The sequence below is a fragment of the Metopolophium dirhodum genome, chromosome 6, assembly GCF_019925205.1.
Source record: "Metopolophium dirhodum isolate CAU chromosome 6, ASM1992520v1, whole genome shotgun sequence".
Taxonomy (NCBI): domain Eukaryota; kingdom Metazoa; phylum Arthropoda; class Insecta; order Hemiptera; family Aphididae; genus Metopolophium; species Metopolophium dirhodum.
Window position 1 is genome coordinate 9381468 of NC_083565.1, and position 288358 is coordinate 9669825.

General features: G+C 29.6%; 12 protein-coding genes, 1 long non-coding RNA gene and 2 pseudogenes across 18 annotated transcripts; 7 read left to right on the forward strand and 8 right to left on the reverse strand.

The window, feature by feature from the left end:
- Positions 1–212: 212 nt before the first annotated feature.
- On the reverse strand, positions 213–1332 carry LOC132946699 (uncharacterized; annotated as a pseudogene).
- Positions 1333–23409: 22077 nt separating this feature from the next.
- LOC132946507 (cardioactive peptide) lies at positions 23410–34743 on the forward strand. 3 transcript variants are annotated; one of them, XM_061016543.1, is made up of 6 exons: positions 23506–23547; positions 23808–23847; positions 28534–28643; positions 30041–30110; positions 31077–31243; positions 34502–34743. In XM_061016543.1, exons 3-6 carry the CDS (start codon positions 28551–28553, stop codon positions 34577–34579), a joined length of 408 nt encoding a protein of 135 aa, XP_060872526.1. In that variant the 5' UTR covers positions 23506–23547; positions 23808–23847; positions 28534–28550; the 3' UTR covers positions 34580–34743. The 3 variants fall into 3 exon arrangements, with proteins under 3 accessions (XP_060872525.1, XP_060872526.1, XP_060872524.1); XM_061016542.1 differs by lacking the exon at positions 23808–23847 and having other exon boundaries at positions 23410–23547; XM_061016541.1 differs by lacking the exons at positions 23506–23547; positions 23808–23847 and having other exon boundaries at positions 28506–28643.
- A 6205-nt stretch (positions 34744–40948) lies between these two features.
- On the reverse strand, positions 40949–43990 carry LOC132946503 (HSPB1-associated protein 1). The gene is made up of 8 exons (XM_061016537.1): positions 43438–43990; positions 42824–42993; positions 42619–42765; positions 42414–42550; positions 41786–41904; positions 41480–41724; positions 41330–41389; positions 40949–41268 (listed from the first exon to the last, which is right to left on the reverse strand). The coding sequence occupies exons 2-8, from the start codon at positions 42983–42985 to the stop codon at positions 41014–41016; spliced, it is 1125 nt and encodes a 374-aa protein (XP_060872520.1). The 5' UTR covers positions 42986–42993; positions 43438–43990; the 3' UTR covers positions 40949–41013.
- A 2890-nt stretch (positions 43991–46880) lies between these two features.
- Positions 46881–50928, reverse strand: LOC132946532 (zinc finger and SCAN domain-containing protein 12-like). The gene is made up of 4 exons (XM_061016570.1): positions 50080–50928; positions 49671–49805; positions 48679–48757; positions 46881–48443 (listed from the first exon to the last, which is right to left on the reverse strand). The coding sequence occupies exons 1-4, from the start codon at positions 50277–50279 to the stop codon at positions 47664–47666; spliced, it is 1194 nt and encodes a 397-aa protein (XP_060872553.1). The 5' UTR covers positions 50280–50928; the 3' UTR covers positions 46881–47663.
- Positions 50929–50945: 17 nt separating this feature from the next.
- LOC132946530 (trafficking protein particle complex subunit 12) lies at positions 50946–54296 on the forward strand. Of its 2 annotated transcripts, none has more exons than XM_061016568.1 (8): positions 50946–51326; positions 51592–51806; positions 51900–52130; positions 52194–52445; positions 52512–52658; positions 52715–52890; positions 52968–53103; positions 53188–54296. In XM_061016568.1, the coding sequence occupies exons 1-8, from the start codon at positions 51089–51091 to the stop codon at positions 53416–53418; spliced, it is 1626 nt and encodes a 541-aa protein (XP_060872551.1). In that variant the 5' UTR covers positions 50946–51088; the 3' UTR covers positions 53419–54296. The 2 variants fall into 2 exon arrangements, with proteins under 2 accessions (XP_060872551.1, XP_060872552.1); XM_061016569.1 differs by having other exon boundaries at positions 51595–51806.
- A 3269-nt stretch (positions 54297–57565) lies between these two features.
- Positions 57566–68887, forward strand: LOC132946225 (vesicular inhibitory amino acid transporter). Of its 2 annotated transcripts, none has more exons than XM_061016108.1 (3): positions 57566–57992; positions 58048–58591; positions 65039–68887. In XM_061016108.1, exons 2-3 carry the CDS (start codon positions 58136–58138, stop codon positions 66221–66223), a joined length of 1641 nt encoding a protein of 546 aa, XP_060872091.1. In that variant the 5' UTR covers positions 57566–57992; positions 58048–58135; the 3' UTR covers positions 66224–68887. The 2 variants fall into 2 exon arrangements, with proteins under 2 accessions (XP_060872091.1, XP_060872090.1); XM_061016107.1 differs by having other exon boundaries at positions 58062–58591.
- LOC132946226 (nuclear inhibitor of protein phosphatase 1) lies at positions 68878–71966 on the reverse strand. The gene is made up of 7 exons (XM_061016109.1): positions 71663–71966; positions 71477–71537; positions 71251–71404; positions 70605–70831; positions 70350–70547; positions 70162–70285; positions 68878–70079 (listed from the first exon to the last, which is right to left on the reverse strand). The coding sequence occupies exons 1-7, from the start codon at positions 71689–71691 to the stop codon at positions 69844–69846; spliced, it is 1029 nt and encodes a 342-aa protein (XP_060872092.1). The 5' UTR covers positions 71692–71966; the 3' UTR covers positions 68878–69843.
- Positions 71967–116009: 44043 nt separating this feature from the next.
- LOC132946756 (calbindin-32) lies at positions 116010–188482 on the forward strand. Its single transcript, XM_061016816.1, has 12 exons — positions 116010–116154; positions 123931–124126; positions 145294–145379; positions 149534–149623; positions 149724–149810; positions 149922–149978; positions 177664–177747; positions 177985–178040; positions 178251–178296; positions 184362–184418; positions 187287–187358; positions 187701–188482. Exons 2-12 carry the CDS (start codon positions 123943–123945, stop codon positions 187857–187859), a joined length of 978 nt encoding a protein of 325 aa, XP_060872799.1. The 5' UTR covers positions 116010–116154; positions 123931–123942; the 3' UTR covers positions 187860–188482.
- Positions 188483–194400: 5918 nt separating this feature from the next.
- LOC132946250 (coiled-coil domain-containing protein 103) lies at positions 194401–196024 on the forward strand. The gene is made up of 4 exons (XM_061016133.1): positions 194401–194822; positions 194910–195048; positions 195130–195407; positions 195484–196024. The coding sequence occupies exons 1-4, from the start codon at positions 194689–194691 to the stop codon at positions 195644–195646; spliced, it is 714 nt and encodes a 237-aa protein (XP_060872116.1). The 5' UTR covers positions 194401–194688; the 3' UTR covers positions 195647–196024.
- A 334-nt stretch (positions 196025–196358) lies between these two features.
- Positions 196359–198324, reverse strand: LOC132946251 (kxDL motif-containing protein CG10681). The gene is made up of 3 exons (XM_061016134.1): positions 197724–198324; positions 197451–197650; positions 196359–197374 (listed from the first exon to the last, which is right to left on the reverse strand). The coding sequence occupies exons 1-3, from the start codon at positions 197867–197869 to the stop codon at positions 197271–197273; spliced, it is 450 nt and encodes a 149-aa protein (XP_060872117.1). The 5' UTR covers positions 197870–198324; the 3' UTR covers positions 196359–197270.
- A 136-nt stretch (positions 198325–198460) lies between these two features.
- LOC132946247 (pre-mRNA-splicing factor RBM22) lies at positions 198461–201488 on the forward strand. Of its 2 annotated transcripts, none has more exons than XM_061016130.1 (8): positions 198461–198663; positions 198739–198803; positions 199708–199761; positions 199822–199998; positions 200059–200145; positions 200216–200430; positions 200720–200863; positions 200928–201488. In XM_061016130.1, exons 2-8 carry the CDS (start codon positions 198750–198752, stop codon positions 201340–201342), a joined length of 1146 nt encoding a protein of 381 aa, XP_060872113.1. In that variant the 5' UTR covers positions 198461–198663; positions 198739–198749; the 3' UTR covers positions 201343–201488. The 2 variants fall into 2 exon arrangements, with proteins under 2 accessions (XP_060872113.1, XP_060872114.1); XM_061016131.1 differs by having other exon boundaries at positions 198472–198600.
- Positions 201489–201815: 327 nt separating this feature from the next.
- LOC132946249 (acyl-coenzyme A diphosphatase FITM2) lies at positions 201816–203815 on the reverse strand. Its single transcript, XM_061016132.1, has one exon. The coding sequence runs from the start codon at positions 203330–203332 to the stop codon at positions 202346–202348; it is 987 nt and encodes a 328-aa protein (XP_060872115.1). The 5' UTR covers positions 203333–203815; the 3' UTR covers positions 201816–202345.
- Positions 203816–213217: 9402 nt separating this feature from the next.
- LOC132947290 (uncharacterized) lies at positions 213218–215799 on the reverse strand. The gene is made up of 3 exons (XM_061017550.1): positions 215556–215799; positions 214870–215199; positions 213218–214805 (listed from the first exon to the last, which is right to left on the reverse strand). Exons 2-3 carry the CDS (start codon positions 215192–215194, stop codon positions 213586–213588), a joined length of 1545 nt encoding a protein of 514 aa, XP_060873533.1. The 5' UTR covers positions 215195–215199; positions 215556–215799; the 3' UTR covers positions 213218–213585.
- A 1832-nt stretch (positions 215800–217631) lies between these two features.
- LOC132946230 (uncharacterized) lies at positions 217632–222977 on the reverse strand. The gene is made up of 4 exons (XR_009664683.1): positions 222838–222977; positions 220159–220188; positions 218957–218992; positions 217632–217769 (listed from the first exon to the last, which is right to left on the reverse strand). It is a non-coding gene; the product is annotated as an uncharacterized LOC132946230 (long non-coding RNA).
- Positions 222978–265945: 42968 nt separating this feature from the next.
- Positions 265946–268686, forward strand: LOC132947411 (SCAN domain-containing protein 3-like; annotated as a pseudogene).
- The last annotated feature ends 19672 nt before the right edge of the window (positions 268687–288358 follow it).

Genomic DNA, 288358 nt, shown 5'->3' on the forward strand with positions numbered 1-288358 from the left:
TATATTATTTTAAAAGTACCCTATTTACCTTATACACACACATTAGTCAAATAGTCAAATAATATAAAATAAAATGTACCTAAGTTAAAATGTAAAGTAATTTATTTTTATAAATATAGCAGTATACACACAATAAAATAAAATACTCAAAAATTAACTACACTATTTTCTAAAAATTTAGAAAAGCGTTTTTAAAAATAGAAAATTTTATTTTATTTTCTCATAAAATTAGCAATAGCATTCAAACAATTTGGAATGTCTCTACTGTCATCATTGTATTCTTCATAAAGATGTTTTAATTATATTTTATTTTATTTTTCGGTGGAGGTCCAATGGTACCCTGCAGTTTCGTCTGCTGTATTTTCATGCCGTATCTTGGTATAACCAATGTCCAAATTGTTGGATGCTTGTGATTCACCTAAATCAATATTAAACAAATTTTATTGAATTTTAATACTAAGTTACAAAGTTACTAAGTTTGAACAACGATTATTCTACCCCTCACATACATTGTTAGTCCGATCTCCGTTGTTTAATGTTACATTCCAGACAGATAGTGGAAAATGAGGAGATTGCCCGTTTCCGACTCTTTTATACGACCCTGTGAATGTGCACTCAAAATAGTCCACCAAATCTGTAGCTTCTTCAAGGATGACACTTTTTAAATACATTAAACCTTGAAAAAAATCTAGCTATTCATATAGACATTTGAAGTTTTAAATTGTTTTTATTTTTTATTCTATAAATATCCATAAAAAAATATTCGTTAACTCAAAAAGCTTGAAAATGTAATACAATGTTTCTCATAAGTAAGGACTTGATGACCTAAAAATCAAGAAAAAGTACCTACTATTGAATTCGTGTGACATAAGTCAAATTTCTATAAAGGCGAGCCTCGAATATAAGCATTAAAAAAAATAAATGCAAATGCATCAAGTTCCGGGCCCTACTCATAGGTAAGTTTTTATAATAGCAGTTCAAAAATATTAATTCATGTAATTTCACAAATTTATAAAATGTTTAATACTATGTTAGGTATTATACCTACTAATACAATTATTTACTTCAATAGCGTTAAAACCTCGCAAACTACATATACTAAAATGTACATTAGAGGGGTACCCCTCTTCCCAACCTTTTAATTAAAAATTATTTTTTACGTCTTAACTACCTACCTATTGACTTGTATTAATATCATTTATTTTATTGGTAAAAAGCCAGGTCGTCTAACATGCCACAAAAATGGGAAAACTCTTCATTTGACCCGTACAATTGTTCAAGGCCTAACTTTTGTAATTTTCTGTGGGTACTTTGACAAAGATGAAAAAGCATCCTAATGTTTGTGCAGTATATTTTGTGATATTGCTACAAACGATAGCTAATTAAATAATTTGATATTTGAGCTAATTTTATTAGAAAGTAAAGTGTAATCTACTAATTTTAGTAAGAACGGATAAATTTGGATATTTTGTCCGTGGATATTTTGACCGATTACCAGCGGACACTGAAGTGAAGGTTATATGCCTACCTGAATTGTTGGATGAATACGACGCGACGTAGATAGATGAGATCACGAGGGATGCAAATTTAATATGTTTCACACGGTTATATAACTTGAAATTTGAATAATATGTTCATTTAAAAGTCTGATAATGTCAAAGTTAGGCCAATCTAACGAATTCTGCAGGTTGCACCACTGTTTTCAATTCAAGAAAAAGGATACAAGCGATAATAAAAAAAAAATCAAAGTAAAATAAATGTAGGTATCTACAAAAAGGAAAGAATTTGAATAAATGTATTTTTAAATGAAAAGTGTAGGTGAACGTGCTTGGTGAAACACCCTGTATAGGCGTATAACTAGCTGCGTAGTGTATGTTACGTTCCAATATATTGTACAGGTATCGCTAGGCACGTGGCCAGGAATCTTCATGGGTGTGTGAGGGGAGGTGTTATATAAGTATAATGAATATTGAATATTTTTTTTTTTTATTGTGACAAATGCCTCGGCAACTATGGGCCATTGGCTACAAAAAAAAATTGCATAGTATTTATATTAATAATAGATAAGTTACATTAAATATGGTAGGTACATTATACTTATAATATATATTAAATTTCTTTATGAAGTTCTGTATCCCTTAGGAATTTGAGAACGTTGGTTGTATCGATGTTGAGGTTTTCAGCGAGATGGTGAGTTCGATTGAATTTTTGACGTTGTAATTCGTACTTTCTGCAGTCGGCGAGGATGTGTTTAACGAATATTGAATAATATAATGGTCAAAATAAAATATTTACCAACTTAACAATATCGCGGTCAATAGATAAAAATATTTATGTTTGAAAACTAAATCATATTGAAATAGAACAAAGTACAGATATAGTAAGATCGTATTTCTACATCAATCCTACACGACGGCGGCACTCAATATTTAGTTTCAAATATAGCCGTATAGGTAGGTACTTTATTCTGTGGAACCTATTACCCATAATAACCACAGTACACAGTATAATATGTATGTATGTTCTATTGTTCTGTTATCCTATTGGCTATTGACACAATAACATGTCACACGATGCACATAATATATGTTCATAACTGCCAATTGCCAAACCATTTAGACGATTTTCACCACTTGTATATTATATAGGTAGGTACGCGTATATTGCGAAAGTACGATTTCAAACGTCTAAGAGTTTAAAAAGGGCCTTTGTTGCCGGTAAAGTAGTCAATAACAGTTGATACGACTGAGAGTCTGTAAATAGTGGCAAAAACGTTTTCATCACAATATTGTTTACCTATAATTTATAATGTTTCTATATTATGTTGTATGTGTGCGGAAATCTTATTTTTTGCTCGTTGATATTGTCGCATAGTCGTACGTAGGGTATTAACCCACTGCAGTTATGTCATCTTAATCAGACTCGTTCGTCTTTAAGATGAGACGAGGCCTCTCCAATGTTCAGCCATCGTAAATAATATTGTGATATTGTAATATTGTATACTACTAGTGTTCGGATTAGATAAGTATTTTTTTTATCTAGATAAAGATAAAGACGAACACTTATTTATCTAGTTAAAAAAAAAGGTACAATTTTTTTTTAAATGAGTTTTAAATGTAGGTATATTTTAGTTGGACACTAGGAACATAATAATAATAATGATATAAATAAAAATACAATACAATATTATAATTACATTATTTATAAACCATAAACTTGGTTTGAAATTTTTATAAATATTTAAAATACGTTTGTACATTTTCGCGATTTTTATCAATAAAAAATGAAGTTATTTAGATTAGTAAAAAAATTATCTAAGATTAACGTTTAGATACCTTATAACTATTTATCTAGATAAGATAAAAGATGAACAAGTAATTATCTAGATAATAATCTAGATAAATCCGAACACTGTATAATACTGAACTATAACTATACTATAATAACTGAAGATGAATTTGATCGAAGACAGAATCAATCGAATGTACATATATTTACGTTTCTATAGGAATTTTTTGTCGGGAGGTGGGGAAGGGGAGTACCAGCAATATTCTACAGACTTTATCTTATTGAACGCGTTTCTTTTTTTCATAATATTCCTGGTAAGGCGACAAGACGACGCGCGTTTACTCACGTGCTGTGTTGTGCTCAGATTATTAATTTATTTTATCTAGACTATAATAATATGACATATTGATATTTACGAGATATTTGAAACTAAAAATTGTTCAAATATAGATAGATAATAAAAAAATTTAATGTATCCAAATAGATATGATGTTCTCTTTTTACATATTGTTCTTAAAGATCAGAATTTAGTATAGGTACCTATTACCTGCCTAATATATTATACGAATTGTCCTTCTACATAGGAAATATCTACACTAATATCAATTTAGTTTAAATCACCAATACTCATCATTAATACTAATTAATACACATATAACAGTTTTTGCATAATATTTCTCACGGCTAAGCAAAAATAAATCGTACGAAAAGCGCCGGTCGAGCGTGATATGTGTGCACCTAAATCTGTTTCACGATCGAAATCGTAAAGTTTTTTTTTTGTTTATGAACAATTGCCATTGGTTACAGATTGTAATAGTAATAGTAGAAATTAGTATTTGTTAATTGTTTGCATACAAATGATTGCCATTGGTCACTCGGGCAGTAGAGGTAAAAGCATGCATTAAACCGCCGTGTTTATGGCCTAGGATAAAGAAATTATATTTCAGAACAAATATTATGTGAGTTTATTTATAAAACGATTCTATCACGTTTGTTGCCTACAGTACAAAAAATTACCCGACCGATGTTGACGAAAATTTTGGAGGAATCAGGAAAGGTTATGGAGAGGTGTTTGAACCACGTGCACGTTCGAAAATAAACAGAGAGCAGAAATGAGGTATCCTAAACCCGAGATACGCCGAGAGAACGTCGTATTTTATATTTGTTCATTTTTTACCGGCCGAAGCAGGTGTAGTATAATAGGCACCTAATGGCTATAATAGAAGAATACCTTCCTATATTATCCGCCCACTCCTTTGAGTAGCGTAACTATACTTTACTCCCGCGTATAACTATAAAATATTATATTATGTTAATAATAATATAATCATAATAATTTCGATAACTACTGAGCAACGCACTGCAGTTATCGTGTTTCACACATTGAGGGCGTATTGCATTGCAGTGTCGTAGCGAGAACAGCGCGGTGCATCACGATAGCGTCGAGCGGCGCTGTGGAGGATAATACGGAGGATTCGGCAGTGATTGCATTTCCGGAAGCAGCTGCAACTGCATCGGCACCGTGAAATGAGGTATCCTAAAACCGTGATACATGCACCGATAGAACGTCGTATTTTATATTTGTTCGTTTTTTACCGGCTGCAGTAGGCATGCAGTATAATAGGCACCTAATGGCTATAATAGCCTAATACCTTCCTATATTATCCGCCCACTCCTTTGAGTAGCGTAACTATACTTTACTCCCGCGTATAACTATAAAATATTATATTATGTTAATAATAATATAATCATAATAATTTCGATAACTATATTGAGCAACGCGCTGCAGTTATCGCGTTTCACACATTGAGGGCGTATTGCATTACATTGCGTAGCGAGAACAGCGCGGTGCGTCACGATAGCGTCGAGCGGCGCTGTGGAGGATAATACGGAGGACACACGGTATATAGCGATTGCATTTCCGGAAGCGGCTGCAACTGCATCGGCACCGTTGACTTTCGTCATTATTTAGCATAAAACACATCACGTCTGTGATATAATATTACTATACATAATGTTATGATGTATTGCGTCGGGATACGTAATATTATGTTATTATTATTATTATTATAATACTGCTGCTGCTGCATTTGACGCGTCCACACACTCTTCCCCGGACCATATTATATATTACACTGTCGCCGACCTCGCCGTGTGTTGTTATGTTTAGGACGAGCGTGCGACGGCGGCGGCGGCGGTGCAACAGAGTGTCGCTGTATAACACGCGCGCAATCGTCGCGACCGATTAAGCGGGTCCGGCCCGGCGGGATCTAATGGAACAATCTCGTAGGGCGGCGCGACCCAGCGTGCGACGCTTGTCCGGAACACTTACGGCCCCGCGACAAAAAATATATTATTTACACCGCGTCCTCCGGCGCCCGGTATAATAATACGACACGTGATACGCGTATTCGCAAAATATTATATTATGTTATATATATACACGGCACGTTGTCCGATGTCACGTCGTATATTATATACTGCAGCGATATTTATTGCGCACACGACGTATATGCATTTAGATAATGTAACACGACGTACGATTTATCGCATAAATATACGATGACATAATGTATACATATGTTAATTTACCGCAAGCTGGGGCCGGGGGGGGGGGACCTGCTATTATGACTATATCAAACAATATTGTGCGGCGATACACCGCGAGGAGCTGCACGCTCACACGCCCCATCGCGTATCGAATGTTTTCCATCGACGGTGGATTTGTTGGAACGGCGAAATTGTCGGGCGCCCGGAGCATGATATACCTATACTACTACTGCAAGGAGGACGGTATTTTCAAATATTCACATTGTTTTCTCAGAGTGCCCTCGGACATTACCTATACAATATGTGCGTCGATGATACAAAATCATTTTTGTCCACCTGCTCAAACTTATGTCTTACCGTTGATGTTGCCGACGAGACGGTTATCTCGAAAACGTTGATGTGCCCAGCCATGTATTATCATAACTCATCCACAGAGTAGTTTCTGAGTTATTAAAATCGATAACTTACATTTAGACATTAAAAATAGTCGTACGAAAATTTTAAATGAAGGTATAATAATGCAATCTATATTATATAGTAGGCACTATTACTTATTATGCTCGGACGATTCGTATGCCTATAAATTATAATTGATATAGTAGTTACTATAATTTGAAAATTATCATGGTCCACATATGACGACCATATGTTTAAACCTTTATTGCCGTGGACTGCTGCGATAATTGTTCTTGATACACAAAGCCAAATAATTCAAAAACTATAGCTCACTGTTGTAGTTTTAATTCAATAGATCTCCTTTGTACGGAGTTAAAAGTTTTACAAGTAAGTATTGTCAATACTCATTAAATATGTCGACTAAGACAATATCATGAGTTTCTCGTTAAATCGAAGACCAAGATCTTCAGGAGGACAATAATAATTATTCACCAACATTTATTTTGTCGTCACCGTCTCACAACTGCTTAACACGGAAAAGAAACGTCCAGGAATCACGTTATCGACTTCGCGTTAATAAACTGTTAGAGCGAATTGACCCGCTATGAAACTCATTCGTAAGAATATCGAATGTTGTCTTTTGTATATGGCGTTTTCTTTCGATATTTTAATTTCGGAGCGACTTATGGACACTTTTGAATTTTAATAGTCTGCACACTTTGCACACTCTCTCAGTATGAATGTCTCCTTTTTACAGAATCGCAAAATGAGTCACGGGTTCACCCTCTAATCGTAACTATTACGTACATAGGTCTGAGGCGTTCGGATAATCTGACGAACTAGCGACATATATTTATCAGGCGTTTTATGTTTGTAATTATTCTCGGAGTACATATTTTTATGACGCGGGGCTTTCAATAACGCGTGAGCGTGTTTCAACGCTATACGCGTACAACTCGTACAAGTGCCAAGCCAAAACGGATAAGTCGCAAGTGTCGCGTGGGTACAAACACTCTGAAATACTATACAATATGGAATTCGCAGGTATCGTAAAACACGCACAAATTCACAATAGACAATATTATTTTACGGTTAGGTATCGCCCGATACTCTCGGCTGTCATATTGTATGGGGCTTTCGTCTTCGAATATTACGTACAACGACTGAAGTGGGTACTGAACGACGTTAAGTGTCGGCAAAACGGTCAGGAATTGAATAAATATTACGCACTCGCTATACAGGAACTCGCACTGGCTGTCTGGCTCTATGTACATAATGTGTGTAGGCACTGTATACATTATGTATCATAGCAGTGCAGTTCACGTGTGGGACATATTATATAACATATTAATATCATGTTCTATTTTTTCGGTCATTATAATTTTGTGCATGTTTCGTGTGAATATTAAAAATATACACCTAAGCAAAGCGGGAGATGTCTACGCTCGCCGTAATATTGTCGTTAAATATTTGTGTTAAATAACAATGTAAAATAAACACTTGTGGCGATGAGGCATGTATAATATTTCCCGTGTACGATTTTCGAGAACGACGTTGACGTCATTGGTGTATAGTGACTTTATTCGTATATACCTAGGTATGTCCCACCCCTACACTCGCCATGTTACCATGAATTACTGTTCCAACTCCCAACGTTACTGAAATGTGCGTTGCTTAATATTATTTTCATTGTACCTACCTATTGTCATTTCAATCGGAGAATATAATATTATAATATTCGCCAATCGTACGTCATTATACCTAGCCTTTGATTATGCGATTACCTACGTTACGCGCCTCACAATAAAAAAACTAATTCCGTCCGTGTTCTCATATTATAATATGGTCGTAGGACCCATGGACGTAAATATAGGGGGCGGCGGAGCTTAAGGGTATTTAGTCCTCCCCGGGTCAACTCAAGCCCTCCCGAAGATGTTTTACTAAATTTTAGAATTTATGTCTCATAGTTTATATACAATAACAGATACAATATTGTATAATATGTATTTAATTAAATTATTCAACTGGTAGGTAGGTATATATTATATTAGTTGTTTGTTATTGGTCATTTGTGTTATGTTGCCAAGATTATGTTAAAGTCAGATTATGGAGTCCTCTACTCCAATGCTGTTGAAACCTTTTGGACTCGAGCTCTATGCATTCGAGCACCATATTAAGTCTATGATTATGCACAGCTATTATAAGCATTCGATTAAAACTACTATGTATTCGTATTCAAATGCACGACGTGGACAACATATATTTTTTATTTTTTTCTATTCATTATACAGTTTTGAGAACAATCAAATTATAATAAAATATAAATATATAGGTACGTAGGTTATTGTTAAAACATCAAAAATAATGAATTATAAATATTTATGTTGTATAGTGTAATAAGTTTATATTATTTCAATCGTCTGAATTTGAATAACAATAAGAGTATATTAAGATATTAGATAGTATTAGGGTCTATGATAATGTAGACACGATGTTTTGTAAACGAAGCACACTACATATATTAAGATAAGTTTAAATACAACATATATATTAATAGGAATTAATAATTTCAAATGTTTCTTAGAAAAAACATTATGAGGGAATACGGTTATACGTCAAAATGTAAAATCGTTATTTTTCCTCCGTCATCAATAAAGTACCTTACCCACAAGTGCGTATTAAAACTAATTATAACTTATAATAATTAAAACTCAACAAAAATATTATGTTAACGTCGTACCACTAAACTTATGTTTTTCCTTATACTTGAAACAAGTTTATACAGGTACCTGGTACAGACTAAGTTAAACTGTAAAGAGTATTATAAAAGTAGATAAATCCATTAAAATCACAAATCAAATTTTTCACCGTGCAAGGAAGATTAGTTAGGTAATGGTAGGAGGCACCTACAACCTACTTAATATATTGTTAAATATAGTGAAAAGTTGCCACAACGAAACGTATTTCACTAAAATTTAAATAATGGTTATGTTTAATGTGTTTGGTTATACGTTTAGTCATTATTAAAGTAGAGTGCTCTATAAGATTGATAAAACGTATACCTACTAACAAATATTTCATGATTTTGTAGCTTTACGGTTTACATAATTATAACTATATTTTATTTTTGATTTGCGTGTATTTTTTATGTTATAATATATTTATATATTAATGTTTAATATAATGTACAATTTACGATATACATAGGTATACGTATATATATTCCGATACAAGTGCACCGTGCAGTAAGTACATTGTAATATATTAGTATGATATTTATAATTTATAGGATGTTATTATCCATTATGATAATATTATATCGATGTACATTAGGTGTTTAATTATAATGAATTGAGTTATTTTTTAGTGTAAATGTATTATATTATGAAATACAGATACGAAAAAATATCAAGTGGTATAAATAATGTGTGCAGAGCAGAAACAGATAATGAATAGGTTCCCGCGTTCCCTTTCTGTCTTCATTAAATTATGTTATTGAAATTAAATAAGTTACGTAACAAAATAAATGTAATTATTTATATTGAAGTTCACACTGCAACGGTTATGTAATTTGAGCGTAAACATTTGCCATAACATCTGTGTCCCAGCAGTATGAATATTTCATTGCCGATAGGGAAAAATAACTTTATACAGAGGCCGGAGAGTGTGAAAAAAATATTAATCAAAATAGAGGGATTATGTGATATTTATTTTTAAAACGTTACGTTGTTATGAAAAACATGATGTATAAAGATAGGTAGGTTCACCATTTTAAATTATTCATGAGTATCATAATTGATGAAATAATGTGGTAATCGATATGTTTTATACGAGAAAATGTTTTAGTAACTTTTCAGTAGGTTACCTGTCTATAAGGGTAGCTATTACCTACTAATTGATTGATATAATATATATATATTTTTTTGATCCACTTGGTCGTATAATATTATTTTATTTTATTATATACAAAAAGCGTTTACGCGTGGGCTTGCGCCAAAGTAAAATGGATACATCATAATATAATATTATACATTATAACAATATAACAACATAATAATTATTAAACAACAATAGTGCATACTACATGGTTCAAGCAAAGATGGGTCTTTATTTGCCATCTCCCTCTCCCTAAATAGGTATCGGGCAGTAGATTAATGGAAAAGTATTATTATAGTTATACGGTAGGTATAAAATATAAAAATCATTTTCAAATTTTATAAAATTGCAGAACATTTGAAAACCCGGTTCCGATACTCTTAAGTAGGTACTATAAATCAACAAATCGTCAATAACCAATATTGATTACCTAAATAATTAAAAATAATATGAACATACATAATGTATTATTAACTTACAGTAAATTTGTTGATTAATATGTACGTTTGGCACATTTGAACGATACATGTATTTTATTTAATATATATATATGCATATTTGCAAATCTAAATTTAATACTTGGAATGAAACACCTACGTACTTACCCGGGATTTTGGCACTTGTATCCGGTACGCTGTTATTATTTCCTCCCCACATGGTTTTAGTGCCTGTGTCAACAACTGGGTACGGTACACGTAAAATAAATAAACATTTTAGGGGATGATAACGATTTTCATATTTATATAATAAATAATGAATAATGATTAATGAATTTTATATTTTACGTTCATAGACTTTTTTGTTGTAAAATTTAGAAAATTATTCAATACTGTACAATCATTTTGACTATTTCTAATAACGATAGAATTTGATTGATTTATTTTCTCATAAATTGGATTTATCGACGAACGCCCAAACGGCGATAATACCCTGGTAATCAGTTTACCATACCCAAACTACCGTTATAAATGTATGCAACGCCTTTATTATTACAAAGTTATCCGGCACTCGTGTCTTATTGTTTTTGTTTTGTGTTACAGTAATAGCATAATAATTTAAAGTATGGGAAAATGGAAAATTCCAGTGGCTATTTGGCTGGACGCTGAAGAGTGCAATATGTACATTTGAACATTTTAAATAATATCAGTTATAGGTACACTATACTATCAATAATAATTTAATTAGGTATAACTAGTTAATTAACTACCAAGAGCGAACACTGCAGTGGTGTAGCCATATTGCCTACACAACACGCCGTGTTACAAATTGCGGTGAACAAAATGCCTAGGCGCAGGATACGTTAGTGTTCGTAGTGTAGGTATAATATTACATTATAACAATGATCAAAAGTAAAACTAGGTTTGTTTAATAGTTTGTATCGACTTGTAGAACGGTTTTAACTATTATGTAGGATATGCTTATGAAAAATAAATAAAACACCATAATATTTTGTTAATTTAACTCCTACAATATACGAGTGACTATAATTTGTCCTATTTAAAATAAACCCACGTGGCAAGTTAATTTTAAAAATGTTGAAATTACATGTTGATATCAAAAAGATCAGAATACTAATTGTCATTTAATAATACGTGAATTTCAATTCATGAGTCACCGCATGAGTTATAAGTCACCATTTTTATTGTTTAATAATATACATTAATTATACAATAACAAAAATTGATTTATTAAATGGAGACGAGAGACCACAGATAAGATGGTTCCAAGTACTTGGAATCATATCTAAATGTTTTTATCTTTTTTAAGTCCAATAAAAGGTTAATGCATCGTTATAAGAAAATATTAGTATAAATTATGTGGGACATTTCAAAATAAAAATATTATTTTACAATACGGTAATTTTTATTCATAACATAATAAATATTATATTATAACTAAAATTATGTTACAATGTCCACATAATATTGTTTTTATACGATAAGTTTTGTCTGAAAGTTAAGCCATACGTTTTGTGTTTTTTTTTTTACGATGTATTATTATCATGTATAATATATTATTTATTGGCATAACAAGGTCTTATTTTCCAAATTTTTTTTTACCAACCCGTTTTGATTTTTTTTCATATTGTATTTGCATGGAACTTATAAGACGTCAGAACCTGAAACAATAATAAATTCTTCTAAATAGGATGGTCGTCATGGTCGGAAATAATTTTAGTGATCGAGTTCGGCACGTCTTGGCAAGTCTGGGTGAAATATGAAAATTGCATTACGTGATTTATGCATTTTTCACTTAAAATGTTTTCTATAACTTCACTCGTTATTTCTGTGCATAGAATTATTTATTGTATACAAATAGTTGATTGTATTACCAGTTATGTTAACGAATAACGGATAGCTTCAGGCTTAAATTGTAATGAGAAAATTGAAATACATTTTTGCTACCTTAGGCTATTGCGATTTAAAAAAAAAAAAAAAAAAACGTTAAACAATTTCTTTTATGTTTTTAATAATTGTCATTTCCGTTTATATTTATAAAGTTGTCAATTGTTTGAATTTATATAATATATTACATTATATAGTTATAAAAAGTTTCACAAAACACTTCTTAAGTTTGTATATGATAAAGATGTTATAAAGAAATAAAATTGAGTATCTAATATTTTCTTTTAATAATATTTAATTTTTATATTTTGTGAAGAACAAAGAAGCGTATTGATTTAATACGTTTCTTATTTATACATTTTTTTTCACATGATATTTCTTTTTTATACATCTTTTGCCTTTAGGTGAATTATTGTTTGAACATAGATATAGTACTAAGTAAATGTCAGCTGTTTTAAAATTACCTAGTTATATTAATTTTTATATAAGTACTGTATACCTAGTTATATTAATTATATAGTACTTATATAAAAAAAAATAGTGACATTCAAAAATACAAACAGCTGTTTTCAATCAAAACCATCTGTCCATTCCCACATTTTACTGTAAGGTTCATATAAATCCAAATAATGGACATAATATATTATTATGTAACAAATTGACTTCAAATATTTGGACAATATTGATTATACAAAATTATAAATTGCCGATCGCTAACTGCAGTATTAATAATAGTCTGCAGTCAAGGGTTTGTCCACTGCACCGACCAGTTGTAGTCATATGAATAAAAACAATACAATTACATTAGATATATTATAAAATATCAGCAGATAGAAGATGGTCCGAAAACTTGACATTTTTGAGCAACTTCATTAATGGTTCATCTATACATGCACCATACGGTATCTTTCCTTTTTCACGCGAACTTCTGAGTCCCTTTACGCACCTAAAGACTTCAGTATTCCTTTGCAGTTCCATCCCACATCACGAACTACGACCGTACGACCTATGATGCCTTTCCTTATAAATGAACACCCCTCTAGCTTTATGTACCTAAATAATTATGTTTTTCAGATTTAGCTCTTTCATTGATACTTGTTCATTGATGTATTGTAAGTTATATAAACTATAGTAATTATTGGGCCCCTCGGTCGGCTTAGAAGAAATAAATAAATAAATAAAAAATAGCACCTACCCAAAGAAAGTTTTTAAAAAGATTCTTTTAAAGGCAATCACAGCAATTTATTTAAAAGTCAAACTCTTTGTAAATATTTTTTTTACATAGTTTTAAGTCATTACAAAACAATATATTTTACTATTTTACTTTTTTGATAGCTTACATTAAATTAATTAAAAAAATGTCAACAGAATATTTTCTGAGAATTACAGTATGTAAACATTAAATTTCGAACGAGTAGTTAATTAATTAGTAATAAGTATTTAAAGTTTATATGAGCGGACTTGTTGGACGTCATGTTGAGGAGTACCCCTGTGTTACTACACTCAACTTATCAAAAATTAAAAATTAAAATTATTATTTTTAATAAGTCACTAATTCGAAATTCGATTTTTATACAGTGGATTAGCAGAACATTAAATAAAAAATGTATGCTACCATTGAACAAAAGTATAACATATAAAAAATTGTAACGATGAAAATATTAAAAATATTTTGTTTTCTAATGAATTCAAATTATTTTTAAAAAAAATCCCAAAATCGCTCATGCTTTTCACAAAAAAAAATGTGTGATTATCTTTAAAATAATTACATTGTGTATAGTGTAATGTATTATAATGATTGGTACCAGTAGCGGATTTGATTCGTCTTCTAGAGAGGTTGGGAGTCAATATCCTTTTGGTCCAAAACTTCTACTTAAAATACCAACATGACCCCTATACCCCCCCTCCCCCGAATGGTACTATTATAACATTTTTATTTATTATTTCCCAGCAGTAAGTAAATCATAAATTAATACTTTTTTCGAACACCTACGTGTACCTACTATACATTTTGTTCGCGGATAAAATCGAATTTCATTATTACACTATCTACGTCATTAAAATTACGGAAAATTCAACTGGGTTTTTGTAAAATAGTATAGTATGTCTTTTCATGTGAACTTAATTAATTTTAATAAACGTAAATATTTGTTTAACACTGTATTAAACAAAGTGATGAAAACCGCAGTACACATTTTAAGCATATCGTTTTGTAAAACCAAACATTTTATAATTAAAACCGCGGTTACTATATCATTATACAATATTTTACATGTTATACAATTTATTAATATTGATGTACCTAGGTAGATGTATTATATTGCGTTGATGAAGAAGTGGAATACCGTGCAAATTTCTACACAATGTTTGGACAATGTACTTACATAATATGTCATCGCAAAAAAAGTAATTACCTACCTAAAATACAAATCTAGCAAGATATTGATATAACAATATTCTATTGTTTCGTGTATATTAGAGGTGATTACTTTTGTGGTACATTTGAACCATTTGATTATATTCACTTTAGATAATTGATGGACTAACATATTATAATATTATAAATTATAGTTTGGCTCACAATACTCAGTAAACATTTTTTCAACCCAATATTATAAATCGTCTCTCAAAAAATCAAATTTGTATATTGTCATTTAAAACTTTATTGTATTATAATTTATTTTATATCGCTTGAATTTAAATTGAACGTAAGCGGAGTACTTATAAGTAATCTGAATTTACGTGAGTAATAGAATTAGCTGTTATTGTATAATCGATGAAAAAGTGTTAATTTTGTATGGTAAGTACATGTCTTTTTACAATTGTATTTATTCGGTATAATATAGAATAAAGTTGGACTTCCTATTAACGTACTTTGAAGTATATTTATTTATTTAATGAATTCTAATTTTCATCTATAATAATACAATTATTATTCTGATAAATAAGATTTGGTCACTAATGGCAACGGCCAAAGGCTGCGTGGACCGTGGAGGTGAGTTAGAAATATGCATGCATGGATAATTTAAATTAAATTTTAGAGGTATGAAAAAAAGTTTTTATACTCAACTAATATAATAGGTATATTATAATTGAATTGTACAAACATTTGTATAATACCATTGTTATAATAGAAGTAGTAACAAGTTTTTTAAATGATGTAGTAAGTTATAAACATTTTACGAGAAAAATCATTTACAAATACAGTAGAACTTGGTTACCTTTAACTTTTTATTTATTATCCTTGCACAACTTTTTTGCCAGTCCTTTCAACTTCGAGTTAACCAAGTCCAACTGTTGTCAAATAGTTGTTCTTAAATTACGAATATTTATATTAACATTATTTAAAAATCAAGTATTTTGTATAATATGATATGAAAAAGTAATAGTATTCTTAGGCTATAAATAATAACATACACACATATAGTAAGTTAAGGGAAGTAACGTTAAATATTTGTAGTTCTTTATAAATGGTAAAATAGTAGAGTGAATTCTTGGCTTATTAAATAAATATTTAATTAATGAATTTAATGTGGTCTCTACTTTAGAAGTATGTGGTGTTGTATTAGCAGAACCCCAAAATGTATAATTCCATAGCCCACGATATACTGTATTAGAAGTTAGGACTTTATATTATACCACTTGTTTAAGATTATCACACAGAATATTTTTAAGAGTTTTAAAATTATGAAAGAACTTTCTTAAGTCCAATATTAGTTTATCAATATGAACATTCCACTTCAAGCGGTTGTAAAAATATAGATTTAAATATTTGATTGAAACGGCCCAATTGAAGGCAGGTATCAAGTTGGAAAAACTAGCAATAGTTGTTATTAATATTAAACAAATTTATCTAATTTTGAATTAGAATCAACATTCATTTTAAATTGCTGAAATGTAGTTTTACAAAAATTAATTATCATTGAACGATGTATATTATAATATGATACGACGACCGGAAATTATAGCTCGGCCCACCAAAACCAGAACGGGCAATGTGAACACGTTAATAAATTATAAAAATAATAATCACTTATTATTAAAAGGTAAAACGCATATATTATGCAACTACACCATCTTTATTGTCTGTAACTTTAGGAACTACAGGTACTTTAAGACAGTCAGACATTGTAATAATAATAAATAATCATACACTTTTACATGAAGATGTATTACTACAGTTTTTGTTGTGCATATTTGTAATATTTCGTTAGTTTAGTACAGTTCAGTACTTAGCGCAGTCTCAATAAAATCATATCCTGTTAAATAATAAACAGTGTACGCGAGTTTTCAAATGCAATGTTTTCGGCATACATTAATTTAACTTACCATACTACTTGGTAATAATAAAATAAATTACTTATTAGAAATATCAAATATACTTAGTTTTTGGTAAAATAGTCTGACAGACAGTCTTCGCTCAGAATCGTTTTTCGTATGCAATGATTTATCATTGAACTCAAAATCAACACCGCATACATTGCAGTAACTTACTCCTCAATTAAGGTACACTCGACAACAATTGTACAGCAGATCGGTTACCTACTTTCCTTCTTTTTTAAAATGTTGATATACCTGTACCTGTGTGATGAAATCGTACCAATAATGAAGTGCCTGATCATTTTAAAACTTGATTTGTCAACAATTTATGTTGTATTTTATAGTATCTGTATGGTTTATTATTAATTATAAATACGTACCTTAACATTTTAGAATAACAAAAAGACAAAAAGTAATTCATTAGGATGTATATATATATAAATATTTTTTTTTTTATTAATTAACCCGCGGCAACTTAGGCCATTGGGTGTTTTTTAACTGTTGGAGAGGGTACTGTAGGTTTAAACACGTGTGTTTTGTGTTTGTTAGTTTGGCAGATTTTTTAGTGGGCACCCGTAGATATCTGCCATGCCCGGGGGGGGGATGGCGGCACTTCTCTCTGGACACCGTGATACTTGCCTGAAGAAAAATGCCACCCGCGGTCGGCATCGAACCGGCGCCGGTGTACGTCGCAACCGACGCCTTAATCCGCGCGGTCACTCCATCCCCCGATGTATATATCGTAAAACGACACACCTATTACTTTTGAGTTCACGACATATTTGATACTATTATTAAACCAGGTTAAAGTCTGAAAATATAGCTACCTATACAATCGATGAGTATAATATATATATATATATATATAATATTTACTGTCTAGTGTCAATATATTATGATTTACAAATATACAATAATGTACTTATTAATCAAATCTTATAGTGTAACTAACATAGGTAGGTACAATATAAATTATATGCACGCCGAGCTACCTACTGTAGATTTAAGTTAGCTTACATTGTAAAGCACGTTATGATTTCCATGACACGTATAGGGAATTCCAAACTTTAATAATTCAACAAATGTATTCATAGTATTGTTTCTAAAAAGGTTTTCGTATAAGCACAACCTACGGCCACTTTAAACTTTAATTTTCAATATATTAGAAATCATATATATGTATCTAATAAATCATTCGATAAATTGTGACTTGCGCACCAAAAATAAAACGAACTTGGGATGACCATCTGTGAATTTGTTTGTTGTTGTGATAGCCTAAACTTTTCTTATGTTGTTACAAAATATTATTTTAAATCATTTCATTAAATTATTTACATTTTAAATAAAACATTATACTATTATGTTTATTTTTTATAGGTACATTCACAAATTTCGTGGAACTTAAAGATAGCAAAATAACTATGTTTACGCAACTCACATATTTATGTTATTGTCATGCCGGTTTTAAAGAAAAACAAATGCAGGACAGTATTAAATAAAAAAATTAAATATAATATCATCATTGTCTTTTGAGATAATTTTTATATTTTCTTTTATAAAATATCTACAACTATATTATAGTATAGTGGTTTTGTTCTTGGTAAACTTTCTTAAATTGAATATGATTAATTATTCACAAGCAACTGATTGTATTACAGAACAATGGATTATACGACAGAGGAGATGTACAGATAAATACCAAAATAACTGTTAAAATCATAACTTATTTTTGTCCCCTTTTCTTATAGCTCTACAACAAAACGTATGCATTTAAAATAAATACATAGTTTTATAGTAACATACTATTAAAAATTACTTAACTTTTAAGTTCTTACAATTTTTAAGTAATTACGCGTTTTATGTGTTCAGAAGGTCGAGTCACGTTCTGCTTTTTAATTAATATACTGATTGTATTTATGGACATTTTATTATATTAGACATATTACATTATAATATCTATATGATATATTTTTATTATAAACATAATATTCAATAGGTATGTAAGTTGTAAATAATTTATTTTCTACCTAAATTTTACATTTAGGAACTCATTATTGTTCAAATTATCATATACTAAGTACGTTAAAATAATATATTTTACTGAATAGTAACAGATATTTAAGTGATAATATGTCAAAATAGAATAAGTACGCAGAGTACGTAGAGCGCAATATTTCAATGAAAGATCTTGGGAGGGAGTTAGCCCTTTATTTTATTATTCAGTTAGTCTTATGACTATTGCACAATGAGCAATTTCGTCCCCCACACCAACCTCCTCCTCCCCCCCCCCTATTCAATGTAATTACTTACACAACACATTCGTTGTTTCTTAATATAAAATAAAAACTATAATTACCTAACCATAAATGGCATACATTATGAGGGTGCTGATATCAAAACTGTGGGTACTTCCCAAATTTCACCTATGACATACGATCAATTAGTATCAATCATCATAATATATAATATGCACGTGGTAAATACAATCTGCCCGTGCGAAGCCTTATACCCACGAAGGTATAATAATTATAAACAGTAGCGCCAAACCGCCCAAACTTCTAAAAATTAATTTTGGCTAAATGAAAGTACGATGGCCCCGTGCCGCCGATATGGCCATGAATCTAACATTTCAACTTCGACGGAAAAATAAATTGTGAAAGCCTGATTTGTGTAACTTCCAAAAGAAACATCGATAATGAAATGCATCGTTATGAAATACACTTAGGTATTATAGGTACCTAATTTGATTTGATCATATGAGTAGGTACCTGTATATGTATAATAAGTATTTAATTATCTGTTGATATATTCATTAATTAATCTAACATTGTCTGGTGTGAATTTAAAAAAAGGGGTGACATTTGTGTACGGGTGCATGGTGGTCAGTGTGTGCGGTATACATTTAAAATAATCCCAGCTGACCTACATAAACGACGTACACCAAAATAATACACAAATATCTATAATGATAAAACACCAAGTATAAAGTTAGTTTAAAGTAATTCAAATTTATTTTAATATTTATAATGTAAAAAAATAAATATGTATCACCGTTTATTTATTTTATTACAAATCAAATCAAATTAATGTTCTACAGTGATTTTTGATATCAACCAAATCGCGGTTTTTTCTTCATCGCCCCGGGGATTAACCAGTACAAAAGCGAATAGCTTTTACTGAAACCTTAAAACTTATATCATTAGTAAAAACCTTTACCAATAACCACTGCATCAAATGAAAGTTTCTTTAAACGAGTGAAATCTTATTTAAACACAAATACGAGTATAATAGACGATGAAAAATTAAATTACTTTATGATGATTGCAACTAAAAAAGAATAAACTAGCAACATTAAATAATTATATGAAGCTGAATAGATGCATTCGCTAATTAGAAAAGCCACCAATATCAGTTTATTTAAAATTGTATTTAGTTTTTTATTCTTAGAGCTTTTTGAATGCACTTAAATGTTTGCAAAGTAATGATGTATGAATATTCATAAATGTCATTATTACATTGGGCTTGTATTTACCCTTTAACGCATTTGCCTTTAAGCTTTTTAGTTTTATTTGTAATACTTATATAGTTACATGAATTGGCTTCCACAGATATAATGACCATTAATTTGTCATTTATATTTTTTAATTATTATTTATTCTATCGTAACTGATGACGTGTTTAATATTATAATATTAAAAAAAAATTGAAATCAAGAAAATATATATTTTTTTGAAAAGTCTGTTTATACGAAATTTAAAAGTGCTATTATACTGCCTCTGTAATGCAAACCAAAGCCACCAGTGCTCAGAATGAGCCCCAGATTAAAAAAAAAAAATCGTCAGGGCTTGGCCTATAGACTTAAAGGTTCGTTGCCACAGTATATAGTGGTATACTGGTACTTATATTAGTATCATATAAATAATTTTCTTTCCAGCATCATTAGTTAATAATATTCGATTTTTATTAGATTTATATTTATTTGTATACATTTCAATTTCAAAATATATGCGATTGATTATGGTTCATTAACATTTGAAACGTTCCGATTATATCATACTAGATAGATCTTAGATTTTCTGGTGTACACAATTCATTTCTTGAACAATACTTGGACCGTAGACGACAATGTGCAGTGTTCGACTGTCGCTTGTACTCTTCTAATAACGTCTTGTAATTAATAGCTGTACGCTAGCTTGCTTGCTTATATCATATACCTCCACAACGATATCGTTTGTTATACGATACGCAGCGGTCAAGCATAAACTGTTTGTGAATCAATGGAATTTTTTTTTGACACGCGAAAACTTAACGGAATTTTTTCTCATTAGAGGGGCATTTATAATATGAGCTGAAAATACGCAGTTGGACATTCTAACCCGCACGACGAAAGTTTAACACACACAGGTATTTACAATAGTTTTCATACCTTAAAAACTTTAAAAAGAGCTCTTCAAACCCCCCACACAATACATATTAGTATAATACAGGTTAGTTCAATCGGATCATATTTGGCGGTTTTATATAGTATATTATACAATACTTATAATATTATTGTCCATGTTCATCACTTAACTTGTTTTTGTCCAAATACCTGACACTAGTTCCTTGCTTTATAAATACAACCGAACGGCATTGGTCTCGGGACTTCGCCGTCGTGTTTTTCTCTGTCAATACCTATATAAGTTGTTTGTTTTTTTTCATTTACGTAGAATTCCGAGAATACGGATTGTTTTTTTTTTGTTCACATTAAGTTTTTTAAAGTTTACATTTGAAAACTTCACGAAACACAGGTATTGTCATTATTATTTTTTTTGAATAAGTAAAAAGAATTCATTTGTTTGGATTTTCATTGTTTTATCCGTATAATAATATAATTCTGGACAAAAAAAAAAAATGCTAAATTTGTCCAACTTTTTTAATGAAAATTAAATTGTGATAATTTTTTATCATAATATTTTAATAATATATATTTCCTATTCCACTTATATAACGATCATTGCTTTTTTTTTATGTTAATATAACGTGCCTGCAGTGATTCTTTTCACGCTACTCGAGTCTCGAAGATGTAGTTTTTTTAACTGTCCGATCGATAGTAGGTATTTAATATCGTATTATAATTGAACGACAAACTTCACATAATTTAATTACAACCGTTCGTTATCATTATAATATATACAATATAAGCCGTGACAATAATATTGTTTCTCGGCTGCTGCTGCAGGAGCGAAGCACTAGCGATCCGACGTGTAGAGATTTACAAGGAGTAATATATTATTATTTTACAGATATATATTTCCATAATTCAATATAAATGCCGGTATTTCGAAATTGTTTTTCCCGATAATTCATTCAGATTTTGAAAGTATCAGACAGGTGAATTGATGTGCGCATATTGGACGATACTCGCGCGCGTATACAATATATATGTCTATTGTCTATATACGATAATACGAATACCTATAAACCTACATAAAATGTAAATGCATATTATACTTGGCACGGACGTTCGCGGGTATTATTTTTTTTATTATTATTATTATTATTGTTATTATTGTTTTAAACTGAAACGAAGAAATCTGAAAGAATAGTCTAATACAACACTGATCTTCTATATTACACGCGAGTCTTGAGAAACTTGCACTATAAATATATATATACATAATTGATAGTATACGTTGAAACCTCCTCATAACGGAATCGATCAGTATACCAACCGATTTTTCCGTTGAAAAGAAATTTTCCGTAGTTATAGGACGAAAGTATAATATGGGATGTACGTTATACGGGACAGTTGTAATGAGATTAAATATTTACATTATTATAGGTGGTCCATCATAAGAAGGTTTTACTATATATATAAAACCACTGCGAGTACAGTGGTAAAAATGTACGCTCTGTGTCGAATGTAAAATACCTACCCCACAAATATTTACGCAAAAAAACCATGGCCGACGGATCATGGTAGAATATGGTGGTCTGCACATGGTGTGTAGAATGTGGCGAAAATGTTTGAAAAACTTATGCCAAGTGTAACGCGTAACGTACATTTTTACCAATGTGGGTGGAGCTTAATATACAATATACCCTATACAGGGTGATTTAGCAAGCATGCTCACCTTATTTTAACCCTTGCTAATAACTAATAAGTAATAATTTTTATAATTTTGAAGTTTATTTAAAGATTTGATTTTTAAGTACTTAGATTTTCCACATCACGTATGAAGTGAGTCCTATGGTGATGCAACCTTCTTTTTTAAAACTATTAATATAATTAATAATTACTTAATATATTTCATATATCAAGAAATCGCGCGTGTAATAGCTTGAGAAGGACTGTCTAATATCCTTAGGATATTCGTCTCAATAAATCAGTAACTACCTATTTGTTTTTGATTTTGATACATCCCAACAATTAACAGTGAAAAAAGTGGTACTTGACCATAAAAAAAATGTTGTATAGCCATGCAGTTGTACTCCTTGAATATCGTAACAATTCTAAGTAGGTATTTGAAAATACAGTCTTTCGGATAATTAAAGAAAATGAGGTGGGGTGAGCAATGATCAGGCTCGGTGAATTACCTAAATGTAGGGGTGGTTTTGTGGGCATTCATTCTCACACGTCTTATATACAGTACGCGTATAACGAAAATCGTGATAAGCGCTCGTTGCGGACGATACGAAAACCTTCGCCTATAAAAACGGACATTTACACACGCTCACAGTGATTGTTTGTTTTTGTGTTTCTGATCAATGTGCATCTGACTTGCGACAGGTAAGCCTTATACTTATAAAATGTTGTATTAAATAATAATCATGGAAATTTATTAATTACCTACTACGCGTTCGAAAATTATATACATGCATTCGTGCAAATAAACACTGATTGTTATTAATTATGAGTGTAGAGTACAATTGTTATTTTAACATATTTTGATTTATTTTATGAAATTAAATATTCACATTGAGAAAATAATTAATCCAATTTATTATACCTATAAATAATTTTTATTCAATATTATTTGCTTTCGCCAGGTATTACAGCTCAACAAATTAAATTTAAATACATTACAAGGTAAATACAATATGATATTCTATAGTAATAACAGTTTTATAGAACCATAGCTGAATTTTCATTTTTTTTTTAAGTAGTTGTCCCTAAATTATTAAGTTCATATGGAAATTATAAACTGACAAATAATTAAGTTCACGCCGGGAAAAAAATGTACTTAAAAAAAAAAAATGATTTGGAAAGGAATGAAAGACATTGTTGCAAGGATCTAAACATATTATATTATAGTGGCATAGGTTTGGGAATTACATGATAAGTAGTTATTTTTATTAAAATTAAACCATTTATATATTACTGTTAAAATATCATAAAAAAAAAAATTAACCAAATATGAAAACACGAGAGTCAAATACAATTACACAGCATATATGTAGGAGAAGAATTACAAGTTAGAATTGGATCCCCAATCAAACATAAATATTATCAACTTCTTAAAGGAAACGAAATTATGCAAACGATAACTTAAGCGTACATTATATACATTTTAAATAAGATTTTAAACTAATAACTTTAGATTTTTATGTTATTTGGATGAATAAAATAAAAAAGTGTATAATTGTCAATATTATATTATATTATATTATATTATATTATATTATATTATATTATATTTGTGTTGATCAGATAATTAATGTAAATTACAAAATCAAAATTCGATTATTTTTTTACAAAGTTTTAATTAGTTTCTAAATTTGATATCACTCTATATACTATCGTTTTATTTAAATCATCTCAAAGCCTAACACATATTATGTTAATTTTTATTTGGTTAAGTTTAATCTAAATATGAATTTATATTACAAATTTCCCATTCTTTTTTTTTTAAATAGTTATATTTTTACACAGTTTTATCGACTATTCTTTGGATTTTATTGTTTTAATAATAATATACATGCTAAGCTTAAGACCAATTAATTAATTATATCAAAAATATTTTTAAATAGCTATTTATTAGTTACCTATAATTAGTTATAGTTAGTACACTAATTGTAAGTAGTTTTTTTTATTCAAACCATATAACATATAGGACATTAGACATTACTCACATTAGGATGAAATCAGTAATATTGTATCATATGGGTAGTTTGTTAAACGATTTTTCGTACAAAATGTTTGGTTAAAAATCGAGCTATGTACATTATAGTTTTTAAAGTGCCTACCTACAACCTACTATAGTTATATTATTCCAACAATTAAGATTTAATTGAGTTAAGTGGTTAATTCACCAATACTTTCTATGCTAAGTAAATCGCCATTTTATTTTCGTAAAACGAATGTAAAAACATAAGTTATAGTAGGCATGTAGTATACTGTATAGGTAGTGTGAATACTGAATAATAATAATGTACAACTTAATAAATATATTATATTGTTTGTCAGCGTTTTTCTGACCATAGATACTTATATATATATAGTATTATATTAGCGCTGTATATCATTGTATTCATTTGATTTGATTTTCAAAAAAACTTAAACAATTACATATATTATTATGTATTTAATTTATTTAAATTATTGCAACCAAACAAAAAATCAGTCTGGCCAATGATTTTTTTCGGCTGTTTGAACATAATAATTGATCATCGCACTCGCCCTGACTCTTGAGCAAGCCTACGTTTTGTTATTAATATATAGTATTGTAAATTCTATAATCCATCGCATTTGTGTGTGAGGAGGGTCGGTTATCCTCGAAAAAACGCAGTTCACTGGTAAAATTAAAACCAAAATATTATGTAAGTACGGGTAAGTAGTCTCTTCACCAAAAGAGATTCAAAAATGCACTTTACTAAATATTTTGCAGATGTTGTACAAGAATAAGGTATGATGAATATATATATTATTTAAAATATAATATAGCCATGTAGGGAAGTGGTAAATATTTATTTATTTTTAAAATGCAATCATATTAAAAACCGTTAAAAACTGTACTGCAGGTGCTTTTATAAACTTTTAAAACTTTTAAAACGACATTTTCATTTAAATTTAGTTTATAAATACTTGGTTACTAGATTTGTATGAATTTTAGTTTTGAATAATAATATTTCTACAATGAAATGGCTGATTTGTTATTTTATGAAAATTATTCATATAAAAAATCAAAACTAATGGCGCTGCAATTACCGTAAACTTCACTCTTTTTGTGAACTAACCGGATGACTGTGGTGTGATGTGTAATGTGTTAGGAAAACTGTCTAAGAATGTTTTCTCTGTAACGAGTGAGTTTTCACCAATAACACAATATTTTATTGCAATAAAAGCTAAAAAAAATTTATACATGGATAAGACTTGTTTTGGGGCTCCAAAATAGTGTAAAATTTTACATATTTCATATGATTTAAAAACTGATTGTAATAAAAGGTTGATTATCGATTACATTTTTAAATCAATTCGTTTAACACACATATTATTTTTTCAAATATTTATTATTATTATCTTTTTCAAGGAATCAAGTGGTTTTATAACAATTTTTTTATATTATTTACGGTAGGTAATATAAAAAATCTAATAAAATTAATTAATGGAATAAATTAAACTTTCAGGATAATTTATATAGAGAGATCGCAATAAAACAATTTGTAAGAAAGTTAGTCTTGTAATTTGTATAAAAAAATTAATTATTCATTTTAAACACTCAAAGATTTCTAGGAAGATACTATATACATTGAAATGCAAAAGACTTAATTCGTGTCAATAATTTTAATTATTCGACCAATCATTATTTTGAAAACACTAATCCGATTAGGTAGGTATTTAAAATATAGATTTTCTATGTGATTTATTACCTTTTATTAATGAATAAATATTTGTCCCTAATAAATTAATGTATGTGTCATTATTTAATTAACAATTTTATCATTTTATGTCTTATCGTTTATTTTAATTATAAATATATTATACAAAGGATGTTTTTTGAAATGTTAAGTCTAAATAAAGCTATCATTAACTGAATCTTCTCATAACAAGAAATACTAAATAATGCAAATACTTAATATTATATAGTTTTAGTATGTTTGTACATAAATAAACATTTGATATCTTACTAATTATTAAATTTTCCAATTGAATTAACTTAAACTTTTAATTTGAAAAACTTGATTATTTAGTTTTTGTCCGATAAAAACAACTAAACAACAAAGGATATATATTATTTTAATTATTATGACAAATATGCAATCTTTAGACAATAAATTATTAAATATTATGATTGGAATTGTGGTGAATATTACAAATTTACATATAGAGATAAAAATATCTCCACCAGACAGGATAATTTTCAGTACAATTTAAATAATTATTATGGATTTAACTTCTAATGAGTAATGGCTGTCTAACTAATTTTTAAATGATAAATATTTTTATAAAAATTATTGTACGAACAATTAAATAATTTACCATTCATATTTTAAATAAAAGTAGGGATACACGAATTTAGATTTAGTCTTACAATACCTATGTAATTTTGATATAACGTTAAAGGATAATCATTTTGACGTTGGACATTTTAGGATTCTGAAAACGTACAATAAATAAAAATTAAAACCATTAAAATATACCCAATGTATAAGACAACGAGTGTTTCATGTTGAAAAATACCCATTCTTACGGTATAGTCGTACAGTAATATAATACTTATGTATATAAAATAGATAAAACACATAATAATATGTAATAAAATAAGTAAAAAATAAAAAAATAGAAAAAGTAAATAGTAATAAAATGTACATTGTGCACGAGTCGTACAACCTGAAAGCCTCATAATAATAATAATATAATAACGCACCATATAAAAATGTTTGAAAGTACCTAAATTTGACTCTCCCTTTATGTATATAGTATATAATATAATATATATATATATACTAAATGTAACGGGGGTGGACTGGGGCTATAAATCAGCCACGAAAAACTGGCATAATCGGTCCTTCCAATTATATACTTATTAGTCCTCTAGTCCACCCACAATTATTATGAAATTTAAAACGTAAGAGGCTGCATTAAAAAATAATGGTCAGATTCTCCGATTGGATGTAATTTGTACTTTTAGATTCTTACATCAATAATTTGTGGAAACGAATAATATTATCTTACATTTAAAAACATCTTATTTGACAATTTGTCACACGAAAATATCACTTGAAATAGAGGCCCTGGTTTGCATTGTCCTAGGTGGATATTGCAACATCACCAACCTGGAAAGTCCACCACTGTCTATAGGTACTAAGTAGGTAGCTACTCTAACTTATATTATCTTTGTTAAACATTTTAGCTTTCAATTCGCTCATCTAAACTATTTATTTTATTTAAACACTCATTATATCCAAAAGTATGTGTATTTTTTGAAATAATTATATATTCGTATATTTTTTAAAGTCATTTCAGAATATAGTATTTTTTATTATTATTATGTATAATGTTTTAAATGACAACAATAAAATTAGTAATATAATGTTTTTAAAAAATATGGTTTTGTAATGACTTTATAAGATTTAAATTGTGTAAATTTCAAAAAACGTTAATCATTTTCAAGAAAATAAGTGCTTACCTTTAAAAATTTACATTGTATACACGAGTATAATCCATATCGGTCTGTAATGGTTTTATTATTGTTATCTACTTTTTTTTACATGTCTCAATAAACAAATTATTATCATACGTGTTTGTGAACTTGTAAAATTATGTTTGCACAAGGCCATTCATCGACAGCCATGAATCCATCAATTCTGACCCTCGTCTGGATGAGTATACTAGTATCTCTAGTCCAAACTGTGTTTGCCGACGACGTCATTATGCAAAAAAGGGTAAACTATTACACACATTAATACTATTTTATGACATTTTATAAACCAATGTATTATAATAATAAATTATTGTTAATCGATCAGTACCTATACCTATTGCTTTTCTTAAAACTTAATTTTCAACATTTGTTATCATTATGTTATTATATTTCACTAAAAAAAGTACAGAATGTTTTCATTTATACATAATAATATAATATTGTGATCATGTCCATGCCCGTATACAATGAATAAGGATTGGTCGCAGATGAGTTGTACCAATATAAATTGCAAAATTAAAAAAATTGTTTGTATTGGTACTTTTTTGTAATTATTACCAATAGTTTAATACAATAAATCATAACGCATCTCGTGTTATGTTGCACTATCTGACAAGTTCGTCTTTGGTTACGATGATAAGCATAGATACTTTTAATTTATGTTTTGTTTTTTATCTGATCTAATCGTTTAACGTCCAATAACAACGTATTAACAACGGACGTGGTAGTGGGTTTTCCGGATGTCTGCATGTTAGTCTATCTGGGTAAACACCAATGCCTCCGCTATAAGGGCAAATAAAATATATTTATAATATAATATTACGTCATAGATAAATTATACGTGTCGAGTAAAACCTCTGTTGCACTCGATTATATTATTTTTATCGAAGAGTTTTCAAGTATTAAACATTCTAACATTATTTTCGGACACTCTTGAAAACCATAATAAACACATATTATTATATGTTGTCCCAAGCAATTTGTCAGTCTGAAGCGTTTACGAATGTACAAATCTATGTACAATATACACCATTTATTTGGAATGCGATCGATAAATCGACAATTATTTTACCTATACATAACCTGAATAATGTATGCAGTTATCATTTTGATGGTTTCAACCATATAATATAATTGGCGAGCCGTTCGAGACTATAATAAACGATGCACATAATTTATTTCATAACTATTGTATTTTGGACTTCACGCATTCACATTGCGCCGAAACAATTCATTTGTACCAATAAAAGGCATCTACTTTACTTGATTATAATTTTAGGTAATAATTATTATGTCTGCGAACATTGTTTTAATCGGGAAAATAAGTTTAATAATTAATATCATCATAATGTTCAAGTATGTGAAACATAAATCTTCACTTCTTCGATTCTACTAAAATAATATATGTCTTTAATAATTGTTATAGGTGCCTATTGTAAATTATAATTTTAAAAATTACTTGATGGTCGTATACATCGATTTTACTAGCTTAGATAATATCTGAATTTAAATATAATACCTATAATATAATTATGTACTGACTTAAAATAGTCAGAAAAATATTATGCATACAATAAAAGAGTAGATTAGTCTAATTATATTTATCACAGTTCATTAAATATGGATTTGTTTTAACAGTATTTCGACAACGATAATCCGGTAGCTGAACCAATCAGGAGGAAAAAACCATTTTGCAACGCATTTACAGGTAAGGAAAACGTTTACATTATACTATAATATTATTGATGTTGATTGCTAATAGTTAGCTAAAAAACAACATAATATCTATTTTATTTTTTTAATCACGCTATAATTATTATGGTCTTAATCAACCCACTAAAATAAAACTATTGTAATATATATATTGACTTACTCCTCAATGATGAGGAGGTACACTCGACACCTCACTGTACAGCATACCAGTTACCTACCGTCTAATGCAATTCTTTATTTTTTTGCACCTTCATCATCACCTAAAAACTATTTTCATAGAAAAACAATAGACCCCTATTGCTATCTATTTACACGCATCGTGTAACAAAATATTAGTAATGATATCAGTAAAATAGTAAAATATAGATAGGTATGACCACGCATTGTAAATTCAGAACAGTATAGTTTAATATAATGATAAAATTGATTGATTTGAAATCGATGTATTTTCCTATTTTAATTATATTTGGTCATCCTACCTGCACGTATCAGTTGACCTGTGCATAAAACGGTGCGATGTCGTTTAATATTAACCTGTTCTACATTTTCCAAATATATTTTTTTTATCACCCCTTCCCACCGATTGATTGTAAAAACGACTGCAGGAGTCTAGCTGTGGTTACTTAAATTCTAAATTTGCACCCATGTCTACAGTTCTTTAAAGAACTGTATTTTCTGTACTTTTTCCGTTGTGAAATTGTGTGTATAATGTATAATAATATATTTCCATATTAACGCACATAGTAATAGTAATAGTCATTATAAAAGTAACTAAAAATTGTTAAATATTATGAAAAGAATAACATATCAAATGTGCACCAAAAGCTTACAACAGAACTACATTAGTTAATTATAATTGGGCTACTATTATATACATGGTTTTAATGATATTTATATATTTTTTTATATAATGAGTTTCGTGTGTTTTATAAATGAGTTATTAAATTAATTAACTCTGTAGGTTGTGGTCGTAAGAGATCGGATGAATCAATGGCCACCTTGGTCGATCTTCGTTCAGAACCGGCTGTCGAAGAGATCAGCAGGCAGATAATGTCTGAGGCTAAGCTCTGGGAGGCAATTCAAGAAGCCCGACTTGAATTAATACGCCAACAAAGACAAAATAAAGCAGTAAGTTTAACTCACAAATTAATTATTTTTTATACCTAGCAATATGGTCAATCTCTACTTCTACTTCACTACTTATTTCAAATAATATAGCACGAACTTCAAGTTATATAGCCATCTATATTATACACTTACATGATTTTCCAGGCCTTATTTTATTAGCGATAAAGGGTTGTAGGGTATCTCGATAGGTAGTTATTACTCAGTAGCTAGACTCAGATTCTCACAAATGATACATGGTGCTGCTATTATAGTGACGTTACCTATACTTACTACCTAATAAATAATGTGAGTTTTTTTTGTTTTTATTCATTTAGACTATTTTTTAACAATGGCAATAGTTGAATTTTTAAGTAAATTTACGAGCTTGTGAGGATAAACTTAAGATTGCCATAATAGATGTAGTATAATGGAATCATACAGTAGCAAGAAAATTAAAAATAAATAGATAGTTTTTATAATGTTAAAAATTGAAAATATGTATCAGTACATAAATTAATACTACCATTTATAAACCATTTAATATTAAGTCATATGATATTATAATATAATATTTTAGTAGACAACAGACAGTGAAGTTAATAACTCTAAATATCCATAAGTATTACTGTCGATCGTGTTTGTGAGAGGATACAAATATTTATTTTATTTTCATATATAGTTTGGAATTAAACTTAAAAGAGAAATCGTATCCAGTTGAAATTTCAAGTTATAACTTCATAAGTAATGTAAACAACAAATAAGTCAACAATGTAGGTACATTTCTTTAAAAGTAAATATACCAGATTTTATATCTTATTTGTGTAAATAGCAATTTTATTTTTATAATTTTTTTCTGATGTTGTAAAAAACAATGTATTAACCCCAGAAAATTGTAAAAGGCAATTATTTTAAAGGTTAACACTTATTCTCAAAAAGTATTAACATTTTTAGAAATATTTATTTATATAATTTCAAAACTATTATATAGGTAAGTTCTATTATATACTATATACTTATAAATAAAAAAAAAATTTACTATGTTTAATCATTAATATATACTTTAAGTTTTTACTATTTTGAATGACTGCATCGCGTTTTTATTACCATACTCCGAGTTAAAATATTTTTCAGGAATTTTGATGTTTTAAATCGAATTTCAAACGAATAGCCAGTTAATAAGTTTTAAGTATTTAAAGTTCGCAGATAATCGGAGTGGAGTGGCATCACATATCTAAACTTTAAACACTTATAAATAATTTTAAAAAACTATAGCTAAATGTTGTACTGTAATGACTTCTTAAAATAATTTATGAAAGATATTGTCAAAAACGTTAATACTTTTCAAGAAAATTGTAGTGTTTACCTTTAAAAAAATTGAACCTGTATACATATTAAGCGTATTGTAAATGTATAATATAATATAATACATTATATAATGATATGTACCTATATATATATATATATATACCTTTTAAACTATATGAATAGAATTCTATTCTCAGCACGTCCTGTAAAAAGTTGTCAAACAGTGCCATTAGATTTTTTTTTTCGAAATTGACCCGTAAATCCCCATGGAATAAAATGTTTACAAAACGAACTTACCGGGCACGGATATTGTATATATATACGGAGTGTATATTATACGTACACTTGCGACCTTCTTTGAGGCGTCGACCAAATGTAAATAGACGACGGACAAGCAAAGGCGTATTAAAACACCATCGTTTCGAGATTTAGAAATTTAATAGCACGAATGAACACGAATATAATATTATTACTCGCTCATATAAATAAGAAACAGTAGCGGCAAGTACCTATACAACAATCTAAGTCCGCTGTACCGCAACAATACTTTACAACATCGTTGATTATTATTTTATTTTAAAACGTATTATACCTACCCACGAGACCTGCAGTAACTCTATGGATATTTTTCTACGGGAATCAGCGGCGTTTAAAATATTTTTGCGGGGCAACTGTATGCACGCCGTTTACCATTACCTCAATACATATCTATATATTTGTATGTCTATTGCACGTAATAGTTAAAATTATAAATTCACCAAACAGAATGATTTGTATAGAGTATGGTATAAATTTAACGCTAAATATTTGAAATATTATATAATCTCGAAAGCGAGTGTTGAAATTTTATTTTATAAATAGGTACATTTCTGTATTGAGAACTGCAGCGTACGCCATACGTCGAACTACAAGATATAACAGAAATGAATTACATAGGTATTCATTACAATTCATCAGATGTAATTAGCCAACTATTCAACACGTTTTGAACTAATCAATATTAAATATTTTTTTTTTAAATGAACAGCTATAATAATAACAACTATTATAATGTCTAAAAAAAAAAAAGTTAATTCATAGTTATATCAGTGGCGTAATTAGGAATTTGGTTTGGGAGGGGATATAAGTTTTTAGCAAACATGAATGGTCATTATCAATACTTTGATCAAAATGTTAACGGTAAATACAAAGTTTTTTTTGGGGGGAGGGGAACCATCCCCCTAAGCCCCTCCCTAATTACGCTCCTGAGTTATATAGTTGATTACATCAGTCGGTTCTTTCTGTTATATCCTGTAGGGCCTACAGTGTGGGCTGTAGTATACGAATGTACGACTATAAATGTCTATTATGAAATTGTACGATTGGGTTTTAATTGAGTAATTGCCATGATTTGGGTATATGTTATCACTTATCATCATATAATGTAATGCTGTAGCGCATCTACGGGGGGATAAAGTGGGGGGGAGGGTCAAATGTTGTACACAATACAACATGTATATTATTTAATAATATGAATATAATAATATTATATTGTATAATATACTGAATGTCTATTACAAATTGTTTACCCCTTCCCCCCAACCCCTTGAAAAAATCTTAGATACACTACTGATGTAATATTGTTTTATATTAACGAACAGGTATCAATCTATGTTTTTTTATTTCAAATTTTTTATTTTGAAGTCTTGGGAAACCGCTTGTTTATACAATTGTTAGATATTAATAATTTCTGAAGTTTGTCTTCACTATTCTAATAATACTGATGACGATATCAAGTGGAATATAAAATGAAATAATAATTCAGTCCACGGAAAGTAATAGGTTGGCAATGTCGGCATTAAATATTAGGTATATATGTATGTAATAAAAATGTAACCTAGGTACTAAAAAGGTACCTATACTGTAAGTTATCAATTGGTTTGTTTTCATTATTGGCAATAACATATTTTACATTACCTTTGTTTAAACTTTCAGGAAAGAATGGACGTGAAACCTTATCCCATTGGTCTAAGAAGAAAACGTCGATCACTTGCCACCAGTGACAAATGTTAAGATATTCATCAGATCTGTGAAATTTCTTTTATTATAATTATAATAATTATTATAATCTCCTTATAGTAAATTATTTAAGTAAATAAGTCAGATAATACTAATACTATACACCTACATTATTTTGTGAAAATTTTAAACCTGCAAATATAAAAGTTTAAAGGGAATACGATTCGCATTACAATTTGAAACCTTACCTAGATTTATATTCAAAATATAGATGAATTTATTAATCAAATAAATATTTTTTGTTGAAATTATCAATAAAAAAACAACAATGTTTATAAAATATTTGATTTTTATTATGAGTAAATATTGCATTTAATTTTAAGGTTATTACTTATTAGTTATTACTTTAATACTTTTAACTTATCATGCCTAATTATTTATAAATATTAATAAGTAGGTAACTTAAAAACGAGTGTTTAGTTGTTGGTAGGTATCAACTAGGTACATATAAAGGCAAACTTAGTAAAATAGTACGGTACGGTTTAACGTTTAGAAAAATCAAATTGAGTAGGTATTATAATAACATAACAAATATAATATAATATTTTAATAATTATTCATAAATAAATGTAATTTGTTTTGTTCTTCTTTAAATAATAAGACAATCGATTAACAATAAAATAATACATACAATAAATAGGAATACACACCTATAAAAGGAAAATCGATTTTTTATAACTTACTTATTATAAAGGTATTAGATTGTTATTACAATTTACAGAATATTACAATAAGAGTTTTTTTTTTTTTGTATTAAATTATTATTACAAAATATTATGGTAAGAATTTTGTTTAAGGTTATATAATATTAAAAATGGTACCTACATATAATTGTTGACGCATATCACAGTGTTACCACTATGTTATACACCTCCCCTCCTGTAAACTGAAGCTCCGATGTAGGTGCCATCCGACTTTAGGATTTGAGCTTGTACTGGAATTAATTTGCTGGTATGATAGAAATTGGTTTCCTTACGCTTTTTAGCCCCCTCCACTTCATACATTTTTTTATAATCCGAACTCGTCTACTTCTCGTCTAATTTGTTTCTGTAATTCTGTTATTTTTATTACCGTTTTCAATGCACATTAAAGTGAATTACACACTGGGCGATTCAAACGCGCGCGTCCGCGTTTTAAAAACGTCGCGATTTCAAGACACGAACGCGCATTCCTTACCCATTAGACGCATTCGTCGGCGTTTTAAAATCGCGCCACGCTCTCACACTGGTTGATTTGTGTGCGTTTTTCAAAAATAAAAAGCGCGCCATATGCTATTTGAACCATTCAATTCGTTGTACTTTGTTGTATACTATAGGTTAGTACTGCTGTTACCACCCATTGTGGATGACGTCTGCTGTTCAATACTTATTTCGTAGGTACTTGGTTGTATTTCGTTTCATATATTTTTTTTTTTGTTTTAATATGGAAGCATTAGATGATATTGAAGTCGTATGTGTTATTTTTGCATTATGCGAGGAACACGAACTCAGCAAAGAACAGCGGCAACGAGGCAAAATTAAAAGACAACACTGGGTGCATCCCTTAAATTTAAAAAGACCCAGATAATGGTCAGTTTCAACTTTCAAGTGAAGTTAATGACCCTTCGCAGCTACCCAGAAGAGTTCATGAAATATTATCGAATGTTGATACCGAAAGTAAAGTAGGTAAGTAGAAATATATGTTTTACATATTATTTCATAGACCAATGTACAATGTTTTTTAGTATAAAACGTAAATAATTATACAGTTAATAATTAATATTATAGTACTGATACCCGCAAGGCTGGGCATTAACGAGTTAAAACGTCAAAGTTAAGTTAAAATATTAAAAAGTAAATTTATGATATAAATACTATTTTTGATTTAATCGTTTTTTTTCTTGGTGGCCGACGCTTTCAACCTAATCAGATGACCGGGCACGTCTCTTCAATATAACTCATCAGTAGAGTACATTTCGTAAAATTTTTTTACGAAAGAATATGATTTTTTTAGCTTAAGCCTAGCAACTGTGACTATTAGCTGTTTTTTGTTTGTAGGGGGGAGTAACGATTGGTTGAAATTTGTTAACCTACGATTTGTTAACCTAATCAGGCGATCAAATGATTTATTATATATGACTAATTTCTCTTATTTTTTTTTATGCATAGAGCCTTTAATTAATGCTACTGAAACCATGCCATGTGTAAAAAAAATGGCAGATTGGGCTCTTAAATGGATTACTACTGGATAGTAAAGCAGCTTTTGGCGAAAGGTTAGTGGCATTTGCTGCCGTTAAAGGTATATTTTTATCTGGATTGTTCCTTCAATAATATGGTTGAGGAAACAAGGATTATTGCCAGGTTTAACTTTTATCAACGAGCTGATTTTTTTAGGGTTTACACACCGATTTTGCCAGTTTCTTATTCAAACATTTAGATCAAAAGCCACCTCCAGCTGTTATCACACATATAATTTGTGAAGCGTGACTATTGAACAACATTTTTTGATAAATACTTTACTTGTTAGGTTGATTGGCATGAGCTGTGAAAAGGTGGCCATATTTATTGAATTTGTTAGACTGTTAAATGTTAATATAATTGGGATGTTCTATAGTACGTATACATTTTAATGACCATTGAAGGTTAATTTTAAAATTTAATTAAATATGTAAAATGTAGGTTTACTGGTCGTCAAACCCGTTCCCCCTGATGGAACTTACTCCTCAACAAGGAAAGACAAACTTCTTTGAAAGAAGACTAATAAGCGAACACCAATATTACCTTCAGTTGCACTCTGAATCTTTTTTGTGAATAAAATTATTTGTCAACGACTTATTTATTATTATAAGAAAACTTAAAATCTAAATAAATTATACTATCATACTTTTCATATTTGTCGTATTTATAGTTTAACTGTAATGTAAAATTAAAAAATATATGACTAATGTGTTGTAATTTATTGTTATACTTGCAGCAGTTATTTGTACATACTAAATAAGAAATTCTTACTAAGAAAGAAGAAATACATAATGTTATTGTATTACTATAAGATGATTAAGATGTATGACTGTTACCTACTTGTAATTAACCAATACGATCTTGCCTCTTTTTTGTACAATGGGCTTATTGCTCGTTTAAAAATTTAAATAAATAAGTGTATAATTTAATTCTAAAGTATCAAAAAATGCAAAAAATTAGTCTACCGAAACCTTGGTTCGGATTCTGCACTAAAATACACAGGCTTATTATTATTATTGTTATTATTAAAACCAATAACAAGCATTTATAAACAAACAAAAGTAAATCTCAAAAACTTTTATTTATATAATTTTTCATTGATGCTGCACTCCTATTGGTCGTAGCGTGATGTTATATAGCCTATTGTCTTCCTCGATAAATGGACTATTAAACACAAAAATAATTTTTCAGTTCGAACCATTAGTTCCTGAGATTAGAGTGTTCTGTCAAACAAACAAACTCTTCAGCTTCATAATATTACTTATTAGTATTTAGTATAGATAATATTGTATAATATGTTTAGCTGCAGTAGTCGTCATCTGCAGGTTAGGTTAGGCTAACCTAACCTATACGTATTTAGGGAAGGAGCAAGTGTACCATGTTGCCCAGCGCATCAAATTGTTCAGTCCATTTAGGGGGCGGAAAATTTATATTGACCTATTATTGTGTATTGATTGTATCATAAAATAAATAAATTTATATTATATATTTTTATTTTTATTACCTACTATAACTTTCTGTTAAAATCAATTATTACTGCTCAAAAATGTAAATTGTTTTCATCAATTATTTAGAAAATAATATTAGTAGGTAATTACAAAAAAATTTTAAGGTAAACTATGAACTAAGAAAGGTGTTTAGCGTTGGCATTATTGACAGTTGAATCAGAAATAACATATAGGTAAGGCAGATTTTGAAGAAATTTTCACTTTATTTTCAAATATCCAATTTAGGATAAAGTTATAACTTATAAATGTACCTAGATTATAACTAGGGGAACACGGGGCAAAACCGACCAAAAAAATGAATATTTTCATAATAATTCTGCAGGATCTTAAAATAAACTTGATCTATTTGCACAGTTGTATTAAGTAACTTCTTGTTTCCAATATTGAATTACAATACAGTGAATATCATTCATATTTATTTTTTAACAAGCCATTAACTATTTTTAACATTTTATCGGTTTTGCCCCGATAAAAATTTATATATTTATATAAAAATGTATATCTACCTATTAATAAAATCAAGATCAGAAAAAAATGCAATTAATATAAATTACCTAATATTAATACATTTTTTCAGTATTTTTCATTATTTTATTTTTATAATATTATGAATATAAAACTATAAACCATAACTACTCGGAATTCGAATACCAAAGGATATACATATGCGCAATTGGGGGACGGAGTGGCCGAGCGGTCTAAGGCTCGATTCCTTGGCCATGGGCCGCATTTTTCTTCGGGCAAGTCACGGTGTCCGGAAAACAAGTGACGTCATCCCTTACCCGGGCATGGAAGATACCCACGGGTGCCCAATCAAAAATTCTGCCAAACCCAACACACATGTGTTCCTCCCCCCCTACCGACATTAACAACGTACAAAACCAATCCAGCTAATGGTGGCCATAGATGCCGGGGTTAAGATAAAAAAAAAAAATATCTGCAATTTTTTTTTTTTACAATAAGATAAAAGAATTAAACGCTTATAAAGTAGGTAATCATATTGTATTCATTTTTAGTTTACTTATACTTTTTTTTATAAAAACTATAATAATATTATGTTTATTTAACATTTGTTTTCCTAGAGATTTAAGAGATAACTAATAAATGAAAATATGAAATATTGAAAGGTATGCAGTCTAGCTCCAAAGCGATTTCAGTGAATTTTTTTTTAAAAATTCGTGTTTTTGTTTGCTTTATGATGGTACTTCAAAGAAATTCGGTCAAAATTTCTGTAGAAGTTATGGTCAAAAAAACTTCAACATTTGAAAATTTGTTACGTACAATACCAAAAATAATATTTTTGATTTTTGTAAATGTGTGTTTTTTCATCCTTGACATTTTGGTGGAATCAGAAATTAGTAATTACTTATTGTTTTTATAGTAATTTTGAAGATCAAGTTTGGGCGTAATTAGACATTTCACCGAAGAAGAACAATTATTATTGTTTTTTGCTATAATTTAAAAATATTATTCGTTGGTACTTTTTACAATTAATTATAGATACAAATAAAATGAATTAAACTTATCGGCTACTGTATTAATAATAAGTAATAAGTAATAACAATATAATATAAAATATCCTGGACCAGGGATGGATGGCAAATCCATTGCACGCTTGCCCGAGGTGGAAAATAAAAATATTTATATTATATATATTATTTTTATTTTTTTTAATAAATAACATCACAATGTATAATAATGTATATTATTAATATCTACAAATAAAATTTAATAATCGTTATTGACCGATTTTCGTATACAATGACATTATATCATTGAATTCAAATTTAGCACCGTCCATAACAGAAGACCTACTGTACAGCAGAGCGACACCTATTTACCCGCTTTTTTATTGTGATCGTCTGTTTTTTACTCCAGCAACCATTGAGATATAAATTACTGTTTAAAATTAAAACATATAATGATATACCTACCTATATTATTCTAATTAAAATTGAAAAAAAAATTAATCGTTGTTTCGTATTTAATGTCACATGGGGTATTGCATATTTGCACGTGGAGCTTTTTTTTACTGCAGTGTCCCCGACTGGCGACTCCACATAAATATATGATACAGAAAATAATGTGCGAATCTATAACGTATACAGTTATACCGTGGTTTTAAAATTTAAAAAAATTGTAATATTGTTGATATCAAGTAGTCACACAACCAAGAAAGCAATATGACAAACATGTTCTATAACATTGACAAGATTTTAGTGTTATCATTAAAAAAATGTTTAAAAAGTTATTGTAAAATAATTTGAAGAACCAAAGTCAAAAATATACTCTTTAAGGAGGATGTTATACCCGCATAATATTATGTTGAGTCCGTTTTCTATGCAACTACCCAACACGGCCGTGAAATATTAGTAATTTTTAAAATTAGTACCTAGTTTTTTAGTACATTGTATCTAATATATATTAAAATAATATAATATTATCTAAATTGTGTATAATACTATTATACTGTTTTAAACCAATACATTTTAATCAATAGCTCATAGGTCAAATTGTAAATAAACAATTTAATATTTTCTTGACTCGAGAATAGTATAAATTATAAAATTAATTAGATCCTTTTTAGTTTCTAGATAATAAATTGTAATATAAAGGGCAGTAATAATAATAACAAAATATGTTGTTTAAAAATATTATTTATTTTTTTTATCCTTTTTCAAATTATTGTACTAGATAAAAGTTTTTAGTCTATTTTAATTAAATTACTAACAATTTGATTTATAACATTTTCATTACATAACGAATCTAATAATCTATGACTTATATCATTATTTAAATCTGATTTTAAAGAACTTGAAGTATGGTTATGTCTGTGATATTTTGTGTCAAGCTCTACTTTAGACAAACATTGTTCTGGTTCACAGGTTTTATACTGATATTTCATGAGTGAAGTTGAATCTGGTTCTTTCGAATCTGCTGTATCTTCTTCGTTTTTTATCTAAATAACACAAATAAATAAATAAATACAAAAAAAATTTGAACAGCATTTTTTATATTACCATTTTAATGCTTTGGTCGATAAAATTAATTGACTCCACAATCATGGATGGTGAAAATATCTAAAAAGTTAATAATTTTTAATTTAAAATTGTACATATTATTATAATTTATAATTATTATTCACGGTCATTATAATACTTATCAATTACTTCATTCGGATTTAGTAATCTAGATTGAATATTCTTAGGCACACCAGTACATATACTGCTCGCCATAAAACGAACCACAGACTCATTTAACCGAGCCATGTTGTCATATTTAGGAGTCTGTATCCAAGTATTAATACTAACAGCAGTTGTTAAGTTTTCAACATAATGCCACCATTTATGTGGGACTAATAGTACATCGCCTGGTGATAAAACCACTGCCACACATCTACAAGCATCATCAATATCTGCAACGTAAAATATTATCAAGAACATATCGTTTTACTGTATGCCAAATAATAAATGTACCTTTAACATTGTCAGGACATGAAAAGTTAATTTTGCTATAACAGCTAGACTCTTCATAAGGAACTCTAGATGGCTTCAAATATTTTCCCATTTCAGGCGGCATTAGAATCCAACGTTTTCTACCAAATAATAAAATCCAAGTTTAAATTTCATAACCATATTTATTATTTAACATTTAGGTAAAATATTATCATTGATGTCAAATAAACTAGCTCCGCCAACCAGAACACATGGTGTTATGTACCAGGAAAGAATTTTTTGTATGAATGAATAACAAATTACATGGAAGTGAAAGAAAGACTGTTGGCAGAATCATGATATGTAAATAGTACCATCGCCGATTCATGCTTGTCTTTAAATAATTATAAAAAAATAAGCTCCTTTTCTGTGATTACTTCCTTATGAATTGTGTTTATATTACTAAGCGGCAGAGCCACCAACTGCCAGTTTGTTTGACATCAACTCAAGTATACAATTTAAACTATCCAATACTTTGTAATCAAAAACATAAAAAGTAAAAAATAAAATTGTAGTTTTATTTATTACTCGTCATTTTTTTTTATTGAAATTATTAAAGCAAACTCATATCTTATGTTGGTTTTAAATCAAATCTTATTAACCAACTAACTTTCCATGAACTTGAGCCACTAAATTAATACCATATAAGTCTTGATGACATGGTGTATGTGCACCAATACTTCCAATCCACAAAGTTGAATCTTTTGGACCTAAATTTTCGTAACCAAACTTTTTCCATGATATGGACTAAAATAAAATAAACATAATAAGACATAACATTTAACAAAGTTTTTTAAGTAATAAAAGGAACTAACTTTGAATATATTTTCATCAACTGTTTCTCCAATGTGTTTATAATCAAAATATAACCAATTTCCACTTTTCTCAATATCATTTGACATGTTTATAACTTCGCTAAACGAATGACTTTCATGCAAGCATTTACTTTCCCATAAAGGTTCCTGCCAATAAATTTTAACAATTAATTTATGTTAAAATTATTATATTAGTTGTATTTACTTTAGTACACGTAATTTTTCCTTTTCTACAGTCTAATGACTGGTGTTGAAATATATTGTTCCATTTGTCTAAATTCCATTTAAACAGTTCCCAATCATCTAACATATCATGGAAAATAATCGGAACTCGAGATGATTCGATAATATTTTTAATGTTATCCATAGTTGTATCTGCCAAAGAAAAAAATTGAAAATAATCTTCTAGAAATGTGTTTAAAATATTTAAATAATTTCAGCAGCCGGAAATAATTTGGCATCACTGAGATTGTACTTGCATTGAGCAATAATTAATGGGTTCCTATATCTGAGATGGAAAACTTTAATTATTTATGATTGTTAACCAATCTATACAATTTTAATTTCATTGTTATTTTGCGACCAGTGTACAATCAAAGTATAGGTCAACAATTTAAAACAGATGTATTCCGGATCCATTAATTGAATAATATGGATGAACCCTTGTTAGCAATGCAATTCATCATATTAAGTGGTCGGATACGGTTTATAGGAATAGTTAGTGGTACAAAGTTGAATAAAGATAGGATAAAAATATCAGGACTGGAATCATGGCATATTGGCGTTCTTAGACTAAGTTTCACAGGGAAAATTACTTACTTATGTAGACTGCAATTGTGCGATAGTTTTTATCATAGATAAGTATACCTTTCACCTTTGGTAATTGGTTTTTTTTAATGATATTCAATACAGCTTGGTGTATTTTTTTATAATTAGAATCTTATATTTTTATGAAAACTTATAGTTTGGTAAATAAATCGAAATTTCGCTCATTCTAATATAGTGATTTGATCGATAGGTAGTGATTGAAGTAGATTGTCATTAGTTTTACAAAAACTATTCTGTCAACCGGATCTAGAATTCTAGAAATTAGAATACAGTATACACAAATGTCAAAAGATGAAAAGACTTCAAAACAAAATGAAACAACAAAGAACGAAATATTGGTGAGTAGTGAATTCTGAATGAAATAATGAATATCCGGAATTCCCGAATCAGTTTTCAATAATTGATAACAGAACTGATGATATATTTTGAATTTGGCCTACTATTACCACGTTGTGTGATGCTACTACCACAGATTATAATAATGCTACCATGGAACAATGATGCTATCACAATATCACATAGTGATAATAATTTAACTCCATTTTGACTTTTGATTTTTGAACACGATAAAATATTGCAACTATAAATTATTATCACGAACTAAGATAATATGGACTGGTGGCGACATGATGGGCGGGTGGTAGTGGTGCGGTCATGTTTTAAAACGTAGTTTCCGTAGAGAGGGAAATCTTGCAACCGAAGCGATCGTAGTGTTATTTTCATGAACTACCAAGTATCAACTATTCAATTTACTGTGTTCCGTAATCCGTTCGTTTGCTGGTCGGCGGGCGCGCGCCGTGCAGTGGGTTGTATTCTTCTTTGTTATCTATTATTTTTACCTAATATATTCCCTCGTAAATTCGTAAATAATAATATAAATATTAAATCGTGTTTATTATTAATTATTAGTATGAGTTCATGCTAAACGCTAATACCTATACGGCTATAATACAATCTCCTTAATAATATACAGTTATATATATAAATTATTGTAACATTATTTATCAAAAAATTTTATTTTAACTGTTATATGCCCAGACAGTTTTTCAGTCAGGCCGTTTTGGCCCGGTGTACACTGGGTGTCTGGGCGTCTTGCGCTTGAAAGTGGCCGTGGGTACTTGATTCTTGTGCAAGCATGTACAATTTTAACTTATTGTAAGATGTAAGATGTAACACTTTAAGAGAACAGTTAGTGAATCGTGAATGTTTTGACTGTGTATATAACTATTTAATTAAAAAATATTTTTAATTTTTATACGCTGATCACCAATGTTTCAATAAGAAATCGATAATCTGTGGCTTACAATTTCAAACCATTTTAATATGTTGTATTTATTTAAATAATTTGAAAGAGTGTCAATACTTTCAAATAGATAGCGTTTCAGTCACTAAATTTCTCCCACTACAGAAATACCGTTGAATAACTTGACCGCAAATATTAACACCGTCGCCAGTCCATACTATCTTAGTTCATGATTATTATATAACTAAATTCCTGATTTTGAGTTCATTGACTCTTGACCATAGACCTATCAAGAATTTCTTAATAGCTCTATGCTCTTGACTCTACAGACAAATTATTGTTATGTTGGCACACAGACAACTATAGATGAAAACAACTTGTACAAAATAAAATAATATATCGTAGAATTATTATAGTTGAATCATTGGTTATAAAATATTAATAATGCTAGAAAAAAATATTTATAGTCAATAGTACGCCATGTACTGTTGTACTGTGTAGCCGTGGAGGTACTAACCACCTTGCCAGATCATATTATATAATATACACTAAAAATCTACGCATTAGAATATTGAGAATTTATAAACACCGATCAATAGTCAAATCGTAAATCGTACAGTATAGTATTTGATTAGAAACAGGTAGCTGGTGCCTGGTACATATTTTGTAATCGTGGTTGTAGTAATAATTAATTTGTATGTAGTGTTTTAGTTAGGTCGTTAAGAGTTTGGGACTTGGGAGTTGGCAAGAACTGAGGCCTGAGAATAGTATTAAAAAAGAAGATTAAAAATGAATCATGTTTTTCATAGTTTGTTCGTAACTCATAAGTTGCAATGTTGCATCATGTAGGCCAATAAATTATTTGTTAATATTTAATTGCTTGTTTCAACTTCCAAATTAAATTTTAAATGATTATGTTACTACATTGTAATCCAGAATCAACTCTTGAAATCCATAAGTCATCAACCCTAGTTAAATAAAGAGAACACCATATTCAATTAACTGAAAAGTTATAATTTTATTTTAAGAAAATACAATAACAATAAATATCAGAAAACATTTTAACATCATATATACATATTATATAGTTTAAAAAATGTATCTTTCTTATTGTAATAATAAAAAAACTTTTAACAAATTAGGTATTGAAGTAATCACAGTTTAAATCTTTTTAATGTACAATTTTCAACTCATTAAATGTTTTAAAACACATTGAAAAGAGACTATTAAAAATAATAAGTTTTATTCTCCATTAAAGGTCATTTATTTGTTAGAATATTATATTTTTCAGTAGTTCAAAGAAGGCCATTAAACACATAACATTTTGATAATTTGTTTTACGATAGATAACAGTTTATGATTAGTTAAAAAGTTAACATTATTCCTATTCAGTCATTTTTGTTCTCTTATGTACTTTCATAATTTTTTTTAAAAAATAAAATACATGATACACTTAAATACATACTTATGTTATAATTAAACATAAATATTTGATAAATAACTTTTACACGCACAAGAATATAACAATTTACAAATATAAAATAAAGTTCATATTATTATTATCAACATTGTAAACTATAAATTTAATAATTTTAATAGTAATAAAATAACATATTGTATAAAAATGAATAACACATAGATTGGCCAATGTAAATTATATATAATATGTATAAATAATAAAAAAAAAATATGTATGAGGAGAGTCAACTATTAATGTATAAGAAGTTGTTAACAAGGCAAGTTTTTTGAGGCAGAGAAATATTATTTCTGACTGATATGTAGGTAATTCCTAGCATTAGTACTACTAGTTTAATTAATTTTATTATATGAGTATTTACTGTTATGGACATTTCTTTACTTATAGTATATTGTCATTAACTATTTTAAACAAAAATTAAATTATCACCAACTGTTAAAATTCATTCAGAATTGGTTTTAAAAGTGATGTAGACAAAATTAAGTTTAGGATTCAATAATAACAACTAACTAGGCTATATTATATATTGTAATAGAATAATAATGAATAACTGTTAGTTATAGAACAACAACTAAATACAAATAATCAAATTAGGACTGTGAATTGTGATAATCAATAAAAATATATATGAACCTAACATTAAATAAACTATACTATTAAATTAGGTAATTAAAATTGGTAATTACATAAATCTAAATTATCATTTAAATACAATATAACTGTTTGAAATAAATTGCACCATTTAACAGACTTTATGACTAACGCTAGAACCTTATCACTGACTTAAACTTAATTCATATTTCTAATATTAAATAAAAAAAACAAATAAAAGCTCAGTTTTCAGAATTATCACAGAAGAAAAATCATAAGTTGTAGACTGTAGTAAATGTATATTTTGGAATTGGGTATATATCACATATTTTTTTTATACTACTCAATTCCAGCACCTGTATTTACATATCACAGCGATGGATTACCCTGGATATTCATTCAAGAGTGGCCACATAAAATAAAAAGAAAAACTTAAAATAAAATATATATAATATAAAAATGTGTATATACTTAACCTCAAAATGTAACAATAGTCATGGACAGGCAGTTTTATCAAGTCTTATAGAAAATTACTTAAGTAATTTTAATTAGTGTAAACGCGAGTATTATAACTAAATATTATATCTATAATATTAAGGATACTATTAATGCAGTCATTCATTAAATGTAAATTTAATTCCTAGTCAAAAAAAACTAGAAGCTTACGTTCAGTAAGTATAATTCAGTTCTTTATACAAAAATTCTGGTTTTAAATTTGACTAATAAACATAATTTGGTCGAACTGTGGATTTATGAATATAACTGTGCGTAAAATAATGTTTAAATATAAATTTTTTTTAACTTTTATGTAATATAAATTATATACCTAAAAATATATGTTTATATGTATAAAATATTTTATGTTATTACGATTGGAATTGAAAGAACTAATTTTATTTGTTTCTTTTATGTGTTGGCAGTTGGATGTATGCGCTTTGTATGTCGCATTAGTGATGATTTCTGTGTAAACTCAATACCACATTCTTCGCACTTCAGTCGTTCACCAGTGTGGATTAATTCATGTTTCTTAACTATAGCTTTGGCCCCATAAGTTTTACCACAAAAACGACAAGCGTATGATTTTTCGCCTCCATTCATCCTGACTTGTATGACATCTTCTTGATGGTCACCATGCATAGCCTCCATGTGTATGTCCAATGATTCTTTAGTGGTGAATACAGCTTCACACTGTTCACATGCCAATTTGTCTTTATGTTCAGCTGCATGCAACTGCAAAGTGTTCAGATCGTCAAACGACTTGTTGCAAGCTGTACACTTGTATTGAGCAACCTCTGAGTGTAGCTTGGCATGTCTCTGCAATAATGTAAATCGATTGAATTCTCGACCACAAATAGAGCATGCACAGTTGTATTCGTCTGAGTGGCTTTTCATGTGTAGTGCAAGACTGCAGTTACGATAAAATTTACGTCCACATAAATTACATTCACATGTTTTTTCAATAGTGTGAAAAGCAACAGTATGTTGCCAGAGAGCACCACGGTTGCTGAATTTATTTGGACAATATTCACATGAAAATGGAAAAAGAATTTCTGGTCGTTGTGTTTCTAAATTCCAGGGTCCTACAGCAGGTTTTGGAATGTCTTCATCGTCGGAGTAAACAGCTTCAACGCTTGTCATCATGTCGCGAATATCTACTTCGGATACTTCATTTTCTGTAGCTTTTAACTGCATCACAAAATAAAATACAAAATACAAATCTGATATTACACTATACATTATTGATTCAAACTAAGATAAATAAAACTTTATACAATTTTTTCAAATTTATTCTATTATTTTAGTGTAAATAACAATTTCATACATTTTTTACAATATACAATCATCAACTATAATAATTTAATATTTGTACAAGGGTTCGAAAAGGCAGGTCTCCACTTCCTAGTATTATACAATATTTTACCTGTTTTTCAACTGCAAATTTGTTTTGATAATTTGTTAAATTACGGTTTCTAATAGTTAAACTTTTTTCTTTGTGATGCCTGTAAAAAAAAAAATGAACTTAAAAATAATTAAAGAATATTAAAAAAAAAATCAGAAAGATAGTTGTAAATAATATCTATAATAATAGGCTATATTTATATAATATTGTAAGCGTTAATAATTCAGTTGTATAATGAATACAATTTTAATATTGCAGAACAAACTAATTTCATGGACAAGCTGTATATATTATTTTTGTTTAGTAGAAACAAAACAATTTAATTTTTAGCAAATTTAAGACAAGAGGACATCACAAAAATATGTGTTGACTTAATCTTACAACATTGTAAATTTGTGTTCAGCAGTTCAGATTTTGTGTTGTTAGCTTAAATATTAGAATAAATTGACCTAATATCAAACTTTAAGGTACACATTCTCTCTATTCTTTTGTTGATTTGAACAATATTTTAATTTTTAATTGTGTTATGAGTATGTAACATATAAACATTTAAAAATGATCATAACTATCTTATACTATTAAAATATTATAAAAATCAACAAGAGAAGGCAAAATGTTCTTACATTTAGTTAAGATGGTAGCTCAGTTTACTCAAAAATTAAAGCTAACACCACAAAATAGGAACTGTTTAATATTCATTTTGTTTTACGTTTGTAAAATTGAAATTGAGACAATACATGTAACTCTTAGTTCATGATCATTCCATGATAAAGAATAGGTATTATTGGTACCAATGTTTTCTCTAGTGAACTGGTTAAATATGGAGAAAGCTATAACCCATACAAGCAATATTAATGTTTTTGGTCATGCTATTTTTGGAAAAATTGGGAATTTTAACAACATTACAAAAATTACTAAAATAGGTTATATTATTTATATAATTAAAATCTACAAAATAGGTATTATATAAGATTTAGATTTTAAAAATGTTTCAAAAAACTTTAGGTACTTACATGGAATTTTTATTAGGTTTATTTGAAATTTCAATGGTGCACTCGGCTAATAGTGTAGCCGGTAGTTTTATTGGAAAATCGTTGACAGCAAATACACCCTTGCGTCCAGAATGTCCATTTACTGACTTGACTTGCCTGAAACCCGAATAAACACAATTCACTGATAATTGAACATTAAACATAACACGTTTGCAAATACGTATAATATCCAGTGATGTAGTCCTAAAAAATGTACGCCTTAACCATTGTAAAAAAAAACTTTGGGGGCTACGCCTAACTTGCGTACCACGGATTTCGTTAAGGGTACACGCATAAATATAAAATTAGGAGATGGGTACACGCTGTGTACCCGTGTGTACCTTCCACTACACCATTGGTAATATCATGCATTTGTAAACGATTCACTTACTTGAAATTGGATTTTGAATAAATAGGAATTATTGTGGTCTCCGACTCCAGGGCTCGTTTCATTGACTTTGACATTGATGGAATTGTCGCCACGGTATGGTTTTTTTTATTACCATTAGAATCGTTAATTACAACATTCAACAATTGCGACGGCCTTGTGCCCAGTTCAGTATTATTTTCTGTTTTGACATTAGACGTCATTACAATAATAATTCGGATCGTAGGAAAAAACGCTGTCAAAACTCGGAAAGGAATTTATGACAATATCAAATCTATGTGGCAGAATACGGCTGCGAGGAGAGACCACGTCGTTGAAAGAATATGAATTTGAAAATTTTAAATACGACAACGAAAACTATTAGGTATAATACTATAATGTGATAATTGAAGACTTAGTAGGTAATGCAGTTTGAAAAACGTAATTTAGAACAGTAGAATGTAAAAGTAATCTTTATTCTTTTGTACTTTAATCGGGTGAGCTCACATTTTTGTCCACATCCACAAAATTACATAAACGTTTCATTCTGAGAAAAACTAAAAAGTAACCAAAAAAAAAATTAACCACTTGATTGATAAAAAATAATTGTATATTGTACATTTTGTACATATATTTTACATTTATTTTTGTACGATTAATAAAAGTAACGGGATTTTGTCAGCTGTTTATTTAGATATTAGATTTTAGATATTGTTACATAATAGGTAATTTCAGTACACGGACTGTCTGTAGTCACCACCACGATTTAAGATATACCATAAAAAAAGTCCGCGCCAGTCACAGAACAATAAGGTCTATGATAATAATATTGTTTACTTGCTGCATATTATGAACTGATAAATCGACCTTGATAAGAATCCATTTAGAATTCGGTGGGTGGGCTTATTATTTTTGATTCATTTAAATTTTAAAAACTATATAAAAACGTAAATCGTACCATATTAAGTAGTCATACAATGATCAAAAAGTGAAATCTTAGATTCATTATTTCCATACAGTTACCGGTAGTAATATGGATCGGAAAACACCTGAACTGCGACCAGCGATTAACGAATACTTCAAGGATCCATCGCCATCGTCTAACTTATTCGATAATATATCATCTCACGCCGCAACCGACAGCAAACGAGAAGAACCTGCAGTTTGCCGTATTTTTCAACAGATTGAAACCAAAAAAACGGACATATTTGACATTATCAAACCTCTAGAGGATAGTCATAATAACAGCCCGTCATTTGATTTTCGTGAACGTTAGTTTCAGCTGTTAATATAGTTAAATAGTAGCACCTACTTGCCCATAATGGTTACGCATTCTATTAATTTGCTAGGCTAAAACGGTTATGAAAAATAATGAACCGGGATGTTTGGACCTTATCACTTACGTGGTTCATTATCCCGGTGCGGGATAATGTGGGATAATTTTAAACCGCTCTAGTTAAGCGAATGTCTAGTATATCATGGATCAAATATGGTAATACTGTAATTGTAAATCATCTTACATTTATATTTTTACAGCAGCATTCTCAAATACTGGAAATAACAGTGTGGATCCTATGGATATATTCAATCATGAGTATGAACTATCTTCAATTCCAGCCGAAGATGAAAGACGGCGATTTGCTTGGATACCATCTGTTAAAACAAAAAATACACTTGAAAAGGCTTCACAAATGAATCATACATTGCCCAGAGATATGTTAACCATGCCCGGTGTTGAAAATGTTAATTTTGTATGTACCTATAGGTATACCTATATAATAATAATTATATTTAATAATATACTAATTTATTATAATATTGATTTGTTACAATATTTTATATAGACAGTTAAATTATATGAAAACCTAGTGTCATACCTTGGCGAAACCGAGGCAGCTGCGTTTAAAAGTAAAACAATAGATGAAGTTCCACAGGACGAACAAGGTTTGAAATTGTTGATAGAAGAGAGCAACTTTTCTGAAGCATTAAACTTGACAACTCGATTGTTGGCAATGTATGGTCAAGGTCCAGGGCAAGTGGGCTATCCAAGTAAACATACAAAAACTTCTCTTCAGGTAATATTCATCTCTTAAATTGTGTTATTTGTATAATATTTGATAATAACAGTAGCATTTTAGTTGTGGTTCACAAGATTTGCACTGTTAGTGAAAATTTGTGCATGGAAAATCATTAGCAAAGAAGCATTGGCCTGGGATGATTTAGATCGTCCAGATCTTTACATACAATGGTATAAGGAGCTGTATGGTAACAAATATGGGACACTTGTTCCGTTTAGTTTTAGGCTTATACTTGCTGAGCTACCCCAGTATGTGATTTCATCATCTAATGTTTATAGTAAACTATTTGAAGTACTCGTTGGTGTTAAAAAAGTATGAATTTGAATAATAATGTTTGCTTTCAATTGTATTTTATGTTAAGTATTTTTTTATACTTAGATTATATCAAATTTAGATAATGGACTTACCGAGGATGGTAGAAATGTAGAGTTGACAATTCAAGACCGAAACACTTCAAAATTGCTTTGGTATTCAAGAGAAGCAAGAGTTTTACATTCAATTATTAACTGTGCTGTAAATCAAAAGGTACCAAAAACCAATTACAATTTATTTTGAAAAAAAAATTAATTTTTAATTTTTAGGATTTTAAGCTTGCAATTAAATTATTAAAAGATCTCATTGAAACTCCACGATTGAAATACACAATTGAACACTCTCGATCACTCTTATCTGCAATGGGCCGTATTTATTTACAAGTTGGTGATCTCAAAGCTCATGGATACTTTCTTAAATCATCTCGACTGAAACCTCAATCACTGTGAGTATCTTTGTATGAGTCAATCGATTAATTTTTATATATATTTGTCACTTAATAGAATATTATATTATATATAGAGGAACATTGGGTGAAAATAAAGCTGATTACCGTGAATTAATAGATGCTGCATTATTAGCCATTGCTCAAAATAATTACAAAGAAGCTTATAAACATTTTGAAAATGCATACATAATGGACTCAAATAAAGTCATGGTAGTAAATATTGCTCGTGTTTCATAATTCACTAAATATTATTATTAAAAATTTAAGTATAAACAGTAAATACCTTTGTTACAGGCTTTAAATAACATGGCTACATGTTTATTTTATGAAGGCCAACTAAATAATGCAATAACATTGTTGGAAGATGCTATACAAAAATTTCCAGATTTGGCATTAAATGAGAGTTTATTATCCAACATATGTTGTTTTTACCAGTTTCAAAATTCTGCATCTAATAAACAGAGACTACTCAAGTATCATATTATTTCAAAATATAAAAACAGTGTCCCCGATATCATTAATTAAGTTACTTAATATGTTAAATTATGTAGCATTAAAATATCAAAAAAAAAAAATTTGTTTTTAATTATTAATTTATTGATTTTAATTAAATGTTTATGATTTTTATTTTAATATTATATTTTTGTTTTGAAAAAAAAATGTTCTCCAAAATCATTACATTATTGTTGAATTATAATATTATTGTTATTGATAACTAAAAAAAAAAGCATAATATCTTAAACTTAGTAAAATTATTAACTTGTTACAGATGTGCTTTGATTGGGAGGGGGGATAAAGCACTTCTATTATTTATTTATATTTTGAAAGCACGCTACTAATTATTTTCTTCAGAACGAGAATGGTACATTCTTTTTTACAAAATATTTTTTAGCATGACTACAGTTTAACTACTTCGCAAAATTGTATTAAATAAGATATTTAAATTAAATTTGATGAATTGTATAACTTGTTAGCTATTACAATTATTATGTATTATGATACTGCATAACAGCTGTGGGATATAATTAAAGAGTATATACATTAATATTCATTTATTTAATTAAAACTATTTTATTGTAAAAAAAAAAAAACTATTCCATAAAAATATTTATTTCTATAGCTCATAATTTAATTTTTTAGTAGTTTTTATTACTGGCACACTTGTATGTATATTGTAATTATTTGTTTGACTCCCCAATGCCCACATAACTAAGGACGAGTTTAATAATTTAAAGTCATACTGATTTTTTTAAATTAAAGTTTAATTTTTAATTTTTACAATTTGAGCACTGGGGGTTAATGAATAATAATCATTTGTGAGTATTAGTGTTGATGTTAACTGCATCATATACATTATAATGTATAATACAATTATTTGTATTACATTTTTTTATCTTTTATAATTTATATTTTGCAATTATTATGCTATTAAGAGAACACATGCATTTGTTGTCGCTGTCTTAAACACGTATGATATTCATTCGTTTGTTTCAATACTCAGCTGTTAATTTTGATATTAGAGTGGATTGACTTATTATTGTCGAGTTTTGCAAAAATAGAGAGTAATTTGAATACTATGTTTGATGTATAGTACATTAAGACGTGTTATCTCCAATCCGCCATACAGGCGAATTGTCCATCTCAGTTGAATTAGTTCATAAAGCAAGGTATATCGACGCTGATTTCCCTGCGAACTGAGTACACCTATAATGTATAGCGGTACATTTTATTTTTTTTCACATTTATTCACTAAAAATATCTATTTTGGTATAGGTACCCGAAGTTAATATAGTTGTAGACTCAAAAATGACTGGACCGTTTTCAAAAAAGTATTATATTATAATATTATTGATTCCTTGAGACTTTGAGGGGTTTTATAGCTTATTTTTTAAATTCCTATTGGTAGCTAAAAGGCAGCACATGTATGCATTTTTTAACTCAAAAAAAAAAAAATTTTTAATTATTTAATAGGTATGTTAATATTATACGTGTAGAAATTATCATTTTTGATTAATATATGTTGTAGGTTTTCTTGTTATTTATGATATGAATATCATTTCCAATACTTTCTAAAATTTTCTAAATATTTTTACTTGTTCTGAATTGTTAACGGACATCAGAATCGTTTTTCGGATACAATGATATTATATCATTGAATTTAAATTTAATACCATCCATTTAAGTGACCCACTTGTAACCTACTGTACAGCAGAGTGACATCCACTTACCGTTCTTTTTTTTTCTTCTTATAGGTTATATCATTTTAGGATTTTGGGTACCTACCCTATGAAAATTAGAAAACTCTGAGCCCATGTTACCTATGGTTACATAATATATTAATATCATATAGGCTTAGGGTTTTAAAATTTCATGAAATTTATTTTCTTGAAATATTTCATTAACTATTTCATTTTGATGAAAAATAAAGATAAAATGTTTATTATACCTAAAAGTTTATAGTCGTCAACTTCTAAGTGAAAATTTTTAAAAGTTGGTTTATTGTATGAAACAAAAAAAATATGTAACATATTTACATATAATTTATAAGTTGTTTAACAAATCTATAATAATCATAACAAACCATATGATCTAAGTATTAAATAATGAGCCCAGAGCACCTTCACATCACTCAGCCACATATACACACATATTATACGACTTGTACACTTTATAATTACTGAAAATACACTATTATTTCATTCATTGTTGGAATTGACTTCAACTTTATAACAAACATTATCTTTTGGATCGCTGATATACAACAATATTTTAACTCATGTAAAAAAATGTTTTTATTCTCAAAATAATGCCAGGAATATTTTTCAGCACTATATAATATAGAACATACAAATATGAAATAACAAAAATAAAATGTTTTTTTTAAAATTCTAAGTGTGTAATCAATTTATTGTTTCTAATAATCTATAACCGAACACGTTTAAAAGAAGAAAAAATATTTTTCATAATTTCATTGAAATATTTCAAGAACAATGAAATTTTCAATTTTGAAATATTATTTAGGCCTAGAACACCGATTTCCACCTTAATTGCCGCTAATTGCTAATTGTCACTAATATTTATCATTTGTTTATAATTGATCAACTAGTGATTAACCATAAGTTAGGTTAGGCTTCAATTGGGTTTGACGAGGTTGGTTTGCAATGGTAAACGAACGTTTCGTCTCTGCTGTGTTGTCCCCGTCAGAATATATCAGTTTACAGATGTATGGTACTTGGGAAATATATTAAGATTTAAGATTTATTTTTCAATTTTTTGGTCGCGGGCTAAACGTACTGAATTCGCTGAATTTGAGTTAGGTCAGATCGGTGGGGTGCAGGGAAGTGGGACTTAAAAACAAATTAACAATTCATTTTTTTTTATTTTATTGTTTTTTTTTCTCCAAATAACTCGACAGCAAATGCCATTAATTATAGCTAATATAATTAATATATTGTACATTTTATCTATAGGTACCAACCTAGGTACCTAAAAATATGAAATGAGTTATTTTAATTTTTTGGTGTCATTTAATATATTTAAATGTATTCATGGGTATTTGAAACTCTTAAAGTATATTATTATATAATATACACGTCAATGTCACAATGAAAAATGAAAAAACATTTGTTCAACCTACCTTACTTACCTACTGTATTACTATTATGCCTAATAGTAAAATAATTGTACTACTTTAATAACAAAAATATCATATTACCGCCTTCGTTTTCGTTTGGAATGGTTTTTCGTATACAATGGTTTTATATCATTATTAAAATTTAACCAATCCGTTACAGCACCCCGTTCGTTAAACATCTACAGAAGATCGGTGCCCACTTGCTCGCTTTTTAGTTTCAAAGATAATTATACGAACAAAGTGCGTATTAGTGTTACCACTTACCTATAATAAGCAACAGTCACTCATCCTATTACCTACCCAAATTTGGTATTATTGCATATAATATTTAAGTTTAGAAATTTCTGAAAGAATATATATAATCTTTTAAATTGTCGACTGAATTTTAAATGTTAATACATAATCATAATATACATACATAATATATTATACAGTGTATGCCGCCGTTGAGCCATTCTATAAGATTTTATATTATTTTAAAATTTATACAGGAAATTCGTAAGTACGTTCTTTAGTATAAATGTAGTCAATTTCATTTTTAAAACTCTTCAAGAAACAAAAAAAACATCCAGAGTTTTCTGGTTTTTAAATGGAAAAAAACAAGATAGCTCCCCGCAGTTACGATGATCGGAGTTGTCTTGTTTTTGCACGGACCCCTTATCGTTTTTAAATTATTCTTTTTTAAGAATTTTATTATTATTGAATTGTTTCTATAACATAGAAATGTGCGGACGATTAAATGACTTCAGATTTGGAATTTAAAATACTTAAAAGTATATGCAGGTACTTGATATCACTAACCGGCATTCGGGTATAATAAAATATACCACCAATTCCTGATACACGTTTTTCGCGCGGTATAATAATATATTATAGTCATATGGATTGGAACGATCCGGGCCCGGGCCCACCCCGTGCACCCATACAGTAAACTTTGTCACCAGAATGCGTTGCACCGCTTATGGGGGTGGCTGTGGGTCAGATAGGGCACGAGGAGATCGGTCGCCCGCTTTTCATCGATCCGCGCCGCCGCCCGGCCGCCAACCCCCTTCCCGCAGCCGCTCCGAGCGCGGTTTCCCAATCGCTTCCGCTCCGCGCCGCGACGACACACGGCTTGCGCGTTTTTTTTCCCCTGTTACGTCCAACACCGCTTTCATCTTCATTTTGATTTTCCTGTTTTCGTTTTTCGCCCACGAGCACTGCAGCACGGCCATCTCATTTCACCAGCCGGTCGGGAAAAATATGCTTACAGTGGCGACGGCGGTGGCGGCGACCACTATTACATCGGCATTGGAAACGGCGGCGGCAGCGACGGCGGTGGTGGCAGTGGAAATAACATCTTTATAATAATAATAATAATAATATAACGGCCTGCCTACCCATACACGATATTATTATTTATCAATAATATCAAATCGACATATTTTTTTTTTTCGGTTCTCTTTCGCTCTCGACTCTTCGACAGGTATACCGACGACATTATAAAACATCGCTACTGTTGTAATACATTATAATATTAGGACCGTGTCCGCAGTGGGCGCGAGTGCAGCAGTTGCAGTCGTCGCATATATTGGTAGGTGGCCGCCACCGCAGCTGTAGCGGCGGTCGATGGCCAATTTCGGCCGGTTTTACGTGCCGCCGTTCGGGGCCGCCATGAACGTGGTGTGGGCCGCCGTCAAGGCGTACGTGCCCGAGGACAGTCCATGCGTGGAAGCCATCATGAAACGTCGCGGCGATCGGGCGGCGGCGGGCGCGGCGTCTGCCGGGACCGGGACCGGGGCGGCGGACGGCGTGGACGCCGAGCGGAACCGGTTGCAGGGCGGCGGCAAGCCGGACACGAACCCGTTCCGGACCACGTGCAACTCGGAACTGTCGTCGTACGGCGGCGTGGAGAAACGTGACGGCGGCGTGGACGGCGACGGCGTCACCAAGAGGACGCCGCAAGCGTTCAGCATGGACGACGGTAGCTTCGACGAGGACTCGTCGGGCGGCGGAGAGTTCGGTCGCGGCCGGCACAAGATCGACGAATGGCAAGCCGCGTGGAACGTCACCAACGCCATACAGGTACCTATAATGCGACCACGGCGAGGTTGATGATAACGATTGATGAATAATGATTTACATTATATAGGGTTTAAGAGTTATAATATTATATATATAGTGTGTACAATATATAGACGGCGAGGCGCTATAAGGGGTGTTTCTTAGAAAAAAGATTAAGATTGGGTTGCTTGCGGTATCTCTGGGTAATTCCCTTTACAGTTTATACCGTCCCCGCCGAGACGCCACTGAATCCTAGAGGTTATTTCAAACGGCGTTTGAACATATAGTTATACACGTATACGCGCCGTATATTGGTCGTAAAATACTAAACAAGAGATTTACCTGCTATAAATATATATATTATAGGTATATTATATTATAATATCAAAGTATATTTAAATGTTAGCCCCCCACCCCGCCCGGTACTTCATTTTGAAACTTAACTTAAGGCTCTAAGTTATGTTGTCGCGAATTCAATTTATCTCCTCTTTATGTTTTGCAATGGTTATAGCATAAATTCTTAAAAAAAGCATGGGACAGACCAGGAGAATTATATACTCAGCGTGCTAATAGACCTCGAAACATTGCGGTCATATAAAGATGCGTCGTGTTTTTTTTCTCGTCAATCATTTTTTTGGTCAAAGAGTAAAATGGCTTGATAAAAATGCGTTACACCTGTAGATTGAAAACCAAACTTAAAATCACAGTGTTTATCAAAAATAATTCTTTTCGTCTTATATAGAACGACAATTTAAATTAATACAATTTCAGCCAACTTGTTAACTCGATATATTCCGACTAGGCACTATATGAACCATTTAAATATAGAATACGATTTGGATAGGCGCGATTTCAGATTTTGACTTGGAGAAAGCCCCTCATATTTAAATAAAACAGACCAGTGTGAGGGAGCTCTGCCCAAACTCCCTGTTCAAATACCTTTAAAATATATTACTTAATGGAATATAAGAAATGAATTTTTTTCCTCACCAACTTTCCTATATTTAATATATTATAATACACCACTACCGAGTATCGACTATATTCCAAGCAAATTGAAATGTTATGAAAAATGTATAGTGATTACTAATTAGTAATTTGTAAATACTATCATTAATCGTGATATATGTGATATACGTGTATATTATGTTCTGTGAGTGGATCCGATATCTACTATGGAAAACTATATGAATCAATTTTTAAACTTTAGAAAATAATTTCTTTAAATAACGTTTACTGAATTATGTAGATTAAATAACTAATAAAGGATTTAATACTTAAATTAAAATATACATTTTTAGATGGGCTAAGCCCCTCTAAGCCCCCCCCTTCTAAAAAAAAATTGCTCCCACGACAATTTGATAGGTGCCATTGTGCCAAGAGAGAGAGAGAGGTGATACAGTGATAGGTAATTTACCAAAAACGTAAAAGAATAGTCGTTGGTTTATCTGAAATTGTATATGTTGTAAGCTTTTAAAGTGTACCTATAGTCGAGTCATTGATTAAATAATATATGTATATTATATTATATATGTATAATCAATGGTCGAGTACTAAAATATCATAATACCTATATCAGAGTACTAAGAGTACTAAGGATCTTGTGTATCTTGTATTTTATTCTGTATAGTAAACGTATAATTGTGCAGGTAATGCATTGTATACATCTACACACAATACACGTGCAAACACGATATAAATAAGTATCTAATAAGTAATAACTATTTGTACATTAATGTTTTATCTGATTTTTACATATTTTTTTTAGTTTATTTTAATATTTTATATTCATTATCAGTAGATAATAACTCATTATTCTAATTACTCTTTCTCGTTCTAGAAGTTATAACATAGGTACCTACTATATAAAATATAAATAGTTAAGACCTATAAATACATTATTTTAGGTGAATCGACGAGCTACACCGTGAACGAATTTCATGATCAGTAATAATTAAGTGAGTCCGGATAATAATTAACATTGACATGCACTATGTAAAATAGCCTTCACTTATTTTATCATTATATTATGCACTATTTCAAAAAAAATTATGAACACAATATTTTTAACTGCACCATTTTTTTTTTACTTTTGAGTTAACTTCTTTAAATGCACCTGATACCTGTTTAATGCGACGCACTTTAATATTGATTATAATTTATAATATATTATATTATGCATTATCACGTACAACGATATTATGATGTACAATTAATAATGTATTTAATAACAGCATGTAATAATAATAATAATAATGTATTTATATGATATCTATATAATTATATTTTTTTTTTAGTTATTCTTTTTTTAAAAACAGTATTCTCAAGACACGCTGGTTAATGGTTATTTTTTAAATAAATATAAAGTTACGTAGGCAATTTATAAAAGATAATATCTGAAAACTTATGTTAGCTAAATGTGTTACACGATAAACAACAATATGAGGTGCAAAAATCGAATAAATCTTCTACAACTTTTGCCTTTTGGCGTAAAACTTTGTAGGTACGACAACAGTGTGGAAAATCTAATTTCGTTTAGGGACTCGAAGTGGGTCGATGATCAGTTTTCGAAAATACTACGACGCGTATTGTATAAACTTTATAATTGGTGGATAAAGCTATTATTCTAACTCAATGCAACGTCAAAAAAATATATTTATATTTGTAAAATTCATAAAATATATCCATATGCCACACGACGTGTTTTCATATGTTAAATGCTTGAGTGCTTCTATATTGTAACGTTACGGAACTTTTTGTTTACACAATTAACTATACCAAGTTATTATATTTAGTATTTTATAAATAAGGCTATAGGAAAATTTACGAGGCGTAAAAATAAGAACGACAAGTCCCACAACATTTTTTGTGTTACTGAATTCGAATGAGCAAGAGAGAGATAGAGTGAAAGACAATGAATAAGAGAGGTTTGCTATAAAAAAATGTTGACCACACATGGCAGCTATTGTAGCAGACAGTTCAAATAGTACAATATGGTAGTAAAAGTAAATATACACATATTGTGCGTACATCACAAGGCGATTTAGTTTTGAGTTTATACTCAAATGCCTACTCATAGACATACACATGCTTATAATTTATGTGTATAAGCTTTGTTGGATTGTTTGATAATCGAATGCACTTTACGTCAACCTGCAAGTTGTTGATTCAGCGAGACAGCACCCATTTAAAAAAAACTACGTTACCTAACTGTCTTTCGTTAGGTACTGATGGTAACATGTAGGTATAGCTGTTTATTACGTAGTTTTGGTAATACAGCAACTAATGTCCAATAATACACAACGGTTGATTGATCAAAATATTCTAACCAGAGTCGTCGTTAATTATGGAATGGTCAGTGAGCAGGGGCAGTGTATATCATAAAACAATTGGTGTTGCTCAAATGTGATCTAACCCTTATAATATTGTTATATACCAACCTATAAAATGTCCTATTTTTCTTCTATCAATACCCAACCACCCATATTTAAGGTGTTACCTGAACAACACTTGGAGGGTCTAAGTCTATTGGCTGTTACACACCACCGGGAGTGGTCCTGGGCCCTCAAAAATTTTAATTAGTTTTAGGCCTAGCTTCTGAAAAAATAAAATTGGAAAAGCAATATGATATAGTATAATATTGGGGAAATATGGTGTTAGGACAAAACAAACAAGTAGGTACAGTGCGTAATACTTTTAGAAAACCCTATATAGAACTTGTTTTATTCAATGCACTGGTCACATAGCCATAATTTGCTTCTTTGAGATCGCTATACCAGCTGCTATGACCTTTTTTTTGTTATTCAAAGCCCAAACTATTTATTCTTCTTCTTCTGATAGATTGTTAATTTTAAATCAATTAGTATGAAGCACATACAGTAAAAAAGTGGATACTAATTAGTAAACACACTTGTAAATCGAAATCTATGTTAGGCTTCACAATTATTTTCGCATCAGGCTTCACAATTATTTTCACATACATTTTTTATGTGTTAACCATATGATTTCGGGGGGCCATATTGAACATTATTCTAACTCACGATACTATATTACAGCTTGTCGCTTGATTATTTAATAAAATATTTTTTACATCACCTCACGTCCTCACCACTGTATATATAATTTTATAAAATAAAATATAATGACATTGGGTTAAGACTTTTGAATCACTCTATATTATAATATTTGAGGTACATATTATCTATAAATAGGTAGTAATAATACAAATAGATTTTCAATATATATTTTCCAATTTTTATACCTACTAAAATAAGTAAGTCATAAAAAATATCAATTATTTTTTTAGAAAACATTAAACATACACTTTAAGCACAAGTGCATAACAAATAAAGAAATATGCATTTTACAATTTTTGATTTTTAAACTCGTGGTTTGTATATTATATAGAATGAGTTTTTAGAAAAAACACGCAACTCTTACAATTATTCCGAGCCCTATATAGTACCTAATAATGGCAATCGGTCAAAAATCAAAATATCTAAGGACAAAATATCTACGGGCTAAATATCCAACAGTCAAAATATCCAATTTTGAAAATGTAAAAACCGTTTTTATAAATAAACTCAAACATTTTAAAATGTCATTGTTCGTTATACTTAAGTAAAATAAAATAAAATATTAATTAAAATGTAAAATAATTCAATTACGCGGATTAGAACATTTCATTTTCCAACAAAATCAGCTCAAATATTAAATTATTAAATTACTAAATGTTATTGTATTAAATTAACTCGTAAAAATAATTCAACCCAGAGATATGCTGTGTTAATAATATTAAATTAATTACCTACTTTAAAAGCAATATTATCACAAAATATACTTCCCAAACATTAGTCGTTTTATAGATTTAGGTATAGTCAAATACTCAAATAATATATTATAATATATTGTTTTTTTTATTTATTATAGCGTTCAACTCAAATTAAAAGTTAAGCTATGGGGTGGAAAGAAGGGGGAGGGTATTTCGGCCCAGGAGAATACAAAAATAACAGCCCACTTACTAGTTTACCAAATATTAAATTTTAGCCAAATTTATTACTATATTCATCGATACAAGATTTGAGCAGCTTATGTTTACAATAGTTAGTTTATCATTGACAATAGTATTTTAAGTAGGTACCTATATAACACAATACAAGTGAATAATTTGAATTATTAATGTTGCAATATTTTTATATTAAATTAAAAATCTTATTCAATAATAGTGTGCTTTTAGACTTGAGTATTTTAATAATTTCATAAATATCTATTTCGTATCTATATTTCGTCATCTTTTTCTATTGCCTTGAGCTAAAATCTTCTGTATAGTTCAGTTTATGTTTCTCTATAGTTCAGTTTATGTACTACAAAAACAAAATCTGTGTGACTGTGTATATATATTTATTTTCTACAAAATTTTTTTTTATGCTTGCAATTTTATAAGTTCATAAATTTGAGCTAATTTTTGTTAAAAGTTAAGTATTATCTACTAATCTACGTGAATGTATTATTTTACATTTTAACATTTTATTTATAAAAACTTTTAACTAAATTTTTAAAATTTGATATTTGGTAGTTTACCAATTGCGCTCTAAATATTTTGGGGTCGATATACCAATTGCGATATGAAAATTGTAGGGTCGATAGACCAATTGCGCTCAAAACATTTTACACTAGGTACCTAAGGAAAAGTTATTAGTTAGTTATAAATTATAATTATATAATAAATAATTACACTAACCGATTTTTTGCGAGTATGAATGCATAATACATAATATATATAAATAAACAATTTTTTTCTTCACATTTTAACAAGTTACTTTTTGATCGTCAATTATATACAATTTATGATAATGATAACTTGTTTTCGTCTATCACTCAAATGCATATACTCCTGTGATCAAATGTCCGTAATAATAATAACGTTTCATAAAATTCCCGATACCGTTATACAATATAATGTATTATAACCGCAGTCACTCTAACCACTAACCAGTAATCAATTGATCAATAAATACGTTTATTTATTTATTTAAAAGCATTTTAGTGTGTTTATGTTGATGTTGATGGAATTAGATCGAACAACAATATTTCTAAATCTGAAGGTAGCCGCCAGGCAAATTTGAATACAAGCGCAATGGTATATATAGTAACCGTAAAATATAAAGAGCAAAATTGGTACACTAATCGTAAAATATAAGAAGCGCATTCGGTACACTGACCATAAAATATAAGCTTCGCAATTGGTATATCGACCTTAAAATACAATTTTGTTTTGGCGCAATAATTGGTCCATGCCCGGATATTGAGTCCGTGGATATTTTGACCTGATGGATTCCCTAATAATATGCACCGTCACGTATCGACTGTACCGTTGTGATAACGGACCAACTGACCTACCTCTAGTTATAATATGTTTAGTATAATATTAATAATAATATGTAATAATATTGACGATGACCTGCGCAGGGGATGTTCGTGGTATCACTGCCGTTCGCCGTGCTGCGTGGCGGTTACTGGGCGATCGTGGCCATGATCGGGATCGCGTACATATGCTGTTACACGGGCAAGATACTGGTGGAGTGCCTGTACGAGCTGGACCTGAACACGGGACAGCGGGTCCGAGTCCGCGACTCGTACGTGTCGATCGCCCGGGATTGTTTCGGGCCGGTGTGGGGCGCCCGGGCCGTGAACGTGGCCCAGATGATCGAGCTGCTGATGACGTGCATACTGTACGTGGTGGCGTGCGGCGACCTGATGGAGGGCACGTTCCCGGACGGCGTGATCGACACGCGCAGCTGGATGATGATCACTGGCGTGCTGCTCATACCGCTCGGGTTCCTCAAGCACCTGCACCACGTGTCGTTGCTCAGCTTCTGGTGCACGATGTCGCACATAGTCATCAACATCATCATACTGGGCTACTGCGTGCTGGAGCTGCCCGACTGGGGCTGGAGCAAGGTCAAGTGGACCATCGACGTGGAGAACTTCCCCATATCGCTGGGCATGATCGTGTTCAGTTACACTTCGCAGATATTCCTGCCCACGCTCGAGGGCAACCTGTCCGACCGGTCAAAGTTCGACTGGATGCTGGAGTGGAGCCACATCGCGGCCGCCATATTCAAGTCGCTATTCGGTTACGTGTGCTTTCTGACATTCCAGAACGACACGCAACAGGTGATTACCAACAACCTGCACTCGCCCGCGTTCAAGGGCCTGGTCAACGTGTTCCTGGTGGTCAAGGTGCTGCTGTCGTACCCGCTGCCGTACTACGCGGCGTGCGATATACTCGAGAAGTCCTTCTTCATCGGGCCACCCGCCACACCATACCCAAGTATCTGGCATGTGGACGGCGAGCTCAAGGTCTGGGGCCTGGCGTTCCGCGTGGCCATCATCCTGTGCACCGTGTTCATGGCCATATCCATACCGCACTTTGCCATACTGATGGGCTTCATCGGCAGCTTCACCGGCACCATGCTGTCGTTCATATGGCCGTGCTATTTCCACCTCAAGCTGAAGGGTGACTCTCTCGAGTGGCGCACCATTATGTTCAACTGCTTCGTCATATTTCTCGGTTGCCTGTTCGGCGTCATCGGCGTCTACGACTCCGGCACGGCCATCATCAAAGCGTTCCAGATCGGGTTGCCGTTCTGAGCATTGGGACGTCCTGCTCCCACGTCCCCGTCGTCCCCACGCTCCATTTCCCCTCCAGAACCCGTACCCACTACCCACGTACCCACCCATGCACAAGCCACCCCACTCGTCATACGCCCATTATCGAAGTCACATGATATATTATTATTATATCTTTATCCACCGCACCCGCCCGAATGCGATCTGTTTGCTATTATAAGTGATCGTGTTACAAACCGACCCGGGCCGAACTTTGAAACATTTAAAAATATAATAATAATAATAATAATAAATAGAATACCTGTTTATAATTAAATTTAACAATAAACGAACTGTGAATTCGGAGCGAACAATATCGGGCATGTGATCAGGTTCGAATATTTGCAGTTATTTTCCGTTCGATTAGGTTCCGTTTGAAAATCCATCAGTTCGTAACATAGTACATATCAGTCCAACCATCGTTATTCATTATTATATTATCAGTTCGTAACATAGTACATATCAGTCCAACCATCGTTATTCATTATTATATTATTATAACCACGAGTGCTGTGTAATCTATTACATTATAATATTATCACCATGCGCTAACACTCGTCGCGTGTCAATGACAATAATAAGTAATAACAATACAACGAGTGGACGAGTGAGTGAGCCCTACATTATAGGTCTTCGTTGTTTCGCGCCAAAAACGATTCGGTTCCGTAGTGTATTGATTCACGTACTCGTAAAACCCGAAAAACCCCGCCACTTTTCACGGACGATCGTCCGCGACGAGTATCGAATACCGTGACTATGTAGCCAATATGGACTCCGACTATAGTATAATTTATTGTGATCATTTTATTGTTTACTCGCCTATTCCACAAACGCATTGTTGTTATTGTGACACCCGCGATTGTTATGGATCCAGAATATCATTGTTGTTGCATTATGTTTTGAAGGCACGAAAGAAAAGATTTAGTAAAACATCCGAACGATCCTTATATTATAGCCCCTCGCCGGCCAGGTACGTTTCATAGTCTCGGAACATAATCCCGAAACGTTTTCAAGTTGTGGCACTGCAGTAGACACTATAATAGGATAAGTATATACATAGTATATAGTTTTGTTGGTTACGTAGTTACCTACTTGCCTAATTTTTTTTCGATTTTCAATTTTCGTATACCGTAATTGAGTTTTGACTTTTTCTTCTTCGGGCGGTACACGCAAGCATTTATCATTTTGATATTATGCAGTTCTTACTCTTTTTGAAATAGAATCGCGCTTGCACATTCCGCACGTTGTTATTATTGTTATTGCAGTTTACAATTTACGATTAAACTAGATAGAGTCATTAACCAGTCAGGTCTATACCCATACCTGAGCTTTTAGCGATCACCTTATGCCCGCTAAATTATATAATATACAAATATTAATCCAGCGTCAAATTTGTTTAGACGATATTATTATTATTATTGTATACCGGTAGGGAGCAATAATTATGCTAAGATAGTTATGCGATTTTTACATTTTTTTAAATTTTAATGAAAATTAATAGAAGTATTCAATTTTAATTACCTACATAGGTAATAAATTAGGTGTATGTATAAAAGTATATAAGCAATTTTTTGAATACAACGGTTAGACCGTTGTAGTTTGTGTCTTCCGATATATATATATATATATATATATGTAATTGATATTGTGATAAACAACATTTGTCTTCCAGGGCTTGTAAGCCCATACAACCAAACAATTTATTCTTGAAATTGAATAATTTTTAATAACCGAAATATTTTGACGACAAGAATGTTTGGTAGTTAAAATGTTAAATTACCGTTTTAACAATAAATGTAATGTTTATATTATTATTATATTATATTAATTAAGTACTGTTTATATATCATTGATATTGTAACATTCAAATTGTGCTGTTTGTAGCAATTTATTGTCTTCCATTATAAAAACGATTCTAAATGTTGTTGATGTTTGGTTTTCAAATGGTTCTGACCGAAAAATATAAATCCATTTGGATCCCAGACATCTGTATACTCCGGATAAGGAACGTATAAACTATATATTAAATTAGCGCTTAATTGTTAAATAATGTCAATTGCAAGTCTTCCAAAAAAAATAAAATAAATACCACCTATAGCGATTAGTCAAAATAATTATACGTTATTATTATATTGTGGTAATTTATAATCATGTTAATATACCTACTTATATTATTTGTAAACATTTACTTACATAATATAATATTTTGTCGAGTTATGGTCATTACTATTATTATTATACAAAACTAACCAGGTTTTTTTTTTAAAGAATAAGTAGTTTCAATTAATACAATTGTTTTATATTCATATGTTTATAATAATTATTAATAAAGATGGAAGAGAAAAAAGTGAACTACATACACTTTAAAATATTGTTAGTAGCTTGTTTATTAAGAAACCGTTTGATCATATTATTATAATTTGTAATATTTATATATTCACTTTTAAATACCTACTAAAAGTATATTCAATTAATTATACTCTTTGTTATGTTTAAGTATAAGTAAACATTATATTATATACAACACGAGCATTAATTTGTTTTATCTAAGACTGCTATTGTCTTCCATAATTTATACCATAACTAATTAATTATTATTGTATACTCTTTCAGTATATTTAACAAAATACACTTAATCTTAAAAAGTGATGTTTTTATTTTTTTAATCAAACATTAATATAATAATAATAAATAGTTTATTCAATTGAATAAAATGGGCTGAATCCCAATAGTACAGATAGTTTATAATTTATAAACTAGAAAAATAGGTATATGTACCTTGTTGGCAGTTAGAGTACACACATAAATTGTTACTATGTCATTTAGTGGGACACAATTGTTTTAATTGCAATAATATTTAAGGGCAATTTTATTTGGGTAATAGTTTTGTTTAATATTTCAGCTGTAACAATATTTGATACCCAGGTACCTAAATAATAATAGAAATATTGAGATTTACATATTATAAAACATACGACTAGAATAATGAGGTAATTTCAATTTTAATAACTTTCCGGTTTTTCTTTTCTGTGGTACTTATGGTAATAACTTTTATGAAACTTAAAAATAACAGTTGTTCTATTTGATCAAGTTATTTGCTATAAGATTTTTTGTTTTGTATTTAGCTAATAAGCTTCATAATTATTTGGACTATGCCATTAAATATTTAATGGATAAAAATTCATAAAAATAATTATTAATTTTATAGTTTTGACCTATTTATGAAGTTATTTTATGTTGTTTTATTATATACTAAAATCTTATTTGACACCTAATTTTTTGTATACAGAATATGAATACAAAAAAAAAAACTAACAATGGACCATAAATTATACAATTTTGTAGTTATTAGACATTATAAGTAACACAATAAAATGCACATTATAGTTATACAACATTACACATTTTATTAATTCCAAACACATACTTATACAGTAACAAACAGCTAATATCCAGTAAGATAGTTTTCCAAATTATTTTCACAGAGGTAAAAATAAAAAAATCTCAAGAAGTCATTACTCATTAATAAATGATTACATAATAATTAATTACCAAATCGAACATGGAAAAAATGGACAGGTATAAAAAAACGTATAAATACTTTAAACAAGCAATGCTGGTGCATTTTTTTTCCCAGGCCATGCCTCTTTTGCATATTTTTTCTTTTTAGGCTCTGTTGAAGCGGGTTCAACTTTTTCAGACACTACTGGATTGGGAACGGCTATTTCTTCTATACTAGGGTTAATATCAACATCTGGTGCAGGATTTGGTAAATTCATACCAAGACGATTACCAATTGATGATAAGAAACCATGCTGCTTATTGTCACCATCTGGACCTAGTAAGTAAAATTTTATAAAATAAATTATAAATAAGTCACTAAGGTAAATTTCAATAAACTAAAATAGATTAATTCTAACCAGGGATATCACTGTAAAGTGAATTGTGTAAATGTGCACCAGGAATCATATTTTTCAAGTAGTTTTTATTTTGACCATTAGCAGTATTTTGGTCAATAGCAAAACCCATACCATCTTTGAATTTCTGTAAAATATAAGAAATATAAATGTCTGTATGGTAACAATAAAATATTTGATGTAATGTTTACTTTATTAGGTATAACAGTAGTTCTTATTAGGTTTCTGAAACGACCAACTGATGGATCAATATCCTCTGGATTGATTATCTGCTCATCTTCATTGAAATGGACACCTCTTGTACGTTTTCGTTTTGTTTTTAATGCATCATCTGATATACCAAGCATTGATATTCGTCGATTTTGTGCCGTATTAAATTCAGTCAAATTCTGTAATAAAATTGTAAATATACTCATGGAATTTCAATTTAATTTTTGTATACATACATCAAGTTCAAGATCAGTTTCTGGAAGTCCTAATAAACTAGATGCATGATCAGATTCTCTCTCTAACTGGTCCATTATTGGACGAGGTCCAAAAGCTGATGTAGATTGGGGACGTTCCCGAATAATGTATGTTCGAGTAGATGCACCAAAATGAAACTGACTATTTATTGGTAATTGAGTGGGTTTATCGGCTTCAATTCTAATGCTACCAATATATGTACCATGAGCTAAATTAAATTGAAAATATAATTACATAAATAATGAAGAAGATAGATATGACTGGCTGTCATTCAATAAACTACTACCTAAATAATGGACACTGAGCATACAAAATTCCGAAAAAAATAACAAATAAGTACATAAGATAAATCTTAAATTAATTACATTTATGATCTTTGAAGACTATTCAAATAAAAAAATTAAAACTTGTGTTAGGTTAGATACATCAATTTGAATAAATAGAAAACCTATTAAACAGTCATAGAAACAATATGTTTTGTAGGTGGAATGTATTACTTCTTTGTTTAAATAATTTTGGAAGGATGTAAACTGTAAAGTAAATTTATATCTAAATGGTGGTAGAATATTCTTAATATAATATATAGTATACTGAATGACAGCGCAATAAATAGTTATTCCGACTTACTAGATCCAAGATCAACTAAAAATGCTCTATTTAAATGTTTGTGGTAAACAAATGCAGCATGAACTCTTGAACATGATTGATGATCAATACAAAAGTCACTCATTTGTGCATTACGTCCAAACAAGTAGCACTTTTTCTGATCCAACATTAATTTCTAAACAACAGTATCAACATTTTATTAAAGTTCCAATCAGTTGTATAATTTTATAAACATAGTGAAACTCACTTGAATTAATTTGTCTCCTTTTAATACGTCCAAGTGTAACCCTACAGGAGGTTTACCGGCCCTTAAAACAAAAATAATAAATTACATTTTTTTATATTCATCAACGAGCTGCAACAATTTAACACTAAAAGTTGATCCAAAGTTAAAGTTAAAAATTGTGTGTATGAAACTATGAACAGTTCTCACCAGTTGGGAACATCGTAATGATTAGCCATTATAAATTATAATAAACAAATAATTTTATACTTTAGTTAAAACAAACATGACTATTAGGTACAGATTATTGGGATAATAAACAGATAAAATCCAAATACATGCTATGTGTGTAATTATTTAATGAGAAATTAAAATTTTAAAAATAAAAATGCTGTAAAATATGATTATGATATAATAATATTGTATTGTTATTACATATTAAACCGAACGAAAAGTATTAAAAAAACTATCAAAGTATCAACTAAGAAGTCATAATCCCGAAGCCGAAGCCGAATACTTTTTCTTATCAAATATGTACCTTATCATGGATATAAGGTATAAACAATTTTACAATATTATTATAACCGTGGTAAATACCATAGAGTATTATACTACTCCATGGTAAATACCCGCGTATAAACATTGAATACAAAAGTAATTTTTTAAACATTCATAATAGTATATTACATATTTACATACATGTAACATGTTACGTGTACGTACGTCTGTACTTGTATATTATATTATTATTAATTATTATACAAAGTTAATACTTAATTTACCATTAATTTAAATAATATTTGGTACTCGTGTAGTATGCTTAAGGCTGAGCAAGTGAATGATTTTTTTAGCTCAGTTAAGTTAGGTTAATATGCACCAATAACAAAAAGTAAAAAGTTAATTTTCTTAGGTTAACTCAGTTAGGTTAAGTTAGAAGTTAATTTGTTTATACACCGCTAGAGTACTCGATTTTTTCCAACCCAAAACTAAATTATAGACTATAGTATTTATACTTTTTACAGTATTTTCACATAAGTTAGATTCGAATGATATACCTACATTTTTAACTTCAAACGATTCACAGTAAATATTTTTTTGACTAGAAAACAAAATAGACTGAAATCGTGAAATATAATAAAATCAAAACAAAATAAATTAACTTAACTTACTTCTAAAATGAAAAATTAATTCGTTAATTAAAAAAGAAATTTAGTAAGTTAACAGTTAAGTTAATGAAAAGCCAAAAGTAACTAGTTAAGTTAAAGAGTTAAAATAAAACAAACTTTTTAACTCTTTAATGCCCTGCGTAGCCTTGCGTATGCTACATGTCTATACCTACCGGTAATTCGTTACCTACCTACCGCAAAACTAGACATACCTACCTGCCATATACATATTCTTATAAAAATTACCTATATATTTTTTATTTCATTTTATTACAGGAAAGTACCTATACTTGTGACTTGACTCAAACTTTGTATAGGTATTTTCTATACTGAAAATATGACCGAAAGACAATAATTGAATGTACAATAATAGAGGACAGGTATAATATTTGTAATTTAGTGTTGGAGAGTTCCTTTTGAAAAAGAACTCGTGTCCGTTCCTTGTTCCTGTTGCGAAAAGGGAACGCGTTACTGTTCTCATACATTTTTTTACGATCTGAGCGGTTGTCAATAGTGTTTTTGCGAACAAATCAGAAATAATCGGCTAATTTTTATATTCATTACCTTTTCTGATAGGTAGTTAATTGAACCCAGATTCTATAACATATTCTAGAAAATATCATTATTAAAAATAACATGCGTTTCATAGTTTTATTTTTTTTTCATAATTTGTAAAACGGAATTTTTCGTTCAAGTTCCTTAAAAATAAGAACTCTTTCCCGTTCATCATTCCAATATTTTAAAAAGAATCTCGTTCTAATCTTCGTTCCATCTCAACACTGCAATTTGTTGCATTTTTAGTACCTATACTTCACAAACAATGAATTTTAATATTATTTATTATTATTACTATCGAATTTATCAGAATCGTGTTAAATTGTGAACAACCTTAAACTGTTACCCGGTTCTGCACGATTTCAAACATTTTACTTTTTTTTATAACACAATTAGAAACGTTTGTCGGTGAATCAAAATAAAATATTTTCTACCTAAAATTCTAACGATTTTTTGAGTGACATTGTTAATTGTAATTTTTTATATCGCTGTTGTATAGAGAGTAGTTAAGTTTTTCATTGGTCTTAGGACTTGTAATTTTATATCACGAATCTCCCTGCATACCTATACCTATATGCACCTAGTATCTAATAATTTTGATATCAAAAGAAACACATACCGTTACATAGATTATAGGTACACATATTGATGAAATCGATTGAAAACAATAATATGGTAGCTAAGACTATAGTAAAATAAGATTTTGATCATACATTAAGTATTTCAAGAACTAATTGTCAAAAAGAGCGTAAACAAACTATATAGCCATAAGGAATAAGAATAAAAATAAACAATTGTGTATCTAAAACTAAGTACTAACTGGCCACAAGTAGGTACTTGGGAAAAAAATATTTAAACGTTGAAGGTATAAATAAATAAATAAATAAAGTATAGTATAATATATCATAACATTTTGATTTATATGAATAACGAATTATTAATATTTTTTTACAATAACTACACTTAATAATATTGTCAATAAATCTTAAATTTTGAATGATGATATTATTGAGTTTTTGGTATCAACTTAAATTTAAAAAAATGAACCACTACTCACCAACAATATTTGTCGAAAAATTCATCACCACGCAAATGCCACTAGCGCACCCAGGGGTAAACCCTACACCCTTAGCTAATGTCATAGTATTTTTTTTATTTTTTTAAGATTCCCTGACATTGTCATCAAAACTTATTGATATCTTCTTCTTATATATTAAATAATTATGTTTATTAAGCAATAAAATGAATGTGTATACTTAGAAAAGGAACAGAAAGACAGTATGTAAAAATGTGCCCCCCCTCAAAGTCCTCTCACCTAATCTGTGTATATCCCAGAGGTGGATTTATGGAGTGGCGATTGCTCCTCCCTTAGATTTTTATTTTACAAAGGTATATAATATATTGCTTATATTTTATTTAAAACCATGTGCGTACACATCCAGTTCAAAAGTGTATGATAGTTTTATCACAGAGTAGATGAAATAAATAAATTTCATAAGTTAAATTTTAGGAAATAGTATTTACTTGTTAGGATTATTCCAATAATAATTATATTTATTAATTATTATTAATGTAAATTGTTGTATGCAAATGTATGTAGGTATAAAATATGAAATTCTAATGTAAATGTTTTATATAATTATTATGATATATAATACAAAAATACTACGTAACCACAATTTAAATAGCGTGCTTAATTCTTATAAATATATTTTCGTAATGTCATACCTATAATACTCATTGTAAAAATTATACAAATTTACACAGTATCTCTCCGCATCGTATGGTGGAGTCTATTAATTTGGTTTTCAAATTCGGTACTCGTCTAATATGATATACTATATACTATATAGTATATACTATTCATACCTAAAAGAAAAGGAATGCATCTAATACTCTAATATTACTATATTAGTTATTATGATACCTATATGTGGAAATATATACCTATTCCACAGTACATTAAATATAATTTTTTTTTTTTTTTTTATTTTATTTTGGGTTAAGGCTTCGACTACTTAGGTCATTAGCCTATGGTACTGTAGGGGGGGTACTGTAGATCTGTTTACTTGTGATTTGTTTTGGCAGAATTTTTAATTTGGGCATCCGTAGGTATCTGCCATGCCCGGGTGGGAGATGGCGGCACTTGTTCTCCGGACACCGTGACTTGCCCGAAGAAAAAGCCACCCGCGACCAAGGTATCAAACTCGGGTCGGCTGCGTCGCAGCCGACGGCTTAGTCCACTCGACCACTCCGTCCCCCAATATAATTATTAATTATACGTAATATACCTATTATCTAAATCTTTGCACATTATATTATATTACAAATAAATAAATAATAATAGACAGGTTCATACAAACAATTTTTCTATAAGACAAAATATAACCTTAGTCAGTTAGTTAACAAAGTTCTGCTGTAAAAATCTTTTATATCACATAAAAAATCTTCAAATGTATATGATTGATACAGCGACACCATTCTTCTTTTAATTGAATTTTAGAATGTTTGTACTGTTTGTAGCACCACTATATTTTATTCCATTTGAGTATTTAACTATACTCAACATTCACATGATGTCATAAAGTTTCAATAGTTTCGGTTTGGTCTCCAGACTCCAGTGTTGGGATCGACGTAACTATTAGTTTTAATCTTTATTACGGTTACAGATACGTGTTGTATAACAATAATATTTGACAATTGATTTTTCTGTCAATCATAAATCAAAAGCGTCAAATAATAAATAAGGAAATAATTGTGAGTAGTACATATTATATTTTGTGGCAATAAAATAATGTGTATAGATAATATTAGACGAGCACCAAAAAATCACTTTCTAATTTTTATATTATACAATACCTAGTTAATTAGTATACTAATATACTAACTTTAAGGCTTAAATTTACTTTTTATTAGGTTATTATTACAAACAATTATTTTAACACAATATCATCACTGTGTTTAAGTGTTTTAAGCTCATATTTGCAAAAGGTGGATAAGTGGATGTCGCTCTGCTGTACAGTAGGTTACAAGTGGGTCACTGTATGGATGGTGTTAAATTTGAATTCAATGATATAATATCATTGTATAAGAAAAACGATTCTCAGCGAAAACGGTCAGTCGGCCTATGATATTACCAAGTATATTTGATGATATTATTGTGAATAAAGTAATTTATATATAACCTATTTACGTGGAGCCTTGTTTTAAATTTTCAATCCTTAGCCATAAAAGTTAAACATTTTATACATTTTTAACTACAAAATAATTAATAAATTATAAATTTGATAAATGTTGTCAAAATTTGAACTTTAAATGCTTATAACAAAAAATTGTGCCTATGTATTTTTAATATTTTTCAACTGCTATTAGTACGATATATCAGGAGCCTTATATTAAATTTTCACACTTTTTTACCCAACAAAAATTTTTATTGATATTTATAGAAAAAAAAACTAAAAAAATTGAAAACTCACAATGTCCGTAAAAAAACCCCTCAAAAAAATATTTTCAAAATTTTATGGTGTATAGAAAATGCTAATATAAACATTCTGTCAACATTTCATGTCCCTACGGTCATTTGTTTTACAGTTACACCAAAAACCAAATCGATTTTCTCGAAAACAGATTTTGCGTAAAAATTCCCGTTTTTCCTTAATTTTTCTTTTGTTTTTCACGTCGCTTTTGAAAACTACTGGGAAATTTTTACTTTTGACCCCCCAAAGTACCAACTAGATTCACTTTCCTATCAGAAAAGTTACTGTTGAAGGAAATCCAAGCACTTTTACTGTTCTAAAAGGTGATGACAGACACAAAAAAAAAAAATAAAAATTAATAAAAAAATTTAAAAATTTAAAAAAAACACACATCATTGTAAAATCAATACATTCATCGCTTCGCTCAGAATCTAAAATTATATTTTAAAAGTGATTCTAAGCAGGCCTATTGGTCATGATCGAATTTCTAGCGACATATTTCTTCAAAAATGTCTTCAAAAATTTAAACTTTTAAAGGTATTTTTAAATGAAACTTATAAAAATATTTTTTTATTAAATAATATGTTCTATACTTCAACTATTATGTTTTTAAATATTGCAATAAAACATCCAAAATTGTTTCATAAAATGTATGTATTTTTATATAATATATAGAGCTAGTCAAGAAATAGTTACCACTGATAAAATATTATTTTGTACTTACATCTGGTAAAAGATAAAAATCCTACGCATGCCTAATAATTATGTGCATATTTTGAGTTACAACGAGGTGTTTATTTGAACATACATTTAAACGGACTCTCTTCTGCAGTAGTGTGGACGCTTGCGACTGAGATCACTTTAGAAAACAGGGGGAAAGTGTTTCTTCGAAAATGTAGCGAAATAAGTTTGTCTGATTCATTACACGTATTCTCGGATTTGAGCATTTCTCGGGTTTTGTCTGTCGGCGTACGACTGTATACACACGCATCAGTCTGTAGAACAAACGTCTCCTTTGCAAGAGGCCAGTTGCGCATATCATATAAGTATAAAGTGCACACTCAAAACGAGATGACGGATGTTTCAAATTGTAGACATTTTGAGTATATACTTCAAACCGTCTTTTAATTATAAACGCGTCGAGTCCATATTATTTATATACCCACCTACTGTACTGTACTGTCAGCGACTATGTAATATTATATAAGTATAAGTAACGTCTGCTGTATGATAAAGGTAAACTGTACAGCATACTAAATTTATGCCATATATTTTATATCTACCTGCAAATATTCAATTATTATTATGGAAATTACGGAAAATCAAACAAACCTTTGTTCATACATTGTTTTATAAATTATGAAAACAATTTGGATAGGATTTAGTCTCTGTACAGACAACGTGCGAGGTACTCATTGAAAATTATAATAAAAATATTTATATTTTATAAATCTAAGAATAATATCAATTACTTTATAATTGCAAATTTCTTCATAACTAGGTACCTATTACGCCATAATTATTCGGAAAGTATTTTAAATTTTGCGTGTGACGAATGAATGAATCTGATTTTTCAATATCGTTACAGGTACTTTAGTTATTACTCATTAAAGTGATACTGATATATAATAGGTACATATATATATATTATGTAGTCAATATTATGTATACTTTTCATCTTATAGACATTTCAAAAATATTGAAATTGATTGCCTTATACCTTACACCATATAAGTTCTTGATCTATTTTAATTTGTTACATTTGTTAGTATTTATTTATTAATTATTGGAATATCACTTTAAATATAATTTCTGATGCGTCTGATCAGTCTATAATGCTACTTGAAAATGTGACAGAAAATAATATATATAACCATTATACTATTATAGTACCTATATTAGTATAGTCATTCATAATATTCAGACATGAAAACAATGTTTAAGTGAGAACAAAACACCGTAGAATGTATAGAACACGTCTTGCACTATATTATATAATATAATATAATATATAATAATATGTATTTAGATTTTTTGCATTTTTTGCATAATTATACGTTTTGTAATCAATAGTGATGAAAAAGTCAACGAATATTAATTAAAAATGAAAAATGGATAATTATACAATACCGTCAGGTAAACATTTCAGTTTGTTTGCTTTTAATGATGACTACATTGCATGTACAAAAAACATAGTACCTACATCCAAAATTATATACCACTTTATAATTATAATTATTATTATTACTATTATTATTCATGGTAGGTACTATGTAATTATTATGTTAAGATATGAGTTTATATTTTTAGAAATATATTTGAAGCGTTTTGTTTGTGCTATTGGTTTGGTGACATATTTATCACTTCACAATATTATGTAACCACACGAAGAAGAATTCCTAATATGACCTCAAATAAATGTATTTTAGGGGGACGGAGTGGCCGGGTGGACTAAGGCGTCGGTTGCGACGCGCACCGACACCGGTTCAATACCTCGGCCGCGGGCGGCATTTTTCTTCAGGCAAGTCACGGTGTCCGGAGAGAAGTCCAGGCATGGCAGATACCTACGGGTGCCCACTATAAAGTCTGCCAAACTGTGTAAACGTGTTTGAACCTACAGTACCCTCCCACACAGTTAAAAACTCACCCAATGGCCTAAGTTGCCGTGGGTTAATTAATAAAAAAAAAAAATGTATTTTATATTTTTCTATATTTTTCTATATTATACATACGTACCATATTCACTTTTGTTTTTTAAATAAACTATTAAACATAATTAATGTTGAGAAACGTTTGAACACCAACTATATTTTATATTTTATAATTATATATTAATTGTCATTTGTTATATTATCATTAACTTATGTAATTTTATTAAAAATATTTATATAGTAATAATTTATATAAATATATTATAATAAATTAACAGTAGGTAGATGCCTATCTACTTGACTAATGACTGCAAATGTTTAAAATAGGTTACTTATACAGAAAAATAATGTATTGTATACAAAATCTCTTCGAATCTCTATTTTATATTGTTGTAACTATTTATTCTATTTTTTTTTTATAGTTTTATCATTTTCTGTTGCAGGAATTAGTGAATACATCTAAGTCTGTATACCCTAACCCAACTTTTAGTAAAATACGTTAATACGATGAAACAATAATAAATCACAATATTATATTATTATCATTTATACATAAATTATATGCACGGAAACAAATTATTGTTATACATATTATACTAACCCCCAACGTCAGTCCTTATAGTTTATACCTACTTACGCCATAAATTTACTTTCATTTGATGTTAGATTTATAACTACGTTTGATACAGCCTATATATTTTATTCTAAACGTTAATAGAATATTATAATATAAACAGGACGATTCACCAAGTGTTCTCACCCCCTTTTTATTTTTCTTCAATAATGCAGTTATTCAAAATTTTGATTTTTAAATTTAGGTAGGTACCTACTTAAAGACCATATTATAAAAATTCTTGACATTTATTTATACTACCTACCTACTTATGGAGTATACTGTGTAGCTACAAACTTTTGTTTATCAAATTAAAACTCTCCCCCCTAAATGAATTAGCGAAAAAATTATTTGACAATTTTGGCGTATCACAATCAAAATTGGAACGAAGAACTTTTGAGTTATTTAACTTTGTGTAGGTACTATAAGTGATCAGGTCTATGATAGATAATGGGTTCAGAAAATAAATGGGCTGTTTGACAATTTTAGGAATTATTAATCCATTAAAATTTATAATTTTAGATTCTGAGTGGAGCGATGAATGTATTGATTTTACAATAATAAGTGTTTTTTCATTTTTTATTTGTTGACTTTTTTTTTGTGTCTGTGTACACGATAAGCAGTCGAAATAATGCTTTGATGTTCAACTTCAGAATTTAATTCGATGGGAAAGTGAATCTAGTTGGTGCATTGGGGAGGTCAAAATAGGGAGACCATATTCCCATCAGTGTTCAAAAGCGCCGAGAAAAAAAAAATTAAGGAAACCCGGGATCCCAGTCAGAAACCACTCAGAATCGTTTTCCCAATAATTACTAGCTTTGTTTTTATCAACGATTTAGACTACCCTAATCAAAGAGTATTTTAAACACATGTACTTACGTAACCAGTGTAAATTGTAACTTGTAAGTACTATAATATACATGTAATATTGAATAAATTATGACCATTTAAATAATTGAACCCAGAAGTTAAAAAAAAAATATTTGAGGATCATAAACAATAATATTCAAACAATATATATAAATAAATATTATGATACTCTGAACGTAGGCATGTACACTAATCATTATTATTAAACAAATAAATAAAAAATAATAAATGTATAAAAAAAATACAATAATAATAAATAACAAAAGTATAAACGATATACATATAATATGATCAAATATAAATAATTTGATTAAACAATGATACAATTTCAATAATTACCATGTATGAACTAAAACAATTACATTAATAACTTTTTAACTATAGGTATACAATGAGGTTTTTATATCCAGTGGATTGCAATTTGCAAAAAAAATAAATAAATCAAGATAAGTATTGTTACCGATGGTCATTAAAGTATTAACTGGAGAAGTTTGTAAATATATTTTTTTTTTACATTATTTATTAAAAATACTTTTTCCTAGGGTTTTAGTTGTTAATTTTGAAATTTATTTTTTCCAAGATTTAAAGACAATCCAGATTATTGTTTAATAATTGATATGAAGACATCAAGTTTTAAACAATTTCCTCGATTTTTTAATGTGGATGTATTAAAAATAAACCGAAACTCTTTAAATAGTATGAGATGATACATTTAATTTGAATGAAATATAAACCTAAAAAATGAACTTTGAATGGATCCTAATGATTAATAATTGTGAATGAGTTGGAGGCCTTACTATTGAGAAATAAACATTTTTTCAACGCATATTGATTTCTAAAATCAGAACAGCTTCGGTTTTAAAAATACTAATTCTTAACTAATCAATGTGAAAATTAAAGTTAAATTTATCATCAAAGTAAATTCTTAAGTCATCTAAATTATATGATTATAAAATTATTTAATTATATAATCATCTCTTATGGCTGATTCAAAATGAACAAAAAGTATGGTATTTATTTCTTAAATGCTTAAATTGTATTTCTATATTAAAATAATTAACTGCTTTTGAAAAGAAATACAATTATTTCTCGAATAAAAAAAAATAACCAGTTCAAAATATGATAGCTTGATTAGGATTTTTTGAATAAAAAAGCATTTCACAAATATTAAGTTCCAAAAATTAACACCTGCGTCAAATGTTTAATTCATAAAGTTTCTAAATGAAACTTTTAACTCGAACGGAAAACAAAACAAACTAACATTTCGTAAAATATTTACTATGTACCTACGCATAATGGGCATATAATAATTACTAATTGTAAAACAAAAACGTTATAACGATACGGACTTATATTAAAATACCATATATAATACCTATTACCTACAACATGCAGTGTACTTCTTAAAAAGGTTATGTATGCTGTAATATTTCTCACTTCTCGTCTAATGTTTTGTGTGGGCCACAGTGTAAAGAAGATAATATCTATCTTGGATTTTTGTGTGGACTTAGTGTACCTATTTAATAAAAAAAAATCTACTGAGTCATAGGCTTTACACACTTTAAGGTTAAAATAATTTACGTTTACCCGTTTATAATAGCCTACTCGTATAAAAGAGGGGCTGTAAACTTGTAAATATTTTAATTATATTTATTGACAGAATTCGCCATTATACTTGTAGGTACTCTACTATGAGCGTAATAATTAAATTTTGATATTGTTATTATAGAGGGTATAGGTATTCTTCAGTTATATAGTGCTATACTTGTCAACTGTAAAGTGATAAATTTAATAAGACGCGTATATACAGTCAGTAGTCGCAATGTGAAGTGTAATCAAATTATTAATGTAATATAATAAGTTTATATTATATAGTGAAATTTCCGTGAAATTTCAATATTTAAATAAGCGTTGTATTTATTTTTTATTTCTAGACCATATGAATACAAAATAGTTTGAACAATGTCGGTATACTCATACGGAATACAAATGTAAAGGAGTATATAGCATAGGCTGTATATAGCTGTATACAAACTACAAATGTTACATTTTTACAAAGTTTACCCTAAGGTGAGCGAAAATAATGTTAACTTATTTATGAAGAACATAATATTATATAATATTATAATTTTAGATTTATCATCTTTATTTGGTAACTACCCTGCGCAGTATACCCGCTTTTTTACTTATGTGTATTATATATTTATATGACACTATCACAGCGAAAATTGATATTAAAACCATTTTACAAACAATATAATAATAGGCTATAACATTAAATGGTCTTTTTGCACAGCCAATGAATTATGTTTTTTTCCGTCATTTGACATTGTCACTACCTATACCTACGCACATCGCGCTTTTATGCATATATCATATATTTATATAGGCAAAAACCTCATCATGTAATAGGTAACGTTAGCCGTGATTTATTAAAAAATTCATTTTTAGCATAAATGTCTTGGTTTACTGTTTGATGACACCGCAATACTTCAGGTTTCATACAAAATATGTAGAACAACACGGATGTGTGTTTGACACCTACGTAAAGAGAACAAAGTGTGCCTACATTTATTTAAAAAAAACAACGTGTACAACAACACGGATTTGTGCGTGCGGTACCTACCTATATGCAAAGAGAACAAAGTGTAAAAAAAAAAATGTGCGTAACGGGTAGGTATAATGTTTCCATCAGACGAACGCGCGTTATCTGCTACGTGTAATAAAGTTCGACGTCGTCGGAAGCGATTTGTTTGTTTGTTTATTTTTTTTACTCGCATCGTTATTTATGTCGTCGATTTGAATGAGCATAAACTTTAACACTCTAAAAAAAAAAAACACTACACGGCTTTCTGTCTAAATCTCCACGAGACAACGCGACAGTTCGGGAACAAAAATAATGCGAGCGAAATTCGCTGCGGTGAAAAATACAACAAAACATATTTTGTGGCAGGACTTAAACCCGTGTCAGATATATGACAAGGCGTCGCTCGTGCTTAGCATACATATTATAATTATAAATATGTTATAATAATATACAGTGTATATATATCATACATACAGTGTGTTCCCGCTGAGATGTACCACGAAATATATCAGCTGGACGACTTTGAATGAAAATATGAGGTTTTCGGTTAGGTGCCGGAGTACACATTTTGAGAAAATAAAATTTTTTTTCCCTTTCGACACGTGCATGCCGAATATAGTATAATTTTTTTTAAACAGTAACACCAATTTTTCTTCATATTCATATAGATTATTTTTTTCCTAACAATTTTGTTCAACATTTTTTCTAATGAATATCCCAAAATTGACAAAATTAAACAAAGTTGAAATTTACAAATTATCTATTATCTGTAGTAATTCGTTTTTAACTCTTCTTTGATTTCATATGAATTCCCTCTAATTTTAGGTACTCTTCATTCTTAAGATTTGAGATAAAAAATTATCTAAGGTACCCACTTACATGAAAATTATAAAAATCAACATATTACAAAGTTGTTTATTTAGATTTTGTTTTTTAATTGACAATACCTATACCCAGTGTTTAATATATTTTATGTAAGTGCGTTTTCTCTGTTTACAAATACCTAGTTACTCAACAAGATCGGGAATATACGCAATATCGATTATATATGATAAACATGGTTAAAATTTCGTTTTAAAAGATAAATTCTACATTTCAACTTCCTTGAATTTTGTAAATTTTGTTATAAAAACATTTTTTTGAAGAAATTGTTTAAAAAAAAATAGTTTATCTAAATGTAAGGAATAAAATTGTCATTGCTATTTAGTTTTTAGTAAGTAAGTTACCAAAATAGTTAAAATTTGACCTTACCTTTATAAGGATACACCCTTCTCAAAATCTCCATTTCAATCTCCATTTTCATTCATACAGTTGAAATATTTAGTGGTACATCTTAGCATGAGCACACTGTTTTTGTGTATATGTGAGTATTTTAGATCATTAAATACGTAGGTATTTCCATAATGGTTTTTGGGGTCAAATAACATAGGTATATGCTATTGACCCAGAGACAAACTTATACATTATTGCTATAAAATATTATATACTTACTTAATTTAATGTTTCAAACTATTAAAATTATTTGATGTTAAAACGTGTTAAAAAATTGATAAATTAAATAAATAAAGTAATTTCAATATTCTAATATCAATAAAAAAAATTGGTACTAAATTATAATTCATGTTGGTTCATGTTGGAGGCGATCGGTTCATATAAAATAGTGCAGAAAAATTCGTTTAAAATTCTGTCGTATAGATCTTAATTAAGATTGGCGTTTAATTTTTGGTCATACATTTGATGATGGTTAATTTTAAGGTGTGTAGCGGAATCAGAGCTTTTGAGGCACACTGTCCAATATGTTAGGTATAGAAGGGTGTGACTAGATGTCAAAATGTCACTATAGCAAACGTATCGCAACTGCAGTGACGTAACGTATGGTCATAAACCCATAACGGTCGTTGGAGGGAATGGAGATCCCGAGGTTCTACCTCCTCAATACCTCAATAATATATTAAATAAAATATATTTTATGCACACATACACACACACACACACACACACAATTTCATATTTTTTTTTTTGTATAGGCAGGTATAGGTATTATATACTATTATGTTTATTATACAAATATGTGAAGATTTTAAACTTTAAACGTTATGCGAAAATCTTGGATTGAAATATGAAAAATAATAATATTGTTAGGTACCTATACTTACTCATTAAACGAATTTATCTACGGATCATTTTTCATCAATAAGCTGTCGATTTTTAAAAATAGTGTTTCTCTCGGTTGGTTTTAATTAATATTTTCCTATTCCGAATAATAATAATAAAAATAATCTCTCATCAACGTGGTATAATATCGTTTAATAATTCTCCAAGCGTGCATACCACAGTCTGTGTAATATATCATGCGTAAATGCATAAAGCATAATATTATATAGGTATGTTCTTCTGTAAATCACACGCGCGCATGGTACGAACACATATTTCTCGCTACCTTTCGGATGCGAATGGACTTTGAACAATGCGTATATACGCAATAGTACTATTAAACGCAGTGAAATATTACCCTTAGCATTATATACAGGGGGATCCATTTGATTGGCTAAACAGATTCTACAAGTCAATTTTTGCACTGTTCAAAGAAAATGTTTGTAGGTATTTTTTATACCTAGCTTAAAGCATTTGTAACACTCTATTGTTCAAAACAATTAAATATTTTACTACTATTATTATCATAATATTCTTTTTATTTTTTTTTTATTTAGTAATCAACGTAGTTGTTCGTTCAATTTCAGAAACGATTGCAGAATGCATTTCTAAATATTTTTATGTACCTACCTACCTATTACAAATATAGTATTTCATTCAATAATCAATGTTTATAAATCTTAATTCTTCGGGAAGTAATAAACTCGCTTCCGAAAGTCCCGATTGTTAAATATAATAATTACAAACAAAGATTGCGTCATAAAAAAAAAATAATAATAATAACAATAATAATAAAAATCCACCACGATGGAAAATTTTGTTAATTACATCGTAAAATTAATAGTGTTTTGAAACTGCACCAAACACTGCAGTAACGTCTTTGTATGTATTATGAAAAACGAAACGCGCCAAAATTGACCGGAGCAAACATTATGGTGTAGCCGAACGTCGTAAATGGATCACACCGTACAGACGACACAACATTATATTATTATGCTTACCTCGTAAATGTACGGGAAAAAAACAAATATTACCGTTATGGATTTTTCGTTACACGCCATACAAAACACGGCATACAACTGCACGTGTAACATATTATAATACACACATAGAGATAATGTCGTATTAAGCACTGCGCCCGTACTTACAATATATCATGTACAACATACTGCGCACACTGCACATGTGCACACGCAATAATATTATATTGTATCACGTGTGATAATACGAGTGAGACGAAAAGTTAAAACGAAAAACCGTTTCGTAGCGGCGGATATTCCATCCGCGAAAATCCTGTCCTCGTATTATTATTATTATTATTATTATTATTATCATTATTATATTATTGTGACGCTCGATTGGTACGATGGTTGCGCGTTGCGGCATTTCGTGCCCGCCCCGCCACGAAGATATTTTTGACATGTGTGCGTGCGCGTGGCGTTTGTGTCTGTGCGCACCACCACGTTCAGTCGTCGTCGCCAAAAACAATCGTGTCACCCCGAAAGTATCGCGTTTTCGTGCCGATATCGTCGTTGCTGTAACGGCGTTTTTCTCTCTCTCTCTCTCTCTCTGCGTCTCTCTCTGTCTTTCGAGTTTCGCGTTCGTGGCCGTAAATTATTCTACCGGCGAGGGTATAGTAGTTGCGCGTATATACGCACCGTTGCGATAAACGGCCCACGTCGTTGCGACGCTACGAGACAGTGTTTTATGTACAGGGTGATTCGCCAAACAGCGATGTGATCGAGCTCCGTTTTATTTATTTTACCCTCAACACCCTATGTTGTATATATTATGCGCGTTCATTCGAATTTTGACTTTCGAGATTTTTAAGCATGCTCAAACACCGCACGATTTCGACGTCTATTAGATTCTGCATACACCATAAAAACTTTTTTTTACCAAAACAGCGAACCGTTATTGTTACTCTAAATAATTGTTATGCAGTCGATGATGTTTTATTGTTGTTTCTGATACATCTGATTAATCAAAATTCGAACGGGTTGGTCTTTGCCCAATTTGACTTTGTGTACCTACTATAAGGATAGTTCGTTATATATTAACGAGCTTGCAAGATATAGTGGGATATGTGTGTGTGTGTAGAGGGGGGGGGGGGGGTATGATGGTTTAAAAAATATTTAAATTTATATTAATCTATGTTAATATTTAAAATTTTTTTAAGTATAATAAGTACTAGATTTAGTATTGCATATATTATAGATTTGGGGGAAGCCTATTTTTAAGGACTTTTATCCTTTATACATACATAATATTAATAATAACTAGATACGCGTTTGATCATCCAAATTTTCAAAATTATCATCTGTTTAACAATATACAGTAAAAAATGGTTTTTATTTGGAAAAAAAACATTTGAATCACCGTTGATCATTCCTTTAATGGTATACATTTTTTAAGTATTTGAAAATATGGTCTGTAATTAAGTACACTTAAATATACTAGAAATAAGATTTTAAGTAACTGAATTATTGAAGGATAAAATGAGGGTGATTATGCTTGGCGAATTACCCTGTATATATTTTTTCCTCCATAACACAACTGTGCTATCGTCGTTACACTTTTTTCAGTTGATTTAGGTGTACTTCGTTTTTTTTTATTGCTTTAATAATAAAGCTGTAGTAGCTATATATATATATTATATACAATAAGACGACTAACGGAGTTTTTGCAAAAGTAATTCATTATAGTTTTTTTTTATCAGCCCCTCGATATTTTAGATTTTAGATTTATTAAAGGGTGACCATTGTTATAATTTGCACACTTTGAACTGATTATTGTTTTTTGAAAACGTCAATGTATAAAATATATAGAATTTATTTTAACAAATGGTTAATTATAAAGGTATTAGCATTTATAGTTTGCATGGAAAATTTTCCCTTCCAAACTTATATCTAAATAATTTATAATGTACTGAAAAATAATAATTGAAAGGTATATAAGTGCTTCAATCGATAATACATTTATTAATCAACATTTTTTCAAAAATATTCAGTTTCACAATCAGGTTAATTACATAACGAAATCAATTAGGTAAGAGAGCTTTGCAGACATTTTAAACAGTAAAACTTCCATACGACGAACTTCCATTTAACAACATTTTCTGTTTAACGAATGATTTTTGAGATCCATATGACCTTTATTGTTAATTTTGCGTAAATTATATTTAACAAATTCATCTATGTATATTATGAATTTTTTTTGTGTCCTATACGACTTCGTTATATCTTATATCGAAGTTTCATATTATCGATTAAGATTGATAGAACCTAATACAGTTACAACAAATATAATAATTGGTACTTTAGCTTTTTTTTTATACATTTAGACAGATTTAGTGACTTGTTTGTTTACATTTATAAACAAATAAAGAATTGTAAAATAAAAATGTATGGAAATCACGTCCAAGTTCCGTTAAAATCCTGTGACTTGTATAATGCATATATTTAAAATAAATTCAGTTTTAGTCTTTACTCTTTAGTGCCCCCCCGTGACACTCACATTCTTGTGTACAAAGTGACTGCTACTGAGAATACTTATTCCTTGTGCTTATATAATAAATTCAGTCGGGAGAATCGGCTGATAAGTTGACATGTAATAAAAATCCCGACATTTGTCATTTTTGATTTTATCTGTACACTCGGGAACGTTGCTGAGATAAACCAGAAATGAGCCACTTCAATTTGTTTGCGGCATTCATTATAGATTCCCATTTCCCACTATATATCGAATACGGTTTAACGACTGTGTTCTAACAGTTAGAAAAGTTTGAATCTAACTTATAACACCGTTCATCATTATATATATATATAGGTAAATCGTAAATAGGTACATTTTGATGATTGGCGGGAAGAGAGAAATAATTCATAGTATATGTATTGCGGGATAGTAATAATATTATAACGTCACAACAACTTTAAGTGAGTATAACACTGTGTGTCGTAAATACAATATAAATTGTTCGTAATGAATGATTTATAAAATTAAAATAAATGCGGTTTTTTAGCAGGCTAGCAGCTAAATAGGCTGTGAAGAGAGGGAGCGAATCCTCTCCGAGGCCTTTTGTTCCATACACATACAATTATATTAATAAATAATAAAATAAAAGCAACTGGAGCACCTTCTCTGCACAATTCCGAATCAATTCGGCCACGTGTAAAATGTCGTGTACACACTGTTGTACATGTACTGCAGTATATTGACTGATAATATTGTAAGGTGGCTGGTGTATACCAAGGGATTGTGTTGTTTATATTTTATTTCGATCGCATTCGGTGCGTTGGACAAAATTTTATCAAATCTAGAAATATATTGATATTATAATATTATTCATACACAAAAGTTGATGTGTGTGTTTGATACGAAATAGTAAACCTACTGCAATTATTGTACATATGAATAGGTTCACCAATCATGTCCATCGTCATTTTAACAATTGAAAAATAGATTAATACAAACTATGATTTCTGGTATTTAAAAACAAAAACATTTTGTAAGATACCTAACCTATATTTTCCAACAAGCACTTACATTTTTCAAATAAGTATGTATTTCAAAATACGGTCTTTAATCAGCTGGGTATTTGAAAATTCAATAAATGCATAATTAAAAGTAAAATGGGGTGATCATGAATGGTATTGGTGAATCACCCTGTATATATTATTCACTTGTGGTATATAGATGGAAGAGAAGGACGACTACTGTAATAACGCACATGATAATATAAACATATTACATTAATAGGCAGGTACCTTTTTATATTATTATTAGCACAAATCTCGGCGTCTGCGCCATTGGCTGTACATTTTTTTATACTCATTTATAATAAAATCATACAATAATATGAGATATGCATATGTCTGCTGTTATTAAAAATTACAATACGAATGATCTATATATTAGATTCCCTGATTTAGTACTTGCATGCGTATTCAATATTTAAGTACCTATTAATTTTGTCTCTTAATGCGCTAGAGCGATTGATAGAGGAATTCGGGGATGTTGTTTTGATTTCTGGTGGTTGCTGAATGTGGGTATTCAACGAGGTGGTGCTTGGCGGTTAATATTGTAACAGGCTGCGCATTGGGTTGAGGTCTTTTTTGTTCATAAATTAGCCACGCGTGAAACGGGTGATGAATTTTTAAACGAGCTGGGATGAAAATATTCTTTTCTATTTAAATTGTATTTATATTTTTTGAGTTGTCCATTTTACTGCTCTGAGTTTGGTTTCTTGGTTTTACTCAACTCACAATATTATTCACATATCCTCTTAGTAAATTGCCACCGACGTACATACATTATTATGCTATACCGAGCGGCATTCGAATGATCAATAATATAATATTATTAAAACGTATTTTTGACGACCGAACGAGTTTTCTGATAAACACACATGCCCTACTATAAAGCCTTTACATTATCAGGTGCGTACCGTTTAAACAGTGTATAGGTCGGTATTATTATACTAAAAATATAATATGTTCGATATGTAATACAACACACATAGGTAATATTATATTATATATAGTTGGCATAGGAACTCGAATACAATTATTTTCAGAAGTATTTAGAACAAATGTTTGAATACATAATATAATAATATATCGGAGACTAGTGGTTTTTACAGTTTAATTATTATTATAATTTTTAATGTGTATAATAACGCAATTTGTTTTGTTTTATTGTTATTAGTAAATACTAAATATACATTTGACTATAATTTTGAAAAAAAAAATGCATTCAATATTATTAAAACAAAATGAAAATATAATTTTACTGAACTGTTATTATATTTTGATCAGTGTTTGACGAAAAATATTTTCTAAAAGGAATAAAATAAATAAGTGTCCTTAAAAAATATTTAGGTAATTACAGTTATAAATAGTTTTACAAAAAGTATTCCTAGTAATGAACACGACCCAATTATGGTTATAAATTCTTATTGCACTCGGTGCATACTTCAAATAGGTAGGGTTATATACACATTTGTTATAGGTTCCCGCTGGATTGATGAGGATAATAATATTATAATTGTATTCGGGTTAGCAGGTAGAGACGTTGGACAATATACAATGGAGAGACGGAATGGTATAAAAAATTCAAAACAATTGGAATAATTTCATCGATTCGTCGGGGCCGGAGGTTAAGTTAATGATGCAGCGGTGTTGTGCGGGTCGAAGGGGTGGTGTGCTTAAATTATAAGCCAATGACGAATTATTGCCTACCAAAACATCTTAACGAAGCTCGCGGATTATTCAAATTTTGTTAAATACGATTGTTATATTATGTACGTACACATATTTCTTTACCGTATCAACCGTATTGAGAAAATACTTTCATAGGCAATAAACACGTAGCTAATTAAAAATATACAACGATGCGTGCATCAGGCGATGGTATGAAACTTTAATAAGTATACTGTATAGTAGAGTTCTTATTAATATTTCCGAAACGTGTTGAAATAAAAAAACCTCCCTCATATATAGGCGTTGAAAAAATTTAATTTCCAATTTTGAAAATAACTATATATTATTGTCATAATTATTATTGTAATATTCATTTTTTTATTATTACTTTTATAAACACAAAATACACGTCAACGTTGTTATTGATTATTTAAACAATAAACTGCAAACATAATATTATATATGACGACTTTACCTGTACGCTGTGCATTTGTGCATATATACCATATACGAGTTCAAAGCGAACTGTTTTGTTGTTAATGAGAATTCGATTCAAACGTCACATTATAATCATTATGATATTTTCAGTTAATATATTACCATACAATATAATATCTACATATTACCTTTATACTTAAATAAAATCATTCAATCATCTTAATATTGAATTTCCTTTTGAATGAAAATAACTTTACCGGATAATTTGGGTTGTCACTAATTAATTTACAATGTTAAATATAACAAACATGTACCTAAATTATAGGTATTTGGTATATCGGTTCACAAAATAAACTATAATGGTATTCGTGGAATTTTATTGACGTGTGCGTATAGTAGACAATTAATGTAATTTATATCGTCGGGTTCCCATATAGTCTCACGGTTAAAATGCAAATTACTATCATTCATATGGGTAATAGTTTATTGTGACGGCATTGTGTACGGAAAGGTTGAAAAATTTTATCACCAGACTGTTAGTTTGTGACTGTGCCGCAACCGTATAATGTGCGGCAGTAGGCGTAATAGGTAAAACTTAACGTCTATAGAACGGTAACTTTTTTATTTACCGATATACATGAAACGAAACAAGATCTAGAGTTTGAAATCTGTGCCGACCCGGCGTTATTGTTTTTTCCACTGGGCGTAAGTATTTTTTCGCAAAACAAACGGCACACCGATACACCCTTATTTAAGTCGTAAACAAAACGAACCAGAAAATTCAATTACCTGAAGGAAAACAGGTGACGTCTTCTCACCGGCGGTATATGCGGGTGCGTTAAGCTATGTCTATACGCACGAGCAAAGTTGCATAGAGAAACCGTAAACCTATCTACATAAAATACATGTATACACTACCGCCGTGAACGAATTGCAAAAAGGTTTTATGCGTGCGCGGTGCACGAACATTCCCGGAAACCGTTTCGCCGCACAGCCCTATGAACGTTGAAAGTTTATCTTGTATGATATTATATTATATAGTATCCATCATCTATACCTCGAGACGATTTCGTCTTATAGCCATAAGTGGCACTTGCAGGTAAACATACTATGTGGTGTAAAAATTAAATATTTAGAAAAAAGTACTTAATGCGAATTGAAAAAAAAAACTTGAACCGATAAAACGGAATTGCATTGCAATATAATATAGGTAGGTACATGAACCGTTCATTTTTCTTTTTCCACCTCACACCAGGTTTTATTGTGTCTGTAGGGGTAAAAGAATCGTTTTCCCATCTTCGACAATCCAGGAGGGAAATTTCACCCCACGCCTCTCCAAATGTCACGTATGCCATAGCTGTATTATAATTGAACATTTTTGAACAATAACACGATGTTTGCATTGGTATTATTGAAAAAAACAATGCAGTCCAATCATAGGCAGAGATCCTGTTAAATATTTGAGAGAGGCTTGAGTAGGTACTTGGTAGCAAACAAATCCATGGATTATTGCCCATACACATCCATTTGTCTGAACGCTATAATATTTTACTTCATAAAACTAAACATATCTTAAGTCCAGTTCAGTCAAAAATGTAAAAAAATCCATTTAAAATTCAATAAAATCCAAAAAAAAATGTTCTTTCACCCAAAGATTCAACACATAGGTCTCTATTTTTGTATTAAGTTTCATAAATATTGGTTCGAATAATAACAACTTTGTATATGCGTTTAATGTTTGTATTTACTATGACATTTGTTGATACCAAAGTGTTAACATTTTAAATCTTTAGATTATTTTAATTTTTGAGTTTCGGAAAAAGTACAATTTTAGACCAATTTTAATATTTGACATTAATTTTATTGTTTATGATAACAGCACTTTATTAAAAAAAAACAGTCCAATTTTCAATGGTATTTTAAAAATTTGGGACAAACTATCGATAGTTCTGACAAATAAATGTATTTAAGTATCTAGCTAAAGTGATTTTTGATTTAAAATAATATATAGATAAATATTTTGAATCAGTATTATATCTACTCAAAAATTGAAACACAGAATAAAATAAGTAAATACAAAATATATACTATTGCAGAACCAATAGATCAGATTCCAAAATAATAATTTAATGTAAATTTAATTTAGATATGTAGAATATTATGTATTGTTTTTAAAAATGTTAAGCGTTCTAAGCCCTTCTCTTCCCCGCCACCCCGATTACTGCCAATGAGTCCAATCGAAGATTAAAATACTATTATGTAAAATCACTTGGTAGGTACTATAATTATAAAATAATTCCTGTCATATGTCACCTACTAATATGTATATTATATAATGTATGTTTGTATTGTAATAATGATTTGAGTTGAAATAAGGAAGAACGTTTTCAAAAAGAAAATAGTAAACGATTGAAAATATTAAATTCAAACCAATTGAGTTATACATCGCATACAAAGGATGTCGCAACTATATTTTTATTTATCGTAAGGCTTACTAACATTTTAAAGCTGAAGAAATAATTTATAATCTTAATGCCATCCCGGAAAATAATGCACGATGATAAAACCAAGGAAAACAATGTTACAATTACGACTGAAGAGGCATAACAAATGATGGACACTGTGTCTTTTTTTTTTTAAAAAAAGGCGAAACAATTATACATTTTTGTCACGGAAAAATAAACAGAAAAAAAGATTTCCTTTTCTTATCCGTATAATAAACTGCAGTGGCTCGTTTGTCCCGGGGTGACTTTGGGCTGTCTATTGTTTCGCACAGTGCGAGAACTGTTCCATTTTTCGTGAAATTTACAGCTCATTAAACCGGAGCTAAAATTCAAAAGGTTGTAAAAAACGTATAAGTAACGTAATTGAGTTTATGTTATGATAAATTTTAATTTTGAGAAATTTCGAAAATGTAATGATTTCAATTGAGAACTGAACATGTACATTTTTGACAGTGGACTTGAAATAAATTTTCCGAGTATGAAAATATTTCTTACAGAATGGAATTACGTATTATTATTATTATTATTATAATGGTATGCGTGTGTATGTGATATTTCTATTAAAATTTCTTTCTAATATTACACTTCAAATATTTATAAATGTTTCAGAAATCATTTATCTTTATGAAAAATCGGGTACAATGTACAAAATCTCAATATATATTTAAGGTCCCGGAAAAATCTTCATATTTTACAGTTTTACATAACATTGTATTTTTCAACGGATAGTAAAAACGCCCGTTGTATTGGATGTATATATTATTTTATGGTTATAATGGACTATTCCTAACGTCTTGTATGCGCTTTATATTCGTACGGTCATATAATAATGGACGACTTTTTTATTATACTCTATGTGTTGGCTTAATTTATTTTCGTATCGTTTTTATACACATTGTGTCGATGACGCGTATACATCGTCAAAAGTGCTGAGCGAAATTTCTTTGCGTTCAGTGGATAAAATACGTATATTATTATGCATTATGGCATGAAGAATATTCTGTAGGGAGTTTTTGACTTTTTATCGATACACGGGCACCGAATGACAATATAAATACGCGTGCTGCACAACTACTATAAACTGGTCGGAACGGAAAACCAATTTCTGGTTAGGTTATGAACCTGTATGGACTACGGCCTTATTTGGCTCATTACTGTATATAGGTCGAAGACCTAAAATTAAAACCATGCGCCAACACCGTTCAGGGTTTCTGAATGTTATCTCGGAGCCAAAGTTAGTTGTATCCAGGACGTCTTAAGAATAAATACATACCCGTGGAGAAATCATTAAATGTACTATAAATAACTGACCTTAGACCATCATATAACAGCAGTCACGCAAGAACTTAAAATATTATAATCTTATTCAGCGTTTAGTGCGCATTGATATGGTAAGTTAGAGCATGGTTGTACCAACAAACTATACCGCTTATATACAACATAAACTTCTATGATATATTATATTGTATATTATACGAGCACCTCTATATTATCTAATACTCTGCATATTAATCCCAAACTCATGCAACATCAGCATAAACATTTCTTGGGAGTTATATGTGGCCTCCTCCATATATAGTTAGTCGAAAACCAAAACAATATATTATTATAATCCACTATATCCACGGCGCGGCACTGAAATACTATAGCGGCTTGTTTCGAATATGTTTCGAACAAATCCCAGCAGTTTTTATGCGTTTACTTTTAAACTGCACTTTTGAACAGAATACGGTCGTGACGGTTTAAGAATAAAAAAAAAAGAAAAGTTTTTTTTAAACTATACTGTACATACAAGTTCCGGTTTGTTTGGATGAGAATTATTATGCGTATTATTAACTATAATATTATATTGTGTTATATTATACTATATACGAGCGACTGAAAAACGAAAATCAATTAAAGTGTTATACATAACACATTACCAATACTCAGAAATTATACACGAACAGAAACTGTCTAAACGTGTTCGGTTATTAGCTGTTAGTACAAACGTATTGATCAATGCACATTTTGCAAAGGAGTACCTATGTGAACTTTCATGTTTAAAAACGCATGTCAAACGCAACGCCATACACACGCAATATTGTCGTCGTTAAATGTCAATATAGTATAAACTATATACCAAAGCATATATATTTATTTATTGTATATATATATATATATATACATATGCATACATATTAAACATATACATACACATTATAGATATAATAAATATAATACTATAGCTTTATATTTTGTAGCAGGCTATGTATACCTAATCGCGAGCTATATGGGTACACATGGTACAATTAGCACCTTTTTGATATAATTTATTCTTTAATTAATTTGCAAAAAAAAAAATTGGAAACCTGCTACAACTGCATAATAATATTATACCTAACATTACATTTTTGTATCCAGACACCATTAAAAGTATAAAATATAAAACATTTTAATTATTATTAGAATTTTTATTATTATTATTACGACACAATAAATTAACTTAATTTTATTATTATTATATAATATTATATATTTTATCGTTCTAGCTACCTTGGCACCTCGGGTCTCCCATTATGTTGTGTTACTATAGCAACGTAAACGGCAAAGGTAATCCGCTTCAAAGGAATCATCGTTATCAAAACGCCTAAAATAAATTATAAAAAAAAAAAATTAAAAACATACATAGGTAAATTGATAGGAGCAATTTAATAGTCATGTGCAATGTACTTTTAACGGTCAACCACGTCATCACAGAATGTCAAAAATACAACATGTATCGAAATCAATACCACATATCAGAACAAATTTGTCAAGCACTAGGACCAAACCCACAAGACGTTAAAAACTTAATCTTATTCTTAAAAAAAACAGAATTGTACAATTTAATTTAATGTAACCATGTAAATGCTAAAATACTAACAATGTAATCTAAAATTCGTGTACTAATGGCCTAGTTGTCGATGTATATTTCAGATCAATAAAAAAAAAAAAAAAAATTTAATAGTCATGTGGTGTGTTCTGACATACAAAACACTTTTGCATTTACCAAAAATAAAAGTTATGATTGCCTTTAATCCTACTTATTAAATGTTTGTATTATTTTCGTCGTACATGTTTCTTTTATAAATATTACCCGTATTATATGACAAATACGTTTGTTAAATACACATATTATTGTTTTCATAACAATTTCCATTTATATAAACGTATTATAAGGCAGACAGACCACAGAAGTATTCATGCTACCTTAAATGGAATGTTATTAAAATAAACTATAATACACTGTAATATTTCTTTTATATTTTTAAGTTACATAGATAAGCCTTAATAATATCATTTAATTCTATTTTTTAGAAAGTCAAAATTAAAAACCTATTTCGATATTAATTTGTATATGCGGTAATATTATATTATGTTATAATAAATCCCTATGAAAATAGTATTAACTATACAAACATTTGTTTTCAATTAGATAAAAAAAAAATATAGATAGAAAATATTCTGAAACCGAATATTTGTCCATGAGTTTTTTAATGTGTATCTCATTTGTTATTATATCTACCTGCCTAACGTGCATACTTTTTGTATGGATTGTAGAGTAATGCTAGTAACCAAAATAAACAAATTAGTTCAAAAAAGAAGCGAATCACTGTAACTAAATTATTAGCAGATAAATAATAAACATTGTAATAACTTACACGAGTTCTGCACCACACTTTAATTTCTTAAGATCTCACTAACCATTAACCAATTTATAAAAAGGTAGATATTTTTTTTCATTACAAATTAGGGGTAGGTACTAACCGGCTCAGAAAAACTATCACGAAAATACACGAAATGTAACTGACAGTTCGATATTGTAATAAAATAACTATAACGAGTTCATAATGCATAATAATTATAGTATATTATACGATTTAATAGCATTATGAGTGCCTACGACTTAGTTGTCAAATTCATCATGTCAAACTGTTTCGTATAAATTTTCATCACAGGAGCCGACGGTGCGGTGTGTGTGTGTGTGTGCAGAAGACGTAGCTTTCGTTTAATAACGCCGACACCAAACATGCTGTTTTATAATAAATTAAGACGAACACGCTGCAAAACACTCAACATCCTGTTTTCGGTCGTAAATTAAGACCTAAACATCTATAGGTGGTCACGAACGCACACGAACACACCGTTATTATATTACGCAGCAGGCGAAAGTTTTATTTTTCAAAAAAAAAAAAACGAACCCCGAGAAGACCGAAAAAAATAGCGTAATAATGATTGTACCTACTTACTCACATACCTGTTCCCCGTAAAGTATTATTTTACCTTCTTAGTTAAAAACTATGTTATTTCACACTTCGTGGCGAGTACATAAATTCTATATGTAGTTTTTACTATTGCACGTTGGCGTCTCCATTCGTATAATTTTGAAATATTTTTGAGTAGGCGTGTAGGAAGGCAGGTACCTACATAATAATAGTGTGGATTTTACCACGGTATTAAGGGTATTTTTTTTACTCAAAGAGTTTTACTATAATATATTGTTTGAAACGATATAAGTATGTACAGTGTAATTTACAGCCAACCGGTCCTTCATAAATATTAAATATAATATCTATAATTGAATTAGCACAGTACGGGGTCCTTGTTGATAGATAATCTTAATGTTTATATTGCTATAGATATTAGTATACTACATATTATTGTGTATTGTGAGTTATAAAAAAAATCCCAGTGATGTGATGTAACAATAAGGTCTTGTAGTATTAAAGTTTACATTGTGGTAATAAAATGTTAATTATTATAAGATATACATTTTCATTATATTATAGTCTATTTATAATGCTCGGAGCTAATTAAGTTTACACTAGACGCAATAGAGTCATAAACATTCAACTAAATTTAAAAAATCGTTTAAAAATTTTAAATTGGCCATAGCTTATGAAGTACATAATATACATTTACGTTTTAATTATTATTCTCCATAGTATTTCATTACAATAGCATAATATTATTTTATTATAAAATCTATCTTTTAACCTCAACCTGCCCCAGTAACACAAAATACCTGACGCTTATCTCCACTTCCTCCATTCATAAGTACATAATCCCATTTCTGACGTCATTCTTGAAAACACCATTATACTACCGATCCTAAGTACTTGAACCTATAACTTCACAGACTGCACCTTCCTCGCCTTCATCACATGCCATGCCCCATTAATGTCACGATCATTTTCTACAAAATCGTACACAGTTTCCTCTTTTTTACTTCTACTACCTAACCTTGGCACTCACTCCCCTACAAGCAATGTTCACCTCTCTTAAAGTCCCTAGCTCCTTCAATTCTTTTGATCTTTCTCCCACTAATATAACGTCATCTGAAAAATAGACAATAATATCTCTCACTCTGTATATCTTTCGTCATTTATTCAATTACTAAGGCGAACAATAGTATAATTTTTTAAGTGATTTACGAAATTTGTAAAACTATTATATCAGTAATTTTTAATTGATAAATTGATAACTATTTAATAAAAAAAAATTGTTTCACGTTGATAATATACATTATACATAATATGTTTTATTCTGACACTTCTGTAGTTTTGTTTTTAATTATTTACACGTGAACTTACTTACACAAGCCACGAACATTGTCAAATCACCAACTGTTTGACACTCTATTGTTGATATTTATGCCGAGTATTCATCAACAATAAATAAATAAATAAATGTTCGATAGACTTAAACATAAAAATAGACGGAATTAGCTCAGTCCTCAGTGGTGTACTTCACGGTAGTGTTGAGATTTTCGAGTTTAATTATAATATCATGCATGTTAAATTAAAATATTATCTTCCTCTCCGACATCATACTATGTGGTACTTAACTGTCTTAACCTATCCAAAAACGTTTAGACTTATCAAAATCATATTAAAGCTTTAGAACGTATTATGCACAAGTTCATCTTACATCGATTAAGTTCTCGGACGAATTAGCCTTGAGCATTTTGTTCGTTATCATAATAATAATATTAGTAATAATTATTATTAATTATTATAATAATGATAATGTAATACCTATTATAATGCTACATCTAAGCTCTCGCATGAACAGTGCGAAATCATGATTTTTTGTTATTTACCGACAATATTATTATTGTTACGCGTGTATAATATATAGGTTCATAAATTTAATAGTTTTAAATAATATTAATTATATCCGATCGACATAAATTGTTGTACCTATAAGTTTTCGTTTCACGGCAGCTCACATTTCTCCGGATTTAGTTGTCCGCTAGTTAATCATATTATAATAACGGGGAAATTAATCTTCCTCGGTCGGCGACAGTTTCATCATAGTCGTGTAAGGCAATCATTTAAAATGTTTTATCGTGAACACGAAAATTTCAATTTTGTTTTTTTTAAACACTCACACCTAAGACATAATTATAATATTAACTCGATAGTTATTTTCATGATATATTGGACAATAATTCTTACGAATGCACATAATATAATGGTATTACATTAACACAATAATATTCTTAACAACGGTGAATCAGGTCTACGTTATTATACATCTCGTTAGGTCAATAATTAAAATTACCACGTGGTTTTCATTATTGCCTTTGACCTCTGTGCATGTCAAAGAGCAAAAGCAATCAAATACTTATTTGAGCTTGATACTTAAAAGTTCAAAACATTTATATTAACAATTAAATACAATTGTATATTACATATTTTTTTTAAATCGCCATAACTAAAGTGCAACATTTTCCGTTTAGAAAATTAAATAATCGATTATAATATTTATAATACTGTTTTGCTATTCTTACATTTTATACTCAAAAACAAAAAAAAATCACTTAAATGAATAAATAAAAAAAAGTCCTTCTCTTTTTATGAATAATCATTAGTATAATAATAATATTATAATTTAGTTAAAATTTTTTAAGGCATCATATATTTTTATATCCGTTTGCTGGCGCTGCGTATAGGCAATTTCGGTACATCGGTGTGTAGGTGTGCTTTGCACAGTTTTCTACAAATGGAATATGGGACTATTAATTTGTTGCGACTTTTGCTGTTGAATACTGAACAATAGACAAATTCTTGGATATCAAAGGACTGTATTTAACATAAACTATTTTTTACGTTAAAAAAAAACACAATACCCCAACATTTACCACTAGATTAAGCGTATAATAATATTAAGTACCTATATTAAATCATTAAATGTACTCTTGTTTTTTTAAAATTATAATTAATATTTCAAGCTTCAAACCCATTGGTTATTACTTTTTAAATATAAACTTGTAAATTGCATCATTTTATGGGGGTTTTTTTAAATCTAAATTTATACAATTTCGTTTGATTTAATACAAATTTCGTAAATTTGTAAAGGTGATCGGGGTAATTGTTTTCATCTCTCATATTTTGTCAGACATGACAATTAATATGTTCTATAATTAATTCTTAGATACTAAATCAGCAAGAAATATCTCATAATCGAAGACTAATTTTATACTGTTTAGGTATAAGTATTTTAATTTCTCGAACATTTTTAGTTTTTATTCTATAAAACCATAACAATTTAAAACAAGATTAAAAATTTAAAAATGTCAAATATGCATAGTCATATTTTTTTTTATTATCTCTTGAAGTTAAACTACCAGATCTACCAGAAATCGTCAACGAACATTTGCAAGTTATTTAAAGGTACCTACGAATTTATAAAAAATTAAATTTGAATAGCTAAGGCTTGAACAATCATTACACAGTTTATCATAAATTGTTCTTACGGCAACTTAAAAATACCTTAAGTACATTAAAAACTGTTCACATGTTATATTTTTTTTAAAATCATTATTATTATATTAATACTTATTATTTGACATTTAAGTTTATTTTATATTTTACTATTGCAACATTAATTTTGAATATTAACATGTACTGTAAGCAACGAAAAGAACATTTTTCAAATACTGAACTTTTGTTGTTTTCTTTGTTTTTATTCTAGTATTAGAATTGGTGCCAACTTATTTGTTATAAATATAGGTATAGAGAGTAACATAATTTAGGCATGAATTAACTTTACTGTTGTCTGTTGAATAGACTGTTTAAGTTAAGACCGACATATAGGACTACCAGTATCCTTGTTCAGTGTTCTCCATTAATAAATAAAAACTTTCTATCTTCATTAAAGTGACTTTTTCTTTTCTATAACATTTACGAAACTTGAAGTGACTTTGCAACAAAGGTGGATAACTTGTCGTTATATTGTACTGGATCAAACTTTTCAAGTCTGACTTAATAAAGTAAAAAAAAAAAATGAGCTGAACTAAAATGTAATTATAGTTTATAACTACTCCAAATAAATATAAAATTAATAATTTTTAAAAAAATACTACCTATCTACCTACATTTGTTTGGCCAATGATAGAAAACAAATTATTCGGGGCATATAATATGGCGTTTGTCGAACAATTATTTCCCTATAGGCGATCATAGCGTACCACTGAGAATCAGTAGGTAGCTCAGTTTCCGAGATTCCAGGGAATGAACGATCGATAACAATATGCGAAATGTGTACTTATAAAGTCTGGTTGTCAACGACCGAATTTTCTGAAACTGTCATGAAAGTTTTTTCTCAGTTCATTCAAATCAAAACTTCACTATAGTTTAATGTTAATACAAATTGTTTAGTGTGTATATCATTTATATATAAAAAAATATTTAGTGTTATGAAGTTACAGAAACTCGTCAAATATGCATAGGAATTCTATAATTAAAATTAAAATACAGTTATTAAGCTTCTGAATATAACAAGAATTTATAAAACGCATTGATCGGATTTATCGTTAACATGTTGATTATTTTGTGATCAGCTAAAAATTAGAGTAAACTATCCAAAACAGATTCAGTTGGTTCAAAAGAAATAAAAAAAATGTAATATAACTTGTATGTGTGCGATTTGTATTTATTGCGCTTATCGATAAGTTAAAATTAATATAATGATCCTTATTGGTATCAAATGTCAACGTTCACATGTTGCCTGTGATTTCTATACACTAATATATCTTATAAAAAAACTACAATCGCTTATGAACAAATATATTGCTTGTATGTATTTCGATGAGATTAAAAAAGAAATAAATCCTCAATGACTTATAATGCACCCGTGTCAAACAGGATCGATCGAGCGAGTGCCTAGTATTATTATTGTTTTTACAAAATACTATATCAACGAAAAGGATACTTCCGCATCAAAAATTAAAGTCAAAGGTTTTTTGTAATCGGAAGAAAATAAAACTGGAGAATACCTAAATGTAAAATTATATAATATTGGTAATAATATTGAAAACCTATGGTAACAATAATTATAAAATTTGACATATAAAAAAAAAATAAAATAAACAAAATAAAATAAAATATAAAATAAAATTGTATGCTCTAAATTTTTGTGATATTGCATTAATCATAATTTATTATACATAATTTATTCGTACATAGAAAACTAAGTTTACCGTAGTTATTTAGAGCCTAGTGAAATATGGACTCTCGGGTTATGAAAAATTACTAACTTTCTAAAAATTATTAAATTGTATTTCGTATATATGTTTTGGAAATGAACTGAATGAAAAGTATGTATAGTATAATTTCAATATTTTCATTCGATTTCAAATATTTATTCAATCGGAGGAATTTTGATTAAAATTATAAAACGGGATTTTAATTTCAATTGGACAACACACAATACACATCATTCAATTAAAACTGTATGATATACCATCCCGATATAGTTCATAGAAATAATACAATTATTTTGTGGGGAATAAATCTCTTTGTTCGGTGTAAATATATATTATATTATGCATTGTACCCTTACATATCGTATTGGGAAGAGGGGTAAAAGAGCATTTCATTTTATTATTATTAAAACTCAAATAATTATGGTTCGAGCTGATTTGTAGTAGATACAATTAGATTAATAAATACAATAATTGGTAATCTAATTATTTTACATTACTTTAGGAATATTAATAAATAAGAGTTAAACACTAAACATGAACCACGGTACAGTTGGTGTGGGAAACTCGTATCATCACTTCTTTCACCTCTATTCAGGATGGCAGTGTGTAATGGTGTTGCATTTAAAAGTGATGATAAATCATATCATTCGACAAATGACGTTTAGCCGAAACGGCGTGAAAACCATGCTAGGTGAAATTTCTTTTACATTTTTCGATGATTGTCTGTAGGTTTTTTTTTTACTTTTGGAAAAATATTTGAGAAGATCGAAAATTATAGCTTTTCAAAGTACTATCTGAACTCTATGTCCGGTTTTAAAAAGCACGAGTGTTCGACCTTTTTCGAATATATACTTTTTTTATTAAAAAGTTCCCAGAAAAAATAATGGGGGAAAAAAACGGAAATAAAAAAATCTTTCACCAATATATTATTCTGAATGAAAAATAATATACTGGAAATCAGTTTGAAGCGTATTGTTTTGTCAAAAACGTCCATAGATTGACAAGTGTAGTTACTAAGGTGTTATTATTATTTTGGTACCTTCGTCAAATATAACTGATTTAAAGTAAACACACGTGTGCGTGACGGTGCACAACCTTGTCGTTCGCTATATAGATCATATTTTAGTTTAATATGATTAGAATAAAAACTGGTATACATATTACATTATTTAATAAATACAAGTCATAAAATATATTATATGGATCATAATAAATAACATGACTTATATAAGAAAATCGATAAAAACCAAACGACTTTATTCATCTATGTATTATTCAACATTTACATTGAACGATGGTCGTAAAACGGTTCACTACAAGAAATAGTAGAAGAGTACATTTGTGTTTGCGTATTGAATATTATGATTTTTTTTTTTAAATATAATATACAAAAGTGGATGATCTGTTTATATGTACGCTATAATAAGCTCATTATTTTGAAAAGTTTAAACTTTTTAGAACATTTTATTTTTAGATGACTTGATGTCATTACAAATCAATTGTTGAAACAAATTATATTATTTTAAATATTTATCGTCATTGTTTTTTAAGTTTTACATTTTAAATATCAACTTACATTTATATTTTCAAACACCGAAGCAGAATATTTTTTGGAGTACCTACTTCAATACATAAAAATCTAATTTTAAACGAATATAGTTTATTAGTTATAATTAGTATTTTAAGTTAAGATGTGCATTGTAGTGGACCAACTATTTTCGGACGACCTACCCTTGTGCTACCCTACAACACTAAACACAAGTAAACACATTTTAAATACTAAATACTTATAACTAATTATACTATAAACTCATTTGAAATTTGATTTTTAAGTATCAAATTAGTCCAATAAATATTCTGCTTAGGAATATGAAATGAAAAATATATAGTGTCGTCCAAAATATTTAAAAATTATGACAATTTGTAAAAAAAAATGTATTAAATTTTTCAACAATTTTGTTTAGCAATGACATCAAATTCAATAAATAATGCATTTAAAATAAGATAAAGCTTCAAAATAATAAGTGTAGGAACTTAAATGGACCGCTATTGGTGTTAAATAATGTCATAACGCCCGTATGATAATACCATATTATAGTGCGTATCTAATCGGATCTGTGGTTTGTGTATCATATTACAATCGCACAAATGATGCAAAATAAATTGAGAACTAAAAGATATTACCAATAAATACTATGCATAGTAACAAAGTTAAAAATTTATATAAGCAAAATATAAAGAGGTCATAATAATATGATAATAAATAATTAGGTATATTATTAAGGTTCTTAAGAAAATTTAATTTTTTAAATGTGCATTTATATGCACTATATAATAATATGTATAATATTATGTAAATATATGCAAACTACAAAGTCGCGTTTATTGTCATGTCATGAATCAAATTATTGTATGTAATTTATACAAAAATTTATCAAAATTAAATTCGATGATTTTTCAAAATCACTTAATTCACAATCATGGTAATGACCATGTAATTAGAGTTATGTTTTTTCTTTTTGACAATTACTATTATGTCGATCGTATTTAATAAAATTATTGTACTGAATAAGTAATAATTGCTGTATACAAATACAATATAAATAATTATATATAACTTATCTTTGTATTTAATCACATCAATTCATAACCTTTTTGTAATTAATGGCCATTGCTGTCGATGTTAATTTTTTTAGAGATCAATAATAAAAAAAAAAATAATAATAATTGGTGTAAGGAGAACATCGGATTGATAAAACGAATATTTAGGGACACAATGATCGTTTGAATTGAAAATTGTGTCCATGAATGAAAATGCCTCTATTTAAATGTAATATAGAACGTGGACGTAATGTAGGTAATAAACAACCATAATACGACAAGCGAACGATTTTTTGCCTATTTCACAGGTTAGATAGGTACCTACCCAACGTCCATTCCAGGGAAATGACAAAAACAAAACCACTTGACATATCATTATAGAGGTAAATTTCTTGCAACCATTTGGCTTCGGGGAAAATATCATAAACAATGTTTAGGTACTTACCAACCCAAATGCACATAAAAGTTTAAAAACTAATGCATTATACTGAAGCAATAATCTTTGCGGGAGTCTTTGTTAGATTTCAATTGCGGAAGACAATAACAAAAAATGCCCCTAATTTGATGATACAATAGAACTGCGGAACGTTAAACGTGGAAATGGTGATCCAAAAAAAACCGTTATCATATTTTATCATCGCAATTTATTTTAACACCACAAAAGAATTTAACCGTGGAAACCAACCAATTAATAAATAAAACTAAATATTATATACGTCAAACCAATGACTGTACTTGAAATCAATCTATTATAGGCATAAAATATTGCACGGGGCACATAATTTACTATTTTTGAGGTGTGTATTTCTATCCACTCGTCCGGTGTCCTTTTAAATATAATTTTAACACAATGTGACCTTGGGATGCGAGTACAGTGTACACTGCGTATATTATATTGACATATATTTAATTTGATATTTGTATGATCGATGCGTATTATTCATTTAATACGGTTTTCTATAGTTAAATCCAAAACAACTGTACGCATTGATTACGCGTACGGCGTCTAAATCTGAATAATGTTTTACTTTTTGTGGGCATATACTACAGAACAATATAAATTATAATCAATAAGTTAAAATTATTACCGTTCTTTGTTACGGGACGTCAAATTTAACGTGGTTTTTCGATCGGCCATCGCCCATTGCAGAGTCCATAAACCATACACGGGTTATTGATAAATGTTCACATTATTATTAATATTATTAATCAAAGCCCTTGTCCCTATTTTATAGAATTTCTCGTTTCGGATATATTTTTCCGGCGTATACAACATACACATATATACAACTATAAAATAAAACTGGCACGTACCGACTATAATATATATAGTTGGAATAGTTGCGATAAAAGTTTTGGAAAACTTATAAAACGATCGTTTTGATATAGAAGAATTTTATTGGGGTCAGGGCGTGGGAGTCAAAAGTTCAAGAGAAACCTATAGGTTTCCAATAAGACTTAAAAACACAATGGCATTTAACGAAAACTATTGTATTTTTGTCTTACATAAACTTACAACTTTTCAACGTAGAATTCACAGAGTTTGCAGGGATCATACACAAAATGTCAAGCAGGTATACCATCGTAGTTCCGGACTAGTTATAATAACTATAAATCATACGTGTGCGTCGTGCGTGTGATTCTTTGTCGATTGTCTGTCACGACTAGCGTTTTCTGTTTTTATTTCTGCTGACACAATACCAATAATTGTTGTATAATTGCGGCCATTTCCAATAACATTTTTTCGTTTTTAAAACGGTATTTACGTATTGTTTATTTGATCAACTAATTGCCATTAGGTATATACAGTTGCGTTTAAAGACGAAAATATTATAATATATAATATTATATCATATTATATGCATGTATAAATTAATTTAATAAATCTTATAACATAATATATTTGAAATAAATAAAACAATTATAAAATGCAGTAAAGTTATCATACTCCGTCATGATTTCATTTGATGTATTTGTCCTAAAGTTTATCGTGATCATATTATGATAACGAGTTATAATATAACAATATTAATTACGTACGCCAAGTCAATAATTATATTGTTTTTCAAATTATATTGATGCAACTTCAAACAAAGGTTATTACCAAAAACCATATCATTTTTAGATTTATGTGGCTTCAACAATGTTAACTAATCAATTTTGTTGTTTTATATTATTATCAGGAGTTATATCCGATATTGCCATAATATTGTCAATGCAAAACAATCATAAATTCTTTTAATTCATATACTTTTAAGTATACAATTAATAAATAACTCGATTCAATTTTAAATTAGGTAGATTTATTTTTAAAATAATCAAAAGTTATCATTTGATGTAAAACATGATAAAACAATTTAAAAACATAAAACATTTTAAGGTGCTTTTGAAGCTTTTTTTAATGTTATACTATTACTTGCGTTAAAAAAATTAACATTATAAAGAAATACCTTTTTGCTTCACACGGAACCTTAAAATGAATAAAAAAATTAAAGTAATTAGGTAAAACAAACAGAGCTTTTAAAAAAAATAATAATTTTAAGTTAATTTTATGAAAGCATCTTATCCAAACATTTTGGAAAATAAAGTAATAATTAAAAATTATAACTATTATAGAAACGTGACTCTTACATTTTAAATGTTAAATATCAGTTAATCAATGCAAACTGGATATTTGGATGTACAATGTAAGATTTTTATTTTTAACTTGTTTAAAGAAAAACATAATAAAAATATTTACCCAACATAAATGTTTTTAACTTTAAATATTTAATAATAATATAATAATAACCTCACTTTACACGATATAATATTATTATAATACATATTTTGTAGACATATATATGTATATATATTTTAATCAATGCCAGAATATCCCTCGATATTCTTATATTTTGAATTGTGAGGATTGTAACTCCACTCCATTAATTTCATACCTAAAAAAAGTCAGAATATCGTGAGACGTTATTTATTTTCTGCAGTATAATGCATATCATACATGTTACTGGATGTTTTGTAGAAATTTCACTGTTTGAACATGTAATGATTGATTGATGGTAAAAATATTTTTTGAGAATCATAATACGTGACACATCACAAAATATTGCCTTCTAATTTGGTATTCTCCTATAAAAGGTGTAAATCTGTAGGAACAACGTATATATCATATAATTGATTTTTCTACAATATAAACAAACACATTATATATTATAGTTTCTAAAAGGTAATTAATTAAATAAATTATTTTTTTCTTGAACAACAATAAGTTATAATAATAATATAGGTATAATATACTCGTACACTGTTCACTGTTCAGTGTACACACTATTTTGTTGATAAACATTTGCCACTTGTTATATTAACAATATAACTAACATTGGCCCGTTTTAATTTTTAATTAATAAATAACAAACGATATGCTAATAATTTGTAAATGGTTCAATCATCGTAATCAGTTAATTAGAAATTTATTTTTCTCGAATAGGTACAATAAACTATACAGCACAAAATATATTTTATAATTAATACGACATATAGAATGATTATTGATTTTAAAAGTCTTAACTGACATAAAAATAAAATAATAAAATACCTGTAGCTACATAATATTTATAAGTGAAAATATAATTAAATTAATTTGAAATATATTTTTATTATGGTGTCTAATTACGAGTGTCAACCCATTTAATTAATAAAATTAAAAGCAAACAGTTATTAAATTAAACTACATTTAGGTTTAAAATTGGTATACCATTTATTTATACTTTAATATCTACAGCATTTCTGAAGTTATTGTGATTATTTATTTAAAAACATTCAAAATTGTTTTTATTTTAGTCATTGTAGAGTCGTTACTAAAATAACAACTGGCATTTCAAATAGAAAAAATAATATAATTTCAAGTTCATATTACTAAATCAAATTATAGAGATTAAATTAGAAGTTATTAAAAATTATCTAAATATTGAAGATTTTTCGTAATTCTGAAATGAAATATTCTCATATAATATTAAATAATTCATTATGTGAACCACATTTGAGTACAAATAATTAATGAAACATACATAGTTGAAAAACCTTGTCATATAAAAGAAGAAAATGTCAAATTAAAATATGGGTTTAATTTTAAAAGTCTGTTTAGGTAAACTTTTAAATTAAAAAACTTTAAAGCTCAAACTCAAAAAATATACTAGTATTCACTGAAAAAAAAAACTATCCAACAGATTATTATATATAATTTTTCCCTGATAAATATTCTGTTTTTATCAAATTATATGTACTTTTAAATACTATGAACTAATCTACAAATATATTTCACATGCTATTACTAATTTGTATAAGTAATAATAACTAAAGATTTTCAAATTTTGCTGTTAACCCATTCATCTTTGTTCTATGAAAAACCATCAATAAAAAAAAAAAAACATGATCAAGATAACTTACTTTCATTTTAAGTTATATTTATTTAATATGCATTAAGCGATACATGAATGTATTAAATATATAATATGCGTATTATACACTATAATGTACTGTGTATTTATACTTAACGTGTTGTGCTTGTCACAACATATTATTATGTATAACTTTACAACGGTTATGAAAATATCAATGACATGGCGTATAGCCATATAGGTATATAGAATACAAATATTATATAATATCACTTTGTTGTTTTACATGTTTTTGTGTCGATATTCGAAATTGTTATTTTAGTTTTTTTTTTTATATATTTTAAAATATTTTCACACTTTTTTCTTATAAAATTCATTGATATACACAACCGTGCTCTATGTATAAAACAAAAATGTGTAAGTGTGTGTTTTTTTTTAATTCTCAAGCGTGTGTGTTTTCCTTGAAGATTAACTTACTGGCTTTTCAAACTCAATGACGCGTATTTCTCATTAAAAAGGCACAACGCCACCACTTCAGTCGAAACAAAGCCTATTCTTGCCTGTCGAATAAGCCTTTACCATATTAATCACCGTCAGCTATACGTATTTTTTTTAAACAGTTTTGTCGACTTAGGTTACGTTGTTTTAAGAATTCACTACACGTACTAGTGTTTTTGCTATAACAAAAATTGCATGTTACATGAAAAAAGTAATTTGTGGTAAAAATAATATAAGTTTTTTTTTTACTGTGGTGCATATTATGTGTCACATATTTAAAGGGCTCGTAAAAAAATTGTAAAGGACGCTTTAATAGATTTGCAAAAATATAATGTTGGTAGTAGTTAGGCATAATATGTATTTTCAATTGAAAATAGAATAAAAATAATAATTTACTTATTATTAGTTTTAATTTAATTTATATATATATATAGGTACCTACTATTGGAGTTTGGATATAACCTCCCATATACCAAGAGAAAAGATTTGATATATCTAAAAATAAAAAATAATCAATCTATTTTTGAAGTAAATAATTGTAATGCTCTTTTTCTTCAGATTTTCTATTGTTATACAACATTTTTCAATAACCAAGTATGCTGAAGTGTGTACCTACGATAAAACAAACATTTACCTTACCATACCTTTTTAAAGCACCTACCACAGATGTTCAGTTTTCAATCAAATGTGGGACTATAAGTTATTGACCTAACCTAACCTTAAAGCAATTTTACTTCTCGAAAATTGTGACGAAACACGTTATTACAATTTCAATACCTTTTAAGTTCTGTACAAAATATAAAATGAATACAATGTTGATAAATTAATTTATCTATTAATATTATAGACCAGAGCACGAGTACGAACCCCACGTTGGGCGCCACTTTGTCATGTACGCCGATCACAGACGTACACAAATAAACGAACCTTTTAAATGCAATAAGCACTTTTATTAAAACGTTGACGTCCAGTGATGATCGAGTCCCACGATCACCACCTGGCTCTAACACTGGTGGTCATTGGTAATCGAGTCACACGATCACCGCTCACTGGCCCCTTTTCTGTCTTAACATGTTCCTTATATCTTAAACTTAAAATCGAATAACAATCGAATAATATCGATTGTCCTATGATTAAATTATACTTAATTGTTATTATATTACATTATTGTTGTCTTAACCTAGTTACATGTAATATGTTTAATGCTTACAGAACTTGAATTGTTTTGGTATTCTACTTGTATTACCTATAATTGTTTTCTTAACCTCGTTTTTATGTACTAATATTTCTTATTACTACATCCTTTCAACTTATACCTGTATTAAACGCTTAATACAACACAGTGAACGAACAATATCATCTATGGTAAGATATTATATAGGTACTTTATTTAATAAAATATCTGTATAATAATAAATATTAAATACCATTAATAAAATTAATAAATAATAAAATATATACCGGATTAACGATATTGATTTTATAATATTATAAGGATCGGATTTAAAATGTAGGTAAGTACAGTAACCTGATTCTCGTTAAAGTAACAATATCATATTATATAGAAATACTAATAAATAATATGTGAATATTTAAAAATGTAAATTTATGCCTTAAAATTATATTAAATTAATTGAAAATCTACATATATTATAATAAATCTACATTAAATAAGTTATAACTTCAAGGGTTAAATAGAAGTAGTTAAGGGATTAATGTACAATTATATTAAATTTACTTAATATTCTTATTATTTGCCTGACGTTTTAATAAAATTCATTATTTCATTACATATTTTAAATTTTGTAGTTTATAATAAATCAAGAAGTTATGATTGGCTGTTATATTTACAAAATAAATTACGATGACCTAATAGGTAATAGCGTAGGTGAAAATTCAATATTTCAAGCAGAGATGAAACTTTCTTTAGATATTTTCTTGTTCAAAATACTTGAAAACTTGAACGAAAAAGTTTAAAATTATAAATGCCTTAAAACTCTAAAAAAGATTTATAAAAAAAATACTTTTTCAATGATGTTGTCATATTTATTATTTATTATAGTAGTATTCTCGAGACAATGCTATATCACCATTTTTAGATTATGTTATAGAATCATGCATTTTTAATAACAACTTACTTTTAAAAAAAATTTTTTTATTATTATTATACATTAGGTTTTTTAACTTAAAAAACATTAAACTTATAATGAGTGTCTTGTGGCGATATAAACTTCCTTTTTCATAATAATAATCAATCTTTTTAACTGTACATTTTTAAGCAGATGATTTTTTTAAATTTTGTTGTCTCTAAATCAAAATTCAATCAACGTAATTTTGGAGTTATTAAAATATATTCACTAAGAATAATAATCCATTAAAATTATTAAAAAAATGTATATTGTAGATTTAAAACCTAATTTAGTACTTAATAGAATATTTAGAAAATGTGTATAAAATATAAACGCTAATATAGATTATAATTATTGTGTTGTTTTCAAATAATCATAAGTACCTATATCCTTATATCTTTTAAGCGTACCTATTATCATTGGTACAAAATTACACAAATTTAGATAAACCAAAAACTACTCTCTGGAGTTTCGATTTAAATACATTAACCTTTTTTTATACCTCTGCTTAACGATTTACAGGAAATATGGGTGGTTTTCATTTAAATAAAAGAAGTTTGAATCGCCATTGCATACTAGCTCTCCTTTAAATGGTGGACGATATCTAAGTATTTGAAAATACTCCTTATTAAGTATAAGTATTTGAAAATTAACAACATTTTAACACATTTATTACTAAAGAAAAATTGGGATAAGGTCGATGAATCACCGTGTATAATATATCTCAGATACTTATACATACTGTGAGAAAAGTGAGGAATGCATTGGTTTTATAATGTTTTTTTGTTCTTATTCTCCTTTTTCTATGAACCTTTTTCCGAGTAGTTAGAGTACTCGGAAATAGTTTCATGTCCGTTACTATATATAATCAACTCTGAATATCAGAATATGGTACCTATACACTATTTGAAGAAGTCGTTTTTCAATTTCCTCAATACATTTTATACGTGCAAGGAAAAGCTATACAGACAATTGGCAATACCTACATTCTAAGAAATTCATAACGAACTGAGTTTGGAATTGCAGCTTGAGCGTGGTACGCTCGTTTTTTAATACGTAACCAATCTATGATTTCGTAATCATAACTACATGTCACTGGCCTATGCCGAGATAAATTAAATGATACAGGACCGATGACCGAATTAAAACAAAAAAATATACAAATATAAAAATACTATGAAACAATATTAATAATATTATGAGATGACTACCATAATTAAAATATCGATATTTGCGTTTTATTTTTTAGTTTATTATGCACTTTGTGATCTGCTTCAGTGCTCTAGTTTCATGCGATTGATTTTGAGAAACAAACGCATCAGCATGATATAGGATGAATCTAAAATAAATATTATGTATACGTACAATCGGAGTTGAAAAAAAATGATAGAAAATCAAATCACATATAGTTTTAAAATATTTGTGCAGTATAAAAAAATTGTATCAAAAATAAAATGTCAAACGATAATCAATCACATATACATTATGTATCCTTTGGCTGTCAATGAGAGTAAGCCAATGGGAATAATAAATTTCAATAAACGTCACGCGGCTTTTTCACATACAAATATTATTTTCATTCATCATTAAATCCGTTCTAATAAAACTCACAATTTGAAATATCAGTTATATATTTCTCGCCGCCGGGGAGGTACCTCGTGCAATATATGCTTCGTATTTATAGCTGTTATCGATAAACGTACGTACACGTTATCCACGACAACCTTAACATTAAATAGTTTACCACGTTTTATGCATCGTTAAAGTAAAAGAAAAAGAAAACTCGCACTCGAGCTGCTTACAGGCTGTGTGTTTTTATTTATTTTATAGTGAAAGAGCGAAGAGACGAAAACGCCTTAGGACATTGCAAGCAGCGAACGACCTTTTTTTCTATTGAAATATAGTAGGTACCTTATATGGATAGTGAAAGACTTCGGACGGGTCGGAAGATTTAAATATTAACAGTTTTAAGAGATACGAAAAATAATAAAAGAATCTTCTCGTTTAAATGTTCGTACTTAGGGTCAAGTTATATTTTCCGTGGTATTTGCATATGCTTCGGTGTAATATATAAAATTGGCCGGCATTCCGCAACGATCGGTTTCCCCTCCTTGCGTATATAAACTTAAAACTTTACGGGGAAAAAAACATAGAGAAAAAGGGCCAAGGGTTTGCTGCATTATGGAGCCGCGCAAGCGTTCTAGACGCCGACAAACTAGCCGGGGTGCTCGGCGGTAGCACAGCTTTAGTCCTCCACGACGAGTACAGGTATCAACACCCACGCACCACCGCAACAGTCCATTGTCACATTCTCGCTCAATTTCACGTTGCCCTCCATTCGATAACACCAAGGTAAACGTTACACTATTAAATTATATTGTAATGATTATTATTATAAATATTACTATCTAATTAATTATATTATATTATATTATATTATATTATATTATAATCGCTAATAAAAAATATATAAATTACCGTAATTATAACTATTATACCATTATTATTAACTGAACATTCGAAGAGTTCGGAAAATCAAAAAAAAAATCTGCTCGCAACACAATAATATTTTATAATATTAATATACATTATTATTATCATCATCATAATCATCATCATTATTGTTCTAATGATAATTCGTTGATATCAATCAGTACTGTTATTAAAGAAAATTACACGCGACTGTATTATAATATGATTTAATATATATACATATATATCGTTATAATATTATAGGCTATAGCCGTTTCCGGACTTTAAAGTCCGTCGACTTGAAGCAATAACGCACTAAATAGTAACTACAAATTTGTCTAATATTTTCTGAAAAATATAGAACTCAATAATATAGTGACTATTTATGCCCGAAAGAAAATACAATATTTTTATATCAAAAACTTATTACATTAACCAATATAATATTATTATCTTTTTACTATTTGAAAAATGTATGTTGTTATTTAATTTCCCGACATTTCATCTTTTGTTGTTTGGTGAGTTTTTGCTTCAAGCCAATTATTATCAATTAACATGCATTATTATGTTTTATAATCATACATTGAAGTGTGTGCCAAACGTGGCCGTCTGTTGTGTATGCCGCGAGGTTCGTGGTTAACGGGTTACGGTTACGGTCTACAGGTACAAGATTCTAAGGGCCGCGCGCAACAAACGCGTTAAATATTTGAGCCCCGGATATCGAATTTGGCACGCCGGTAGGACTGCTGTCGGCCGCCATCGACTTATATGATAATACCCGGGCATTTAATCCATTGTGCAGCTCTCCGGTTCATAATCGCGATCGAGCTCAAAATCACGCGACGGATCGGTCGTGCGGCACACCCCCTTCGCGCGCGCTATAGTTTATAATACTTAAACCACCGTGTAACAGTGTGGTATTATAATGTGAGCTGTGCTTCCTTTTGAATTTCGGTACACGACACACGTAAGGCTGCAGCGTACGTTCAACAAACAGTATAATATATAGCCAGCAAGTCGACTTCAGAGGATGTAGTGCGTGACAGTCGAAGAGCAACGCAAATACTATATACTGCACTAAGCGGTTTTATTGAATCGTGTATTATATTATATTATATTATATGGCATTTAAGTCCATTGTCGGATCGACCGTTTTTTTTAATACAATATTAGAAAATATCATAATAAAATGTAATACCTACGCGTCATCCAGGGTGCTCGCGGAAAAATCTTTATCATAATATTCCAACAATATAATATACTGCAGTCCTTCAGGATATTTACAAAACATAAAGGAGGGGGGAATTTTCAAAAATCAAATTTATATATAAAAAACTGCCCTACGAGAATCGTCTATCAGACATCGTGAACAAGAGATTCGGGAGTTTTTTATCGTATAACAAATCTCTATAAATGTTTGAAATGTGAACCCATCAGACACCATAAGACGCATTATATCATCATTCGATTATAGGTACGCAAAACGCTTTCTGATGAGGTGTTTCCACCAAGCTAGGAACTGAAAGGAACGAAGGCGTTCCTCTACACACCACAGGCATATAGCGTTCCAAGAGCCATCTGCCGGTGACCAAAAATTTAAAAACCTCCCATTCACATCAGTACAGGTCCCCCGGTCTCGGCTAGCTTGCCAACATCCCGCGGTACGATTTTTCGAAATTTCAACCAGATTTTCTTTTGTAAACACCCTGTGTATAATATTACGATCCGGTACGACCTAATCGAACGCTGGAAAGAGCCTCTGATATAATATAATATGTTGCTGTGGCGCGCGGGATGGAAAATTATATTATACGAGTGCGGCTGTAAACGCTCAACGCCGCCACACGCATATATGATATTATATTATTCTCAAACGACATGGCTGGTAACGCTCGGCGGTCACGACGGTAGAGTGAAGGGTGAGGGGGTCAATGATTTGAATAAGTTTTTATGTAAATCGGTATCTTCTATATATATACGTATTAAATTCTAATGTCCGCGTGTGAGTGTGTTTGCCCTTTCGTCAGCATTATAATATGTATATTGTTATTATTATATTATGCATACACATTCGATTTGGATTTGTGTGTACGTATCAAGACTGCATTTGGTCACGTGACCGAAATACCGGATGGCTTTACACAAATCGATGTGACCAACTGTGACCCACAATATATTATTATTATTATTACGATATATATATATTATATACGATTTAATATGAACGGTGTATACATTATATGCATTAGATATAACTGATGTAGTGCGTGGTACCTATTTAAGCATGATTTTTCAAAGAAAATTGCGAACCCGATTGTAATGCGAATGAAACTACGGGTGGGTTCGCGTGAACGGTTTATCCGGTTTATGTTTTGTTAGCGTAATATTAAAAGCAAGCCGCACGTTAGGAGTAACGATGCGATAGGTATAATACTATACGATAATAATAATAACTTCATAGTTAACATATTGCAACATAGGTATTAAATATTTAAAGCGTAATGTACGAAACGATTTTTTGAATCAGTAACAATAACGTTAAACAAAATAATAACAGTTTGGACTTTTGAAGTTTGAACAAAATGTAAAAAAAAAACGAATTCATTTAAATGTAAAACGTTTTGTTTCAACGATGTTAATCTGATGTGTTTGTTTTAGTAAAATGCAAAAAATGTATTATGTTATTACCTACAAATTATGTAATCATTATTAAAAAGATTCATCGTTAGGTGCGACTTATTTCATATGGGTATTGATAATAAACTTGAAAATATAAATATTGTTTTTATAATATTATGTAACTTACGCTCTAGATTCTAGAAGTCTAGAGGATTTAGTTAGATGCACTGTGTAATATAAAAATCATTATCTTAATAGATACTTCATCATAATATACTTACAAATTTATTAAATTATCCTTTATTAAATAAAAAAACACTTGCTTATTATATATTATTATATTTGATTTGTGTAATTTTTATGATATTCATTTTTCTAACATAGGTAGGTACCTACGCAAAATACAATACACTGCTACTCTTACACAACTTTATGTTTAAATTAATCAAAAAAATTTGTCAAGTTTGAGCATAATATACATTTTGAAATATAATCTATACGAAAAATATTATTATAGTTAAACTGTGAATGGTATGAACTATGATTACTTAGAGAATTTTTTAATAAAAGTGTATATATACAGCAACCACAAAATCTGTAGGTAAGACGTATTTTAAAAAACATTGTGATATTTTTAGCATAATAAAGAATCTTATTCAAAGAGTATGAATATGGTGTGTATATTTACAATATACATTTATATACGCCTTTTTTTTTTATACTACGGTTAAAACAAATTTTTCATCAGAGAGAAATTAAGTCTTGAGACTTGAGCAGTATTGGTTTTTTTGTTTGTTCGCTATAATGCGTTCTTTATTCCAATCGAATGAAGAAAAACATCAATGAAATTCCATCCATTGTTCACATTTCTTGAAATATGTAGTCATGCATTTAACGTGATTTAGATACTCCTCTGTGCACTTATAACCTATAATTCGTTTGTTGTTGAATAGTTTTTAATTAACGACAAAAATAAGTTTTCGTGACTTTGTAACAAATATCCAATCATGGAGGTATTTTTTGAAAATTGCACAAGAACAAATAAATTAATTGTTTGATTGTACTAACGTTATCAATGAGAATATTTAAAAAGTTAAATTATATTATTTTATACAAAGTCTTAACAATACAATCATGAGTTTAGCATCATATGACATTTTTACGCATTTAATATTTGTACTTATTATGTATTGTGTATTTGCGGTATTATGAATACAATAATTAAATATATTACAATAAAAGTAATTAAAACACAAATATTCGGGGTTTTATTTGTCGAGTAAAAGAAACATAATTAAAAGTTGGTGTTATTTACCTTTTTGGAATAATAAATGTCGAGCTTTCAAACAATTAACACCGAGATTTACACTGCAATACTTTTCGAAAAATGCGATTTAGAAATAATAATCAACCATGAGTAACCTATTGAGACCTACTGTGACGTATATTTTATCACAGTGCCACATACTTTAATACTTTATAGACATTTTTTCATAAATTTAAAAAATTTTTCTTGATTAAAACGCTAAACAATGTGACCTATATTTCATTGTTTGAAATATACATATATATTGTGAGATCAATAACTAAATCAAGGGGCTTAAAATTCAACTAATGAATCTCATACTGCAGTAGTGATAATTTCATACAAAAATACAAATATTCACGGCAGTCACCGTGTTGTTATTGCAAAAAGATATTCAGTCAAATCAATATCCGGCCATCAATAATAATCAGAGAGTATATTACTATGTCGTTTATAGACACTTATCGTCTCACTTTTCTTTCCTCAGCGCAACATAATGCAGTGCATTATTAAATTACAATTTAAAATTCTAAATTATCTTGATTTTCGCAGAGATTGTCCATAATGTTGATAAGATCGGGCGTGCACGTTTATTGGGCATTTATTTTAGATTTGCTCGCTGTTATTCAACGCGTTTTTCTGAACTACTGGCAATTTTGTTAAAACGACCTCTCTAAAGTACAATCTGTGTTCAATGTACAATCGATTGGTATATACGGCCATGTGAACAAGTTTCACCTCTTTAACTGCTCAAAAAAGTACCTTTATAAAAACGAGTAAGACAGAAAAACTCACGTACACACAGACAGTCGACATACATATACAGACACACACACACACACACACAACATACATCCAGACCATCCAGTGATATATTGGCAAAAATATCGTGGGTATACCGTTTACATCGTAGATAGGAAACAATGGTAAAAACTAACAACCTTATCAAACATTTTTTCTCGATTTCACGAATCCAATAGTTTTTGTATATTTCTTTGAGTACTTTTCGAAAAGAAACCATGAAAATTTAACGTAGGTACATCTTTTCACAAAACAAAAATAAGAGAACTGATCGTACGCCGTCCCACATACACCCTCATCCAACCATTCACACATCCACACAACAATACGCCACTGGCCACTGGCCACTGCATACATCATTGTAACACGAATCCTTCCTCGCTCTACCATATACCACTAATTATTAGCACGTAGATCTTATTAAAGCGGATCATCAAAATGATTACAAAACAAATAAACATAATATTTATGATTTTGAAAGCATTTATCTGTGTTTCAGCGGTGACACTTACATGACAGCGTTCACTCTTCATTTTCGTACCTTCATAAAATTAGACATCCGCACGCCTTCGTCTGAAAACACATCAAAAACCATTAGGCCTCATTTCACCTTTTTCCCACTCACCCGTGGACTTGTTTTCAAAACGACCGTTAATAAATAATAATTTACGTCAAAATGTAAAAAGAAGGATGCACACGTTAATGTTGTAAAGAATGTCGAGTCAAGTAAACCATAAGCCTACGTTAAAAGCTATTCCAAGGTTTCGCACGCAAGCAAAAAAAAAAACAATGAATTGCCTGTTGATCTATGACCTCGAGTCAAAATAGACTTGAATTCACGCATCCGTCGTAAAATTTATCGTTTGAGCGCCGCACATCGAAACTCTTTCAAACGGCCGAAATGAAAAACATCAATAACAGACAGGCACTGAATTGATATCTTTGGTTCCTATTTTTCAAGCACCGTCTGCACTAATTTAAAATACCTACTATTGATTTACATTTGCAAGTTAATACAAAAAGTTTATACTTGTCTTGTTGACTTTTCTTGACAGCTATCTTATTTATGTTGTTTTAAGTTGATAGCGCGTACTCTGCATACCTACTATGCATATTCAATATGGCTGGTTTACATTGGATTTTCATTATGATTAAAAAAACAGTGTATTTACATTGTCTATGACTTCACTATGTCTTAACTCTACTTTGTTTTATTCAATTAACTGCAAATTGCGATACAATTGCTGAGGTGTAAACGAACAAAAGACATTTTAGATGAAATTATAAATTCATAATGGTACTCATAGTAATTATTGCAATAATAATAATAAAAGTAATAATAATAATAATAATAATAATAATAATAATAATAATGGTAATGTTGTGTAAAGGGACATGGATCTGTGGGTAATTAAAAATAGGTTTTTAAGAAACATTTTAAATAATGAAGGTCAAAAAATATATTATATTCTAATTAAAATGTAATCAAATATTTCACGTTTAATGCTTTCCGGGACTTAAATAACAAAGGAAAATGAAATTATAATGACTCATGAGTAAAATAATATATTATAATTGATTGAAACATTTCTCAGAGAATACTAATATTGTTGTAGGTATTAAACCTTTTTAAAAGATTATTTTACCGTAATTGTATTAAGTTAAGCCCGTGGCTGTTCATAATTTATCTATTATTATGCATGAATAGTTTGCCAACTATCTAATATATATAGAGGTGTATGGTAATGTATTGTATAAATTTAATCACTCGGTAAAGATTATTCGTTTGGAGTAGGAAATGCTCAGTCGGAAAAACGATTGTTATCTCAACTTACGAATTTATATTCAATATAGGATTTAACAATTATTTTTATTATTATTATTCACACGTAACACGATGATAAAATTCAGCAAAGGGTTTATAGTTTTTGATTTCGATTAATAATAACGAAAATAAGTAGGTACCTACCTAAATTATAATAATAATAAATAAATGAAATTATGGCCTGCAGTGACCGTTTCGTATTCAATTATTGTAAACTGTTATTATACGCGAAGTACCTACTTTTGTTATCGACGTAAAAAAGATAAACAGTGCTCGGAGAATAATAATATAGCCACTATTATTATATTATGGGTGCATAGTTGAGTTTATCCTGCAATCGTATACGATTTTTATAATAATGCGATACAAACTTGCTCGGACGAAAATTACGTTATGAGTAGAGGTGTATTTATTTCGTAGCACGGGGAAGATGATAGGTTTGATCATCCTCCGCTGAACTTTTTTTTTTGGTTTCAAGTACAGTATTAAAAGTTATCAACTCGAAAAAAAAGAAAAGTTATCTTACCTCCTATGCAGGTATATAATATCGACTTAAGAAGAATTCGGAGTATTTCTTGTTTATAGGACCGACCGTGTTTTTGTTGAAATAAAAATGAAAATATTAAACCAAATCGTTCGTTTTTAATATTAGATTGACCTTTCTTTTATTAGGATCACCGTACTTTACCGAATAATGAAATCGATTTTATCGTTTGTATAGTTTGTAAATTATCAAAACATGTAGATATGATCGTTATCATAACATACAACGTCATATTATAATTATACTATGTCACATTGAAAGTTTTCAGTTATAATTATTAATCATCTTGAGATTTTATATTTTTTTTCACACCATGACCTGTTGTAAACACGAAAATCTTAATGAAAAGTACGAGAACACGAGTTGCACACGATAGTATTCACGTTTCGGAAATGTCACTTCATTTTTATTCAATATATTATAATACATAAAGTGTGGTAACTTTGTTCGGATTGCATAATATTATGTTTTTAAATACCAACGCGTGTAAATTATTGCCTTTTGCGTACATAATATTTCATGTAAAGGTTATTAAATTTTTGTTTCTATTATGTCGTGTAGAAATTATACAAAATGAGTTTCTCTTCGGACGCATCTTCGGCATCGGCTGCAGTGGAAGCGGCGGCAGCACAGAAAAAATTGAATTTAGAAAAAGCGACCAACTTCATGAAACAATACAGAGACCCGCATAGCCGCGAACTGAAAAAACTATCGGCGAACCAATTCATGGACGTCTGGAGCCACTACGACAAGGACGGTGAGTTCGCGGGAATAGTAATAATAATCAGTTCTCGTTTGTGAAGTTTTTTTCAGGGTCTTGCACCTAAATTATTTATTTGGGTTTCGGGTTTCTGGTGCCGGAATACAAAACTTAAACAAACGTTTGGGTGCGTTCATTACCGGTTATTATTCGGGTTAACGTGGGTTAATACGGGTGTTAAGCAGCTTAGAAAATATGTGATTTGAAAACTATGTAGGTACTATAGGATATTCCTTAAATTATTACTTCAATAATATGTCTTTATTAGAAATGATCTGTTATAAAATGAAATGAAATGAAGGCATTATTATGCATGAATGTAACAAAGTGTTAATTACGAGAAACAATTAATGACTAATATAAACTGATAGTAAAATCGTACTTTAATATTACTAAATAGGTAATAATTACAAAATCAAAACAATTCAAAAAAAAAAAATTCAAAATTATATAATAGTATCACATGAAATTTGTAAAATAAATTCCAGTTTATTGAAAAAAAAAATCATTTGAGTTACAATATGGATTTTGGGTGCGAATTTTTATCGCCTATGGACTTCTTTAAAAGGGTATACAAATCTATGTACCTATTTCACTCTTTAATTCTTTGAACGTACTTAAAAAGTCTAAAAGTTATTAAATAAACACATAAACACGCATGGTACACTTAATTATAGTACGAATTGGGAGTGCGCATGCTTGGTGAATCACACTCCGTGTGGCGTGTAATAATAATAATAATATATTATATAGTTTCATATTTTATTAGCCGCGTGACGTTTTTTTGGCTACGGTCACGCGGACGTTAAAATATATAAATGTTCAGTTCTATCTACGCGAATCGTAAAATCGTAAGCCACAGAACCTGGAACGTACATATAACGATGACGTGTATACTGAATATAATATATATATATATTATGTACCTACATAATATATTACAGAATAATCCTCGAAAAATAAAAATTCACTATTGGCGGGGTGGGTGGGTTTACGGCCCTAAAAGGCTCCCGGAACTGCGTATACCTATATAGCGACGAGTGTCGTGGCGATATTGATTTACAGCGAATCGATATAATATAATAATACACATATACACCGATTGCAGTGTTTTTAATAAACGACCAAACTCATTTCGACGCAGTCCGATCGAATGCGATTCGGACGTGTTTCCGGCCCGCGATACGTAACTATATATATAATATTATATATTATATACGCGGCAATTGTTTTTGCTCGACTGTCGACACTTTGCGTGGCGGGTGGGCGGGTGGCTAAATTCATTACACAATCTCGACAATAACGCAGATGCTGGACTATAGGAGACATGCGATAAAAATGTGACTGCAGACGTGTTTAACAACAATACGTTACACGCTATAATTATTTATTTATTTATTTTTATCGATCTTAGTCCCGTCAACTACGGCCCTCAGCTGTTTGAAGGGGGGGGGGGGAGGGTTTGGTTGGATTGGTACACGTGTGTGTATGCGTGGAAAGGGATTTTTTCACTAAAAATCCGGGTGATTATCCATCCGGGAACTAGCGGCACTCAGAACACGTTTCGTGACTGAATTCAATCACCGCGCAATGATTTTTTTTGTGTTATAAAATTATAATAATAACTATAGTAATGATGAATAATTATAACAATGTTGTGAACGACGGGTGAAGACGAGAAAAATAACCGTTTGTTTTTACGTTTCAAAGCCATCGACGCTACGTTATTATTACTATAAATTATAACATACCAAAGTGATTCTTTCAAAATATGTAAGCACTAATCATTTCGTAGGAAATATTATGTTTACAATGCACAATTCTAAGTCATTACTTACATAATATAATAACTATTACGTTTTTGAAGAAAAAATTGGTTTTATCGTTATATTCAATGTTTAGCATTTGAACTTTTTTGAACAACCGCATACATTTTAAATTTAATTTTAAATTTAATCTGAAATTTTCAGAGTAGAATATTTTTCTGATAATAATTCACATAGTAGGTATATTAAAATGGGATTTCTAACGAAACGTTATAAATAATTATAAGTACCTATTATACCGTTGCAAATTAATTGGAAAGTCAGTGTCTATAAAAAATAATACAGCTACTGACTATCCAATTAATTTACATAGGACGTGCCGAATATAATATGAAGTTTAGATGAGCGAAATAAATATAGTAGCATAGGGGTATTCTGCAAAATGTTGGTCGACTTCTTCACTCATCAGAACCTTAAATACCTACTCTCTATAATTAATTAATAATTATAAATTATCGATCGAAATAAGATTCTTATATTATAATGAAGATTTCAGAAAAATATTTTCTCTGAAATATGAAACTAATAATATAATATGGTGCCGTTAAAAAAAAAATAACAATACTCCACAAATGAGAACAATAAAAAATTTATTTTTTGATTTAAAAATTTTGTTTTATAACGACTACGAATTATCAAAGAAAAATATAATATAAAAGCTTATACTTTTAAGGTAATGAGTGTTTACTTATAAAAATAAATCAACATGCACTGACATCCTGTTTCATAAAAATATAATGTTATGTATACACGTCGTACTGATAATCTATATTATAGTAGGTATACTACCTATTATTCATACGTGAAAAACGATCGTCGCGTTTAAACGTATAGTTTTTAATCGTGAAAAAGGTTTATTTATATGTGAATATTTTGGGTTTTTTTTAGGTAAAACTGCATATAAACCTAACTTTTTTTTAATGCATATTTGGTAATTTTTTTAGTAAATAAATGCATACACCTATTTTAGAAATTTTAAGTTCATATAAGCATCCATACCCTAATTATTAAGTATATATTTTTCTAAACAGAGATAATTATGATCGACGGGCTTAAATTTGACTAATTTTTTTCTATAAGCAGGGTGTTAATGACGGTAATTTTATCATTAATTTTTGATACTAAAATTTCAAATAAATAAACACATAGTACCTATACGTAGATTTAGGTGTTAAGATGCATATTGCAATACAAAATATATGACAGGAAACGCGGTACCAATACAGAGAGTTTGATTTTTTTGTTTATGATAATCTCTATCGTATGATTATACAGAATAGGTACCAACTACCAGCCAAAGCGAAAGCATATAAATACGTAAAACGTAATTTTTACAATTCGGATGTTATTTTTTCTGTTCTTGTGGTTTAATTATAAATAAATGTTTGCCGACTCTTTCGAGGTGGTATTTGCTTCACGCCGCGATATTTCACGAACAACTAAGGGAGAATTTATTATAGTATACAACTTTGAAGTATGTTTCGACTATTAAAATTGTTTTGAAACAATGTCGCACTCCTTTCGTCGGTGTCGTCGATTCTATATTATCGCACTACGTTAAACACGTCAGTCGCCCGACAATCTAACATTTGTATAATATAATATTACGTTTTAATTGTAGGTAAACTAAACTTTTGTCACGATTAAAAACTGTACGTTTAAACACGACGATCGTTTTTGCGTATGTATAATAGTAATCTACCATAATATAGGTTATCATAGTACGACGTGTATACATAACATTATAACATTATAGTTGTATGAAACACATTAACGCTGATTAATGGCACATAATGCTATGTACAGGGTGGTTTATTTTTATAAGTAAACACTCATTACATCAAAAGTATAAGCTTTCATATTATTTGTTTCTTTGATAATTCGTAGTTATTATAAAACAACATTTTTAAATCAAAATATTATTTTTTTTATTATTCTTATTCGTGGAGTATTATATTTTATTTTAACGACACCATATTATATTATGAGTTTTGTATTTCAGAGAAAAATATTTTAGATTACTTTGTGGCTAAAACAAATTAGATATTTATAAAACTTAATAAATGTTTGTAAATGATCCGATTTTATAGAAACAAAAAAAAAATAATATAAAATTCGTTAAAATCGTATTGATTATAATTTAATAAACAAACATTGGAATTCTATATTGAAATACATGTAATACACCTAGGATATAATATGTATTTATATACATAATACAAATGTATAAACATTTTTTTATTTTAATTCGAAATATACAATCTATATCGCATGGCATAATAAGTATATATGATAAGAGACAGATAACAGTATACAAAAAAAAGAAAAATAAGGTGAGTAAAGAAGCCACCCAATGATAACACTGAATGTTTATACATGAAAAATTAATTTAATGTACATAATATTATAATAATAAATTATATTAATATTTTAAAGTAAAAAAATATTAAAATGAACTTAAATAGCTAAATATGCATTTATAATGTCAATAGGTACCAAAAACAATGCAAAATAAAAATGATATTAGTTAACGTGAAAATTTGTAACAAGGTAAGTATTAAACGGAAAAAATAGAAAAAAACACGAAATTTCATAAACATCTGACCCCTATTATTAATAAAAACTTTGATGTTTTTTTTAAAAATTATATTTCAAACGACTGTGCTTGTTTCTGAGAAAAACACTTTTGCATAATATAATATTCCTTATGGAGATTGTAAAAAATATTTTTCTTTCATAATAAAAAGAGATTTTATACAAATAAACATAACTAAACAATAAAATCTTAATAACATTAACTGTTTTCAGTTAATAACCTGTGATTATAATAATTACTTTGTTCTTAATTCTGTCATCTTGCGTGTATTCCAGGTGTAAATACTTACTGTATAGTAATTAGTAGTGTTCGTATAACTTTCTAAACAAATTTCTACTACAATTTATAATTCTACAGTAAATAAATAATAATAGGTAGTACACACCGAATGAAACAGTTTCATTCTACCATCATGTTTTTAATTGTATCCTTTAATGCATTCACATAGGTTATGGATAAAAATGTTCAACGTATCGGAAACAAAAACGCATTTTTTAATATTTTGTATATAGTGTACAAATTAATAAAAATTTTTGTTTGGTTTTATGATAATAATTGTCTGAACGGAATAATTAAACGAACACTTGGTTGGTTTAAATATTACGACAGTGAAATTTAGAATTTAAATACGAAACGAAAATGAATATAAATTTTATTATGGCGTTGCAATATAAATATATATATCTTATTTCACCATGTGGCGTGTAATATTATACGCCTCAACCACAAACCGCCTTTAGTTTCTGCGATAAATCATTGTCTGCCGCCATAATAATAACAACGCCATAATTCAAAACACCCGAATTTACGAGTATCCAGACATCAGAAAATTGTTTAATCGATAATGCTCTAATACTATTACAATAATCCCGATAATTCTCGAATCCACGCGTTATAATGATAAAATACAATTTTACCAGTGCTGCATATTTTTTTCCCCTATTCTATCGTAAATACGCGCAGTGAACAAAATATCGTATTAATTAGATTAGACGGACTCCATCTGTAACGAGTGTTCTCCTCCCTCTCCCCCTCCCCCCCCCCCCCCCCCCTATGTAGAAGCAGCGTAAAATAATCATTACATTTATACCGAACGGAAATTATTTACAATAGTTGTTATAATAATAATATATTGTACTACATCGGTATAATATAATGTCATCATTAATTCTCTTGTTGGTTTTAAAAGAAACAATTCCGGGACAAACAAATATTAGAATTATTTTTCGTCGAAAAAAAATGTACGCGTACTACAGTAGTTAATACAAGTATATAAAAACACGATATAATAATAGAATAGAAATTGAAAAAAAAAAAATAATAACAATGTCGAAAAGAGCGAATTTGTCGGACGTGTACATATATACAGTATAATAATATAATATAAATGGTGCAGAGGCACAGCGAGTATGTACTTCGACATAAAATATAAATAAAACCGAAAGACAGGAACTTGGCACAAGATATGCGAAATTAAAAAACGTACCCTATATATGTAAGTATACTGTGCATAGCATTAAACACATTTTATATGATATGCGTGCCCGACGCAGTGTGTTATAACACGCGTGTTTGTACGAGATTCCCCACGAGATTTGGTTTTCGTAAAACGATGCCACGAGAACGATAAAAACTTTGATGGTGGCGGTGGTGTATACATAACCATCATGTAGGTATAGAGGTTTACACCAACGTATATGGTTTCCGCGGTAATTGCTAGCGTGTTATGTGCAATTCGCTTGCAATCGTCAAAACAATATATTATAATGTCTTAAAAAATAAAATCGCCTACGGACTGGGTACTTATTGCACTAGCAAACTAGTTTATACTGATATGCTTGACATATTGCTACACGGGCAATCGATTCGCGTTTCGCATTCGCATTGCAGCGGATATATTATTGTTTTACACACTTGAAACTGATAAGAAAAACGATCTTTAGAAAATTTAGAGGTGAACTTAAAAAGAAAATAAATATATTTTATGTTCCACTTATTGCCACGTGATGTGGATTAGTGGGGGTGGGGGGAAATCGTATAAAAATTCCGTAAATAATAATTTTATGAGCGTTTTATGAAAATTAGGTAACTTACTTCGTAGTCCGGCATTATAAAACATAAACAATTTTTTTTTACAATAACAATAAATTAAGAACGTGAACCGAAAACAAATATTGAAATACGAGACTTCATTGCCTATTTCTCCTCTTTCTCGGCACAGAGACAGTGGTCCATTTACTACAATAAACACGGTTACGTATATTTTATGATTGGAGAAAAATTGTATTCTCCTCCATGAGTTTAACCCTATATTATACCGTACAGCTACTTATCTTCAGTAAGTTGTTCATGGTGTATCATAAAAAGTTTTTAAAGACTCTTAATTAGGTGTGCTATAAAATATTGTTGACAACTTAATTAACATCTCATTAAAAATAATGGTGAAATGGACAGTTTATAATTAAATAACTACGTTCAAAATCAAACAAAGAAATATTATATCAATCAATATTGATAACAAGCATGTTGATAAGTTTTTATTTATAAATCATAGGTAACATAATTTATATGCAAGTATAATCATTTCATGACATTCATTGTTATTACCTATTGTTATAAATGTATTGTGATTATTCTTAATAGTAAATATGACGTTGTCTACACACCACGTAATCATGTCTCCCGTACCCCAGATTCGACTACATGTATATAAATATATTGTCACTTATAAATAATTTTAATTCGCGTTTTATACTCGTATGTATAAATATTGATTCGTTTAAGAAAATACCGGACCGTGTTATTAGTTTTTATGTAAGAACAACAATCTCAGATAACAAGACCTATCTAAATTTAAAATATTACAAGGCCACTCTCATAAATCTTTAGTCAAAATATTGTGACCTAAAAAACGAGCAATCTCAATAGCATGATCTATCTAATTGTAAATATTACACTGTTATCAAGACAATTTTCGTGAATTTTTAATAAAAATTTAATTTTGGTAAAAATAACTTTACAGAAAGTCGCAGTACACGTTTGAGAGTTTATAATTGTTCTTGAGGGTTACTAACATTAAAAATTCTTGGCAACGATACAGATTTTTATTTCTCTTGAAATGTTGTAAAAACTGAGTTGGGCCACGATATTTCTAAGTGATAATATTAACATTAATACAGAGCATTCGTAAGTTATAACGTCATTATTTTATATACTGACCTCTAAAACTATCTCAACTTCAAAATCCCATAATTTTATTTTCCTTTTCCTATCCTGTGACAATAAATATTATATGCACCTACTCATTGTTAAAACGATGCGAATCGCCAACGAGGATTTATTATTTTTGGAAGAATCAGTCCATTTATACTTTGTTATCACAAATTATTAATTTGTTATACTTATAAGTTATTACTCACTTTTATACTATAACGTAACTGTCTTAACTAGTCTATATCGAGTTAGTAAACATAATAATAATATTATGTACCTACCTATTGTACCTATATGTTATACTTTTATAATGTTACAATTATACCTAACTTTGTGCAACAGCTCTTATTTTTTAAAATAAATACATACCTAAACATTTTAACGATGAGGTGCTACCGGAAAAATGAATAACAACAACACTTATTTTTACTTAAAATATTAGGTATATGGTAGAAATTTGATGCTTGTAGTGTCCAATGAACTTGGTAATCCGGGTGCCACATGAATCAATTAATAATAGTGACTAGAACAAATTCCCGGACAATTTTATCATTAACCTATGGCCTATATAAAACAAATTTATCTACGAGAAATTAGTTATCTGGGTTGCTATTCGCCTCCCACTCATTGATGATTTTTTTCACTGACGATTAGTTTAATCAACTTGACCCTTTCGGACACCTTTTATCACAATATATTATATATTTAAAATTGTTTTCTCTCGTAATTCGGTATCAAAACTAATGAATAAAAGGGTAGTGGAACCAAAGTAGGACTCGGTCATACAAGAACCCTTTAATAACTTACAGCTATGCGGACCAATCGTTAATTCGGACAGAACTTTGTCTGAATTAATACGAAATATTAAGAGTTCCTATTGTATAATATTATGTATCGTTACAATGAATTTTGCTATCTACAAGTTGCATAAAAAATGTTATGATGTCGATAAATTATGACCCTTTTATCATACTATATTTACTGTTGTTTTAATACCTATCAATTGTTTTTAATATACATAAGTATAATGTGCCTATTATACATATTCGATTTATTAACTAAGGATACCCCGAGGGCGTGGCAAAACGGATCAGCTAATCACTCGCTTTGCGTGTCAATGTCAAACAACGCCAAATGTTTCTGTTGATCTTGGATATCTAAAATTGTTTGAGTGACGTGTTTGCCGGCGTTCCACGGGGACGACGACGAGGGGTTGAAGCAAATATATAAGAAAAATTTTCCAGGTGGGACATTTTTTTCGGAGGGCTTTTCCCGAGCGCCGTGATTATCAATAATTTAATGGTCCCGAGTTTCCGATTTCACACGTTGCTGAAGGATTTTATTATTAATAATAATAATAATAATAATACTATGCCCGGGGAGTGTGAAATACGCATAAACACGTCGGGCGTGACTTTAATGTTTATGCATTGTTTACTGTAGAGCGTATTTGCAAACCACGGAATTATGATGAATGCTATATAGGTATTGTAATAATACACACGAACCTATTAAATAATATTGATGATTTCGTATTTCATGATCGCACGTGTTTCGTTTATAATCCGTAAGTAACTATAATAGTATACAATGTAAAACATTTTATTTTATTACGAATACCTACATTCGGTATTATTGTATTATTACATCTGAAACAAAAACTATTAAATTATCAAACCATATTATTGATGAGGATTACGTAATTAAATCTAACGGTTGCAACAATCTGTGTGACCTGTATTATATTAATATTACTACCTATATTATAAAAGCTTTTGAACGAAAGAGGAAAAATAATGAATGTATGGGTATTATACCTACTGCGCAGAGAGATCATCATTCTTTTACTTATCACAAAATTTGAATTTATCATGATGTGAAAAGCAGAATGTTGTCGTTCAGTCGCTAAATCAAATTATATTAAACATTTTTTCGATGCTGTAATAATGCACAAACCAACATTTTCTCGTCACTGTGTTGTCATTATTTTATTTTTGAGTTAAAAGGAGCGATCCGATCACTTCATGTTTATCTTGTTTCCGGTAGTAAATTGGATGTGTATTGTACTTTAAAGAGGTCGTTATTTGGTTTTCCCACGTTTTTATGTAATACATATTGCTAAGGAATAATCACGAATAACAGCTACAATTTACGACATGCCAGAATTTCATAAAATCGATGAGTTTTTTTTTTACTTTTATTTGAAAAATATCAATTTAAAGACTTGAAACTCTCATCAATTATTTATAATATATATAAGTATACGAATAACAATTTGAACATTTTTTTTGGACCTACATGGATATTTTCAATAATCACAATGTAAAAATTCTTTTCAGTTATGTCATTCTATTAAATTTCCACGCAGAGTTAATTCATAGTTTCACTCTGAATCTTTAGTTATATTGGTTATTTTAAAAAAATAGTGACTATTTTAGTATTCCCTGGTAATATTTTTAATGCAAAAATGTTTGTTCGTTGTAAATATTGACGTAATTTATTATTAATACAAATATTCTTTGTTTAATGATTATTATTCTTGTTCTTTATGTTCAAAATAAAACTGTATAAAAAAGTAATTTTAAAGCAGGTATCTATAATTATTTTACCTTGTAAGATCTATGTGGTTGTTAAGTGTTAAAAAAAATATATAGATCTATTTAAATTAAAAAAGTTTTTCAGTTTGAAAAAATTCTAACCTATCTTAATTAAAAAAAATATATAAGGTGTAATTTATAAAAAAAATTATGTTTTAATTTTAAAAATACGTCAAGGTTTTTGATACGGAGTTTCAATAAACTCAAATCTAACTAAACTTGCCTCACGTTTTCATAATATTTAATTCATTCCTCGATAGTTTTGGAAATTAATTTATTCTTTATCTCCGAATTACGTGATGAGTTTTTAAGCCGAGCAGTTATACGATCAGTAATACATTGATGTGGAAGACTAAAGTTGTTAACGGTATTTTACGTAACTGCCGATAAGACAATATCGGTAATTAAAGAAGAAGTAGGCAAGTTCATAAATGTATCGAATAACAAATACGTGGACTCCGTTTTCATGTTGGGTTGTATCTGTAATTTCATTATAAATAAGTAAAAATTGTATATGATTACATTTATTTATACTTTGTAAAAATATCGTATAACTATATTACTTTTTTAAAATTATATATTATACCTACGTCTAACATAGTTTATAAACGTTTAGCTACAAAACTTTTTTAATGCATTTATCGATTAAGCGATGCGCGAATATGCATCGATAGCACCCATATTCGTCGAATAAATTATGATATAATATAATATAAATTGTATACACATTGTTTTGGCAACACGTTGGTCGAATATTTCTGCTTCACTAGTTTTAGATACACATAAATTCCACACAAGCATCATGTTATAAGTTATGCAACATAATAATAGCACATGGTTATCCAAAACATTTTAATGTGTAAAATCTTGCCATAAGCATCAATATATTTTTATTATATTAAATTGTTTAAATTATTTTTGCATATTATTATGTGATACACATAATATAATAATAATAGTAATAATATATTACGACCAAAGTACAGATATTGAATGGTTATACTTGATAGTTCATTGAGTAAATTGTTGTGTTACAAAATAATAAATGCAATAACCATGCAATTTCAACGGTAGACATTTAAGACTAAGTAAAATATATTTTGACAGATATTCTAGTTTCATCAATCATTATGATATACAATATACATACCAAATAGTCGATCTAGTAAAATAATTTTTATAAATCTTCATTGTATCATCAAGACTTAATTCTTTTGAAAAGATGCTAATAATTAGTATTAAACTGGATTGGGTCATTTGGTTTTCGATGAAAAAAAATTTAAAAATCACTTTTGCTTTTATTTTTTTTATGCTCAGTTTTTGCATTATATCTTATTCTATGTATTACATTAGTATCTAAATCAGTTGTTATTAAAATATCCTTATAATATATATTAATATGTATTTTAATTTTCATTATTACTATATATACTAAAAACGTTTAAATCGTATTGAAACTTTTTTCTTAATAAATTGTGATATTTTATGCTATACATTCTATACATTTATAGGTATAAAAAGTTTTTTTTAAATTTTATAATAACAATTAAATATGTGATTATTATATAAGTGAAATATACAATGCCAATATAATATAATATATTGTGCGTTTATGTGTCTATGTCAGTTAAACAATATATTTAATATTCATATTTAAAATCTGTTTTATAATATGAAATTACAAGTTTAATTAAAAACATAATTTAAAAAAGTGGATGTCACTCTGCTGTACAGTAGGTTACAAGTGGGTCACTGTAATGGATGGTGTTAAATTTGAATTCAATGATATAATACCATTGTATAATAAAAACGATTCTGAGCGAAAACAGTCAGTCAGCCTATGATATTACCAAGTATATTTGATGATATTATTGTGAATAAAGTAATTTATATATAACCTATTTACGTGGAGCCTTGTTTTGAATTTTCAATCCTTAGCCATAAAAGTTAAACATTTTATACATTTTTAACTACAAAATAATAAATAAATTATAAATTTGATAAATGTTGTCAAAATTTGAACTTTAAATGATTATAAAAAAAAATTGTGCGTATGTATTTTTAATATTTTTCAACTGCTATTAGATCGATATATCAGGAGCCTTATATTAAATTGTCACGCTTTTTACCCAACAAATACAATTTTATTGATATTTATAGAAAAAAAAACTGAAAAATTGAAAACTGACATTGTTCGTAAACAGCTCAAAAAGAGTCAAAATATTTTCAAAATTTTATGGTGTATAGAAAATGCTAATATAAACATAAGTACCAACTAGATTCACTTTCCTATCAGAAAAGTTACTGTTGACGAAAATCCAAGCACTTTTACTGTCCTAAAAGGTGATGACAGACAAAAAAATAAAAAAACACACATCATTGTAAAATCAATACATTCATCGCTTCGCTCAGAATCTAAAAATTAATTTTAAGGGGACTTATTGGATTTAAGTATTTAACAATCAAATTGAAATTGATTAAATATTATAAAACAAAGCAAAATATTTTGTTTGTACTTTTTTTTAAGTAAATTTATTAAGCTTTTGAAATAAAGTAAAATACTTTTTTGTTAGATACCACAGCATTGGTTGTGCAAAACATAAAAAACGTTATTATATTACAGATTAATATTCATATCAAATACAGGCTATTTATATAAAACGATAAAATGTTGCCATGTACATAATATAATAATTATAGTATATTAAGGATAATTTTTCCTGAACAAAGTATTTAGTAATTTTCGCAAGAGAAAAAAAATAATTATAATTACATTTTCTAAAGGATACATAAAAGAAAATAATAAAACTTTAGTATTAATAATAGAACTCTGATAGCACTCTAAAGATATTTCTGTTAACTAAAAAAATACTGAGAAAACATTATAATATAAAGCTTAAAAAAAGAATTCGTTTGAAAGAAGTTTTAAAATAAAATAAATTACTTTTAAAATTGCAATTATAATATTTCCTTATTTCCTTTCCGCCATTTTTTTTTTTTTTTGAGAAGAATTACGCCAATGTCAAGTTATTATTATTTATTATTATTATTATTATTATTATTACTTGTCGAAAGAGATAATCTACTCCTGCGTGTAGCGAAAATGCCTAATCGAGACGCCGTCCAACCACACGTTCGGAAATCATTTTGTCCCATCAGTTATTATTATATAAATGGAGTTTTGAAAATATTTGACATCCGCGGTTTCTCAAAAATACTCAAATTGTCTATTGGTATCCAATATTTTCTGACGGAAATTTTTATAACAAGGTCAGAAGGCTTACAGTAAAATACACTTAAATTATATTCGATAAATTGCGCAAATAATAACACATCTATTATATTTCTTATATCTGAAGTGGAAATAGTATAATAGTATGACGTGTAGTATAAAATTAAATAAATAATGTTGCGGCCACAAATCTCTAGCCATTTACCAATGTATAGGTTTTTTTTTATATAAAAATGTGTTATTATTTCAATATTAAATATTAACCTTGTATAAACTGAATGGCGATTTGCTATGAATAATATGTAATTTATTAATTATTATACTTTCTTTTTTGTATGTGAAAATATTTACGACGACGTATTGTTTATTTAAATATTCAAACCACTTTAACTATTTAATTCATATAATATATTAATATATATTTATTTTAATTAATCGTTTAGTATAAATTGGTACATTTATTATTTTTAAAAAAGGATATATTATTTTATAACCTTTACTGCAAACCAAATATACAAGCGTATTAAAAGTTAAAAGATTTATACTTGATAATAAAATTACTTTGGCTTGGATGTTATCGCACTTCAAAGCAAAACTAAATCGCCGCACAATGGCTCTAATTTATTATTTTATGTTGGCTATTAAGTTCAATAAAATATATATCTTTTGGCCATTATATAATTATTTTATATACATATACACGGCTGAATAATATATTTATATTTATCTATGTAACATTATAAAATAAAACAAACCCCTTTAGTCAACTGATTTTTAAATCTCGTATAAAACGAGAACATATTTTAATATTCAAAATATCATCATAACATTATATTTTATCTAACTACGGGTAAAATTATGTATGATATCATCGACAATTAATGGGAAAACAGGGTAAAAAAAAAAAATTCCGCAAATTTAGAATATAGTAAACATTCTTAATTGCAGTAAAAATATTACATGTGTATAGAAACTCTCACAGCTTACATGCATATTGAATATTAGAGAACAATTATGGTATTGACCCCTATTGTATATAATTGTATAACGGTATATTATCATTTCTATTTAAAAATAGATTAGAGTTTTAATAAAAATCAAGCAAACATGTTTTAACAAAAACTGAATCCTATTATAAACTATTATAAGTTATAATTCATAAGTGTACTACCCGACTACCGTATAATTCATACATAAAAATTTAAAAAAATAACTGTAGCCATTGTTCAGCAGATTAAAAAAAAAAAAGTAAACTACCCGGGTCATTAAATATCCATATTTTTATAATGCAATAGGTATTTTATAAACGAAATAAGTTATCCTGCATAAAAAAAACATATTGTCAACATCATAAAACATTTATATTTATAACATATTATAACTTTATATTTGCAGCATAAATAGTGTACACTAATTATTATGAGAAAACACGCATTATATTGAAGTTGGAAACTTTTTAAAATAACTAAACAAAATAATTCACAATATGTATAATTATAGGACAATACGTATGGCATGAACAACGTGACGAAAAAATCACCTATAGGTTACACACTAATACTTCTTAATTATTAAACGGAATCTAATATAATTGTAAAAATATATGAGACATGACACCCGCAGTTTTCAGAAAAGTGTCTATGATATCAATAATATTCCAATATCAAAGATAACTTATTTTATAATAATCCATGATTTAATGACCAAGTATGGTGCTTAAGCTGTCAGCGCTTCTAAATTTAATAGCAAAATGTGTTGTGGAAAGAAAAGAACCCATTAGTAACTTGTCCAAAGTTTAACCTTACACACACATACATACATACATACACACAAGTCTAAAGTGCACAATACATTTTCTATTTTCTCGTGAAATATAAAGGGATGGTAAAACTAAGACGTTTGAAATGTGTTCAGTGTGAGTTGATTCGCAATTCACTGACGTGATAAATAATATATTATATATATTTGAAACCATTTCTTCTTCGGAAACGCTCGTTTAAGATAAAAACTATGCGTGAGAAAAAATGTACCCAACCTTCTAAATCATAAATTAATATTACAATAATGTATTTATACAGTCATATACAGTCAGTTACGTGTTAACCACCGTTATATACACGTTCCAGTGCTCGTTAGTTTAAACGAATGCGCAACTGTGCAAGTCTCCGAAGTGGGAAATGGTAAACATATGAATAAACTTATGGATACATGGAAGGGAAGTAAAAAAATTATCAAAAACAAATTATTAAATTATTTCATCTGTTCATCAATGTATATTATAATACTATGTATTTATATAAAATACTTAAATAGTTAGATTAATATATGAATTGAGTTTTTATAAATCGAATTCAAACAAAAACATTTGAAAAAATATACATATAAGCTACCTATATATTATAATAGCTTACACATCGTATAATATATGTTACCTAGATACCTCTATTTATTGTATTTCACGACTTTATCGCCATCGACGCACGAACCATAATATATTATTATGCATACATATACCTATAGGCAATCCATCGCAAAAATGTACGTAACAATATGTAACTATAAACAAATGTATGCCATGTGCCTAAGCTTATATATATTATAATATGCTAAACTACTAAACGAAACTGCAGTGCGTAAGAAACACCATCTATTTCCTTCCTCTATCGACACAGGAAATTTGAAGCGATATTAACTAGATCGAGAACTAGTACGGCATAGTTTCCTGAAGCCAAAACATGACCCATCTCTATCACGACCATCATCCCCCTCCCCCCCACGAGTCGCCCTCACCACTGTCAAACATAAATATTAAATACGTATATGCGTACATAATATATAATATACAAAGATGAACATTAACTAGTTACCTAGTAAATAATTAATTTTTTTATACATTTTTTGACTAAACTAGTTCGTTAATTTTCTAATTAACTTAATAACTTAATTAGGTAGTAAAATAATCCATTTGTAACAACACTTAAATTTTTCCAGTTAATTTAAAAATGATAGTTAAAATTAAAATCATGTTTTTATAATATAATATCTGTAGACTATAACTATAGTCGAAACAAACGTGTGTAATTTCCTTAACCACTACAGCTAATATGCAATAAGAAGATATCGTATAGGATGTATTTTTAACAAAATATTTAGTTGATATTCTAAAAATTCAATGTTCTTATATCACTATATGCGCAATCCACTAGATAATTAAAAGAAATCCAACCAAGTTATGTTGGTACTTTTCTCTATATTGAGTACCTAACTTTCTACTTCAAAAGTTAAAATATATATCTTTTAAATTTCTTAAGATTGTTTACTATTAATGCGTATAGCTTAACGTTGACTTAACTAAACTAACTCAAGATAATTGTTTTCGTTAACCAGCTCGCCTTTGACAGTATTATATAGGTATGCGGTACGCGTGTATACATTAATATTATAATATAAAAATACTTTAACGGAATGTCACTTTTGCTGAGTCAATAAAACCAACGTCAGCCGCTCGGGATTTGCGTTACACTGTTGCAGACGAATCCCTCAACGCTCGCCCGGAATTTTACAGTCAGATTTGTCAAATCGACCGATTTCGAAAACACGACGACGGTAATATAAAACAAAATTCACGTGACTGCGGCGCATTGTTGAGGTTATTAGTATACTGTGCAAGTACCTATCGGCTATCACTAGACACTAGTATCAGTGTATCACATATTAATTTTTATGATACCTAACACTGCAGTAATGATTGTAATTATAATCATTATCGTTCGTTGTAATATTTGAACTTAAACGTGATGACAAACCAATGGTGAAAGTTAATATATTGCGGTACAAATGGACTATATGGAATTTTCCAGGTTAAAAATGTGTTTGTGATATTTTTGTTTGGAAATTTCATTTTTTGGAAAACAAAAATTTAATTTTACTTCATCAATAAAAAAAATAATCCATTATAATTATAATAATACTATACATTCACCTTGTTGAACAATTTATTAATAATGATAATAATAATAACTTGTAAAAGTGAACAATAATTAAAAATATAATATATATATTGTAAATCTATAAGCACACGGGAGTAGCTTGAAAGAAAAAAAGAGAAGAGATGAGGTAAGAATAAAATAATTTAAATACACATTAAATTGATAAATCTAATACGCAGACGCTTTACATATTATTATATAAATTAACCCAAAACTTGAACTTGGAGCTTGTTAACTTTTTAACCAACAATTTTTTAACGAATCGCCTTTCAATAAATTTCTTTGTGGTTTCTTCTAATTTGTTGAAATAGTTTTCCGTAGATACATTACAAACTTGTATTTTGTGTATCCATTTTGTGTTTGAATAAAACATAAAAAATGTACTTATTTAAATCCAATTTTTGTGTAATTATTATTTATAAATTTGATTTCCAGATGATAACCCAGATGATTAAATTAAATATTATAATATGCTAATGAATGCAGAGCTGGTTTTTAAATAAATACTGTCCACGCTGTGATGCTCCTCTACAGTAAAATTATTGTTTTAGAACATGAGAGGTTTATAAAATCTCCAATATTAAAAAAAATACTAAATTGGTTCCTACCTAATTTTCACATCTTCAAAATATATATTCATAAAACATCAAAATCGTTTGCGTATATTTTTTTTTTATTATTAATAAACGCGTGTCCTGCACAAAATATAATAATTGTTTGTAGTATAAAATGGTTATTGAAATGAAACTTAAAGTCAATATGGATAAAATAAAATATTATATTATACATTTTAATAAACTGACGTCATGTAGCTACATGCAATTCAATTTAAATGTACACTAAATCGTCTAGTATTATGCCGTTAATTGTTAATATAAACCACACCTATGATTAATTATGTTTATACTGTTTAATAAAAATTACAGCTGAATTAAACTTTTGAAGACTGGTTTGTATTTAACGAAAGTTTTTACAAATGTTTCATTTACTCGCATACTTATACACAATAATATAATATATATAATATATATATATATATAAGTATTTGTTTCCATTATTCGTGCTTTATGATAAGAAAACATATTTTATTACAATAGAATAATTGTTATTCTTCCGAACAAATTTAATTTTTACCACGATACTAATTAGGTGTACGCCATTTACGTGTTTATATTATTTTGTAAACTCCAAAACATAGCTTGCTCATTTTGCGAATTGTTTTGCTTCAACGTCCGTTGTGGGTAATTGAGATGTTTCAATGTTTTACTTTTATTCACAACTAACCGTAGACCGTAGTAATATTCAGCAGGTACGTATCACATTATGATCATGATATTATGGATCCATTAAACGAGAGAGTGCTGTACATTTTGAACATGGCGATGTCCTTATTTCCTTAATGCACTCTACATTATACAACTAACACTAAAAATTCATTTATTCATCAGACACTCTTCGCACAGTTACAGCTGTGTATAATAATAATAATAATAATAATAATGTTAATAATAGTATACAATACGCGTTATGTACCTATCTACCTGCCTACCCACTTTATTCAACACGTATGTTTGTTCACCGCCGGGCGAATTAATTTCCGTGTCGGATTTTTCTACTCTATGTGGCCTTTTTTTTATATTCGGCCGCATAATTCAGTTTTATTATACGGCAGCTTTACTCAATTGTGCTTTATGGGTGCAATTTTTACGCATAATATCATGCGGTGATAAAAATAAATGTTAGATATGCGCTATTTTTCCTCATAATATAATAAAATATTATATTCGGTGGACCACTGCTGCAGTGATCTTCCCGTATTTTATATTATATACTATGTACCTTTTTAGTCAACCCCGAAATTTTTATTTTTTGGCCATTTGGACATTATTATGTTTTCCTCATTTTATACCCAACCTTTTTAATCAGAAACTGGCATGTTCACCGCCGCGTAAATTTATAAAATAGATTCGTACAAAATAATATTACCAAATGCATTCATTGGACAAAAACGTAATGGTTGTGAATGGAATGAATTCTCTTAGCAGCCGTACTTCAAACGAAAATGTTTAATTTATTATTTTCGTGTCAAAAATAACTGTCATAAATAAAAAAAGAGAGAATTCGGAGTGGACATAGTTATACGTCTACATATAGGTACAATAATCGTTAAGTGAATGTGTATCGATTAACTCTCCAAAGATTTTTTTTGAAAATAATATAATAGTGATTATTACTTACGTTGATTTACAATAATATTATAGTGAACACAATTTAAAAGCGAATATCTTGCAATAGAAGCGAGAGCTGTGTAGGTGCAGTTTGTTGGCTGGTATTTAATATTATTAATTTTCGAGTGAATGTTATGCAAAAATTTCGTTTGTAACGTATTCGGCGTAGTTGTGCCGAATAATAATAATTAATAATCGGTTTTTTATTATTAACACGGAAAACTTGACCACTCTGTTTTATCGTTTATAAACGCAATGCTGGAAAACATAACCCTGTAACCTATATAATTTGAATCGAAGTATGTTTAAGTTTAATCTAATAAAACATCAGAAGCTATATAACAGCTAATACAGTTGAAATTTCAATATACGTAGATATTTTGACGATCGCGTGCTATATAAAACATATATTTTACGCCCACACAATTCTGGCCGCCATCCATAAATATATTATGATATTGATATTCACTTGCAACTGTCCAATGCTTTAAATATGTATAGTAATAATATATAATATCGATCAATAATCAATAGAAAATATCTATATAGTATTTATTGCACACGTTTATATTATTTACACACGTCTATTGTAAAATCGTATAGAATCTATTAATTCTTTTAGTTTACGTTCAAATCAAATACTATATAGGTAACATTATATTATGTTTATATTACTTAGCAAAAGAAAAATAAGGAAATGTGTCTTCGTGTCGTCATCATTCGTCGGTCACAACACAATATTATAATATTTTATGCGTATTACCTGTATCAGGCTTTTTCAATCGATCACCGAGGCAACCCTCCGGCTATTGATGTGCGGTATACACCTGCATAATACGCGAGTTGATTTGACGTGTTGCCATTATGCTATCTGAAAGGACGTTTGTCATCGATAAACGACTCTATTGAATCAATAATCGGTAAATTATTAATTGCATCCGTATTTAATGTATCTATACAACGCTATTGCTGTCGATCGGCAAACACTGAAATGATAACAATAATATGCACATAAAGTGAATTGCCTATTAGGTATAAACATGGTTTTTCAACGCAACATTAGTGTATACTGTAACGGTGTAATGCGGACGGGTATTATATAATATTATAATATAATGCGCGATTATTGGCGGACGAAACACAAATGTCAGTGTGTCCGCGTTATGGTCCTCGCTGTTGAATCCTTCGGAACTGACACGAATAATAAAGGTAGGACGTCGGTACCCGTAATAAATTATCGAGTCTATTTAGACCGACTGCGAAACGGTATACCGTCCCCAGCGTATTCGTGTATATATTATATTGATAGGGACTATAAACTATACGCCGTATTCTCAGACAGGATTAACCCACACACACACACACACACATCTAACATAGATATATGTGTCACGCAGAACTGTGAGATTCGTGAAACTTTTTCCGCTTCTCATAGTATTTTTATCGCGTGCTTTATATTTTATATTTTTTTTTTTCCCCACAGGTAATGGATACATTGAAGGCACCGAGCTGGACGGCTTTCTGAGAGAATTTGTCTCCAGTGCTAATACCGCGGACGTCAGCCCTGAGGTAAATTGTACACATGCACACACGTATTTATACATATACTCGCTGCTAGATGTATATGGTATATATATTATAGCTGCGTCGTGTCGTTTAAGCTCTTTTTTCTTTTTAAATAATATATATGTATATATATATAAAAAAAATAAAACATTAATAAAAGTTGAGACAGGCCAGCACAGCCGGAGCAATCGAAATCACTTTAACGGTCTTTTCTATTATTGTTGGTCTACGACAAATAATAAGCCTGTCTCTCAGGCAAACGAAATACAAAAATGACACCGGAAAGTGTAAAAATAAATAAATAAATAAAAACAATAAAACGCTCAGTTAACTTAATGTAGTTCGCAACTGCAGTAACGAAAAAAATAATAATTCCTTTGTGAATGGTAATTGTTATTACTAAAACCATAAAAGTGACGTCAAATATGTTTGAGTACCACCATGATTTTTAGTGCCCAATATCATTATTATAAATTGTGGTCAGTGTTGGGTAAAAGAAACTCTACGATTTAAAACTCCTATCTAAAATTTAATTAAATATACATAAATTGAATTTGTCACTACCTATTGTATATGGGTCAATAATCAATACAATATACTGACAATCCAAATATTTGTTGTAACTTATAAGTAATAAAAATAAAACTAAACAAAATTATTAACCCTGATTCATTTCACTTACTATAGTTTTTTTTCATAGTACAATTTGATTTGTTTTAACATCAATATTGCATCTTCTTATGTCTAATGTCTAATGGAGTAATGAATATGTATCTATTCAAATTTATCAATTATAAATGTTAATTGTAACATTTTTAAACTTCAATCATCTGTTAATCGCATAGAGTTTTTTTTGCATAACAGTGGAGTAGGTTTGACGTTATGAATGTGGACTTACGTTAGGAACAGATCTATCAATGTCTGTATAAAATAATTATGATATTAGAATAAAAAGTCCGAATAAATGGAAAAAAGTCTAAAGGTAAAAAAGAAAACTGCTGAATTATAAAAGTCAGGCATGTCCTAAAAAACTTTAAAGTTTATCTCAGCTAAATTTTTTTGGTGACAGGGCTTTGTATAATAGTATATATATATATCAATGCTTTGTATAGGATGATAGTGGATCTGTTTCTGATGAACGATTGCTTTAGACAATTGTTTGTGTTATATCTGTGTGTTTTTGTTGTCTTAAACATATTTTACAGTTATATGCTGTAAATTATTATAGTAAAAAAAGACGTAATTATTTGTGACCGCTGTTTATAGTTGTTAATTAATAACAATATTCAGAATTAATTACGAAAAACAAGTAATTTTATAGGTAATTTACAATAATAAATTACATATGAAATACATACTTTTAAATAATTTTTACAGACTTTTTTAACTTTCACCATAATTATTAATTTATGGTAGAGAAAGAACAAAAAAATGTCATCGTATACTTTCATGCCTAAAACTCGTTTCATTAAAAATTTTTTTCAATTTGAAATATCAAAATGAATATAAACGTCATCCTTTCTTTTAGTTTTAATTGCAATTAATTTAAAATGATAGTTTTAAAGTTTTATTTATGGGCACTTAAAAGCAAACCGAGAGAAAATTGTTTTTTTTTTATGAATGCGATTGTTTATCATAAGTCTTCACTTTTAAATACAAAATAACACAGAATGCATAATTATTATTACCACGTCTTTTTTCACACCAGTAAATTTAAATATTTCATTTTTGAAATGGTTCTTAATAATATAGGTATAGGTATCCACGTAAAATATCAAAACTTTAAATGGTCAACAACTAAAATTTAGTCATTAATAATTGTCACCTAAGGTACATCGTGTACCGCATAAAACGTGTAATCGCCATGTATCCTAACCTAAAGTTCTTGAACAATTTAAAAATTCAACACTAAATATATATTATATATATTACACCTCGTGTTTAAAATTTAAAGGGTATAGAAAAATACCGTCTCTAGTATCGTTCTACATGCACTATGTTCATATTGACCCATTGTTCGCCTCTCAACCGGAACATCCATCCGCCGTTCAAAAGGTCATTTTCGTTTCCTTTTTCCGTCCATCCGTATTGTTCGTGCTTTGAACGCTCTCGAAATTGCCCATGTAAAGTGTTAAAAATTAATTTTGGCCCGTGACAGACCGTTTTACTATATCGTAAGACGGGTCGTGCAGGGTAGGACACAGAACGATTTCGTTTATTTTTAAGCTTACCTACCTTTTTTGTAGTAACACGCAACAATATTACGCTCCTTAATACCATTAAGGTGTGTATAGGATGGTGGGAAATGACTTTACGCCGGAAGATAAAATTAAAAATAAAAATACTGAGGTGAAAAAGATCGATGGCCGCTATGACCGCTTGTCGACAATGATTTATCATCAAGTTTCTTTAACGCAAGTCAGTGGTTTTCGGACAGCCAATAGAGGTTTTATCTAAACTCTGCTTTCTTAAAAGGATAATTATTTGTTTTTAAAAATTGTATATTTATACATCGGTTTTACGTACTTTTATAAATTCTCAACATTAATAATTTTACTATTCATTTTTGAACGCAATTTGTACAATGTACATATTTTTAAGGATAACTTTTTTTTTATAAAAATGAATTTACTGTATTTTATGGTTTATCTCCCTCTGATAGAGTTATAAACTTATACATTAATAAATAAAGTAACTGATGGTGATTTAATGACGTTTAGTCAAAGATTTATATTTGATCTATGGCGGGTGCCTAAATAAATATTACAAAGTCACTTACTACTATGACTACACAGCGTATAACATTATTTTTTTGTTGGTATAAAATATGTGCAGTAGGAACAGATATTTTATCTTTCCTAACTAAACTGTATCCTCGCGTATACATTATGGAATCTGCTTTATCCCGGATTTATCAAACAAAAACCGACAGTTACCCGCGATCAGGCTCGATTAAATTCAAATGGTCTGAATATTTCATATGTATTTTGATGTACGGTTTCAGCTCACAAAACAATATTTTCAAGAGAAAGCTGAAAATACATTATCAAAAATATTATACAGTAATGTCTATATTATACTCTATAACCTCAACCTATAATACTCAATCTTATCGCAGAGCAATCAATAATAATGCCAAAAACGTAACACTAAATAATATGTAGGTATGCATATAAATACAACGAACATAATGTATATGATAAGTTACAATTGAAAATAACTCAACAACAACTATCTTACAATTTATTTTCTAGCAAAAACTTTAAAATAAACTAACGAAAATATTATAAAAAATAAAATCATACCTACTATAGGAACTCATAAATGCGTAAACCAACGTTATACCTACGTGTATTTCCTCCAAATTATATTTTTATCATTATAAAATGAATGTTGAAATGTAAATTACGACCATTATCATTTAATTGAGTTATTATATTAACTACTAACAAGCAAAAAATGTACCTAGTCATTTACTTTAGTAATATTATAGTAATATAATATACAACGTGGTGTACGTAATATTATGTATTTAACATTTAATGATAATACATTTTAAAACAGTTTGATTTAAACTGAATTGCAAAACATTTTTAACGTTAAGGTATATTGAAAAAAATAATTGACGTGTATTTATTTTTGCGTGCTTACCTCTCTATGTCTTATAAAATATTTAAAATTAATCTTGATGAAAAAATAAAATTTCTCACTAAAAATTTCAATGCTTAGAATATAAATTTTTGTTTGATGTATGTTTAAATAAAAAACAAATACAATGTAAATAAAAATTACCAGTACTTAACTTAAAATAATTTTCTTGTAGCTACCTATTTTTTTGCATATAATAAATTAAAGTATTCTTTGTATTTTCAGTCACACGGAAAAATATTTATTCATTATAAATTATATTATTATTATTTGAACTTTGAACTTTCAAATTGTTCTTTATAAGAGATCCAATATGTGTTTGTTATGAAGAATATATTTATTTTTTTTAACTTTATATTATTTATTATAATTAATATGTAAATATGAAGTAATAAGGATTATATTTTGAATATAACATAAAACTAAGAGAATAAATTTAAATTAAAAAAAAAGACCAATGACATATTACCACAAATTTGTCGTTTAACATTTGAATATAACTCTTATAGGCAGTTTCGGATGCCATGTTGGTGGAGCTCAAGCAATGTTTCATGGAGGCCTATGACGATAATCAAGACGGGAAAATTGACATCCGTGAAGTAATGAATTATTGTTGATAGGTGAAATCGCTATTTTGGCGAACACCATTCTCTTACGCCTATCCTAGTCTGGTTGATTAATCGTTATTATATTTTACAGCTTGCTCAACTTTTGCCCATGGAAGAGAACTTTCTACTTCTATTCAGATTCGATAATCCATTAGACTCCAGTGTCGAGTTCATGAAGGTATAAGTAATACATTTCTATATGCTTAAATAATTAACATTTAAGTTCTCAAGTCCAACGTTCATATTATATGTTAATAAAATATTTATCATAAATTCATCCTTGTTCTAGATATGGAGGGAATACGACACTGATGGTAGTGGATATATCGAAGCCGACGAGCTAAAGGTAAATAACGATATATAATATTATATAAACTACACTATTTACAAATACTACAGATCAAACAGTTATTATGAAAAAAAAAATAAAAAAAAAAATTTTAAAAACACACTTTTCCATAAAAACATTTAAAAAAAAATTTTAAAAATTGCACTAAAAAGACAAAAATAATTCTCTGTACTTAAAAATAATGAAAAATTTATTGATGAAAAATTTAAAAGTGTGTGGTGCATCATACAAAACATTAAAAGCCGAGCTAAGTCTCACATACACTTCTTTGTTCAATCATGTTTATAAGATAGTGACTGGGAATATATGTCAAGTGTATGAGCACCACACACTTTTAAATTTTTCATCAATAAATTTTTCATTATTTTTAAGTACAGAGAATTATTTTTGTCTTTTTAGTGCAATTTTTAAAATTTTTTTTTAAATGTTTTTATGGAAAAGTGTGTTTTTAAAATTTTTTTTTTTATTTTTTATTTTCTACTTTTTAGTTGAAAGTAAATATTTTTATTAAACGTTTAAGAAATATGTTTGTGAAAATAGAACATGAAGTTACGAACAGTCTGTTGCTCTTATTTTCACTGCTGACTGTAGTGTTTAAAGAATATCGGTATCCGGTGTTTTCGGTACCTATATCAGAATACCGGTATAATGTTATTTGGTAATAATTACCGTTGTTACCATAGATATTATAATAATGGATAGGACACGCCTATACTTGCTTCGTAAGAGGTTGCGGTTTTTTTTGGGGAAGAGAGAAAGTTCAATATCTGCGAGAGATATTACGGCGACGTCGTGGGGACAATCCTTTTTTTTTTTTTTGGTCCATGTCCCAAAATGACAACGGATTATTGTATTGTCATCCAAGACCAAGGTCTATACCAATTTTCAGAATTTTTCATCTTCAAAAAGTGCCTCAAATCGAGCGCGCAAGATTTGATCACAGACAGACGTGAAACCAAACTTAAGAAAAGTGTTAAAAAAAATAGATATATTTAGCTTGGTTTATTTTAATGGTACCTATGTGTTTGAAAATTGAATTACGTATATTACAATAGGGAATTAATTTGTGCTCTAAGAGTAAGTTATCCATACAATGCTAATTGTTTTGTTTGAAATAATATCATGAACTATGAATATTGAACCTATATTATAATCATTGTTTAAAATGTATTGATAAGATAATTTTTATCATTCGTAGTTATCGCACTAAAAAAATTGTATTGTGTGATTTGTAAACATTGGTGTTAAGTGTAGATATGATGTATTTAGTCTGTGTGCCGTGTATGTAACTCACAACTCGTTATATCCATATAAATTATAAATTTTATAGAAATAAGAAAAAAAAGGTCTACGACAATGTTTTGCCCGCGAACATTTGATATATAAATATATGATCTACTGTCAATTTGAGTTTGAGATCACTCTTCTAAACCAAATCATCCAATCATCAAAAACTACCCTTTCAAATTTTGATTTAGATAGTATATTAAAATGTCAAAAAATCATCTGCTATACAGTTTTAAGAAAAAATTAGAGAAACTTGTTGGAGAAAAAGAAGTTTATTACGCCAGAGGACACTCTTAATGGTATAATAAATCTAATTATTTGAAAAGATGGCCCTTAATTTGTATACTTAAATATTCCTGAAATCAGAATTTGAATAAATGTATTATTAATGGGAAACACAGGGGTGAACATCTTTAGTGAATCACTCTGTATATATTATATTTAAAATTACTAATATAATACATTGTAGGTTTTTTTAAAAAAATTATTCGTTTTTATACAAATTGCATTCTAGACACAATCAACATATTTGCTTTAATTATTATAACATTTATGAACTTTTAATTAAAATAAACCGCCAAGCTCCAGTTGAGATGGTTATTACTCCTTTGGCGACTGCAGTCGTAAATTAATTTATGCGTTCGTAAAGCTGAAATAGAACAAAAATAATAATATTGATGAGTAATAAAACAAATGTATTTTTAAGATAATTGTTACCTACCTACTTAGTACATATAATACACTATACTATATAGTACATATTCAAAAATACCTATAATATGTAGGTATATGAAATAAAAATATATTTAGATTATTTATAATAGTATAATAGTCGATTTTAACTTACGCTTATCTCGTCTAAACTAGTCGTTTTATTATATAGTCTTCATGCGTAGGTAGGACATGGTACTAGGTACTTGACAAATATTCAAATTATGTTAAAATATTTAAACCAAAATAACGGAATGCCGAGTAAAATAACCGCCATTATTCCCACGCAGTATTTTAATTATAATTATTATATAGGTATACCAGCTACCTATGTTTGTATAAACCCAATTCCAAAAATCACAACTGCAGGCTCGCGAACAACGAGTGGATGAAACTCAAATTTCGTTATGATGTACAAACTCCATTAACTTCCGCGTAATGGATTCTCGAAATCGCTGTTCTAATAATTAATGTCCTGCGAAAACTGGAATCCACGAAATAATCGATTAAAGTCGTTATGATGATCATCATAGTCGTCGAGTAGCAATATTATGCAAAACCAATTTCTAATTTTTCGCAAGTTAAAAGAGATATTATCAAAAGCGATTACCGTGGTAACCAGGAAAAGGTACAGAACCCGGTGGTACGTGCCCCGTGAATTTCATCTGCTGCTATAGCCATAATATAACCAACCCTAACCTATATACCTCTATACGTGTATATTACAACAACGTGCACCTCAGATAATAATTACCGAGCTCAATTTATTCTGATTGCATTCGGTAATAAATTACAGTCCACGATCGGATGAAAACGGCGTGCTGGTAATTAAACATTGGCTCGATTTTTTATTCATTTCAATTTCGCTATAAAGTCGGCAGAATAAATACGTGATGCGAAAACCATGAGCGCATGTTATCGTGGACAATCTCCCGGATTCGCACGGGGCAACGGCGTTTGGTTATAAATTTTTTAAATCTAAATGTAATAATAAATCTTCTCAGTTTAGGAAACCGATTCTGATCAGACTGTCTGAAAGTTGCCGCTTACATAATGTTGGCTTGCATTTTTAAAAGGTCCCAAAATATTTAAGCGAACATAAAAAATAATTCATTGTGTCGTAAAATAAAAAATATGTTTCACGTCTTTATACTGTTATTATGTACTATATTCGGTTTGAGCCTCTATAAGTCTATTGTTTTTTTTTTTTTTTTTTTATAACAACATGAAAACCAAATTTTTGTTGTTTAAAAAATATTTGCTCTTTAATATTAAACATATTTTATAGGTATACGACACTTGGGTATTATACACAAGTCTCATTGCAAATCATATTTTACCTATCGATGCATTTCAAATTATTTCATTACCAATTAGCTCAACATTTTAAATATCATCATTTCAAACTGTGCTATTTATTATTATTTATCTTTATTTATTACTTAAAATATAACATCTTTGAAATTATAAAATATTGATTTATTATGAAGGTAAATATACGATGGTAATAAAATATATAATCATGTTTACGAGATGGGTACCAATTTTATTTATGATATTTCTATCTGTAAATAAAATTAATATCGAGATTTGAAAAGTATAATAAAACTGGTTTTCATAACTCCACTTCCAATGTGCAAGGCATTACCAGCTATATCGACGAGTGTTTATATTTTTTAGATTTCCATAGATTATATTAATCGAATGTCGTGGAATAAAAATTGTATTTTGCAACTAAATCAGCAGGTTTTTTTTACAACGTTTACAACTTTAGAAACTGCTATCTTTTCGAAACTAAAAAATTAATTAAAATTAAAAACCATTTCATACGAAAATATTATCAACAATGTATTTTGTTATACACGCATGTATTATATTATTATTGATTAATTTGCCATTAAAAATGCATCGTTCATAATAATATACTATACCTTTTGTTACGCCGAACACGTGTACACGGGAAACTTGTTTTCAATCTAAAAACTAAAACAAACACTTTAATCGGCTAAATCAATCTAAATTAATGCATCAGGGCTCTTAAAAATATGCAAATTAAGAGCGGTGCTAATATTTCACTTTTTTTTCGAATTCTCACTTAAAATAATCCATTTTAGAAATTTGAAATTTTTGAATTTTAAATTAGGTGTATAATTCGTAATTAAAATAAATGTAATCCAGTCAATGAATACAGTGTCACGAAAAACAATGAAATAAATTAATAATAATATTATTCCAATATTTACCACACACAGCGTGTTGGGTTGGTCGCTTCCAAATTATAATTCAATTAAACATTAGTTATTTTATTAAGATACTTATGTCCGTGGAGTCTATGAAAAATGCAAATATTGTTTTATGAATTAACATAAATTGTTTATGGAAAACGACAAGATATAAAATATTCAAATTACATTAATCAGGAGGAAATGGACGTCATTTTGATTTATTTTAATTTTTATATTCGAACGAGCTTACCATACGATATAATTATTATTTATATTGACTCATAAGTTTAGCACTAAATACGTATAATTAACGTTCCACAGCCATTGATTCATTTTAGTTTTTTAATATTATAATATTTATAGTGTACTTAAATGTATCTATTACACAGTTTACACCATTTAAAAATGTTGGTAAATTAAAAGTTATCCCTCCAGTTAATATAAATACATATTATGTATTTCTTTTCACAAAAAATAATTCCTTTTAAGTAAACAAAAAAAGTGTACGATTAACACATTAAATAATATAAATAAATCAACCACAGAAAATAATGAGACATTTTTCTTTTCGTCTGTTTAAACCTTGATAATATTTTTCGTAGGTATTTTATAAAAATTATACGAATCTGGAGAACAGTTTTTAATTTGATAGTTTAAATTTATAATATCATTTCAAAATCTACACACTCTGTGTTATAATAATTATTGTTGTATTTATTTTACATATTATTATTTTCCAGACTTCATAAATGAAGCACTTACCTATATATATATTATATATTATTTACTAAACCATAATCATTCAAATTATATGAATGTAATTAAAAAATTAAAAATTACCCATTAATTTGTAAAATAATTACAACAACAATAATGTAAACAAAACCAAGATTATATTATTTACTCGACGCTTGGAAAACATTTATATAGGATAAACCAGCGAGGTTGTGGTCTCATTAGCATTCAACGTCTAGCTCTTTGCTTACACGATTTAATGTCTTACATATTATATTAGTCAGGTAATACGGTTCGTATACAGCTTACAATAACCACAACATTTCACAGTATAAAATTACAATAATTAGGTACATTAAAGTTTCATTAATAATAATAACAAAAACATTTTATCACTGTCGAAACTCCATTGATAACATAACAATGTACGTAATAATAAAAATAATAACAATCTTATAATGGCCTACCCATGTGTTTACCCATATTGATTTGTTCAGCAGCCGCCACGGTTCGACTGGCGTCTTCCTATTATACCGAACCGTATATTTACCACGGAACTTCACGATAATATTCGATTCCAACCGATATACCACAGCTTTATCGATAGCTGATCTCGTCACCTAACCTAATACATTGAATTATCCATGAAAACTTAGAAACATATAAACCTTAACAATTTACCTCCACGCCAATTTATTATAGGTATTCTAAATATTTTTAATCGAATCAACATAATGTTATCATAGTCTGGATAACTTAATATTATAATATTATTGTTCGGTCGCATACATTATGATACCAAACTTGAAAAAAATACTTTTAAAATTGTATTAAAATCCAATCATTCTAACAGTATTTAAGAATCAAGAATAATAGTATTAATACTCGGCATGTATTAAATAATTTTCTGGAACACAAAGTCAATATTAGATTCTGAGCGGAGCGATGAATGTATTTATTTTACAATGATGTGTGTTTATTTTTTTTGTCTGTGTACACGATAAGTAGTCAAAATAATGCTTCACTTTTCAACTTCAATATCTTCATTGGTATCAAATAAAAAAAATGTCTATAAGAAAATCAAATTAAATTTTTATGAGCGTTTGAAGTTAAAAATTTTACAACATTGGATATTTACTTGATTTCTCATATTTTTATTTCCTATAAACCCCTTAAAATTTTCAAAATATTTTCACTTGTTTTTAGCTGTTTACGGACCATTTAAAATTTCAATTTTTTAATTTTTTTTTTTCTATTATATTTTCTATTTCTATTTAGTAAAATTGTATTTTTTGGACCAAAAAGTATTACAACTTAATAGAAGGCTCCAGATATATTGCTTGAATAGTTGTTGAAAAATATTAAAAATCTATTGGTACAATTTTATTTTATAAGCATTTAAAGTTCGATTTTTGACAACATTTATCAAATTTAAAATTAAAAAATGATTTTGTAGTTAAAAATGTATAAAATGTTAAACTTTCATATCTAAGGAGGGGGGGGGGGAATAAATGAATCGCTAAAAGTATATTTTTACTTTAATTTTTTTTTTCTGTATTTGTTCATTGAAACGACTTCAAGGTCTTTGTCAACGCTCATCACAAGTGGGTAGTAGGTGATACTACCACCCTTATCCAAGAGGAGACATGTACGGTCTTAGTGGAGTGAGACTTAGTTGGAAACCCGGTGGCGCAATCGGAGGACAGTTGAACTACATAATTGTTTGCACTTTGCTATGAATCGAAAGGTTAGGTTAGGTTTTAAGGATGATTGTGGAACGTGTGAATCGCATTCAACTGCGTGACCGCTGCGTACTCCGGCCCCGATTTTATTTTAAAGCTGAATTTTTCTCTGTATATATATCTAGCAGCTTATAAATAACTTGCTAAACGAAAAATGTTTTCTGGACCCTCATCCTAAAATCATCCGGGCCCCTTAGATACTAATTTCCGACCCTGACCTAGAACAAGAGTAAGCGCTCTTACTTCACCGAACGATTTCAGCCGCTATTGGTTGTCGATCATTCGATAAAAAGAGATCTTTACACTGGTTACAAAAAAAAAAAACAACGAAAGTATACCTGCAGTACAATATAGTCACGATTTTCACAAGCCGCATAAATTAATTTTCCACAAGCGTGCTGATTTTTTCGTTAATAATAATTAATAACAAATAATATAATAATATCAAATAAAAACCAATTAAATAGGCAACAAATGTTACAAAAACGTCTATTTGTGTAAATCATAATTACTGCATTTGGAGTGGGAATCAGTGGCGTCTCGTCAGGGGAGACAACCGAGGCTGAGCCTCACCTAACTATTGTACAGAAAAAGGAGGTTTATATGTTATAGTTATAGTTAGGTATTTCCATTCGATTTTAAGAATATTATATTCAATAATATAATGTACTTTTTAAAATACAAAAGCTTTTTGTTATTATGTATTATTTTAATAATAAAAATAAATTTATTTTGTCGTAAATAATGTTAATCGTCATAGTGCACATGATTACGTACTTCGTCACTGTTAGGTTGTATACAAAACCGTACGTGGACGTTAGGCATTGAACACGTACGCCGTATCATAGGCGAAACCGTGGCTCGACTGCTGCGGTGGCGAGACAGACGGCCAAACCTGCAGCGGGGACGAGACGGCCGGGGAAGACGCCGACGGTGAAGAGTCGCACGGCAAACATACGGATGGCGAAGACTCGGGCGGCGACGATGCGAACGGCGTGTCCGTAATGACGACGTCGGAAATTGGCGACGTAATTGACTTGTTCAGCAACGAGATATAAAACCTGAACGTGGGACTTGCATAGCTGGCCACGATGATTTCGGTCGAACCACTACTTGACGGCTCGTCCGTCCATCACCGTTCGCCGTCCCAAGTCGTCGGCTGCAGGCTGTGAGTCGGCCATAACCGGCTCCTGCGTCCAAGCGGCGGACGGCAATTCCAATCCGACGTCGGCTGCATCACCCGCAGACGGCAATTCCAATCCGACGTCGGCTGCATCACCCGCAGACGGCAATTCCAATCCGACGTCGGCTGCATCACCCGCAGACGGCAATTCCAATCCGACGTCGGCTGCATCGCCCGCAGACGGCAATTCCAATCCGACGTCGGCTGCATCGCCCGCAGAAGCCGTCTGTACCGCTGTGTCCGAACTATGCCGTCTCAATGCCGGGCCGGGGAACTGATCGCATCTTTCCGACGCGATTTCGCAAGAATTTTCGTTCGATTCGGTGGATGGAGTCATCATGTCGACTTCAGACGACTCGATAGTAACTTCAGTGACACTCGACATGTTCCTATAGACTTTATTAATATAATATTATTATATTAACAAAAAACAGTGTTATAACTTTTGACAAATATTACAATGATTATATGTAGGTACGGTGTTCGTTGTAACGATATATCAATAATCAAGGCTGGGCATTAACTAGTTACTTTTGGGTTTTCATTAACTTGACTGTTAACTTACTAAATTTCTTTCTTAATTAACGTGAAATTAACGAGTTAATTTTTCATTTTAAAGAAGTAAGTTAAGTAAATTTATTTTATTTTTAATTTTATAATATTTCACTATTTCAGTCTATTTTGTTTTCATGTCAAAAAATATGTATCGTAAATTGTTTAAAGTTAAAAATTTACATCATTCGAATCTAACTTATATGGAAATACTGTATGATGTATAAACACTATATTCTATAATTTAGTTTTGGGTTGGAAAAAAATTAAGTACGCTAGCGTTGTTTAAACAAATTAACTTTTTTTAACTTAATAAAAAGTTAACCAAAAGTGTGTATTAACTTTTAACCTAACTGAGTTAACCTATAGTTAAATTAACTTTTAACTTTTTGTTATTGGTGCATATTAACTTAACTTAACTGAGTTCAAAAAAAATCATGAACTTGCCCAGCCTTGTCAATAATGAACTATGTCTCAGGAAATATATATTCCAAACAATATAGTTGTCCATAGCAACAGTATTTTTAAAACTCTCGTCTCGGGAATAATATACATATATATTAGTTAATTAATTGTCACTAAAATATTATGTTAAATTCAAATTTAAAAATAAAAATCATGCCAAGAAATTAAACAAGTTAAGAATAAGGTCGAGTGTGCTAAATTCCCGGTTCCTAAACGTATTTTAAATGGTTGTAACTAAGGATCATTGAAATTGTTTACTATGTATGTCTGTATATACCTGCTTAGTTCTATTCTGAAAACAAACTAATAATAATTAATGACTACGTCTGTAATAATACAAATCTATGCGAGACACCAGCAATACCTTGGATCACACACATATACCAATCAAATAGTATGTCAGTTATACCTATGTCTTATCGCTGTGGGTGCAGGCGTAAAACGCACCAAGTCAACACTTTTTCTTCATTTCATAGGAGAGCGAAAACCAAATGTAGCATCACGTGCTTTCCCCCGTTTGCGGAAGCAATATGAGATGGGTTTTTGAGTATATATTTTTGTTTTAATCGACGAAAGGTCACAGAAATTCACGAGTCCAGTTTTAGTTCTCCACACCATCTCTGCGTGTCGGATAGCTCTGTGAATTATTTGACACGTACCTACATCTCAGTGGCATTACTGGGAGGTGTGGATGACGGGTTAAATGTGCGTGTCAGCCGAATACATGTCAAATGTCAACACATATTACCATCACGTAAATTTACAATTTATGCATCGAATTTATTACATGTAATGTGTTATATTTTAAATGTAAAATATTTTATTATCTATTAAGAAAATTGTGATTTGCAGAGTGGTCACATACAATCATATAATTTCTTTTAAGATGAAAAAAATTACACATTTGATCATTTATTATACAGATGCACATTAGTACATTGCACACAGTCATTGATAAAGTTCTAATATGGACGTATTTGAAATCATATTTGTTATCGTTTTATCAATTCGACAAAACAGATTTTATAGCATATATTTTATGTGTTCATTATATTTCCGATATCATATTTATCTAACCAGTGTCTGAAGTTTGGTAGTTTAAAATGTTTATTTATAAGTGTATAATATGATTTTGGTAAAAACTTAGTATTATTATTTCAAAAGTATACATTTTAAGAACCAAATGAATATAATACATTAATTGTTTTAAAACTATAAATACTGTGAAATCACATTCTGTATTAGTGTAATACACTATTACCATTAATTTATTTGACATTTATAAGAGTCAGTTCGAACTCGGTATTTATAAATTATAATTTCAAACAATTGCTATTAATATAAAAATCACGATTCTGTTTTTATTGCCTTTAATGGAAATTGACAATTAAAACTCTTAACTTTGTTATTGTATAAAAGCGTTTTAAATAAATTTACATAAATTATTTTTACTCGGTACTTTAGTATATTGTATTAAGTCAATACCGGAACAACATATTTTCACTGGAAATTAAAAACGAAAACAATAAATTCAATGTTTAAACTGTGGATTAACCAAACAATTATTAAACCATGTGTCCCGCATTCGTTCCTCGTATATGAATATATTATCAATTTAACGTTTGAACCCGTCATGAAACGTGTGACGCGCTACATAAATTTAAATACCCCAACATGTTTGTGTTTGAAAAATATATTCTACCTAGAATAGAATTTTGCTTGATAACTATAAAATATAACTTAATAGAAACCGTTCAATGCTTTATATAATTAATTTAATATCTAATCATCTGATTGAAATATATTAGAGCGACAATCGTCAACATCAAAACTAAAATGTGCCTACTCCTTATATATTTATATTAAATTTATTTTTTACCACAACCTAACTGTGTAGCAATTAAGTGGTTACCTATTGGCTATTATTACATTGAAAAATATAAATATAGGTACAAAAAATAGATGTCAAAAGCTATATATATAATAAGGTCTAAGAAATCCATTTATCGTAGAACACTCATTATTTCAAAAACTACTAACATTTTTGAAAGTATATTTTTACACAACGTTTAGAAATTAATTAAAAAACAACATTTTTCGGGAAATAATTTTATTTTTTTAATGACAACCTACATTTTTAATTCCTTCTTTCAAAGTAGAATATTATTTGGAGTACTTTGATTTATAAAAATGTATAAATATATTATGATTGAAGAATATTAAAATGGGAAATATAATGAGTTTTTGTTGGGAAGAAAAAATATTTTTTATGAAGAGAACGTTAGAGGAAGATTTAAAAAGGGACAATAGGCACGTTATGGTGACAATTTAAGACAGTTGAATTAGAGATGAGGAATGTCACAATGACACAATTCTTGGGATCGCTGTGCAGTGTGTAGAGCAGGGAGTCGTTCATCGAAAGTTAATAATATAGTAAATTATCATGTTTATACCGTAAATGGGGTAATCCATGTGCGTGTTTTTTCTTTTGAAATTATTTAGACAGTTGGTACTTTCTAGGTTTTTAATCCCTCCACGGAGTTATATTATCTACTAAATTTATTTCATAAAAGTATTAAACTATAATAACACACTTAACCAAAAATAAAAAAATATATAACAGCTTTAATTATGGTGTATGGACTATGGAGCATATATTATTAAGTACAAAAAACAGTACCCCTAAACCTATAAAAAATTAACTAATAACTTCTTAATTTTCCAAAATTTTTTTTTTTCAAAATTTTCTTAAGTTATTTAAAAAATAACATATTAGACGAAATGGTTGGAAGAGACCCAAGAAAATATTATCTCCTATAAAAATTATATAAAATTTAATTTCCTAAAAAAAAAAAAAAGGCAATTATATTAAATATTTCAATAGATCGACCGTTTTGTTTAACAGTTTGATTTATGTGATATTGGCATGCAATTACCAACACTACATAATATAATCGCGATAGGTATTTATAATCACCAACGTTTGTCTTATAGTACTATAGAGACAACAATCTATCGAACGCAGTGGATATATAGAGCTATGGAGCTCAGTTTGTTTGTTTAAACTCGGTTGATGTGGTACGTCAGGAATTCGGGTAAAACGGTCATTCGAATTTTGTTATTGCTCTCGAAAACACATAATATAGGAAGTCTACACACTGCACGCATCGTAAACATCGTATTATTATGATAACGGACTAAATCGTTTAATACGAACAATTATAATATATGGGCGCGGTGATAATCCCACACACAAACTATATATTTATTATATAATAATATACAGCTCTTTTCGATTCACGTTAAACGGCATATAATTTTGGGTTTCCGGAACGGATGTCGTGTACGGATGAAAAGCGATCGCCGGATTAAAGTCGTTACGTGTACCACGCTATTAGCGCTCCAATTGCCCCGCCGTGTAGGTCTGACCGTCCGATCATTGTAATAATAATAATAATTATTATTATTATTGTTATTATTGCCGTTGTTGTTTTTGTTGTTGGTATTTCGTTGATGTTATACCGTTGGAATTTACGGATTTGTCGGAGCGAAAAGTCTCGTCGGGACGATAAATTTAATACCTACAACACTGATACACAATAATAATAATAATAATAATAATAATAATAATAATGGCATTTCGTGTCGTATATTTTATCGTCGGTGCGCGGAAAAGCTCGGAGCACGCGACTACCGTCCGGAATATTATCGAACCGTCAATTTTTTTTTTCCATTTTTTTTTTTTTTTTTGTCGCGTATTCCTTCCTATACCTTCATCATAATATAATCGTACATTGTTATTCCGACCGGAACGTCGTCGTAATATTACTGCACGTGCATACTAAATATATAATACACAATACACGCGAATATCGAAATGGGACGTGCCCGCCGACGTACGATTGCGCCCTTCTAATGGCAGTACTATTATATTATTTCTGATCGCCACGCCGCCCCAGGTATAACTGCAGCGCATAGGTAACTAATCTATGAGACTGGGCGACAATAGTTATCTAAATCATTTTTTGACTTGTAATAAAGTTTTAATTGTAGAAAAATGTTAAGTTTTTATAAGTTTAAAGTTAAGAGTTACTTTACTAGTAACAATTATACAATTAAATAGTTAATTAGAAAAAAAAATAACTAAAAATAAGTTAAATTTTTTTTTAACCTCAATATATTTTACGATCTATGCTATAGGACTATAATAGGCAAATGTAATAAAAGTATGCAATCTATAATATAGGTTAGGAATACACATAAATATAAATATATTATAGTAAAAATAATACATATTATATGAGTAATTGGTAAAAAAGAAAGGGATACAATCGTACTACCTAACTGAAGTTATAAATATTTCAAGTTGATTAATGCTTAGTTAATTTTTAAGAGGTCGGAGCAATAGCATCTCTTTAAAGTTTGAACATCGAATTGGTATATCTGCAGGTAGTGTTATTGTTTGTGAAATTAAAAATTAATATATTTAGGTGAAATTGCAATTTCCTATGGACATTTCACATATTTATATGGATGTACATGTATTGAAATTTTGAAATTAAACATTAAACTCTTTGAAAGTATACAATTTTGTATTAACAATACATTTAACATTATAAAAAATACAAATAATGCTTAGGTACCTGTTTCAGATATTTTTTCTATTTAAACAATAATTTGTACAAAAATAGTATATTTTAAATCAATGATGAAGTTTATATTAGAGACAAAGTTAACTTAACGTAACTACAAAAATTAATCATTTGATTAGTATAACTACATATCATGGAAAAAAATGTAACTCGTTATGAAGCATATAATTATAGTTAAAAGCAACTTGACTTTAACTTTTTAACTCGTTAATGCCTATAAAATACCTATCTACAAACACGACCACCGAAACATTGCCGGCCGACGTGCTACGCCAATCTACATGTGCACGTAGGTACGCAGTGCAGAATTTTTCTCGACGGAGATGAATGCGTCCCCCGAGGGAAGTTGAACCCTATTCGGGGCGCGGTGGTCGAGACAGTGCCAAGTGTAATATAATATATTATATGTGACCTACTGAATTCTACCGACCTATCATGCCCAAGGGGAGAATTGTCCACCCCTCAGGACCACCCCTGCAGATCTGTTTTGTTATCATAATTTTTTTTTTTCGTCACCCGCAATGCTGAGAAACATTGGATAATAATTTGCGATAACAGAAAAACTGAGGTCATACAAATTACATAAGTAGCCAGGTAGATTCTAAATGAGGATATTTACCATTTTCAAAAATTCCAAACGGCTGGGGATGGGGTGATGACGTTCTTTGACGGCTATAATACTGGCGAGATTGATACATAATAAATCAGGGACTTCCACGTGCGGGACTGGCCCGGTACATAACTTTCGTTATACCATTTGTACGTGTGGGTTAGTTATTTAAACGAATAGTCGAATTCTCGACGTCAAATTTTCATTATGGATCATTATCACTATGCTGCACAAGGTGATTTTCCAACCATACTTACAATTCACCCCATTTTACTTTAAATACCTACTTTATATATTCAAATTCTGATTTTTGGAATTTTTAAGTAGCTACGAGTTGTATAGGTAGGTACTAGAACGCAGTAATTTCAAATAATTCGATTTATTATTCAATTTAAGGATCCTGTGTCAATACAATATTATTTTTTACAAATTAAAACCATCCCGTTTTTATTGGTAATTGTAAAGCATATATTTTATTTTGTTCTATGTTTTTGTATCTAAATCGAAATTCGAACGAGTAGTTTCTGATATTAAAATGTATATGCATTAAGGATAATAGCCAATGGGCAATGATGATAGGTATAAAGATAATATAAGTAAAATGATGATCTGAAAATTAATGTTTCAACAAAATCATGTATTTATCAATTTGAAGTAAAAAACGCTGGTTCTGATTTAAGAAAATCAAGTAAAAATCTAAGTATACGAAAATGTGATCTTTATGAATAAGTATTAAAAAATTTAAAAAAATCAGAATTTTACAAAATTCATTATCAAATAATAAAATATGGGTGAGCATGTTTATTATACCATCCATAATATTGTCTTGCTACTAAACACTAATATTCGTCTTCACTTAAAATTAGTTATATAAAATTATTATCGTATGAATATAGTGAAATATAATAAACTATTCATAGAATGAAATGTACATTATTATTTATCGTTAAACTGTTGAGTGTTGGTACAATTTTACGAATTATATTCAGTGGTTTAGCTTAGGTTACGATCGACACTAGTAAACCTGAAAAATCACCGTGATTTCTGATTAGTATAATATAATATTATGGGTATACATTTGCGGTTTTTTTACCGTGGAAAATTGTAATTATCGATAAAACAGTAACGAGTGGGTAGGTACGTTCTATAATGTATTAAAGACACCTACCCTAATGGCTAATACCTACATACATTATAAAGTATATGCTAATAATTTTAACGGAGGTATACTAACCTCAAATCTCATAACACATAACACGAAGAACGGAAAATCAGACCGAACTCGAAACGATGATAACGCATTATGATGTCCGAGGTTTAAACAGACCTCGCCCCCTCCTCCCCCCCCCCCCCCGTACGTACGTTGTCGTCTTGAATTTCTATAATTTCTATTTAATACGATATTATATACTGTTATAACAATATACCGTACGCCCCATATGCGTATCGCTCCGTCTCGGCGGTCGTGCGGATTTAAATGATCGCAGTGGTATATATATATGTACGCGTGTGCCACGAAAAACGGAATTGGACGAGTAGTGCGTGGATCGGCCGTGTGCAGACAATATAGAAACGACGGAGGGCTTGCGAATGCTTTTCGTATTTTTGCAGAAAAAATATTACGTAACAAATGGCTTGTCGGCGGTAGACGCACACTGCGCACACATTATTATAACGACAATAATATGAACGAAGTGTATTATTGTACGAAACCGCGAGTGCGCGTTTGAACATTTCGCAGGCGCCGCGACAGCCGACGGGAAAGCTTCATGACATGCATAATATATTATCATTGTACTGTTATGTAATAATAAATATAATGTTTCATAAGTATATATATATATATATATATAATATTATATATTTACATCTATATTATAATATTATTATTACGTTGTAATGGGGTCGTGCGTGTCACGTGGTGCGATAAGTGTATACATCGCGCACGCGTAATACACACCAATCATCAAACATAATACATAGGTAGGTTAGGTAGGTACCTAATATAATGGCATATTATGCTCTCGTACAGACCGTCGTCGCGCGAAAATATTTCGGATTATTCGCGGCTGTGCTTACAGGATGATTCACAGACGACCATGTTCACTCCTGTTTGTTCGTTGTAGAATCCGTTCCCCTCATAAATACTTGAGCAGAATTTTTTTTTAAACTTTGATCAATCCAAATCTCAATTCAAACTAGTACTTAGATTTTGAGTTATTTGACTTTGTGTACTTTGGATAAAAGCTGGCGCAGGTAAGTGGATGTAGAAGTTGTGGGGACAATGATGATTTGAGAAATTAATATTAACATCTTATAATTTATAAAAAGTTCTAGATGAAATATCAATATTACATCATAATAATATTATATTTTATACTGCTATGGACTATTGTCCTTAGTATATATGTATACATATTAATAACTCAGAAACCATTTGTTCAAAATTTGATTTAGATACGTCAAAATGTTCAAAAAAAAATCACCTACTAAATTATTTACAGCAAAAAAAAGTTGGTTGTCATTTGAAAAAAATGAAGTTTGTACCTATCTCCACAGGACACTCGTTGAATGGTTGAAAATTCAAAGTCTTGGTAAATAAAGTCCTAATAATCCTTTAGTAAACACCTATAATATGTATAAAAATTCTGAAAATCAGAATTCAAACAAATAAATGAAAAGCATGCTTGGTGAATCATCCTGTATAATCCTATAACCTACATGATGACATGATGTGTTGTGTGTACGCAGTATAAGGCTTTAAGGACAGTTTTCTCGTATATACATTTCTATACTTCGTACTCACCTATATAATATTATATATAGCTGGTCATATGCATATACCTATACAGTTTGCATTACGTTTCAATTCGATATGACGTGATGCATAAAATGTATTCGTACAAAATATATACATATTAAAAAAAGAATACCTCTATCGTTAAATCGCGATCGCAAGATATAATATAATATTGTATTATATTGTGTACGATACACTTATACGCATGCGCCTAAACTATCACGTTATTATATTATTAAAGGTAGGAAAAATGTTGTCTCGTGAAATATAACTAGCCGATGTAAGCATTGAAATACGCGACGGTATGGAATGGTGAAAAGCATGGTGGGGTGAGACTTATAACTGTGTTCTTTGACTTCTTCTTCTTCTTCTATATATTATATTATATAGCTATCGATTGCAGGTCTCGTGAACGGCCTCCGCCTCAGCGTTCGCCCAAAAATAATATTTTATTATTATTGTTATGATTATTATTTATGTGGTAATCATAAATTATAGTCAACGCAATTTGACAAAGTTAGTCTAGAGATGAAAATTGTATTATATATACTGTTATATACGTAGACACCTATAATATAATGATTACGGACTACGCGTAATGGCCATAATACACATTATTATATACTCCGTTTTATAGAGGTACATTTTTAATTACTTTTCCCCGCAAGTATCTATTATTTTTCAGACGACCAATAACATTTTCATTTGTTTATTTTACGTTCGTTATTTTAATAGAATATCTGCTTAAAAATATATTCACTTTGTGCGTTGCACCACATGCTTTAAATTTTATATTAATGCTAATAATAATAATAATAATAATAATAATATACTGCAGGAGTACTCTGTACAATAACCGAAATTGGCATAACTTCATAATATACATATTATACAGATTTACAAAAAGTATTATAGGAAAAAATATGTATACCGAAATTAATATTTGAAAGGAGGCGGAAAAAATATAAGCAGAAGATAATTTTAAAATAAAAAATAATATGAAAATATACATCTTAAATTCAAACAAATTTAATAAAAAAAAAGATTTTTTCTCATTTAAAAATAATTAAAATTTATACTCTGCGAGTGTGCTAAATTCTCTGTTTCTAAACGAATTTTTAACAATAAACTACAATTGCATATGCAATTTTAAAATAATTTGGTGGCCTAGTATAATATTCTGTTATAATGGCATTCAAAATACCAGTATTAAAAAATATCAAAATATAATTATACTAGCCATTATAAAATAATTTCTGAGAGGCTACTGCGACCGGTGTACCGGACAGAACCACATTAAGTATTATAATTATTATTTCAAAATATTACAAATAATATCTATCACAGTAACCCCTTGTTAACCAAATCAACGATACGACATAATGGTGATATGACTATATTATAAGGTTAGAAACTTATGTTTAGAATCCTAAAATGTATTTGGAACTCGTTTCGTGGAGTTCAATATTATTCGAAATAATATTAATCGTCTAGTAAAATGCGTTCCGTAAAACCGATATATTATTTCATGTTATGTTGCATACATGTATAGGTACTATGATGATATTTTATTCTGAAAACTTTTTACCTCTACTTTGCTCGGATGGAATATGGAACATTATCACGTTTAAATGTACCATATATACCATTATATTAAACACAGTTTGTTTTCCTGCGTTACGCCAAAACTTTATACCTAACCAATACGTAATAATTTCCATTATGATTTTGAGTATACTTATATATGGGTACCTTCATTTTATGTTTATATATATATTTTAATACGTCTCAGTTCGAAACTCAATGTCTAGAAGTTCACGACGTGTGGTTAAAATATAATACTAAGATTTCCGAACGAACCGAGATAATGTGCACATAAAATCTGGCTCACTGGGGAATATATATATATATATTCACTTAAGTGCTGAAGTCATTAAAATTATCGTCGAGGCAAATTCGATTAGAGCCTAATTTAAACGGACGTTTTATATTCAAAAAATAATGTAGGTTGACAGGCATATTATATAGCCGGTCCATTATAAGTATACGTAGCATAAATATTAAATTTTGTATTATTATTTTGGCATGATTTTAAGGGGATACATACCGGGTTGGAATTACGGATTTTTGGTATATGTATATATATATATATATAGGGATGATAATGTTTTAAATAATTTAAACCAAAGTTGACTTTAATACAGGGACGGATCCAGGAGAAGCAGAAGGCTAAGCACCATCACAAAAGCTCATATCACACACACACACACTCGTATATTTATAATATATACTTAATACCTTTTATTTTAGATAAAAATGTTCTAATAATTTATTTTTATGGGTTAATAAATAAATTAATAAAAAAAAAATGAGTTAAAATAATAAAATCTATATTGATACACTTACTGCACGCAATTGGATCTTGAAATGTTTAATAAATTATAAATATGTAAGGTAGATATTTTTAAAACTATAGTGATACTTTTATCTATTCATTTTCAAACCGAGTGATTCAACAAGCTCACCATTTTATTTAATAATATGGATTTATTACATTCATAATTTTTGGGATTTTTAAGTATATTATATATGAGGACCATATTCCCAATTGTTATAACATTTGAGAATTGTATTGTGGAGATACAAACTTATATTTTTCAATTTAAAGTCAATTCCTTTTTTTAATGTACCTAAATTAAAATCCAAACGGGTAGTTTCTGAATATTATAAATGAATAATAAATTATTAATAATAGATAGTCGTTAAAACTAGATTTACAAAAATACAAAACCGATGTAATATTGGATCTAGTATAATATATTATTATATTCGGAAATTTGTATTAATGAATAATACTATTATGATGAATTAATATTAATTACATATCTACACATGTTTTTAACTCATCATAGCCCGACTTATATCTTATACAAACCCTGAATTATCATGGAATTATTATTCTTATAGTTCTTGTTCAAAAAGTTGAATAACTCACAAGTTACTCGTTAAAAATCTGATTTATTTAGGTACATCAGCTATTTTCAAAAAACTCATCACTGATTAATAGTTTATAAGAAAAAGGGTAATCTCTAAATTATAATTTAACAATACGCGAAAGTGATGGGATTTGATACTTACATTATTTAAAAATGTACATAATATGTGGCGTGCATTAAATCGAGAGCCGCCTCCCCGACCCTCAGGACTTCGTTCGAGATCCATCATCCCTGATTATTAAATAATAATAATGATAATATTAATATTTTATTCTAATAACAGTCGCACGGACGTCTCTGTCGGTTATTATTTAGTGTTCCCGAAAAAATTGTTTTGAGATCAAAAACATTGGCTATCTGTTGGTGGCCTGCAGATACCGCTAGCTGGTACACATCCGTTCGAATTCCCATTCCAATCAGTCCACCATCGTATCCCGCGCAGGGAGCTAAACAAAAGAAAAAAAAATATATAAATGTATACTGCTTGCTTTTCATTCTATTTGTTGTTGAAGTTTAACAATATCTAAAAGCCGGAGAAGCCGCGCGTGTACCCTACGTTATTAGATTCCATGCACTCCCGGGGGGGCCCTAAATGGGGATTTCATATGCAGCTGTTTCATCTCTATGTACTTTATATATATATATATACATATATGTGCAAACACGAAAAGCGCACGAGCCCGGCCGCCGACACGACGCGCTAAAGTTTACCAGGTCGAAATCAAATTCACGGGACCGCCCGCAACAAAAGTAATACAACAATAACAACGTGTAAAATAGCCAATGTCCATGAACACTTGGGACGCGTTGATTTATGCGAAAGTCCGTAGTATATTAAATAATACGTAGACATTGTGGTGTGTTGTCGTGTTTGCTATACACATACATACAGACACACTTGCCTAATTGATTCCGACGGGAATAGCGCTATAGCCGTATACAAAGGTTCGAGTCTAGAATGGTTAGAACAAACCCATAATACTTTACTTTATACGATGTATATTGTGTACATATATTCAATAATGCGCCGTATGTTTATCGTACACGTGGGTATATTATACGCGGGTACGTACGCTTAGTGATAAAAAACGAATATCGTCGTAAACTAACATGATATTTTATAATAATATGAAGTGAAGAAAATGCCAATTTTATACTGCAGTTGCCGTCCCAGTCTTCGCGGCTCATAATTTTAACGCTATCAAAACGATACAACCCGCGTATATTATAGATACATTATATTATACTATATATAGGGTATGGGACGTATTCACCATAAATTAGAACTTTAATCGAAAAAAAATAAAACGGGGATATTAAAAATAATAGTAACATCATCATATTATCCACGAATATATAGGTCAAGTACGCAGTGGCGTTGTCCATGTGTTGTAAACCGGCTTGTCATGTTTCTCGATAATATTATAATGAAAGCCATTGAGGGTTATCAACGTTTTAGATACAACGCAAATTTTTTTTATAGAAAAAATAAACCCATACCTCCTCATGTTGAACCATGCGTAAAAGCATAATTATTCATTAAAAATGTAAGAATTTTATCACGCCTCACGCCATATAGTAGCAGTGGCCAAGACTATCCCCTTCATAACGGAGGTGAACGAATAAAACAGCAATAATTATTAATCGTTCCGGACTTCCAGTCGATAACTTTTTGGTTCTGTGTGCACTGTATACATATATTATGTTATATGAGTGTGTGTGTGTGTGTTTATGTATAAAAATATGCACTTTTACACAAATTGAAATCATTGTAAAATAACATTTCTGTAATTTAGCTTAAATAGGTAAGTACCTAAACAATTATAAATTAACAACTCCTTGAAAATTCTCAAAAAATAAAACTGCTTAGGAATAATTACGTAAATATGTTATAGTTCAAAAAAGTAAAAAAAACTTTAAAAAAAATCCTGATGATACAAAAATAGTCAAAAAATATAAAATTACGTTTTTTTTTAAAATGTTGTTGAACGGTGTTTGCAATTTAAGTAAAAAAAAAAATTTTAAAACGTTAATACTTTTCGAGACGATGAAACGTGTTTGCTGCTAAAATAATCATCCTATAAACTTGTATTATACAAGTATATTAAAGTATAACCTAGTACGCACGTTAGTTATTTATATAATTATATAGGACCGCCGTCGTGAGCTGCAGCTGACCTTGTGCAGTTAGCTCGTAAACCAAGACTAATCTCGAATCTTCCCTTTTGTATCCGAACGTAAATCCCTTTCATTTAATAATACACTCTCGTACCGCGATAGCACTACCCATTGTTTTTTCGAGGATTAATTTCGGGACACAAATTGTCCGTCCCGATTTACAGCGATTCTTAGTCACAGCTGATAGTTTCCGCCATCCGATTATTCTCGTACGAATTATTTTATTCCTATTCACATATTATTACGATACCCATATAACATCATATTATTGTGTACGATGATAACACGCAATAGTGCAATGCTGTGTAAAACGTAATAATAATGATATAATCTGATTCGTCCTGATGGATTCGTAGAATTACACGTATACGGATATTCAATAAAAAATATTATTATCTACCACGGCAGACGACCGTAAAATCAATTTCAACCGTACATACGTATATTATAACAATGACAAATATAGGTTGTACGATCAACGAAAAAATGTATCGATCATAGTTGTTATTTTTATTTTTTACAATATAAGCATTGTCACATACCGATTGCAAAATAAACACGAATGGCCATTGACGCGATGCAGGAATGAAATAATATTACGTCGATGTTAATTTTTCCAAAGTCATCTTGAATTGTTATAAACATAATAAATGTATTTCGTAGGTATTGTACGTTACGTACGAAATTATGATTTTCGAATAAATCATAATCGCGAGGATACGCATCGCAGGTAGTCAGATAGTATATTAAACAATTTTTTTTTACAATTTTTTATCGAGTAAGTGCATATTGATAATAAATCTGAATAATAAACGAACGAACTATAAACTATAATATCCGGGGTTGAATGTATGAATAAACCGTACAAAGTGGAAAATATTGTATAAGAAACCTTTTTATCAATATAATATTAATAAAAAAAATTATATTATAACCACAACAGTTTTTCATTTTACTGTCTAAGTACAATACATTGTATAGCCAACAACTTTTTTTATTACTTTTTACTATTTGTAGGTACATTTATATTATTATATAATATGGTAATTTTATACTTCCTCTTTAATCCTTGTTATAAGTGTAATCTTATACCTATAGCTTAATATAATTAATTATGTTATCTGGAAACAATAATGTCTATTGATACAAAACTTAACAGGGATTATTAAGACCTCGATTCCCAATAGTATTACATATCATATTATATACATTAAATAGTAATTTTCTAAGGGATTTGTCCTATTTTTTTTTCGACGATCTTAAATCAAATGTACTTACCATTTAATACTGCCACGGATATTTTCTGATCAATGATATTCACAAAATGTAATGAATTTTAGATTATTATACACTATCTAATTAAAACAAATACACTTACTATAATATTATTATGCCACAACGTACAGGAATAAATTATATAATTTTAACTTTAATCGAGGAATATATTAGTTAAACTTTAATTTTTAAAACAAAACTAATATCATAAAACAATAAAAACCAATAGCATTTATATGCCAACGTCGTTAATTCACCTTGGCTATAATATAGTTGTATTAATTACGAATTATAATTGGATTTAATATGCTTTGTGAATAGTTTCTAAATTTAATATCGTACCTTCCATATTCATCATTTAAATTATTATAAAAATGTATGTTCATAATAATTTCAATTCGTTAATAATTTTCAAATTATAATCGAATCAATAAACAATATCAGCCTTGTTCCACTTAACATATTTAAAGTTATAATATATTTTTATTGGCAAAATGTACTCAAAATTGTATTCAACTGACAACATTACTATATGTCAATTTATTCAATTACTTTGAAATGCTTATAAATTATATTAACAACATACTAAGGCCTAAGAATAAAATTCATTAAAAGTCCATACATATTATTAATTTTAAAATTAATGATATGCATATAAATTAAAGTTACATATAATTAACTTTTCAAAACCGAATATATACCATCTTAACTTAATTTATTAACATAAAATAAATGTAACTATTATAAATAAAACCACAAAAATGGCACTAGATACAATAACAAGAGATTTGTTATGTAAAATATTGATGACATATCTATAGTTATATATTTTATTATAATATAGTAGGTATCTATCACATTTCGAGAAATTATTTCTCTGAAAATTATAATAATATTATACATTTAACCATATCGGACAACATTATGGTTTACTAATTATGTTTGATCCAAAATAATGGAACTTGGTATCCGCGCGTATTTAAATACGCTTTTCTCATCCCATAATCTAAAATTAAACTATAGTTATAATTTATAACTAAAAGGCCCGTGCAAGTAGCCCAATATTAAGATTGATGCACGTACAAAAACGTTAAGAATAATAATCTCATCGCGGAGAGTCTTAAATTTTAATTATAATAGTTTGTACTCTTAACATTTAACAAACAATGGAGAATGAAAGAATGAAAGAGGTGCACGTTTTGTTATTAGATGAATAAAATATAAACCAAGTTAAACGTTCTGAAATGAGGAAGGAAATGTAACAATATTATGATACGGGTGGATACAAATACTGAAATGTCTGAAATACTTACAAATAGTATTATAGTGTAGGTCCACTTGCTTCATTTCATACAACTCGGTGCGAGCTATATAGTATCACTGTTATACATTTAAAATCAGCTAGTCTGAAAAAAATTTAAGTAACGTTTATCCACAAAAAAGTGGTCGGGATTTTGTTGAAATCACGCAATCGCCGTTTTTTTTTTTATTATTATTTTTATCTTGTTGTTTCTTGACTGCGTTTTCAAACTACTCGGAATTGCCAAAAATGAACTCCTTAAAGTACAACATATGCGTTCTATATTTGATACGGATATAGAGCTGCAAATATAATTTGGACAATTCGTATAGTTCGCAAAACGAAATGCTGCAAAAAAAAAAAAAAAGCAAAAGAATAAAACATACATTGTAAAATCAATAGCAACTCTCTCTACATATATTGCCCCCGGAATCTAATACGAATTTATTTTATTTATTGGGTCCATGAAAGATGTTGCCTTTATATTGTCTCGTTTGGTATTCAAAATTCTCACTATCCTAGTATCCTGTAAATATGTTATATCAAAGCAGCAACTTACAACAATCAATCCTGCACGAAAGCGCGTATTATTATTCAATATTTATTATTTAACACTGCTTCGGCTAAAATAATGAAAAATATTTTATAGCCGATAATTATGATTAATTGATCCTATAAACAATATTCAACGTAATTGTGCATTTATGCCTACTATTTCATTATTACTTACAAAATATATTACATATATAGGTATGTACCTACATGCATGCTTAATGATCTTTCACGTCTTGTTTTATACTCATTAATACTCAATACTACACGCGTATTTACTTTTATAATTAATTATATTATTTAAAAGGTTTCACGTCACACTAATTGTGGTTTTATTTTAAACTTTTACACCATGGATAATATTCAACGTTTTAATAAAATAAATAAAAATGGTTTTGGAATTTTTAAGTATACTTAAGGATCATATTGTTTTTGAATGCTCAGATTGTTTTATACCATTTGAAGAGTATCCTGTGGTGATATACACAGTAGTAGGTTACAAGTGGGTCACTGTAATGAATGGTGATAAATTTGAATTCAATGATATAATATCATTGTATAAGAAAAACGATTCTGAGCGAAAACGGTCAGTCAGCCTATGATATTACTAAGTATATTTGATGTTATTAAGGTGAATAAAGTAATTTATAAATAACCTATTTACGTAAAGCCTTGTTTTCAATTTTCAATCCTTAGCTATAAAAGTTGAACATTTTATAAATTTTTAACTACAAAATAATTATTAAATTATAAATTTGATAAATTTTGTCAAAATTTGAACTTTAAATGCATATAAAAAAAATTGTGCCTAAGTATTTTTAATATTTTTCAACTGCTATTAGAACGATATATCACGAACCTTATATTACATTTTCACGCATTTTTACCCAACAAATAAAATTTTATTGATATTTATAGAAAAAAAAACTAAAAAAATTGAAAACTCACAATGTCCGTAAACAGCTCAAAACGAGTCAAATTGTTTTCAAAATTTTATCGTGTATAGAAAATTCTAATACAAACATTGAGTGAAATTATCGAGTATCTACAGTCATACGTTTTTTAATTACAACAAAATAAGAAAATCGTTACATGAGATATCGAGTGAATATCAAATGTTGTAAAAATATGAATTTCAAACGCTCATAAAAATTTAATTTGACTTTCTTGTAGACATTTTTTTTGATAAAGGTAGACAAACTTATGGACAATCTTGTACTACATTTTCAAATCTTAGATTTAAAAAGAAAAATTTTTATGAATTTTCAACTCAAAATAATTTGCTAATTTTCGTGATTTTTCCGTATTTTGTCATGATTTGAACTTTAAATGCTTATAAATAAAAACTGTGATTAAGGATTTTTAATTTTTTTCATCTGCCTTTGAAACAATAACCTAGGAGCCTTCTATTAAATTTTCAAGCTTTTTTACTCAACAGATAAAATTTTATTGATATTTATAGAAAAAAAAACTAAAAAAAATGGAAATTGACAATGTCCGTTAACAGCTCAAAATAAGTCAAAATATTTGGAAAATGTTATGGTGTATAGAAAATGCAATTATAAACATTCAGTTAAAATTAACCTTTGTTTTAGAGTTACACCAAGAACCAAAATCGATTTTCTCGAAAACAGATTTTGCGTAAAAATTACCGTTTTTCCTTAATTTTTCTTTTGTTTTTCACGTCGCTTTTGAAAACTACTAGGAAGTTTTACTTTTAACCCTCCAAAGTACCAACTAGATTCACTTACCTATCAGAAAAGTTACTGTTGAAGAAAATCCAAGCACTTTTACTGTCCTAAAAGGTGATGACAGACACAAAAATAAAAATAAAAATAAAAAAAAAAACACACATCATTGTAAAATCAATACATTCATCGTTCTACTCAGAATCTAAAAGGTTAAAATTATTTTAAAAAAAATATTTGTATGAAAATATAAAAGGATAAGGGGGTAATCATGCTTGGTAGTATAAATCTGTAGGTATATCATAATATACTTGTGTATTATGTTGAATATATTATGTACTAAACTGCACGTAAAAATAGAAACTTTTTGACTTTCACGTAAAACAAAAGATGATATTACACTTAACATTCAAACACAGACACACAGCACACGAATGTAGTGTGTATATATGGGTATATACATGTTCCTACACTTTATTACAACCAATCAGAAGCTTTTAGCTTGATTTACCATTTAGATAAGACCGTCCTATTTATGGTGGTGACAAATATTAGCTTTTGGGTTTTTCGTTCGCTCATATTATATTATATTATATTATAAGATTTTGTTTGTTCTAAGAATGTCGTCCCAAATGAGTTTGAAAATCTGTAAAATTACATAAAAACAGTATAAAGTAAAATAATATAGCAACGTGATATTTTATTTTTCAATTTTAATGTTATGATTTCAGAACTTTCTAAGGGATTTGCTGAAAGAAGCGAAAAAAATCAATGACGTGTCCGAAGACAAACTCATCGAATACACCGATACAATGGTATTTATACTATACATATATACGCAAACGCATCGTTTTTATAATTAAAGTAGCGTTTGAAACTTACTATGTTATTATGTGCATATCTCGCGTGTATTTGTTGTCGGGCTCTGCTTTTATATACATTTATTTTGCCCCCGAAACGGCGTACACAATATATTATCGTCGTGTTTATCGACACTATTCACGCCACACGACTAATAATATACTTTAATGTTGTACACGTTTATTCTCTAGTTGCAAGTATTCGACTCGAACAAGGATGGGAAATTGCAGCTTTCCGAGATGGCCAAGTGAGTGTTTGGTTACGTGTTATTAGCATGAACCATAAATAATAAACGCTCTGTGTTTCCGCCGCCGCCGCCGGCGCGATTATCGACGATTTCCATCGATATGATGTATAATAATTCAATAATTGGTATCGATCGATCCGGCTATGGCGGCGGAGCGCGCAAAGCAGTTGTGTATGTATAAAACTAATCTTGTACCTTATCCTCGATAAGGTTGCTGCCCGTAAAGGAGAACTTTTTGTGCCGGCAAGTGTTCAAAGTGAGTATACCTAATGCATAATATTTTTACTACACGCCTACGGCCCCCTAACTGTTTTATTCGAGAGCCATATAAAATATCGAAAGCTCTTAGCGGCCCAAAAGTGTATAAACAAATGCCATTTTTTATTTTATAGAAATATAATAAATATTAAAGTATATTATTGATGCTTGATTTTACATAAAATACTTAGGGCACACTATATTAAAACATACAACTTATATAATATAATATATACCCACTTATAAATTATATATATAGGTATTAAGCTCTAATCTAATATAATACTATATCGAGTGATTATTTTTTCGAAGAACACCTATCGTTTCAAAAACTATTAACGTTTATCAAAATATTTTTGTCACATTATTTTAAGTCGTTACAAAACAACATTTAAAAATAAAATGTATATAGCTATTTTTTATTGTTTATCATTTTTGAAGTTTTTACTTTTTTTTTAAGACAACATGCATTTTTAATTCTTATTCCAAAGCAAAATAAAATAAATTTGTTAAATAGAATTTTTTGAATTTTGGACGAGTAGTTTATGACTTAACGAGTAATAAGTATTTAAAGTTTGGATTGGCAGAGTGGCTCAATGCTCAGAGGTACCCCGCAATTTGTTGGTCTACCATTCCGCTATAAACTTAACTTTATATACCTACAAGCTTACAACTATTCAAATACATGTATACGTACACGTCTGAAATTGGTTTTTATAAAATGAAATATTCCGAAAGATACTCTACATAATATGAACATGGAAAACGTCCTTTCGCAACGACTTAAAATAGTGGGTACCTATATTATGTAAGACAAAAACTATTATCAAAAACGTCAATGGTCTATGAAATAATGAGTGTTCTTCGATAAAATAATCACCTAGTACATATTATATATAATAGTCCGTATATATATATATATATTATGTCTTATACGTATACTTGATGTGTGCACGGTTCGTACATCGGGCGAACCGCGTGGGCGGGTACGAAAAAAAATCAACAACGAAATTAGGTACCGTAATCGCGTGTCAACAATAAATATACGAGAAAAAGAATAGCGCACGGCGCCCGCGCGAACGAGTTCATCGTAGCTATAATATAATATGTACGATTTATATAAATACATGTATATTGTATATATATATATATAGTTATGCACATGCACATATATATATATATATACATTACGACATACCTGGTATGTACATGTATTATTTTGCCCGTTAACTTACGCCGGCAAACAAACGACCGCGATAACGAAAATAATAATACATATACATTATACATACTATAATATAGGTACTATATAGCAATACGCATATTATACGGTTATTATTATTGTATGCGAAAAACTATACCGTGCGAACTACCCCTCTTCGACCTAAGGTCGGTTTCGTTGATATAATATATGTATTATATTATTATGCGCATATAATACGTCCGTGAGAATACAAAGGTTAGAAACACGTACTGTATACATAGACCTACGACACAATACTATGAACACACTGTACACTGTACATTGTACACTACACATATAATGTTTCCAAACCAAAAAAATTAATATTCTTATTAATATAACTTAAAATTAGCGTTAATAATTGTTTGATTTCAATGTGTATAGAAAATAATAATTTAATAGTGATTGTGGAATATTTCAAATTTATACGAATAACTTCGTTTGATGAAAAATCGTGTGAAAATCCAATTTTGTCATAATTTGAAATTCAGACGTCCGTAACAAGCGATTTCGGCATTATAGTTTAGGCTAAACTTGACGATTTACAACAATGAACAAAGTATACTCACTTCAAACGCTCATAAAAAAATAAGACTCGATTTACGCCCAGATTTTTGGTACGGATACGAGAACATAAGTCTTTCGTCTATATATAATAGAATAATAGATACTTAAATACTTTACAAGTATCTTGGAGAATCCATTTTTCGTTATGAAATCTTTTAAGATTAAGTACTTATACTTATATATCAATCGAGCAACAGCAATAAAAACCAACAGATCAGTGCCCTCAAAAACTCCACAATTGACTAATGTGACAAACTGTGGACCTAATGAAAATAGTATTAGTCGATTGATGCTATACAGCTAGTATTATCATTGTAATTTATTTAATTTATTTCCATACATCCTAAAATTATTATTAGGTACTATTTATTATATAATAATATTATGTACAACGCGTATATTATGTAAATAACTAACATAATATTAAGAAAAACATTGTTAAGAATCTTCGTGGGTATTCTCAGAGGGGCCGATTATCCTCTTGGAATAAATGTCATAAAAAGAATAATTATTATTATTGTATATTATGTCTGCGACGATAAATGACTCCCTGAACACACGCGTGCATATGAATTTCAAGTATTACGTATATTTATCACGTTTCTGGGTCTCCGAAACGAGCTGCAACAATGTTAAATATATAAGATGTTCCCCACATTTTATAAATGTATATTGTGAGACCGTAAAGGTCATCAGCGCCGGAATTCCACGTCTTTTTCTCGTTTTTCCACGTTCCCGCGCCCGATCGCGGGTATCACGAAACGTCCGATACACGTACCTGTAAAATACAGCCGCGAGGTCGAAAGGTGTTGTTGTGACGGTGGGGCAGGTTTGTCGAGGGGGGAGGGGGGGTGCTACTGAATCGGGTCCGGATATGATAGGCGGAAACGCGTATACAATACGCGGCGCAGAGTTTTAGCGTTTTTTCTTTAAAAAAAAAAAAAAAAATAAAACGACAGAATAATATCGATCCGGTGAGAGATATTTTATTATTATTTTATGCATAGGCGGTACCTATCTATACGTACAGCGGCGAGACACCATCGCCACTGCGTCATTATCATATTATATTCATAAATTATGTTTGACGCGAAGCTTCGGACGGAACATAATTCAATTTCCTAGTTTCCCGTTCGTCACGCCGCCTGCAGACCAGTCTGTGTGGCGGGAGATAAGTCGTCGCGGAATATTATTCAAATCCGTCTGGACTAGACTATATTATTATTATTATTATTATTATTATTATAATGCTCGCGATTTCGGTCTTTTCTCTGTGTCTTGTAGCCCGTAACTGTTAATGTGTTTTTGTTATCATAGGTTCTACCTACCTCCTGTAACAATATAATCGTCTTTCCGTAAACATTTCTGGTGACCCACCGGCATATATTTTTAATTTTGTCGCGCGTAGGCACGACGTTGTATAATATTATAATATACGTTCAAGCGTATATCAAAATTCAGTCGATTAGTTTCTATTACTTTCTAAGTTATTAAATTGTACCTACCTACTGAGGATTATAATCCTTAATATTAATAGTCTTAATAGAAGATAGAAAACAGATGTAATACTCATTGTCTAGAAGTGGGGTGTACTTAATGCTCTGCAAATAAACCAAATATGAACAAGCATTTATTTTATAATAATACCTTGAAAAAAATGTATTAATTAATAATACATTGCACAATTATATGACTTAAATATATAATTAAGAGCGTTGCATTAAACAATAATGATATGATACTATGATTTGTTTTAACTTTTCCACAGTGAATCTACATTATTTTATTGCTAGACGCTAGTAAGTAGTAAATTCACCGATAAAATTCAACGGACATAATATTTGGATTTTGGATACTTATAGTGGGAAACAGATAATTTGTACATACGAAATAACCTAACCTCGTAATCTATAATAAGTATAATATAATTAATCTAACTCAGTTGCAATTTATATAAAATTACTTTGACTAAAATGGGTTTTTTTTTTTGTTGTTGTTGAATGTGTGCTTAAAAATAATCAAAACCAAAATATAAATCAATGGTAGATAAAAATTGGACAATATGCAACACATGGAACAAACAATTATTATGATATTTTGAACATAAAAATCATGAAACGAATTTATAATTTATAAAAGAATAGATTTTATAGGTCCTTAGAAAAACATGCAAAATCATAAATAACCTAATCCAAAATTTTCAATTATAAAAAACCATCGATTTCAAAATTTATATTTTTGGGATAATTCTGTGGTAAACAACATAATATACTGTCAGTGTACAAGACATAATCCGATATAATTATATATTTATATGTGATTTAATAATTGGGTAACTGGTACTTTATATGATTATTGTAATTTGTACTTGGACGCTCACAATTTTTTTTTTTTGGTACTATACACTGTTATATATTATAATTGCTAAATAAAAGCCTTTTGTTGTATTAAAGTATACATTTTTAATAAGCGTGAATCAGCCGAGATCAGTCAACGCGCGTCAATTAGTCGCACACATTATACGTACTTATTATATTATGCATAATTTTATATTGTTATGTCATTCATTTCGACGCACGTCAATATTATATTATGACCATTAATTATTGATGTGTTACTTGGTGCGTACAAAAATACCATTAATCACATATTATGTAGAGTGATTCATCAAACACGCGCAACCCCCTTTTTTTCATTTATTAATGTATTTGTTCAAATTCTGATGTTTGGAATTTTCAAGATTACCTACTCAAGGACCATATTTTCAAACACCTTGATTTATTATACCATGTAAGGATCATCATACGGCGATACAAACTTATTTTTTTTAAACGACAATCGCCCTTTTCTTATGTAAATTATTTAAGCCGCGATGGCTTTTTTGAAAACTTTAACGTATCTAAATCAAAATTCAACCGAGTAGTTTTTGATTTACATATTTAACTTTATGTGCTAAAGGTAATATACATAAGCTATTATAAGTCCATGATACTAAATTGTTTGGAAGACTATTTAGGTTTAGTTATATAATTTAGGTTTGTGGAATTTCCGGCTACGACGATATGATTATTTAAACATTTTATTAATTTAGAATTATCTATCAATATTTTATAACTTTTAAAAATTATTGTCTGGGTATCATAAATTCTAGATCGATTAATATTATTTACATCTATTTTATTATTTTTTAATACCATTTTTAAGAACCTATTGTTACTATCCTTAGTAAATATGCGTACATTTTAATAACTCAGAAACTATTTGTTTGAACTTTGAACTTTGATTTAGACGAATCAACATTTTCTGAAAAAATCACACATGGATTTGACTTAGATCACATATTTTAAGTACTGATAATATGTTAACCCAAATAATCCAAGTTCCAACCTATATTATGATGATAATTAACGCACCTTTAAGGGTTTAAATTTCGCGTGCTCCCAGACATCATGCGCCACTAATTTAGTCCAAAAAACACAACGTGAAATTCACCAACAACAACTTATGTTTTGCTAATGAACAGTACCTACCTACCTGTAGTATTCATTAAAAAATTATAATTAATAGTGTTGTACGAAATAATACCAAATTTATTCAAAATGAAATATCCTCAGCCACGCAAAATGTCAACACAAACAAATTGCTGATAAACATAGGTAAAGATTATAGCTCTTAATAAATACCTACGACCTTTACTTAGTATAATTATTTTTACTCTAAATGTCTGAATTTTGGCACCATCGCCGTAATTTTGTTAATAATATACACATAAAAGGTAGTTTATGAAACTGATTTTAAAATTATAAAGGTAATCTATTATAATATAATATATTATTTACTCTTTCAATATAATAGAATTAATAAATTTTGATTAGATTGAATGTACTACTTTCTAACTATAAGTCAAATCCTAACTTACTTGTTACAATAATACACTTTTTAAATATTGATAAAGATAAAACAAAAAGTAATTACTACCTATCAAATGAAATACTCAAAAATTTATTTTTTATTTACCGCCAAAAGTATTTTTTAAATTATAATTTTTAATATTACATGTTACCTATATGATTTAATATTTATAAACATCAAAGTTAATATTATATTATTTAGAACAAACGTTTTATAAAGATGAAATTAATATGTAGGATGTAGGTACTTTAAAACTAACCCTTATTTTCATAGTATAATTCATTAGTTATTTAATAAATATAAAAACTTATTGTATATTCATAAATATTTATTGATTTCAGGGAGCTACAAAACTGACAAAGGATGATATCGAAAGAGTATTTTCGTTGTATGATCGAGTAAGTATACGCAATATGAATTAAAACAAATTTAGCTTTATTTCAACAGTTTAAGTGTATAATAATTATTTGTAGAATATAATATAATATTATTATTTAAAATGTACTTTAACACGCGCATATAGATCCCAGAAAACATTTTATAATGATAATATTATAATAGTATTATAATAACGTTATACTAATATTATTCGTTACTATAATGTTATATTACAAAAAATTGCTTTCTGGGATATAACAACTATCAAGAGTCCAAATATTTTTATTTTTATTTTATTAACATTGATTTTTATTTTTATTTTGAAAGTTTTCTCCAATAACATATACAAAATATATTATATATTTATATTAGTTATTTGTGTGACTGCATATTTTCATAGAATTTTATAAAGATAGCAAATTGTTCTTTTAACTTTTTTATTTTGCTTCAACCTTTTAATAAAAATATATAAACTGGGATAGCACATTTTCAGTAACCTTTGAGACATCTTAAAGACTTAAACGGTTAATTCAACTGTATAATGTCGGTCGAGCTTCTTATTAAAACTAAAACATGACATAATAGTAGTAAGAAAAACCATTCTTTAAATATTTATTTTAAAATAAATTACATAGTCTTATAAAGAGGTTAATGACTTTTATGTGATACGTTTATTTGTGAAGGCTGAAAGACATAAAACAATCGTTAAAAATATTTAATAGTATATACCTTCGTTCTACATTATATTTTAATAAAGAAGTGAATTTTTTCTTCTCTGTTATTATATCCCACAAAATCTTAAATTACATACATTTATGTTCAGTGTCAATATGATACATATTTTTATTTTTTTTTCAAATATTTAAATTTTAAGATTATCTTAATAAAAACGTTAATATAGCCGATTCGGCAGTGTTCTGTTTGACAGATACTATCATAGTATTATCATAATTCAAAGTTATGTTAATAAGAAATTTCAAAAAATAAATGTTATTATATATACTCTATATTATAGCATATTATATCCAATAACAGATAGAAAAAAAAAGATAGGTAAGCGATAGCCATTAACTATCTATAAATTATGATACCGAAAAAGATAGAATATATTTTGGACAGCGAATAGAGTACGCATAGTACCTGACAAGTTGATTTAGTGACTGATTTCGATATGGAGTCAGAAGAATAAAAGCCATTTAGGCCATATTTCTTCGTAACGAATTATGTATATTTTATGTTGCTTGTATCCAGTTATTTCATGATTCTTATATATATGATTTTCTGATGAAAATTATGTCACTTTCGAGTATGCATTATAAATATTTAAATCTAATCCGTACGTTGCAACAACTACATTACACCAACTGAGTAGGTAGGTACTGTAAAACGGATATCACTCAAATGGACTTTTGCGACAAGAGATAAGAATATTTCCAATAGTCATGGTTTATGTTGGTTATTCTTCGAACAAAAACTCCTCAGTAATAATAATAAGAAGAAAATAAACAATTTTTATATGTATTTTATAAAAAAAAATCCCCTATTGCCTGCAAACATTTTCAAACTATGTCGAACTTTATTCTCGCAAAACGATTTCAATTTTGTTGCTCACAAGTTACAACTACTTTCTTACGTGCATTAGACAAGATTGCTTACATTTATTAAAATGTTTCGAAAAAAAAGTACAAAAATGCATTACATTATGAACGTATATAATATATTATAAATTTGAAAACATAATATAATTTTACTAATTTATACTTGTAACTTGTTATACATTATAATATTTACATAGGTATTTAACGTATTTAATGCTTTTTGATGTAATTATTTATATACATCTCAAACTATAAACACGAATATTATACCTTACGGGTTATATATTAAAACTGATTTTAATTTGTACTCAGAACTTATTTGTTTATATTTACAAGTTGATTTTACTGAAATGACTTCTACGAAATTATTTCGTGAAAACTTTAAAAACATATAATATTTTACCTATTTATTACTACACAGGACCCACGTAAGACTTCAAAAAAATCTTATGAATTGTGTCAGTCAACACGATTTTATGATAAATATTAAATAAATTACGGAGTTAATTAAATGTTTAGCTAAGATTATCAAAGTAAAAAGTACATATATAAATTATAATATTATACATAATCAATTAATTAATATTACAATTTATCACTAAGTTATTTGACAAACTTTTTACATAAAATGGGACGTTTTAAAACCATTTAATTAATTATAAATTATAACCGTCAGAGAATAATACCAGTACCAGTATTAAAAAAAAAATACTATTATATTATATGATAACTAAAAACATTATTTTCGTCTACTTATATAATATTATATTGTATTGTTTGGTCTCGTGATTTACACATAACTGCACACGAATTGTTTGAATCTCTAATAACTTAAGAACTTTACTGCAGTCTTTACTATAATAATATGTCACTTTTTGTACGAATATGTGAATATTGAGATGGATAATAAGTATGGCAGTGCTGGTCAGATCATCCTCTGCAGTAAGACGCTATAAGTCCAAGCGTTTTACTATTACAATATTTAATTCTAGTCGTTTAACAATAATAATATGGTCTTAACTCTGGTGAATCCTTTTTCGCTTATATATATATATTATTATAATGCGATTATAATATGAACACGATAAGAATGGATAAGGACTCGAGTGCGCTCTTGCGTTAACTAACGTGTATTGTTTAGTTTTTAAGTTATAGACATTTTAATATTATTATATAGTATAGTATTGTATTATACCGTGGCGCGAGTGATCTGAAATTAAGAGTCTAATATGGCACCTATATAATAATATATTTTATAATATAGTATAATATACTCGTGATTATTCGCAGGATAACAATGGCACGATTGAGAACGAGGAACTACGCGGCTTTCTAAAGGATCTGCTCGAGCTGGTTAAAAAGGTCTGTTATTTTATAATATTATAATATTAATACGTGCCTGTGTCTACACGTGCTATGCATATATACATACGCATAGTACTCCTGGTGAGATGAGGCATATCGCAAGTTTCTCGTAACAATAATATTACATAAACTCTTCAGTTTTGCACGCGTATATATATAGGCTCCTATATAATATGCCTATCTACCTCTTATACCAATATAGAACTCATGTGTAGACTTAGTGAAATTGTCATCGCCGGTGTATTGTATGTGTTATGACGCGTGTTGTTATAATATTATATACGTACCAGAGTGAGGTAAACTGCAGAATGTTATAATTACTCACTGTTGGTTTTGTAGGATTATGACGCCGACGACTTGCAAGACTTCGAGGAAACTATACTGCGAGGGGTGGATTACAACGACGACGGGAAAATAAACAGGAAAGAGTTGACAATGATACTCCTCGCACTGGCAAAGCACAACCAGGAGGACGACTCTGCCGCTAAAAAGGAATAACTGTTCAAAAATTCGTACAAGTCGTCTGCAGAAAAATAATAATAATAATAATAAGTAATCGTGCACAATATTGCGTAATTCCGTGACGAGATTCGTATGCATTTGTTGTTATTTTGATATTATTACTAACTAAACTTAAGTACGTTTGTTGTTTTAAATTTTAACTGTAGGAATATTATACTATTTTGTTTTGTTTTGTTATTATTATCATTGTAACTCGGAAGCAATAATTTCCATTCCATAATAATATTATATTATATAATATTAGGTAAATGGCTGAGGACTTCTCGATTTCATTCTTGATGCACTATACTTGCACTTTTGTCTTTCAATTTTCGTTTTAATTAATAACTAAAAAAAAAAAAAAAAATGATCTCTTCCAGAGATAAATGTAAAACAATAATCATAATAATTATTTTTATAGCATGCATAGATGCTGTTATATTATAATATAATAGATCCATACCTACTAAAATAATTAAAATGTATTTAATACGCTACTTTTTGCCAGCTATCATCATAGCCCAATAATAATATGATTATAAGTGTATTCATTTTTATCTTATTAATATTATACATTAGTCATGATTTTAGTGAATAGTATTAAATGTTGAAAATAACCATTCGTGTGATTTTACTTTATTGTCTCCGATATTCTGATATTATAAGTGTGGTAGGTATACAAATTACATAACATAACCTTATGTTTAAACGTACAAATATTTAAAAAATTTAAATCGTAAAAGTGTTCTTTTATTATTATTATTGTGTTTATTATTATTATTATTATTATTATTATTATTATTATTATTATTATTATTACTACTATAACTCATTTCCGTATATATAATATTAATAATATAATAACTACAACTGAATACGTATAGTATAGTTTTTGATATTTTTTAACTTTAAAGTATAATATCATAATACTATGAATTATATGGCTCAGCCATACCTACCTACCACAGATTACAAAAATATAACTTAATAATAATATATATGAGAATAACTCTGTGACCATAGTACTTTCTACAGCCATGGTGTAGACGAAGGTATACCAAAGTTGAATCTGGTAAATTTACATTTGTAATCAAATTTACACTGGTCTACCGAGTACGCTTTATTGTAGTTAAACATTTTTCGATAAATAACATTTCTATCGCAAGCAGCTCAAAATTCCTATATATTTATAGGTTTTTAATTCTTTTACCGTAATGGTCTTGCTGTAATAGCAGTGCAAACAAAATTTCTTTTACTTCTCAATAGGTAATATAAAAATTATCCGAAAATAAAAGGAAATTGAATTATTGTAAGAGTAATATGTATAATTATCTTCTTAATATATAATATATTTCTTCTGTCCGTGTGTACCTAAGTATTGAAACTAGGTACTCCTAAACGGCTGCACCGATTTTGATGAAATTGTTTTGTGTGTGCTTGAGTGGGTCATTGAATGGTTTAAATTCATAACTGGATCCAGTTGGCCCTGCAATCAAGGAATGTATACTCAAACAAGGATTTTGAGATTTACGATGGACATTTTTGTTTATAAATGATTGCTATCGGTTAATGGAGAAACAATTAGTAGAAATTAGTATTTATTTACTATTGGTTACCATTGGTTATTCGGCACATCAGGTACAAGCAATGCATCAAATCGAATTTTCGCACATATTGCCTACCAAAGTGGCTGAGTTGTACATCCTGCGCAGCGAGTTACTCCCAAAAAGAGTTGAACTATCACAATATTTTTAAGAGTTGTAATTTTTTACGGGCAACGAAGTGCGCGAGATCAGCTAGTGCCTATTCTATATATTATAAACGTTTTGAAATAAAGTGTCTTAAATACGATTTTTTAATTCATATTTATATTGATTCAATATAAATGAGTTATAAATTTATATTGAACCAATTATTTATATATTTACAATTTAATTCATAATTCAGTGTATGGGTAGTTGATAATTTGTATCTATTACATTTTAAACTCAGCACACTATAGAGTAAGTATGGAGTATATGTAACTAAAAAAACACAGGCATATCCACCAAGTAATTTGAATTTGTGGTTGGAACGTCCTACCCTGGTAAGAGTCCGTATCGTTAAAAAAATGCATGGTGGTGAAATGCCCTTATATACGCTTTTATCGTAGTATATCGAACTTACATAGGTGATAAATTAAGATTTTTTCTACAGATTTTATCCCCCTCCCCCCCTATATAAAAGTAATACGGCACTGCTACCTACGAATACCTATATAGAAAAAAGCGTCTACTATATCGTAGGCACTATAGGTAGGTAGGTACCATATTATAGTATACCAGTATACCTATATGCCAATTTAATATTTTAGCACGTTATTGTGTGTCTTATGTACCTATAACGGCCATGACTGAAATATATTTTAAAACAGAACGAATAGCAATTTATATGAATGTCCTCATAATATATTAAATGCATATAAAGAGATCATCTGTACAACTTTAACGATGACTGCACGGTGTACACAATACCTTTTGTGTACTCTCTTGTGTTCTATATAATTTGTTTTTAACTTGGATTACTCTGTATCAAGACCGTGCTCTGTGTAATAAATGTACACTTCTATCGTATCTGACTACGACCAGAAACATAAATATTATTTTGTAAGATTACGTTAAAATTTTCCTCGAGTTAAAAATTGTATAAAAATTATAACATATAAATTAGAATAATGAAAGACCTAACTACATTGATTGGTTTTTTATTGTCTTTGAACAAGTGGATAGTCAACAATTAATGCTTATAAGTTACAGCATACAAAAATTTGAATATACATAATAATACTTGAGCAAAGTGACATTGAATAGTTTTAAAATGATCGAAGTTAATATAATATAAATCGAAGGGTAGGGAGGCCAATAAAAATGTACGGAAAAATTATCACAATATCATAATTCATAAGACATACGTCTTTTCAAACTGCAATTATAATAACTTATGAAGAACCTTGATTTGAATTTTAAAACCTTAGATAAAAATAAAAAAATGTTTATACATTTCTAACTTAAAATGGTTTTGGTGATTTGGACTAGTTTTTTCAAAATTCAAACTTCAAACACTTCAAATTCAAATTTCAAAATAGACAATTTCTAAATTTGGTTCTTAGAAAACTTTTGATTGTAAGCTAAGCTAAGCCAAGTGTTTTATTTTTTTATGGTTTTATCGAAGTAAAACTCATTAATTTGAAAAGTATTAAGCAATAAAGTTTTAAAATAATATTTAGATTTCAACTATATTATAGTAAGTACTTATTTAAAAAATCCTTATTTTTAAAAAATGTTTATGTTTTTTGAATTTGAAGTATTTTTTACGATTGGATCGACCTTACTAATTAAAAATAATAATATTTCAAAAAAATTGAAAAATCATTAAATATTTATATCTTCTCGGTTCGGTAAACAAATTATGTTAATTTATGTAATAATTAGAGCTCGGATGTTTATGACTTAGCATATTTTTTTCGCGCAGCCAGAATTACACCGGAGTGAGATATATATTTGATTCTTGAAGTCTATATTAGAAATAGGCAAACTTTTTTTTGCATATTTGACATTTTTGAGCATATAAATGGTGGAATTAAAAATATTTAAATATAATATAAACATAACACTTTTTACTGCCTAATATGTATTTTAATTTATAGTATTTTATTTTTTTTATGTATTTTGCAATGAAGTTATTTTAAAATCATTTAAAATAAAAGTTATTCTGAATCACTATTATCCCATTTTATGTAATTGTTTAAAATAGATATAATATTTATTATACATTTAATAGTGTTCATAATTTATTTTGAATTAATATTAACACCTTTTTTGCGTATATTTTTTCATTTTTGCATATATTTGTTGAAAAATAGGTATATTTTTGGTATATTTAAATGCATATTTTAGCATATTTTAATGACATTTTGGTCATTAACATCCGGGCTCTAGTAATAATCATAATATTATAATATTTTAGGTATGTAGTTTTATTTAACTATCAAATGATTATAATTCGCTAACGGATTGCAAAATAATTTATTAGGTTACGTATTATTATACCAACAAATACCAGTATCATTCATCAATAAGATAGGTATTATTTTAATTCTCAACATTTTATTAAACAGTAATTATTATAAATTCAGTCCTTTACAATTTGCAGTAGATATTACTATGATAAACAATAGTTATTATAAATCTAGTCTATTACAATGTATAGTCAGTATTACTATGACTGAGACATTACTAAGCCGCAGATACTAATTGGCATTATAGAGTACAATTGAAGCTGTTTGTCCGCCAGCAATTCATGGTGATATAAAGCCATAAAGGTGCAGACATGTGGCCACAGGGGTGAATCGTTTATTTTAATAGATACAATTTTGGAGTTGGTAAGAAAAATAGCTGAATATAATATATAAATTGGCAACAGAGTTGCATTTAAGACTACTAAAATTAGAGTACTAAAATCCATAGTGACGTGTACATAAACAAACATATTGTTGGTGCAGATGCCATATTTTCCTCAAAAATATACTCCGCGGGAATAACGATACCGCCTTGTAAAATCAACTAAATTTCATAATTTTTTTTTTTATTTGGCAGAGGGAAATATTCTACAGCCCGCCTTGATCTGTGTTTTTCAATATTTTATTCTCAAACTTTATAATATGTCTAAAAAAATACAAGATAAAAAGCATTTTTTACAAATTTTTTATTATAATTATTTGAAATAAAATACTAAATCAGAGATCGGTGCGGGCTGTAGGAAGTCTTCTTCTTTCAGATTAAAAAATAGTCACCAAAATCCGACAATTCTACAAAGCTTGAGAGTTATTCCCGTAGTAATTTTTTTCGATATAATACACCCTATCGACCCCCCCCCCCCCCCTAAATAGGTATCGGGTAGTATAGATTAGTGGAAAAGTCTTATAATTAAGGTGGCAACTAAAATATAAAATTTAATTTTCAAATTTTAAAGAATTGTGGAAAATTTGAAAAACTGGCATCGGGACCCTTAACATCTAATATATTATTAAATATGTTATCGTTTTATGTCCGGTCCAATAATAAACTTCCGCACATCAGCTGATATTAAACGGCTGTTCAAAAGCGAATCGACATCCTTCGAATAACTTCTGTAGGCTATTTGACCACAATGTTCATTCTTGCGGAATGCTAAAGAAAATTAATTTATTAGATAAATATAATACTAAACAATTTTTAAATATACACGTTTTTCAACTTATATTAATATTATGTAGATGGATATCTTTAGGCTTATAGGAACGTCTTCAGTTTGGGAATTGTTCTAATAAATTCAAACATATAAGTACATAATAAATTATTATAATATCATGTAGGCACGGTTCGTTTTTGTTCAATATTAAATGAATTAAGCACTATATTATAGTCTAATAATTATTTTTAGATTCTAATGGAGCGATGAATGTATTGATTTTACAATGATGTGTGTTTTTTTTTGTGTCTGTCAACACCGTTTGGGGAACTTAAACCGCTTAGATTTTCGTCAACAGTATCTTGTTCGACGGGAAAGTGAATCTAGTTGGTGCATTCGGGAGGTCAACATATTAAATTGCCAATAGTTTTCAAAACCACACACTTTTACACGTCAATTCCACACAGTTTTCCCAAAATTATGCCCGTTGAACACAGCACACACTGATATTTATTATTTACCAATAACGCACACATTTATCTAAAATCACATTATCGTTTATACTATTTAGAACCGCACACCGGTATTAAGACCAATAATTATTCACCGATACTGTGGACAGAAGAGCCAACAGTATATTATATAGTTAGGTAGGTAATAGTTTAATACTAAAATATTATAAAATCGTATATTATAGTACCTAAACCGATTAAAAACTTAAACTTAAACTTCAGTACTTAACTTTTCCGGTGGGAAAGTGAATGTACCTAGTCGGCGCATTGAGGAGGTCAAAAAAAACTCCTAGTATTTCACAAAGCGTCTGGAAAGACAAAAAAAATAATTAAGGATAAACAGGAATTTTTACGCAAAACATTGGTTTTTGGTGTAGGTAAATAATAAAAAATTAGATAGGTAAGTACATGCAATTTTTACTGAATGTATAGGTTATTAGAAATTTTTATGCACCATAAAATACAACGTTTCTCACAAGTTGTTATTAGTGGAAATTAAGAAAAAATAATGAGTTAAATCCACAATAATTATCAGAATCTATATAACTTGGTATACATATTACAACATAATATACGAGTTATGAGTATAATATGACGAGCCTCACCACCTGCAGACAGTATCAAGCACCGCGGGTACTCTGTTTTCCCGGGCCGAAATGCCCGTTGGTTTTTTGATCCCGATACCATAGACCCCGGATAGCAGCACCCACCAACCACTTGTCCCCCCTGGCTGGCGCTGCTCCCTGGCCGCGGTCGGCATGGCGACGGGGCCGCCGACGTAAACAACACCCAACGCCGCGCAGCCCGCCCGAGCACACCACCCCGTACGTTCGCAACGAGCAGCTCATGGAGAAAACAAACGGCGAGACGGGGAAAGCTTTAATCAGATTTCGACAAGTGTGAAGTGATATACCTAAATAGATAGCTGCTGCCGTGTGCTGGTGGTGGCAGGCGGACTCAGACGGTAGTCATTTTATTATCGAGTGAAAAGAAAGAAAAAAACACATCAAACGAAAGTTTCGGTGCACACCGTGTCCGCGGTACAGTAGAGGTACCCCTCGAGCGCCGACCGCCATCTCCCCAACACTCCCCCCGTCCGGCCACTAATGGGTTCGTCTGCGGATTTCAAGAGCCTCGAAGATGAACTGATCGACAATGTAGAGAAAGACGTGCGTTACTGGCAACAGAACGACGCCAAGCTGAGGGCCGTGAAGAGCGTGTCCACTTACCAAGAGTTCAGGTAAGCTGAGGGCTTCTGGTCCACGGTGGCTGCCCTACACCAGACACTGACCAGACATAAATTTTCAACGAATGCCACTTTTTACAGTGACATTGTCAAGGCAGCTCATCTGCGTCCACTGACCAAGAAAGAAATTGAGTGTAAGAGCCACCCACCGGCAGTGTGGAACAACATAGTGACAGCCCACAACATGCAAGACAGCAAGCAACAGAGTTCTGATTTCGCAGTGAGTGCCTATTCAATAATAATGTCAATTGGTGACTCCGTGCTATGTTACATGCCGACTGTTTCTCTTTCCTTCCGTTAGGTCGCCGACGTTGACATCAAGGATAACATACCGAGCGCTTGCTCTCCGATAGTTCAAGAGTTTATTCTGAGTTTCCGCCGTCTCAGCACGGCCAAACACAGGTACAAGTACTTGAGCCTACATGGTGCTGAAAATGTGGCCGCCACGTTTCACACCGAAGAGATACCTCCCTCTGTTTTGGTCGAACTGCTCGAAACACTACTCATATTCCCATCAAATAGTGTCCCCGACATTGTCGCGGTCACCAGACTTTTAGATGTGATCACCGGAACGAAAAGGTAAGCCTACCACAGCTCAAACCCAATAATATTATAGTACGTACCTACTTTATTCATTTTCTTTCTTTTTCTTTAGATTTGAATTGGCCATTGAGTTTTTGAGTTCAACCGAGTTGGACACGTTGTGTAATCTGTTCAACAAACTAGAGGAGAGCCTCAAGTCTGGTCAGCAAGATTTGGCCGAACAAGGAGTTACTGAGTGGAGTTTGAGTACACTAAGGAGAAAATATAAAGTCTAAACAAATTACAATTGTTCAGTATTAATAGTGAAAATATTCCCAATCCTCCATACCTTATACTTACCTACATATCACACAAATCCTTATACCATTTTAAGTGTTTAGTGAGAGAATAAAATAACGACTGCTATGGTCACGTCATAGATGCAATGATTTTATTATAACATCCCATTTCAATATCCCATCGCACGATGTGTGGCAATATGTATTATTTATTTTATTTTTATTATAAAAGACTGATTATACTCCCAATATAATATTATAATTATACTGGTTATCATTATTTTATTTTGCTTTATAATATGTTGACAAAAATTTGTATTTGTTTTTTTTTTATGTATTCATTATTACAGAAATATAATGTTTAAGACTAAATAATGTTCTAGTTAATACTTAAATTTGTTCCCTTGGTACCAATATTCTGGATCAATTTTTGTGATTTGAAAATAATTTGAATATAGCCGTATCCAAACCTAGGATACTTTAATTGTCGGAAACATGTTTCCGACAAATATTTTTTTGCTCTGGACCTATCTTATGATGCATTACATAGTTGCATATACTTTTTATTTTTGTATTTCCATCACAGGTTCTTCCTTGGTAATAATTAGTGTAATGCTATTGAAATTACTGTGTGTACTACATTATAGTAGCAATGTATGTTGCCTTGGCGTTGAAATTAAAAAGGTCAAAATTAATAATTTAATGAAAATGTTTTGAAAAATAGTTTAATTAAAAAATACTTAAATAATTTACTAGAGTATACACTATGACATAATGTTTGTTATTCATTTAACTTACTAAAATATTTACTCAGTTAATTTGTATATTTTAACTAAAATGTATTTATAAAACTTGAAGTACTTGTCAAACATTTTGCAAATACATAATATAAATTATTTAGGGGTATTACATAACCTTAAATATATTTTAAATATCTTACGACCAGTGGCCCAATTACAATGGTGTAAATTTTACATGTATATATTATAAATTGTATAGGTTACCGAAAAAAAATTGATATGTACATCAGTTAATCAAGCTACAATGAAGGTAAAATATAAATATAATAAAAATATCAAATAATTTTTTGTACATGCATATATATTAAAGTTTGAAATAAGAGAAGTTAAGGGCCGATCAAATTTGTAGAAGAATATTATATTTATTCAATACCACGGTTATGTATAAGTCACTACTCATTAGATATCCGTGGTGTTGAATGATACATTTTAAATTTACACATTAAAATTTTTCAAAAAAAGATTAAAATTGTTAAATTTTACATTTTAAACTATAATATAATAAATATATAGGTATCAAAATTAATAATTAAATTAAAATACTTGATTCTCGTAGATGACAGTATTAATTATTAATAATTATCCATGTTATACAAATTACACATTTTTAGACTTAAGATTATGTACCTACTTCAGTGATATACATACAATGAACATTTTATTTTGAACGAAGACCATACATTTAACAAAATATGTTTCATATTTTAAATAAATAATGAGCATAATATATTATATACAATGATACTGGATACATTAAAATTGTTATGGTAAATTTATTGAGATCATGACATACACATTTTTGATGGAATAAAAAATGTATTTTAATTTGTGTCAGAATTATATGGAGAAGCAGTACTTGCGCTACCGCTAGATGAACTATCTACAGTCTTTTGTTCCAGCTCTTTTTGCTTTTCTTCTAAAATACCTATAATTCATCGATAACAATAATATTAAGACATACACTCTAAGCTAGTGATTTACCACAATATTATAATTTTTACTTTTCTGTAAGTCTGGATGTTGGACTTTAATCTTGGACCTAATAGTGGCTATCCTCTTAAATGTACTGTCCAAGTCTTTGCGTAACTCTGCCAACATTTGCGTGTGTTTCTTTAGATCCTGACTTGTGGTTTTCAGGTGACTCATGGACAACGAATTGCAGTTGGTGAGCATTTCATTGGTCTTTTCAAAACGCTGCAACCTTAAATCAGAGACACACACACAATCAGAAGAATTAAACAACTCTAGGTTTTGAGGTTGTGTTAATGGTTTACATTTCTTTTTGGGCAATGATCATGGACTCGACATCTTCCTGGTTTACGATGCCAGCGATGCCCTGTATGAACACCTCGGGCGCGGTGTAGTTCTGAAAGCACTCGATGCTCGGAGTTTCGTCCAATTCACTAGTGTTGTCGGCCATTACACGTTCGGTGGTTGGGTATCCGTAATGAACAAAAAATAATTAATAAGGACAAAGAATCGGAAACGTATAAATTTAAAATGTAATATGTGAACCGTCAGATCGAAATTTCAGAATTTACTCAAATTTAATAATACAAATAATAACAATATTATGCAGCTATGCAGAACAGTTAGTTTTAAGTTTCTAACCATAGAATATATATATATATATATAAATCTACTTTTATAATAATATGGTATATAATCAAGGTCTATGAACGGTTGTAGCTTTGTAAGTTGATAGGACAGGACAGCAGGTAATAAATTCTAATCTAGTCAATATGGATTGATTCTAGCATAGAACCATAGAACAATAATATAACAATATTTATATTAACAATGATTCTAGCCTTCACTCTTCATGAATAAAATATTAATAATTATTAATTATTGTTATGTTATTAATTTTACTATCATCATGACAAATAAGATCTAAAAATTATCATGATTATCATGTTATCATCTACATCTACAACATCCATGACGAAAATCAAAAGTGAAACGTCTTTGATTTCATATCAATTTTTTGAGGTTCTGACTTCTGAGTTTCTGAAAAGGTTTTGTACTTTTGTGTTTTGTGTTTATAGTGACTACTGTACTTATATACCGTTTATGTAGTGTGTACCAGACACCAGTCGTATTTCACAATAATTATTAATTAATATTTGTTCATACTTCGTAAGTTCGTAGGTAGGTAATAGGTATACTTAGTATAATCGTATTCATTATCATAAGCAAGTCGTTTTCGGTCGTGTAAGTCAACATACTTCTACTGTTCTGTATAATAATAATGTTTTAATTTATCGTTCTGTTTTGTTTCATCAACAGCGTTTTCAAATATGTCGCTGTCCAAAACGACAAACACGTATAACCGACAGAATTGGGAAGACTCCGTAAGTATCTGGTTCATAAACTATTTTAAATTTTACAACGAATTTTTACCGACTTACTGTACTCGAATTATGGATTAATGCACTCTAACATTACTGTGCGATTGTTTCAATTCCAATTTCTAATAATATGGTTGGGTTCAATATTCAAGAAATTCACCTGAACGTGAACTAAATTCTCAATTTTACGAACTTGAGACATGAAGGATTTTTCATATTATACATTTACATAGGTACCCAGTAGAAAATTTTATGTGACAAGTGCACCATATTTTTATCTAAGAGGTGAAACATTTCCTTGAACGGATTTATGTATTTTTATCAATTTGTTGTTTGTACCACAAAATTTCATATATTCTGTGTTTTTACTTTGTAGTACTAATTTAAATATATTATAATATAATGTAAATTGCGTAACTGGTGCAGAGCTGAGTATTTCTTTGAAGAGTTATTTTTTATGACTGCTTATTAGAAAAATACAACAATTTAGTGTTTAATATTTATAGATCTCTTCTGTTATTAAAGTTACTATTATGTTATTGGCAGTAGGTATAATGGTAAATGTAGCTTCCGTCATTTTATGAATTGTCTGGCATTTACCGTACCAATTGCATTACTATAATTTACTCTTGGTTAAATTTGATGAACTTGAACTAGTTAATTTTTAAAACTGTGAACTAGAACTTAACTGTTCATTTTTAAATGGAACTTTTGAACCAGTTATTAGTGTGTTACATGAGAACTGGGATTATCTTAATGTTATTAATCTCCAGGGTTAAAGATTTTGTAGCCCTTCTTTGCTAACATTACTTTTGTTTAAAAATAGTTTTAATTATATTGTTCTTATGATGAATTCCAATAATGGCATGTATCAAAATGTTATTTAATATTTTTAATTTTGTTTTAGGACTTTCCAATTGTTTGTGAAACATGTTTAGGAGATAGCCCTTACTTGCGAATGGTAAGTTTACCTAACATAATTTTTATATTTTATAACTTTCATCATCAAGTTTTATTTTAGGCAAAAGAAAAATATGGTAAGGAGTGTGAAGTTTGTGCGAGGCCGTTCACAGTATTCCGTTGGTGTCCAGGCGCTAGAATGCGTTTCAAGAAAACTGAAATATGTCAAACCTGTGCACGGTTAAGAAATGCTTGCCAGACATGTTTATTGGATCTTGAATATGGGCTTCCTTTACAAGTACATTTTTATTTAATTGATTTGATATATTTGACAACTTGAAATTTATATTATCCGTAGGTTCGTGATGCTGCATTAAAAATTAAAGAACAAATTCCCAAATCTGATGTTAATAAAGAATATTTTGTTCAAAATATGGATTCTGAAGTGAGATACCTAATATTAACTACTGTTTACCAAAAGTGTATCCCTAAATTAATTTTTGTATTATATTTAGCTAGCTAAAATGGATGAAGCTGGAGGAAAATGTCAGAACGCTAGTGATGTACTGGCCAAAATGGCTCGCAAAGCTCCTTACTATGAACGTAACCGGCCACACATTTGTTCATTTTGGGTGAAAGGTGAATGTCGCCGAGGAGAAGAATGTCCATACCGTCATGAAAGACCTACAGACCCAGAGGATCCACTATCGAATCAAAATTTCAAAGACAGGTAATCTTAAATAATTCCATTTTTTTATTGTTAATTAGTCATAAATAAGGCTCTGAATGCTTTCAAAATGTACTACAATGCATATAGTATTGCACTTTTTAATTTTTATTCTTGGTTTCGTGCAAGTTTTTAAATTGAACATTTTAGTTAGTTATGTAAGACTTATAGCATTGCAAGTTCTTCTCTGAAATTGTGATTTTTAAATGTTAATAATCATTAATCTAGTTGTAAGTAGTAGTTACCTTTATAAGGATTTCAACATAAATACTTATTATCATATTAATTTCAGGTATTATGGTGTGAATGATCCTGTTGCCGAGAAAATGATGAACAGAGCTAGTGAAATGCCAAAACTGGAGAAACCAGAGGATCAAACAATCACAACACTTTATGTTGGCAACCTGAATGATATAACTACAGAAAAAGATTTGAGGTAAATATTGTACTAAGTGTACAATTATAGTTACTAAAGATTTTTTTTTTTTGATAACTTTCAGGGATGTATTTTATCAATATGGAGAAATACGAAACATTACTCATGTAGCTCATCAGAATTGTGCATTCATTCAGTATACCACACGAGCTGCAGCCGAAATGGGAGCTGAGAGCACTTATGGTCGTTTGACATTGGGTGGACATAAATTGAACGTACGTTGGGGTCATGCTCAAGCACGTAAAGATAAGGAAACTACTAGTATAGCGGCTATGAAAGAAACCAAAATGAAACCTTCGCCAGGATTACCTGCTCCATTACCACCATTGCCTACGGAATTACAAAACAATTTTTTCAACATTGCTCCTCAAGCAGTGCCTGTCGTTGCTACACCTTTTATACCTGTCATGCCAGCATTACCTCATCCGAGTATGCAGTACATGTCAACTCCCCTTTACCCACCGGGTACAAGCAAATAATGTTTAAAAAAAAAAAAAATTATAATTCATTTTTTACACGTTTTTGATCCAAGTATAACAGACAACTCCGATAACCAATCCCAATTATTATATAACTACATCTAAATATCATATTTAGAAATAATAAAATACTTGAAAGACATCAACTCTGTAGTTTTTAGTGTATATAGTATATTTAATTTATTAAATTTGTCTGGTTTGGGTGGATGGTGGACCATCAAACCCAAAAATAATCTGATTGGACTATCCTCTAATCCTAGTATTTATATCAAAATCGTTATTAAGAAAATTAATTTAATATCTTAAGGATCGTCATAAAATAGTTAAAAATACCGTTTATTGGTTTAATTTAACATTTTAAAACCGGCAATCTTCAATCAATTTAAATATCGCATAGTTCTCTTTTTATTTAATATATCACTTCATCTTTTTTCCGTAATACATAATTGAACTATTATTGAAAACAAATAATATTTAATGTACTGCTTTTTATTTTAATAAACTTATTAACATATAAGTAGTTTACATATTAACAAAATAGTGTATACTTAGATTTTTTTTCCAATAATAAAATAAAGTGTAACAAAGTCAGCAATATTAAAATAATAAAACTGTGAATTTGTAAATATTTGATAACTGAAATTAGCTTTAAAAAAATAATTTCTAATTATTAAACTTAAATGTTCGGGATAGGTTTAAAACAATAAGTAAATTGATTGAGAAAATGTAATTAAATTAAATACATATGAAATATTGTTCAACAGTTAAATATTATAAATCAATAAAAAAAAAATACCTAAATAAAAACAATCAAACAAATATATATATAATATATTGAAAACAAAAATTTTTATTTTAACAACAATAAAACCAGTAAAAATTGTTATTCAAAATGAACACATACAGATATAATATAGTACTTTACCCGTAAATAAACATGCAGATTTTTTTATTGAAAAAAAATACAAAACACCAATATATTGTCATGACACCATAATAATAACTAAATACCTACTTCACTCTTTTGAAGTGCTTGATATTTAAAGAATCCGTCACCGGGCAGAGGGGGCAAAAATGATGAACTGTACCATACCCTGTACGTCACAAACCACGTTGACATTGCCACTATGCCCGCCAATAGTTTTTCGGGCATTGTGTGGAAATACATCATCGTTGTGATGAGCATTAACTCCCAAATAGCGACAAAAATTGTGATTACTATGAATAAGACTTGTACGTAAGGTGTCATCTTCTTATAAACTGCTTTCATCTCTTGCAGTTCCTCTTCTTTTAAACTGCTAAATGTGGTCGCAACTTTTTTCCCTTCTTTGCGTGCGTTCTCTTCATTTCTCAACACGTCTTGAATTTTATCCCAGCCAATGATAGGCCTTGCTTCACTAATCATCACCAGTGTACTATATATGAGTATGAAAACGTGGCCAGAAACGTCAAACGATTTCCATAGGTGACCGGCAGACTTGCACGCTGATCGGGTCAGTCCTCTGCTCCCCGAACACTTGCCGTAATAATCTTCGAGTCGATTGAAGGCGTTCGTCCAAAAGAACCAGAAAAATGTGGCGACCACCAGACGAGTGGCATGCACGGTAATGCTCGGACGAGAGTTGAGGCAGAACACCTTGCTGGTGGTTACTAGAAACGACAGCGTCCACAGCAACGTCCAGAACCAACCCAACTTGACCAGGTACTGGTTGAGGAACGTGTCGCTGTTGGCAAAGTAGATTTTCGGGAACTTGATGAAGTCACCGACTACGGAGGCGACCAGCAGGATCAAGTACACGAACAGCCGTCTGTGCGTCGAGAAAAAGAGATATTTTCTGCATGCAAACAGCAACACCGTCAAGAATATGTTGGACACGGTCGTCGGTTCCCTGACCAGCAGCGTGCCTTTGGTCTCGGATCTCATGGCCAAGCCCGTAGGTATGTAATTCGATTCGACCGACCCGGACCGAGTGCTCCGCTTGGTGGTCATGTCTGGAGGCCGAAATGCTGAAATTGAATTCCGTTTACCGTGTGCACACGCGGACGACGTGTGAACGAAAGATATTTTAATTCGGCGAAGTAATGATACGCAACCCGGTAACCGTGTCACATCGTCATTTCCGTACGTCCGCCAATGATTATTGTTAGCTGTCTCGGACCTCGGTGGCTCCGGCACAGAAAACAAAGATTACTTCTAGGCACTTACGTCGTACTTTCACCTATTCGGACGTCCATCATCGTCGTCGGGATCATTAATTATGTTTTATTCATTATTCATGATAACAGCACAAGTGATTCTCGTCTTGTCACGGGTTTTATCAGAAGCCGAAAGTCCGATTTTGTTTGGTTTTTTTTTCGTCGTTGTCACGATTTAAGATATTATCACAGATTATCTGTGATATTATATTACCTTATCTTAAATCGTGGTTGTTTTAGATAATATATAGATAGATAGATAGATAATATACAATTGATAGGACCATGATGTAGCAGCTGATGTAGACTCCTAGAAATCCTAATAGAAATTCGCTATACTATCCCGGTGCATTATTTTTCACACCGGTTTAGTCTATCGAATTAGGAAAAGTGAGTACGGAATTTAATGCGGAAATTGTCCGCCAGGAGCGCTAAGAAGGCCGATTCTTTAAATAATTCTGTGTAGTGATATACGCCTAACCATATTAAAACTTAGCGAACGAACGTAGTTTACTTCCCAAGCGATTTTTTGATATGTAAGTATTTTAAACTCAAAAACACGATTTTTCCATAAATTGAGCAATTTTTTTCAAAGTAGTTATCTCCTAATTAAGTACCTATGCAAAAACACATTTTGAAAAAAAAACTTCAAAAAATATTTGGGTACTTAGCTAAACTTTATTTATGCCAAACTTAAAGTTGTACTTTTGGATATAAATCGTAATATTTTTTTAACCTACTCAGAATATTCAGATCTATGAACTGTAATTTATTAATCATATTAATTATAATAATTGTTAATCGATGTGCCATTACTATGTCCATTTGTTCAGAGTATTTAAACAGAACTTGGATTCGCATATGAACTCCTATGAGTTAATTATTAATTGATATATTATATAGAAATACAATTTTGACCATAACTTACAAATTAAGTTTGAGCAAATAAAAATTTGGTGTTTTATTTTAGAGATTAATTTTCCTTTTATATTGTAACCTGCCTATAAAACTGTATTGTATACTATTGTCTATTAAATATAAAATTACCTATGTGAATAATGTGTTACATTTTACATAACTTCAATAATGTAGGTATAAATATCAATATAATAACAAAGGATAGAAGATTATTAATAAGTACCTATCAATTAATGATTAAAAGTTATAACTTTGTATGCATACTAATATGTACTAAAAAATGTCTTTTTAATGAAAGATAGGAAGTGACCACACCGTCACTGTATCTATGTACATCGTGGTAGGATGAAGGTACGATGTAGAGAAGATCTTCCAAACATCGTGGATGGAAATTATACATTTCATCATAGGTCTGTGCATTTTATATTGCCGTCTCTCTTCCTTATTCGGGAACGCTACCCGCTATGTTAAAGATATATGTACATGAATGTCCTATCCATTGCATATTATCTATGTCTTGTATCAGTATTTAATTATAAATATAAATATTATAATGTTTATTTGCAAATAATATTCTTTTTTTTTTACATAGAATTATAGACATGAACGGCTCAAGCAAAAATAGTGAACTAGGCAAAATCAAATTTTGCCGTACTAAAGTGCAGCTTAATTGCAGCCCTATGCGTGGGGGCCTATGTCGCCTACCCCTTGATCCGGGCCTGATTATAGAAACATATCTTACAGGATATAATATATTATAATGGATACAAAATAAATATATATATATTAAGGTAATAAGAGTTTGTAAATATTTGCAATCCTCCGATATAAGCTGACAGCTATATGTAAAATTTTTATGAATTCTCAACACAAAATAATTTGCTAATTTTCGTGATTTTTCCGTATTTTGTCAAAATGTGAACTTTAAATGCTTATAAATAAAAACTGTGACTAAGGATTTTTAATTTTTTTAATTTGCCTTTGAAACAATAACCTAGGAGCCTTCTATTAAATTGTCAAGCTTTTTTACTCAACAGATAATTTTATTGATATTTGTAGAAAAAAAAACTAAAAAAAAAATGGAAATTGGCAATGTCCGTAAACAGCTCAAAATAAGTCAAAATATTTGGAAAATGTTATGGTGTATAGGAAATGCAATTATAAACATTCAGTTAAAATTTCATGTCCCTACGATCATTTGTTTTAGAGTTACACCAAAAACCAAAATTGATTTTCTCGAAAACAGATTTTGCGTAAAAATTCCCGTTTTTCCTTAATTTTTCTTTTATTTTTCACGTCGCTTTTGAAAACTACTGGGAAATTTTTACTTTTGACCCCCCAAAGTACCAACTAGATTCACTTTCCTATCAGAAAAGTTACTGTTGAAGAAAATCCAAGCACTTTTACTGTCCTAAAAGGTGATGACAGACAGAAAAATAAAAAAAAAATAAAAAAAAAACACACACTTCATTGTAAAATCAATACATTCATCGCTTCGCTCAGAATCTAAAATTAATATAATATTTATTGTTCGGTAACTAAACATTCAATAGTAGACATTTAAATGGACAGTCATAGTTCTTACAATAATTCTAATACATTTTGAACAATATTGGGAAGGGATTTATATTTTAAATACTATTTGTTATGACTGGATATCTACCTCTATATGTTTATTTTATTGAATTCGTGAATATATTTATACAATACATTAGTCTGGTCTATATTTAATACACCATAATAGCAAATAATTAATATAACCGGCCTTCGAGTAATGTGGCGGTGCCTAGCGGTATTCATGTTAACTAAATTTTTGCCGTCAAAAATTGTGCTACTTTATTCGCGGAGTGTTATCACCTTCTCTTCTCTACATCGTGCCTTAAAATATAAGGTACACGATGGATATCAATTTACGTAGCCATTTTGGTTCTGATGATAACAATCCGAGTCAATATGCTGCAATAACCTGTATATTTCAACCATGATCCATACACATACGACATACCTAAACATATAAAGTAGTCAATTTTTATTTTTATAAATCTACAGAGTACAGACTAAATCACAATAAAACGATGTATGTTTCCATGTCGGTACACCGGTAAGATTATTATACGTAATTTTTCAGTATATGCGCTGAACTATAATATGTGTATAATATAGACATTGAATTGCGGAATAAAACCCCCCTGAAGAACGATTCCGGAAAAAAATCCCAGACCCTAGGAAAAATGATCCACAGACTACAATATAATTACCACATTATTAATATTTAATTTCAAAAATACGCTAGGTTTAAGGTACCTATATAATTATCATTAAACAATTTTTACTATAATAAATAATTTTCAAACATAAACAATATAATATTATTTTGTTTTATATCACGATTTAAAATAATTTATTATATTATTATGTTAAGTATTAATAAAATTGACGTATCGATCATACGAAATATTTTTATTTTTATTTTATAATCTTTTAAATAGGTATTGACGTATTGTACCTATTCATAGACCATAAGTTACATTTGTAAACTTATCGTCAAAATATTATTAGGAATATTTTATTTTAGGGATTTAATTTTTACAGAATATAAAACAAAATATTATTGTCAATGTTTAAATATCACACCGGCTTACCACTTATGACGGGTAATTAGAAACATTGTCGACGACGACAACATATGCTTCTTTGGTCTAGACACGGCCTTAATGATAGCAATTACCAATTTTTGTAATCTTATTTCGATTTAGTTGACCTGCTATCAACAATATTAACATCATAATCGTATATTTGTTTATTAATTAATTCTGTTCGGAATTGGTACGATATAGTTATTTATTACTATTCGCTGAAGGTGGATTGCCATCACGGTTTCATTTATCCCAGGGCAACGCCGGGTAATAAAGCTATAGCCTGCAGCAATATATCAACTGTTTTATATACTTCGTGCGCAAACACATAATTAAAGACCGGATTTGTATGCATTTTAAATTGTAAAATTTACATGCAAACATGCACTAAAAAAAATATTCAAGGAAAAAATGCAAAACATGCAAAATAATTTTTAATTATTACAGCTAGTTGCGATTTGCACCTTGCCCGGTACACACGTATGTTGTACGCTCCTATAATTTTTGCGATCCCGTTATCATTTCGCGTTCGAATTCGACAAGTTTACTACCAAAAAATTCAAAATCGCCTAGTTTATAATAATATATAACTTATAAAAGTGCAAGTGCGCTCAATGCGCTTCGTTTTCAAAATGTTAAAATAAAAATTGTGCGTTTAAAACCAATCAATTACCGTTAATTCAACAACATTCGTCGCGTATCGCTCCAACGTGCACGACGACCTTTAGTCTCAAGATAATATGTCGCGGCCTCCTAATCTGCTATTGAAACAGAAAAACAAAAGTAAAAATAATAATAATACACAATCTACACATTTAAACACAACTAATGATCTTGAAGACAACGTCGACAACATAGACGACAATCCGACGAATTGGACTATGGTCCAATCAACAAAGGATGGTAAACGTAATCATTCTAGTTCTTCCGAACAAAACTCCCCACAAACTTCGGTGAATAAAAATAAAAAGTTTTTTTTTTCCGCAAATCGTTACGAAGTTTTATCACCAAATGATCACGAGTCAACACTCCCAATGACTGATTCAACTAATAATAATAATACAAAACCTGAGGCTACCCTTAACGTTGAACCTAAGACCGCCTTACCCCCACCAATATTCTTAAGACTACTACATGTTACTTTTACTGATCTGTGCACTAAGCTCATTGAGATAATTGGTGTCGACAATTTTCACTGCAAAGCTCTGGCAGACCGCCTCAAAATAATAACAACCAATCCAAACTCATACAGAACGCTGGTCCGCTTCTTAAGAGAAGAAAAAGCTGAATTTCATACCTATCAGCTTAAAGAAGATAAACCAACTCGTGTTGTCATTCGCAATCTTCATCCGACTACTCCGCCGGAGTTAATCAAATCAGAGCTCGAACAACGTCTCTTTGAAGTCAGGCAGGTCTCAGCCGTCCTACACAAAGTAAATAAAAATCCACTACCACTGTTCTTTGTGGACCTCGAACCAACCAGCCAATCCAACGACATCTTTCAACTCACGTCTCTTCTCCACACAAAAATAAAGGTGGAGGAACCTTACAAGCCTAAAACTATTAGCCAATGCACCAATTGTCAAGTATACGGACATACTAAATCCTATTGTGGCTATCCAGCTCGTTGCGTTCGCTGCGGTGGTCATCATTTATCATCAGACTGTCCGAACACCCGCGATGCCCCACCCAAGTGCGCTCTCTGCTCTGGCGATCATCCTTCCAATTACAAAGGCTGCACCATCTATAAAGATCTACAACGAAGAAAAAATCCAAAATCAAGTAATCACTTATCTAATAAGTTTAGCTATAATAATACCAATGTACAAGATACCCACACAGTGAAAGCCTCCACAACACACCCTTCAGAGTCGACTCCTACCTACGCCCAAGCTACTTCCAATTCTCATACCAATCATACGGTACCTTCACCTGCTCCAGACATAAACAAAATAATGTCAACCTTCATTGACGAGTTTAAACAATTAATTAATCCTCTAATCGCCCTACTAACCAAAGTAATCACAAAACTTCTAGATTAAAAAACATGTCATCTCCTACAAGTAACTCACTTCTAATTCTCCTTTTTAATGCTAACGGCCTCAAAAATCACCAAAATGAATTACAGGTAGTACTACAAGAAAAACGTATTGATATTGCTCTAATATCTGAAACGCACTTCACAAAATATTCCCATATTCCCATAGCTGGGTATAATCTGCTAAAAACCAACCATCCAGATAATACTGCCCATGGAGGTGCTGCAATTTATATCAAAACCTCCCTGGTATACCAAGCCCTTCCTAACTTCTGTCAACCAAATTTACAGTCTTGTGCCATATTAATATACCTCAACAACATACCGACCACAATAGCAGCAATATATTCTCCACCCCGACATAATATGAACTTTCAAAATTACGCTGACTACTTTAGCACACTTGGCCATAATTTTATAATAGGCGGCGATTATAACGCCAAACATCACAGCTGGGGCTGCCGCGCAAACAACCCTAGAGGTAATGTACTTCACAATTTCATAACTCAGAAAGGCTTCAAAGCTCTTGCTCCCCCTGGACCAACTTATTGGCCAACCTCACTTCGCAAAAAACCCGATATACTTGACATTTTTGTTTCCAACACACCGAGCAACATTTACTATACAACTAGTAACCTGCTTGAACCTAGTTCGGACCATTCCGCTGTCCTTTTAACTGTTAGTGCTGCTCCCCCAATTCGTTCCTGTCCACCAAAGCTTTTCCACTCGACCACTGATAAGCAAAAATTCCATGACTTGGTTGATCGAAACATTAACCTTAAAATTAGTCTTAAAACCACCCAAGAAATTGATGATGCCATTAATAATTTCACGAATGTTATTCAAACCGCAGCATGGGATGCTAGCACTTCACACGGACAACACTTTAACCACTCCCCTTCAATCCCTGAATATATTCGCATATTAATAGCTAACAAACGCAGAGCAAGGGCCCTATACCAACGATATCGCCTCCCATCCCTCAAGCGTAATTTCAACAACCTGGCAAACTCTCTAAAAAAAATTCTTTCGAGCCACAAAAATCAAGCACAAGCCAACTACCTTACAAATTTGTCATCGAAAGACGGTAGCCTCTGGCAAGCCACAAAAAAGTCCCTGCGACATCAAGCCCCGAATACTCCACTAATAAATCCATCCGGTGGATTAGCTACTACAGACGCTGATAAAGCTGAATTGTTGAAAAATCACCTAGCAAAAATCTTCACACCACATTCTGATATACAAATTCCCCATCACACAGCTTTAGTTAACAGATTTCTTGACAGCCCTCTTCCACCTACCCTTCCATCGAAATATTTTACTCCCAATGATATCAAAAATGCAATTCAAAACTACAGCCTTAAGAAATCCCCTGGTTATGATTTAATAACTGCGGAAGTTGCCAAATGCCTCCCAAAAAGAGCAATTGTCCTGCTAACAGTTCTGATAAATGCCTCCCTAAGATTAGCTTACTTCCCGCAACTTTGGAAATTTTCAATAATAATTGTATTTCCAAAACCAAAAAAACCACCTGATATTCTCTCTTCATATCGTCCTATAAGTCTTTTGCCCTTTTTCGCAAAAATTTTTGAAAGGCTTATTCTTAAAAGAATTTTGCCATACATTTTTTCAAACAACATAATTCCGAACACGCAATTTGGCTTTCGTGCCTCTCATGCTACAACTCATCAATTGCATAGACTAGTCGACGCCATTTCGTTCTCTCTTGAAAAGAAAAAATACTGCACGTGCGTGTTCCTTGATGTCTCACAAGCCTTTGACAGGGTTTGGCATGAAGGGCTACTAGTTAAGCTAAAAGCTTTTCTTCCCACAGCATATTTCTTGCTCATTAAATCTTACCTTGCGGATCGTCACTTCCAAGTCAAGTCTGGCTCTTCCTTTTCAAATATTGAAAAAATTAGCGCAGGAGTCCCTCAAGGTGGCATTCTTTCACCTATACTATACAATGTATATGCAGCAGACCAACCTACCTCTCCAACAACATCTGTAGCTGAATTTGCGGATGATAAGGCAATTATATCAGTACATGAAGACCCTCACATTGCTTCTTTAAACCTTCAAAACCACCTTGACCTAATGTCTGTCTGGTATGATAAATGGCGAGTTAAAGTCAACCAATCAAAATCCATACATTCTACATTCACTCTTCGTCTCCCTCCCTGCCCAGAAGTCTTTCTTAATAACATGCCAATCCCTTCATCCCAATCCGTTAAGTACTTAGGCCTAATCTTTGACCGTCGCCTGACCTGGGGACCCCATATCAAAGCTAAAAAACTCGCCCTAAACGAACGACTACGCTCAGTTAAACCACTAATATCTAACAAACACACTAAATTAAACACCAAACTTCTCATATATAAGTCATTAATCAAGCCCATGTGGACTTATGGCCTACAATTGTGGGGCAATGCGAAAGTATCTAATGTAAATAAAATCCAAACCGTTCAAAATAAAATTTTAAGATTAATCACTAAAGCCCCACCATATGTCTCCAACTACTCTCTCCACACAGATCTAAACATAAAAACTGTTCATGCTGAAGCCATAACTTATTACAAAAGATTTCATAACAGACTTCCACATCATCCTAATCCCCTTATATCCAATTTAGCTTCTCGCACAATTCCAGGCAACCCCTCACGACGACTAAAAAGAAATTGGTGTCGTGATTTACTAAATGAATAATCCAAATAATTAATAAAAAAAAAAAAAAAAAAATATATATAAATAATATTATTATATTATAATATTATATAAATACAATTAGGTAGTGCCTTCACTGGTTGGCTTCTTCCCTCACGATTTCATGTACAAAATATTATATCACATATTCTTATTGTGCCTAATGGGTACAGATTGTATATATCTTGTTAAAATTATAAAAAAAAAAAAAAATTATTACAGCTATTTATTTATTGGATTATTGGTAAGTTACAAAATCAAAACATAAATTATGAAAAAAAAATAAACTACAATATTATATTATATAATGATGATAAAAATGAATTAATATGAAAAGAAAAAATGTATTCGATATTGGAAAAACCATAAGTAACAATAATATATTCCATATTGACCTTGGTTAAATTATGACGGTGGTTTGTGATAATATGCAGAAAAACTTTGTTCCACATCAACGCTTGTTACAAACAATGTTATTTAAAATGCACACGTTTTTATAATAGGGTAAAGGGTACAGTTATTGGCACCTTAAGAAAAAATACAGGTTTTAATCAGTGTATTTAATCTGGTACCATGGTTGAACATCTTTCATCAGTTGCTACCAATAGAAAATGTTGTTATCTTTCCAATTTTGCTATCACAATTTGTGTAGGTTTAATACTTATTTTTAAATTATTGTTCTTTTAAAAAATTGTGTAAAAATACAGTTATTTGCACCTTGATTCTGGGATTGGCACTATATGTTATAGTTATTGGCACCTTTTTTTTTTTGCTTACAAAATTAGTGACCTCATACTTCCCTAAGTAGGTAGGTACCTAAATAATCATTTTTTTAATATACTAATGTAACCTAAATTGCAAAAGTACTACTAATTTACACATAATTGTAGGAAAAATTTTAATAAATAGGTATACAAAATTACCATTTCATGTTCCTAACTTGAAACAATTTATTATAACATTTATCTTTTAAATTCACAGTAGTAAAATAAATTTTCATAACTTCTATTAAATAAAAATAAGTAACATTCCCTTATAAAAGATAAAACAACATTTATAAACATTAGAATATTAAAATTATTATAAATAGGAATAAACACTTTTTAAAAAAAAATTAACAACAGGTACTACAAATAAAAAAATATTAGTACCCAATACACATGAAATAAGCCTACTTCACAAAATAAAAACAAAACATCAAGACTTAAATTTAAAATTGTATAGCTTTAGTGATACAATACAAAGTTATACTTTAAAAACTTTATTAGTTTATCTTTTTAATTCACAGTAGTAAAATAAATTTTCATAACTTCTATTAAATAAAAATAAGTAACATTCCCTTTTAAAAGAAAAAACAACATTTATAAACATTAGATTATTAGAATATTAAAATTATTATAAATAGGAATAAACACTTTTTTAAAAAAAATTAACAACAGGTACTACAAATAAAAAAATATTAGTACCCAATACACATGAAATAAGCCTACTTCGCAAAATAAAAATAAAACATCAAGACTAAAATTTAAATTTGTATTGCTTTAGTGATACAATACAAAGTTATACTTAAAAAACTTTAATAACAATTTAAAAACTTTATTTACAATTTAAAAACTTAAAAGGTTCCTATCCTTGGTAATTTTAATTAGAAATCAGTCTTAAAATTAAGAAATCAGTCTTAAAATTTAGAGATCATTTATTAAAATTTGTTTGGCACTTAAAACAAATGTATAGAACATCATCAGATCATCATCAGATTTTTCTAAGTTCTAAATTATTGATTGGCGTAGGGTCACTCTTAGATTTTTCTTGTGGTTGAATCTGGTCGGAAGTAGTACTAATGATTTCATTAGATGGTGGCATGCTATTATCAGAAAATAATTGCTCAGCATCATTACTAACTTGATGTATAGTGCCCTCGTTATTTTTTAACTTTTCATGTAATCTATACAAAACAAAAAACTCTTCAGGTAAACTCTCATTTGTAATTACATTTTTTATATCCTTAAATTTGTCAATTGTTTCGGTGCCAACAATATCTAAAAATTGCTTGTAATCTAGCATACCAGTATCAGTTTCATTATTAACTACTGCAGTTATTTCAGTATTTGGATTTTTTCCCAAAAACTTTTTAAAGTCAATATTGTTTACGTTCCAAGGGAAAAGTCCACAAGCTCTAAAACCGTTTATTGAAACTTCAGATCTTACTGTATTTTTCAAAACTTTATCCAAAATTGGAGAAAAATCATTCTTAGTTACTGCGTTACCTGGATGTTCATTGTGCCAATCAAAAACACCTTTTTTCCAGCCAGCTTTAATTGGTCTAATTGCTGCAACATGTGCTGGCTGCAAAATTCTCGTTGCATTAGGATATAAAGCAATTAATATTATGTTTAATTGCAAACATAATTTACTTAAATGATAGGTTAAATGACTTTTATGCCCATCAACAAAAAGGATTACAGGCAATTGAATACCACTTTCAACAACAAATGGATAAAAGATGTTTGATATATACTCATCAAATATTTCAGACTTCATCCATCCTGTGTCGGACCGGCCAACTCCCCAATTGGGAGGAATTGAATCCAAGATATTTTGTGGAACTCTTTTATATTTAAATATTACCATAGGGTGACACATCTCTCCAACAGCATTAAATGAAAACATTACAGTGATATTTTCTTTATCGTTTCCTTTTGCTACTTCATAAATGTCTTTGGACCCTTTTGGACCCAATACACATTTAGTTTTGGGACAAAGTGAAAACCCGGTTTCATCCCCATTGAATACTCTACGGCCGTCATTCAAAATGTCAACTAAATTTTCCTCTGTCAGATAACTATGAATATCATTGAACCATTTTTTGATATCATGTTCACTTACATTGGCACTTGCATTGGTAACATGTTCGCTAGTCCTTATTGATAATATTGGATGTCTTCTTAAAAAAGCTTTATACCAACCAATCCCTAAATTAAAAAAGTTTTTATTTAACAATATTACAATTCTAAGTATTAAATTAATACATATTACCAGGTAAGTTATTTTTAAATGGACTTGGCCTCTCTTGTTCATCTAAAAATTTTTTGACACTGTCTTGTAAGTCTTCACGCCTCCTAGGAAATCCTTTCTTTGAGCATTCGAGTAACCATTTTACTAGTGTCTCTTCTTCATTGGTAGTTAAGACTGTTGAAGGTCCACATGAAATGTTTTGTGTATCTGGGTTTTTTAATCTGAACTGTAGGGTAGAACGAGCAACACCAAATTTTTTGGCAGCTGATTTTTGTGAAATGCCATCATCCTGAATAGCCTTTATAGCTGCATCAATGTTGTCAAAATTGCTCGTTTTTTTTGGCATTTTGTCTATAAATCATTTAAAATAATTACCAACATTGTGAATAACCGCTTAATTAATGAAAATGTATTTAAATACTTAAAAAATATATACATGCCAATAATTATATTACATGAAAATGTACACAAATTCTATTATTGGCACCTCATACCAATAACTAAAATATCTGAAATATTCAATATAGTTATTGGTACCTATTTTATTATTTAAATGAATAATTTGAGTGCATTTTAAATTATATTTTTAAACTGTAAATGTTCTTAAGATTCAGAATCAACCGAATATAACTGTTTGCGACAATTTGTGTATGAGTAAAAGCTTAATTTCATAGCAGTACTTGTTACGATTTAAAGAAAAATCTTACCTTTTTTGACGTGCTGATCAGCGTCGCTTCTTGAACAAAATGTTATATCTTATCAGTCACAAGATAATGATTACTTTTGGTGCAAATATAAATATAACAGTGTGACTAATTGTTTAAAAATAAAAAATCTTTTTAAAACCCAACACAGCACTATTTATCAATAAAATAAGTTTGGTATGCCGATAACTATACCCCTGCCAATAACTGTATGGTTTACCCTACGTTGGTCATTGACTATTGCCGAATGTACGCTTCAACCTACTGCAGTCGTCAGTCTATCAGTTCGTGTTCTGTAGTATTGACGATGAGTCGATAATGTTAGACAAAATCGATAAGATAAAAATATAATATGATAGGAAAACCAGTATGCAATGAATACCTACCTACCCACCAACTATTACGGAAACGTATTATATTTATAAAAATATTTCAATTTTTGTATTGTGGAAAAATGTATACATAAAAATTTTACATACAATTATAAAATTAAATTTATAAATTAAACATGCGTTTTTATGTAAAATATGCACTTATAAAAATATGAACATGCATTATATGCGAAATCCTGTCCCGTGACATAATTATTATATATTGCCCGGCGTATTGTATAGGCAAAATAGGTACTTTAAGGAAGTGTTCAATTTTGTCCATAATCAGATCATGGCAAGTATACTCCAATCGACGACAGAAAGTGTTTGCACACAATCCAAAACTGATCGTACCTATCGCCGAATCCACTTTAGGACATCACAAAACTAAAATCAAGTTTGCTTAGATTTAAAGTATGCCATTATCTAAGAAATATGGTGTGGGTCTCACACTTCAACATTAATTATTCAATGAGATACAGGCGTTTGAAAATATGCGTATGACGTCATAGAGCCGAAGTCGGAACAGTGGCGTATGTTTGATCCATATATTTCTAATTTGTATATAGTTTAGACAGTTTAGTATAGAAGTCTGTGGTTTAACCTTTACGTGTTAAAGTGTCTAGAGTAACACAACGTTTTCAATCGTTAAAGATACTATTTTTTAATTTTTTTTTATATAACCTTAAGTGTTTTTTGTCTTTATGACACTGGTGTGATTATAATTTTGATAAACTTTCTAATTTTTTTATAGTTGATAAAACTATTGTGGTAAATTTTGTAAAATTTGGCTTATACGGCAATAAAACGCGAGACGTGAACTTAATAATTTTACTTATTTATTATAATTTATTATATGTATCTATATATATATATAAATAAGTGTACATTTTACATAAATTTTATAACTCAAGATCCACCAAACCGATTTCGATTTCAGGACATATTAAGATTGATATGTAGATAGTTTCTGTGAAATTTTTACGCTGTGGGATAAGTGGTTCCGGAGTTATGGCCTCTTGTGCACACCTGGTGACATGGCCAAAAACAACAATAACGTCTATACAATTATTTTTATCTATATATTATATAACCCATAGCAACCATTAAAAAATTAAAATTTTGATTGTGATCACTTCCCTTTTTAAATTAGCCTATGCCACTCACAAAGAATGTGGCTTTGTATTGGTGAAAGAATTTTCGAAATCGGTTCAGTAGTTTCGGAGTTTGTCCCGAACATACAAACAAACGCTATCATTTTATATATTTATTATATTAGTATAGATAAAAATGAATGTTTGTGTATAGATTAGACCTCTTGGAAGAAGATAAGCTAATTTAAAAAGTGTTAAATTTGTTTTTTTTTATTCATCGGATTTTAGTACGGTTGCGTTAAGCTTTTGTATTAATTGATTATATTAATCCTCCGAAGTGGAATTAAGTAAAAATGACAAACTTGGTACAATTTTGATACTTTAGAGTTAAATCAAATACTTACCACTTACGTACAAACAGCACGGTGTCCGCGATCTACCGCAGGTAGATTACCTACCTGATAATATACTGCTGCGAATCAGAATTTTTATTCCGGGCAACAGAAAAGTTAAGATAAATTTTGAACACCATACACCATACACCGAATATTAAATAACGAATTTGAACAAAGTTTGAGTCATATAGAATTGGTACATTTTACGGGCAACGAAGTACCAGCAGGATCAGCTAGTATTGAATACAATAACAAAATATATTCAATTTTAAATCATATATTTATGCAAGTTTTATTTAAATCACTCGTATTATTAAATTTTTGAAGTACAAAAATCAATTGGCTGTATATATCCAGCTAAAAAAAAAAAATAAAACAGTTTGACATTAATTAAATTTCCTTTTTTATCTTGAATTTAATAATTGAACCAATTATTGGTACTTATACTACTTAGTGTGTATTTTAAGCAGGGCTTAGCACCTGAATCATTTCTTCGGGTCTCGGGTTTTGGGTGCTGGATGTATTCGAGTGTTCAAACACCGGAATAAAAAATTTAACAACCGTTCGTGTTTTAATAACCGTCATTATTCGGGACAATATAGGTTAATAGGGGTGTTCACTATGTTCAGTAGTCTAGAATAAATACAACCTTAGATGGGCTGAGCTAGTGAGCCTCCCAAAAATTGTCAGTCAAAAAAAAAAATGACTTTGTTATTCACAATAATATATAAATTCCTAAAAATTATTCGTGTTTCGGGTTAACCAGAATGTTTTATTTGGGTTTTGGTTAATTAGCTATATGGATTTCGGGTGTTTGATTTTTAAGGGTTTTTTGGGATTTTATGGGTTTCGAATAATTTGGGTGCAAGGCCCTACTTTCAAGGCTGTTGAAAGTGGTCCAATTTTGAAGGGGCTGGATTTAGGCAATATTCTAATCTTCTAATCTTTCGTAAGTGATGTGTGATTGCGTGTGTAATGACTGATCAATGGATATTACTTATTAGTGTGCATGAGTTCCCTGAACGCATTATGTAATTAAAGATAAACTATAGCTAAGTTAAATGTGACTGATACTAAATTTTGCGATGAAAAAAGGTTCGACAAGAAAGTCCCAAAAAGCAGAAGAAGACTGCTTCCAGTACCAAAAGCCCGATTTTAATAAACTTTCGAAAACATATTTTGAATTGCTTATTCTCTTTTCTAGGTTATATAGGGAATGGAGTATGGAAATTTTTGTATTGTTTAATTAGTATATAGTACCAAATTCATTTTTTTTTTCAAAATGCACAATTACTTATTGTTACTGAAAAAAAAATCGAAAATCCATTTCTCTTACATAACCTAGAAAATAGAATGAGCAATTCAAATATTTTTCAAAAATTAAAATTGGACTTCTGGAAGTAGTTAAATTTGTTTTTTCCACTTGCTCTAACTGCACGAAAAATGATTAAATAATTATCTGTTTTCAAGAGCCTTGAATTACAAAATATTTTATTAAATATTTAAGTGTCAGATTTATGTATTGTAATCAGTTTAATTATTACTTTTTTCACAATAATTCATATATCTAGCCACATAATCTGAAATAATATGCATTAGCTTCAGTATAGGTATCGGTATTGGAAAATGAAGGATAAAGTGTGCGATAGTGTTGCAGGCAGTGGCGTCATTTGGGGGGGGGGCAAGGTGGGCATTTGCCCCTGTCTGATTTTAAAAGCAGCCCTATGGGCCGGAGTCCAGTTGTAGCCGTTTTACCATTTTTATATTTTATTAGTGCAAAAACGTGCCTATAATAATGTTATAATAATATTTTTAGTCAAACATTTGCTGTCTGGGAATTTTATAATATTTTCAGAAAATATTATAGTATGTACTAAGAAATTATTGTCACAATGATACATTTTTACTAATTGATAGTTCGAATATATTTAGACGTATGCGGGGACGTGCACATTGTATGAATGTATTTATGTATGTTTGTTTGTGTGAGTGTGTTTTGTGAAGGAAAATGAACAGTTAGTATCATAATCTCGTATAGTTTAATTTCTAAAATCTAAAATGATTACAAATTCTAAAAACAACAACCGATTGACGCTCTTATTATTTATCATTGATCACGGACTTCATAACTTGCGACAGTCGTGTATGATTCAACTATTCTGCGTATTGTGTTAATTTAGTTGAGTACCTAAATTAAAATTAATTTTTTTCGTGACGCATGTTTACATTAATCTTTTAATTTGGGAAAAATATGATCTAAAAAAAATAGATGGGTGGTTAAGGGGTGCGACTAAAAATATAAAATTACCGCAAACTGCTCGAAAAGTATCGAAAATAATTTCTAGCATGTTAATAAACAGACAAAACTTGAGCCGGTAAGCAAGCAATAAAAAAAAAATATATTATAATTTAAGATAATATTAATTTGTAAATATATCATATACTTATATAAGATATATATATATTATATAATATATACTTATATACTTATAATGAATCAGGTAAAATTGATTTATAGATAATGCTGTTAATAGATTTTCAAAAATAAAAAAAAGAAGATATCTTAATAAACTATTAATATTTTTGCGGTTTTTTTTTACCCATTCGGGCCGGTCTAAACCTTTGCCCCCCTCTATTGAAAACTGAAATGACGCCACTGGTTGCAGGGCATTTATTGTTACTTTTAACTTTATTAGCGTAACATTTTTTTATTTAGATACAACATTGACAACAATTAGGTACTTACCAAAATCGCCATCGTAACCACCATGATTCACTAAGCAATACAAGTAATTCGATATGAATATAATATAATATAATACTAACGTATACATAAAACTGTCCCGTCCGGCGTGGCGTTGCACCACTTGCACGTACCAAAGATTTATTTTTTTTATAAATATATTTGTAAAATATTGTATATGTGATAGGTATATTTTCTAATAATTATAATCTTTATAATATATAATAATAAATGTTTGTGTGTGTCCTTTACGCATTCTTACTCGGCTGGACCGATTGCGATGAAATTCTTTACAGAGATAGATTACACATTTACACCTCTGGGAGGAAGGCTAATTTAAAAAGGGTAAATTCCAACCCGGGAAGGTTCTCAAACAGTGATTATGAGATTTATGACGGACATTTTTGTTTGTAAATGGTTTTAATAATAATTATTATTATTTAAGCGACAAGCCTGTTTTCGCAGTGGCTCATCTGAGTACAGAATGTATCAAGTTCGAAACACGATTTCGGTTAGGTTAGGTATATTGTTTGCACCATTTTAAAATGTTTTAGATTCTGAGCGGAGCGAGAAAGTTAGTGGTTTTACTACCCATGTTGTTTGTTTGTTTATTTTTTTTTTTATCCTGTATACAGCATTTTTACCAGAAGGAGTGCTTCGATTTCAACATATAGTATCTTATATTTTAGCAAATTGGATCAAGATGGTACTTTAGAAAGGTAATTTTTCAATTTCCCTCAATAGTTATTTAATGCCACGGGAAAAACCACCGACATATTATAAAAAACCGTTAAAAATGGGATATTAATTTCTAACGCTTTGTTTATCACCATAGAAACGAATAAAATTAAAAATGACGATTTTAGTTATTTTGTTGTAATTTATAATATAAATTTAACATACAGGCTATAATAAAATATAATAACAATATAAAATATCCAGACTGACAAACCCTCTCCGCTCAGAATCGTTTTTCGAATACAATGATATGTATCATTGAACTCAAATTTAATACAATCTATTGTACAGCAGAGCAACATCCACTTACCTGTTTTTTTTTATATGTATTTACTTTTCAAATGTTGACAACATTAATCAAAATCTCGAAAATTTGCAAATTACTTTTCGGTTAGAAATTCATAAAAATGTACCTTTTCATAGTAAACATTAGTAATATTAACAAAAGATTCCCCACAAGTTTTTCTACCTTCAACAAACAAATAAATGTTTACCGGAAAGTAATATTAATTTTTCATGAGCGATTGAATTTAAAATTTTTTAATATTTGATATTTTAATATTTGGTGGTAAATTAACGAATTCCCATTAATTGATTTTAGATATTTTGTTGTAATTCAAAAAAGAATTACAGTAGAATCCTGATATTTTCACCGAATATTTATATTAGAACTTTCCGTAAATGGTTAAATTTTAAAAATTATCTGCAATTTATAGCCACGATGAATTTTTCTAATTTTGTAAAATATTTTTCAGTTAGAAATTCATAAAAAAAAATATTTCCATAGCTAACATAAGATACTTGAATTAAAGATTCTGAACAAGTTTATCTACCCCTATGAAAAATAAAGTTAATTGAAAAGTTAAGTTATTTATAGCCATGAGATACCTATTTTAATTTTTTAAATTTGATTATTTATACAAGTATGTTAGGATGACTCAAAGTCTGCGCTCAGAAACGTTTTTCGAATGATTTACTATTAAATTCAAATATAACATTTCTATTACAACGATATGCTCGACAACTGCTGTACAGCAGAGTGGTACCCAGCTTTTTTTAGTATATATAAGCTACAAACATACACTCAACACTCATATTTGTTTAAACTTTTAAGATATAATTATTGTTATTTTAGGCCATAAAGGGACTAACGAGTTGATGGATGCTTGTATGTCATCTGCACAAGGAACCAATGGCAATTCCAACGAACAGCGTTTAATTTTAAATTATAAATATTTAGTCATAATATTTAAACAATGTTAATGTGTAACCAATTGCAACCCTATAAATAAATAATATAACAAAATGTTCGATTTGCGTGAATTTATCTTTGATACCCTTCTGCTACCTATAGAAGTTGATAAAAAACGCTATAAACACCACACTCCAAGACAAGTATTTTATTACTTTTGTCTTTTAACTCAATCGGTCATTTCATTCAAAAGTTGCACTATTAACAACACAATAGTAATCACACTGAAGAATTATATAATAAATAAAGGTATTGTCATATGGTATATTATTTTCCTAATGCAGTAATAAAATAATAAATTATGAATTTAGCTAATAATGATATGATGCCAATTAGCACTGATACAAAAATCTGAATGTCAGTGTATTGTCTTTCATCATTCATCGGGATACATTTTTAATGATGTAGGTATGGTTATTGCGTATTTGAATTAACTATGCAATCATCTCGTTTAAACAGAATCGTATATTATTATATTTGATATAATATCTGAATTAAAGAATTGAATATAAGTTAAAGATAGACTTTTTAATAAACTAACTATAAAATTATTACATAACATTATTCACTACTCGACGGTTGACGAACTACTGATGAAAACCCACAAACATAATATAAAAAAGATAATAATAATAATAATAATAATAATGTGGCATGAAACTTACAACTATAAATAAAGAATGTATACTTACAGAAATGTTCAACTTTGGCACGCCAACCAAGATGATTGATATACTCTAAAATTATAATACTTGAGTTATTGTAAGATTTCCTGATTTATGCGCATTGGAAGGAATGCATATTTGAGGGAAATTTATTGAAGTATGGCACCTGTTATTTTGGTAATATCATTGCTAAATGTATAGGTATGATCGCATTGAGACGCATTTTCGTTATGGGCTGCGCACCTACAATTATTGCATGTTTTAGCATGAAAAGGAATCTCAGCTGGCATGTATAATATACATCGATTAGTAATAAATACACGATATCAATAGATGTCAATATGTTCGCCGTTCAGTCCGCCGCCGCGCCGTCCACAACTTTCTACCTAAGATTACTATTTGTATATATATTGAAATAAAACACTTTAAAGTTTAAAGTAAATAACAGTCCATCTAATAATCGAATAACACCTAATATTATATTTCTATGTAATATGTATCTATAAGTATAATCAATACTTTTTTTTCATAAACTGCATTGAATGTCTTTATTGAATTATCTACATTTTAAAATTATCCTTATCTTATAGAATATCTTTTAACTGCAAATGGTAAATTAGGTAGGTATACGTAATACGTGTGCATTGGCGGTTGTCGAATGTCAAAATATTGACAGAATTATCCAGGGCTGCACAACGATTTTACTATTATGTAAGTTGCAGTGGCCGGATAACCTATAAATATAGACATATTCCAGACAGTCGCCTATGGAAGATATTTTTAGATATTTTTTTGGAAAAAACTCTATGAGCCGCTGGCAGGATTGTTAATGTTTAATACATTTTGTTTAAAACACGTTTAAAACAAATGACCTTACATGTATCAAATTTTCACTGAATGTATATATTAGCATTTTATGGTTTGGGGACATTTTCAGTACCTATATAGATAGTTGTATCCTAATATAAATGTATATTTATTATAAAATTAGTCACTGTCATCGTTGCAACTGTTCACTCGTCTCTTATCTTCATCTACATAAACATAATTATTTTCTTTTATATCTCTTTGATTCTTTTATTCGCCGATTAGAAAAATGGTATATTGTTATTATTTTATTCTTTTTTCTAATAAAAACATAATGTGTGATGGGTATGATGATGGAAAATGTTTACAGAACCCTCGAAATCGACGTGAAAAAAGGAGATCATGTTTTAGCAATTAGTATGTACTTATATAGAACGAAACTATCAGGAAAAAAAGATAGTAAGCTACAAGAAGAGTTATCTGAAACACGCAATTATTGGGAAAATGTATTAAAGCGCTTAATCGAAACAATATTGTTTTTATCAAAACGTGGTCTACTATATTTTAGAGGTTCAGATGAACACTTCGTGTCAAAAAATAATGAAAATTATCTTGGAATATTAAAACTTCTTTCAAAATTTGGCCCATTTTTAACACAACATATAGCTGTACACGAAAATCGAGGAAAAGGACACACATCTTATCTTTCTAACTATTTGTAATGAATTTATTGCATTTATTGCAAAAAAAAACAATGACTACAGATCAAATAAAAAAATCCTGTTATTTTTAATAAGCGTTGATTCTACTTCTGATGTAACCCATATGGAACAACTAACAATTATTTTAATATAATGTGTAAATAACGATGGTCCAGTAGAACGTTTTATTACTTTTATTCGTATAACTAGCCATACTGGTGCATATCTTCCTCCGTGTTTACTCGACCTTTTTAAAAGATAATGATATTAACATAAAAAACTATCGTGAACAGAGCTATGACAACGCTAGCAACATTAGCGGGACTTATTCAGGTATGCAAGCAGAAATAAAAAAGTGCAATTAATTTATTGATTACATCCCGTGTATTGCACATTCGCTAAATATCGTTGGACAATCTGCTGTAGATTGTTGCATTGAAGCAGTTTCATTTTTCGGTTGTGTACAAGAACTTTACAATTTTTTCTCCGTATCTACCCTTCGCTGGGATATTTACAAAAAAAACTTTAGTAAAAAAACTGTCTAGTTCCTAAATCCAAATCAAATACTAGATAGAGTGCAAATGCTCAGGCTGTAAGAGCCAGGGACTGGAACCTTTATGATTTTATCGGTTTCGGTTTAGGTTTCGGTTCTCAAAAATCCAAAATTTCGGTTTCGGTTTTGGTTTGGGTTCCCAAAAATATCAAATTTCGGTTTCGGTTTCGGTTATGGTTAATACCGGTTTTAACCATAATTATTTTACTTTTGCTTTTTATTTTATTTTTATTAATCAAGTACTGTATAAAAAATGAACATATTAAGAACTTCAATTTATTGATAGGTATTTGTAATTAAGTGTACCTATTTAAGAATTTAGGTAATAAAATATCATTACAATATAATATTAACATTAAAACTAAAAAATATACTATTTAATTCAATAATTTACTGGCTGTTTATGGAAGTTTCATTATACCACTAAATTCTAAACATTGTAAGAATTAAAAATAACATTATTAGCATACAATATGTATAAGGTACCAATATTGTAGATGACTAGCAAAACCTAGATAATAATAATATATTTAAAAAACAACTATATATCCACTAGGTACGTACCTATTTTGTTAGTTAATAGTATATAATATTTAAATTTTAAACTATAAAGTAATAGACAAACATACAAAACATAAATATTATAATTATAATATACTGGTAAGATAATCAACCTTATTATAAATAAATTACTTTATTATAGTATATTATCAATTATAATTAAGGGGAGGGATAGGTACAAAATGAGTATTAGTTTATTTTAATAATGTATAGTCTATGGACTATAGAGTATAGAGGGTGCATCTTGCTCGGATATATAATAACAACAATAAGTGTATATTTTAATATTTATGTTCTCAGACTATGGTACACTCTATTTTCATATTTTTGAATAGGTACCGTTATTACATAATATTTATTTTGATACCCATTTGTCTACAACAAAATTATTTTTACTTGGCACTACACTACTATCGATTATTATTAAAACACATCAATATTCCAAGGACGTAAATAACAATTTCACGATACACGGCGCGCGGAACCGATATCGACACGTCGTATACGATCGCAGCGTTTTAGGCAGTTTTAGCGCAAAAACATACTATATTATGCAATGTGCACTGTGCAGTATGTACAATGCACATCATAAATAGCCAAATAGGCACTTCACGTGTTATATGTTAATATTATCACTGCAGGCCTCAGGTATACTAGTTAGGTAACAATAAATTATGATGTATAATTTATTTATTAAATACATAACAACTTACTCTGAAACACTTATAAAGTATAAACCCGCAAATTGTTATTAATTTCAGAAATTCTATTTCTATATTAACAGGTATTGCGAATGAAATGCGAATTGCGATTAGCTTTTCAATAATAATTGAACGCAGGTAACGGGTTCATTGTCGATTACATGGAAATTAGAATTTGGATTTTTGGAATTTTTTTTATGACGATTCTGTTGTACACATAAGAATTATATATAGGTATATATATATATAGGAATTATAGGTCTACGATTTAATAATAATTATTTGTTATAACTTAGTAGTTATTACCTACTATATAATAAAGAAAAAATATCTATTGAATTTTTTAACCGAAAAAAACCGTAAAAATCTCTACATCAAAATAAAGGTTTCGGTTTAAGTTTCGGTTCCTAAAAAAATTTATTTAAGGGTTCCGGTTTGGTTTCGGTCCCAAGATTTTCAAAAGGTTTCGGTCCAAAACCGGTCTATTTCGGTACGGTTCCAGTCCCTGGTAAGAGCATTATATGAAAATATGAAATTTAAAGCTAGAGATAGATTTATCATCAAAGTATTAAGTGACACGGAAGTCCAGAAAACCATTTGAAAAAACTGAAATAATAATATATAACCTATCGCATATCAACAATGCATTTCGTTGTACGTTAAAAATGTCAACTCTGTATGATTCAAACTTTGTTAAATTCGTTATTTAATATTCAGTAAATTGGTGTTAAAAACTCAAACATTTTCATCGTTTATCTTGAATCTCAAAATACTTGTTCACCACCTCAAAATGCGATTTTCAGAAAATGCTATCTTAGTTTACATTTACATGGTGGTACGAAGGTATTTTGACAATTTCAAGCCTCGAGCTATCATCTCGAGGATCTTCGTTGATCTGTCAGCGAGTCAGTCAGAACACGGTCGATTATATTGTATTATAGCCATCCCGCCGGGGTTGCCCGTGAGACTATACTCTACGAATAACCCACGAAAGTACCTTTTTTACTGTTTTCAGTGAGCAATACTCAAACAACTAGCAATATTATAACGGTTTTTATACATCTATGGCAATTCGTTGTACGTTCGCATAAAAAAATTAAAGCTGATTTTGTCGAAAACTGGTATTTGCTTGCCATATTATCTTAGGCCACGATTATACATCTGTTTAAAATGCCTATAACGTCTTTCACGTGTTGTATTTGATACTATTTATTGGTTCAGGTGCAATTGTCTTAGCAATTTATTACCATTCTACGATGAACATAACAAAAAAACACACTACAGTATAAAGGTATTGTTGTGGATGACTAATATGAACAATAACACAAACGTATTGACTACTCAAAAAAAAGTAGAAAGCACGATAAAAAAGCCATAATAACGTTAATTAGGTGTTCAGGTATCAAGTTTTTTGACCCAATGAACTAAATTTCATTGACATTTATAGAAAAAAAACCATGATTGGAACACGACTCTATTCTTTCTTCACGAAAAAAAGAATAAACAACATAATTTGTCATTCTCATGGGCAACCCCAGCTTCAAGATAGCTCGAGGATTGAAATTGCCAAGATACCTTCGTACCATGTAAATGTAAACTAAGAAATCATTTTCTGAAATTCGCATTTGGAGGTGGTGGACAAGTATTTTGAGATTCAAAATGACCGATGAAAACGTTTGAGTTTTGAACACCAATACACTGCATATTAAATAATCGAATTAAACAAAGTTTGAATCATACAGAGTTGACATTTTTAACGCACAACGAAATGCAATGTCGATATGCGATAGGTTATATATTTTTTTATCAGTTTTGTCCAACAGTTATTATAAAGAACATTAATATGTGGCCAAGACTTGATAGCTTTTCTCTTGTTTTTCAAATGGTTTTCTGGACTTCCGAGTCACTTAATACTTTGCTGATAAACCCATCTCTAGCATCATATTTCATACTTTTATTGTTTACATTGAGTTGTAGACTTCCGGACAAACTTTGTCAGCAGTTTGAATATATGTATAAACTATCTGATCCCACGCACTTTGTTGCCTTCACAGAATTACAATTATTAAAAACTGTGATTGTTTAACTCTTTTTGAGTTGTAACTCTGCAATTAGTGAAACTAAAAAATTAACTAAAATTCGATTTAATGCATGCTTGTAACTGATCTGCCCGATTAACCAATTGCAATCGATATACAACTTAAATTTTACATAATTCTCCCATATCCAAAATAAACCATTTATAATCTTAAATATCAAAATCCCTGTTTGAGCACTGTATATATTTTATATAAAATATATAATATGTATATAATATATATGTATAATGTAAATAATATATTGTAAGACACCATACGCAGTACCGGATTAAGTGTTTCATTGGCATTAAGCAAATAAATCAGATGTGCCTAATTGGCCATAAGGAGTAAAAAAAGGTGTTAACTACAAATTAAAAACATTTCATTTTCATAAATTTTATTCATGAATATAAATAATAATCGTGTCAAACACATTTTCAAATTATAGTTGTATACTAATATAAATGTATATTTATTAAAAAATTAGTCACTTCTCTTCATCTACTATATTATTTTTTTTTATATCTCTTTGATTCTTTTATTCACCGATTAGAAAAATGGTATATTGATATTATTGTATTCATTTTTCTAATAAGAACATAATGTGTGATGGGTATGATGATAAGAAACTGTTTACTAAGTTCCTTATAAGTTGTTTTAATAGCTAATAATAAATATTAAATATCTATTGCTGCAATTTTTTTTAAGTACCTATTTAAAGTTCAAATTTTTACAAAATTTTAGAAAATCTCGAAAATATTTAATTATTTTGTAGTTACAAATTATAAAATATTCGATTTTTATAGCTAAGAATTTAAAATATAAGACAAGGATTCTCATGAATAATTCAATTAGTAACCAAAATCTAACTAAAATTCTTGTTTAAACTGAAAAATTTTTATGAATTCTCAACTCAAAATATAAGACAAGGAATAATTATTTCACACAGTAACCAAAATCTAACTAAAAATCTTATATAAACACAGTTATTTTTTACAGACATTTTAAGTTCAAATTCGGACAAATGTTTTTATTGAAACCAATAGAATAACAAGGAAAAATCTACCAATCAGAAGTGGAGAACTACTACATTGGCCTGAGGTGAAGGAGACACGCAAACTGAATAAACTATCACAACTGTAATGATACCTATCCATTTTGTCGTATTATTTTCTAGAATTGTTTATGAATAATATTGAATATATACAAATTATGTTTGCTTAATAACCCTTTAAATATCAAAACTATAATCCATTTTATATTATTCTTATTTTCAACGCTGTGAATATTATTAATTTATTGTACCTACAAACATGTTGAAAAAAAATAATATGTTAGCTATATTTCTTGTGTTAAATGTTATTAGTTGTATATACGCTGATCGTAAGTATCTATATATTTTTTTTACCATACATGATATATCATAGATTAATATTAATGGAAAGTCATGGGTATAATAATATAAAATACATAACCAATAGCAACCAATATATTATAATACACTATTATTATTTTAATCTGTAACAATAAACTAATTTTTTTTTTATTTAGTTGATTTTTATCTGGAAAAATGGCGCCACTATTATATTTTTTACATCCACATTTTCTACTTTTCCGGTAGATTTTCTTAAATTTTTCTTTCATAAGAACTTTGTCCTGATAATTACGAACACAACAAAAAAAGAATCAGCCAAATCGGCCCAACTGTTCTCAACTGATGAATTAAGATACATTGTTGACACCATTTTTATATAATATTGGAAAGATATATATATTTTAAAATTTTAAAGATGATTGATGAACATGATAATTTAATATTTTTAGTAGCTGTAGGTATAAGCAATTTTATTGCTATCTCATAATTTTTGATATATACATTTTTTTTCTAACCATTATCATTATTTTATAGATTAAATTATAATAATTATTATATCAGTATATAGGTTATAATATTTTAATTTACAACAATCTTAGAGAATCACTCACCCACATAATATTGTGTTTCATTGTTTTTTAAGCGTATAGGTAGTAGGTACGACAGGATATTTTAGTTCAGGAGAACTAATTCTCTATTGTTAATTTTAATTGACTCATTATCAAACTTTGATGTCGGAATATTATCTAGGTGACTAGGTATCTCGGAAGGATCTCATTGGTGTTTTAATTGTTAAGTGATCTATAAACATTAGAACGTACCTATTACAATATCAAAATGCTTGTAACTCACATTAATATTTAAATAACAATTAAAGCGTTTAAGTTGACCTTGATAATATTGTTATATTTACATTTGATAATACTCAAGTCAATCTAATCTAATATTAAAATGAACATCAAAAAATTGGTTTTGCTTAACACAAATTTATGCACGTTGAGTCTAGATACCTGATATATTTGAAAGTGGGTTTGATGTCTTTTTCAAAGCCAACCATATTACAACCTCGCCTTTTTTTAATTATAACATTTAATTATTTTGCATCAAGGTGTGACTTGTCTAAGTAAGTATAATTATATCATACTTAACAACATACCCATAAATTACATATGTATATGTATACAGTGACTTCCAATCTAATCATAATGTGATCACCTTTTACTGTAAAATTATCTCTATATATAAATAATAAAAAAAAATATTGGTATAAATAATTGTATTATAATTTATAAATCATATCAGAAAAACTAGAACCTAAGGTTAGAAACGATAAAAACCAACAATCGTATACAATAAAATAATTCAGTAATGTATCTACTGTATTAAAAAATCAGATAGCTTGCATTATAAAACGATGAATCACTGCTAACGCCCAAATAAAAAGAAGAAGTCCCACAATGGTGTAAGTTATCACCAAAACTTTTTAATTGCTACCCAATGGCATTGTATAATAATATATTCATTATATTTTATAATAACTATAACAGCTGATAATTTAAAAAAATTGTAAACATTCGTTGTTATTTGAAACATCATATTAATACAGGGGAATTGAGGAGTGGAGGATTCCTGGATTATGGCGAAGACGGTTAGTATTTAATTTAGATTTTTGAATATTAAAAATATTTTAAATATTATGACATTCACCACTTATACTTATTACTCTGATAATATACTAAATACTTTATGCACCTAAATTATAAAAATGTAGGTAAGTGGATGTCGCTGTGCTGTACTATAGGTTACAAGTGGGTCACAGTATAATGGATGATATGAAATTTGAATTCAATTATATAATCAATGTAATCATTGTATATGAAAAACGATTCTGAGGGATGACTGTTTGTCAGTGTGGATATTTTATATTACATTTATATTGTTATTCCTTATTAGTTATTATTACTGAAAATGTCCCCAAACATCTCAAAATAATTTAAAAATGTTATGATGTATAGAAAATGCTAATATATACATTTAGTGAAAATTTCATACATCTAAGGTCATTTGTTTTAGAGTTGTTTTAAACGTGTTATAAACAAAATGTTTTAAACATAACCAGCCAGCGGTTCATAGAGTTTTGTCCAAAAAAATATCTAAAAATATCTTCCTTATGTGAGTGTCTGAAATATGTATATATTTATTGGTTATCCGTCCACTGCTACTTGCATAATAGTAAAATCGTTGTGCTGATCATTGATATTTCCATGGCTTGAATTCGTTATTAATTTAATCGGTTAGGTAATTGGGCGTTAGCGATAACCGAATTTTTTTTGGATACCGGTTACCGGTATTATACCGGTCCTGCTGTTAGCAGTACCCAATTACCGGTACTATATTTGAAATTTCAGGTTACCGTTAACTGCTTCCAAAAAATTTCGGTTACCGGTAACCGATTGAATACAGGTTTTCTAAAAAAAAACACATTTGTACCCGTATAATACAATATTCGTGTTGTTATAGGAATCAAGCTATTTTTAGATTTCCCAGTACAATATATGATGAGGGAGACCGGGACTATCGACTATCGAGTAACCGTCATTACCAACCAAGATATTTTATATGTGAATAGGTAGGTAGGAAATAGAAATGTAGAATACCAATTAATTTAATTATTATTACAATAATTTAGACTAGGGAAAAAAACGAAGATATAATAGTAATTTTTGTATTGGTTGTTTTATTATATTAGCAGTATAACTCATGACATCATTTATTAGTACCTCAAAATAATGCGCGTATTATACCTACTATCAATGGGATCTAAAAAATAGTTCATTCTTTGGGGAATAGGAGGGTCAAAAAACTTTAAGTTTTAATAAAGATAACTAATTAATTGAACTTACAGAATTACAAAAATAAAAAAATTATATAAGCACAATTTTTTTATCGACCATATACGTAAAAACATAATAGCTAAGAGGACTTCTTATGCTGTCTCCATCTTACACACGTATGACGTGGTAAATTTTCGTTCTCCAGTATCAGTACATTTTTGATATTAGAGTGAATTGACTTATTATCAAACTTTTAGGTAAGAACAATATCTGTGTTATCTCGTTGGTTTATTACGATATTTTAATTTTTAAGTGAATTAGGAGCATTTTAAAATACTTAATATTTCACATACTCATTTCACTTAAAAATTAAAATATCGTAAAAAAACCAACTATAGTACACAAATAATATTCTTACCTAAAAGTTTGATAATAGGTCAATTCACTCTAATATCAAAACTAATTCACAGCACTGGTGAACGAAAAATTTGGCATGTCGTACGTGTGTAAGAAGGAGATAACACATGCGGGTATAACGTCCTTTAGGCCTTATGGAAGAACACATTACGACTGTCAATACAATAATAATGTGCCTCTCCAGCAATTATGACTCGCAAACCCCGTCGCGTAGACAATGGGCGTGGTCACCGTCTGCTGCGGCGGCGACGATATGGAATTCAACGCCATCTCTTGAGCGTTGCATACGTTTTATTTTACGCTGACATCCTCTTAAGAATATTTTTAAGAAGTTATTATTTATTAAACCATTACTCATTAGTAGCTACGAACGTATAATCATTCATGTGGCTAAAATAAATTAAATATCTAATTATTATAGTTCATACGTAACGGTAGTCAGTATTTATAAATACCGGTAATCGGTTCTTAACCGGTTAAAACAAATTTCGTTATTATAACGTTTTATGTTAGCTGAAAATTTGTCACGGTAACCGGTAACCGATAACCGGGAGTACAAATAGGTTTATAATAACGATTACCGATTATAGGTTCCCCAAAATTCTGGGAAATTACCGGTTTCAAGCCCTGGATAATTCTGTCAATATTTCGACATTCGACAACCGCCAATGCACACGTATTACGTATACCTACCTAATTTACCATTTGCAGTTAAAAGATATTCTTTAGGATAAAGGTAATTTTAAATTGTAAATAATTCAATAAAGACATTCAATGCAGTTTATGAAAAAAAAGTATTCATTAGACTTATTAATTAATATGAAATTATTGCATTAAGTGCTATTGTATTCATGTATACAATATATTATATCCTCGTATTTATCAGTAGGTATCTAAATAGTAAATATGTATACATATGTTTTATTTCAATATATATACAAATAGTAATCTTAGGCAGACGGTTGTGGACGGCACGGCGGCGGACTGTACGGCGAACATATTGACATCTATTGATATTGTTTGTGCTTGTTAGGTGCTGTTCGATAGTAGTCAGCGATGCCTTAAGCCAGGAAATTGATATTTGGTGATTGATAACTCAAGGTGCATAATTGATATCAATACACCTTGCTAGCGCTGTACGGCACGCGCCACTGATAAATGGTACACTCTGATATGCTAACGTTACAATTTTATTATTATAATGTGCGATTTACACTGCAGCGCAAACAGATATCATTTATTTATTACAAATTGATATATTATATTACCAAAATAACAGGTGCCATACTTCAATCAAATTTCCCTCAAATATGCATTCCTTCCAATGGGCTTACTTAAATCACGAATTTTTACCATAACTCGAGTATTATAATTTAGGGTTTACCACGCGTGCTGATTGCAATGTCAAAGTTCAAAATATCTGTAAGTATACATTCATTATTTATAGTTGTAAGGTTCATGCCACATTATTATTATTATTATTATTATTATCTTTTTTATATTATGTTTGTGGGTTTTCATCAGTAGTTCATCAACCGTCGAGTAGTGAATAATGTTATATTATAATAATTTTATAGTTAGTTTATTAAAGAGTCTTTATCTTTAACTGATATTCAGTTAATTATTTTGGATATATCATATATAATAATATACGGTTCTGCTTAAATGAAACGATAACATAGTTAATTCATCATTAAAAATGTATCACGATGAATGATGAAAGACAATACACTGACATTTAGATTTTTGCATCAGTGCTAATTGGCATCATATCATTATTAACTAAATTCATAATTTATTATTTTATTACTGCATTAGGAAAATAATATACCATATGACAATACCTTTATACATTATATAATTCTTCAGTGTGATTACTATTGTGTTGTTAATAGTGCAACTTTTGAATGATATGACCGATTGAGTTAAAAGACAAAAGTAATAAATTACTTGTCTTGGAGAGCTCCATGTCCCTGGCTCCCCCACTTTGGAATTTTAAAACAAAATTATTTCCATTCGTATGTGCTTTGTTTGTGCTGGTTTGTGCTTTTAATCCCGTTGTTTATGCTCAACTCATTCCAAAGTTATATTCACCTTATGAAGTAGGGGGCTAGGGAAATGCTTAACCCCCCTCCTCCACTTTGGAATTTCGGAATAAAATTAACTCCATTCGTTTGTGCTTCGTTTGTGCGGGTTTGGGCTTTTAATCCCGTCGTTTGTGCTCAACCCCTTCCAAAGTTATCCAAATTTGAGAGTTGGGGGTTAAAGTGTAATCCCAGGTACTCCCCTTTGTCGTGCGAATCTGATCAAAACTGTCCACATAATCATTTTTACATCTATGGTAAAACATTTGGTTTGCCAGAAAAACCCATAAACTCGTGGATTAGAAATTTTTTTTTTAAGTTTGTGCTATTTCTGGAAAAAAAATGTACGACCCAATAAATGGACTTACAGCCTATTACTAAGGCTGTACCAGTTTGGATCATTTTTTTTGTTAAAAAAGTTTGAATTCAATAATAAATCATTTGAAAAACGTTTCTGAGCGGAGACTTTGAGTCATCCTAACATACATGTATAGATAGGTAATCAAATAAAAAATTTAAAAAAAAAAATATTAAAAACTGAAAGTAGGTATCTCATGGCTATAAATAGCTCCACTTTTCAAATTAACTTTATTTTTGGTAGGGGTGGATAATCTTGTCGGGAATCTTTTATTCAAATATCTTATTTAAGCTATGAAAATAATTTTTTTATGAATTTCTAACAGAAAAATATTTTACAAAATTAGAAAAATTCATTATTCATTATATATAGCAGATAATTTTTAACATTTTACCATATACGGAAAGTGCTAATATAAATATTCGGTGGAAATATCAGGATTCTACTGCAATTCTTTTTTGAATTACAACAGTAGTAATCAAAGTACTCCTTCTTGTAGAAATTTTTTATACAAGATAAAAAAAAAATAAATAAACATCATTGTAAAACCACTAACTATCTCGCTCCGCTCAGAATCTAAAACATTGTAAAATAATGCAAACAATATTGGTCGACCGCAATCGTGTTTCAAACTTGAGACATTCTGTACTTAAATATATAGACGTGCCACTGTAAAAACAGGCTTGTCGCTTAAAAAATAATTATTATTATTGAAACCATTTATAAACAAAAATGTCCATCATAAATCTCATAATCACTGTTTGAAAACCTCCCTGGATTGGAATTTATTATCTTCTTCCCTGCAGAGGTGTAAATGTGTAATCTCTGTAGAAAATTTCATCGCAATTGGTCCAGCCCTGTAAGAACGCATAAAGGACACACGCACGCAAACAAACATTCATTTTTATGTATAAAGATTATAATTATTACAAAATATACCACATATACAATTTTATACAAATATATTTATAAAAAAAAAATAAATCTTTGGCACGTGCAAGTAGTATACGTTAGTATTATATTATATTTTATTCATATTGAATTATTTGTATTGCTTAGTGGATAGTGGTAATTTCATCAGCCAGTATGGTAAGTACATAATTGTTGTCAATGTTGTATCTAAATAAAAAATGATACGCTAATAAAGTAACAATAAATTGCCCTAAAACGGCTGCAACACGATCGCGCACTTTATCCTTAATTTTTCGATACTCGTTACCTATACCGAAGCCAAAGCTGGGCAAGTTAACCAATTTTTTTGGTGTAAAGTAAAACAAATTAATAACAAATGCACAGACTATATTATTTTATAAATTATACAACTATTTTAGATTATTGTTGTAGCTGTACCTTACATACAGATCAAAATTATATATTTGCAGTATATTTTAAATATTAGTATTTATTTATCTTTATCCTTTATCATTAATCTTTCCATACCGATACCTATACCGAAGCTAATGTATATTATTTCAGAATATGTGCGCAGTTATATAGGTCATTGTCGAAGATGTAATAACTATTAAACAGATTACAATACATAAATCTGACACTTAAATATTTAATAAAATATTTTATAATTCAAGGCTGTTGAAAACGGGTCGTTTTTTAGTCATTTTTTCGTGCATTTAGACCAAACGGAAAAAACAAATTTACCTGCATCCAGAAGTCCAATTTTAATTTTTAAAAAATATTTGAATTGCTTATTCTCTTTTCTAGGTTATGTAAGAGAAATGGAGTTTAGAATTTTTGTATTGTTCAATTAGTATATAGTACCAAATTAAGTGTTTTATTAAGAGAAATAGATTTTTGAATTTTTTTTTTCAAAATTCACAAATTCTTTATTGTAACTGAAAAAAAAAATCGAAAATCCATTTATCTTAATAAAAAAATTAATTTGGTACTATATACTAATATAAAAATACAAAAATTCGAAACTCCATTTCCTACATAACCTGGAAAAGAGAATAAGCAATTCAAAATAATATGTTTTCAAAAGTTTATTAAAATCGGGCTTTTGGTACTGGCAGCAATCCTCTTCCGCTTTTTGGGACTTTCTTGTTGAACCTTTTTTCATCGCAAAATTTAGTATCAGTCACATTTAACTTAACTATAGTTTATCTTTAATTACATAAAGCGTTCGGGGAACTCACGCACACTAATAAGTAATAACCATTGATCAGTCATTACACACGCAATCACACATCACTTACGAAAGATTAGAAGATTAGAATATTGCCTAAATCCAGCTCCTTCAAAATTGGACCACTTTCAACAGCCTTGAAAGCAGGGCCTTGCACCCAAATTATTCGAAACCCATAACATCCCTAAAAACCCTTAAAAAATAAAACATCCGAAACCCATATAGCCAATTAACCAAAACCCAAATAAAACATTCTGGTTAACCTGAAACGCGAATAATTTTTAGGAATTTATATATTATTATGAATAACAAAGTCATTTTTTTTTTTTTACTGACGATTATTGGGAGGCCAACTAGCTCAGCCCATCTAAAGTTGTATTTATTCAAGACTACTGAACACAGTGAACACCCCTATTAACCCATATTGTCCCGAATAATAACGGTTATTAAAACACGAACGTTTGTTAAATTTTTTATTCCGGTGTTTGAACACTCGAATACATCCAGCACCCAAAACCCGAGACCCGAAGAAATGATTCAAGTGCTAAGCCCAGCTTAAAATACACACTAAGTAGTATAAATACCAATAATTGGTTCAATAATTAAATTCAAGATAAAAAAGAAAATGAATTAATGTCAAACTGTTTTATATTTTTTTTTAGTCGGTATAACGTCGCCAATTGTTTTTTGTACTACAAAACTTGCATAAATAATATGATTTAAAATTGAATATATTTTTTTATTGTATACAATATACATATTATAAATTATAATAAATAAGTAAAATTATTAAGTTCGCGTCTCGCGTTTTATTGCCGTATAAGCCAAATTTTACAAAATTTACCACATTAGTTTTATCTACTATAAAAAAAAAATAGAAAGTTTATCAAAATTATAATCATTCCAGTGTCATAAAGACAAAAAAAACACTTAAGGTTACATAAAAAGAAATTAAAAAATATTAAAAAAAACGATTGAAAACGTTGTGTTAATCTAGACACTTTTACACGTAAAGATAAAACCACTGATTTCTATACTAAACTATATAGAAATCTGTGGGTCAAACATACGCCACCGTTCCGACTTCGGCTCTATGACGTCACACGCATATTTTCAAACGCCTGTATCTCATTGAATAATTAATGTTGAAGTGTGAGACCCACACCATATTTCTTAGATAATGGCATACTTTAAATTTAAGTAAACTTAATTTTAGTGTCGTGATGTCCTAAAGTGTCTTCAGTGATAGGTACGATCAGTTTTGGATTGTGTGCAACCACTCTCTGTCGTCGAATGGAGTATACTTGCCATGAGCTGATTACGGACAAAATTGAACACTTCATTAAAGTACCCGTTTTGCCTATACAATACGCTGGGCAATATATAATTATGTCACAGACCGAATTTTGCATATTTTTATAAGCAATTATCTACATGCAGTAAATGGGTTTTCATCAATCATATACTTAAATAAATAATATTACAAATTTTTACTTTGCATATTTTTGCACAGAACGTATACACTATAGGTATTAATTTAATTTAATTTTGTTTTTTCAATATCGAATAAATTGTATATTTTTTCATTTTAATTCATTTTTATTATCATTATATAATATAATATTGTAGTTTATTTTTTTTTCATAATTTATGTTTTGGATTTTATAACTTTTCAATAAATAAACAGCCGTATTAATTAAAAAATAGTTTGCATGTTTTGCATTTTTTTCTTGCATATTTTGAGTTTTTTTAGAACATGTTTGCATGCATTTTTTACAATTTAAATTGCATACAAATCCGGTCTTTAATATTATGTGTTTGCGCACGAAGTATATAAAACAATTGATATATTGCTATAGGCTAAAGCTTTATTACCCGGCGTTGCCCTGGGATAAATGAAACAGTGATGGCAATCCACCTTCAACGAATAGTAATAAATAACTTTATCGCACCAATTCCGAACAGAATTAATTAATAAAGAAATATACGATTATGATGTTAATATTGTTGATAGCAGGTCAACTAAATCGAAACAAGATTCAAAAGAAAATGAAAACATAGGTACTAAAAGAAAATAGTCAAAGAACTGATTATTATTGCCGATGTTTATGAAGTAAAATAAATGTATAAATATATAGGAAAATATATATTAAATATAAAAAAATCGGGTAAGAGGATGTTGCTCTGCTTTACAGTAGGTTACAAGTGGGACAATGTATAATGGATTGTATTAAACTTGAATGCAATGAATGCAATGAATCCAATGAGAAAAACGATTCTGAGCAGAGACGGTCAGTCAACCTATCATATTACCAAGTATAAAAGTATATTTGATGATATTATTGTGAATAAAGTAAATTATATATAACTTATTTACGTGGAACCTTGTTTTAAATTTTCAATCCTTAGCTGTAAAAGTTGAACATTTTATAAATTTTTAACTACGAAATAACTATTACATTTTTAATTTTGTATAACTTCGAACTTTAATAGCTTTTAAAAAAATTGTGCCTATGTATTTTTAATATTTTCAACTGCTATTGTAACAATATATCAGGAGCATTGCGTTACATTTTTCACGCTTTTTTGTCCAACAAACTAAATTTTATTGATATTTATAGAAAAAAAAACTAAAAAAATTAAAAACTGACAATGTCACTGAAAATGTCAATGAAAAGTTACTGTTGAAGAAAATCCAAGCACTTTTACTGTGCTAAAAGGTGATGACAAAAACAAAAAAAAAACACATCATTGTAAAATCAATTATGCATTCATCGCTTCGCTCAGAATCTAAAATTCAACAAAACTATATTTTTGTGGTAGGTATTTATGGTTTATACAGACATATTATTTATTTATAATTTATATACATTAAAATAATGTTATTTTTATTAATGTTATTAGATCCATATATTTAATTTTTAACGAATTTTGAACTCTATGTTCTCAACTATGGTACTTCGATGTTCATGATTGTTCATCAATTGAATATTGTTCCTTGTTTCAAATACGCCAGATTTTTGTCATTAATAATCATTAATAACTATAATAAAATCTTACTATTTTCATAATCGTTCCTAGCTACGGTTAGGAATTATATTTTTAAATTGTGTTTTGCATGGGAAAAATTCGAAATATTACGTTTTATCCAAATACCGTGATCAGTTCTCGTTTTTACCGGGAATTTCTGAGGGTTGTCTGATTTTGACTTTCGTTCGTCACACATATTATTATACACAATTTATATACGCATTTCCAGAAATACTGTGGATATACTTTTGATGTAGGTATGGAGGTCGGCATCACTCACCCTTTTCTCATCGAGTCTCGTTGATCGGATATCCGGCTACCGAACATTTTATCTTCATGTTTTCTCCAGCCACGGCCGTGATCTTGTTCATCGGTCTCACGTACGGATTACCTGCACCAGGTTGAATACAATAATTTTACGAACGTATATAGATTGAAGTATATAGAACAAACTAAATTGTATTGATATTTATAGAAAAAAAACTAAAAAAATTTAAAACTGACATTGGCCGTAAACAGTTCAAAAAGAATCAAAATATTTTCAAAATTGTATGATGTATAGAAAATGGTAAAGATAGACAAACTTATGAGGAATCTTGTATTATATTTTCAAATCTTGGATTTAAAAAGAAAATATTTATGAATTCTCAACTGATTTTTCCGTGTTTTTTCAATATTTGAACTTTAAATAAAATCTGTGACTAAGGATTTTTAATATTTTTCAAATGTCCTTGTAACAATATAGTAGGAGCCTTGTATTAAATTGTCAAGCTCTTTTACCCAACAAATACAGTTTTATTGACATTCATAGAAAAAAAAGACTAGGTAAGAAAATTGAAAACAGAAAATGTTCCTAAACACTAAACAGTTAAAAAAAAAAAAATCAAAATATTTTGAAAGTTTTATCGTATATAGAAAATGCAAATATAAAAAATCAGTGAAAATTTCATGTATATACTTTCATTTGTTTTGAAGTTACACCAAAAGCCAAACCAGATTTTGTCAAAAACCGATTTAGCGTAAATATTCCCGTTTTTCCATAATGTTTATGTTGTTTTCGCTGCGCTTTTGAAAACTATTGAGAATTTTAACTATTGGCAATTTAAAATGTTTACCTCCCGAATGCACCAACTAGATTCACTTTCCCATTAACCAAGATACTGTTGAAGAAAACCAAAGCAGTTTTACTGCCCCAAAACCGTGATGACAGACACAAAAAAAAAGTAAATAATAAAAAAAAACATAGGTACTTCATTGTAAACTAAACACATTCATCGCTCCACTCAGAGTCTAAAATACAATCAATACTTATAAATGACTATAAATTAATCAATTATAAAATATGTTAATAACATATTTGACGACCGCCCATCTAAACTTTATAAAAAAAAATAATAATAATAATAAAAAACGTTCAAAGATTACATTTAGCTAAAATCAGAATAATATTATTATAACCTAACTTAACTGTCAACCATCATAATCAAAAGAATTAATTGAAATTGAAAGATTTAAAAAATGATCGAAAACATTTTTGATTAAGAATAATTTGGAATTTACGAGTATAGACTAAAAACAGTTTATAAACTATGCTTTAGATAAAATAATTTTAAAGTTGAAACAATCATGTCTACAGACATCAATAAAATTCAATTTAAATGTGGAAAGTGTATACGAACAAATAATTACACAGGAAGTGTAGAACATGGTATTTAAAACTTTCAATATATTTGTAATTCATCTGATTTTAATAAAATATTAAATAAAATGATTAATACAATATATTTTGTTGAGGTTGACACGTTTGAAAACAAAAAATCCGACTGGTCGCTTGTAAGAATTGTTAGATTACAATTAAGAATTATCATGGTAAATCATCTCAAAGGAAATACTTAATTCCATCTAAGACTAAAAGGTTTTAATATTCTATACTATACAAGTTAAATCTAGGATAAAATACAACAGTATTATAATTATTTTCATTGATTAATTTGCCGTTTCAGAATTTATATATGTATTAAATTAAATTCTGTTTGTATCCATTCGAGCTTCATTATGTGTGCATTTGATTGTTCTATATCTTGTATTATTATAGTATTGTATAATTTTTGATATTGTATTATACCAGTTCCCTGTACCTGTTGCAATAAAACGTTTATAATATATTTTATTTTTAAGTATTGGATCACTCGTTCTGCGATTGAGCATTTAATAACACTGTATGAACTGTCATGTTTAATTTTGTATTTTTTCATTAAATCTTGAAATTAATGAATATTATAAAATTTTGTACCATTATCATCTGTCTGTAAAAATGTTGGATTAGCTTTTTTCCAATATATTAAACATTCCTTTTGTACATTATTTCACTGATTTATTTTTCAGCGGTTCCACATAATATTTACTATATGTATCCATAACAAATAATATAAATATGAAACTATAATTTTTTTTTAGAATGAGAATGCACATCTATTAAATCAGCTTGCCAGAGGTCGTCAATAAACCGTGTTACCACACTACGTCTAGGAAATATTTTTCTCACTGGTCGATGAAGTTCATTAGCTAATAGCTATACTCTCTAAAGTGGTCATTATACTATAATATTTCTTCCACGGAGTTCTTCTAAAATAGATATACTTTCATTATTAACACCATTATTACCCACACTTTGTGATGATGCCAAAAGATTTTGAAGAATTGATTGTATAAAATAAAAAAAAAATATGAATCGTATAATAAGTATTAAGTGATGCATACAATTATTATTGCAGATCTTGTATTACAAATTTAATACAAAGTATAATTTAAATCCCTTTTAAGGTTTACATACTTCCAGACTTAAGTAAATAACACACAAAATCAATGATTGTTCTAAAAATAGAACTATACCTACATATTATATATTTTTAAATTTTTAACTTAAGGTGATTCCTTAATCTTCATATTTTTTAAGTTATAATTTTTTTTATGGACAGCATGCATAGGTAAAATTTTGATTTCATATTTCGATACAAAGTACAAAACAATTTTCAAAAGAGTAGTTTCAGTTTAGATTAGCCAAGTTAGATAGTTAGTTAGATGATTTTCTATTGTTATTTCGAATAATATACAATTTAAATAATATAATAATAGAATGCGAAAATATTTGTCTCCAAAATCCTGAGCTTGTGGAGAAACAAAAGTTCTTAATGTTTCTTAATTTTAAAATAAACTTATCTACACCGTACTAAAATTCAAATACAAAATACGCGATAGGTCATAATGTATTAATGTAGTATACAAGTAAAGTTTAAAAAAAAAATCTAAAATTAAGAATTTTGTTTTAAATAAAATTATAGGGAAAAATAATTTTGTTAATAAATAATAAAGCTGTGCTGTACACAATAATAAATTAATAAATAATACACAAATCATCGTTTTAATTATTTTTTCGACGTATTATATTCATTTTTAGATTCTGAGCTCCTTACACAAACTACATTATCAGTTAAAAAATATTTAAAATATACACATAAGCATTTAAAGTTCAAGTTTTGACAACATTTATCAAATTGAATAATTACAAATTATTCTCTAGTTAAAAATGTAAAAATGTACAATTTTTATGGCTAAAAATTAAAAACTTAAAACAAAATTACAAGTAAGTAGTTGTTACTGTAACCAAAAAATCAAAAAATATATAAATAAAGTTTTTTTTTGGTTTTTTTAAATTCAAATTTGGACGAACTTAGATTCAAAGTAGAAAACATATTAACTGCAAGTGGATAAATAGGCAAGAAATCGTCAATAACGGGAATTTTATTTGTGATTTAAGTTAGCTCGAACATTATAAATTTTGATTTATTTAACTATAATTTGTAGAAACTGTGATTTGACCTATTGTGACTTAACTATGTTGTACAGTAGTAGGATAAAAAAGAGAGTTCTGGAACCCCAGCCTGCTGGCTCAGCCCTATACCTGATTGCTCAACCCGCGAAACCCGTTGCTCAACCCATATACATCTATACACCTCTGCTCAACCCATATCACATACGTACACGACATTCCCCCCGCTACCCCGCTCTTCAGATACCCCCACCATCAATCACGCACTTGTACGATAATCCCCCCGCCACTCTTCCCTATCAATTAGCCGCGGAAAATAATTTAAAAATTTTTTTGCCTAACCGGGATTCGAACTCGAACAGGTCGCTTCCCATACGACAACCACACCACTGCGCAACTTACTCGCTTATGATTAAAAGGTAAATTCTATCTCATTTAACTGGTGTTTACGACAATCGTTCACATACGTACGAGATGTATAATTTCCCCCACCACCACCACCACAACCACTATACCTTACAAAAGGCCGCCGCGAACGCGCGCGAGCCCGCCACCGCGTTATCATACCTATGTTATCAGTTATCACATCTATAAATACTTACATACGCACTTACGTACAAACACACATACATACATATATACACGTTATACATCTCAAACAAACACACATTCAAATATATTATAATATAGTCTACATATAATATACATAGGTACTTACATATATATAAACAATTATACACACATCATTATCACAGTGACTTGAACATATAATATTCCACTGATATTTCTAACAATAAACATTCTATAATTTCCCCCCACCACCACCACCACCAACACCACCAACGCAACACCTTACAAAGGGCCGCCGCGAACGCGCACGAGCCCGCCACCGCGTTATCATATCTATGTTATCAGTTATCACATCTATAAATACCTACTTACATACGCACTTATGTACAAACACACATACACATACATACATACATATATATATATATATATATTCATACATACATACATACATATATACATACATACATACACACACGTTATACCTCTCAAACAAACACACATTCAAATATATTATAATATAGTCTACGGGGGGACGAGGTGGCCGAGTGGTCTAACGCGACGGATTCGGCACAGCCGGTCCGAGTTCGATCCTCGACCACTGGGCGGCATTTTTCTCCGTGCAAGTCACGGTGTCCGGAGAACAAGTGCCGCCATCCCCCCACCCCGGGGCACGGCAGAAACCTACGGGTGCCCCATTAGAAATTCTGCCAAACACAACACACACGTGTACCAACCTACCCAATATAAAACCTACCAAACCTACCCAATATAAAACCTACAGTGCCCTCCCCACACCCAATGGCCTATGTTGCCGCGAGTTACCCAATAAAAAAAAAAAAAAAAAAAAAAAAAAAAAAAAATATAGTCTACATATAATATACATAGGTATTTACATATATCTAAACAATTATACACACATCATTATCACAAACCCCTGAACATATTATTATACAATTTATACACTTATTACTTACATATCAATAAAACGCATCATATAAATATGATATAACCATACACATACAAACTATAATATACTATTAAACATTATACAGTACTCTTCAGTTTTCATTCTGAACTTATATATACATACATACAAACACACATAAACATACATGCATACATACACACTTACATACATACATACATACATACATACATACATACATACATACATACATACATACATACATACATACATACATACCCACATACACATACATACATACATACATACATATATACGAACATACGTTATGCTCATAATATAATATAAGGTACCTACAACATCACACATACCTATATACAAATATTATACCATAATATTATATACTTATTACTTACATATCAATAAAACGCATAGGTATATTTATTCATATAAATATGATATAACCATACACATACAAACTATAATATGGTATTACACACTATACAGTACTCATCAGTTTTCATTCTGAACTTATATAATAATATTTACAACACACACAAGCTCAACATATATATTATATACCTTATCATACATAGGTACACGCATGCATGCATAGATACATACATTCATATCACATCACATCACATACACACACACACACACACGATTCCAGTATTCCATATAGTATACAAACAAGCCACCCAGTCCTTCGTTATACATGAGAATAAATCTCAAACACACACAGACATAAACTTGTAAAAATATTTATTTTCAAAATATACACGTCGGAATATAGGTACATTCGCTTGCATTCACACATTCCTCTCCCCGACAACATACGGAAATATTAATTATAATATATATATATATATGTATATATGGTCAATCGTTTAATCGTTTACAGATGATGATGAGTTTCATTCACACATTTCTCTAGCACAACACACTTACACTCATATACCCATAGGATAGTTCATACATATTTAGATACTTACATAGTCGCATATTATATACATACATACACACATTCATCAGGTATCACAAACACCCAAACATATTATAATATATATGTATATGCAGTATTCATTTATATTTAGTTTATGTACATATATTCACACATACAACATCACAAACACACACACAACCAAACATATTATACAGCTTAGGTACATATCAATATATTAAGACACAAAAGTCATACTTACAAAAAACATAGTCGCAATTACGTAGATGCATTTAAACATTCCAATCCATCCACCCTAGAAAGTATTTTCACCCCCGCCATCCCTCGTCAATTACGACTACAAAATTGTAATTCCTATTAAAATACATAGATCTAACTATTTTATACAGCTCAAAGGATTACTCGACAACATACACAAAATTATATATTTATGACACACAATATTATGAATTTGTGTAACTAGTAGGTATACTGACTAAGGAGAATAGACGATATCGACTCTGAGGGTCTTGGACGTCGTCTTTGAGTATATAGTTTGGTCACTAAATGCAAAAATTATAGTATCCTATTTCGACTTCACCGTTTATATACCTACTACATTTATTTTAATGTTTGAAATAATACAACATTTAATCTAATATATTTGAATTAAACACAAATATGCTTATACTTACTTTTCATTTTAATATTTTAATTTTTGTGTAAAATAAAAACAACCGTGATATTTAAAAACAAGTTGTAACAATTATAAATATAATAATATAACATATTTATATGTTTCATAACACTTATGTATATAATACGAACTCTACCTTATGTACGATTAACTGCTGATCGATACATTAATATTAAAACACACACACATAATTGCAAGGGCTATGACCAACACACACCATGGATTAGTAAAGCAGTTCACTATACACCTCATATCTCAATACACACTACGACTATGTATGACTACGATACAGTCACATATTATAATAGAATATAGCTTAGGAATATTATATTTGCGAGTATTATTATTATTTGTCAGTGCTTAGTAGACAATAAACCATAATTATAACTGAAATGGAATCCTAGTAATTTAAATATATTATTTAAGATTCTGATATTTACATATCTGCCCCTAACCTATTTATATCTATAGGATCCTACGATTCTCCCTGAATATATTATATTTAACTGCTCGTCCCCCCGATCATGATACAAAGTTTTTTTATTTATTGGTAATAATGCTACATAAGGTTACACCACAGCCGTCTCAATCAACATTCGCCAAACACCCCGCACCAGCACCTACGCAATGTGAGACGTAGATTATTCTAATATTTATAGGAAATTAAATAGTTTATATGAAACAAAAAGACACGATATATAAAAAGTATTTTCAATTATTAAAATAATATTAAGGTTTACAATAAATATTTACAAGGTTCTTACTTATCCATTAAATGGATTATAAAATTGTATCATTATCTGAGTAACATATATTTCTCGGTATTTCGTCATCTTCTAGGTAATAATATATAAAAACGTATATGATGCCTCATCCATATTATATATCCAACGGTATATTAATTTTCATATCTCCTTTATACTTTCGAACCAACGGATACATTATGTATCAAACAACGTCTTGATCAATTGTTATGTAATACATTTGAGAAAAACAACATTCATCAAGACTAGTCATGCATCTACATGTTTGTTTGCTAATAAAACCTTAACTATTGTTAATCAACAATATTGATATATTTTAAGAACGAATGAGAAAAACATACATGTAAAAGCCATTATCACTTGTGTAATATTTATTTTTTACATTATGTATCACACCTACCATATTATTATTACACAATATATAACCCTCTTGATCACTAATCCTTAATCATTACCTATCACTTATTCAGTATTCTTGATCCCTTGATCCTCTGATCTCGTGTTCTATATTTTTCATACCTGTGCATGAGAAAACACATACACGAACGCGCATACAACAACTTACATATTATCAATAACCTGACCGACATATATATATATATATTAATTCATGCATGTACACGGGAAAAACACACAACATTACCAGTCACAGTCACCACCAACGAAACACTCTCAAAAACATATTTTTTCACGCTTACATATGAGAAAACGCATGTGTGCTTGCACATCAACAACTTACATATCACTCAAGTGGCCGATGCGTATATTTTATCAGCACATACGTACAACAGTCATATCACTTGTATAATATTTTTATTTTACCGTCATACACACAGGCATATAACACCACCGCCATATATTATTGTATAAGTTATAATATCGGAAAATTAAGAACTATTAACAATATCTCTCATTTCAGCAGATACTTTATGCGGTTTATTACCTAAATTTAGAAATATACAATAATTAACGGCACATCTGTAGTACCTATCTTACCAACATCTTTATCAATTTAACAATTAAAAATTTTCATATTATTAGTCATTTTCCATACAGGCTCATGCTACAATGTGCATACATGTGGGAACATACATACATTCTTGTTATTGTATGTTTATATACACAATACTATCAGGCTAACCTATCCTGAATAATATTACAGATACTTATATTTTTAATCAATCATACATACATTGAAATATTGTATGAGATTACATTAGACTAAAATCATAGCTTATATATACATACATGGATTATAGGTATATACGAGAAAAAATAAATCTCTTTAACTGTTATTATTGTTATTATTATTCGTCATGTGTAGTGAGAATTATAATATATATATATATATAACAATAAGTAAAAAAAAAAATAATACTAAAAACTATTATCAACCCATCACTTAGTTCTATAGTTACCTACATGGATACGTGATACCTAGTATGATATTATGAAAACCCACATTAAATCATATATACATATTCGATATTACAAACGCCTAAACATATTTTATAGTTAACATAACTATATATACATATAAACATTCATATATATATATATAGGTACACATCAATAAGTCATCTACATAATATAGGCATACACATATATTACTTACATAGTATGCACACACTTGTATACCTATATCCTTACATATTTGATATTCTTATATATTTAAACAGTATTCATACATACATACATACATACATAGACTCGATTATTTCAAATAATAATTCACATAAAATATTTTCGGTATATAATTTATTCAATACCTGGATTCTTTAACATATATTAATTATTATATATTTACATTAGATAGGTACATGAAATATATCACAACGTCGCCGTGGATACTGATGTAACGATATCCAATATACAACAATTAAATGCAATATAGTACCTGATCATATATTATAATTTACTCATTTTTTCGTTAAATACGTAGGTGGAATTTATGCAGAAACCTAAAAATATACTCAACAATGTGAATACACATTAAAATGTACTGATTTTGATAAAAAAAAAAAAAAAAAAAAAAACATTGCTGTCTGTGTGTAAATACAGAAATCTTGCTAAAATAAGTAAAAATATCAAAATTTCAATAAAGCATATTATGGAAACATCACAATATTTTAGTAAAAAATGGGCAAAAATATCATAATTTCATTAAATAATATGTAATATTATAAAAAATATCATACCCATGTCTAGTTTATTACCATCAAAGGCATATATACAGTTTAGTTATTAAATGTATCTAAATGCATGACCATCACTATAACGAGTCATTATTACAAGTCTCAACATCCGAAACATATCGTTGCACTATAATATAATAGTTAATACATACATACATGCACACACATACACACGTACATACATTTGCATACATATTTACTTAAACAGCATTCGTGCATACATATAGACGCGATTGATTATTTCAAATAATAATTTATATAAAATACTTTCGATATATACCTATTTTATTTAATACCTGAATTCTTAAACATATATTAATTATTATATATTTACAGTAGATACATGAAATATATCACAACGTCGCTGTGCATACTAATACTACAATTAAATGTAATATAATACCTACAAAATCATATTTAAATTCCATGGTATTCGATAATGAGAAAGATAATATTATATTATAGTTATTTTCATCACATATTAGCAAAAACAAAATAAAATGTACCTACGTCAAGCTGTGATAATCTTTCACTTATGATATCATATAGTAAACCATATATATTTCAATTATTTTTAACGCATATCTTACACAGATGGCCCAGCAAAATAATAGGAGTTAATTATTATTTATACAGTTATATCTATACTACATGGATGCTTATCACTGATACTTTTCATGTATTAGGTATTCTATATGCTTACTTTGTAAAATAATCATGGAATCGCTTGTATATTACCTTCACAAGCTTGGAAATATATATATATATATATATTTTTTTCTAGTGAAAATTGATAAAAATACCTTAATTTCTCCCAAATTATTATATTAGGTATATTAATGTCGATAAAATCTTATACAAATATAATTTCTATGTCAAGGACATGTCTAAAATATCGAAAATCTCAATAATTACATATAACTATAGTCTGCAAATCATTCCATCAATCATATCGCATTAGATATATTTCAAGTTTTATGACTCATTCATTATATTATGTTAAAACATGTAAACATTTCATAAATTCAATAAAAATGTGTTCAATTATCATAATCTCACTGTAAAAATAGGTATATATAACTAATACATTACCTTTAAAAACCGGTATTTTCATAGATACTTTTGCTAAAAGTTATTATTTTTATTTAAACATCATAAAAACTGTATTCATAGAGCCTCACTCGTCAGCTATATAATATAATATACCTATACCCTCATTACAATCTTCACTGATTTTCATCATTATACCTGTCTTGAAATACACAAATCTATAACACGTCGATCAAGACCACTATATTTTTATGATTTTCCATCAATGTAACATAGAAATCATATATTTGTCTCCAATTATCGCTAAATACATGAGGGTATTTATGCTGAAACCATACCCGTTCATCTATTTACTTCACAAATAATGTAAAACACACGTATATTACCATCACAAGTTAGGATATATCTTGCCATCTCTAGTAGATATTAAATAATTAGTCATAGTTTGGTTTTATATAGGTATAAAATAATAATAATATAATATTATATTTTTATATTCGATCGTACGTATACATACTGATCATAAATATAAACATATTTATACTCCAACACATATAGACACTATTCAGATCTTGATAAAACTATCTGAATAAGACGATACGTATATATTAAAAATCTCGCAAAAATGTATAATTTCAACAGTCTACAATGCTGATATAAATATAGTTTTTATTGTATTTGACTTTACTCTAAATAATTGATAGGTACACATATTTGTATAATAATATCATATTTTCAATGAAAATATATACAAACTTCATATTCGTATTAAAAAATCATATTAGATGCATCCACATGAGAAATATTATATTTCTGTAGTTCTCATAAACATCAGCATATTTATACCTCAAATATAAACTATTTTCATACTAAATCCATATACAAATATAAAAAAAAAAAAACAAAAAAAATACAAAAATTAAATTAAAGGTCATGATCCATTATGACTCTTTACTTCATCCTACACTCTGTGAAGGATGAAGTAATCTTTAATCGTATTAAAGGTCAAGATCCATTATGACTCATTACTTCATCGTTCACAGAGTGTAGATGAAGTAATCTTTAATTTAATTTTTGTATTTTTTTTGTTTTTTTTTTTTTAGTCTAACCTACAGGAAACTAACCTAACCTAGTGGAGGGGTGGAGGGGGAAATATAGTCGTGCACGTATGCGAGTGATTGTGATTTCTGAATTCGAACCGTACGAATGTTAATTATGAATTGGATGATCTTTAATGTATCTTGAGTTAAACAGTTAACGTATGAAATCATCATATTATGTATAACGGTTTATGATGATAATGATAATAATTATAATATGTGTTTTTAATAAAATTACGATATTTGTATATGGATTTAGTATGAAAATAGTTTATATTTGAGGTATAAATATGCTGATGTTTATGAGAACTACAGAAATATAATATTTCTCATGTGGATGCATCTAATATGATTTTTTAATACGAATATGAAGTTTGTATATATTTTCATTGAAAATATGATATTATTATACAAATATGTGTACCTATCAATTATTTAGAGTAAAGTCAAATACAATAAAAACTATATTTATATCAGCATTGTAGACTGTTGAAATTATACATTTTTGCGAGATTTTTAATATATACGTATCGTCTTATTCAGATAGTTTTATCAAGATCTGAATAGTGTCTATATGTGTTGGAGTATAAATATGTTTATATTTATGATCAGTATGTATACGTACGATCGAATATAAAAATATAATATTATATTATTATTATTTTATACCTATATAAAACCAAACTATGACTAATTATTTAATATCTACTAGAGATGGCAAGATATATCCTAACTTGTGATGGTAATATACGTGTGTTTTACATTATTTGTGAAGTAAATAGATGAACGGGTATGGTTTCAGCATAAATACCCTCATGTATTTAGCGATAATTGGAGACAAATATATGATTTCTATGTTACATTGATGGAAAATCATAAAAATATAGTGGTCTTGATCGACGTGTTATAGATTTGTGTATTTCAAGACAGGTATAATGATGAAAATCAGTGAAGATTGTAATGAGAGTATAGGTATATTATATTATATAGCTGACGAGTGAGGCTCTATGAATACAGTTTTTATGATGTTTAAATAAAAATAATAACTTTTAGCAAAAGTATCTATGAAAATACCGGTTTTTAAAGGTAATGTATTAGTTATATATACCTATTTTTACAGTGAGATTATGATAATTGAACACATTTTTATTGAATTTATGAAATGTTTACATGTTTTAACATAATATAATGAATGAGTCATAAAACTTGAAATATATCTAATGCGATATGATTGATGGAATGATTTGCAGACTATAGTTATATGTAATTATTGAGATTTTCGATATTTTAGACATGTCCTTGACATAGAAATTATATTTGTATAAGATTTTATCGACATTAATATACCTAATATAATAATTTGGGAGAAATTAAGGTATTTTTATCAATTTTCACTAGAAAAAAATATATATATATATATATATTTCCAAGCTTGTGAAGGTAATATACAAGCGATTCCATGATTATTTTACAAAGTAAGCATATAGAATACCTAATACATGAAAAGTATCAGTGATAAGCATCCATGTAGTATAGATATAACTGTATAAATAATAATTAACTCCTATTATTTTGCTGGGCCATCTGTGTAAGATATGCGTTAAAAATAATTGAAATATATATGGTTTACTATATGATATCATAAGTGAAAGATTATCACAGCTTGACGTAGGTACATTTTATTTTGTTTTTGCTAATATGTGATGAAAATAACTATAATATAATATTATCTTTCTCATTATCGAATACCATGGAATTTAAATATGATTTTGTAGGTATTATATTACATTTAATTGTAGTATTAGTATGCACAGCGACGTTGTGATATATTTCATGTATCTACTGTAAATATATAATAATTAATATATGTTTAAGAATTCAGGTATTAAATAAAATAGGTATATATCGAAAGTATTTTATATAAATTATTATTTGAAATAATCAATCGCGTCTATATGTATGCACGAATGCTGTTTAAGTAAATATGTATGCAAATGTATGTACGTGTGTATGTGTGTGCATGTATGTATGTATTAACTATTATATTATAGTGCAACGATATGTTTCGGATGTTGAGACTTGTAATAATGACTCGTTATAGTGATGGTCATGCATTTAGATACATTTAATAACTAAACTGTATATATGCCTTTGATGGTAATAAACTAGACATGGGTATGATATTTTTTATAATATTACATATTATTTAATGAAATTATGATATTTTTGCCCATTTTTTACTAAAATATTGTGATGTTTCCATAATATGCTTTATTGAAATTTTGATATTTTTACTTATTTTAGCAAGATTTCTGTATTTACACACAGACAGCAATGTTTTTTTTTTTTTTTTTTTTTTTATCAAAATCAGTACATTTTAATGTGTATTCACATTGTTGAGTATATTTTTAGGTTTCTGCATAAATTCCACCTACGTATTTAACGAAAAAATGAGTAAATTATAATATATGATCAGGTACTATATTGCATTTAATTGTTGTATATTGGATATCGTTACATCAGTATCCACGGCGACGTTGTGATATATTTCATGTACCTATCTAATGTAAATATATAATAATTAATATATGTTAAAGAATCCAGGTATTGAATAAATTATATACCGAAAATATTTTATGTGAATTATTATTTGAAATAATCGAGTCTATGTATGTATGTATGTATGTATGAATACTGTTTAAATATATAAGAATATCAAATATGTAAGGATATAGGTATACAAGTGTGTGCATACTATGTAAGTAATATATGTGTATGCCTATATTATGTAGATGACTTATTGATGTGTACCTATATATATATATATGAATGTTTATATGTATATATAGTTATGTTAACTATAAAATATGTTTAGGCGTTTGTAATATCGAATATGTATATATGATTTAATGTGGGTTTTCATAATATCATACTAGGTATCGCGTATCCATGTAGGTAACTATAGAACTAAGTGATGGGTTGATAATAGTTTTTAGTATTATTTTTTTTTTTACTTATTGTTATATATATATATATATTATAATTCTCACTACACATGACGAATAATAATAACAATAATAACAGTTAAAGAGATTTATTTTTTCTCGTATATACCTATAATCCATGTATGTATATATAAGCTATGATTTTAGTCTAATGTAATCTCATACAATATTTCAATGTATGTATGATTGATTAAAAATATAAGTATCTGTAATATTATTCAGGATAGGTTAGCCTGATAGTATTGTGTATATAAACATACAATAACAAGAATGTATGTATGTTCCCACATGTATGCACATTGTAGCATGAGCCTGTATGGAAAATGACTAATAATATGAAAATTTTTAATTGTTAAATTGATAAAGATGTTGGTAAGATAGGTACTACAGATGTGCCGTTAATTATTGTATATTTCTAAATTTAGGTAATAAACCGCATAAAGTATCTGCTGAAATGAGAGATATTGTTAATAGTTCTTAATTTTCCGATATTATAACTTATACAATAATATATGGCGGTGGTGTTATATGCCTGTGTGTATGACGGTAAAATAAAAATATTATACAAGTGATATGACTGTTGTACGTATGTGCTGATAAAATATACGCATCGGCCACTTGAGTGATATGTAAGTTGTTGATGTGCAAGCACACATGCGTTTTCTCATATGTAAGCGTGAAAAAATATGTTTTTGAGAGTGTTTCGTTGGTGGTGACTGTGACTGGTAATGTTGTGTGTTTTTCCCGTGTACATGCATGAATTAATATATATATATATATGTCGGTCAGGTTATTGATAATATGTAAGTTGTTGTATGCGCGTTCGTGTATGTGTTTTCTCATGCACAGGTATGAAAAATATAGAACACGAGATCAGAGGATCAAGGGATCAAGAATACTGAATAAGTGATAGGTAATGATTAAGGATTAGTGATCAAGAGGGTTATATATTGTGTAATAATAATATGGTAGGTGTGATACATAATGTAAAAAATAAATATTACACAAGTGATAATGGCTTTTACATGTATGTTTTTCTCATTCGTTCTTAAAATATATCAATATTGTTGATTAACAATAGTTAAGGTTTTATTAGCAAACAAACATGTAGATGCATGACTAGTCTTGATGAATGTTGTTTTTCTCAAATGTATTACATAACAATTGATCAAGACGTTGTTTGATACATAATGTATCCGTTGGTTCGAAAGTATAAAGGAGATATGAAAATTAATATACCGTTGGATATATAATATGGATGAGGCATCATATACGTTTTTATATATTATTACCTAGAAGATGACGAAATACCGAGAAATATATGTTACTCAGATAATGATACAATTTTATAATCCATTTAATGGATAAGTAAGAACCTTGTAAATATTTATTGTAAACCTTAATATTATTTTAATAATTGAAAATACTTTTTATATATCGTGTCTTTTTGTTTCATATAAACTATTTAATTTCCTATAAATATTAGAATAATCTACGTCTCACATTGCGTAGGTGCTGGTGCGGGGTGTTTGGCGAATGTTGATTGAGACGGCTGTGGTGTAACCTTATGTAGCATTATTACCAATAAATAAAAAAACTTTGTATCATGATCGGGGGGACGAGCAGTTAAATATAATATATTCAGGGAGAATCGTAGGATCCTATAGATATAAATAGGTTAGGGGCAGATATGTAAATATCAGAATCTTAAATAATATATTTAAATTACTAGGATTCCATTTCAGTTATAATTATGGTTTATTGTCTACTAAGCACTGACAAATAATAATAATACTCGCAAATATAATATTCCTAAGCTATATTCTATTATAATATGTGACTGTATCGTAGTCATACATAGTCGTAGTGTGTATTGAGATATGAGGTGTATAGTGAACTGCTTTACTAATCCATGGTGTGTGTTGGTCATAGCCCTTGCAATTATGTGTGTGTGTTTTAATATTAATGTATCGATCAGCAGTTAATCGTACATAAGGTAGAGTTCGTATTATATACATAAGTGTTATGAAACATATAAATATGTTATATTATTATATTTATAATTGTTACAACTTGTTTTTAAATATCACGGTTGTTTTTATTTTACACAAAAATTAAAATATTAAAATGAAAAGTAAGTATAAGCATATTTGTGTTTAATTCAAATATATTAGATTAAATGTTGTATTATTTCAAACATTAAAATAAATGTAGTAGGTATATAAACGGTGAAGTCGAAATAGGATACTATAATTTTTGCATTTAGTGACCAAACTATATACTCAAAGACGACGTCCAAGACCCTCAGAGTCGATATCGTCTATTCTCCTTAGTCAGTATACCTACTAGTTACACAAATTCATAATATTGTGTGTCATAAATATATAATTTTGTGTATGTTGTCGAGTAATCCTTTGAGCTGTATAAAATAGTTAGATCTATGTATTTTAATAGGAATTACAATTTTGTAGTCGTAATTGACGAGGGATGGCGGGGGTGAAAATACTTTCTAGGGTGGATGGATTGGAATGTTTAAATGCATCTACGTAATTGCGACTATGTTTTTTGTAAGTATGACTTTTGTGTCTTAATATATTGATATGTACCTAAGCTGTATAATATGTTTGGTTGTGTGTGTGTTTGTGATGTTGTATGTGTGAATATATGTACATAAACTAAATATAAATGAATACTGCATATACATATATATTATAATATGTTTGGGTGTTTGTGATACCTGATGAATGTGTGTATGTATGTATATAATATGCGACTATGTAAGTATCTAAATATGTATGAACTATCCTATGGGTATATGAGTGTAAGTGTGTTGTGCTAGAGAAATGTGTGAATGAAACTCATCATCATCTGTAAACGATTAAACGATTGACCATATATACATATATATATATATTATAATTAATATTTCCGTATGTTGTCGGGGAGAGGAATGTGTGAATGCAAGCGAATGTACCTATATTCCGACGTGTATATTTTGAAAATAAATATTTTTACAAGTTTATGTCTGTGTGTGTTTGAGATTTATTCTCATGTATAACGAAGGACTGGGTGGCTTGTTTGTATACTATATGGAATACTGGAATCGTGTGTGTGTGTGTGTGTATGTGATGTGATGTGATATGAATGTATGTATCTATGCATGCATGCGTGTACCTATGTATGATAAGGTATATAATATATATGTTGAGCTTGTGTGTGTTGTAAATATTATTATATAAGTTCAGAATGAAAACTGATGAGTACTGTATAGTGTGTAATACCATATTATAGTTTGTATGTGTATGGTTATATCATATTTATATGAATAAATATACCTATGCGTTTTATTGATATGTAAGTAATAAGTATATAATATTATGGTATAATATTTGTATATAGGTATGTGTGATGTTGTAGGTACCTTATATTATATTATGAGCATAACGTATGTTCGTATATATGTATGTATGTATGTATGTATGTGTATGTGGGTATGTATGTATGTATGTATGTATGTATGTATGTATGTATGTATGTATGTATGTATGTATGTATGTATGTAAGTGTGTATGTATGCATGTATGTTTATGTGTGTTTGTATGTATGTATATATAAGTTCAGAATGAAAACTGAAGAGTACTGTATAATGTTTAATAGTATATTATAGTTTGTATGTGTATGGTTATATCATATTTATATGATGCGTTTTATTGATATGTAAGTAATAAGTGTATAAATTGTATAATAATATGTTCAGGGGTTTGTGATAATGATGTGTGTATAATTGTTTAGATATATGTAAATACCTATGTATATTATATGTAGACTATATTATAATATATTTGAATGTGTGTTTGTTTGAGAGGTATAACGTGTGTGTATGTATGTATGTATATATGTATGTATGTATGTATGAATATATATATATATATATATGTATGTATGTATGTGTATGTGTGTTTGTACATAAGTGCGTATGTAAGTAGGTATTTATAGATGTGATAACTGATAACATAGATATGATAACGCGGTGGCGGGCTCGTGCGCGTTCGCGGCGGCCCTTTGTAAGGTGTTGCGTTGGTGGTGTTGGTGGTGGTGGTGGTGGGGGGAAATTATAGAATGTTTATTGTTAGAAATATCAGTGGAATATTATATGTTCAAGTCACTGTGATAATGATGTGTGTATAATTGTTTATATATATGTAAGTACCTATGTATATTATATGTAGACTATATTATAATATATTTGAATGTGTGTTTGTTTGAGATGTATAACGTGTATATATGTATGTATGTGTGTTTGTACGTAAGTGCGTATGTAAGTATTTATAGATGTGATAACTGATAACATAGGTATGATAACGCGGTGGCGGGCTCGCGCGCGTTCGCGGCGGCCTTTTGTAAGGTATAGTGGTTGTGGTGGTGGTGGTGGGGGAAATTATACATCTCGTACGTATGTGAACGATTGTCGTAAACACCAGTTAAATGAGATAGAATTTACCTTTTAATCATAAGCGAGTAAGTTGCGCAGTGGTGTGGTTGTCGTATGGGAAGCGACCTGTTCGAGTTCGAATCCCGGTTAGGCAAAAAAATTTTTAAATTATTTTCCGCGGCTAATTGATAGGGAAGAGTGGCGGGGGGATTATCGTACAAGTGCGTGATTGATGGTGGGGGTATCTGAAGAGCGGGGTAGCGGGGGGAATGTCGTGTACGTATGTGATATGGGTTGAGCAGAGGTGTATAGATGTATATGGGTTGAGCAACGGGTTTCGCGGGTTGAGCAATCAGGTATAGGGCTGGGCCAGCAGGCTGGGGTTCCAGAACTCTCTTTTTTATCCTACTTACAGTAGGCTAGACCAGTGTTCTTACATGCTATTGTATATTACAAGTATTGAGTACCTTCTTCTTTAGGGTATCTTCTATCGTGACAAAAAAACCTAACCTAAAATAGATACACTATTTATAAATAGGAGAAAAAATAGAACGAACCTATTAACCAATCTCAACAGAGTTAAAACAACTATTCAGCCGACATTCTCCGTCAACACCCCAAGAAAGTATTTACGGGACTTCCATCAACCAACTAAAAATAGGATATAAATATATTATATATATATACTACATACTCACCTATACTTATTGAATAGAGAGAAGATCCTCGCATTTACTAACGCTTTTATGTTCATCTCACAGTCAAACATATCTTAGAAGAATGCAGAATATACGAACAGACAAGGAGAATAATATTCAGAATCTCTGACAAATGACAATCTAGCTGAAACATTATACCCAGTGCAAACAATGTCTCCGAACTCATACTATTCTTATTTTCCTCGTCTTATGTAAGAATATTAATAATTTTACGTCCAAAGACCGTATCCCATAAATACCACAGACAGATTATAAAACTTAGTTTATTTAAAATAGTGAATAACTAAATAAGTCATGGTAAGTAATTAAATACACAAAATATAATCATAACACGAGAACGTGACTGTTTCGTGATTTTTGTATTTGTAAATGTCCATCTGTGTATAGGTAAAAAAATCACCAATTGAACATTATTTAATACCTAATGACAAATTATGTTGTTTATTTTTTTTTTCGTGAAGAAAGTATATAATCGTGTTCCAATCATCGTTTTTTTTTCTATAAATGTCAATGAAATTTAGTTCATTGGGTCAAAAAGCTTGATACCTGAATACCTAATTAACGCTATCATGGTTTTTTTTATCGTGCCTTCTACTTTTTTTTGAGTAGTCAATACGTTTGTGTTATTCTTCATATTAGTCATCCACAACAATACCTTTATACTGTAGTGTGTTTTTTTGTTATGTTCATCGTAGAATGGCAATGAATTGCTAAGAAAATTGCACCTGAACCAATAATTAGTATCAAATAAAACACGTTGTAGACGCCATAGGCATTTTAAACAGATGTATAATCGTGGCCTAAGATAATATGGCAAGCAAATAACAGTTTTCGACGTAATTGCAATAGATGTATAGAAACCGTTATAATATTGCTAGTTGTTTTACTAATTTATTAATCAAAACTGGCGTACCGTAGAACACTCTGAATAGATTCACGGAATATTCAGCTGGTTAAACTAAATCTGAATATTTTAAATATTTTAAATATATTTTATATATATAAGAAACCATTTATAAACATAAATTACCATCTTAAATATCAAAATCCCTGTTTGAGCACTGTATATATTTTATATATAATATATATGTATAATGAAAATAATATATTACTACAAATTAAAAAAAATTCATTGTCTTAAATTTAATGAACATAAATAATAATCATGTCAAACACATTTTTAAATTATAGTTGTATCCTAATATAAATGTATATTTATTATAAAATTAGTCACTGCAGTCATCGTTGCAACTGTTCACTCGTCTCTTCTCTTCATCCACATAAACATAATTATTTTCTTTTATATCTCTTTGATTCTTTTATTCGCCGATTAGAAATATGGCATATTGTTATTATTTTATTCATTTTTCTAATAAAAATATAATGTGTGATGGGTATGGTGATGGCGAAATGTTTAAAGAACTCAAAATAATTGTTGAATATAATTTAATATTGTATAAAAGTAGTATCATATTGTGCAATAACAACAACCTAGGTTTTTTAGCACAATCAGGTAAATCACACCACATTGTGTAATATAGTTATTAGCCAATAGACAAGCTAGCAATGTGGCGTGAGCGATGGGTCAAAGAGTTCATTAGTATATATAAGACAGTTAAATGTACGGAACAGGACTGCATTTTAGTATTATCTATGTGTACGTCATGTATGTCTCGTAAGCATAGAACTTACATTGTTAGAAGACAATTTACTTTTCATACTTAGTTATGTGTATTAGTTATAGTGAAATATTACGTATTCTTATTATAACTAATTGTGTTGTATATTTAATCTTTTGTCGATCCATATTATAATCCTCATTGAACAGGTTATGGGCCCAGATCACTAGATCTCCAGATCATCATCAGTGGTGATTACAGGACAACAAAAGGAAAAATTTCAACATTAGAAATTGTCAGGTTCTAACGGGGAGCTAATAGACTAAGGTATATTTTTGCAGTTCATATATTTGATCAAGTCATGGAGGATCGGTCAAGGTGTCAAAGTTGGCGAACGCAGAAGGATGGCCATTGTGGAAGTTCCAGATGAGAATAATAATTAACTCATACGAGTTAGGTAGTTTGGTTACAGGGGAATGGGCGAAACCAGGTTCCAAGATAACTAAACTTTCGGACAAAGAAACCGATGAAGAGGCGAGAAGCCGGTATAAAAATCAATTTAACGCATGGACAAAAGCAGACACAAAGTGTCAAAAGGTAATAGTTACTTCAGTAGAAAGTGGTCCAATGCAGTATTTGATTAATTGTGAGAGTGCTTATCAAATGTGGGAAAAGTTACTAAGTGTTTACGAACAAAAATCTGAGGTTAATTCCTATATATTTACTTCAACAAAAGTTTTTTAGTAAAGGATCCCACAGATAATATTTCAGCACACATCTCTAAACTAGAGAAATTAGCTAATGATTTAAAATTAGCAGGTGAAAATATTACAGATAATATGTTAATAACAAAAATTTTAATGACTTTACCAAACAGCTATCAGCATTTTTACAGTGCATGGGATTCAATGTTATCGGAGAGTAAAACGATTAATAACTTAACAGGTCGTTTGTTATTGAAAGAATCTCGGTTACTACAACATAGTAATAATTGCAGTACTGATATAGAAAAATCAAGTGCATTTACTACGAAATCTCAGAATAAATCTGGTTGGAAAGTTGGAAGTCATAAAAAGGGTAAATATAATTTTAGTAGCTCAAGTAATACTAAAAAGATAGGTCCTTGGTTTTATTGTGGAAAAGTTGGGCATATCAAAAGGGAATGCAGGAACTTTCTCAAAAATCAAGAATTATCGTCGGGTAAAGACGACAATGCATTTATAAGTGAGTCAACATTACTATCAATCAAAGATGATGAACAATGGATATTGAACTCAGGTGCATCAGATCATATGTGTGCAAAATATGATTGATTTCAAAATTACGAAAAATTTGAAATACCTACTCAAGTCAGAATTGGGAACGGATCATGTATGTACGCAATCGGTACAGGTAAAATATTAATTTGGTCATTTGTTAAAGGTAATTGGAATAAGAATAATCTATTAAATGTGTTACACGTGCCAGAATTAAAATATAATTTATTTTCGTGCGGTTCGGCCTTAGATAAAGGACAGAAAATGATTAGTGATAAACATAAATGTGTATTTACTAGAAACAATAATATTGTGTGTATAGCTGAGCGGAAAGAAAAATTATTCCAATTGCAGTTCATAGTCGAAGTATTAGATAATACTGTGCATCATGTTAATATTGCAATTAAAGACTCGCTGCAGTTATGGTATGAATGATTAGGACATCAGAATATACAGTATGTAATTAATTGCTTAGAAAAACATAATATTACGATTTCTGATAAGGGCAATACATTTTTTTGTGACTCGTGTATGTTGGGTAAACAACATAAATTATCATTTAAATCAAGTACGACTAGTAGTAATAAAGTAGGAGAAATATTACACGCAGACTTGTGTGGACCAATGCAAAAAGACTCAATTGGTGGGTCAAAGTACTTCTTATTAATAAAAGACGATTACACGCATTACAGAATGGTGTACTTTTTGAAACATAAAAATGAAGTTAAAAATATAATCGGGACGGTTATACAAAAAATAAAAACTGATACAGGTTTCAAAGTTCAAATATTAAGAACGGATAACGGTTTAGAATTCGTTAATAATGAGGTGACCAGTATTTTGCAGAAATACGGAATTAGTCATCAGACAACAGTCCCATACACTCCAGAACAAAATGGAAAAATTGAACGTGACAATCGGACAATAGTTGAAGCTGCAAGGACAATTATTCATTCAAAGAACTTGGATATATCATTGTGGGCAGAAAGTGTTAATACAGTTGTGTATACATTGAATTTAACAGGTACAGCTTCAATTAAAGGTAAAACACCGTATGAACTTTATTTTAACAAAGATACGAAAATAAGTCGTTTAAGAATATTTGGAACAGAAGTATTCACTCACATTCCAAAAGAGAAAAGGCAAAAGTGGGATGCTAAAAGCAAAAAGGGTATTTTTGTTGGGTATAGCAATAATACTAAAGGTTACAGAGTATGGTTTCCAGGTACAAATAATATAAGCATATTTAGAGATATTATTTTTAAGAACGAGATTAATCAACGAGAAACAGTGTTTGATGAAAATCAACAACAGATTCATGAGATCAAATCAGAACCAGTGGAAAACGACACAGATAGTCAACAAGAACAGCATCAAATGCAGCTACGTGATAGAACTAGATTAAAACCACCAGACAGGTATGTTGCACAATCGTTTATAACCAATTATGTGGAAAGTGAGCCATTAACATATAAAGAAGCCATTTCATGCAAAAATGCAACTAATTGGGTAGATGCAATGAACGATGAAATTAAATCATTAGGTGATAATTAAACGTGGACTTTGGTATCAAAGCCGGTCGGTGCAAATGTTATAAGCAACTCATGGGTTTATAAAATAAAACATAATGATCGTTTTAAGGCTAGGTTAGTCATTAACGGATCAAGACAAAAATATGGTATTGATTATACGGAAACATTTTCGCCAGTAGTAAGGTATGAATCAATCAGAACAATTTTAGCCGTTGCAGCAGCAGAAAATTACGATTTAAAACAGTTTGATATAAAAACGGCATTTTTATATGGTAATCTAGAGGAAGACATTTATATGAGTCAACCTATTGGGTTCGAAGATTCAACAGAACGAGTATGCAAACTAAATAGAAGTTTGTATGGGTTGAAACAATCGCCAAGATGTTGGAATAATAGATTTAAGCAATTTCTATTAGAGTTCAGGCTAGAACAAAGTACATCGGATCCATGTATTTATTTTAATCATTATAATAATAAAACATTAATTTTAGCTATTTTCGTTGATGATGGTTTGATAGCGTCGAGCAGCAAAATAAAAACAGATAAATTGTTGCAAGGTCTTGAACAGCAGTTTGAGATAACACAGGGTAATTTAGATTATTTTCTAGGTATGGAAATAACTAGATGTACTGATGGATCAATATATATATGTTACGGTGAATGATGTAAACGTGGTAAATGTCGTCATTCTCCGGTAAATGACGTTATTTACCTAAAAATTGGTGAATGTTGTAAATGTAGACATTCCCCGGTTATTGACGTCAATCCCCAGTTTAGTTGGGGAAAGAGGGCTTGTGACAAAACCAATTCTACATTCCGCATTTAATTCAAGAGCGCAAATTGATTTGATTGACATGCAATCTCAAAATTATAATAATTATCGCTATATAATGAATTATCAAGATCATTTAACGAAATTTGTTATTTTAAAACCTCTGAAGACAAAAAGGGCCGAAGAAATCGCTTTAAATCTGATAGATATTTATACAATATTTGGTGCACCCGCTATACTCCACTCGGATAATGGTTGTGAGTTTGTTAATTGTATTATAACAAATTTAAATAAAATGTGGGGAGACATCAAAATTGTTCATGGCAAGCCTCGTCATAGCCAGACCCAAGGATCAATAATTGAACGCGCGAATAGGGACGTTAAAGAAATTTTGGCTTCTTGGATGGCTGATAATAAATCAAAAGACTGGCCAATGGCGTTAAAATTCGTACAATTTCAAAAAAATCGGGCTTTGAACTCAGGTAAGCTATTAGGTAACTAAAAACTATTTTTTTTAATAATTTTAATTTTAATTATTTAATTATTTTTTTTTAATTTAAACATGTTTATAATAGGTATTGGAAGATCACCATACGAGGCGATGTTTGGTTGTACAGCGAGAACAGGGTTACTTTCAGCAGGGATACCTTACGATGAAATAGAAAAACTTAAGTCAGAAGAGGATATTGAAGAACTATTTAATAACAGCAACCATTCAGATCATATTAATGCAGTAGAAGATGATTTAGTCAGAGTTGGAGATCTTGAAAATGAAGTAAACTTGGAGACTGAAAATGAATTAAGAAATACTAAAGACATAGGTAATTATTAAATATATATTATATGTAATTTGGTAAAAATGCTTGCACAAAAATAAAAAATAAAATAAAATAGCAATCGTCTTCTATTTACAGGTAAAAGGATTGAAAAAATTAAAGACCAACGACAAAAATCGGTTATCTGTCTCGAAAAACAAGCGTCAAAAATGTTGAGATTGACTAACAAAAAATTTCCAAAGCTTGATGTCGGTACAACTGTTCGTGCCCCAATACCAGATGTCGATAGAGCACGAGGTTCTCCGCGTAATTTACTTGCTGTTTTTATTTCATGCGAAGATGACATGATAAATTATGTAAGCCAATTTTAATTTGATAATGTTTATTTAATTTAAATAAAATAAGTACCCGAATGTTTGAACCAGGTACAGAGTATGGAGTGTTGAAACACAAATATAGGTACACAAGCACAAATTTCTCCATGTAAAGAAAAATTTATAGAGCTAGATGAAGCCATGAAAAAAATTAAAGACAAGGAAATAACATCAAGAGAAGTCGCAGGACATGGAATAGCTGGTCATCAAGGATTTAATCGATGCAACTGCAAAACTGGTTGTGGTACTAAAAAATGTGCTTGGAATGCAGCGGAAATGTCGTGCAGTTCAAAATGTCATGGTAACCAAAATTGTACAAATAAATAATTTATAATATGCACGTATTTAATTTTTTAATTAACCTATTATCCCATTCAAATAAATACAAAAAAAAATTGAAACATCCGCCAACAACAAATAATTATTATAAAAAGTACCTATAGTAAAAAAATCAGTGTATTATTTGAGATTTATCATCATTTACCACAAGTTTTGGTAAATGACGTCAATGACCGGTGAAAGATGTACATTTGAGTTTAAAATATGTGTTTTTACAACATTTACCTACATAATTGAATCATTTTGGTTAATGACGTCATTGACCGGGGAATGACGACATTTACCAATTTTCGTCTTTCACCGTAACATATACATCAGACAAATTACGCTAATACAATTATTAGTAAATTTAATTTATTAGATGCGAAGGAGTTATCAATACCAATTGATAGGTCGCATGGTGTAGAACAAAATTTAACGACGAGTGATAATCAATTTCCATACAGGCAGGCTGTAGGAAATTTATTATTTTTATCTCAAGTCACGAGGCCAGATATAGCATTCGCTGTAAACTATGTTAGTAGGTTTTTAAATAATCCAACGACGGTACATTGGACCATGTAAAACAAATAATTCGTTACGTAAAAGGAACAACTAAATTTGGTCTATATTATAAATCTAACGTAAATTTATGTTTAAGTGTGTATTCAGATTCAGATTATGCAGGAGATTTAGAAACAAGACGTTCAACCTCAGGTCATCTGTTCATGCTAGGATTATCTACGGTATCATGGCAAGCGCAATGGCAACCCATAGTAACTCTCAGTTCAACTGAAGCAGATTATATCTCGGCATGTGAAACAATCAAAGGTTTGATTTGGATTGACAGATTAGTCAAAGAAATCTGCATCAATACAACGGGTGGACAACCGACATTATATGTGGACAATCAAAGTTCAATTCGACTTGTGAAAAATCCAGAGTTTCATAAGAGGACTAAACACATTGACGTCAGGTACCATTTCATTAGGGAAAAGTTTGAAGAAAACTTATTTCGACTACAGTACGTAGATACAGAATAACAATATGCAGACATATTCACTAAGCCACTTCCGAAAGATAGGTTTGAAAAATTAAGGCAGAAATTATCATTGTTAAAATTACTTTAATTTTCTTGGGTACATAAAATATTAATTACGGGGGTGTGTTGAATATAATTTAATATTGTATAAAAGTAGCATCATATTGTGCAATAACAACAACCTAGTTTTTTTAGCACAATCAGGTAAATCACACCACATTGTGTAATATAGTTATTAGCCAATAGACAAGCTAGCAAAGTGGCGTGAGCGATGGGTCAAAGAGTTCATTAGTATATATAAGACAGTTAAATGTACGGAACAGGACTGCATTTTAGTATTATCTATGTGTACGTCATGTATGTCTCGTAAGCATAGAACTTACATTGTTAGAAGACAATTTACTTTTCATACTTAGTTATGTGTATTAGTTATAGTGAAATATTACGTATTCTTATTATAACTAATTGTATTGTATATTTAATATTTTGTCGATCCATATTATAATTCTCATTCAACAATAATTTGCTAATTTTCGTTTTTTGATAAATTATAGGTTTTATATACAATATCTGAGTATTACGGCCGTACAGGGTAACCAAAAAAAAATAATTTTACTACTTTGCTCAACTAATCTTTAAAATATCTAATTATTATAATTTACTACCCGTTCGAAATTCCTACTCGTCATATATATAATAATGTGTGCTGTACGTGTTTTAGTGGTTATATGATATTTATTTATATTAATACATTATACACAAATCGTCGTATTAATTATTTTTTCGACGTAATATATTCATTTTTAAATTCTGAGGTCCTTACACAAGCTACATTATCAGTTAAAAAATATTAAAAATATATAGATTAGCATTTAAAGTTCAATTTCTGACAACATTTATCAAATTGAAAATGTACAAATTATTCTCTAGTTAAAAATGTAAAAATGTACAATATCTTAGGCTGACAGTTAGTCCCCGCTCAAAATCGTTTTTTGTATACAACGATATAATATCATTGAATTCACATTTATTTTAACACAATCCATCAAATGTACCCACTTGTAACCTACTGTAAAGCAGAGCGACACCCAATTTTTTAATATTGTAAGTAAAATTTTTATAGAATTATACATTTTTAATTTTAATAATCTATGAATTTTATAATAGCTGACTACGGATACAATTATTATGCATTTATGCCTGGTATTCTTGTTGGTTGTTATCTCGACATAATATCTTAGATGAATTCAAATTTGAAATTATTTAGGTGCGTTGGTAATCGAATGAAGCATTCCAACTCCTAAATGATTCAAAGTAGAAAACATATTAACTTGATTTATTTAACTATAATTTGTAAAAACTATGATTTGACCTATTGTGACTTAACTATGTTGTACAGTAGGCTAGACCAGTGTTCTTACATGGTATTATATATTACAAGTATTGAGTACCTTCTTCTATCGTGACAAAAAAAGTAACTAAAATAGATACACTATTTATAAATAGGAGAAAAAATAGAACAAACCCATTAACCAATCTCAACAGAGTTAAAACTATTCAGCCGACATTCTCCATCAACACCCCAAGAAAGTATTTACGGGACTTCCATCAACCAACTCAAAATAGGATATAAATATATTATATATATTATATATATGTATACTACATACTCACCTATACTTATTGAATAGAGAGAAGATCCTCGCATTTACTAACGCTTTTATGTTCATCTCACAGTCAAACATATCTTAGAAGAATGCAGAATATACGAACAGACAAGGAGAATAATATTCAGAATCTCTGACAATCTAGCTGAAACATTATACACAGTGCAAACAATGTCTCCGAACTCATACTATTCTTATTTTCCTCGTCTTATGTAAGAATATTAATAATTTTACGTCCAATGACCGTATCCCATAAATACCACAGACAGATTAAAAAACTTAGTTTATTTACAATAGTGAATAACTAAATAAGTCATGGTAAGTAATTAAATACACAAAATATAATCATAACACGAGAACGTGACTGTATCGTGATTTTTGTATTTGTAAATGTCCATCTGTGTATAGGTAAAAAAATCACCAATTGAACATTATTTAATACCTACATAAAAGGTACTTTGAACAAGATCATTATCTAGTACTTATTATCCAGATCAAATATTTCCTGAATGACAAATTATGTTGTTTAATATTTTTTTCGTGAAGAAAGTATAGAATCGTGTTCCAATCATGGTTTTTTTTTCTATAAATGTCAATGAAATTTAGTTCATTGGGTCAAAAAGCTTGATACCTGAATACCTAATTAACGTTATCATGGCTTTTTTATCGTGCCTACTACTTTTTTTTGAGTAGTTAATACGTTTGTGTTATTGTTCATATTAGTCATCCACAACAATACCTTTTTACTGTAGTGTGTTTTTTGTTATGTTCATCGTAGAATGGCAATAAATTGCTAAGAAAATTGCACCTGAACCAATAAATAGTATCAAATAAAACACGTTGAAGACGCCATGCGCATTTTAAACAGATGTATAATCGTGGCCTAAGATAATATGGCAAGCAAATAACAGTTTTCGACAAAATCAGCTTTAATTTTTTTATGCGACCGTACAACGAATTGCCATAGATGTATAGAAACCGTTATAATATTGCTAGTTGTTTTACTAATTTATTAATCAAAACTGGCGTACCGTAGATCGCTCTGAATAGATTCACGGAATATTCAGCTGGTTAAACTAAAACTGAATATTTTAAATATTGCATTATAAATCAGAAAATCGTAGAATTTTTAAAGAATCTATGATTAATAACAAATGATTTTTAAAAGAAGGTGGACATGTGGGTATCGCTCACTGCAGACCACAGTAAAAAAGGTACTGTCGTGAGTTACTCGTAGTGTGTAGTCTCACGGGCAACCCCGGCGGAATTGCTGTAATACAGGCATGTCAAACTCAAAGTATCAGGTCGGCCAAATATATTGAAAAGTTTACTATTTGGGCCGCACATAAAAATTTAGCGAAAAAATAAATATTTTGTACACATTTTTCAATTTTATTCTTTATGTTTACGAATACAGCAATTACAACTAAATTACAAAATTAAAAAACAAATGAACATTAACATTTAAATAAAATATAAATCATACTAATTATTTATGAAAATATATAGGTGTTGTATAAATTAGAAAAAAAAACATATTAATAATACTTTTTAGACGATATTTGACATCTTTTTTCTCCCACCAACTTTTCAATTTCGGGAGAAATATTATTTGACGAAGCCACTTTTAATCCCGCATTTAGATGTGTGTCGGTTAATCTGGATCTAACGGGTGATTTATTACTGTTCATTAATGAAAAAAGTTGCTCGCATTGATAAGTACTACTAAACATAGAGATAATTTTACAAGCAAATCTACGAGTTTCCACATATCGTATTGGCACAAAATTGTAAAAATCAGGAACACCAATCTCATTGAATTTATTTTTTAAATTTGAATCATTTTGAATCTCGATCAGTTCCATTTGTATACGTGTTGGAACATTGACTGCGTCTATTGAAAAAGGAGACGTAAACAAGGCAAAATCGTTTTCTAAATATTGGAAATCTTGAAACCTATTTTCGAATTCGGTCTTCAAACATATAATTTTTTCTGAATATTTTTTGTAAAAAATTGGTTCATTATTAATTTTTGTATACGTCATGCATGCTGGGAAATGCGTTAAGTCTTCGTTTTGTAATTGTGTTTTAAATAGATCTAATTTACATTTGAAAGCCTTAACATGGTCATTAATGGCTGTTATAATTTGATTTTTCCCTTGTAATTTTAAATTTAAATTCGATAAGTGCTTCGTTATATCGACCATGAAGGATAGGTCTTGTAACCACATTGGATCCGATAAAACGCTGACGTCTTGTTCTTTAGACTCTAAAAATATTTGTATGGCATCTCTTAAGTTCCAGAATCTTTCCAATACAGTGGAGCACGATAACCATCGTACTTCTGTAAAGTATGGTAAACCTGAATACTCGCTTTCTAAATCGTTTAAAACATCGAAAATTGTCTTTGGTTCATACCACGGGATCTTATAAAATTTACCATTTGTTTTACTGGTCTTATTATATGTGCCATATTAATAACTTTTGTACATAACACCTCTTGATGTATAATACAATGTGTCCTATGAAATTTATGTTCAACATTTTCATTCGCTTTTGTTGTACCCTGTATATACTAGACACCCTGTATGCGATATGTGCGTTCGCTGGATAACGCAATGGCCTACGTGACTGTGGGAAGTGCGTTGGTCAGCGAATTCGCCGTGCAAGGACCCATACGGTTCCCACGGACGGGGCCGTGTCGGCAGTCGGAGTACGGACTCAAGTTAGACAGAACCTCTATAGTGTAGACAGAAAATCTTAGTTATAAGTTAAATCGTGTTTGAGTAGAAATAATAAAATTAGTGTACGTGAAGTAATTTAACTAGTGTTTTTATTTATAAATCATTAATTCCTGATTTCAACGATAATACGGCGTTAGCACACATCATTTGGTGGCAGCGGTGGGATTTCCAAAAGAGAAAAACTGTTGTACTTTATTCTACGGCAGTGCAATTTTGGAGATCACTAACGAATCTACGTAAGCTATCGTCGTCGAAATTTAATTTCAATATCAAGGAATCGGAATAAACACTCGTAAGTGTTGTCATAATTGTCACGTAATATAATATTCGTATTATACGCGTCGTCGCCGCCGCCGATACGTAGTAGCACAGACGAGGAGAGTTCGGTCGTCTTCGTCGTTGACGTCGTCACCGCCGCCGGGACAACACGTTGCCACATTATTATACGCGTTGTCGCCGCCGCCGATACGTAGTAGCACAGACAAGGAGAGTTCGGTCGTCTTCGTCGTCGACGTCATCACCGCCGCCGGGACAACACGTTACCACATCATTATACGAGACAGCGCTGCGTGCACATTTACAAGGGGTGTTCGGTCGCCGCCGTCATCGTCGTCGTCGTTGCCGCCGCCGTGTGGACAGTGCCACCGCCCAGTTCCTGTACGCGTTGCCACAAGGGAGTAGGGCAAGGTCAACGCCGCCGCGTCAGTGGGTCAGTATATCAACACCGTGCCATTATCAGCAGCAGCGTTATCAAGTTAAACAACAACAGTCGACATCAATCATAATGCAACAATATTTTTATGTCATCGTTTTGTAAGTTTTAATAAATATTATTATAATAATATTAGTAATATAATATATAGTATAATATTTAGTAATATAGTTTATAGTAATACTATTATTGTTGTACTCTTGTCTCTCATTAATGCATGTCGAATCCGGGGGCAAGCGATAGTGATAATTCAGATTTAATAGATTTATCTAGTCCGGCTAGTGATACCTCTAGTGGGGAATTATACATACCACACAAAGTTTTAAATAGGGAAAGGGACTGTTTAGATCCAACAGGGGAGATTGTAGGTACATCTAGGTATCCATTACGAAGTCAAATTAGTTCAGAACATCTAGCAGGTACAGAGCATCTTTGCAAATCAGAGCATCCAACTAAACCAGAGCATCCAAATAATTCTGAGCATCCATCAACCCTTTCACAGAATCCGAATCAACGACAGACTTTAAAAAACATACAACAATCGAACACTATTTTACACGAAGTTCAAGCGACACTAGGTAACGTAGATATTGCAATCGAGCAGTCAACACAAGTACTCCAATCAAATAGAAAACCGACGTCAAATCAAGTAGTAAAAATGTCTAAACACATGTCTATAGAACAAGCACTAAAATTAATCCCAATGTTCGACGGGGAAAGTTCAGATTCTAATCATGCGTTCCAAAATTCCTGCGATTTTGCACTGCAAAATATTGACCCGAGTGAAAAAGAGAATTTTGTTAAAGGAATTACAACAAGACTTACTGGTAAGGCATATCGTGCAATACGATATAAAGACATTAAGAAATATGAAGACTTGAAAACAATATTAAACTCAATGATTGAAAAAAAATTCACTTTATCACACTTACACACGAAATTATCGATGTTCAGATTAGCATACGGAGAAACGATACAACAATACGCAGATAGAGCAGAACAATTATTTTACGAAATTCTCGAAACATCAATATCTACGGGTAGACTAGATAACCCAGATGATATATCAAAAATAACAGCGATGCAGATCCTGACTGCATTCTCAGAGGGCCTGCCTCACGACACTAGGATAATAGTCAAGGCTAGAAAGCTGAACGATTTAAACGAAGCTGTTCAGATCGCAATCGAGGAGGAAACGTCACGCTTATCACAAAAGGAAATGCGTAAAAATAACATTCACCAGAAAGTGGATAATAAATACAAATCGAATCAAAATCCGACGGCATCTCACAGCAAGTCAAGTGGCGCGTGTTTCCTATGCGGACGAACAAACCACCAAGCTCGACAATGTCGTGCGTCAGAAGCAGAGAAAATTCGGTATAAAGAGTCACATCAGAAAGGAAAAACTGAACTACGCGATGTGAAAACAATTACATGTCGGTACTGTAAAAAACCAAATCATACATTGGAAGAATGTCGAAAACGCAAATATGTTAATGCGAAGAAAGAACAGGAAAAGCAAGCATCGGCATCGGGAAACGAATCAACACCGGGCCCCAGTGGCGGACGCCCGGTGGGACAAATCAAGACAGCCACTCTCAACCTGCAGGGGTTCTCCTTTTCGAAGCCAAATTAGTGGAGAATCATGTCTCTTTACAAATACCACAATGCGTTCAGGGTAGTGCACACTTTCTACTGGACACCGGAAGTGATCTAAACATGATAAAATTGTCTAGCCTACTTGACGAGGTATTTGTCGACGAAACCCAGATTTACCAACTGAAGGGAATAAATGAGTATCTAGTCCACACTCTTGGGTCCGTAACTTTGGACGTGCAATTTGGAACAAGGGTGCAGCCAACGAGCTTCCAAGTCATTCGGGACGATTTTCCAGTGCCTCATGAGGGTATTTTGGGCAAACCTTTTCTGGTTGACAACGGACTTATTATTGACTATCAAGCTTCGAGAGTCACGCAAACCAATGAAGAGCCAATCCAGGTGGCACCACGTACGGAAACCATAATAGCAATTAGCACAACAGCAGCGGAAGGCAGCACTTTTGTCATTCATTCCCAACCTATCGGAGGAGAGAACATACGCTTGGGGAATGTCCTATCTACAGTCAGACAAAAACAACTGTTGGCAGTCGTAGTGAATGGCACAGAGAATCCAGTAACACTACAACCGCTTCAGCTAAAGGATGTATCTTGTAGCGAGTACCAAGAATCCACGACGCTAGTGGCTACACATTCACAAAAGGAAACGGGGGACATAAATCGTTTAAAACGCATTAAAGAGACATTACAGACAGAGCACTTGAATCCCGAAGAATGCAACAGCTTATGGAAGGTATGCCGTGAGTTTACGAATATATTTCATTTAAGTGGAGACACTCTTACGTCCACAACCACCATACATCATGAAATTCGTACCCCGGAGAATGCTACACCTATTAATGTACGTCCCTATAGGCTTCCGTATGCCCATAGACAAGAAATTATTAAACAAACGAAAGAGTTAGAAGAAAACAAAATAATACAACCTTCTGATTCTCCATGGAATGCACCACTAATCGTCGTACCAAAAAAACCTGATGCGCAAGGGAAACCTCAGTATCGTGTATGCGTCGATTTCCGTCGCCTGAATCAGATTACAGTGGGAGATGCATTCCCAATACCGCGAATAGACGAAATTTTAGATCAGCTAGGTCGTTCTCGGTACTATTCCACACTAGATCTGGCCAGTGGATATCATCAGGTGCCGATACGGGAAGAAGACCGTCAGAAAACTGCATTTTCGACGGACAAAGGACACTATGAGTTTATACAGATGCCATTCGGGCTGAGTGGAGCGCCCAGTACTTTTCAGCGTCTGATGAATTCAGTTTTAATCGGAATCAATGGTGTCAAAGCTTTTGTTTATCTTGATGACATTATTATTTATGCAACAGATTTAACGGATCATGAATCAAAGTTAAGGGAGGTATTTTCTAGACTTGATAAACATAATCTTCGCCTTCAAACATCGAAATGTCAGTTTCTCAGAAGAGAAGTAATATATTTAGGACATCTTATAACCGACAAGGGTGTCGAACCAGATCCAGAAAAAATACGATGTGTCAAGGAACATCCAACACCTAGAAATGTGGTGGAAATAAAGCAATTCTTGGGTCTGTCAGGGTATTATCGTCGATTTATCAAAGACTATAGCCGAATTTCAAAACCTCTTACTTCACTCTTAAAGAAAAACGTACCATTCGAATGGACGATTGAAGCTCAAACCGCGTTTGATATGTTAAAAGAAAAATTAATTAATGCTCCAATTCTACAGTACCCTAACTTTGAAAAAGAGTTCATTCTGACCACAGATGCAAGCCAATTCGCGATCGGTAGCATATTATCCCAAGGTATTCCAGGACAAGATCTCCCAGTCGCCTATGCTTCTAGAACACTCAACAAAGCAGAACAAGCCTACAGTACTACCGAGAAAGAGCTATTGAGTATAGTCTGGGCAGTCAAGCATTTCCGTCCATATTTGTTGGGACGAGAGTTTAAGATTTTCACTGATCACCAGCCACTAACGTGGTTATTCAACGTCAAAGATCCGGGATCTCGGCTGATGAGATGGAGATTGAAATTAGCTGAATACAATTATGAAGTAGTATATAAACCCGGAGTAACCAATACTAACGCGGACGCCCTAAGCCGCATTGCTGGAGTGAATGTAATAAGGACCAGATCTCAGACTTCACAGGAGGATAAAAGAATAACCCTAAAATCGTTTGAAGAATACATGGAAGACCCAGCTAGTCAAAATGTGAAGAACTCAAATGTACCTGAAGTTTCGGGAGATATCTTTGAAACCCCCGAAGAATTTCATTTAGTTCATTGTGTATCAGGAGACCTTAAATTAAGCCGAGGGATAGCCCTAGAATTCCGAAGGAGATATGGTCATGTAGAGAAACTAAAGCAACAGCACCCGAAGAAAACAGAGATAGCTTATTTCAAGTTGGGATCACGATACATTTTGAATTTGGTGACAAAGGAAAAATGTTGGCAGAAACCAACTCTTCAAGATATCTATGAATCTTTACTAAATCTGAGAAGATTCTGTCAAGAGGTCGAAATCAAAAAGCTTGCCATGCCGCGTATTGGTAGTGGCTTAGATCAGCTGGATGAATCTACCGTACTACAGATGATAAAATACATCTTTCAAAATTCCGGCATTTCGATTCAAGTAATCTCCCAGCAAAACGCTTCCGAGCTGGACAAACATGCAATAATCCATGAACATCATGCCACGGTCTTAGGTGGTCATCGCGGTATACAACAGACAATAAAAAGAATTCAGTGCCAGTATGATTGGGAAGGGTTGAAACAGGATGTTACCGAATTCATTAACAAATGTACTTCATGTCAAGTAAATAAAATTTCTAACCGTAACACTAAGCAACCCATGATAATCAGCACCACAGCGTCTGAACCATTCGAGAAAGTATTTATAGACGTTGTGGGTCCATTAACACGAACTTTTGATGGTAACGCATATATACTGACCATGCAATGTGACCTGACGAAATTCTCAATCACAACACCCATGGCCAATAAGGAGTCAAACACGGTAGCATACCATTTTGTGACTTCTTTCATATGTATTCATGGGATGCCTCAGAGACTTGTAAGTGATCAAGGTACCGAATTCCTCAGTCGAGTTTTCACTGAAACATGCAAGCTTATCGGCATAAAGCATTCCACGACGTCACCTTACCATCCTCAGGCGAACGGGGCACTTGAACGGAGCCACAGAACCCTAGGGGAATACCTTCGACATTACGTAGATGTCAACCAACAAAACTGGGATTCGTACGTCCCGTATGCAATGTTCGTGTATAACTCATCGGTGCATAGCTCTACGGGTAAACAACCTTATGAGTTACTATATGGCAAGACCTTGCTGGTGCCCAATTCACTGACAAAGGCCCCAGAAGCCCGCTATAATTATGATGACTACCAAACAGAGTTAAAACAGAAGTTAAGGGAATCCCACCAGATCGCCCGAGAACGTCTAATTCAAAAGAAACAGAAAACCAAGCTCGACTACGACCAAACCGCACAATCCGTTGACATTCATGTAGGAGATAGGGTTCTGCTACAAGACAAAGCGAGAAAAGGCAAACTGAGTGCCAAATGGCTTGGACCTTACCAAGTCCTAGAACTAAATTGTAACGACAATGTGACCATCCTCAGGGGTAAAAAGAAAACAAAAGTACATAAAAACCTTGTTAAACCTTTCATAGAGTAATGTGAGTTACTCATGGTTGTAAATATTAGTATAGTAAATAAATAAAAAAAAAAAAAAAATAATGTTACAAATCAACATTTTTCATTCAGACCAATATAGTATTTGGGAGGACAGGATACACAATAAATTCAGTACCCGAGTCAGGCATCCTGTATCAACCCATGGGCACAGTACATCCAGCGGTCAACGAATTCAAACTCGTAACCTTCCTGAATATCTCTGCTTTGGACACTAATCACAACGATATCGTCGCTTTCCATAAACAACTCGAATTATTTTGCAAACGGTATAGTTGGGTACACCAATCGACAGCTGTCCTTTCCAGTTGCGAATGGTTGAAATCCAGCACAACATCGATTTTTCACCAAATCGAACAGGTTAAGGGAGAAATTCTAGGATCTTTAGACTCAAATTACCAATCAACAAGAGTAAGAAGAGGTCTTTTCAATGCAGTTGGCAGAGTTTCCAAAGTTTTATTCGGCGTGTGTTCAGATGAGGATGCAGAGTTCTTAAACTCCAAAATCTCGGAATTGAGTAATGCTAGAACTGATACCCTGAACATTCTAGAAGCACAGACCAGAATTGTACGAGCCACGGTTAACGATATAAACTCAACTTTGACAACAATTTCTAAAGAACGAAAGAATATGGGGGATTTGATCACCCATCTAAGTGAAAAACTGGGGAAGTCGCTTTCAACTCTATCAGAACTAGACGCTCGAGAAATGCTCAGTGAGCAAGTGAACGGTATAAGCTTACTGCTTACCCAACAGGCATTTGGTGTACAGAAACTCCTACAAATTGTGAACTCTGCAATCCACGGACAAGCTCATCCGAGCCTCATGACTCATCAACAATATGTGGAACACTTACGAGAAATTCAATTAACTCTACCCATAGGCTCGAATTTACCTTTCCTATTAGAAAAGTTTAGTATCACAAAATTCATTCAGGTTACCCAAGTTTCAGTTTTACTCGCAAGCAACGCCCTGATATTTATACAAAAGATCCCTTTAATCAGTTCTAATCTCTACAAGGGTTATAGGCTTATACCATTATTACACTATTAACAATCCTGCCAGCGGCTCATAGAGTTTTGTCCAAAAAAATATCTAAAAATATCTTCCATAGGCGACTGTCTGGAATATGTCTATATTTATAGGTTATCCGGCCACTGCAACTTGCATAATAGTAAAATCGTTGTGCAATTCCGGATAATTCTGTCAATATTTTGACATTCGACAACCGCCAATGCACACGTATTACGTATACCTACCTAATTTACCATTTGCAGTTAAAAGATATTCTATTAGATAAGGATAATTTTAAAATGTAGATAATTCAATAAAGACATTCAATGCAGTTTATGAAAAAAAAGTATTGATTAGACTTATAGATACATAGAAATATAATATTAGGTGAAACAGAAATCTACTATTTAAACTTCCAAGAACATGCTCCATCTTCTCGGCTGAAGCAATTGCAATACTCGAGGCATTAAAAATAATATTACACGAAGACCACCCAAAACATATTATATTTAGTGACTCCCTAAGTACCCTCACCAGCATTAAAAACCAATTCCATCCTGGAGATATCGCAATAAAAATTCAAAATAAACTAAACGAGGCCTCAATTAGAAACAAACATATCACGCTCATGTGGGTTCCCGGACATTCGGGCATCATTGGTAACGAACTAGCAGACCAACAGGCTAAAATTGCCACCTCAAACTCGGGAGTAACAGTATTACCAGGGCTAACATACGATGACTTAAAATCCCATATTAGTGAGATGTCCAACGACAAATGGCTTCGGTTATGGAAGCAACAAACTACCAAACTGAACACAATTAAAAGTTCCATTAACCGATGGATTAACAGTTCTTTAAAAAGGAAAGAAGAAATAATATTAAACCGCCTGCGCATCGGACATACTAGACTTACCCACGGATACTTAATGGCCAAGGAAGAAGCTCCTTTATGTGATACTTGTGGTTTAAGATTGTCCGTGAAACACATTTTTACGGAATGTTTCAAGTACGAACAAGACAGACAAAAGATCGGAATCGACGCGACACTCGGCTCCGCACTGGGACCAGAATCCGAGGACAACAACAAGATAATAAACTTCCTAAAATCAACTAATTTATATAACTCAATTTAAATATTATGTTCTTTTTTTTTTTCCACAGTTTATAGTTATTAGAGTACGATAGCATAATGAACCCCTATTGTTATTAACTTTTGTGCCACCATAGCTGTAACTAATGGCCACAGATGCCGGGTTGTTTATAAGATCAATAAAAAAAAAAAAAAAAAATATTAGATGTTATTCGATTATTAGATGGACTGTTATTTACTTTAAACTTTAAAGTGTTTTATTTCAATATATATACAAATAGTAATCTTAGGTAAAAAGTTGTGGACGGCGCGGCGGCGGACTGAACGGCGAACATATTGACATCTATTGATATCGTGTATTTATTACTAATCGATGTATATTATACATGCCAGCTGAGATTCCTTTTCATGCTAAAACATGCAATAATTGTACGTGCGCAGCCCATAACGAAAATGCGTCTCAATGCGATCATACCTATATATTTAGCAATGATATTACCAAAATAACAGGTGCCATACTTCAATAAATTTCCCTCAAATATGCATTCCTTCCAATGGGCATAAATCAGGAAATCTTACAATAACTCAAGTATTATAATTTTAGAGTATATCAATCATCTTGGTTGGCGTGCCAAAGTTAAACATTTCTGTAAGTATACATTCATTATTTATAGTTGTAAGGTTCATGCCACATTATTATTATTATTATTATTATTATTATTATCTTTTTTATATTATGTTTGTGGGTTTTTATCAGTGGTTCGTCAACCGTCGAGTAGTGAATAATGTTATATAATAATTTTATAGTTAGTTTATTAAAGAGTCTTTATCTTTAACTTATATTCAGTTCTTTAATTCAGATATATTAAATATAATAATATACGATTCTGTTTAAACGAGATGATTGCATAGTTAATTCAAATACGCAATAACCATACCTACATCATTAAAAATGTATCACGATGAATGATGAAAGACAATACACTGACATTCAGATTTTTGCATCAGTGCTAATTGGCATCATATCATTATTAGCTAAATTCATAATTTATTATTTTATTACTGCATTAGGAAAATAATATACCATATGACAATGCCTTTATACATTATATAATTCTTCAGTGTGATTACTATTGTGTGCAACTTTTGAATGAAATGACCGATTGAGTTAAAAGACAAAAGTAATAAAATACTTGTCTTGGAGTGTGGTGTTTATAGCGTTTTTTATCAACTTCTATAGGTAGCAGAAGGGTATCAAAGATAAATTCACGCAAATCGAACATTTTGTTATTTTATTTATTTATAGGGTTGTAATTGGTTACACATTAACATTGTTTAAATATTATGACAAAATATTTATAATTTAAAATTAAACGCTGTTCGTTGGAATTGCCATTGGTTCCTTGTGCAGATGACATACAAGCATCCATCAACTCGTTAGTCCCTTTATGGCCTAAAATAACAATAATTATATCTTAAAAGTTTAAACAAATATGAGTGTTGAGTGTATGTTTGTAGCTTATATATACTAAAAAAAGCTGGGTACCACTCTGCTGTACAGCAGTTGTCGCAGATATCGTTGTAATAGAAATGTTATATTTGAATTCAATAGTAAATCATTCGAAAAACGTTTCTGAGCGGAGACTTTGAGTCATCCTAACATACTTGTATAAATAATCAAATTTAAAAATTTAAAATAGGTATCTCATGGCTATAAATAACTTAACTTTTCAACTAACTTTATTTTTCATAGGGGTAGATAAACTTGTTGAGAATCTTTAATTCAAGTATCTTATGTTAGCTATGGAAATAATTTTTTTTATGAATTTCTAACTGAAAAATATTTTACAAAATTAGAAAAATTCATCGTGGCTATAAATTGCAGATAATTTTTAAAATTTAACCATTTACGGAAAGTTCTAATATAAATATTCGGTGAAAATATCAGGATTCTACTGTAATTCTTTTTTGAATTACAACAAAATATCTAAAATCAATTAATGGGAATTCGTTAATTTACCACCAAATATTAAAATATCAAATATTAAAAAATTTTAAATTCAATCGCTCATGAAAAATTAATATTACTTTCCGGTAAACATTTATTTGTTTGTTGAAGGTAGAAAAACTTGTGGGGAACCTTTTGTTAATATTACTAATGTTAACTATAAAAAGGTACATTTTTATGAATTTCTAACAGAAAAGTAATTTGCGAATTTTCGAGATTTTGATTAATGTTGTCAAAATTTGAAAAGTAAATACATATAAAAAAAAAAACAGGTAAGTGGATGTTGCTCTGCTGTACAATAGATTGTATTAAATTTGAGTTCAATGATACATATCATTGTATTCGAAAAACGATTCTGAGCGGAGAGAGTTTGTCAGTCTGGATATTTTATATTGTTATTATATTTTATTATAGCCTGTATGTTAAATTTATATTATAAATTACAACAAAATAACTAAAATCGTCATTTTTATTTTATTCGTTTCTATGGTGATAAACAAAGCGTTAGAAATTAATATCCCATTTTTAACGGTTTTTTATAATATGTCGGTGGTTTTTCCCGTGGCATTAAATAACTATTGAGGGAAATTGAAAAATTACCTTTCTAAAGTACCATCTTGATCCAATTTGCTAAAATATAAGATACTATATGTTGAAATCGAAGCACTCCTTCTGGTAAAAATGCTGTATACAGGATAAAAAAAAAAATAAACAAACAAACAACATGGGTAGTAAAACCACTAACTTTCTCGCTCCGCTCAGAATCTAAAACATTTTAAAATGGTGCAAACAATATACCTAACCTAACCGAAATCGTGTTTCGAACTTGATACATTCTGTACTCAGATGAGCCACTGCGAAAACAGGCTTGTCGCTTAAATAATAATAATTATTATTAAAACCATTTACAAACAAAAATGTCCATCATAAATCTCATAATCACTGTTTGAGAACCTTCCCGGGTTGGAATTTACCCTTTTTAAATTAGCCTTCCTCCCAGAGGTGTAAATGTGTAATCTATCTCTGTAAAGAATTTCATCGCAATCGGTCCAGCCGAGTAAGAATGCGTAAAGGACACACACAAACATTTATTATTATATATTATAAAGATTATAATTATTAGAAAATATACCTATCACATATACAATATTTTACAAATATATTTATAAAAAAAATAAATCTTTGGTACGTGCAAGTGGTGCAACGCCACGCCGGACGGGACAGTTTTATGTATACGTTAGTATTATATTATATTATATTCATATTGAATTACTTGTATTGCTTAGTGGATCATGGTGGTTACGATGGCGATTTTGGTAAGTACCTAATTGTTGTCAATGTTGTATCTAAATAAAAAAATGTTACGCTAATAAAGTTAAAAGTAACAATAAATGCCCTGCAACACTATCGCACACTTTATCCTTCATTTTCCAATACCGATACCTATACTGAAGCTAATGCATATTATTTCAGATTATGTGGCTAGATATATGAATTATTGTGAAAAAAGTAATAATTAAACTGATTACAATACATAAATCTGACACTTAAATATTTAATAAAATATTTTGTAATTCAAGGCTCTTGAAAACAGATAATTATTTAGTCATTTTTCGTGCAGTTAGACCAAGTGGAAAAAACAAATTTAACTACTTCCAGAAGTCCAATTTTAATTTTTGAAAAATATTTGAATTGCTCATTCTATTTTCTAGGTTATGTAAGAGAAATGGATTTTCGATTTTTTTTTCAGTAACAATAAGTAATTGTGCATTTTGAAAAAAAAAAATTAATTTGGTACTATATACTAATATAACAATACAAAAATTTCCATACTCCATTCCCTATATAACCTAGAAAAGAGAATAAGCCATTTAAAATATGTTTTCGAAAGTTTATTAAAATCGGGCTTTTGGTACTGGAAGCAGTCTTCTTCTGCTTTTTGGGACTTTCTTGTCGAACCTTTTTTCATCGCAAAATTTAGTATCAGTAACATTTAACTTAGCTATAGTTTATCTTTAATTACATAATGCGTTCAAGGAACTCATGAACACTAATAAGTAATATCCATTGATCAGTCATTACACACGCAATCACACATCACTTACGAAAGATTAGAAGATTAGAATATTGCCTAAATCCAGCCCCTTCAAAATTGGATCACTTTCAACAGCCTTGAAAGCAGGGCCTTGCACCCAAATTATTCGAAACTGAAAATGTCCCCAAACCATAAAATGCTAATATATACATTCAGTGAAAATTTGATACATGTAAGGTCATTTGTTTTAAACGTGTTTTAAACAAAATGTATTAAACATTAACAATCCTGCCAGCGGCTCATAGAGTTTTTTCCAAAAAAATATCTAAAAATATCTTCCATAGGCGACTGTCTGGAATATGTCTATATTTATAGGTTATCCGGCCACTGCAACTTACATAATAGTAAAATCGTTGTGCAGCCCTGGATAATTCTGTCAATATTTTGACATTCGACAACCGCCAATGCACACGTATTACGTATACCTACCTAATTTACCATTTGCAGTTAAAAGATATTCTATAAGATAAGGATAATTTTAAAATGTAGATAATTCAATAAAGACATTCAATGCAGTTTATGAAAAAAAAGTATTGATTATACTTATAGATACATATTACATAGAAATATAATATTAGGTGTTATTCGATTATTAGATGGACTGTTATTTACTTTAAACTTTAAAGTGTTTTATTTCAATATATATACAAATAGTAATCTTAGGTAGAAAGTTGTGGACGGCGCGGCGGCGGACTGAACGGCGAACATATTGACATCTATTGATATCGTGTATTTATTACTAATCGATGTATATTATACATGCCAGCTGAGATTCCTTTTCATGCTAAAACATGCAATAATTGTAGGTGCGCAGCCCATAACGAAAATGCGTCTCAATGCGATCATACCTATACATTTAGCAATGATATTACCAAAATAACAGGTGCCATACTTCAATAAATTTCCCTCAAATATGCATTCCTTCCAATGCGCATAAATCAGGAAATCTTACAATAACTCAAGTATTATAATTTTAGAGTATATCAATCATCTTGGTTGGCGTGCCAAAGTTGAACATTTCTGTAAGTATACATTCTTTATTTATAGTTGTAAGTTTCATGCCACATTATTATTATTATTATTATTATTATCTTTTTTATATTATGTTTGTGGGTTTTCATCAGTAGTTCGTCAACCGTCGAGTAGTGAATAATGTTATGTAATAATTTTATAGTTAGTTTATTAAAAAGTCTATCTTTAACTTATATTCAATTCTTTAATTCAGATATTATATCAAATATAATAATATACGATTCTGTTTAAACGAGATGATTGCATAGTTAATTCAAATACGCAATAACCATACCTACATCATTAAAAATGTATCCCGATGAATGATGAAAGACAATACACTGACATTCAGATTTTTGTATCAGTGCTAATTGGCATCATATCATTATTAGCTAAATTCATAATTTATTATTTTATTACTGCATTAGGAAAATAATATACCATATGACAATACCTTTATTTATTATATAATTCTTCAGTGTGATTACTATTGTGTTGTTAATAGTGCAACTTTTGAATGAAATGACCGATTGAGTTAAAAGACAAAAGTAATAAAATACTTGTCTTGGAGTGTGGTGTTTATAGCGTTTTTTATCAACTTCTATAGGTAGCAGAAGGGTATCAAAGATAAATTCACGCAAATCGAACATTTTGTTATATTATTTATTTATAGGGTTGCAATTGGTTACACATTAACATTGTTTAAATATTATGACTAAATATTTATAATTTAAAATTAAACGCTGTTCGTTGGAATTGCCATTGGTTCCTTGTGCAGATGACATACAAGCATCCATCAACTCGTTAGTCCCTTTATGGCCTAAAATAACAATAATTATATCTTAAAAGTTTAAACAAATATGAGTGTTGAGTGTATGTTTGTAGCTTATATATACTAAAAAAAGCTGGGTACCACTCTGCTGTACAGCAGTTGTCGAGCATATCGTTGTAATAGAAATGTTATATTTGAATTTAATAGTAAATCATTCGAAAAACGTTTCTGAGCGCAGACTTTGAGTCATCCTAACATACTTGTATAAATAATCAAATTTAAAAAATTAAAATAGGTATCTCATGGCTATAAATAACTTAACTTTTCAATTAACTTTATTTTTCATAGGGGTAGATAAACTTGTTCAGAATCTTTAATTCAAGTATCTTATGTTAGCTATGGAAATATTTTTTTTTATGAATTTCTAACTGAAAAATATTTTACAAAATTAGAAAAATTCATCGTGGCTATAAATTGCAGATAATTTTTAAAATTTATCCATTTACGGAAAGTTCTAATATAAATATTCGGTGAAAATATCAGGATTCTACTGTAATTCTTTTTTGAATTACAACAAAATATCTAAAATCAATTAATGGGAATTCGTTAATTTACCACCAAATATTAAAATATCAAATATTAAAAAATTTTAAATTCAATCGCTCATGAAAAATTAATATTACTTTCCGGTAAACATTTATTTGTTTGTTGAAGGTAGAAAAACTTGTGGGGAACCTTTTGTTAATATTACTAATGTTAACTATAAAAAGGTACATTTTTATGAATTTCTAACAGAAAAGTAATTTGCGAATTTTCGAGATTTTGATTAATGTTGTCAAAATTTGAAAAGTAAATACATATAAAAAAAAAAACAGGTAAGTGGATGTTGCTCTGCTGTACAATAGATTGTATTAAATTTGAGTTCAATATACATATTGATAAGATACATATCATTGTATTCGAAAAACGATTCTGAGCGGAGAGAGTTTGTCAGTCTGGATATTTTATATTGTTATTATATTTTATTATAGCCTGTATGTTAAATTTATATTATAAATTACAACAAAATAACTAAAATCGTCATTTTTATTTTATTCGTTTCTATGGTGATAAACAAAGCGTTAGAAATTAATATCCCATTTTTAACGGTTTTTTATAATATGTCGGTGGTTTTTCCCGTGGCATTAAATAACTATTGAGGGAAATTGAAAAATTACCTTTCTAAAGTACCATCTTGATCCAATTTGCTAAAATATAAGATACTATATGTTGAAATCGAAGCACTCCTTCTGGTAAAAATGCTGTATACAGGATAAAAAAAAAAATAAACAAACAAACAACATGGGTAGTAAAACCACTAACTTTCTCGCTCCGCTCAGAATCTAAAACATTTTAAAATGGTGCAAACAATATACCTAACCTAACCGAAATCGTGTTTCGAACTTGATACATTCTGTACTCAGATGAGCCACTGCGAAAACAGGCTTGTCGCTTAAATAATAATAATTATTATTAAAACCATTTACAAACAAAAATGTCCATCATAAATCTC

Excerpts from the sequence above, each read along its gene's own strand:
- LOC132946507 (XM_061016541.1), top strand. The coding sequence starts at position 28,521 with ATGTTTGCACAAGGCCATTCATCGACAGCCATGAATCCATCAATTCTG. Across the intron at positions 28,644-30,040 it reads ACGTCATTATGCAAAAAAGG|TATTTCGACAACGATAATCC; the intron begins GTAAACTATTAC and ends TTGTTTTAACAG. Across the intron at positions 30,111-31,076 it reads ATTTTGCAACGCATTTACAG|GTTGTGGTCGTAAGAGATCG; the intron begins GTAAGGAAAACG and ends TTAACTCTGTAG.
- LOC132946503 (XM_061016537.1), bottom strand. The coding sequence starts at position 42,985 with ATGGATAACATTAAAAATATTATCGAATCATCTCGAGTTCCGATTATT. Across the intron at positions 41,725-41,785 it reads ATGTCCTGACAATGTTAAAG|ATATTGATGATGCTTGTAGA; the intron begins GTACATTTATTA and ends TTTACGTTGCAG. Across the intron at positions 41,269-41,329 it reads TCGACCAAAGCATTAAAATG|ATAAAAAACGAAGAAGATAC; the intron begins GTAATATAAAAA and ends TGTGTTATTTAG.
- LOC132946532 (XM_061016570.1), bottom strand. The coding sequence starts at position 50,279 with ATGACGTCTAATGTCAAAACAGAAAATAATACTGAACTGGGCACAAGG. Across the intron at positions 49,806-50,079 it reads TATTCAAAATCCAATTTCAA|GCAAGTCAAGTCAGTAAATG; the intron begins GTAAGTGAATCG and ends TTCGGGTTTCAG. Across the intron at positions 48,758-49,670 it reads AAACCTAATAAAAATTCCAT|GCATCACAAAGAAAAAAGTT; the intron begins GTAAGTACCTAA and ends TTTTTTTTACAG.
- LOC132946530 (XM_061016568.1), top strand. The coding sequence starts at position 51,089 with ATGGATCGGAAAACACCTGAACTGCGACCAGCGATTAACGAATACTTC. Across the intron at positions 52,131-52,193 it reads ATACAAAAACTTCTCTTCAG|TTGTGGTTCACAAGATTTGC; the intron begins GTAATATTCATC and ends GTAGCATTTTAG. Across the intron at positions 53,104-53,187 it reads TGGACTCAAATAAAGTCATG|GCTTTAAATAACATGGCTAC; the intron begins GTAGTAAATATT and ends CCTTTGTTACAG.
- LOC132946225 (XM_061016108.1), top strand. The coding sequence starts at position 58,136 with ATGGCCAATTTCGGCCGGTTTTACGTGCCGCCGTTCGGGGCCGCCATG. Across the intron at positions 58,592-65,038 it reads ACGTCACCAACGCCATACAG|GGGATGTTCGTGGTATCACT; the intron begins GTACCTATAATG and ends TGACCTGCGCAG.
- LOC132946226 (XM_061016109.1), bottom strand. The coding sequence starts at position 71,691 with ATGGCTAATCATTACGATGTTCCCAACTG. Across the intron at positions 71,538-71,662 it reads CATTACGATGTTCCCAACTG|GGCCGGTAAACCTCCTGTAG; the intron begins GTGAGAACTGTT and ends TTTTGTTTTAAG. Across the intron at positions 70,548-70,604 it reads AAACTGATCTTGAACTTGAT|AATTTGACTGAATTTAATAC; the intron begins GTATGTATACAA and ends ATTTTATTACAG.
- LOC132946756 (XM_061016816.1), top strand. The coding sequence starts at position 123,943 with ATGAGTTTCTCTTCGGACGCATCTTCGGCATCGGCTGCAGTGGAAGCG. Across the intron at positions 149,811-149,921 it reads CCAGTGTCGAGTTCATGAAG|ATATGGAGGGAATACGACAC; the intron begins GTATAAGTAATA and ends TCCTTGTTCTAG. Across the intron at positions 149,979-177,663 it reads TCGAAGCCGACGAGCTAAAG|AACTTTCTAAGGGATTTGCT; the intron begins GTAAATAACGAT and ends TTATGATTTCAG.
- LOC132946250 (XM_061016133.1), top strand. The coding sequence starts at position 194,689 with ATGGGTTCGTCTGCGGATTTCAAGAGCCTCGAAGATGAACTGATCGAC. Across the intron at positions 194,823-194,909 it reads TCCACTTACCAAGAGTTCAG|TGACATTGTCAAGGCAGCTC; the intron begins GTAAGCTGAGGG and ends CACTTTTTACAG. Across the intron at positions 195,408-195,483 it reads GTGATCACCGGAACGAAAAG|ATTTGAATTGGCCATTGAGT; the intron begins GTAAGCCTACCA and ends CTTTTTCTTTAG.
- LOC132946251 (XM_061016134.1), bottom strand. The coding sequence starts at position 197,869 with ATGGCCGACAACACTAGTGAATTGGACGAAACTCCGAGCATCGAGTGC. Across the intron at positions 197,651-197,723 it reads ATCATTGCCCAAAAAGAAAT|GTTGCAGCGTTTTGAAAAGA; the intron begins GTAAACCATTAA and ends CTCTGATTTAAG. Across the intron at positions 197,375-197,450 it reads ACATCCAGACTTACAGAAAA|GTATTTTAGAAGAAAAGCAA; the intron begins GTAAAAATTATA and ends GATGAATTATAG.
- LOC132946247 (XM_061016130.1), top strand. The coding sequence starts at position 198,750 with ATGTCGCTGTCCAAAACGACAAACACGTATAACCGACAGAATTGGGAA. Across the intron at positions 199,999-200,058 it reads AATATGGGCTTCCTTTACAA|GTTCGTGATGCTGCATTAAA; the intron begins GTACATTTTTAT and ends TATTATCCGTAG. Across the intron at positions 200,864-200,927 it reads ACTACAGAAAAAGATTTGAG|GGATGTATTTTATCAATATG; the intron begins GTAAATATTGTA and ends GATAACTTTCAG.
- LOC132946249 (XM_061016132.1), bottom strand. The coding sequence starts at position 203,332 with ATGACCACCAAGCGGAGCACTCGGTCCGGGTCGGTCGAATCGAATTAC.
- LOC132947290 (XM_061017550.1), bottom strand. The coding sequence starts at position 215,194 with ATGCCAAAAAAAACGAGCAATTTTGACAACATTGATGCAGCTATAAAG. Across the intron at positions 214,806-214,869 it reads ATTTAAAAATAACTTACCTG|GGATTGGTTGGTATAAAGCT; the intron begins GTAATATGTATT and ends TTTTTAATTTAG.